Source organism: Pseudorca crassidens, chromosome 19, assembly GCF_039906515.1.
Source record: "Pseudorca crassidens isolate mPseCra1 chromosome 19, mPseCra1.hap1, whole genome shotgun sequence".
Lineage (NCBI taxonomy): Eukaryota > Metazoa > Chordata > Mammalia > Artiodactyla > Delphinidae > Pseudorca > Pseudorca crassidens.
Window position 1 is genome coordinate 26,759,813 of NC_090314.1, and position 265,626 is coordinate 27,025,438.

General features: G+C 46.9%; 5 protein-coding genes, 1 long non-coding RNA gene, 1 other non-coding gene and 3 pseudogenes across 12 annotated transcripts; 4 read left to right on the forward strand and 6 right to left on the reverse strand.

The window, feature by feature from the left end:
- The first annotated feature begins 13,550 nt into the window (after positions 1–13,550).
- Positions 13,551–13,671, forward strand: LOC137213665 (5S ribosomal RNA; annotated as a pseudogene).
- Positions 13,672–18,250: 4,579 nt separating this feature from the next.
- Positions 18,251–198,291, forward strand: LOC137212306 (AP-2 complex subunit beta-like). The gene is given in 13 exon segments (XM_067715543.1): positions 18,251–18,699; positions 22,845–22,950; positions 26,047–26,224; positions 31,553–31,743; positions 33,994–34,215; positions 34,742–34,862; positions 34,995–35,090; positions 42,209–42,287; positions 42,290–42,314; positions 44,321–44,486; positions 46,034–46,132; positions 53,924–54,183; positions 196,878–198,291. Coding segments are annotated over 13 exon segments (1,587 nt in total). The 5' UTR covers positions 18,251–18,662; the 3' UTR covers positions 196,885–198,291.
- On the reverse strand, positions 197,768–206,602 carry LOC137212307 (fibroblast growth factor 11-like). 6 transcript variants are annotated; one of them, XM_067715545.1, is made up of 8 exons: positions 205,337–206,601; positions 204,426–204,669; positions 203,653–203,901; positions 202,655–202,765; positions 202,347–202,450; positions 201,526–201,640; positions 199,582–200,620; positions 197,768–197,906 (listed from the first exon to the last, which is right to left on the reverse strand). In XM_067715545.1, exons 2-7 carry the CDS (start codon positions 204,619–204,621, stop codon positions 200,601–200,603), a joined length of 795 nt encoding a protein of 264 aa, XP_067571646.1. In that variant the 5' UTR covers positions 204,622–204,669; positions 205,337–206,601; the 3' UTR covers positions 197,768–197,906; positions 199,582–200,600. The 6 variants fall into 6 exon arrangements, with proteins under 6 accessions (XP_067571646.1, XP_067571649.1, XP_067571648.1 ...); XM_067715548.1 differs by lacking the exon at positions 202,655–202,765 and having other exon boundaries at positions 205,337–206,599; XM_067715547.1 differs by lacking the exon at positions 202,347–202,450 and having other exon boundaries at positions 205,337–206,599.
- Positions 206,603–206,665: 63 nt separating this feature from the next.
- On the reverse strand, positions 206,666–208,410 carry LOC137212310 (transmembrane protein 102-like). Its single transcript, XM_067715550.1, has 2 exons — positions 208,147–208,410; positions 206,666–208,045 (listed from the first exon to the last, which is right to left on the reverse strand). Exons 1-2 carry the CDS (start codon positions 208,354–208,356, stop codon positions 206,723–206,725), a joined length of 1,533 nt encoding a protein of 510 aa, XP_067571651.1. The 5' UTR covers positions 208,357–208,410; the 3' UTR covers positions 206,666–206,722.
- Positions 208,411–210,848: 2,438 nt separating this feature from the next.
- LOC137212584 (uncharacterized protein SPEM3-like) lies at positions 210,849–214,744 on the reverse strand (the record flags this gene model as incomplete). The annotated part of the gene is given in 10 exon segments (XM_067716077.1): positions 210,849–210,884; positions 210,886–211,084; positions 211,086–211,332; positions 211,335–211,717; positions 211,719–212,238; positions 212,275–212,992; positions 213,024–213,751; positions 213,847–214,236; positions 214,355–214,412; positions 214,562–214,744. Coding segments are annotated over 10 exon segments (3,462 nt in total), but the record flags the coding sequence as incomplete, so codon positions are not given.
- A 4,237-nt stretch (positions 214,745–218,981) lies between these two features.
- LOC137212585 (spermatid maturation protein 1-like) lies at positions 218,982–220,328 on the reverse strand (annotated as a pseudogene).
- A 2,584-nt stretch (positions 220,329–222,912) lies between these two features.
- Positions 222,913–227,431, reverse strand: LOC137212588 (neuroligin-2-like). Its single transcript, XM_067716079.1, is given in 6 exon segments — positions 222,913–224,206; positions 224,209–224,725; positions 225,525–226,121; positions 226,487–226,696; positions 226,780–226,987; positions 227,161–227,431. Coding segments are annotated over 6 exon segments (2,172 nt in total). The 3' UTR covers positions 222,913–223,837.
- An 8,860-nt stretch (positions 227,432–236,291) lies between these two features.
- LOC137211745 (uncharacterized) lies at positions 236,292–238,853 on the forward strand. Its single transcript, XR_010937196.1, has 3 exons — positions 236,292–236,451; positions 236,645–236,772; positions 238,572–238,853. It is a non-coding gene; the product is annotated as an uncharacterized lncRNA (long non-coding RNA).
- On the forward strand, positions 238,355–238,451 carry LOC137213731 (Z30 small nucleolar RNA). The gene has a single exon (XR_010938353.1). It is a non-coding gene; the product is annotated as a Z30 small nucleolar RNA (small nucleolar RNA).
- A 769-nt stretch (positions 238,854–239,622) lies between the features above and the next one.
- On the reverse strand, positions 239,623–243,312 carry LOC137211744 (peroxisome assembly protein 12-like; annotated as a pseudogene).
- Between the last annotated feature and the right edge of the window lie 22,314 nt (positions 243,313–265,626).

Consider the following 265,626-nt stretch of genomic DNA (forward strand, 5'->3'; position numbering starts at 1 on the left):
GGTGTGGGAGGAGATGTGAGGTGAGGTGCGATAGGTGAGTTGTGGGGGAGGTGAGGTGGGGTACGTGATTTAGGTGAGGTGAGGGATGTGAGGGGATGGAGGTGAGATGAGTTGATGGAGGTGAGCAGAGGTGTGGGAGGTGAGGAAGGTGAGGAGAGGGAGATGAGATGAGGTGAGGGAGGTGAGTTGATGTGAGGGAGTTGAGCTGAGGTGTCAGAAGTGAGGGAAATGAGGTGAGGTAGGAGAAGGAGGTGAGTGGAGGGAGGTGAGGGAGGTGAGTTGAGGGAGGTGAGGTGAGGTGATATGAGGGAGGTGAGGTGACTTACGGGAAGTGAGGGAAATGAGGTGAGGGAGGTGAGGGAGTTGAGGTGAGAGAGGTGAGGGATGTCAGGTGAGGGACGTGAGGTGAGGGAAGTGAGTTGAGGTGAGTGTGCTTAGGTGAGGGAGGTGAGGTGAGGTATGTGAGGTAGGTGATGTGAGTTAGGTTAGGGAGGTGAGGTGAGCGAGGTGAGGGAGGTGATGCGAGAGAAGTGAGGTGAGGTGAGGGGGGACAGGTGAGGTGAGGGAAGTGACAGAGTTGAAGAGAGGGATGTGAGGTGAGGTTTGGTAGGTGAGGACAGGTGTGGGAGATAACGGGGGAGAGGTGAATGAGGTGAGGTGAGGGACCTGAGTTGAGGTGAGGGTGGTGAATGGGGTGAGGTGAGGGAGGTGAGATGAGGGAGTTGAGGTGAGGTGAGGGTGGAGAGGGGAGGTGAATGTGATGAGGTGAGGGAAGTAGGGAGGTGAGGGAGGTGAGATGAGGGAAGTGATGTGAGGGAGGTGAAGAATGGGAGCAGAGGGAGGGGAGGTGAAGGAGGCGAGGTGAGGACAGGGAGGTAAGTTGAGTGAGGAAAGGGAGGGTCAATGAGGGAGTTGAGGTGAGTTGAGGGAAGAGAGGTGATGTGACGGAGGTGAGGTGAAAGAGGTGTGGGAGGTGAGGTGAGGAAGGTGATGTGAGGGAGGTGAGGTGAGGGAGGTGAGGTGAGGGAGGTGAGGTGAGCTGACGGAAGTGAGGGAGGTGAGGACATGTGTTGGAGGTGAGGAGAAGTGAGGGAGGTGAGGGAGGTGAGGTGACAGAGGTGACGTGAGGTGAGGGAGGTGAGGGAAGTTAGGTGATGGAAGTCATGTGAGGTGAGGTTGGAGAAGTGAGTTGAGCAAGGTGAGGTGATGGAGGTGAGGGACGTGAGTTGCGGGAGGTTATATATAGCAGGTGAGGAAAGAGGTGAGGCAGGTGAGGGGACGAAGGTAAGGTGAGATGAGGGTGTTGAGGTGAGGGATATGAGGTGAGGTTAGGGAGGTGAGGAGAGGTGTGGCAGGTGACGGAGGTGAAGTCAGTGAGGTGAGGTGAGTTTAGGGAGGTGAGGTGATGCTGGGAAGCTGAGGTGAGATGAGGGAGCTGAAGGAGGTTCGGTGAGGTTGGAGAACTGATGGAGGTGAGGACGGTGAGGAGACAGAAGTGAGGTGAGGTGAGGGAGGTGAGGTGAGGTCTGGAAGGTGAGGTTAGTGATGTGAGTGAGGTGAGGTGAGGGAGGTAATGTGAGGGACGTTAGGGAGGTGAGCTGAGTGAGGTGAGGTGAGGGAGGTGAGGCAACGTGAGGGAGTTGAGCTGAGGTGAGGGAGGTTAGGTGAGTGTGTTGAGTGAGGGAGGGTGTTGAGCTGAGGTAGGGAGGGAGGTGAGAAGAGGGAGGTGAGGTAAGGGAGGTGAGGTGACATGAGGCAGGAGAGGTAGGGAGGTGAAGGTGGTGAATAGAGGGAGATGAGGTGAGGAAGTTGAAGCAAGGTGATGCAAGTGTGTTGAGGTAGGTTAGAGTGATTATGTGAGAGATGTGAGGTGAGATGAGGTAGGTGAGTTGTGAGGGAGGTGAGGTGAGGTACATGATGTAGGTGAATGGAGGGCACTGAGGGAGTTGAGGGGATGGAGGAGACGTGAGTTGATGGACGTGAGGAGAGGTGTGGAAGGTGAGCCAAAGGATGTGAGGGAGGTGAGGTGAGGGAAGTGAGGGAGGTAAGTTGAGGGATGTGAAGTGAGTTTAAGGAGGTGGTGAGAGGTGTGGGAGGTGAGGAGGGTGAGTAGAGGTAGGTGAGGTGAGGTGAGGGAAGTGAGGGAAATGAGGTGAGGGAAGTGAAAGAGGTGAGGTAGGTGAGGTGAGGGAGGTGAGGTGATGTGATGTGAGGGAGGTGAGGTGAGGTGAGGGAGGTGAGGGAGGTGAGTTGATGAGAGGGAGTTCAGCTGAGGTGAGGGAAGTGAGGGAAATGAGGTGAGGGAGGTGAAGTAGGTGAGTGGAGGGAGGTGAGGGAGGTGAGGTGAGGTGATATGAGAGAGGTGAGGTGACGTGCGGAAAGTGAGGGAAATGAGGTCAGGGAGGTGAGGGTGTTGAAGTGAGAGAGGTGAGGGATGTCAGGAGAGGGAGGTGAGGTGAGGGAGGTGAGTTGACGTGAGTGTGGTGAGGTGAGAGAGGTGAGGTGAGTGAGGTGAGAAGAGTGGGAGGTGAGGGAGTTGAGGTGAGTGAGGTAAGGTGAGATGAGTGAGGTGAGGTGCTATGAGGGACGTAAGGTAAGGTGACGGAGGTGAGGTGAGGTGAGGGAGTTGAGGTGAGACAGGGGAGGGATTTGAGATGAGGGAGGTGAGGGAATTGAATGGAAGTAGGTGAGGGAAGGGAGGTGTGGGAGGTTAGGTGAAGTGAGGGAGGTGATATAAGGGAGGTGAGGGATGTGAGATGAGTGACATGAAGTGAGGTAGATTAGGGAGGTGAGGTGAGGGAAGTCAGGTGAGATGAGGTTAGAGAGGTGAGTTGAGCTAGGTGAGGTGACTGAGGTAAGGGACGTTAAGTGAGGGAGGTGATATGTGGCAGATGAGGAAAGTGAGGTGGGGGATGTGATGTGAGGGAAGTGAAGGAGGTGAAGTGAGGGAGATGAGGTGATAAAGGTGAGGTGAGGAGATGCAGGTGCGTTGAGGTAGGTTACGGTGATGACGTGAGGGAGGTGAGGTGAGGGAGCTGAGGTGAGTTGAGGTGCGGGAGGAGATGGAGGGGAGGTGCGATAGGTGAGTTGTGGGGGAGGTGAGGTGGGGTACGTGATTTAGGTGAGGTGATGGATGTGAGGGGATGGAGGTGAGATGAGTTGATGGAGGTGAGCAGAGGTGTGGGATGTGAGGAAGGTGAGGAGAGGGAGATGAGGTGAGGTGAGGGAGGTGAGTTGATGTGAGGGAGTTGAGCTGAGATGAGGGAAGTGAGGGAAATGAGGTGAGGTGGGTGAAGGAGGTGAGTGGAGGGAGGTGAGGGAGGTGAGTTGAGGGAGGTGAGTTGAGGTGATATGAGGGAGGTGAGGTGACTTGCGGGAAGTGACGGAAATGAGGTGAGGGAGGTGAGGGAGTTGAGGTGAGAGAGGTGAGGGAATGTCAGGTGAGGGACGTGAGGTGAGGGAAGTGATTTCAGGTGAGTGTGCTCAGGTGAGGGAGGTGAGGTGAGGAATGTGAGGTAGGTGATGTGAGTTAGGTTAGGGAGGTGAGGTGAGCGAGGTGAGGGAGGTGATGTGAGAGAAGTGAGGTGAGGTGAGGGGGGACAGGTGAGGTGAGGGAAGTGACGGAGTTGAAGAGAGGGATGTGAGGTGAGGTTTGGTAGGTGAGGACAGGTGTGGGAGATAACGGGGGAGAGGTGAATGAGGTGAGGTGAGGTGAGGGAGGTGAGGTGAGGTGAGGGAGGTGAGTTGAGGTGAGGGAGGTGAAGGGGGTGAGGTGAGGGAGGTGAGATGAGGGAGTTGAGGTGAGTGAGGGTGGAGAGGTGAGGTGAATGTGATGAGGTGAGGGAAGTAGGGAGGTGAGGGAGGTGAAGTGAGGGAAGTGATGTGAGGGAGGTGAAGAATGGGAGCAGAGGGAGGGGAGGTGAGGGAGGTGAGGTGAGTTGAGGGAAGAGAGGTGATGTGACGGAGGTGAGGTGAAAGAGGTGTGGGAGGTGAGGTGAGGAAGGTGATGTGAGGGAGGTGAGGGAGGTGAGCTGAGGGAGGTGAGCTGAGGGAGGTGAGGTGAGGGAGGTGAGGTGACGGAAGTGAGGGAGGTGAGGACACGTGTTGGAGGTGAGAAGATGTGAGGGTGCTGAGGGAGGTGAGGTCATGGAGGTGACGTGAGGTGAGGGAGGTGAGGTGAGGGAGGTGAGGGAAATTAGGTGATGGAAGTCATGTGAGGTGAGGTTGGAGAAGTGAGTTGAGCGAGGTGAGGTGACGGAGGTGAGGGACGTGAGGTGTGGGAGGTGATATATGGCCGGTGAGGAAAGTGAGGTGAGGGAGGTGAGGGGACGGAGGTGAGGTGAGGTGAGGGTGTTGAGGTGAGGGATATGAGGTGAGGGAGATGAGGTGAGGTTAGGGAGGTGAGGAGAGGTGTGGCAGGTGACGGAGGTGAAGTGAGTGAGGTGAGGTGTGTTGAGGGAGGTGAGGTGATGTTAGGGAGGTGAGGTGAGATGAGGGAGGTGAAGGAGGTTCGGTGAGGTTGGAGAAGTGAGGGAGGTGAGGACGGTGAGGAGACGGAAGTGAGGTGAGGTGAGGGATGTGAGGTGAGTTCTGGAAGGTGAGGTTAGTGATGTGAGGGTGGTGAGGTGAGGGAGGGACGTTAGGGAGGTGAGCTGAGCGATGTGAGGTGAGGGAGGTGAGGTAACTTGAGGGAGGTGAGGTGAGGTGAGGGAGTTTAGGTGAGTGGGTTGAGGGAGGGAGGGAGTTGAGCTGAGGTAGGGAGGGAGGTGAGAAGAGGGAGGTGAGGTAAGGGAGGTGAGGTGACGTGAGGCAGTTGAGGTGAGGGGGGTGAAGGTGGTGAAGAGAGGGAGATGAGGTGAGGAAGTTGAGGTGAGGTGATGCAGGTGTGTTGAGGTAGGTTAGAGTGATTAGGTGAGGGAGGTGAGGTGAGTTGAGGTAGGGGAGGAGAGGTGAGGTGAGATGAGGTAGATGAGTTGTGAGGGAGGTGAGGTGAGGTACATGATGTAGGTGAATGGAGGGCACTGAGGGAGTTGAGGGGATGGAGGACACGTGAGTTGATGGAGGTGAGGAGAGGTGTGGAAGGTGAGCCGAAGGATGTGAGGGAGGTGAGGTGAGGGAAGTGAGGGAGGTAAGTTGAGGGATGTGAAGTGAGTTTAGGGAAGTGGTGAGAGGTGAGGGAGGTGGTGAGAGGTGTGGGAGGTGAGGAAGGTGAGGAGAAGTAGGTGAGGTGAGGTGAGGGAGGTGAGGTGATGTGAGGGAGTTGTGGTGAGGTGAGGGATGTGAGGGAAATGAGGTGAGGGAAGTGAAAGAGGTGAGGTAGGTGAGGTGAGGGAGGTGAGGTGATGTGATGTGAGGGAGGTGAGGTGAGGTGAGAGTGGAGAGGTGAGGTGAATGTGATGAGGTGAGGGAAGGAGGGAGGTGAGGGAGGTGAGGTGAGGGAAGTGATGTGAGGGAGGTGAAGTATGGGAGCAGAGGGAGGGGAGGTGAGGGAGGAGAGGTGAGGACAGGGAGGTGAGGTGAGTGAGGAGAGGGAGGTGATGTGAAGAAGGTGAGGTGAGTTGAGGGAAGAGAGATGACGTGAGGGAGGTGAGGTGAAAGAGGTTATGGAGGTGAGGTGAGGTGTGGTGGGGGAGGTGAGGAGGTGACGGAGTTGAGGACACGTTTTGGAGTTGAGGAAATGTGAGGGAGGTGAGGGAGGTGAGGTGATGGAAGATAGGTGAGGTTAGGTGAGGGAGGAGAGTTGAGGAAGGTGAGGGATGTAATTTGAGGTAAGTGAGGTGAGGTGATGTAAGTGAGGGCAGGAGTGGTTTGGGAGGTGAGAGAGTTGAGGTGAGGGAGGTGAGGTGATATGAGGGAGGTGAGTTGATGTGCGAGAGTTGAGGTGAGGTGAGGGAGGTAAGTGAGGCAAAGTCATGGAGGTGAGTAATGTGAGGTGAGAGAGGTAAGGGAGGTGCAGTGAGGGAGGTGAGGGAGGTGAGTGGAGGGAGCTGAGGGAGGTGATGTGAGGGACGTGAGTAGATATGTGGGAGGTGAGGAGACAATTGTAAGGGGAGAGAAGTGAAATGAGGGAATTGAGGTGAGGTGAGGGTGGTGAGGTGATATGAGGGAGTTGTTAGTTGAGGGAGATGAGGGAGATGAGTTGAGTGAGATGAGGGAGGTGAAGTGAGGGAGGTGAGGTGAGGGAGGTGAGGGACGTGAGATGTGGAACATGAAGTGAGGGAGGTGAGGGAGGTGAGTTGAGGGAGATGTGGGTGGTGACGGGAGGGAGGTGAGGGATTTGAAGTGAGGGAGGTGAGTTGAGTGAGGTGAGGAAGGTGAGGTGCGGGATGTGAGGGAGATTAGGTTACAGAGTTGAGGTGAGGTGTGGGAGGTGAGGTGTGGGACGTGAGAGAGGTGATGTGTGGGAGGTGAGGGAGTTGAGGTGAGGGAGATGAGGTGAGTGAGGTGAGGTAAGGGAGGTGAGGGAGGTGAGTTAAGGGATGTGAGCGAGGTGAGTTGAGTTAGGTTATGTGAGGTAGGTGAGGTGAAGTTAGGGAGGTAAGGAGAGTTGTGGGAGGTGACGGAGTTGATGTGAGTGATGTGAGGTGTGGTGTGAAAGGTGAGGTGAGGTGAGGGAGGTAGGTGAGGTGAGGGAGGTTAGGTGAGTGTTGTGATGTGAGGGAAGTGAGGTGACGGAAGTGAGGTTAGGTGAGGGAGGTGAGGTGAGCTGTGGGATGTGAGGTGAGGGAGGTGAGGGTGGTGAGGTGAGGGCGGTGAGTTAGTTGAGGTAAGGTAGGTGAGGTGAGTTGAAGGAGGAGAGATGCCGTGAGGGATGTGAGGTGAGAGATGTGAGGGAGGTGAGGTGAGGGAGGTGATGGTAGGGAGGTGAGGGAGGTGAGCATAGGTGAGGGAGGTGAGGTGAAGGAGGTGTGGGAGCTAAGGTGTGGGAGGTGAGGTGATATGAGGTAGTTGATGCGAGTTGACGGAGGTGAGGTAGGTGAGTTGAGGGAGGTGAGGGAGGTGAATTGAGAGATGTGAGGGAGGTGAGTTGAGGGAAGTGTGGGAGGTGACGGTAGGGAGGTGAGGGATGTAAGGTCAGGGAGGTGATGTGAGGGAGGTGATGTGAGGGAGGTGAGGTGAAGTGTGTGAAGTCATGGAGGTGAGGGACGTAAAGAGAGGGACATGATGTGAGGGAGGTGAGGGAGCTGAGGTTAGTGAGGTGAGGGAGGTGAGGTGAGGGAGATGAGTGAGGGAGCTGAGGGAGGTGTCAGAGGTGAGGTAAGTGATGTGATGGAGGTGAGGTGAGGGAGGTGAGGTAAGGGATGTGAAGTCATGGAGGTGAGGAACGTAAGGTAAGGGACATGATGCGAGGGAGGTCAGGGATGTGACATGAGGGAGGTGACGTGAGATGAGGTGAGGGAGGAGATGTAAGGTGAGGGACGTGAGGTCAGGGAAGTGAGGGATGTGAGGTGAGGGAGGTGAGTTGATGGAGCTGAGGTGAGGGAGGTGATGTGAGGAGAGGTAGGTGAGGTAAGGGATGTGAGGGACGTGAGGTGTGGTAGGTAAGGTGAGGTTAGGGAGGTGAGGAGATGTGTGGGAGTTGACGGAGTTTAGGTGAGTGAGGTGAGGTGAGGTGAGGGAAGAGAGGTGAGGTGAGGGAGGTGTGAGAGGTGATGTTAGGGAGGTGAGGGATATGAAGGAAGGTGAGGGAGTTGAGGTGATGTTTGGGAGGTGAGGTGTGGGAGGTGAGGGAGGTGAGGTGAGGGAGGTGACGGAGGTTAGGTGAGGGATGTTTTATGAGGGAGGTGAGGGATGAGAGGGAGGTGAAGTGAGGGAGGTGAGGTGAGGTGAGGGAGGTGAGGAGAGGTGTGGGAGGTGAGGGAGTTGAGGTGAGTGAGGTAAGGTGATATGAGGGATGTGAGGTGAGGTGATGGAGGTGAGGTGAGGTGAGGGAGTTGAGGTGAGTGAGGAGAGGGAGTTGAGATGAGGGTGGTGAGGGAGTTGAATGGAAGTGGTGAGGGAAGGGAGGTGAGGGAGGTTAGGTGAGGTGAGGGAGGTGATATAAGGGAGGTGAGAGATGTGAGGTGAGGGACATGAGGTGAGGGAGATGAGGGAGGTGAGGTGAGCGAGGTGATGTAGGTGAGGTGAGGGAGGTGAGGGAAGTTAGGTGAGGGAAGTCAGGTGAGGTGAGGTTGCAGAGGTGAGTTGAGCAAGCTGAGGTGACGTAGGTGAGGGATGTGAGGTGAGGAAGGTGATATATGGCACGTTAGGAAACTGAGGTGAGGGAGGTGAGGTGACAGAGGTGAGGTGAGGTGAGGGAGGTGACGTGAGGGAGGTGAGGTGAGGTTAGGGAGGTGAGGAGAGGTGTGGCAGGTGACGGAGGTGAAGTGAGTGAGGTGAGGTGAGTTGAGGGAGATGCGGTGATGTTAGGGAACTGAGGTGATATGAGGGTGGTGAAGGAGGTTAGGTGAGGGTGGAGAAGTGAGGGAGGTGAGGATGGTGAGGTGATGGAAGTGAGGTGAGGTGAGGGAGGTCAGGTGAGGTGTTGGAGGAGAGGTGGGTGATGTGAGGGAGGTGAGGTGAGGGAGGTAATGTGAGGGTCGTGAGGGAGGTGAGGTGAGGGTGGTGAGGTAACTTGAGGGAGGTGAGGTGAGGTGAGGGAGGTCATGTGAGTGAGTTGAGGGTGGGAGGGAAGAGAGGTGAGAGAGGGAGGGAGGTGAGAAGAGGGAGATTAGGTAAGGGAGGTGAGGTGAATTGACGGAGGTGAGTTGAGGGAGGTGAAGGAGGTGAAGAGAGGGAGATGAGGTAAGGAAGGTGAGGTGAGGTGATGCAGGTGAGTTGGGGTTGGTTAGGGTGATGAGGTGAGAGAGGTGAGGTGAGGGAGGAGAGGTGAGGTGAGGTAGGTGAGTTGTGAGGGAGGTGAGGGGATGGAGGTGAGGTGATTTGATGTAGGTGTGGAGAGGTGTGGGAGGTGAGCTGAAGGATGTGAGGGAGGAGAGGTGAGGGAAGTGCGGGACGTAAGTTGAGTGAGGTGAAGTGAGTTTAGGGAGGAGGTGAGAGGTGTGGGGTTTGAGGAAGGTGAGGTGAGGGAGGTGAGGTGTTGAGAGGGAGTTGAGTTAAGGTGAGGGAAGTAAGGGAGGTGAGGTGAGGGAAGTGAGGGAAATGAGGTGAGGGAGGTGAGAGAGTTGAGGTGAGAGAAGTATGGGATGTGAGGTGAGGGAGGTGAGGTGATTTAGGTGAGGGAGGTGAGGTGAGCGAGGTGAGGTAGGTGATGCGAGAGAATTGAGGTGAGTTTAAGGGGGACAGGTGAGATGAGGGAGGTGACAGAGGTGAGGTGAGGGATGTGAGGTGAGGTTAGGTAGGTGAGGAGAGGTGTGGGAGATAACAGAGGAGAGGTGAGTGAGGTGAGGTGAGGTGAGGGAGGTGAAGGTGGTGAGGTGAGGGAGATGAGGTGAGGAAGGTGAGGTGAGGTGATGCAGGTGAGTTGAAGTAGGTTAGGGTGATGAGGTGAGGGAGGTGAGGTGAGTTGAGGTATGGGATGAGAGGTGATGTGACGTGATGTAGGTGGGTTGTGAGGGAGGTGAGGTAAGGTACGTGAGGTAGGTGAGGTGAGGGAGGTGAGAGAGGTAAGGGGATGGAGGTGAGGTGAGTTGATGGATATGAGATGAGGTGTGGGAAGTGAGGTGAAGGTGGTGAGGGAGGTGAGGTGAGGGAGGCAAATTGAGGGAGGTGAAGTGAGTTTAGGGAGGAGATGAGAGGTTTGGGAGGTGAGGAAGGTGACGTGAGGGAGGTATGGTGAGGTGAGGGCGGTGGAGTGATGTGAGGGATTTGAGGTGAGGTGAGGGAAGTGAGGGAAATGAGATGAGGGAGGTTAGGGCGGTGAGTGGAGGCAGGTGAAGGAGGTGATGTGAGGGAGGTGAGGTGAGGTGATGTGAGGGAGGTGAGGGAAATGAGGTGATGGAGATGAGAGAGGTGAGGGGTGTGAGGTGAAGGAGGCGAGGGAGGTGAGGTGAGGGACATGTGGTGAGGTGTGGGCAGTGAGGTGAGGGAGGTGAGGTGAGGTATGTGAGGGAGGTGAGGAGAGCGAGGTGAGGGAGGTGATGCGAGAGAAGTGAGGTGAGCTGAGGGGGGACAGAGGAGGTGAGGGAGGTGATGGAGGTGAGGTGAGGGATGTGAGATGAGGTTAGGTAGGAGAGGAGAGGTGTGGGAGATAACGGAGGAGAGGTGAGTGATGTGATGTGAGGTGAGGGAGGTGAGATGAGATGAGGGAGGTGAGGTGAGTTAGATTATGGTGGTGAGTTGAGTGAGGTGACGGAGTTGATGCTAGAGAAGTGAGGTGAGTTGTCGGGGACTGGTGAGGTTAGGGAGGTGACGGAGGTGATGTGAGGGATGTGAGATGAGGTTAGGTAGGTGAGGAGAGGTGTTGGAGAAAACAGAGTAGAGCTGAGTGAGGTGATGTGAAGTGAGGGAGGTGAGGTGAGGTGAGGGAGGTGAGGGGGGTGAGGTGAGGGAGGTGAAGGAGGTGAGATGAGGGAGTTGAGGTGAGGTGAGGGTGGAGAGGTGAGGTAAGTGTGATGAGGTGAGGGAAGGAGGGAGGTGAGTTAGGTGAGGTGACGGAGGTGAGGTGAGGGAGGTGAGGTGAGGTGAGAGAGGTTAGGTGATGGAGGTGAGGGAGGTGAGGTGACGTAGGTGAGGTGAGTTGAGTGAGGTGAGGTGTGGTGTGGGAGGTGAGGGAGGTGAGCGAGGTGAGGTGAGGGAGGTGTGGGAGCTGAGGTGAGCATGGTGAGGGAGGTGAGGTGACGGAGGTGAGGTCAGGTCAGGTAAGAGGTGTCTCTTACCTGGAGTAAAAGTTGTCTTGGGACTTTAAGGCTGTGACTGGAGGGGCCTCCCCAGCTCCCACTACCCGCTCGTTCCACAGTCCCCGTGGAGCCTCCCTGGAAGCCCCAGCCCGTCCACACTGAGGCGGCATCCAGCAGCACTTAGAAGCCTTATCATCTTTTGTGTCTGGTATCCGGGAGTCAAGGTGCTTTGGGTGCCCGAGCAGGAAGCTTGGGCGATGGCGGAAGCAGGAAGAAACTCTTGAGCACAGGTTCTTGGGATCCACGGAGCAGCGCATGCACATGCGATGGCTGCCTACTTAGCTGGCTTGCTTGTCTGTGGGGAAAAGCGAGGTGGAACAGGGCCTGTGTTCCTGAGGGGCTGAGAATCAAGGCAGGGATAGAAGAAAGAGGACAGGCCCACATCCCCTGAGCCCACGCTGGCGCCCACTCACCTTTGGGGAAAATACGATTGAAAAGTGCCCACAAGAATCTCTTCAGATGCCTCCAGAGATGAGGGAAGAAGGGGAGGGGGGAGGCAGGGAGCAGGGTGAGCCCTGAAATCCAACCCTTGTCCGGCCACACCCCCGCAGTCCTCCCACCTCAGCCCCTTCAAGACCCCAGGGCTCCCCCAACCCTGCTGCACAGATCCTGCCCTGACCATAGTCACCACGTTGATACCCACGTTGAGCAAGATGAAGCTGACCAGGATCAGAAGAATTGAGTCTCCTTGCTCCTGGCATTTCCTGGGGATGGGGCCAGGATACGGCTCGGCTCAGTAGTAGGTTTGCTCACCCATGGCCGGGGGTCCCAGGACTGCCTGTGCCCCCTGTCCGCCACTTTTAACTGGGAGCCAGCCTGGGTCATAATGGGGCAGGTGGTGAGGTCACAGTGAGGGAGGGGGAAGAAAAAGAGGGCCCAGGGTGGCATTCCCTGGTAACCAGGGTCAGGTAAGCTGAGCCTGGACAGTCAAACAGGGCCCGGAGGCCGGCACACCTACCCTCGCGCAGTCAGGCATTCGCTCACCGCCCGCTGACTCACTTGTTCAAATGACACATTCCATCTCTTGGCCCCTCCTGAGACTAGGAAGACCTTGGCCTCAGAGTCCTGCAGAAGGCCTGGCTGGAGTACAGAGCCTCAGCCTTCTTCATGCCCTTCACTGGGCCTGGAGCTGGACCTGCCCAGATGTGGAACCTCCCAGTTTGGAAGCAGCTTCTTGTATGAGGCTCTTTAGGGACAGGAGAGCTGAGACACAGAGGAGGTGCCCAGAGACCAGTGGCTTGGAGTCTGCAGCTGCAGATGTACTTAGTGCATGGTATAGGACCAGGAGGGGCCTGCTGGCAGGATTGTGACCACTAAACCAAGGGGACCCTCAGGCCAAGAAGGGGACACTGGCTTCTTATTGCAGGAAGCCAAGGGCAGGAACCCAGGCTGGCAGAAGAAGTGGTGCTTCCAAGTCACAGACCACCAATGTTTCCTGGACTCTGGCGCTCTTTATTAATCTCTCCATGCCCTGCTGCCCCCTGCCCCCATTTGCTGCTGGTAAGTTCATTTACCCAGTCTGGCTCCTGTGCAGAGAGGGCCTCGAGGCCGAGGTGGAAGGTAGCAGCGAGTTGGCCCGCGCTTGGCTCTCCTGCACTTGCCGCTTCAGCTCCAGGCTGTCATATACCTGGTATTTGGCATTGCCGCTGGGGTTCCCGCTGAGTGGCATGAAGGTGGGCGGGGGTGGAGGGCGCTCGGTAGCCTGGAGGTCAGGCAAGGGCTGGGAGGGGTGGAGGAGCAGCGCTGAGCTGGGAGCCAGGGCCCGCTTGTACGAGGCCTCGGCCAGCACCGTGAGGGAGGCGGAGGTGGCCAGAGGGCGCTGCACGGGCAGCATCTCAGCCCATTCGGCCGCCCGGTGCCGCACCTCGTGGGGATCCTGGGAGTAGTTCAAGTGTCCCGTGGAGAGGTGTGGCCTGCGGTTGGGCCCGCTGTGAGCACAGCTGGGGAGGCTCCGTCTGTGGGCCGTTCGGGTGTTGCGCTGCAAGGCTTCGGGCCAGCAGCACCGAGGCACGAGAGCGGATGAGGCTCAGAGCCCTCCAGAACCAGACTCCACCGTGGGCGCGGTTGCTGTCCGTGCGGCCCGTGAGCCCCTCGACCTGCACCTGGCCGCCACCACTGGCGCCCAGCCCCGGCGCCGCCACCTGTGTGCCAGTGTGTCCCTCCACAGCTACCTCCCACAAAAGCCCCCACTCCACTGTGTCGCCGCGGCCGGGGGCGGGAGCGGGATCGAGGGCAGGGGCCGCTTCCCCTAGCCTGCCGGCCACCAGGGGCGGGGTCCTGAGCTCGGCAGGTGGCGGAGGGGCAAGGGTGGCCTAGCTGGCGCTAAGGGGCCGTGGCGACTCAATGGTGGATCCCAGTGGCTTCGGGCCAGCTGCTGTCGGGCAGGAGGGCCGGCCGGGCTGCGGCTGCACTGAGCCTAGCGCCGCGTGGGCGGGCAGGCGGGATGCCCAAGGGACCGCGGGCCCCGGGCCCTGAAGCCTCCGGGGCCACGTCCCCGTGAGCGACGTGCGGGATCTGGGGCGGGGCGCCAAGCGCCGAAGGGTTTGCTGGGTCACGCCCGCCCTGGGCTGGGACGTCGCCAACCCCTCCGCCACCGCCCGATACCTGAGACTTCCGTTCCCCCTGCCTGGGCGGGCTGGCCGCCAGGCTGGCGGTAAGGCGCAAGCGCCAGCGAAACTGGGCCTCAAGAGGCAGCCCGCGGCCCCCGCCCCCGTCTACGGCCATACCACCCTGAACGCGCCCGATCTCGTTTGATTCTCGTGAAGCTAAGCAGGATCGGGCCTGGTTAGTACTTGGATGGGAGACCGCCTGGGAATACCGGGTGCTGTAGGCTTTTTGCCTCCCGCTCCGCATTCTCCTTTACTCGCCCGCGGCGGTGGCCGCCGGCTCCGCCCCCGCCGGGCCCCGCTGCAGGCCCCACCTCCTCAGGCCCCTCCCACCACGGCGCGCGCCGGAGGGGAACACGGAACGAATCAGGTAGGACGCATTTTCCTTTCTTCCTTCTTTTCTCTCCTTCCAGGCGTAAGTTTTCCAGAGTTTATTTCAGTTAAGAATTGGATGTAAAACTTTTGAGCTTTTTTCTTACCGTATAATATTAACAAATTATGTTGTGGTCATTTTTAAATGGAAATTGCAGGTGTGTCTGTTGTAATGAGTTGTCTGCTGTCATTTCTTATGCAATAAATGATACCTGAAGATGCCATTGTCTTTGCATTATTGAAATATCTGATTAGCACCTCTCACCCTTGTAATGGAAGATTGCTTGAAATGACCTTTCTGCTTTATATTTTGGTCAACTGTTCACTTTTTCCCTACTAGCACCAACTGTGTAAAGTCCTACTTTATGCGAAGAGGGGATTTAGTGGCCTCATCAACTGTAATTTAGCAGCCATTTCCCAGAGAGCCATTTGAAATTAAGACCCTGTTAATTTTTTTCTGGCCTTAGTCTCTTTACGGGCACCGGAAGGAGGGAGGAATAGTTGAGAAGGGACTTTTACAACCTATATTTAGTAGAAACTAAGTTATGTTAAATCTAGATGTATAATCCTGTACAGGGAGACCTTTTCTTTTTTTTGCGGTACGCGGGCCTCTCACTGTGTGGCCTCTCCCGTCGCGGAGCAGAGGCTCCTGACGCGCAGGCTCAGCAGCCATGGCTCACGGGCCCAGCCGCTCCGCGGCATGTGGGATCTTCCTAGACCGGGGCACGAACCCGGGTCCCCTGCATCGGCAGGCGGACTCTCAACCACTGCGCCACCAGGGAAGCCCTGGGGAGACCTTTTCTGAAATGCAGTGACATCATACTCTGGGCTAGGAAAGTTAGAGTGATGGTGCTTTTGACTGTGGCAGCATTATTATTATTATTTTTTAACAATGTCCTGGGGTCATACCTCAGGTCCTCAGAACAGCCGGTGACTTCTCTAGTTTGATCTGGTAAAAAGGTAGTGTGAATTCCAGCTCCATGATGGCTTGGCTTTACCCTGGGACTCTCCTGAGGAATAAATTCCCCCCCAGCTCCCAGAAGGAACTTGATTTTTGAGGCTCTTCAGCAAATACTTGACTTATTCTTTGAACTCTATCTTGGCTGCTTTTTCTTTGGCTTCTAAAGCAGACAACAGGTTTTGTTTGTTTGTTTGTTTTTGTTTTGCGGTACACGGACCTCTCACTGTTGTGGCCTCTCCCGTTGCGGAGCACAGGCTCCGGATGCGCAGGCTCCGGATGCGCAGGCTCAGCGGCCATGGCTCACGGGCCCAGCCGCTCCGCGGCATGTGGGATCCTTGCGGACCAGGGCACGAACCCGTGTCCCCTGCATCGGCAGGCAGACTCTCAACCAGTGCGCCACCAGGGAAGCCCCAGAAAACAGTTTTCACCATCCTATGTTTTAGAGAATCTGACCATATTCATCTCTAGTGTGTGATTAAGAGTGTCTCATTAAAAAAAACAAAAACAAAACCATAAAACTGTGTCTCATTTAAAAATATATACAGGGACTTCCGTGGTGGTGCAGTGGTTAAGAATCCGCCTGCCAATGCAGGGGACATGGGGTTTGATCCCTGGTCTGGGAAGATTCCACATGCCACGGAGCAACTAAGCCCGTGCGCCACAACTGCTGACCCCATGCTTTGCAGCTGTTGAAGCCCACGTGCTCTGGGGCCCATGTGCTGCAACTGCTGAGCCTGCATCCTGCAACTAATGAAGCCCACGCACAGCAATGCAGAGTAGCCCCCGCTCACCACAACTGGAGAAAGCCCACGTGCAGCAATGAAGACTCAATGCAGCCAAAAAATGCATATATATGCAATTTTTTGAGGTGAAATTCACATAACATAAAATTAACCATTTTACAGTGAGCAGTTTGGTGGCATTTGGCCCGACTCTTCTCATTTGTTTTTGTTTAGGCTAGTTTATTTTTATTTTGGGGGAGTTTCTTTTGGCTTAAGTCAGGAACTGACATGATAAAATGTTGCTCTGCCAATATGTGTAAAGGATATTCATTACTGTTGTGTAGGACAGTGCAAGATAAGAGAGTGGTGTGTTTCTCCTTTCTCTTGAAAAGCAGGGGTTCTTAATTTACGGTCTAAGATCATGTACTTGATTCTCTCCTCTTCCCTGAAATTTTGTGGGCTGGTACATTATTCTCTAGTTAAGAACTTAGTGCTCACAATGTAATAGGACAGAAATCTATTCCTCGATGATGAAATTTGTTAGGGGAAGTAATGAAATGTGTGGGTCACTAATAAAGGTACGATTTAAGACTAGGTTAATTTAATGTTTAACAGATTGTGCTGAAATTTTCTGTTAAAAATTTAATATATGTGAATGTGTATGAGAGCTTTAGAAAACAGAACGATTTGGGGGCCCTTTTTCAAAGAAACAGTGAGAAATTCCAAGCAGCTTTTGTCTTTAAATGTTAAGCAAGTTTTAACTTTTGATGATCCCAAAGGATTAGAGTGGTGTAACAACATCCTGGATAGACCATAATGGCCTTGAGCTATGGCCCTCCTGTCAGGCTCTAGTACTGTAATCATTTCTGTATACTGGTTTTCCTCTTTGTATATATAAGTTCTTAGATGATAACTTCACATTTATTCCAGGTCTTTTTAAAATTAATTAATTAATTAACTTATGGCTGTGTTGGGTCTTCGTTGTTGTGTGTGGGCTTTCTCTAGTTGCGGTGTGTGTGAGCTTCTCATTGCAGTGGCTTCTCTTGTTGCGGAGCACGGGCTCTAGGCTTGTGGGCTTCAGTGGTTGTAGCATGTGGGCTCAGTAGTTTGGCTCACAGGCTCAGTAGTTGTGGCACACGGGCTTACTTGCTCCGTGACATGTGGAATCTTCCTGGACCAAACCCACATCCCCTGCATTGGCAGGCGGATCCTTAACCACTGCACCACCAGGGAAGTCCCTATTCCAGGTCTTTTATGTGAAGGACTCCTTTCTTCAGTTTGCCTACTTCACATTTAGTTTACACTGTGAATGGATTAAGTGATTAAATGGATTAAAAGATTATAATTCTTTGAATTTTAGCTAGAAAAGACATTATGAAAATACTACATAAGACAAGCCTCTGTTACAGGCTCACTTTAAGTTATAACAAATAGTGTCAAATCAGAAATTTCTGTATTCTGTAATGATTTGTGTGAGTTCTAGCTCACTTCTTTTAACAAGGTAAATTCAGTGAAATTCTTGTACAACCTAAAAGCACTATTGTATAAGGATCAGTACTATAAACATTAAGTAGCTCCTTGGAAAGATAACAAATGAGTCTAATTTCCCTTAAATAGTCCAAGTAGTACATTTTAGAGAACAAATTTGAGGCAACCTTTTTTCATTATTTTATGATTTTCTGGCTTTTTTCCTTAATTGCATTGATTTGTTGAGTGCTTAGGTCTTTTTTCTCAGATCCATAATTACCATTGTTTGTGGAGGTATTATTGCTCAAGTTTGCCAAATATATTATCACTCATGTTGTTTTGACCAGAAAATAATGAGTAGGTGCCAGGGCATCTGTCCAAAATTTGGTGATAAGTATTATTAATGATGGTGGTCAGTAATAAGATAATCATTTTTTTAAAAATTTATTTATTTGGTTGTGTCGGGTCTTAGTTGTGGCAGGCAGGCTCCTTAGTTGAGGCTCGTTGGCTCCTTAGTTGTGTTATGCGAACTCTTAGTTGTGGCACGCATATGGGATCTAGTTCCCGGACCAGGGATCGAGCATGGGCCACCTGCTTTGGGAGCACAGAGTCTTAACCACTGTGCCACCAGGGAAATCCCAGAAGCTACTCATTTTTGAGTGCAGCAGGAATATTATTAAAAGAAAGTTTTAATGTATTTAAAGAAGTCAAGTACATTGGACAAAATCTTAGGGTTTCTCAAATCAGAAAACATTGTCTCATTATTTGGGGAGAAATGTGATCAGTCCATGCTGTTTTCGTTTTACCAATGGAGCCTTATGTCAACTGGATTAATTCTGGAAATTGGAACAGAAAAGTTAAAGTTGAAGCTGGGATCCATGTTCTTTTAAGTTTTAACACCAGTTCTGATTCTCTTTAATACTCAGTGTGACTGAACAAATATCTCAGTTTTTTGCATTGTTTTTAACTGTAAACTGGTATTTTTTATTTTGGGGAATACTCGGGGGAATTGTAGGTTGTTGGAAATATGAAAAGCATAATTTTAAAAAAATCCATGCATAACACCTCTCTAGATGTTTGCCTCTCTAGGTGTTTGTTATGAAAGAGTATTGTCCTACTAATCTAGGCTTTTCTTTTTTTTCTGAAAGAAATTCCTTTTATTGATAGTTGCATGTAATGGTGAATAGGTTGATAAATTTTTTTTCTCTTTCAGTTTTACTCTGTTTCAGAATATATGTCTTAGAGTGACTCCATCTTGAGGCAGGGAAGTAAATCAGATTTGCTTTAATGGAAAGTAATGGGGAGATCTTTTGAAACAAACTTTTCCTTATTTTAAATATTGGAGTGACTAACTGAAGATGTATTTGTAAAAAGATGTAGCTTTAGGTCTTGGAGACTCTGAAGAGATAATTGTGGATAAAATCATAAAACTATGATAGGTTCAGATTATCACTCTATTCCATTAGGCCTTTGGATTTTGTTCCAATTAGCTTTTGAGGCAAGGATTACATTCTTAATTATCCTTGCATCCCTTTGGATCACCAGTAATGGTGGTAAGGATGAAGATACTTTCTGAATGCAGAAATTCTTGTATATAAATGATCTTAAAATTAGTTGAATGCCTTGCTAGACATAAATAACTTGGTTAAAGGAATTCTCTTCTCTTGCTGTAGGTGCACATTAAAGATCCACAACCATGACTGACTCCAGGTACTTCACAACCAATAAAAAAGGTAAGTATGAGAACCTGATCACAGCCTTTTTTGAAGATTCTTCAAAAGTTGTGGTGTAAGATTGTTCCAAGTAGAATGCTCCTGACCTCTTCAGACATGTATGTCTTGGACCATCTCATTGGGGATATCCTACAGAAAAGTGTATTGAGTAAATTATTAAATTATGGGTTTTTAAAGATACAGCTGTGGTGCACATCATTTTGACTTGAAGGTTTTAGTGAAACGAAGAGATCCAAGATTGATCCATTGAAGACTGATAGATCTGAGGAGGGTAAAAGGAAGAAGCACATTTATTTTCTCTTTTTTAAAAAAATTAAATGTAATTGGTTTACAATGTTGTATTTGTTTCTGGTGCACAGCAAAGTGATTCAGTGGTGTGTGTGTATGTATATATGTATGTGTGTATGTGTGTGTGTGTGTGTGTGTGTGTGTGTATGTATACATATATATATTCTTTTTCAGATTCTTTCCCATTATAGGTTATTACAAGATATTGAATATAGTTCCCTGTGCTATACAGTAGGACCTTGTCTTTTATTTAATATATATTAGTTTGTATCTGCTAATCCCAAGGTCCTGATTTATCCCTTCCTCCCTTCCTGTTTGGTAACCATAAGTTTATTTTCTGTGTCTGTGAGTGTTTCTGTTTTGTAAATAAGTCCATTTGTATCATTTTTTAGATTCCACATATAAGTGATACCATATATTTGTCTTTCTTTGTCTGACTTACTTTACTTAGTATGGTAATCTCTGGGTCCATCCATGTTCCTGAAAATGGCAGTATTTCATTCTTTTTATGGCTGAATAATACTCCATAATATATATAAACCATATCTTCTTTATCCATTCATCTGTAGATGGACACTTAAGTTGCTTCCATGTCCTGACTATTGTAAATAGTGCTGCCGTGAACGTTGGGGTGCATGTATCTTTTTGAATTAGGATTTTCTCTGGATATATACCCAAGAGTGGGTTTGTTGGATCATATGGTAACTCTAGTTTTTTAAGGAACCTCCATACTGTTTTCCACAGTGGTTGCACCAAATTCTTTTATTTTTTACTTGGAAATAAACCTTTTATTACAAGGAGTACTACTAAAGCAATACAGCAATAAAAAGTAAAAATGAAAGTTCCCTCCCTCCCTATTCCTGTTCCTGATGGGAACTCGGTATGTATCCTCAGTCTTTTCCATGCATGTATTAATACATATGATTTTTAAAATTTTTAACAAAAAATGATTATGCAAAACAATGCATGGAGATTTGATATTTTCTTATCCTTCCACACATGATGATTTCATACCATCATTTCTGAATTATGGCTGTCAAAAGGCATAATCTCAGTGTAATCATGAGGGAACACCCGTGACAGCTGAGGGTGTTCTATAAAGTGACTGGCCTGTACTTTTTAAAAATGTCATTATCATGAAAGACAAAGGCTGACCAGCTGTTTCAGATTAAAGGAGACTAAAGAGACATGACAGTAAATGTAACGCATGATCCTGCATTGGATCCTGGCCCAAGGAGGATGGGGGTAAAATTACTATAAAAGACTTTATCAAGATCTTTGAATAAGGTTTATAGATTAGATAATGACAGTATATCACCGTTAAACTTCCTGATTTTCATCATTATATTATAGTTATGTAACATAATTCCTTGTTCTTAGAAGTTATACAATGACATATTTAGAGCTAAAGAGACATGATGTCTACAGTTTACTTATTCAATGAATCAGAAAAAAATGTATAAATATATAAAAAGTATGATAAAGCAAATGTGGCATAATGTTAGCAGATGGGGAATTTTGCAACTTTTCTTTAAGATTAAAATGATTTCAAAAGAAAAAGAAAATGGGAGGGCACACATAGTGGCCTGGAGCACCAGAAAATTTTCTAGAAAGCACAAGCATATTTCTGTTGTTTGGGTAAACTTCTATTATAATACAGAAAACACCATAGAGAGTTGCTTAATTACATTAGCTACTAGTCCATGGCTTTCAGCCTTGCCTGCACATTGGAATTGCCCAGTGAAGTAAAAGACAATAGTTGATGTCCAGCCCTATCCCTGCAGATATACTGATTTCTTTGGTGTGGGATATGGCCTAGACGTGGGGTTTTTTTAAAAGCTCCCCAGAATTTTCTGATGTGTAGCCGAGATTGAGAACTGTTGCTAGCTGCTAGCAATGCTTGGTAGATTTGATTCAGGGGAAAAGGAGGGGGGAAGATAAGAATTTAATAAAGCTGCAGTATGTATGAGATACCTTGCCTCCGTGCTCCTCCTTGGCTCCACCCAACTTCTTGCTGTTTTTACTGCTTATAGCGTACAAAAGCATTTAGCCCCTTGTCATTCATTTTCAGCTTTTTTTCTTATTCTCTTATCATTCTGAAATGTATTTATTTATTCTGTTAACATTTTATGTACTTTGATGAACAAGATGTTTCTATAATAACACAAAAAGATGTAATTTAAAAACTCACCTAATTTTCAAACCTTCACTTATAATGGGTCCTGGTAACCTTTTTTTAATTCAGGGATTTATATAAAGGTTTGAGACTTACAGATGAATCATGGCTGGGTAAATACCACATTTTAAAAAATGGATAGACTGTGTTCCTTTTACTTCCTGTAACACCCACCAGAACTGCCACTGGTGCATATTCTTTAAATTTATGCTGTTGGAATTGGAATAATTTCAGTTATATCCTGTTTTGATTCTTCAGCTCCTGCTGCTATTCACAATTCAGATTTTCTGAAACCGTGCTGCTTGTCCTTTACTGTTTTCAGAAGTAAATGATGGGAACCCTAAGAGCTGGGTTTAGCAGCAGATGACTTGGAGAAGAGGAGAGTGACTCTTTAAAGGGCCCAGCTTTTCTGTCTGTGCTATTTTTGCAGCTGTCAAATAAAAGGGTGATTTTTGTAACAGTTTGTTTGCTTTGTTAGCGATGGATTTTGATGTAACAGGCTTTTTTAGTGCTCAACTTCTGTGCTTCTTGCCAGTTCATCCTTCCCATTTAGAGGCTTCAGCAGATCACCTAGTTTGATGCCCCCACTATTTCTATACTGGTGAACGAGGTTAAAATGAACATCAAGAACAGTCATAAAGGTGGAAGAAAATGAGGCAATACTGTGGATTGAAAGTTGAAGTGACAATAGTCAACTTATTTTTCGTGGTCTTATAGTATATTTTCTTCTTTCTTTTAAAACCAGTTGAGGGCTGTTAACCTTTTTTCTTATTTCAGCTCCAGCTTTCTGAAGATAGGTGAGCCTGGGCCTTAAAATAGTGGTGACAGTCCTGGCATTTCACGGTGCAGGGCCTGAGCAGTCAGTCATTTAAGATTATACCTTTAGAAATGACTCTGGTTTGTACCATTCTTGAAGCTTCAGGATTATTATTTCTGTTCTTAGATTGATTGAACAGGATAGGGCCTTAAAGCCCATTATCATCTTAAAGTACTAATTAGAGCAGTGATTCTCAACCCTGATTATACATTAGAATCACTTGAGGAAACTTTAAAAAATGTGAACGTAGGAGTTCTACTCCTTGACATTCTGATTTATTTGGTCCAGAGTGGAGCCTGAGCATTGGCATTTCTAGATACTTCCCGGGTAATAGTGTGTAGCCAACATTGAGAAACACTGGATTAGAGAGTCGGGAGAAACAGTTCTAAGGCCAGCTCTGTCACTCGCTCACTTAGTGACCTTTGAGCCTCAGTTGTTTGTGGAGTTGAGAGTAGGTGAATGAGGAGTCTCTTCTGGTTTGAAAACATTGATTTGTGAACCTGTTTGCTGCCTGCATTTATTTTTTTCCCAGGACTTTGAAATTCTGATGGGAGATCATCCCTCAGGTGCTGTTCTCTCCCCATCGTAGTAAGATATCATGAGATATCTTTCCTTTTTCCCACTTCTGTGCTTCCTGAGATCTGGCTTACACCTTCCTCTCTGGCGATAACCCCAAAATAGCATCCTTATCAATGCGTTGGTTAATATTCTAGGGATTTGAACTGTACCTATCCTATAATTTTTAAATAATCCTATTTCAGTTGCAGCCCTGCCACTGGTCAGCTGTTGTGTTATTTGCTATATGGTACAGTGTTCTGCTCTAGTTCTCTGATCCTGGGACCTCACCCGTTTGTTGTCTTTTAGGAGAAATCTTTGAATTAAAGGCTGAACTCAACAATGAAAAGAAAGAAAAGAGGAAGGAGGCTGTGAAGAAAGTGATTGCTGCTATGACTGTGGGGAAAGATGTTAGGTAAGGGTAATCTCTTCTGCTTTGCTCATTTTAGACTCTTACTCTATGGCTTTTAATGCTTTTTTTTTTTTAAGCAGAGGTCTTCATAGAAGCCCACATGATTTAAATTTATTTATTTATTTATTTATGGCTGTGTTGGGTCTTCGTTTGTGTGCGAGGGCTTTCTCTAGTTGTGGCAAGCGGGGGTCACTCTTCACCGTGTTTGCTCCCTACCGTGGTGTGCGGGCCTCTCACTATCGCGGCCTCTCTTGTTGCGGAGCATGGGCTCCAGACGCGCAGGCTCAGTAGTTGTGACGCATGGGCCCAGTTGCTCCGCGACATGTGGGATCTTCCCAGACCAGGGCTCGAACCCGTGTCCCCTGCCTTGGCAGGCAGATTCTCAACCACTGCGCCACCAGGGAAGCCCTACTGCTTTTTATTTAAAGCTATTACAGTCAGAACGTATAAGAATGAGTTTGTCCCACTGGAAACATCAGGAAGTGTAGTTGCTTTTACATTAACTCTGTGATTAAGTTTTTTTTTTTTTGAGTGAAACGAGTTTGATTTCACTTGCATACAGATCTAGCATAAAACCTCCTGAGAGCTAGCACAGTTACAAATCTGTTGCTGAGGTAGTTTTAGAAGATGATAAAAATATACTGAGAAACAGAAGCCCATGTGTACTTTAATTGGCTCAAGCCAGTGCCCTCAACTTTACAACTCTGCCTTTAATTGCTGAATTCAAGAGGAAAATCAGTGGTAACAAAATCCAAAGTGTCTTTTTTTTTTCTCCCTTTTTTCCTGTAATTTAGGAAGGCCATTTGGAAATAAATAAGGATTGTCTGCAGGCCCCTGAGGATTCCCGAGATCCTTTCCATGAAATCCATGAAGTCAAAGCTATTCTTGTAATAATACTTAGGTGTTATTTACCCTTTTCACTGTGTTGACATTTGCATGGCTGGTGCCTTAGTGTGAATTAAGGCAGTGGTGCCAAACTGTAAAAGTAGTCATTGTATTCTTCACCATCATGTGCTTGCAGGAAAAAAGGGCAGTTTCACTTAGGACTGTCCTGCATGAAGCACTAAAAATTTATTTCAGTAAACCTTGAACCTTGAGTTCAGGTCTTTTTAATATTCTGTGTGATGAAATAGGAATTAGGCATAAAGTACTTCTACTGCATAGCAAAGTGTGACGGTTGACTTGAAAAAAAGCCCTTGCACAATTGTTTGACTTGGGAACACCATTTCTTTGTGAAAGAAAGATTGACAGACAGAACTATAGTTAATCAGACTTCAGTATTTGGGAGATACTTTATAAAAAATGAACAAAGTGAACCTGTCACTTCAAGGGAAAAAATTTGACAGTAGATAAATTTCGACTTTAAAGTAAAAATTAGAGTGTTGGAAAACTTGTATCTCCCATCGTGAGCTTGATAGCTTCCCAATACTTAGAGATTTTTCTGATGAGATTGGTGGTGAAATTAATGACTGTGATTATTTGCTGCTGTATAATGAAATATGCCACCATAGAGAAGATCTGCATAACTCATTGAACCAATATTTTCCAAATGACCAGTGCATACATCACAAAATTATGCATGGGTAAAATATCCATTCAAAATAAGTGATAAATGAATGGATTTTAATGCAACCAAGTACAGAAAGTTTATTGATATGGTTTCAGATTCCATATTGTACCTAACTTTTAAGAAACTACCATTTGTGGACTAAAAAGAAAAACAACGATTTGTCTAGCTTTAATGTATCAAAGGAGAACATCCAGTCATATGAAAAAGCTATTAAAATACTCCTCCATTTTCCAATTTATATACGTGTATGCAAATGGATTTTCTTCTTACACTTCAGCTAAACAACATTCTACAACAGGTTGAATGCAGGAGCATGTGTGAGAATCCAGCTGTTTTTGTTTAAAGTAGACATTAAAGAGATTGGCAAAAATTAAAACAATGTCATCTTAATTTAAAAAAAATAAGTAAAATAGGTAGATTTTTACTTTAAAATATTTATGTTAATATGAAATGCATTGATTTTCCTTTTATTAGTTGGGTCAAATGCTGCTGATAAGAAATGGATGAGTACAAGAATGCCAAGTAAATTGCAGCATCTAGTGGTGGATGTAAAGTGTAGTAACTCAAACATCTGAGAAGGTCCTAAGGCTGATGATGACCTTCCTAATGTCATTAAGAAAAGGGAAGTTTAAATTTAAGTGCATTCTGTGTCAGGCACAGGGACAGATGCTTTTACTTACAATGTTTTTTATAGTCCTCATGTCTTCTGAACTAGAGATTATTCTGAATCAGAAGTTATTCCATGTTAGAGATCAAGCAGCGTATACTTGGTGAGGCTAAAGAATAATCCCAAAGTCATACAGCTAGTGGTAATGTAGCCAGGATTCTAACCTAGGGTCTGAGTCCCAATACCTGTTACTGGTCACTTCCTTCATGGGTGTATATATACAATAGAATCTAAATGTGTACATGGCACACATGTTTAGAACTGTTTCATTTTCTGAAAATGGTTAAAATTTTGAACAAAGGTCCTAATTATCTGAGAACTGTTTTAATAAGGAAACTAATCAAATAAGTTCCCACTGGTCAGGGATGGAAGAATATGTGCATTAAAAAGCATAACAACTGTAGTGCTTTGAACTGCAAATAATTGATATGAAAAATTATGGTTAATTTTTTTGTGTGACATAGTGATTTTTTAAAAAAGTTTGTAAAGATATACACTAAAATATTATATATGAAATGTTTGTGAAGGATTTGTTCAGAAATTGTTTAGAGCAACTAGATGGGGTAGGGACTGGGAGAAGGCGAGTGGGTTGAGGTTGTGTATGAAACAAGATCGGGTATGTATCAATATTTGTTTGCAGCTGGGTGATGGATACATGGGTTCATTAAACTGCTGTCTCTAATCTGAAAATTTTCATAGTAAAATATTTTTTAAAAATCTATTTTTAGACATCTTCTTGGGACCATTATTATAAATTCTTTAGTAATTCATTTCTGTGGTAAGTATTATCACTAGTGGACATTTGTCCTCACATCAAATCACTTTTTAAATTAAGGCTGTTTCTTTGTGTTCTGTCCAACAGCCTGGCACCAACACTGTTCGCTTTCCCTTCCTCTTTTCTCAGCTCTCTCTTTCCAGATGTAGTGAAGTGTATGCAGACTGACAACCTGGGACTAAAGAAGCTCGTGTATCTCTACTTGATGAACTATGCCAAGAGTCAGCCAGACATGGCCATCATGGCTGTCAACAGCTTTGTGAAGGTAACTTTTTCCCAGGGACTCAAGAACAGTCTCTTCTACCTCAGAAAACCTTTTCAGAAATGTCTCTTGATATGGTTAGTGTCTGCATTGCAAATAAGCAACCTCTGTTCCAAAAGAGGGCCTCTAGAGAAGTATTGGCCATTGAGTAGGAATATTCATGATTTAAGCATTCTGTATGCCAGAGTTTGTCTTCCAGTTCAGACTATATGGTGAGCCTTCTGTCAGCTGGGCTTGGTGCATCCTTGCCAGGTGGGAGAAGAAAGCCAGGTGAAACCTCACTGTTTTATCTTCCAAGGCTGACAAATGTTGGGCATATCATTGTAGTGTCAGTAACCTGGGGTTTTACCTATTTTATCTTTGTAGAAATTATGCTTATGGTTCAGATGTAGTGGAAACTACAGGAGCTGCCTTTTAATTTTGTTTTATTGAATAGGTCTTACAGTAGTTGATTAACTTTTTTGTTATTGTGGAAATTTTCAAACATATTCAGGTTGAGGGAATAGTATAATAAATTCCTAAATATCTACCTTGTAGTTTCAGTAGTTACCAACCTATGGCCAGTTTTGTTTAATTTAACTCTCCATACATGCTTTCCTGACCCCCACCTCCTCTCCTACTGGATGATTTTAAAGCAAATCCCAAACATCTTAAGAATGAAAAACTCATTTAATCAGCTGATCATTAAAGAAAGTCCTTAATATTATTGGATATCCAGTCAGAATTCTCCTATCATTAGATTTGATGAACACAGTAATAAGGTTGTTCTTATTAGGGTTTTTGTTTCGTTTTGTTTTGTTTACTTCTTTTTCCTCTGCCTGGAATTTAGTCTACATTAAAAGCAAAAATCAGACAGCATTTCTAAAATTAGCTTCTATTAAATTGTTTTGGAAAATAAACATGCTTTCTTCCTCCTCATGGAATTTTTGTTCTTTTTCTGTGTTTAGCTATAATGTACAGGATCATTATAACATTTCATTCTTTCTGTCTGGTGATTCATAGATGGATGATATCATTGGAAAGAATTTAGTTTACATTTTTTGGAAGTTAGCATGTGCATAGGTTTATAATGTTTAAAGAAAAATTTTAATATAGGGCAATTTAAGGGGTGTTCCTTCTTGGTAAGTGTTCTATTTGTACTGTATTTGGAGGCACTTGCTAGGAAAGGAGAATGTATGTTAATCAGGATTTCAGAGGGCCCTCTCTGCTGCTTCGTGCAAGGAACTTATGTTGGGCACAAAACAGCTTCTAGATTCTCCTTTGCTTTCTTGGCTGTAGGCCCCAGATATCCAGCCCTCTTTTCTCCCTGCTTAATATTTGTGGAGTGGGACATATCTTTCCAATTCCTGATTTTTTGTTGTTGCTGTTGTTGTTTTTGCAGTACGCGGGCCTCTCATCTCTGTGGCCTCTCCCATTGTGGAGCACAGGCTCCGGATGTGCAGGCTCAGCGGCCATGGCTCACGGGCCCAGCCGCTCCACAGCATGTGGGATCTTCCCGGACCGGGGCATGAACCTGTGTCCCCTGCATCGGCAGGCAGACTCTCAGCCACTGTGCCACCAGGGAAGCCCCAGGTCTTGAGTTTGTATTCAAGCATTTTCACTTTCCAGCTTTGTTGGCTAAGCAATTCACTGAATTTCTCTAATCCTATTTATAAATTCATTTTTAAAGCCTATTTCCTTATCTGTAATAGGTGGATTTTGATAGCAACTACCTTAGAGTTGCTGGGAAGGTAAATGGCATAGTAAGTGTTCAGTAAGTTTTAGCTATTATTGTCTTTTATCTCTTTGTCCAATTCTATTAGGTATAGTATAAAGTAAGTCAAAACACAAATTGCTTACATTAAAAAAAAAATTCAGCAGACTCCAAGGGTCCACAATGAACTGTCAAATTGAAGGGAAGTCTGTAGTTAAGGCAGAGAAAAATTTGTCTAGTATTGAGTGTGATTTTACACACACATGCACGTGCATGCATACTTCTGTATGTATGTATATGTTTGTGTTTAATATCTGTTAAGTATACATATTATATTAGGTCTACAGGGGGTATGGGTGGTATGGGGAGGAGGAATGTTTCATTGCAGTCTTCCAAAGAACAGAATTTACCATAATTGGGAGGCAAGATGAATTAAAAAAAAATTTCTTTTGATGCTATGGGATATGTTCCTTTGTAGCCTAGATGCCAGCTCTTTGTAAATCAACCAATGTGCTGAGAAAACTCACTTAAACCCTATTTATAAATCCATTTTTAAAGCAAAACTTCCTTTAGAAACCCCTTTCTTTCTTGGGAACTCCAGTTTTTCTGAGATTATAATTAAAAGGCCATTGTTCTTTTCATGGCAGTGTTGCCTAAAAGAACTGCCAGTTTTCTAGGGGGAAAATGTTATGCATGTTAGTCTTAGTTCACATTCAAAGTGATGGTACAAGAGAAAGACATAACCTTTGTTTTAATGCACTAGTAAACCAGGGCAGTTACTGCAAGAGTCAGATTTTTTCTTTTGATAATGAATTATTGTTTGGGGAAGGCTCTCTGGGAAGAGAAAGTAAATCATGTTTCAATACATTATTTTTAAACTTTATTTTTACAAACAGATAATATATGTACTACATTCTATACAAAATTCCAAAGAAACACAGAGACAGGTGAGTTGTCCTGTATACCCCAGCTACCCAGCTGCTGTCTTGAAGTCAGTCTTTGCCTGCTTGAGATTCGATGCTCATTTTAAATTTCCATTAGAGTGAGAGAAGCATGGCTTACTGACCAGGAGAACTCTAAGCAGCTCTTTATTGGCCCACCTCAGTATATTTCTGAAAACTTAGCAGTATGAATGTGAAGATTAGGAGATGAAAGTGGAAAGGTAGAATAGAAGGAATTTTAGAGGAATAGCAGTAGAGTTTTGTTATTGGGGGTGTATCTCCTCTGGTCAGTCATTGGCTCAGTGACCATTTGGCAGTGATCTTTTTTCCCCATGCAAACTTTTCTAAACATAATCATATAATCTGATCTCTCTGGATCTTTTAATTAGATTTACTTTTCCCTGTTTCTTTTCTTGTTTTAATGTGATAATAAGTGAAAATTGCCTGTTTTACCACCAGAACATATACTTCATTAGCTGCATTATATACGTGGTTTAATTTCCAGTTACCTGTGATGTTAGCAGAGGAGTTCTAATTGTTCATTCTGTTCAACATTTCCTGTTAACAGACCTCATGTTTAGTTTTTTTTAACATTAAAAAAGCTTGACTGGCAGAAATGGTAAGTTGCGACAGGACATTTGTTTTGGACGAACTGGTAACAAAGACTGGGCATGTGTTGGCAGCAAGAGAGGAACACAGGCATTTGTTCTTCCAGTGTGACATTTTGATCCTTTATCCTGTAATCCAGTGTATTAAGTGTATTATACAGGGGAAACACAGTACCTTTTCCCTGCATGTAAAGCACTGAGATGATGGAGATTATTGTTTCAATTTTCATGCTTTTTAATTTTTACTAAAGACCATGCTTGACAAACAAAAATTAAGTCAGGAAAGAACCTCATGCATGCTATCATGTGATAGGTGAACTAGATAATCCTTCTCGATTTGTGTTAATAACAATAAAATATTATATCCATAATCATACTTACCAAGTGAACCTTTGATTTTTTTTCATCTTGGAATTTTTTCTCCTGATCACTAAGTTATAACTGAAGGTGATTCCATTTGTGGCATCATTATCTTAGTTAATGGATACTGTCATCAATGTATTATTTGATTTAAAAAACCATATTCTCTAGAATTTATCTTCTAGGTAAAATCATATACTGGGATAATCTGCAGAGTACCCAAGTGACATGGATATTAAAATCAATAGCTAAACTGTAACCATTATGTTTCTTCTCTTGCTAGCAAAAGGATAATCATACAACTCTTAGTTTCTCAAGCTTTTAACAGGGACTTCAGTCAGAACTAAAAATGAGTTGACATTTTTGAGAATCTTTTCAATATACATAATTAATGAAGCTGCTACCTATTGCATCTCACTTATGCTTACAGAATATTTATATATGGCCTTACTGTGCTAATATTTAGCAACAGCTGAGAGCCTCACTGCAAAATGTGTTTTTAAATTCAGTTGTACAGAGCTATAGTTTTTTGTCTGTTTTGTTTATTTTTGGGTGTTTTTATAATCTTAAAATTACTTTAAACATTCATTGGTTGTAGGTTTCTTAGTTAAATTAGACATAATCTGTAATTTTGATAAAGTGTCCACTTTTTTTTCTGGCAGCTAGTATGGATTTCTGGGTCTGTTAAGTCAGGATACAAGTGTACTTTCTTATATTTGGTAGCGATTTTTCATTTATCATACTGCCTGAGTTAAGGATACATTTGAGGTACCATATTTCATTGATTCTAAGATGCATTATTATTTCCTGTATTATGTAGAAAGAAAAATACCTCCTATTAAACTGACATGCCGTTGATTATTAAATATATCCCAACTTCAGAGATGTTAATATGAAAAACTGTGCAACTTAGTCTTGATGAACTATGGTAATATTGCCACCTTAACTTTGTATAAGGCTTTGTAGAAAGCACTTATACATAAGTCATCTGATTTTATCCTCAAACTAAAGCTAATCTGTGAGGTGCATTAAATTATCCCACTTTCAGATGAGGAAATTGAATTTCATGGAGATTATGTGCTTTCCTAACATCATGTTACAGTGAACTATGGTTTCAAGGTCACATTTTCTTACTCTGAGACTTAAGGTGTGATTGACACCTGAAGTATCACCTCCCCACCCCCCAGTACATGCACGCCCATACACCTATAAAATTGTTTGGCCTAGATTTTTCTTTCCATTGCCTAATATAGATGTTTCATATTTAAACTTCACTGTTTTGTGTTTTTTGTCTTGTTTTGGCTGCGAGGCATGTGGGATCTTAGTTCTCCAACCAGGGATCGAACCCATGCCCCCCTGCAGTGGAAGCACGAGTCTTAACCACTGGACTGTGAGGGAAGTCCATAACCTTCACTTCTTTTACAGCTGTTCATGTGTCTTAATTCTACTGATAGTGTTGACTACTATTAAAATTATTATTGTTTTAATAGTAAATCATGAGGAACTCTCTGCTAATATGTGAATTGTTTTAATTCTGTGTTGCCTGACCATGAGGAAGCTATGTATGCCATCATTAGTGGTTTTTTATACATTTTGAAAGCAGTATATCTCTTTCTAGCTGACTGCATAAAATGTTCAGGAACAGTTATGGGTTGAGATCTATGAAGTGATCCAGAGAAATAGTTGTACTGTTCTTGACAAATCAAGGTCATATCTGCTTCTTTCCCAGGTGGTGGCTAATGCTGTAGCAGCATTATCTGAAATCAGTGAATCTCACCCAAACAGCAACTTACTCGATCTGAATCCACAGAACATTAATAAGCTACTGACAGCCCTGAATGAGTGTACCGAGCGGGGCCAGATTTTCATCCTGGACTGCCTGTCTAATTACAACCCTAAAGATGACCGGGAGGCTCAGAGGTCAGTCTGTTTTTCTGGATAGTATCTAGGAGTCTTGACCGGTTCAGTCTGTATTAGAATAAGGGTCTGTTACGTTGAGAAAATCAGTGGCTTATGGGATATATATTGCTATCCTGTGGTATTTTCTCAATGTATTTAGGAACATTTTACGTGGTAGAGTAAACCATGCAAAAAATAGCTCTTCCTAAGAGGAGATGTGTATTTTTCATTTCTTCTTTGAACAGTATAGTTACAACCCTCTGAAAAACTCTCCCTCATCATGGTCTCACATCTCTCATACAGCAATTCCTAGCCATTTGGCAAAGGTTTTTTGAGCGTCTCTCACTGTAGTAACAAAATTTTCGTTCTTTTAGATGCATAGTAAGTGGCTTCATACTAATTATTGAGCTGCCTTATACCTATAATTAGTACTAGAGAAACTGTGTTGGAGCCAGCAAAATGTATGATGTCTTCCGTTAGATATAGGAATCACATCAGTCTGAATTTGGAGAAGATTTTGGAAGGCACACCTGGATTGTTCTGCTCAGCTCTCTACCACTTTAGTGTTGCAGATTTTCTTTGACTATCAGATACTGACTACTAAATTTCATATACACATACATACATTTTAGTTTACAGAATTGGAGGTATCATCAGTTTTTATTGAGCATTTTGTGTATATAGGCACTGTACTAGGCAAAATAATTCTGAAGAATTGTTGGCTCTTCATTTTATTTTATTTTATTTATTATTATTATTATTTTTTTTTGCGGTACGTGGGCCTCTCATCGCTGTGGCCTCTCCCGTTGCGGAGAGGCCACAGGCTCCGGACGCGCAGGCTCAGCGGCCATGGCTCACGGACCCAGCCGCTCCGCGGCATGTGGGATCTTCCCAGACCGGAGCACGAACCCGTGTCCCCTGCATCGGTAGGCGGACTCTCAACCACTGCGCCACCAGGGAAGTCCTGGCTCTTCTTTTTAATTATGGTAGATAGGAACCTTCCTTGCCCGGCTAAAGCTTGAGCTACTATAATGTAAGTGCTCTTCACTTGTCTGGGAAATTGTTCCCTCTGGATTTAACCAAAGCTCACCCTGATAGTTTCTTTCCATCACTGAAAGTACAAATATCTTCTGGAAAGAACTTTACATACAATTTTATTTTCTCTAGGTCATTGACATCTCACACTTACTCATTCACTCAGCAAATATTTATTGAGCCCATGCTGTATGCCAGACATTGTTCTAGGCTCTGAGGATATAGCAGTGGACAGACAAAAATCATAGCTCTTATGGAACACTTATTCTGAGGGATAGGGCAGAAGTATATATAATATGTATATGTAATACAGCATATAATAGGTCAGATGATGATAAGTGTTAACAAGAAAGATAAAGTAAGGAGGAGATCTAACAAATGCTGGGTGGTCAGGAAAGGTCTCCCTGAGAAGGTAGCATTTGTATAAACACCTAAAGGAGGTCAGGGAGTCAGCCAAGTAGATACAGGAGGAAGGGAGAAATACACAGCTTACTTACCTTGTGTCCTTAACTGAGTCAGCTAGCCACTCACGTTGCCTAAGAGCTATCAAAATTAGGTTAATTTCTGAAGAACCCTCAATGGATAACTAAATATTCTATATTTTATGAGACATTTAAGTGTAGGTGGCAGGGACTAGGAGAAGGGGATGAGGTTGAGAGAGTACTGCAGTGGTGTTGTGTTGTTAAAAACAAACAAACAAACACCCTTCCCGAGATTCCCTTATTATGCTGAATGCAAGAGGTTGGGTGGTTTTCCCTGTCACCCCATCTCATTCTGCATCTTACAGTGAAACTTCAGCCACAGTTGGTTGATATCTCTCACTATGAAATAACTCTCAGAATGCTTAATTTGACTTCTTATAGGCTGAGGAGAGGGCTGTGAGGCAGGGAGCCCTTACATAATATGGGGAGACAGAGTGGACTATAAAATAGGAAGTTAAATGGTGTGAGCTTCAGGTGTTTGGGGTATTGGCTAGTTCCCTTCCAGTTTGAACATCCCTTATTGCTCGTTTCCTAAAGTCTTCTGAGATCCCTGCTCTGTTTGTAGTTTGCTGGGATTGAGGCGTCCACAGTGTTGGATCCCAAATTTACCTATGTATGGAGTTTTGACTTTTCTAACTGATTTTCTAATTTCTTTATACCTGGGCCATGGGAACCTCTGACAACATTACCTTATAGATTGGATTCAGCAAAGAAATTGTCATTTAAGGTACTAATTTTCATTTTCTGTCCTCAGTATCTGTGAGCGGGTAACTCCTCGGCTATCTCACGCCAACTCAGCAGTGGTGCTTTCAGCAGTAAAAGTCCTAATGAAATTTCTAGAGTTGTTACCCAAGGACTCTGACTACTACAATATGCTGCTGAAGAAGTTGGCCCCTCCACTTGTCACATTGCTGTCTGGGGAGCCAGAGGTGCAGTATGTCGCCCTGAGGAACATCAACCTAATCGTCCAGAAAAGGTTGGGAAAAAATGAATTGGTGATTAAAGTGTTTGTAATTTTGAATTAAACTTAATAACATCATTATTAAAGAGGACTGTGTTAAAACTCTGTTTAATGTATGGAAATGAAAATACTGTATGGTAGAGCAACTTGCCCAGGGTCAGGAGGCTAACAGTTGATTTTAGAGTGTTTTTACAATGAATGTCTGGTGTTGCTCTACAATTTAGTTTCTTTTCTGAAGGAACTCTTAGTTGTATGATAGCTAGTGTCTGCTTAATATGGTTCAGGCTGTAATTTAGATCAGGTTGTTGTTCTTCCAGTGGTTCTTCTTGGCAATATATACTTTACTCCTTAAAAAGGATAAAAATAGTCTGCCAGATGGATCTGGTTAGAGGGGTGTAGAGGAAGTTTGTGAGTTGTTTTCTCCTGGAGTGGAGTGTGTGAATGGAGAGCAGAGAAGCACAGGTTAGGTATTAATGCAGACTCAGAAGGATATATCAATATACGCCTCACCTTCCTTATCTTGTGTTTCTGTGTACCACAGGCCTGAAATCTTGAAGCAGGAGATCAAAGTTTTCTTTGTGAAGTACAATGATCCCATCTATGTGAAACTAGAGAAATTGGACATCATGATTCGTTTGGCATCCCAAGCCAACGTTGCTCAGGTCAGACTTAAAGTAGATTCAAGATAAGATCTAATAACTTAGATCTTAAGATCTTGCCTTCAGAAAAACCTAGGCCATGAAATTGCTGTTGGAGAATCCTTAATGATTGTTCACTTCATGGATTTTTAACAGGTTCTGGCAGAACTGAAGGAATATGCCATAGAGGTGGATGTCGACTTTGTGCGCAAAGCTGGGCGGGCCATTGGACGGTGTGCCATCAAGGTGGAGGCAAGTGTCCCATGGTAGTTGTGATCACGTTGTGGGACTCTGGGTATTCTCTTCACCTCTTTCCTTACATTTTTAAGTTTATCAAAATAATAAAGCACATTGTTAAAATATTAAAGAATTTTTAATGAAAAACAGCTGTCCCTGGTCCCTCTCTTTCCCGAGGGAATCATGTTTAACTCTGTTCCTAGTTTTAGTTATTTTGATTACTTCCATATCTCTAATATCCTTATGCTACTAATTATTGATTTACCAATTGTAGACATTGTCTATTAACTTTCCGCTATGAGAGAAGCAACTTGGTTCATATACTTCATCACTCCTACTTCTACCCTTCTGTATAGATCCCCTGTATAGTTATATCATGAGGTTTTTGTTCCTATATTATCTTTGTAAATTGAGATAATGTACCTTTATTTCTTGTTCTATCAACTAGAGTCTTGCAAAGCTTGCTGTGCGTATTATGCCTGTAAATATGTAGAGCCTACACAATCAAATGATTGCGTTTTCTTTCTTATGAAGGCTTTTGTTTTTTCTGTAGTTTATAATGGTCTTTGTCTTTTTTTAAAATTTCATTGTGCCTTCATTGCACTCCTATCTTCTTCCAGCTTTTCAAGCATAATATCAAATTAATAAAACTTTTCTTTTGTTCTAGACCCTTCTCTCTTCCAGTCCTCTGTCCTTCCAGTCCTTACTCCAGTCTGGGTGGTTGCTTTCTTGTCTTCTGCACAGCCATCTTTCCATACAGCCTCCCTTCATTGCTGTTTCTTGTTATGGGTACTTTTTCATAGCATTCCTCTTTTTGTGGTTGCAATAGTTTCTTAAATCTCTTGTGATGTGAATTACAGTTTTTGGTTTTGCTTCTGCAGTTTGAATTTAATTATCTGGAGTATTTTATGGTGATGGTTGCATGTTTATATATGACTTTTTAATTGAAGTGTATACCATACTTACAGTAAATTGCTGCCTATTTATACTAAAAATGAGATGACAGAAAAGTTGTCAGGACTTCTGTGCACATAGGCAGGGCTGTTGACTAGCAGGTTTCTGCTTTAGGGCAGGGAGTTGATATTTACTTCGAAGTCCTCTTGAAGAGCTTCTCTGTGGTCTTAGAGGGCAGATTGGTCCTAGTTTGGTTGCAGCCTTCCAGTAGGTATTAAGGGCTACAACTTACAATGCACTGCTTCATCAGTCACCAAGCCTCTGTTGTTTTTCCTCATTCAGAAGTTTGTTGCAATTAATGGTGGCTTCTGTGCACAACGATATTGTGGATTCAGAGCTCCATATTTGTTCTTACTACTTGACTATGCAATTCTGCTTTTTTTTCTTTTGACATTTTATTTAATTATTTATTTATTTATTGGCTGCGTTGGGTCTTCATTGCTGCGCGTGGGCTTTCTCTAGTCGCGGTGAGTGGGGGCTACTCTTCGTTGAGGTGCATGGGGGCTTCTCATTTCGGTGGCTTCTCTTGTGGCAGAGCACGGGCTCTAGGTGCACGGGCCTCAGTAGTTGCAACAAGCGGCCTCAGTAGTTGTGGCTTGTGGGCTCTAGAGCACAGGCTCAGTAGTTGTGGTGCACAGGCTTATTTGCTTCGCCGTATGTGGGATCTTCATGGACCAGGGCTCCAACCCGTGTCCCCTGCATGGGCAGGCGGATTCTTAACCACTGCACCACCAGGGAAGTCCCTACAGTTCTACTTTGAGTCAGATTGGGCCATATGATTTCACAACGATAGTTACTAAAATAATTTGTACAGTATGACCAGTGCTTCACAGGAACAGAAGGAAACAGATGCTGTGTGAGAGAAGTGTCTCTGAAAGCCAAATTCCTAATTGGCCTTCCTTGTTTTTATTTACTGAATGCTGTTTCATATAGTTACCACTGATAAATCATTTAGTAGACTAGTTGTTATAGCAAGAAGTTAATTAATCCTGGTTTCTACTTCTGGTTCTGCCAGCTCAGTTGCTTCACATACTTCGGTTGCTCCATATATACTTCTGTTGCTCCATTTGAGAAATGGGAAAATCTGTTTATTGGATCTTGATGTGTTACATCTTTTTTTTACTACCACACTTCTTAACTTACCACCACTACTTAACCTTTTTCTTTTCTCATTGTGGAATAGCCACCTGCTTATGGTATTAATGCAGACAATTTTCAGAGCTATTTTGGTAGCAGAAGAGTCATTTTGTGCTTTTCACTGCCAGAATGTCATTGTCTTACTAACCTCTCTGACAGTGCTCTTGCAAAGAGTCTCATTCCAAAGTTAAAGAGATTTTTCTATCCCTGGAATTACTAGAAAGTGTTCTCAAAGCATCTAGATTCCTAGCGGCTGTTAGTACCACCTATTGTGACTAAATGGAAAAGTTATCCATCATCTTCTGGAAGAGATGAACTTCTGGTGGCTCTCACTTCTTCCTTTGATTCAGGGTGCCCTGGTGGGAATATGAGTGTGTGAGGAATGAACCTCCTTTGGAAGCTTAAGATCAGCCTTCAAGAATCCTGCCTTTTAGATAGTGTTCTCTTATCTCCAGTTACCTGGATTTGCCTAAGAACTTTTCTTAGAACTGGTTAAATCATGAAAGTTATTAGTTGGAAAGAGTTGCCTAGTCCAGACACAGTTATTGGGGCAGGAGAGGCAGTGATTGCCTGTTTTTAACTAACCTATCCATGGGACAAGGGCAGGAACCAGCGAGGGAATTGTAATAGCCTTTCTCTGTAGCTTCCAGACTGAGCTGCTTCTTTTCTCTCAGGGCATCTGACCCTTTTTTAATGTGTAGTTGGTTTCAAAGATGTGACAGATGAGAAAAAAAGAATTTTAGTTTAGTGCTTAGCTAAGATAACAGGGCCTATTGTAAAATTTGGGTGTTAAGAGTTGGAGTTGTTTTTTATCACGACTGTAAGTACAAGTGTTTCCTTGTTGCTTTAAGTATCCTGAGGTGAAAAAAATGTATAATTTTATCATATTAAGTTGGTTAGGTTAAAGATTAAGCATAAGCCATTGAGTCAATAAATAACACTGTAAAAGCAATTTCATAGTACTGTTTTTTCAGTAACTTTTGCCTATTCTTTTTTGTTTGGTTGTTTTTTTTAATAGATTTTACTCTCCACCCCACCTCCAGCTTTATTGAGGTATGATTGACAGATTTAAAGCTGTATATATTACAGTGTATACCTGTTTCTTTAAGGAGGAAATAAACCCCTGCCCTCCTTTTCTTACAAATAAAATGATTTGGTTGGGAGATTTATTTATATGTTTGGTTTTGTTTGAGAGAGATTAAGTCACTAAGTTAAGGTATTCCTCACTTCCCACTCTTCTGTTCTTTGGTGTTTACCATTTCTCATTTTTGTAGCTCAAGATAAGGTACTGACTTATGTCTTATGCAAACAAAAAGCATATGTATTTACTACATAAAATCATTAAAAATAGACAAGTTAAAAGTAGAACACTCTGCTTTTTCTACCCTTCCAGAGATGATGTGGACATGATTTTAAGTCTTTGTTTACATAGTCCTCCATAAACAGGTGTGTTTTTTACAAAAACGAGATCATTCTACAAATGCTATTTACTTATGTTTTGTAGTCTGCTTTTTTTGCTTATTATACATGGACATTTTCCCATGTTACTGATAATATTTTACATCATTTTTAGTGGTTTGTAGACATACTGTGTGATTGCTTCATAATTATTTAGCCTTTCCCTTCCTGTATGGACCTTAAAGTTGTTTCTGCTCTTTTTCCAAATAATGGTTATAAGGAGGATCCTTGTAGCTAAATCTTTGATCTCTAGTTGAGGTGACATTTTTTTCATTACGCTTAACCATTTGGAATTGCTTTTTCATGGCATGTGTATCTTTTTTCAATGTGTTATCTTTTCCACATTGATTTTTTAAAGTTTTTTATAATTAATTAAAGGTATTAATTCATTTAATACCCCTTCATTTCATTAATAGTTATTTTCCCAATTATTTTCCTTTTGATTTCATTTGACTTCTTGATGCATAGGAGTTCACATTTCCTTATGTAGTGAGTTCTATCCATTTTCTCTCAATGGTATCTTTTTTAAAAAATAATAAATTTATTTATTTATTTTGGGCTGCATTGGATCTTCGTTGCTGTGTGTGGGCTTTCTTTAGTTGTGGAGAGTGGGGGCTACTCTTTTTCGCGGTGCGCGGGCTTCTCCTTGCGGTGGCTTCTCTTGTTGCAGAGCATAGTCTCTAGGTGCTCGGGCTTCAGTAGTTGTGGCATGCAGGCTCAGTAGTTTTGGCTCATGGGCTCTAGAGCACAGGCTCAGTAGTTGTGTTCACGGGCTTAGTTGCTCTGTGGCGTGTGGTATCTTCCTGGACCAGGGCTCGAACCCGTGTCCCCTGCATTGGCAGCCGGATTCTTAACCACTGAGCCACCAGGGAAGTCCCTCTCCCAATGATATATTTAGTGGACCACCTAGAAAATTGTGCTTCACTTCAAAGTTATATAAAATTCACTTTTATTTTCTACTTTAATGGCAATGGTTTGGTTAAACATAAGAGTGTGGGGATCAAACACCAGAACAATTCATCCTTTCCTTACTGTTATGAAATGTTGCCTTTTCATATACTAAATTTTATATGTCTGTATGCCTTTTTATGTTTCTGGACTTACTTTGTATATACAATGATTGGATATTTACTTTTGTTCCTCTGCCATACTGCTTTAATGGTGTTTTTAAAATTTAATCAAAAGCAATATAGGTGAGATGACAATTTGCTTGAAAATTACTATCCTAGACTTAATTGTTTTTGAATATTGATGCATCATGGGAGATGGCCTTTTGTTTATCTTTATTATAATAATGAAACTAAGGGTTCAGTAAATGTTAGCTTTCTATCAAGCCTTATGCTGAGTACTTTATTTGTACTATCTAATTTGATAATTTAACCCTTACATGCTTTATAATTTATCATAACTTTTATATTTAAAATTTCCCAACTGTTTTGCTGTTGTAATAACAGCACAGGAAATAACTAGCTGAAAATGAATAAAATAGAATTCAAAAATGGGAAAACTACAATAATAAAAGAGAACAGAATCATATATGACCTCATATAAATAACCTCAAGATGCAATTTTGTTTTCGTTATATTGCTTGGAATGGTTTAAATTATAATACCTTTAAAAGATTTTATTACAGAAATTTTTAGGTATACACTAAGGTAAAATTGATTAATGAGCTCTCATATACCCACCATCCATCTCGAACAAATAGCAACACATTGCTGTTCCCATTTGATCTTCTCCCTCTCCCTCCCCCTTCAAGGGAGTGGGTTACTGTTATATTTTAATGCAGATCTCAGATATGATCTTATTAGAGTAGTCCAATGTGTATATCTAATAGATAAGGTCCTCTAAAAAAAAATTGTCATGATATCGTTTACCATACTCAACAAACAGTGACTCTTAATCTCATTAAGTACCTAGTCCATGTTCAGTTTTCCCTAATTGTGTCTAAATGTCTTCTTACAGTTGCCTTGTTCAAATCAAAATCTAAACGAGAGCTAGCTATACATTGCATTTGGTTAATATGTCTCTTAAGTCTTTACTTATTTATTTGGGTGCCATTTGTTGAAAGGACTAGATCATTAGGCTTGTAGAATTTTCCAGAGTCTAGATTTGGCTGATAGTATTTTAGTGATGTTGTTTATCTCATTCCTTCATCCCCTTTAGAAAATTAAATCTAGAGGCTTGGTAATATTCATATTCAGTGTTTTAGGCAAGAATACCTCTTAGATGCTGCTGTGAATTTCCTATTGCATCTTATCAGGAGGCATATAATGGAATGACCCATCATAATACATTGTAATATATGATAAATCAGTCCTTGGTTTTTAGGATCTCTCTTCTGGAACCCTTCTTTTAAAAACTATGACTTATTGTTTCAATACATTAGTTTTGTCACTTGTATTCTTCCATATTCCCTTCATTAATGAAAGACTAATAGATTAAATTCTATTTTATAGATGAGCCATAGGCTGTGGAAAGTTGCAGTTTACCTAAGGCCATAGACTTGCAGTTATATAGCCCAGAAGATGGCAAATTTTTCTTAAGAGTTTTTTGAGTCACAGATAACTTTGAAAATATAATGAAAACTGTAAACCTTCTCCCAGGAAAATATGCTTGTGTGCACAAATGAAATTTGGCAGTTTCATTTCAAGAGGTTTAAAGATGCCTTCTGTCTGTGCTCATTCATGAACTGCAGATAAAGACCTCTTCGCTTGGCTTATTCTTTCATTCTTATTCTTTCCTTCTACCTTGACTTATGCTTTCTTCTCACTTCTGTCATCCTGGCTATCCAAGATGATTTTTTTCACTTGAACTGTTTCTTGTAGTGAGTAAAATTTGGAGTATATCTAGAACTTCTGTATATCTCCATCAGATAACCCAGCCTCTAGTATAGTGTGGTCAAATTAAATGCCTCATCTTTTAGTCTAGTTTAGTTGATACACCTGAATGTTCCAAAAAAAAATTTTTTTATGTTGAGATTGTGTTATTGTTGTAGTTTCTTAGGACAGGGCCAAAAGTAAGCTCATCACACGAGATGAATTGTGCCAAAGCACAGCAGTAGAGGGCTGCTGCTCGCTCAGGCAAAACAGCGCCGTCTGCCCTGCTGTGGTAGCTTTTATTAAAACATTATCTAGGTTTACACTTTAAGACTTGTTTTCTTAACATTTCAGAAGTGCCAAAGCAGCAACCTATGTTTTTATTAATTATACAAGCAATAATTGGCTTTCGTGAGAACCTACCGTGCTTCGTCCTTGAGCGCAAGAACAGCATAAAGTTCCCACCATTATTTTGATTATACTGAAGTAGCACAAGGACATTTCCTTGCGTTCCCACCACTCTGATTATACTGAGGACATCTCATGGATCAGTGCCCAAAGCGCTCAATGCTTCTTTTGCAGGCCCCCGGTTTGCTGGGGTGGGGGCTCAAAGCAATCAGGACTGTTTGCAGTTCTGGCTTATTCGACAGCCCCCAGTTTGCTGGGGGGGGGGCTCATGGGTCACGTCTCCTTTCCATGTCCTCAGTTATCCCACTACAGTTATTGGATGGATCATCTGACTTCTCATTATGTTCCTCTTTGCAGCAATCTGCAGAGCGCTGTGTAAGCACATTGCTTGATCTCATCCAAACCAAAGTAAATTATGTGGTCCAAGAGGCGATTGTTATATCTTCCGCAAATATCCCAACAAGTACGTCCAGAAACTTCTGACCCTCTTCCTCAGATCATTTAGGAAATGTTTAAGTAAGGCACTTTGAGGTTGGCTAGGTAAGAATTAATCTTTGTAAAGTAACTGGTCATAATTGAATACTTTATTAAAAATCAGAAATATATAAGTTGGTTAGCACAAGGATTAAAATCTGATTTTTCACTCTGCTTTATCACTCTTAGAAGAATTGAAGTGCTGTCTGAATATGTATTGTCAACTGGCATATATTAAAGTTAGCCAGATTCTTTGGTGATGAAGTTACTATTAAATAAGGATACCCAGATATTCCACGTTGTCTGGGAATAATCCATTTTATGCCTCTTACCAGGCATAATTAATAATTGTGCCCCTTTTCACTGTCAGAAATGTCTCAGTTTGAATAATAAATTATATGGTCACCTTATTGTAAAAGCCAGGGAGGTGACAGCTTCACTATTCACTTAGTATGTTACCTAGTACTTGTAGAAAATTATAGAACATGCAACAATGAACTGTCAGAGTTTCACGCCTTTTCTGAAGTATTGTAGCTGCTTCCATTAAGATATACAAAATCTACATTTTCACTCCACAAAAATTTTCACATTGAGGCCTCTTAGTTATGAAACAAAAATACTTTTTCAGATTTGCTTTTGAAGGCAAACAATTAAGGAATCTGAAAGAGTTAAATAAGAGCAGATCTTATAAGCATCCTAAATCTCATTTTACCTTATAATCATAGAGATGAACTGTGCTAAGGCTTCTGATTATCGTTAAAGATAATGTGAAACGAAGTGACTTACAGTTAGTTAGCTTAGTGGTGGACTCAGAATTAGAAGAAATATTTTAATAAGGTAGTGGTTTTTTAAGCATTATATATATATATATATATATATATATATAAATTCTAGAAATGGTATTTTTGGAAAAAGGATCATATACTTTTACCACTCTCCCAGGAAAGAGGAGGGTTGGGTTTCTAAACTTCTTGATTAATTGGGGAGGTGTATACCTTAATATGCTTGGTAAAGAAATGTGTCCATTTCTGGTTTGTATTACTGAGGGATTATGATAGTTTAATTTTAAGAAAGCATTATCGAGAACCTGGTTTAATCAGTGGAAATAGGGCAATTAAGTGTATTATTCAGTTGTCCATATCTCATTTATTATACAATTTCATTCTGATGTTTAAAACTACATTAGCCGGGCTTCCCTGGTGGGGCAGTGGTTGAGAGTCCGCCTGCCGCTGCAGGGGACACGGGTTTGTGCCCTGGTCTGGGAAGATCCCACATGCCGCGGAGCGGCTGGGCCCGTGAGCCATGGCCGCTGAGCCTGCGCATCCGGAACCTGTGCTCCGCAACGGGAGAGGCCCGCATACCGCAAAAAAAAAAAAAAAAAAAAAAAAAAAAAAACACATTAGCCAAGGAGATGGATTTAACATGGTAAAGAATGAGAGCTATAGACCTGTAAAAATAAATACTTGAATTGCTTATTTCTTTAGAAAAACAGGTCAGTAGTGTGGGTGCCTTGGGAGGAAAGAACATAAAGATCTCTATAGAAAGCAGAGATAGGTGGATAAGAGACAAAATTACTGTTTCTGGATGCTATTACTGTCTGACTCCATTTTCCTAATAGTAAAGTGGAATTTCTGTTCCTCTACGATGAAGGTAAAATGAAGTAATAGGAAATTTCTCTGATCTAGTTATGAGAAAGACTGTGAGAAATGTAAGGTAGTGGTATTATCTTAAACCATAGGTTAGTTTTTCCTTGTGAAAAGAATATCTGATAAGCTTTTATAAAGATTTATGGTCTAGTTATTAAAACATAACTGAAGGAAAATTGAAGACATTTATAATTTTCTGGCTTTAAAGCCTGTACATTCTCTTGGCTAAAAGTCTTTGTAGTTTGGTGGTGGTTTAGGGTACCTTGTCCATGGTTTTTTGCTTTTTAGGCTTGTTAAATACACTTCTCAGTTTTGCCTTCAGTAACCATAGTCAATTTTGTTATATCAGATATGAAAGTATCATTGCCACTTTGTGTGAGAACTTAGACTCACTGGTTGAGCCAGATGCTCCAGCAGCTATGATTTGGATTGTGGGAGAATATGCTGAAAGAATTGACAATGCAGATGAGTTACTAGAGAGGTTCCTGGAAGGTTTTCATGATGAAAGCACCCAGGTAAGTTCCCATCTATATCTTAATGTATTAGATGTTTTGGGGACGACTTCAGGAAAGGTAAAGGTTAGGCAGTTTCATGTGTGCGAATTTATATACACATATAGTATGTTCATTTTTCTCCCAAAAAGGGGTGACCTTTTTCAGTTGTGCTAACTTCTGTTGGAACAAGCCTGCCTAATTTAGACAGTGGTTCTCAAACTTTAATGAGCCTAGAAGCACCTAAGCACTGGTGTTTAACCTGTGTTAAAGGACAGGTTGCTGGGCCCCACCCCTAGAGTTTCTGAGTCAGTAGGTCTGAGATGGGCCTAAGCATGTTCATTTCTTACAAGGTTGAGGGTGGTGATGCTATTGCTGCTGCTGGTCCAGAACCACACTTTGACAACTACTGACTTAGAGCAGTAGTTATTACTTTTTAATTTTCTGTCACCTAAAGATGATTACCCATTGCTTTTAGTAATGGTTGTGGCTCAGTTGCAGCTGGGGTTTCTGTCTGGGGTGAAGGCTGGCATGTGCAGTTTGAAAAGATTCTTTGTGGATGGTTAGACTCCTTCCCATCTTCTGTCTGTCTTCTACCAAAACTGAGAGACCTTCGAGTCAAAGGCCCAGAGAAGCAGATAAATTATTAAAGCTTTTTCCCCGGCATTTGTACTCACTGCAAATTGAAGTTCATGTGTGTAATCTATCATAGTAATTTTAATAGGCCCTACAAGGAACATATACCAGCCGTAGTTTCATGGTTCGGCAGGCGACTCTTTTTTTTTTTTTAATTATTATTTTTAAAATTTTATTCTTTTTTTTTTTAAATAGATTTGTTTCATTTATTTATTTATTTATTTTTGGCTGCATTGGGTCTTCCATTGCTGTGCGCAGGCTTTCTCTAGTTGCCGCGAGCGGGGGCCACTCTTCATTGCAGTGCGAGGGCTTCTCATTGTGGTGGCTTCTCTTGTTGCGGAGCACAGACTCTAGGTGCGCAGGCTTCTGTTGTTGTGGTGCAGGGCTTAGTTGCTCTGTGGCACGTGGGATCTTCCTGGACCAGGGCTCAAACCCGTGTCCCCTGCATTGGCAGGCGGATTCTTAACCACTGCGCCACCAGGGAAGCCCTAGCATGCCACTCTTAATTGGTTGTGATCTGGCATAATTCTACTGTCTTGGCTCTTGCCTCAGTATGATAAATGATTCCCTAATTCCCTGGAAGTTGTAGCTTTTGGTGGAAGTAAATAATAAAGGATTTGGTCAGGAACCAGTTTTATTGCCATCAGTATGTTAGCATGTATTTTAAGAAATACAGGTGATTATCTGGGCCAGAAACATATCGGCAGTTTTTGATGCCAAAAAATGCAGTTCGGAGATAGGAGGCTAGTGAGTTTTCAGTTGATGAAAACCTTTGACTGCTATTGTGGATATTGGCTGAGTTTTAACCTTTGTTTCTTAATCAAAATCAGAAAGACCTCATAGTAAGTCATATTTGGGAAAATATCACTTTGGAATTCATGGTGTGGAATAATGCAAATGCCTTTCACTTTACCTATTAAATTACATTTGCTTAGGTACAGCTCACTCTGCTTACTGCCATAGTGAAGCTGTTTCTCAAGAAACCATCAGAAACGCAGGAGCTGGTACAGCAGGTCTTGAGTTTGGCAACACAGGTAAGAAGTCTGAAAAAAGCATGGAGTTGATTTGTCTTGTTTTAAATTCTAGGAAATTGTGAAACTTTTTCCAAGAAGGTTCATTTGCAGAGATTTTAAACGGAAGGAGTTCAGTCTTTAGATTCTGTTAAAAAAATAAAAACAGTGCCTCTTTTACATATTCTGCTGAATTAGAACTTGTTGTATGGCTTCTAAATGAATCGACTGGCTCCAGTTTTAACGATAATTCATGAAAATTGAACTTAGACTCTTTAGTGTTAATGAAGGACATGACTTTGTGAAAATGACATTGAGTCTCACAGTATCTCCTTCTGGGGGACTTAATTTCAGCTTTCAAATGAAAGTACCCTGTAGAGATGGTAAATGCTTTGACAAATATCTCGTGTGCTGTTCTACCTTCTAGATAAGTTGCCTTTCTCTTTAAGTAATTTTAAAGTGCTAATGCTGCTTCCTTATTTATTTAGTATTTTTGGTCCTTTTAGGGAGGGTTCTGATTTCAGGAATGTGGCAACCAGCTGGATACACAGAAATCAAAGTAATTACTTTTTCTGACGTAACTAGTATAATGATCAGTCCATCATGATCCAGTAATGTTCTTAATTGAATTTGAGAACAGGCTGGCTTTAGCAGGTTGTCAAGAGTTATGATGTGTGTTTACACATGGAATCTGATTCAGATATTCAATTTACCATTTTCCTCTTTCATCTCTTTATAGTTGTATATTAACAGCATTTGATCTCTTTTATAGTTCTTTAACCTAGTTCTGAGCTGTCATCTTACCTTTTTTTTTTTTTTTTTTTTGCTCTGGGGAGCTTTATTTCATATCAATAATGAACACAATTGGAGGACTAAATATGGTAAATCCTGTAATTAATTAGTACGGTTGGGGTGTGCACTTAGTACACTTCTTGAAACCCAGTTCCAAACTGAGACCACAAATGGGAACCTTGAATAGTTGCCAATATATCATCTGTTAAGTGGTCAAAGCGCATCATTTGGTACATGATAAATGCAAAGTTCTTCTTTCCTCTGACAGTATTTAATTTTAGAAATGTCAGGAATCCATTTTAAGGAAAAGAAGTTCAACGGGCAGATAAGGCATTTGAATACTTAATGGAATACTATAAAGCAGACAACATTATTAAATAAGTTGTTTATAGAATATGCTATACAACTCTGAAAAAAGTACAGCCAAGAAAACTGCTAGAGTCAAAGGCTACTTTCTGACACTTGATTCAAGTACAGATGTTTTATAATCAATGAATTCAAATGTGAAAAAGACCTGAACTAGAAATTAAGATAATTGTCGTTTCTGATTACTGATGCACGTAAACATTACTGAGAATTATCGCTTGATTATCTTTTAAGGAGCAGTTGACCAACAGTAGTTGAGTTAAAGGATGTCAGAAAATTCACTTCACAGAAAATAGAGGTGTCCCACTCCACCCCTTGTACCTCTCAGTTTTCTCCATTTCTCCAACAAATTATGAATGAACCTTTTAGTGTGCTATTTCCCCAAGTCTCTAAACCTTCACTTGACCCCATTATGGTTAGTGTGAAGAAGCATCCATATGAGTATGTGGAGTCAAGGGCAGGCCATGGCTCACCATCTGTCCATGAAAAGTGGACTGGGAGGTTGTCCATCACTGATGAGGCATGTCTTGGCACTAAGAGCAGAAATTGGTCATCTTATGAATCAAAGTAGTTTAGGTTAGATGTTAATTTTCACGTTAATGTTTAATAGGTCATCTACAGGGGGCCATTTTGAATAGAAATTGCCCCTTCTTAATCATGTAGTGCTTATTACAGACTCTGTAGGGTGATTGCCATTAAATTAGCCATGTATTTGACTTCATCTTAGGGCCTTGAAGTTCATTTCTGTCTTTTGCTACAGGCCCTGGAGCCTCTCTCCTTTGTACGAAAGAAAGAGCTCTGTATAAATTAACCAGATTCAAAGAAGTCTTGTGTTTATTCTAGATGGTAATATAGTAAACTTGACTTTAATGAGGCCTATGTACTAACACTTCAGAAAACTCCCTAAACACAGATAAATACATATTTATACAGTCTCTTAGCTTTCTCAGAAGTCTCATTTTCTTCAAGAACCATGGGATTTCTGTTTATTAAAGTATTTCAAGTTTTAACTCTCCCCTGATGGCCACATTTCAAAGCATCAGCAATATCTGGCTCTCCATGAAAGTTACCACAAGAAGTAGAAAATAAGGAAAGAGAAAATGTAGAGATGGGAGTGCTGGGTGGTGACCTAGAATCACTCGGCAGGTAAGAGACTGTCTCGGCTTACATTGTGTGACAGATTCATGCCTCAGCCAAATTGAAGATTCTGTGTTTATGTATGTGTGGAATAGTCAAAATCATCTTAACTGCTGAGAGGCCACTTGACATTCATCCACCTTGGAAAATAGATATACCTTTCCTATTATTAATTTTACATCTTTTAAAATTTATTTGTTAGAGCTCTTTGAAGTGTTTTTTCTAAAACTTCCTTTTGCCTGAAGCAAGGCAATTTCCATAACCATGAAGGCAATGGTTATTTAATATTATCTATATTGAGCATTCTAGATTTCCTAGTCTAGACCCTTTATTACCCATTTGTATCTCTGTTAAGATGGAGTTAGAACAATTTTCTAAAAAGAATTTTGGCTTTGCTCCTTGTCTACTCACTTTTTTAATTTAATTATTTATTTACTTTTGGCTGCACACGGGCTTTTTCTACTTGCAGCGAGTAGGGGCTACTCTTCGTTGTGGTGCGCAGGCTTCTCATTGCAGTGGCTTCTCTTGTTGTGGAGCACAGGCTCCAGTAGTTGTGGCACATGGGCTTCAGTAGTTGTGGCACACGGGCTCTGTGCTCCGTGGCATGTGGGGTTTTCCCAGACCAGGGCTCGAACCTGTGTCCCCTGCATTGGCAGGCAGATTCTTAACCACTGTGCCACCAGGGAAATCCTGTCTACTCACTTCTGAATAGATAAGGCTAGCCTCATAATCAAGTGAGTGTCTTTGGTCGATTCTATTGTATTCACAAGTTCTGAACCCTGCCTTCACCTCCATTGTCTCTTAAGGCTTCTGTACCTGTATTTAACAGGCAGCATAGGAGAGCTGTGTTTTAGGTTCTTGTCAGAGTTCAAACTCACTCTTATTACAGTATTTGCCTGAGATAAAGTGTTTAGGGAGGATTCCCTATGTTCTTATAGATGTTGAAATTTACCACTGAATCAAGCCAGATTAGTAGAGAGCTGGGGATCTAGACTGCATTGTATTTGACCCTTATTAGAATAGTTTTTACTGAATTACACTAATATCATCATCCTGTAGTAAGGGTTGTCATGAGAAACTATCCTCTTTAGATGTGTTATCAAAGTATTTATTCCATTATATATTTTTTTCTTGTATGAAACCCCATAAAAAAATTCCTAACCAGTTTTGGATTCTCTTATGCATTAGTATGTAATTAACTGCCCCTCTGAATGGCTTATCTGACTAGACTTGTTTTCCATGTCAGATGTTTGAAACCTTAGAATCAAATTTAAGGATCTCCCGTAGAAAATGTGTGGGTCATCGTGGCTTGCATTTTTCTGCCTTTGCTTCTAATTTATGTTCTTTAGCCTTAGATGTATTTTTATAAGCTTTGCTAAATCCTTTTCTAGAACATGGCAGGGTATAAATAAACCATCAGACGTTCCTAATTCTAGATTTTCTGTACAAGGACTAGTAGAGAATCTTAGTAACAACAGTCATCTGTATAGTGCTTACTATGTGCCAGGCTTTCAGTGAGGGTTAATACTGTTACTCTTCCCATTTTATAGGTGAGGAAACTGAGACATAGAGAGGCCGGCCCAGTTAGTATGGGGTGGAACTAGGACTCAAACCCAAGTAGCCTGGCTCCAGAGTCTTTGCCCTTTTCTACTCTGTTCATGCTGCTTCTCAAGTCTGAAAGTTAAGAATGACTTTTGAGAATACGCATTTCCTGTCTCCCTGCCTGAAGCATTGTTGTGCATAAGTCAGTATAAATAAGTGAACTTAGAGGTTTTAAGATTATTGTGGATGATTATTTCATATTTGGCTATAAATAATTAATAAACAGTTTCTCTAGACTTGCCTTTTCTGTCCAGTTAATGAAATCTGAGGCATTAGCATAATAGAATAAGCACATTTATATAAGTCTTTTCCACTGGAATTTTCCTCTGGAATTTTTTTCTCAAGTTCATGAAATAAGAACCTAATTTAATATTTATGTTACCAGCCATAAATTTTTAAGTTGAGGGTAGCATGATCTGCTGAGTTACGTTAATTTGAATTGGGTGGTGGGGTTCTGTTTCTGCTACATCCACTGGTTCAGGACGTGACTGGACAAATTTCTCTGTCATACTATTGTTCTGTCTTTATAGTAGACTTAATCCTATTGTTTATCTATGCTGAGAATTCAGTGAAGTATATGTGAAATCTTTGTGCTTCTAATTTTAAATAAAATAGTGGTATGATTAGAAATATTATGGGACTTCCCTGGTGGTGCAGTGGTTGAGAGTCCGCCTGCCAATGCAGGGCACATGGGTTCGAGCCCTGGTCCGGGAGGATCCCACATGCCGCGGAGCAACTAAGCCCGTGCACCACAACTGCTGAGCCTGTGCTATGGAGCCCGCGGGCCACAACTACTGAGCCCACGTGCCACAACTACTGAAGCCCATGCGCCTAGAGCCCAAGCTCTGCAACGGGAGAAGCCACCGCAATGAGAAGCCCACGCACCGCAACGAAGAGTAGCCCCTGCTCGCGGCAACTAGAGAAAGCCCACGCACAGCAGTGAAGACCAAACAACGAAGACTCAATGCACCAAAAAATAAATAAATATATAAAAACAACAACAATAAAGAAAAAAGAATAAAAGGGGAGCAGAGAACAGATACGACAAATAAAAAAGAAATGACAACAGGTCTTTTCGCTTTGATAGTTTTAGAGGAATTAGGAAAGAATACTCATAGAAGTGTCCAAACTTTAGTAATTACTTTTTTTAGTACATGGAAAAGAAGTCTTCACCTTAGTTTTTCCATCTGTGAACTAGAGACCATCATCATCAAAATCACCTGTGCTGCTTGTTAAAAATAAAAGTTCCTGGGCCCCACTTCTGACCTAATGAATCAGAAAGTCTGGAATCTGCACTTTCAGTGGCTTTCCTGGTGTGTTAAAATGTTGATGCACATTATAGTTTAAGAATTACTGTTTCAGAGCTTGCATGGTAAGAATTGTTTTGGAAGCTCTCAAATTTTGGGAAATACACTATTTTCTTGAGATCCTTACGGGGGCCTATAAGACTAGCAGTACAGTAGATCCGAAACCAAATTTTCTGAGTCACCAAACACATAATGGCACCTTAAAATCATAAAAAGTTTCTATTTTCTTGTCATTAGCTTTGACTGGGCCTGATTTATCGTGGTCTCCATGTGAAATATTGAGGCAGTGAAGGCCAGCTGATAGTAGTCCTAACAGATCACCCCTCAGGATAACTGAGTTTGGACAGTGGAGATCCTTGCCCACTCTTCACTTCTAGTCCTGGAAAATATGCACTCATTTTCTCATTTCTCATAGGACTAAATTTTTCTGTTAAGATTTACAGTATGTATACCCTTTGATCCAGTGATTCTGTCTCCAGAAGTTTGTCCTGTTGCAGTGTTTTGAATTTGTGGGGGGACTCAAGCTATTTTCACAGAAGTATATATTTTGTGAATCCCCACAGGAATTGTTTTTTTTTTTTTGGCCATTTGGTTAAATATGTACCAGGTATATGAGAGAAATAGTTTGAAGTAAAAAAAAAATTATTTTGATAAGTATATTATTAAGCTGTATTATGTAGTTTATTTTAATATGTTTAACAACTTTACTACTATATAAAGGCAAATTAAGTTTTCCCAGTTAAGTGATGTGTAGTGTTCATTGTGTAATAAAAAGCATAGTCTACAAATTTTAGATGACATGCTTTGGGGACTGAATATACAGATTAAAATTTAACTTTTAATTTAAATATCAATAAAAGCTGGGCAGGGGATTGCTTTCCTGATGCAATACTTGGAGAAAGTTGTATTCTGCTCTGTTAAAAAATCAACTTGTTTATGTTTCATAATAGTCACGCTTTGTTTCCAAATGAAAATCTAAGTGAGGAGGTTTCAGGCTGCTATTTATAAACACTTCCTCAGGAGCAAATTAGCCCCCCTCCCAACAAGCAACAAAACAAACTCATTTAAATTGGATAGTATCACTGTTTCCTTTTTTTAACCCTGGCATTTCAAATACTACAAACATTTTGATATGAATAATACATGTATATATGTGCATTTCTATTAGAATAATGCAACCTATGTATGTGATAAAGATTACCTTGAGGTAAAATTTACCCTTTTTATACTGTATTAACTTGTATCTCAGTGTTCTTTATGCTTTTTTGTTTTTAACCAGCACTCCATTTTGAGTGCAATTTAAATAATACATGATTAAGAAAATGTATATAAAACCATCAGGGTCACTTCCGGTGTTGAGCTGAATGATACGTGCCTTAAATGGCTAAATTATAAACCAGTTCATCTGCTTATGTAGAAACTCATGGGAAAAACCCTGGCCTAGTTTAAAGAAAATATTTTTGTATGTGTTTTAAATACAGAAATTGAAATGGGACTGATTGTTGCCTTTAATAACATGATACCACTGAAACAATTCATGCGTAAATGAATGCCACTATATAGACATTCTGAGAGGTGGATACCAGGATATTTATTGCAACTTTATAATGATTGCAAAAATAAATAGTAGGAAGGAGGGAGAAAGAGGCAACAGCCTAAATGTTCATCAATAGGACACTAGTAAATAATGATGCAGTGCTGCATATACAGTGGAAAATGACAGCTGTATGTGCCAATATGGAAAGCAGCTTGAGAAGCAGTATACATACTATGAAACTGGTTTTGTATAAAATAAATATATATGTGTGGGAGCTCTCTGGTAAGATATATAGTGCACTGTTAATATGGCTATTTTGGGGATGGGGAGTTAAGGTGGGATAGGGTTGGATGATAGGGGGAGACTTATTTTTATATTATACATTTCTAAATCGTGATGTGTCATTGATAATAAATTTTTCTTAGCCATGACCATGTATAAAATTATTTTTAAACAGCCACAAAAAAAAAGAGACCACTAAATTCAAGTGTCACCCCTTTTAGAAGCACTTAGTTATGTTCTCTCTTGAACAGTTTTTTTTATTATTTAGGTAATAGTACCTCTCATACTATATTGTAATAATTAATATTCTTTGAGCTCACTGAGGTCAGGCACTGTGTTGTTGTCTCTTTATTTCCAGGGCCTAGCCAGTGTCTCCATAGGAGATAGTTAATAAATATTTGAATGAAGAAAGAAGGTATGGGTGAAATATATGTAAGCTGTGTTTCATGAATAATCCTGCTAATATTAAAGCAGTTAAAAACATTATTTTTATGTCCTGAGGCCATCGTAAGCAGTTGATTTTTACTGGCTTAAAATTTATTTTCCTTTTCCCAACTTCATTTTGAATTTGAGTCTTAGAACTAACCTACTTCAATTTATATTTAAATTCTTGGAAACATTAGAGATTACAGAATTATGGCTCTATTAACAATATATTGAGTCTAAATATCTTCTTAACGGCCAACTCTGCGTAAATCACTTCAGCATTGCCTTGATAATAAATCCAGCAGTTTGGCTTTCTGTATGGAGAAAGGTTACATTTAAACCTTCTTGCCATTGCCTTTTCATTAGGATTCTGATAATCCTGACCTTCAAGACCGGGGCTCTATTTATTGGCGCCTTCTCTCAACTGATCCTGTCACAGCCAAAGAAGTAGTCTTGTCTGAGAAGCCACTGATCTCTGAGGAGACAGATCTTATTGAGCCAACTCTGTTGGATGAGCTCATCTGCCACATTGGTTATTTGGCCTCAGTGTATCATCAGCCGCCCAATGCTTTTGTGGAAGGAAGTCATGGAATCCATCGCAAACACTTGCCAGTACATCATGGGAGGTAAGCAGGTAAACTAGGTTTGAGTGAGAAGTGATTCTCTGTTTAGACGAAGTTGGTCTTCCTCAAGCTTTTATAGCCTAGAAAAATTTGCTATGCATTTGGCAAACCTACTCTACTGCCCTGGAGGCTTCATCTGAATACTAGTGACCACACACAAACAATGGGTTAAAAGGCCCCTCTGTGTTCTAACCTCAGGGTAGGTAAGGTTGTGCCTTTAGAAAATTGTGGTGAAGATTTTCTAAATGGATAAAGTTTGAAAGTTGCTTAAGTTTCCAGAAAGATGAGGCTAGAAATTTTCCCAGAGTTGAAAACTTGGTAAAAAGCCTGTACAGGTGTACCACAGAGATAGTGCACTTCAGTTCCAGACCACTGTGATGAAGTGTCATGAATTTTTTTGTTGTTGTGTTTTCAGTGCATATAAAAGTTATGTCTATACTATACTGTAGTCTATTAAATGTGCAATAGTATTATGTCTAAAAAAATAGTCTACATACCTTAATTTAAAAATACTGTATTGCTGGGGCTTCCCTGGTGGTGCAGTGGTTGAGAGTCCGCCTGCCGATGCAGGAGACACGGGTTCGTGCCCCGGTCTGGGACGATCCCATATGCCGTGGAGCTGCTAGGCCCGTGAGCCATGGCTGCTGAGCCTGCGTGTCCGGAGCCTGTACTCTGCAATGGGAGAGGCCACAGCAGTGAGAGGCCCGCGTACTGCAAAAATAAATAAATAAAAAAAAATAAAAATACTGTATTCCTAAAAAATGCTTATCATCATCTGACAATTCAGGGTTGCCACAATCTTTGAATTTGTAAAGACTGCAATATCTGCAAAGTGCAATAAAATGAGGTCCGCCCATGTATACATTTAGCTATTTTTATCCTTTACTGTAACTTTTGTTCAAGCTTATGGATGAAGTTAGCAGATACTGCTTCTCTTATGCTGTAAAGCTAGCTGTTAGTGAAATAATGTTTGCAGGATTGTTTTATAAGAGCAGCCTAGATTCTGTGTAGACATAGTTGTTCAGTTGCCTGTACCTTTTTTTACCAAAATAAATTGCTCCATATCAGTAAGGAAATGCTATTATGAACAGACTGTCAGGTAACATGGAACTCTTGCTTTATAGATAACCTTAAAACTTTAATTTGGGAGCGGCAGTACTCTAATAAACTCTTATAATGGGTATCTTGGAATCTTTTCAGAATCTCCCTTCATTAATTATAATAAACCTCAAATCTAAGTAGAATTTGATCTCTGAGTGGTTAGAGTATCTGCACTTGCACCGTTTCTGAGTGTCTCGTATTGTCTAATATATATTGCTGTTTCAGTGGTTCATGAATAGCCAGAGTATAGGATTTATTGCTTTACAAATTAGTGTAGTCAACGTTTACAATACTGTAGCTCTGTTTTGACAGACTATGGGCACAGATAAACAAAAAGAAAAGGGCAGTACCCAAGAAAATGATTATTAATCTTTCATTAGCCCTTGAGTTGAATCTTTGGTTTTAGGGCAGTGCTGTGATTTTCACCCAAAGGCAACTTGTGGTTTCATGAGGATCAGGCCTCGTTACAGGGTGTTTGACCTCGTAGGCAAGCATATTTAACATTCGCTAGATATGACCATTTAACTTCTAAGTACATCTCCCAGCCTGTGCTTCAAGTTTTGATAAATAGATACGGACTTTCTGTTGTTTGCCATTTAAATTACCTTTCTCCTGATAACTTTGACCCTCAAATGGGATGGGGAAAGTGAAACAAATCAACAAACAAAAACAACTCTTCCTAGAACACAAAGAACCAATATGTAAAAAGAAGCACAGTCTCTTACATAAGGTCTTTATCAGATTACTAGCCTTCAATTTGTTACCGTCACAATTCCTTATGTGGTTCCTTTTTGGATGACCTTTTTGTCCATTTGTGCTTGTTTTGGGTTTTTGGGGTTTTTTTTGCGCTACGCGGGCCTCTCACTGCTGTGGCCTCTCCCGTTGCGGAGCACAGGCTCCGGACGCGCAGGCTCAGCGGCCATGGCTCACGGGCCTAGCAGCTCCGTGGCATGTGGGATCCTCCCAGACCGGGACACGAACCTGTGTCCCCTGCATCGGCAGGCAGACTCTCAACCACTGCACCACCAGGGAAGCCCTGGTTAGAGCTTTTTGTAGAAACTTTTGTCTTGTCCAAGGTCATAGAAATCCTCTTGGTTTTCCCCTTCACATTTATGTCTGATTTATCTCTAATTTTTGTTTATGTTGTGAGGTGTAGGAGTCAAGGCTCATTTTTGTCTCACGCAGCTATTCAGTTGACCCGGCACCATCTATTAAGATCATTTCCCCCTGCCTAGTCCATTTAACATCTCTTGGAACTCACCACTTCGTTTTTATTTTTACAGTGTTGTGGCAGTAACGGTTTAGGTCACTCTTAGCTCATCTTCATGTCCATTCTCCCAACTTCAGTCCATTATACACACAGCTGCTTGGGTAATGTTCCTCTAAATGTTCATTTTAGTTCTTTGTTCAACAAATAAAAGTGATTGTGCATTGCCTATCATATAAAAATTAACTCTCCAGACCTTTTTTCAGAGTTGTATTTCCCTCATCTTCACTTCCCCCAAATCTTACCAATTACAGTGTCTGCTCCTGCCATTATAATTTTTTCACCACCCCTCAAGTCAAATTGTTCATTTCTGTGCCTTTGCACAAGCTATCCTTTCTTTTTCTGAAGGTCTCTCCCTGGTAGTTCCTCATAACTATGCTGTTTTTGAAAATGTAGCCATAAAACCATTCTCAGAATCTTTTGGGATCAGCCCCACCTGGTTCTGTTTTGCTTCTCATCTATATCCTGTCAGTGTGCAGACACACAATACTCATTTCTGCTTTTACACAGTGAGTGTGCTTTTCACTTGTTCTGTGAATGCTGGTTTTTTATTTGTTTGTTTGAGTATAAGTTATTTGAGGACAGGAAATATATTTCCTTTTTTATTTTTTTAAAAAAAGATGTATTTCCCCAGAGTTCTCATTACAGTGCTCCCTTATAGAGTAGGTGCTCAATTAAAATTGATTGACTGATGAAGTTATATAGTATAAGAGTTTTTTCCCCCTCCTGTTTTTGTATATCTGACCTTCACCCATTGCCTTGTTACTATGTCCCAGGTGAAACTGACTTTTCTCTTTTCCCCTCTTTCTGTGTGTGACTTGCAACACTGTTGCGGGTGACAGCCCTGTTGGCACCACCACTGCCACCAACCTGGAACAGCCTCAGGTTATCCCCTCTCAAGGTGACCTTCTGGGGGATCTTTTAAACCTTGACCTTGGTCCCCCAGTCAATGTGCCACAGGTATCCTCCATGCAGATGGGAGCAGTGGATCTCTTGGGAGGAGGACTAGATAGTCTGGTAAGCATCTTTCTTCTTTCTTTTGGTTATTTAAATTCTTTTTATTTTTAAATTTCTGGGGTTATTTTTAATTCTTGATATGCTGAAGAACTTTAAATTATTCCGCTTTTTAGAACTAGACCTTTTCTTGATGAGCAGAGCAATGTCCTTTGATAAAGGACAGGATTATTTTTTCTAGAGATTTAATTGATACTGTTCATCATTGGTATGGGATATGTCTGCAAGTGTACATGATTATTTTGTTGTCCTGCCTCTGAATGGAACTTTTGATGTTTAACCAACCTAGTCACCTTTCCAGAGCTTATTGTTGCTCCTGCTGCTTAACTCTGGATAGCCCCTGTAATTCCCCTTCTGACCTGAACATCATTCAGATGACCTCATAGTGATCATCCTATTTTGAGGCTTTCAAACTTTTGCCTTTTTTGTATTTTGTTGGCTTATGCCTTGTCTAATTCCAAAAGGTTCATTGGAGCCATTTGTGTTATTTTTAAAAATGTATCTTACTTATAGTTGAGAAGTACTTCATTTTTTTTTTTTTTCATTGCAGTATGCAGGCCTCTCACTGTTGTGGCCTCTCCCGTTGCGGAGCACAGGCTCCGGATGCGCAGGCTCAGTGGCCATGGCTCACGGGCCCAGCCGCTCCGCGGCATGTGGGACCTTCCCGGACCGGGGCACGAACCCGTGTCCCCTGCATCGGCAGGCGGACTCTCAACCACTGCGCCACCAGGGAAGCCCGAGTAGTACTTCTTGATTGGTTCTTTTTTCCCCTTTTCCATCCACACCCCCCCACTCCACCCTGTCATACTTCCAATTTAATTAGCTTCCAGGATTCTAATACTAAAAGGCTCCAATGTCCAGAGTATCTGTGAATATGTGCCACCAGTGGAAGCCAATTAGTTACTGTTGCTGTAAAAGATAAATGAGAAATATTAAGGATGACCTTCCATCTGTGTAGAGAAGGCCAGAAAAATAGCAGGTCTCATCACATGGCTCCCTGTAAATTAGATACTTAACTGTGGTGGAATTAGAGGGGCTTTTTTAGCTGAACACTTGAAAATAAGTTGTTCATCAACCTGATGACTATAAATATGCCCAACAAACTGATTTATTTCCCAGCATCAGAAATTGGAAGGCAATGCCATAGATACAAAAATATATGTTCTCAGAGATTACATAAACAAAACGACCTTACTTTCTGCTTCATACACTGGCATTTTCTCTTCTACTTTACGAGCAGTATTATGTCTGGGATTTATGCCAGCTGGTACAGGTACATTTACTTTTGGCTGACAGAGAGCCTAAGGAGATAGGGTTACCGTCATATCTTTGTGGGTGATGCGTTTTACTAATGGAAGTCACTGCTTCCAGAGTCTATACACTGAGCAAGCTCTGGACTCTAGCTAATGGTGACACAAATGAGCACTGCTTTTGTCTTCCTTGGGAATAAAAGCATTTGCTTTTCATTTTCATATCTCTAATGAATAGAGTTGACTGAATAGCTTCCTCGTGTGATATCCTGCGTTGCTATATAACCTCCTTAATAGACTCAGGAGACTGACAAATGAATATTGAAATATTCATGGAGACTCTCAGAAATCCCTTATAAACACTGAAATAGCTCATCCTATTCTGTTGACACATGAGCTACAAGTTAAATGTTACATCCTCCCCACGGTTATGCCTTACCAACCCTGCTTATTTCCCTAGTGGTTTACGACATAGTGGACTTGCTGAACCTAAGAAGACAAAGAAATTAAGTTTGAAGGATGGAGGGGAGAAAGAGGCTCTATATTTTGATGTTGACTGGCCCAGGATTCTGTCTTCTTGTTTCTTAACCCACTTTAGCATGGAAGGGAAAGAAACATGTTATTTCCATTTGGCTTTGAATCATCTCTTGCTGGCCCTTAACACTAGTGAGTTTTCTCCTTATATTTTACACAGCTTAATCCAGTCATGTGTCAGAATTCTGGCAAGTTTACATCACATAGAAAAACAATTAGAACTTTCTCAGATTGTAGTAGCCCAAGTCACACATGGGCCTTTTTTTATTTTCTTTTTTTGCAAAGGATATTCTCTTTGGGGTGGAGAATAAATTGTTTTTATAATTGGATGTCTAAATATTATACAGCCTTTGCTAGGTAGGCCCAGTAATGTTTCTGTGTAACTCTAAATTTTAGCTTATTCTGACTTTGGGATTTAAAATGGTATAATTGGTGTTATAGCCCCAGAAAGTGTTTACATGCAGGTTTCTTCAGCTTATTCTGTGATATAAATATGTCCCAGAAATCAAAATGAGGAGTAAAAGCCCTTCTTTTTGCTTTGGATCTGTATGTAGTTAAATATATATCACTCAAAGAACCAAGATTCCTTTTAAGAGAACATCACAAGGAAGAGGCCTAAATCTGGCTGTGTGAAAGACGAGTTTCTGTGGCAGCAGTAGTCTATGCCAGTTTTAAAATGCTTTTATTGTTCTTACGTAAATTATCTAATTTAAAGAGGAAAATCGTTCTCAAAGTTTTTACTTAGTCTATACAGATAGTGCTGTTTCTTGAATGAATTGTTGCCTTACAGCAGTGCTTCTCAAGCTAATGTGTACATAAATCAACTGGAGATCTTGAACAAGACAGATTCTTATTGCTCTGGGGTGAGACCTAGGAGTCTGCATTTCTAACAAACACCCAGGTCTGTGGACCACATTTTGCATAGTAAAGACATAGAGTATCTGTGATCACTGTGAACCACTTCACTTTAGTGTTTGAATAGCTGTTGGTAAACCCAGATGCCTTGTTCTCTTGGCTTCAGTAGTAAACACACTCCTGGAAAGGGGGCTCCTACTCTGCCTCAGATTGAGAGAGGGCAAGAAACTCTTGAAATTATTTTGTTAAAGGTCTGTCTTTCACTCTCTAGGAAGAAGAATGTTGCTGGGTGTGGTAGAATTTGACCCAGGTCCCCATTTAAAATATGGCCTGGATTAGAGTTATGTGATTTTCTGGCAAGCAGCACTCAGGTTACGTGGGTATTCACCTCAGAACAGCTCTCAGCAGCATTTTTGCTGCTTTTATCACTGGTTTCTAACAGAACCTTACCCATAGAGGTCAGTGGTGTGCTGCTAATGAAGCGTGGCAGCTACTAACATTTTATTTCAAACTTTGTGGTTCTCACTCTAGCTGCATAATTGGTATTTAAAAATATATATTGTCAGCGTTTGGACCCAACCCTAGAGCAATTAAACGGAATTTCTGGGAGACAGGACCTTAGACATTGGTATTTTTTAAAAAAAATCGAAGTTATTTTAATTTTGCAGGCAAGACTGAGAATATTGAGCCAAATGAAGCTCCAGATGAAGTTAGGTAGAGATGTTACAAAATTGATCTTTAAACCAAGGCAGTGATTTCCACAGAAGAATTATATTTTGGTGAGCCTCTGGCACCTCCTACAAAACAGACCTCTCTGACTTTACCTTTGTTCTGCCTCCTACCCCTCCACACCCTCACCCCCTGACCCCAGGACATTTTCCTGTTGTGATTTGCTGTTAGGTGATCCAGCCTACCAGAAATTGACCAAGAGTTGAATTTGACCGATTTAGATTTAGTTGCTCATTCCCAGGGTTCTTCTCACCCTTGTTCATGTTCCATAATTGGAGACTGAAAATTGTCTTGTATTTTGGATTATCTACCCATTTTCTGTTCCTCTGTTTTAAAACTTGATATTCACTAGAGGATAATATTACTCTTCCATTTTCACATCCTGGTGACCCTCCCATTAGATCTTGTTTGCCCTCTTTCATCATTGCACTTGTGAAGTTTTGAGATTTAGTGAGTTGTGACTTTTCTAGAACTGTCATTCAGGAAATACTTATCAATTTATTTATTCATTATTATTATTTGTCACAAGCTACCTGAAGGCTCCAGCCTTCTTCCATCAATAATCGTGACTCATATATAACAGCTGTGATTCTTAAACCAAAGAGTGAAGTAGGTATATTGCTATGATGTAAAAAACACACACACACACGTGCACACCATTCCCAGGTGACTCTTAGATGGTGTTTTTCATTGTTGTTTGGTTTTTTGTTTGTTTTTGGAGACAGGTACCTTTGAAAATCATTGATGTAGGCAGAGCTTCAGATTTGTAAAAATGATGCTTCTTCATCACAACTCTCAAATCAAAATGGATTTTCTACATACTCTTCACTTTCCTCCTTAGTTTTTGCTTGCCCTTTAGTGTATTCTCTTTTGCCTAAATGTAGATAGTTTCCTCCTTCTGTTAGTGTAAACTTAACTGTCACCTTGATGTGGAATGCATTCAGGTAATGAAACTCTGATCTGTGTATAGAGCAAGATAGTATACTATTTAAACGTTATTGGGGTTTTTGTTTCTTTGTTTTAGAAGCAGTATAGGTGTCTTTTTATGCCCCTGCTACCAAATCTAAGAAACTCCTCATCTTGGGTAGTGTGACATTTCTGACGGTGGTGCAGATCCTTCTGGTTTGGTGTAGTGTGAGAGGTGACCCGGCACCCAAGTATGTAAATCTTGCATACATGTTATAAAGATACAGCATCTGCTAATGAGTCTGACATCTCTGAGGATCGCTAGAGTAATAATTGAATCTCAGTTATTTGTTGCCATTACTTTCAGACTGTCAGCATACTGTCAGGCCTTGGCTAAATTACGGCCTTCTGTTTATCCAAGGTGCTGTGCATTATTCTATTTAGAAAAATGGTGCTATTGTGCATCAAGAATAGAAAGGAAGCATTATCCAGAGTGCCCTTTCTGTGTGCTGACGAAGGGTTTCCTGCCAGAGATATGTACTTCAGTGTGCCCAGCTAGGATGGAGTAGAAGAGAGGAGAAACTGCCTTTTCCTGACTCCAGTGTATGTTTTTCAGAACCTCCTACCCTGTTTCTTACAGGTTTTTACCTTCCAGATATTTCAGCTCATGAACTATTGTAGTAATGATTTTGAGGGTTTTTTTAGCCCATGGGAAATCCGTTGTACATACTAGTTTTGCATCTTCATATCTCTTCCTCTGGAAAAGAGTTGCTGTGATTTAAGAGCTTAAGTTTTAGAGTTGGTAGTCTTGTGAAGACAGTTTTGTAAATTGTAGCCTAATTTTGCCTGATAAATTCTTCAGTGGCTCTTGTAACCACTGTCTTTTTTATCAATGCATAGATTTAGTGAAGGCTGGCCTCAGGCAGTGTTGGGCATAATTACCAAATACTGAGTGCCTATTTCTGTGCCAGTCTCTGTGCTAGAACTTTTATAATTCCTAATCCTAAAAATAAGTCTGCAAGGTAATTGGTATTGGGTCCTATTTTACAAAAAAACTGAAGATTGCATAGCAAGTAAGACTCAGAGTCAGGATTTTGAACCCAGACTTCTTCAAAACTTTAAAGTTTATATGCACTTTTCCACTGTCCTGTGATTCCTCCAGTTTTTTTGTTATTGTCATTTTCCAGAATAGAATTCAGTCTCACTTAACTTTGGTCCTTCTCAGACTAGGGTACACAGTCTCTGGAGTACACAGCAGAGTACAGGGTGCATTTGAAGCTGCAGGATAAACCTGGTTCATCATCTTGCAGTGTCAGTCTTACTTGATGGTAAGGAATGTAAAGACACTGTATTACAGCTTAGAATGTAAAATTGCATGAATGTTTAAGATAAAACACAAGGCTTGTTTGCCCTAGGCCTCTCCATGCTATACCTCCCAGATGCCCTGTGTGTGAGTTTGGGCTAGCTTATCATTAGGAGGCACTTGAAAGTTTGAGAAAGACTTTAGAAGTTTATTCATTAATGAGGCGAGGGATTGGATAAGTTTATACATCTCTTTCGCAGCAAAAGGAATAAGATTGCTTTCAGGTAGAGCCACAAAATCCTGTGTTCCCATCTATTTGGTGGTGAATTGTGATATAAAGCAAGTACTTTCAAGGCAAATAAATGATGCACAGGGCATTCTTGTGCTGAAAACTGGCAATCAAAACCACTCAGACAATACATTTCCTTTCTAGAAAGATCTTTGGCCTTGGGGTGGGAACGGAGGGGGTGGGGTCACTTTTTCCTCTAATTGGTTGTATTCATATGTGTTGGCAGTGTTGATGCAGATATGGTGCTCTTAAGTCAGTTGGGGAAACAGTTTTGTCAGCCTTCTGTCCATTTTGTGATAATTTTCACCAATAAAATGATTCATTTCCAAATTGTCTCCCCAAGAAATAATACTGCCATAGTGGTGCTTATATGGAAATGCATTCACTCAGTAAATATTTGAGTGCTTATTCCTTGTCAGGCTCTATTCTATGTACTGGGAATATAGTTGTGGCGAGTCCTTACAAACATACATTCTAGTGAGGGGAGACGAATGACAAACAAGTACATAGGTAGTAATTACTGCAAAGGAAAATGAGACAGAATGCAGAGCTTCTCCTGTGAATTTTTACTGCCTTGAACATTGAGTTATATCTGACCTAAGAGACCAACAGTGGCCATTCTAAGGACTTTCTGTCACATTCTATTCCCTGTCCCATCTCAGGAAGTAATCTATTATATCTCCCTATTTTTCCATTGATGTAAGACGTTTTTTCCTTCAAGTTAAGGGGTCTTCTGATGATTTTGTATGATCTCAACTCATTTATGCTATTCCACATCAAGTCTATTCTCACCATGAGTTTGTCTAATAGCTTTTGCATGGTTACAGATTCTTTTCACCAATTTGATTAGTTATATTTTATGGTGCTTTTCTAAATAGCTTTTTGAAGATTAAATTAAAATTTGTAGCCCAAGAGCTGGAAAACCATACTTTTACCTAGAAGACAAGATAGTGTGTGCCTTCTAAAATCTAAAAGCTAATAGGAAAAACACAGACTGATGTTTCTGACACCAGTAGGATTTTGGTATAAGTTTTGTTTGTGATCAGAATCATTGTGTACTATTTTTACATCATTCTGTTTTGACTCCTAACCAGCAGAGCTATATGACCTGAAGCATTCCTTAGACTCCTTTCAATTAAATCAGTTCTGGAAAGTGTCAAATAAAGGAGGTGATAATTCTAGACAGGAGCAAAGAAATGTGTGAGCTTAAGATCTACACCTCTAATTAAGAGAATGTCTTCAGATACTCAGCTCCAGTTTCAGAAGCAGACAGGTATATTTTAGACTGATCAGATGGACCTCAAAGGGGCTAACCCAGAGCAGTGATTGTGAACATTTGTGGGGGGTTTGGGGTTTTGCATTTAATTTTATTTTTACTTGTTTATTTATTTTTGGCTGCATTGGGTCTTTGTTGCTGCGCAGGGACTTTCTCTAGTTGTGGTGAGTGGGAGCTACTCTTCGTTGTGCTACGCGGGCTTCTCACTGCGGTGGCTTCTCTTGTTGTGGAGCACGGGCTCCAGGCGTGCGGGCTTCAGTAGTTGTGGCACTTGGGCTCAGTAGTTGTAGCTCACGGGCTGTAGAGCGCAGGCTCAGTAGTTGTGGCACACGCACTTAGTTGCTCCGTGGCATGTGGGATCTTCCCGGACCAGGGATTGAACCCATGTCCCCTGCATTGGCAGGCGGATTCTTAACCACTGGGCCACCAGGGAAATCCCATGTGGGGTTTTTTGTTGTTGTTGTTCTTGTTTTGTTTTCGGTCTGCTTGGTGGCCATGTCAAGACTTTTCCTTTTCTTGGAGTCAGGCAGACTTGGTCCCTTACAGAACCTCAGTCTTGGGTTCTTTCTCTGTACTTCTGCTTTTGTAGCATGTTGCCATTAGATGAAGGTATTTCCTTTTGGTATGCAGACTCAGCTCTCAAACTTTTGACTCAGCCTTGTTCTGCAGCAGAGCTCATGCAACTGTGCTGAAATCCCTTTAGCCCATAAAATAAGTCACCATGAAATCACTATTTTCCATCCAATTACTGAATGAACAGTGCAGCGACACATCTCCCTGGTTCAACGTGAACTGAACCTATTTCAGCACTACTTCAGGCATGATAAAGCACCTACTCTGTGGCAGTAGCGAAATGTTAATGTTATTCTTAGTGCCATTTAATGTGATTTAGATTGGGGGCTGGGGAAGCTTTACCACTAGCAGAAATTTTAGACTTGGGTATCAGCTATGGACCTGTAGGAAAATTCTGCTCAGTTTTCAGCATTTGAAGTGTTCTTTTCCTGAAATTGGCACCTCTCCTTCATCTTCCTATATCCTGATTTAGTTGGTCTATAGTTGACATTATTTCCTTCATGGAGAAAATAGCGGCCTCATTAAGGCAGTCCTGGGATTAACGGGAAATGGACAGCTCCAAAAGACACTTAAAACGTACACAGTATTTTGACACCTAAGATTGAGATTAAAGCCATGCCTTATGCCTCTGGCACTTTTCACTCACCTCTCCCAGCTTACTGGATAATAGATATCACTGAAATTTTACTAGTCCAGTTTGACTGATTTTGTACCCTACCTGATTAGTAAGTATTACCAAACAGATGAATCTTGTCTGACTCCAGATGATATCAGCAACTGAACTGAAATGGTTAGTGGCTAGTTCAGGCCAACATGACAACGACATTGCTGTGCTTTGTTCAGCTTTCTCTCCTCCCCCACCCTCGATTAATATCTGCATCACCCTGCTTGTTGCTGTAGATAGGAGAGGCCCTCACTGGGGAATTGGCTCCCATCCTTGCTGACATCTCCCTGTTAGTTACTCTTGCCCAACACTGTGCTGTCACCTGTGTCATATTTTCAGACAGGAAGATGATAACCTCCCTTAGAAACTTTTCAGTCAAAAGGAAAGATGCTGAATAAAGTCTGAGTAAGCTATAGTTTTGCTAGTTAGAAAACATATTGAAATTGTCCTTTCCTTTTGCTCTCTGGACATAGCACAGTTATGTGAACCTTTATATTTCTGGCTACATGTCTCTAACACCCTTTGGATTCTGTCTCTGTAAGATCAAGAGTTCTTGATTGTGGGTTGCAGCTGAGTTGTATTTGATAAGCTGAATGTAAACAAAGGAGTATCAGAATTACTTTTCAGTTTCTCTTACATGTTTTTGAATAAAATTGACAAGCAGCATGGTGGGGAGGAGGGGGGGAGTACATTTAGATCCTGTCCAGCTAAGATAATATTCATATAATACTCAAGTATAATAAGAATGAAATCTAAGAAAATAAGGGCTACAAATGGACTTTATTTCCTTTGGAAATAACACCACTAGTGAGTACCTTTTCTCAATGCCTTTTATTTAATGTAGCATATTTGATAATACTGCCATTTCTCTTCCAGTGTGTTTTTTCTTTCTTGCCATCGAGTGCCAACAAGGTCCATAAAGAATTCCATCTCTTTCAAGCTTCAGTTGTGAGATAGGCCAGAAGGGAGGAGAGTTGCTGGAGGGAGGATGTGTAAGCCCATCAGAAAGTCATAAAGCTAAATCAAAACCAGCATCAGGACAAGTGAGACATTCTGCATCATTCCCTTCCTTAGAAAGGGTTTTTCTTGGACTTCCCTGGTGGCACAGTGGTTAAGAATCCTCCTGCCAATGCAGGGGACACAGGTTCAAGTCCTGGCCTGGGAAGATCCCACATACCGCAGAGCAACTAAACCCGTGCGCCACAACTACTGAGCCTGTGCTCTAGAGCCAGTGAGCCACAACTACTGAAGCCCGTGTGCCTAGAGCCCGTGTGCCTAGAGCCCGTGCTCCACAAGAGAAGCCACCACAATGAGAAGCCCGCGCACCACAACGAAGACCCAACGCAGCCAAAAATTAATTAATTAATTAATGTATAAAAAATAAATAAATGGGGTTTTCTTTCTTCTTAAGTTCTAGCTTCCTTTTCAGTTCAGGAGTTAGTGTCAAAGTAATTCCTGAACATATATTCTTGTCTGATTCCAGATCATAGTTAATTCTCTAAGGCAATGGTTTTCAACTTTGTCTGTACATTAGAATCACTAGGGCAGCTTTTTAAAATTCTGATGTCCAGGCTACAACTCAGAACAATTAAATCACTATGGCTGGGATTGAGACTCAGGCATCAGTACTTCTAAAAATCCCCCTCCTCCCCACAGTTATACACACGCAGGTGGTTTATTCCATTGTGTATCTAAGGTTGAAAACCATAGTTAATAGAACACAACTGAAGTAGTTATTAGTAATCTTAGAAAGATTGAATCTTACTCTAAGAAACCTCCAGGTTTTTGTGATGGAGGAATTGAAAACTAAAGACTTAACCATAATCAGTTTGCCTTTGCAAACTTATTTTCTTTGACTTTTTTTAAAACACATATCTACCCTGTGCTCCAGTCTAATTAGACTACTCCTTCTTCTTCCTTTTATTTTTTTTTTAAAAAGTATTTATTTATTTATTTATTTGGCTACACAGGATCTTCATTGCCGCATGCGGGATCTTCATTGTGGCATGTGGGATCTTCGTTGCGGCATGAGGGAAGCTTTTAGTTGTGGTGTGTGAGATCTTTAGTTGCGGCATGCAAACTCTTAGTTGCGGCATGCGGGATCTAGTCCCTGACCAGGGATCAAACCTGGATCCCCTGCATTGGCAGCATGGAGTCTTAGCCACTGGACCACCAGGGAAGTCCCTACTCATCCTTCTTGATCATGCTTTTATTCCTACTTCTTAACCTTTGTTCAGGCTATTTGAGAAATAACCTCCCCCATTTTTGCATTCTATAATTTCACACTACCATGTCTTTGAAGCTTCTTTTCATTATCCTTCAGCCTAAAGGAGGCTCTTCTATTCAGAACTTTCTTTTTTTGCTTTAGTATATTCTGTATGGTTTTTGCATTCGTGTTTTGTTTTTTTGCCAGTTTGCAAAGCCTGGATCTTGTTCATCTATTGTTTTCCCCTCATTGCCCGGCATCTTTATAGTCCCCATAGTACCTTATGTCCAGCAAATATGAGTGTGTGTTTGAATAAAAGGAATCTCATGCTTTTCAGATGTCATGCTATGGATGTGTGTTATTCTAGAAACAGGGAGAAGGTAGGTGTGTAATATCTTTTCTATTTGCTGTCATTCTTTTCCAGTTACTTGAATTCTTGGTTGTGATGACCTTTTTATCTGTATGCCTGTGATTTCTCGCCCCATCCAACCAGTAAATAGTCTTCAGGACCCAGACTTTGCAAATGTTGGTTCTTTGAGGTTTGGAGTGTTCTGTAGCTTAGTGCAGAACATGCTTATTCATGCCAGTTATGAAACGCCTGGAGGTTTTGTTCTGTCGTGGTGGAAATAAACCCCATTATTTTTCAGTATATATATTATTTTTGAGATTTTGGCAACCCGGTTTTATATATCTTTCCATTGAGAAGGTAATAAATCCCCTCTCCCAAATCCTGAAGACAAATACAGTTGTTTTTTTTTTTTTTTAACACAACCACAGCCTAGAGCTCTCCAAGTTTCTACCACTAAATGACAGATAATAAAGGAAACAGTGTTTTGTAAAGCAGACAAGGCATTTGGTGATTCAGAGGGGAATGTTAGATGCACAGTGAGAACTAGGGAAGTAGCAGTACAGAATCGTAGCACAAAAACGTATTGTTTGCTTTCTGAACAGCACCATTAGTTGTGGGTATGTGTGTTTTATGTTTTTTCATGCTAGCTATTTTCAGCTTCAGTTCTTCTTTAATGCTTTTGTCCTGGAATTCAGGGTGAATTATATCAGAGCCCTGACGGGAAAAAGAGGCAGAAGTAAGACCATGTGGAATTATTTTCCTGTCGCCTAGCTAATTGCATTAGTCTAATTCTCCAATAGTTAGCATCCTTTTAAATGATCTACTCCAGATAAATCACAGCATTTCTCCGTAGCTGTATTGACTGTGGGAGAGATTTGAAGAATTGCATGCCTTCACATTTCCTGCCCAGATAGGATATCTTCCTAACCCAGCCGTTTGCTTTCTTAGGAGAGTTCTAAACTCTAAAAATCGCTCTTGTTCAAGCTATAATTTTTGAAGCTTGAAATTGCAGCTCATTACTGGTTTGGTTCCCACTTTCTCAGTGTGGCGGCAAGTTTTGTAGTTGAAAACATATTTTAGTTTCTCTTTTTCTCCCCCCCCCTTAAATTTCCTTTTAAAGAAAAAATAAAACATATTCAGAACATTACGACTTAGAGATATAGCTTCTTGGAATATGTAAACTCTTTAAATCCTGTTTGGGTTTGTGCCTATGTACCCCAGTAGAAAGATTGGATCTGAAACATCCCTGAGATGTCCCATCTCCATCTTTTTTCCACGTTTTCTCAAAACTCCCACACACCATCACTTCCCCTACTCAGTTCCCCTAGGTTATATTTCTTTGCAATCTAGAATTTCTTTAGGCTTTGGGAGTCAAGTTGAATAGCATGTATTCCCCGCAACTTGGTAGAGCAATTTACAGATTCTGTATGGGCATCTAGTACTTAGCTAAATGAACTCTACCTTTCTCTCCTCTCTCTCCTTTCTCTCTTTCAACTTGGCAGTGACCTTGGTGGGGGCATTGGAGGAAGTCTGGCAGTCAGTGCCATCGGTTTTTTTCACCATGGGATGCACTGCCCCCTGTTTGATGCCTTTCCTATGCACACGTTCTCAGACCAGCCACTGCTGCTATCTAGCCCTGTACACCAGAACCTCTGTAGGAGTGTATGAAGAGTAGAAAGTAGCGTAGGGTTACTTGGATTCTTTGGGACCATACACCACATGTGGTGTAGGGTTCTCTTTAGGGATTGGCGCTCTGGTGTCTACAGAGTTCTTTGTCTTCCTGACATTAAAGGGCTAAAGGAAATGGAACCTCCCATCTTGACGAGAGAATACTCTTTTCTGTCGTCTAGAAAGAGCTTGAGCGTCAGCTGGACTCAGAGTGAGACTCTCCTCGTACGTGAGTTAGGGGTGTGTGAGTATCCATCTCCCCCAGGAGAGTTTCCTCCTAGATATTTATGCCTAAATGGGGAAATAAGACTTGCCTGGGCCCAAGCGGAAATGGAACTGCTGTCTAAGTTGGATGCTTTTCCTTCTTTCTATAGAAACAGATTCCCCCTTCATTAGGGTACCTGTAGGCCTCTTGCACAGAATCATGGAAGCTAAAATCGGAAACAAACAGAAAAAACTTTGGATCACTGTGTTCCTGATCCTACTGATGACTCTCTTGATAGAACTTCTAAAGAGTGTGTGTATCTTTTCAATGATGAAAAAATAACCATGATGATTTGAAGGACAAAGAATATACGAATTAAACGCCTAAGAATATTGTAATTATGTTGTGTTCTTATTGATTTATCAATACTATTAAAATATATAGCAACATTTTAAGGACTATTAATGAGTTCTTCCTGATCTCCCTGCTCCCCTTCCCTTTTATTCCCTGCAGGTGGGACAGTCCTTCATCTCATCATCAGTGCCTGCAACCTTTGCTCCTTCATCTACTCCTGCTGTGGTCAGCAGTGGTCTGAATGACCTATTTGAACTCTCCACGGGGATAGGCATGGCACCTGGTGGATATGTGGCTCCTAAGGCTGTAAGTAAAACAACACTTTCTTAGTGGACAGGACCTGAATTATTTAGCATCTGACATTTGTGTTACTCTCACTGATAATAAATCCAAGGTTGGGGCTCTTTTTCTAGAGAATTTACGAGGAGGATGAAAGGCGGCCTTACACCTAGCAATAAGAAGCACCATAGCATCCTTATTAACCATTTGTATAATTAGACTTAAAATTGGAAATACTAAGCATTTAGTATTTGTTCTCTAGTTTAGAAATATTGCCTAGCTTGTCAACACTGAAGTCAGTCTAGTGTAGATGTGATATACAGAGCAACAGCAGGAGGAGAAAGACATAATAGAGAAGTAACATTTTACTTTGCATTCTTTCCACTCTCCTTTTTCCATTGGTACTGCATATGGATTCTAGAGTGCCATTGCTCAGATTTGGTTTCCATGCATTTTACTACACCTTTTTAGAGTTTTGATTTAGGTTAGTGTCATTGGTGTCCCTCTAGTCTCAGCCTCACTTGATGTCATGCTCAGACTGAAATTCAAAAGGGGAAGGAGAAACTCCCTGTAAATGAAGCATATTTCGGCCCTTGGGAATAGTGCCTTCCAGGCTAAGCTAGGTTTCTTTTAATTTTGCCTTTCTGAGGGGCAGCACGCCTGGTTGCTTTCTGAATTCTCTGCCTGCTCAACCAGCTCAGTGTGGGGGATCCCTGCTGCAGATAGTAAACCAGTTGTCCTTCACAGGAGTCCTGTCTTTGTGTACACACCCATTACATAGACTAACCAGAAATATGATTCAAAACTGAGCTATAGTGTTTTGGCACAACTTAGTAGCTTTGTTGTAAGGTTACTGCATTGGATATTATCCCCACAGACTTTTAATTGATTAAGAGATTATGTAACGTACTTGTTTACTAACATTACAGTAATACCTAGAAATGACAAATTTAAATAATGTAGAAAGATCAGGTGGAAAATTAAGTTTCCCTCTGTCCCCACTTCCCCATAAGTAGCCACTATTAACTTTTTCTGTGTCCTCTCAGAAGAAAAAAAGATCATGCATATACCTGTATGTTTGTATCCTTTAAATACTGTCAGTGGGATATACTGTTTTGCACCTTGTTTTTTCTCTACCACAGTCTTTTGAATGGCTGTATCCACTTTATTGATGTGTGCCACAACGTATTTAATCTTTCTCTTGGGATGGACATTTAGGTTATTCATCTAGTCCTATCCCCGCCCCCTTTTTTGTCATTATGATGTTACAATGAACATTCTTGTTTACGTGTATCATGGTATATTTTTGTAAGCATATCTATAGGATAAACTTGGAATGTGCTTGATCATTTAAGCATTTAAAAATAGACATTACAGGGGCTTCCCTGGTGGAGCAGTGGTTGAGAGTCCGCCTGCCGATGCAGGGGACACGGGTTCGTGCCCCAGTCCGGGGGGATGCCACATGCCGTGGAGCCGCTAGGCCCGTAAGCCATGGTGTCTGAGCCTGCGCGTCCGGAGCCTGTGCTCTGCAGCGGGAGAGGCCACAGCAGTGAGAGGCCCACATACTGCAAAAAAAAAAAAAAAAAAAAAAGACATTACAGGGACTTCCCCGGTGGTCCAGTGGTAAAGAATTCACCTTCCAATGCAGGGGTTGTAGGTTCGATCCTTGGTTGGGGAACTAAGATCCCATATGCCACCGGGCAACTAATCCCACGCACCACAGCTACTGAGCCTGCATGCAACAACTACTGAGCCCGCGCATCTCAACTAGAGAGCCCATGTGCCACAAACTACAGGGCCCATGCGCTCTGGAGCCTGTGCTCCACAACGAGAGAGAGATCAACACACCACAACTAGACAGAAGCCCACGTGCCACAGCGAAGAGCCCGCGCAGCAACAAAAAGATCCTGCTTGCCGCAACAAAGATCCTGTGTGCTGCAACTAAGACCCAACGCAGACAAAAATAAAACAATAAATTATTTTTTTAAAAAAAGACATTACCGGGGGACCTTGAAGATGGCGGAAGAGTAAGACGCGGAGATCACCTTCCTCCCCACAGATACACCAGAAATACATCTACACGTGGAACAACTCCTACAGAACACCTACTGAACGCTGGCAGAAGACCTCAGACCTCCCAAAAGGCAAGAAACTCCCCACGTACCTGGGTAGTGCAAAAGAAAAAAAAGAAAAAACAGAGACAAAAGAATAGGGACGGCACCTGCACCAGTGGGAGGGAGCTGTGAAGGAGGAAAAGTTTCCACACACTAGGAAGCCCCTTCGCGGGCGGAGACTGCGGGGGGCGGAGGGGGGAGCTTCGGAGCTGCGGAGGAGTGCACAGCAACGGGTGCGGAGGGAAAAGCGGGGAGATTCCCGCACAGAGGATCGGTGCCGACCGGCACTCACCAGCCCGAGAGGCTTGTCTGCTCACCCGCCGGGGCGGGCGGGGCTGCGAGCTGAGGCTCTGAGGCTCGGGTTTCGGTTTCCGACGGAGCGCAGGGAGAGGACTGGGGTTGGCGGCTTGAACATAGCCTGAAGGGGTTAGTGCAACACGGCTAGCCGGGAGGGAGTCCGGGGCAAAGTCTGCACCTGCTGAAGAGGCAAGAGACTTTTTCTTCCCTCTTTGTTTCCTGGTGCATGAGGAGAGGGATTTAAGAACGCTGCTTGAGGGAACTCCGGAGACGGGCGCGAGCCGCGGCTAAAAGCGTGAATCCCAGAGACGGGCACGAGCCGCGGCTAAAAGCGCGGACCCCAGAGACGGGCGGGAGACGCTAAGGCTGCTGCTGCCGCCACCGAGGGGCCTGTGTGCGAGCACAGGTCACTCTCCACACCCCTCTTCCGCGGAGCCTGTGCAGCCCGCCACTGCCAGGTTCCCGCGATCCATGGACAACTTCCCCGGGAGAACGCACAGCGCGCCTCAGGCTGGTGCAAAGTCACGTGGGCCTTTGCCGCCGCAGGCCCGCCCCGCACTCCGTGCCCCTCCCTCCCCGCCGGCCTGAGTGCGCCAGAGCCCCCGAATCAGCGGTTCTTTTAACCCTGTCCTGTCTGAGCAAAAAACAGACGCCCTCCAGCGACCTACACGCAGTGGCAGGGCCAAATCCAAAGCTGAGCCCCTGGGAGCTGTGAGAACAAAGAAGAGAAAGGGAAATCTCTCCCAGCAGCCTCAGAAGCAGCGGATTAAAGCTCCACAATCAACTTGATATACCCTGCATCTGTGGAATACCTGAATAGACAACCAATCATCCCAAATTAAGGAAGTGGACTTTAGGAGCAAGATCTATGATTTTTTTTCCCTTTTCCTCTTTTTGTGAATGTGTATGTGTATGCTTCTGTGTGAGATCTTGTCTGTATAGTCTTGCTTCCACCATTTGTCTTAGGGTTCGATCCGTCCATGGTTTTTTTTTTAATTTTTTTCTTAATAATCAATTTTAATTTTAATAACGTTATTATACTTTACCTTCGTTCTTTCCTTCCTTCCTTCCCTCCTTTAGACAACGAATCATCCCAAATTTAGGAGGTGGTCTCTGACAGCAAGATTTATGATTTTTCCCCATTTACCTCTTTTAGTGAGGGTGTATGTGTATGCCTCTGTGTAAGATTTTGTCTGTATAGCTTTGCTTCCAACATTTGTCCTAAGGTGCTATCTGTCCCTTTTTTTTTCTAAATAAGAATTTTTTAATTCAATAACTTTATTATACTTTACTTTATTTTTACTGTATCTTCTTTCTTTCTGTCTTTTTTCCTTCTTTCCCTCCTTCCTTCCTTCCTCCCTCCCTCCCTCCCTCCTTTCTTTCCTTCTTGCCTTCTTTCCTTCTTTGCTTCTTTCTTTCTTTCTTCCTTCCTTCCTTCCCTCCTTTCCTTCTTTCTTTCCTCATACTTCTACTAATTCCCTCTACTTTTTCTCCCTTTTATTCTGAGCCGTGTGGATGAAAAGCTCTTGGTGCTCCAGCCAGGAGTCAGGGCTCTGCCTCTGAGATAGGAGAGCCAACTTCAGGACACTGGTCAACAAGAGACCTCCCAGCTCCACATAATATCAAACGGTGAAAATCTCCCAGAGACCTCCATCTTAACACCAGCACCCAGCTTCACTCAATGACCAGCAAGCCACAGTGCTAGACAACCTATGCCAAACAACTAGCAAAACAGGAACACAACCCCACCCATTAGCAGAGAGGCTGCCTAAAATCATAATAAGGCCACAGACACCCCAAAACACACCACCAGATGTGAACCTGCCCACTAGAGAGACAAGATCCAGCCTCATCCACCAGAACACAGGCACTAGTCCCCTCCACCAGGAAGCCTACACAACCCACTGAACCAACCTTAGCCACTGGAGACAGACATCAAAAACAGCAGGAACTATGAACCTGCAGCCTGCAAAAAGGAGACCCCAAACACAGTAAGATAAGCAAAATGAGAAGACAGAAAAACACACAGCAGATAAAGGAGCAAGATAAAAACGCACCAGACCTAACAAATGAAGAGGAAATAGGCAGTCTACCTGAAAAAGAATTCAGAATAATGATAGTAAGGATGATCCGAAATCTTGGAGATAGAATGGACAAAATGCAAGAATCAGTTAACAAGGACCTAGAAGAACTAAAGAGGAAACAAGCAACGATGAACAACACAATAAATGAAATTAAAAGTACTCTAGATGGGATCAATAGCAGAATAACTGAGGCAGAAGAACGGATAAGTGACCTGGAAGATAAAATAGTGGAAATAACTACTGCAGAGCAGAATAAAGAAAAAAGAATGAAAAGAACTGAGGACAGTCTCAGAGACCTCTGGGACAACATTAAACACACCAACATTCGAATTATAGGGGTTCCAGAAGAAGAAGAGAAAAAGAAAGGGACTGAGAAAATATTTGAAGAGATTATAGTTGAAAACTTCCCTAATATGGGAAAGGAAATAGTTAGTCAAGTCCAGGAAGCACAGAGAGTCCCATACAGGATAAATCCAAGGAGAAATACGCCAAGACACATATTAATCAAACTGTCAAAAATTAAATACAAAGAAAGCATATTAAAAGCAGCAAGGGAAAAACAACAAATAACACATAAGGGAATCCCCATAAGATTAACAGCTGATCTCTCAGCAGAAACCCTACAAGCCAGAAGGCAGTGGCAGGACATACTGAAAGTGATGAAGGAGAAAAACCTGCAGCCAAGACTACTCTACCCAGCAAGGATCTCATTCAGATTTGATGGAGAAATTAAAACCTTTACAGACAAGCAAAAGCTGAGAGATTTCAGCACCACCAAACCAGCTTTACAACAAATGCTAAAGGACCTTCTCTAGGCAAGAAACACAAGAGAAGGAAAAGACCTATAATAACGAACCCAAAACAATTTAGAAAATGGGAATAGGAACATACATATCGATAATTACCTTAAATGTAAATGGACTAAATGCTCCCACCAAAAGACACAGATTAGCTGAATGGATACAAAAACAAGACCCTTACATATGCTGTCTACAAGAGACCCACTTCAGACCTAGAGACACATACAGACTGAAAGTAAGGGGATGGAAAAAGATATTCCATGCAAATGGAAACCAAAAGAAAGCTGGAGTAGCAATTCTCATATCAGACAAAATAGACTTTAAAATAAGGACTATTAAAAGAGACAAAGAAGGACACTACATAATGATCAAGGGATCGATCCAAGAAGAAGATATAACAATTGTAAATCTTTATGCACGCAACATAGGAGCACCTCAATACATAAGGCAAATACTAACAGCCATAAAAGGGGAAATCGACAGTAACACATTCATAGTAGGGGACTTAAACACTCCACTTTCACCCATGGACAGATCATCCAAAATGAAAATAAATAAGGAAACACAAGCTTTAAATGATACGTTAAACAAGATGGACTTAATTGATATTTATAGGACACTCCATCCAAAAACAACAGAATACACATTTTTCTCAAGTGCTCATGGAACATTCTCCAGGATAGATCATATCTTGGGTCACAAATCAAGCCTTGGTAAATTTAAGAAAATTGAAATTGTATCAAGTATCTTTTCTGACCACAACGCCATGAGACTAGATATCAATTACAGGAAAAGATCTGTAAAAAATACAAACACATGGAGGCTAAACAATACACTACTTAATAATGAAGTGATCACTGAAGAAATCAAAGAGGAAATCAAAAAATACCTAGAAACAAATGACAATGGAGACACAACGACCCAAAACTTGTGGGATGCAGCAAAAGCAGTTCTAAGGGGGAAGTTTATAGCAATACAAGCCCACCTTAAGAAGCAGGAAACATCTCGAATAAACAACCTAACCTTGCACCTCAAGCAATTAGAGAAAGAAGAACAAAAAACCCCCAAAGCTAGCAGAAGGAAAGAAATCATAAAAATCAGATCAGAAATAAATGAAAAAGAAATGAAGGAAACAATAGCAAAGATCAATAAACTAAAAGCTGGTTCTTTGAGAAGATAAACAAAATAGATAAACCACTAGCCAGACTCATCAAGAAAAAAAGGGAGAAGACTCAATTCAATAGAATTAGAAATGAAAAAGGAGAAGTAACAACTGACACTGCAGAAATAAAAGAGATCATGAGAGATTACTACAAGCAACTCTATGCCAATAAAATGGACAATCTGGAAGAAATGGACAAATTCTTGGAAATGCACAACCTGCCAAGACTGAATCAGGAAGAAATAGAAAATATGAACAGATCAATCACAAGCACTGAAATTGAAACTGTGATTAAAAATCTTCCAACAAAGAAAAGCCCAGGACCAGATGGCTTCACAGGCAAATTCTATCAAACATTTAGAGAAGAGCTAACACCTATCCTTCTCAAACTCTTCCAAAATATAGCAGAGGGAGGAACACTCCAAAACTCCTTCTACGAGGCCACCATCACCTTGATATCAAAACCAGACAAGGATGTCACAAAGAAAGAAAACTACAGGCCAATATCACTGATGAACATAGATGCAAAAATCCTCAACAAAATACTAGCAAACAGAATCCAACAGCACATTAAAAGGATCATACACCATGATCAAGTGGAGTTTATTCCAGGAATGCAAGGATTCTTCAATATACGCAAATCTATCAATGTGATAAACCATATTAACAAATTGAAGGAGAAAAACCATATGATCATCTCAATAGATGCAGAGAAAGCTTTTGACAAAATTCAACACCCATTTATGATAAAAACCCTGCAGAAAGTAGGCATAGAGGGAACTTTCCTCAACATAATAAAGGCCATATATGACAAGCCCACAGCAAACATCATCCTCAATGGTGAAAAACTGAAAGCATTTCCACTAAGATCAGGAACAAGACAAGGTTGCCCACTCTCACCACTCTTATTCAACATAGTTTTGGAAGTTTTAGCCACAGCAATCAGAGAAGAAAAGGAAATAAAAGGAATCCAAATCGGAAAAGAAGAAGTAAAGCTGTCACTGTTTGCAGATGACATGATCCTATACATAGAGAATCCTAAAGATGCTACCAGAAAACTACTAGAGCTAATCAATGAATTTGGTAAAGTGGCAGGATACAAAATTAATGCACAGAAATCTCTGGCATTCCTATATACTAATGATGAAAAATCTGAAAGTGAAATCAAGAAACCACTCCCATTTACCATTGCAACAAAAAGAATAAAATATCTAGGAATAAACCTACCTAAGGAGACAAAAGACCTGTATGCAGAAAATTATAAGACACTGATGAAAGAAATTAAAGATGATACAAATAGATGGAGAGATATACCATGTTCTTGGATTGGAAGAATCAACATTGTGAAAATGATTCTACTACCCAAAGCAATCTATAGATTCAGTGCAATCCCTTTCAAACTACCACTGGCATTTTTCACAGAACTAGAACAAAAAATTTTGCAATTTGTATGGAAACACAAAAGACCCCGAATAGCCAAAGCAATCTTGAGAACGAAAAAAGGAACTGGAGGAATCAGGCTCCCTGACTTCAGACTCTACTACAAAGCTACATTTATCAAGACGGTATGGTACTGGCACAAAAACAAAAAGATAGATCAATGGAACAGGATAGAAAGCCCAGAGATAAACCCATGCACATATGGACACCTTATCTTTGATAAAGGTGGCAGGAATGTACAGTGGAGAAAGGACAGCCTCTTCAATAAGTGGTGCTGGGAAAACTGGACAGGTACATGTAAAAGTATGAGATTAGATCACTCCCTAACACCACACACAAAAATAAGCTCAAAATGGATTAAAGACCTAAATGTAAGGCCAGAAACTATCAAACTCTTAGAGGAAAACATAGGCAGAACACTCTATGACATAAATCACAGCAAGATCCTTTCTGACCCACCTCCTAGAGTAATGGAAATAAAAACAAAAATAAACAAATGGGACCTAATGAAACTTCAAAGCTTTTGCACAGCAAAGGAAACCCTAAACAAGACCAAAAGACAACCCTCAGAATGGGAGAAAATATTTGCAAATGAAGCAACTGACAAACGATTAATCTCCAAAATATACAAGTAGCTCATGCCTCTCAATATCAATAAAACAAACAACCCAATCCAAAAATGGGCAGAAGGCCTAAATAGACATTTCTCCAAGAAGATACACAGATTGCCAACAAACTCATGAAAGAATGCTCAACATCACTAATCATTCGAGAAATGCAAATCAAAACTACAATGAGGTATCACCTCACACTGGTCAGAAGGGCCATCATCAAAAAATCTAGAAACAATAAATGCTGGAGAGGGTGTGGAGAAAAGGGAACACTCTTGCACTGCTGGTGGGAATGTGAATTGGTTCAGCCACTGTGGAGAACCGTATGGAGGTTCCTTAAAAAACTACAAATAGAACTACCATATGACCCAGCAATCCCACTACTGGGCATATACCCTGAGAAAATCGAAATTCAAAAAGAGTCATGTACCAAAATGTTCATTGCAGCTCTATTTACAATAGCCCAGAGATGGAAACAACCTAAGTGCCCATCATCGGATGAATGGATAAAGAAGATGTGGCACATATATAGAATGGAATATTACTCAGCCATAAAAAGAAACGAAATTGAGCTATTTGTAATGAGGTGGATAGACCTAGAGTCTGTCATACAGAGTGAAGTAAGTCAGAAAGAAAAAGACAAATACCGTATGCTAACACATATATATGGAATTTAAGAAAAAAAAAATGTCATGAAGAACCTAGGGGTAAGGCAGGAATAAAGACGCAGACCTCCTAGAGAACGGACTTGAGGTTATGGGGAGGGGGAAGGGTGAGCTGTGACAGGGCGAGAGAGAGTCATGGACATATACACACTAACAAACGTAGTAAGGTAGATAGCTAGTGGGAAGCAGCACCATGGCACAGGGATATTGGCTTGGTGCTTTGTGACAGCCTGGAGGGGTGGGATAGGGAGGGTGGGAGGGAGGGAGACGCAAGAGGGAAGACATATGGGAACATATGTTTATGTATGACTGATTCACTTTGTTATAAAGCAGAAACTAACACACCATTGTAAAGCAATTATACCTCAATAAAGATGTTTAAAAAAAAAAAAAAAAAGACATTACCAACTTACCCTCCAAAAAGGCGACATCAAATTATGTTCTCCAAAGCAGAATGTAATAGTGCCAGATTCCTTATATTCTCCTTCACTGAGTATTACTGACTTTTTGAATTTTTGACCCTCTGATAGATGAAAAATAGTATCTTGTACTATTAAATAGTGTCATTTTCTTCTTTTCTTTTTCGCTTTTTTCCTGTAATGTGGTTGAGTATATTCTCATGTTTACTAGCCACCGACTGACTAATGGGTACTCTGTCTTTAGTCAGGACAGTTCATGAATTCCTGTTGGTTTTATATATATGTGTGTGTGTGTGTGTGTGTGTGTGTAAACTGGTACACTCCAGGAGTATCACAGATTCTGGGGCCAGAGGTAGGTCACGAATGAATTATATAGAGAAAATAAGCATTCAGATTACTTAAATGACATCTGAATACTTACTATTTCCCAGAGACTATAATGAGAGTTAAAACTGTACATAAGACATGGTCCTTGCCCTTAACACATTACTGATAAGGAATTTGGTAATGATTTTTAAAAGTCTTCAAATATTGTAAACATGCGATTTTCATCATGATAACTGACGGCCTTTGGGAAGTTTCGGGGTGGCCTTCAGCAACCAGCATTGTTGTCAGCACTGCCTAAGAGAAATGCATGTGTGTAAACATGTAGGCATCCCGTTTCAAGATGAGGGAAGGGAGGCCCAGAGAAGCAGACCAAGTGGCCCAAGTTTCTGTGGTGAGCTGCATCAGAGCAGCCTGGGCTGCGGCCTCCTGGCTCCTTGCAGAGTGCTCCGCTGATTCCATGCATTTCTCGAAGCAACCACTTGAGAAAGGGCAGAGGTGGGCACGGTGGCCAGGGCTGAGGGAGGGAAGGGCCCAGATTCACGTCTCTGGCCATCGCAGCTTCCCTCCCCCAGCCCACTCCTAAGTCCCCTGCCCACTGCCAGCCCCATGCAGTCCACCAGTAGCCTCCCTAGAGGGCTTGCTGGAGGAATCTCTGGCTGCCACAAATGACTCTGGGAGAGCTGTGGTCAGCTGCTGCTTCTCCGAACGGGGCCCTCGGTTGAGATGCTGGACTGCTCAGGGTAAAGGCGGTGATGATCCTGTCCTCTCTGTGGGCAACTGGAGTCCCGACCATGGCACCGCACTGTGAGGCTGACTGACACACTGGAGGTGGAAGGGAAGAGTCTGACCCTGAGACATCAGGGTCAAGTTGGAGGAACTGGACTTGGGGAAGGAAAGGCTGGGGAGTTTCCACACCTTCTTCACATGTTAGAAACAACCTGGACTTGCAAAGGGGGTCCTGGGGGTAGAAACAGGACCTCAAGGTGGAGGGTCCCAGGAGTAAAACCCTCATTTGCGCAGAAGCAGGGGGAGCGGCTGTGAGTCTGGTCTCAGTTCTGTGTGACCTTGTTCAAGGCACCTGTTGTCTCAGAACCTCAGTGCCCCAGTTAGAAAATTATGGGGTGCGCTAGATCATATTCAAGCCTCCTTCCAGTGCAGAGTCAAGGTGAGTCTCACCCGTGGTCTGTTGGCCAACTCCACAGCCAGCAAGCTGAGGTCAGAGGTCATGCCTTATTCTGCTTGGTGCTTCCGCTCGCCCTCTATCTTGCTTCATAAAGATGTGGTAGTTGTTGGGGGATAAAGAGGAGGGAGATTCATTCATTCAAAACACAGCTGAAAAGTCCCCTCCTCCGTGAAGCCCTTCAGATTTCTCTCGAGGTGCAGAGTCTTGTTTGGCTACACAAGGAACTCAAGCTTGGATCTGACCTCTGTATCCCTCAGACTCATTACCTGTGGATGGGGGCAATCAAGGCCTTGTTAACCATCGCAACAGGTGAGCCCAGCCTCTCTCCTCTTGTCACTCCAGGGTGTCCACTAGACGGAGCTTCACTCTTCCTCAAACGTCCCTGATCCCCTTGCCTCTAATTCTCTTTCTCTCTTTCGTGTCCTACCTTGTATCTACTCATACAAGACTTGGTTTAAATGTCTGTGCAAAGCGTTCTAACCCCTCCCTGTGCTTGCCCTCCCCCAAGCCCCTCCAGAGGACTTAGTTGCTTCCTTCCTGATGTCCCAAGGGAGGGATTATGTCTGTATTTTACAGAGCACTTGCTGTACTGCAGGGTAGGGAGTCTGTCTACTCGCCCGATATGCACATGGGATGCTCAAGGCTCCTTTCAGCCTCCACGCCTCAGCTTTAACAAACCTTCGCAGTGAGCCTTCCCCGCTGGTCCCTCATGAAGCGTCTCCATTGTTATTCGCTTCCTGGGAAATCAGGATCTGAATTGAAATAAAAATGTATTGTTGACATCTTTGTTTTCTGTCTTCACTTCTAGAACACAATCGCAGTGACTTTGTCTTGGTCAAAGTTGTATCTCCAGCATCTAGAATAGAGTCTGGAACACAACATGCACTCAGTGAAGATTTATCGAGTGAAGGAGTGAGTGGATGAATGACTCTAAGGCCCTGGAGAATATCGATTGCTTTGCTAGGCCAACCTCCACCCTCTCTTCTTCCTCCAGTTGGCCACACTGTGAATATCCTTTGGGGAACTTTCTCCTCTCTCTGGCTGTGTTGCTAAGTAGGTCCGGCCTCTTCCCCAGTCACAGAGCGAGACCCACAGTCTAGGCCTGGCCCATCTGAACATTCCTTCTCCCTGACCAGGAATGGGCGCTGGGCCAATCTGTTCCAGGGAGACCCAATCCCGGGACTTTTGCTGCCAACGTGGTAGGATGTAAACTTGTTGCTGCTGGTGGGAAAGTTTGTCTGGGAATGATGTCCACGCAGAAGGAAGCGGATCCAAGAGATGGAGAGAGACAGGTTCCTGGCAACATCATTGGAGCACTTGGATGTGCCTGAAGCCACCCCTAGACTTTCTAGTTACATGAGCCAATAAGTTCTCTTTTCTGCTGAAGCTGACTTGAATTGTAAAGTATTATTACAACTGGAATCGTCCTCATTAATATCGATTGGAAAAGTATCTTAAATCATCTTTTTATTCTCATCTAGCATCAAATAGAGGCTGGCATGCAGTAGGCACTCAATAAGTGTTTGGAGTGAATAAATGATGGTGAACACTTTAAGGGGATGAATAGCATCAAATTGAACATTTTTTCCTTTTTCCATCTAGACAAATGTTGAGTATCCATTACGTATGTGGTGAATGTTGGTTGATCCCAGTTGGATGGGGCTCATCTCCTTTCCTCTTCCCCTCCCCTATTAACTTCCTGTTAGTAGAGACCCCTGCCTCTAACCCCCACTCTCCTTATGGCTCCTGAGTCCTCATTCTCTCATTCTTCTTTTGGTTAATAATTGCAGTGGTTTGCAATTTGTCATCCACAATAGGTCCATGTCCTAAGTACCAAAATAACCTGGGAAAAAAAGTGAATGCTAATAACTAAAATCATAGGTATAGTGTACGCCTGGGCTGACCGAGTTGTTCACTCACCATGTTGCTTTTGCAAGCTGTGCAGTCTCACGTGACTCTCCAGAGAGGGGAAGGAAGCAGAGGGTGTAGAAAAGCTCCCCTGGTGCTGCCTCACTCCTCATTACCTTGGGAAGCAAGACACGATATTTGGAAGAAGCTACAAAAATGAGGGTGCCTTTGTCTTCCTTGGGTCCTCCTAGCATTGGAAGTTGAACAGTCATTTAAAAGAGAATTTGATATCATTAAAAATTTCAGCCATATACAAGAGACAATAATAATACAATAGCCCATCATATACTCATCAATCAGCTTCAATAAACCAATAAACTCATGGCCAAGCTTATTTCATCTCTACACCGACCCACTCCCTCTGCCCCATCCCCGATTACTTTGAAGTGTATCATTTGCTTAATAAATTTATTTATTTATTTATATTTTATTTTTGCCTGCGTTGGGTCTTCATTGCTGTGTGCGGGCTTTCTCTAGTTGCGGTGAGTGGGGGCTACTCTTTGTTGCAGTGTGTGGGCTTCTCGTTGTGGTGGCTTCTCTTGCTGCGGAGCATGGGCTCTAGGCATGCAGGCTTCAGTAGTTGTGGTGCGTGGGCTCAGTAGTTGTGGCTCACAGGCTCCAGCACAGGTTCAGTAGTTGTGGCGCATGGGCTTAGTTGCTCCGCGGCATGTGGGATCTTCCCGGACCAGGGCTCGAACCCGTGTCCCCTGCATTGGCAGGCGGATTCTTAACCACTTTGCCACCAGGGAAGTCCTGAAGCATATCATTTTATATGGAGATATTGTAATATGCCATATTAAAGATATATTTATACACATAAATATATTTAATATTTATTTCTAGATGATAAATGCTCTTTTAAAACCATACCTATATGACTACTCTCACACTGGTTACAGCATGAGCGCCAATGAACCACAGCTCTCAGTGTTTATGCCTTTGTGAATTCTCCCCCTACACTGACTCTGGGCTTGACAATGGGACTTTCTTTGGCCAATGGGACAATGACAAACATGGTGCAAGGCAGAAGCCCAGAAAGCACTTGCTCATGGGGGCCTTCCCTTTCTTGCTGTTGCTGCCAATGCTTCTGCCACCATATGAAAAGGCCCACAGCCCAGCCCCCTGAAAATGAGAGGCCACCTGGAGTGAGAGAAAGGGAGAGGCAGAGCTGGTTCCGTTGAGTCCATACATAGGAGTGATCCGACCACATTGGGTGGGACAGATCTGAGCCGTCCCAGCCGATACCTGCCCAAACTGGTGACTCACAAAATCATGAACACACAAAACAGTTGTTGACTTAAGCCACTAAATTTCGGGGTGGTTTGTTACTCAGCAATAGCTAATTGGTGCATACCCCCAAAGCAAATGTTAATTCCTTAATTTCATTAAAAACCTAATCAGTATTGAAATTTCCTTGATTTCTCATAAACTTTTTTTTTTTTTTTTTGCACTTTGCTTATTTTTGTCAGGTTCCAGTAAAGTCTGTGTATTTTGGTCAATGGATAAGTCTCTTAAGTATCCTTTAATCTATAGTTTCTGCATCCAATCTTTTTTTTCCCCCTCTTGAAATTTATGTTTCAAAGAAACTGTGTCCTTTGTCCTGTAGATTTTTCCACAATCTGATTTTGCTGAATACTATGGTGCCATTTGGTGTGTTCCTCTGTCCTTAAATTACCTGTCAACTGGCAGTTAGGTAGGTCTGGAGGCTTGATCAGGTTAAGGCTTGATTTATTTTGGTCTTTGTGTTCTTCTAACAAGAGGTGTCAATATCTAGTTGCCTTTTGGTCACATGGCTTCCCATGACCCTTGCCTACATCGACTAATCCATCAGTTTTTACAAAATGATACAGCAGTTATTCACTCTTCATTTGCCAGCCACAACAATTCTATTAAGATACATTTCTCCTCATTAAGTATTTTGTTACAAGTGGCACCATTTGTATAGAAAAGGCAGGATAAATGTTTGCTTCTTTCCCTTTATTTGCCAGTTTTCAAAAGAATGAGTTTGTTCCTTAGCATCCTCCGGAGCTGACAGTTTATTTTATTTCTTGAGTATCATTATAAACTTACGAATTTAAACATTTTTATGTGTTTTAATATAGTGAACTGTCCTTATTGATGCTTAAATTACACCAGCTTTGACCAGTAGGAGCCTATTCAAGTTGGCTCCTGAGTCATTTTGACACAAATCCCATAATCTTTGATAATGTTTGATAGCTTCCTTGTTTCTGGTATAAAGATGTCTGGCTTATCTTGTACTTTTTCCTGTCCTGCTCTGAGAATTAGCCTTTCCTCCAAGGATACTGGATTTCTTTTGACATAGTTATACATGATGTTTCACAGAGACCAAGGCTTTGATGAGTTTTCTTTTCTTTCTTTCTTTTTTTTTTTTTTTTTTTGGTGAGAACAGAAAGTCCAGCAATGTTCTAGGAGGTCAAATTGCTTGGCACAGATAGATGGCTTTCCCTGAGATACATTTGGAAAATTCTACCAGGTAAGAACAAGTCAGTCATACATTTGCAAAAAGCAACAGTCAAGACAGATGAAACTTCTTGGTGATCTACGGTTTTCTATGACAAAGAAAAAAAATCTTACCTTTGTAAACAATGGAGCAGAAGAAAGAGTGATTTCAGAGCTGGTTGATTCCATGGATTGGAGATCCAAAGATGGAGAAGCTCTCAGCATGACCTGCGGTTTGAGTCCTGAAGGGGGCTCTTGGACCTACATCAAAGAATGTACACAGCCAACCTGGGGAGGCTGAGCTGCGCCCCGGGGAGCAGGGGTGTCTGAGAGACCAACAACCCCACCCTGCCGTCAGACACCACTTCTATCACTAATCCTGGATAATTGGCTTTTCTAGGGCTCGCTTTTCTCATCTGAGGACTGGAGATAAACTATCTACTTCTGGACACATTTTGAGGACGAAATGAGATCATCAGATAGAGACAGGACCAACCTGTGCTGCTAGGCCTGAGCTCTTCTCATTTGCTTTCCCATCCTCAAGAGCTCTATGCCTCCAGCCTTTCTCCATTTAGTTCTTTCCCCAAACAAATGTAGTGTCAAAAAGCCCTGTCACTTCTCTCAGGGGACAGATTGAGAGAGAGACACAGGGACAATGGGGAACCTTTGCCCGAAGGCTCTGGGTCCCGCAGGTTCACACAGCTCCACATGGGGTCCAGCAGGGTCTTGTGTTCGTTCTGTCCAGGGACAAGGGCTGTGTTGGGGTCTCCCTGACTCTATACTCTTGACAGTGATGGTGAACTTGATGATACTAGCAATAATAATTATAGGTAACACTGACTGAGCACTTTCCTTGTGCCGGGCTTGGCTCGAGTACCATATATGTGTTTCTATTTGTTCAAACTACCATCATCTCTCCTCTAGGTTACTCAATAACTTCCCAACTGACCTTCATGCCTGCTGCTCTACCGTCTATTTTTTTTTACAAGCTGTCCAGAGAGATCCTTTTAAAACACGAGTCAGATCATGTCACTCCTCAAAGGCTGTCAATGTCTTTTCATCTCACTCTGAATAAAAGATAAAGCGTGCACAGTGGTCATCAAGCCCCTCATCACCTGGTCCCTCACTGCTTCTCAGATCTCATTACCCTTTTCCCTTTGCTCTAGCCACCCTGGCTTTTGACAAGCACACTGCTGCCTCAGAGCCTCTGCCCATGCTCTTCCCTCTGCATGGGATGTTCCCCTCCCCATGCCACTCTCTCACTTCCTCCAGGTCTCTGCTCAAATGCCACCTCCTCAGCAGGTCTTCCCTTCCCTGATCATTCTGCATAGGAGAGACCGCTCTTCCTGTCAATTTCTAGCCTCTTTTCTTCATAGCATTTCCACCACCTACCATATTACATAGTTACCCTTTGTGACTATCTGTCTCTGCTCCCTACAATGCCAAGCCCATGAAAATAAGAATTTTTAATCTCTATCCTAAGCACATAAGACAGTGACATGTACATAATAGATGAGGAATAAATATCCATTGAGTGAATGAGTGAATATTAACTCAATAGTCTCAATAAGCTTCTAGGGTAGGTACGATTATTTTTCCATCTTTACAGATGAAGAAGCTAAGGGAAAACATAACCCACTTTAACTGGCAACCAGCTATTTGCTTAAGGTCCTACAAGTGAGTGGAAAGATGGAACTGGCTGATCAGGTTGGTGCATGGACACCAACACCGTGCATCTCCCTCACCTCTTTCTTTTCCTCTTTCTCCTCCACCACAGGAGCTTATAGGGGATTCCTTTTTCCTCTCCTTCCACCTGGGCTTCTGCCGTGGCCCATTGTCTGCCTGTCTGCCCTGGATTTCAGGCCGGGCAAAGTAGAAGGAAACCCAGAGGTCCCCTTGCCCTCCAGGCCTGCTCAGCCAGCTCTACTTCTGCTGCCTCTGTGGCTGCCCCAAGCATGCTTGGGCTGCCACAACAGAAGGATTCTCCATCCCCAAAGATGCACCTGCTTCTGCCTGACTGCCAAGGACTGCTTACAGGGGACATGAAAGAAGTTGAAGGGGAGAGTAGGAAACTTTGATCATTTCTTTGCTCCCCTGAAAAATTTCCCATCTCTATCCCAGATGCACAGGGATGGAGGGAAGAGGGGGGCTGAAGCTTAATGGTTTGACGGGGCCAATTAAAAAAAAATTTTTTTAATTGAAGTATAGTTGATTTACCATATTGTGTTAATTTCTGCTGTACAGCAAAGTGATTCAGTCATACATAAATACACATTCTTTTTTAAAAATATTCTTTTCCATTATGGTTTATCAAAGGATATTGAATATAGTTCTCTGGGCTTTAGAGTAGGATCTTGTCGTTTATCTATTTTATATATAAAAGCTTACATCTGCTAATCCCCACCTTCCACTCCATCCCTCTCCCACCTCCCTACCCCTTGGCAACCACCAGTCTGTTCTCTATGTCATGATTCTGTTTCTGTTTCACAGATAGGTTCATTTGTGTCATATTTTAGATTCCACATATAAATGATATAATATGGTATTTGTCTTTCTCTTTCTGGCTTACTTCACTTACTATGATAACCTCTAGTTGCATCCATGTTGCTGCAAAGGGCATTATTTTGTTCTTTTTTATGGCTGAGTAGTAAGTATTCCATTGTATATATGTACCACATCTTTATCTATTCATCTGTCTGACGGGGCCAATTTGATGTCACCATTTTAACAGAGCTATGTCAAAGTGGTCATGTTAGCAATTTCCTTTAGCTTTTTGTTTTCATTTTAAAAAGTTATTTTTAAGTTTACACACAGAAGAGTTTTCTCTTTGTAGCATACAGTTCTATGGGTTTTGGCAAGTTCAGAGTGTCATGTATTCATTACCACGATCTTGACACAGAATAGTTCTGTCACAGCCCAAATTCTCTTGTTTGCTCTCCTCTCCTCCCCACCACCCTTGGCAATCATTGGTGTGTTATCCATCCTTGTAGTTTCCCTTTTCTAGAAAGTCATATAAATGGAAGCATACAGTATATAGCCTTTTGAGTCAGGTTTCTTTCACTTAGCAAAATGCAAGTGCATCTATGATATTGTCACGTGTCAATTGTTTATTCTTTTTTATTGTTGAGTTCCATTATATGGATATACCACATTTTGTTTATCCATTCACCCACTGAAGGATATTCAAATTGTTCCCAGTTTTGGCAATTACTAAGAAAGGTGCTCTAAAACATTAAGTGCAGGTTTTTGTGTGAACGTAAGTTTTCATTTTTTCTTGGGTAAATACCTAGGACTAGGATTACCGGGTCATGTGGTAAGCCTGTTTAACTTTATAAGCAACTGCCGAATTGCTTTCCACAGTGGTTATACGTTTTGTTTTCCTATCAGCAGTGTATGAAAGTTCCAATCCTCGCCAGCATTTCATACCGTCAGTTTAAAAAGATTGTGTAGCCACGCTAGCAGGTATATTGTGGTGTAGGACCCAAATGTGTCTCTTTGGCATGGGGATTATTTCAGGCTGATTGTTTTTAAGAAACAGAAAACTCAGGAAGTCTTTCCTTTTACCTCCCCCTTAATTGCCTAAATGGCCTGGTCTAGGAAGTGAGCTACCGCCAGAGATATCTACAAAGAATATGAGCTATAGGTGTGGTAGCCTGGGGGAAACTTAGCAAGGCATGTTTGATCAAAGTCCTCTCCGTGTCCCATCGTCTCTATAGTGCGGCAAACATTTGTTTACCAACGTTTACTTTTTTTCATCTTCCTATGAATTGCCTTCCTTCCTTTTGAAGTCCCAGACTCCTACACCCTTTTCCTTAGTCTAGGGTGACATATATACCTCATCTGACCTGACTGTCTTTGGAATCTCTCATGTGTGGATTCCCTGTATGTACATAATTAAATTTGACTTTCTCCTATTAATCTGTCTTATGGCATTTTAATTCTTAGACCAACCAGAAGAACCAAGAAGGGTGGAGGGGAATTTTTTTTTCCTCCTGGACATTGCCATCTCTATATTTTCTTTACTGAAGAGCTCAAATCTCTTATCAAAATTGTTGCCTCTCTTCTTTGTATTAAATTGCCATGCATCCCCAGAACTTTGCTCCCTCGTCTCAGGGACTGAGAGGAGAGGGTTGCTTTCAGGTTACTCCATCCAAGAACCTCTGCCAAGTATTGAGAAGCTTGGTGGCGGGGGGTCATTTTCTAGAACTAAGAACCACAATGGCTCTGTTCTATTTTAAGTAGCTGAGAAAATTCTCCAAATCTATCTAGTCTAATCCTATTTCTCTACTTTTTAGAAATAAGAAAACCGAGGCCCAGAGAGGAAAAGCTTTTGCCCAGACCCCACAACTAGAAGGTTCCTGAACTGGATCAAGATCTTAGCTTGACTAATTTCATTTCTAAATGTCCCAAGCTCTTTCCACTGTGGACCTTAGGTGCTGTGCGAGATGCTGAAGATATAGATGTGGTTCCAGTCCCTGGGAACTTTTTGGGAGAAACAGAAGCAATGCAGAACAATGCTAAGAAGAGAAGACATATATGCACAGGCATTTCTGGGTTGCTGAATCTGATGGAAAAGGAGAGGAAAGATAGATGTAGTTGGGCAAAGCTTCCTGGAGGAAAAAAACTCTGGGGTCCAGTTTGGGGTGAAAGCATAAAGCCCATGTGTCTGTCACTGTGCCTGTGTGTATGAGTTCAGACTCGTGTGGGATTGTGTGTACTGGGTGTGCTTACAGTATATACGGGACGATGTCCATTTTCCTCTTTTGGTCATATACACGAGTAACTGTCAAGCTCAAAGTGAGCATCTGTTTGGTATATTTGGGGGTGAGTTTTCAGGTCTTGCTTAACTGAATATTCTTCATTGCCCTCATCTCCGAGGCCTCAGGTGCGGAGCCCCTCGTGACCTCTCCCACAGTCCAAACTCCAGCTGCCAGCAGTTAAATCCAGTGAGCAGTGAGTTCTTGGATTTGCTTCTAGTTGAAATCAGTATTTTCTGAGAAGAATGCATCTCAATTTCAGCGGCCAGTTCTCCGGGCAAGAATTGCTCTAAAACAAACCTCCAAACCCTCAGACTTAATGCGTCCTAGTTCCGTTGTTTAGTAAATCTCTCTGTACAGAGAAAAATCCATTAGCTGATGAGGTAGGGATGGGGGGTGGAGGTATGGGGAGAGAGGGTGGAGGCCCCCAGATGAAGCCTCAGCAGCTGAGATGGGACCAAGAGCCCGGGGCACCCAATGAGACCTCAGCCACGTCCCTGGACATGGCCCAGGACATCCCCAGCCTCCTGCAAGCGTGGAGGCTCAGCCGGGGTGTCACTGATAGAATGAATGGGAGATGGAAAGAGACCCCTTTCCCCAGAGCCTGCCTGGGGAAGTGTTTTCTAATTGCCAGCTATCCCGTCCTAAATCTACAAAGAGGCGATTGATTTTCTTTTCAGCAGGATTGGGGGAAAGCAATCATTTACCCCAGAACATGGTCTTTAATGAGTCTGTGAAACATGTGCGGTCACCCTGATTACATCTTCCCCTGATGGCCTGGGATGGCTTGGCAGCACTCAGAAGACTTCCTGAATGAGGGGGTTTTCCCAACCAAGTTCCCTCCCTGCTCCTTTTGCTCTGCTGGGTCAGGGTGTGTCTTAGAGCTTTTCTCCCTGGAAGGCAGGAGGCCTGGGTTTAGGCTCAGCCTTAGACATGGTGTGGAGAGGCAGGGAGAGTCAGTGGAGCCCACTCTGGAGCCGTGGGCTCCAGAGCAACAGTGACCCGAGTCAGCGTCCAGCTTTGCCACTTTCTACTTGTGTGTCTTTAGGCGGCAGCTTTAACCTCTCTGAGCTACAATTTCCTCAAGAATCCTCTAGGGAAGAATCATTGTCAGGGTACAAATCTATGGATTTCAAGTGTCAGGCAGGTAGTTGGTGGGCAAAGCAAGGAAGCAATAATTACCACTTTAGCACCTCAGTTTTTCCTCTCTGTATAATGGGTTGAATGGTGCCCCACAATGAGTCAAGGACAGAGAAGAGGAAGGATGAACCTACCATGGCTTGGAAAACAACAAGAAATGGTTGTATGGGGGTCCTTCTGTGGTCAAACGCTGGAGATCAGAAATTCACTCAAGAACCAGAATTTCAGGAAACGGTGTGGTAGGCATGTCCCTTTGCCTCAGAAGGGGTCCAGTCTTGGACTACTTGTTCCAAATTAGGACATTACATGTTCAGTTTATCTCCTAATTTTCTAGATAGGGCAACCAAAACTCAGAGAGGGATGGCAACCTGCCTGGGGTCACCAGCCAGCCAGCTGGGAGCAGTGGAGTCTCAAATCCAGGGCTGCAGACTCCAGGGCCCAGGCTTTTTGCCATTGGTAGGTTCCTGCCTTCATCTGCCTCTTGTAGGCGACCCAGGCCACCTAAGAGGTGGGAGGCAGTGGCCTGAGTGAAAGGGAAGATGGAAGCTGAGGTGGTATTGATGAAGAAGGAGGGACCAGGAAGGAAGAGGTGTTTTTACCTTGAATTATTTTTCTTAAATGCCACAATGGCTTTGCAGCACTTGGGATCTAAGTAGACAGATCAATGAAAATAATTATAGCAAACATCCTGCCTTCCCACTTCCCTCCTTCTTCCATCTCCGCAGCTCCCTTGGACTAACAGAGGGGCTGGATCACTCAGCTTTGTGCTCCAGCCCCAGAAGAGCAAGGGCAGTAGCCTCCTCTGACCTCTGCCTTCTTTTCACTTTGTTTGCAGGCGGCTTGGCCTGACTCGCGGCTCAGATCTCAGAGAGAGGAGCAGATCCAGCAAGAGCAGCAGCTTCAGTAATGGCAGCAGCAGCAGGAAAAATGAGCCAGAGGCAAGAGAGAGAGACAAGCAACTCCTACAGAGACTTAGAACCTGGTAAGAGGGCTTCGTTCTTAGAACCCATTTATGGCTGAGAAATAAACCTTCTGGCAAGCCTTTTATTTCTAATCAGATGACAAGATTAGTCAAAGCCATATGAATGAAGCTGTAGGAGTCATCTATCTGTTCACCCATCCATCCACCCAATCCAGTCATCCATCCATCCATCCACTCACCCACCCACCCACCTACCCACTCAACCACCCATCAGTCTGTTCGTCCATCCATTCATCCATCCATCCATCCATCCATCCATCCATCCATCCATCCATCCATCCATCCATGTATTCATCCATCTATTCATCCCTTTTCAATCATTTAATGACCATTTATTACTGAGGATCTACAGGAAATGGCATTGTAGTGGAAAGGGTCTGATAGCCCTGATTCAAATTCTTGTTCTGCCATTTCAGAGTTAGCTGTGTGTGCTGGATATCTTCCATTTGCCCTCCAGATTCACTGCATAGACCTACATGGACTACTTCAGGAGCTCCCTTGCCTCCTGGCTTCTGTGTGTGCTCATCTCATGGAGAGCTCCAGCAGGAGAAGAGAGGGAGGGAGGAGAGCAAGGTTGGAGTATTTAACTTTCCATTTTCCTCCCTATGTGGTCCCTTAACTAAAGGTCATGGGTCTTGCTAGGTGGCTCTCTCCACACAACCCTTTCCATCCTTTGGTTGTGGGAATCTCCCTTTCAGGTAAAGGCACTAGTAGTTACCTTCCCCAAGGTACTTCTATATCCCTTATGGTTTCCCTATGCCCTGCCCATGTCTTTTCAAATAACCCTTTCATTAAACTTTCCTCAAGTTATTTCAGTTTCAGTTTGCCATCATGTTCCTGCTGAGACCCGGACTAAATATACTGTGTGATCCTGAGTAAGTTACTTTACCTCTTTGAGTCTCAATTCCTCCCTGGGTAAAATGAGAGTATAAATTCTGCTCTGCAGGGTTGTTGTGAGGCTCAGAGAGGATAAGGGATTTACCCAAGTTTGCACAGCTGGTTAAGGGGCGGAGGTGGGAGGTGAAACCAGAAATATTTAATCCAAACCCCAACCTCCTAGGATCTGGGGCCCGAGGGTGGTGGCTGTGAGCATTTTGGGATAAGTGACAATGGAGGCTCACGTTAATGGACTCGATGCCCCTCTCCAGCCTCACAGGACCCTACTGGCCAGTCTGGCATTGGTAGGTGCTGGCTTGAGATCCTGCAGAAGGGAAGCAGTTAACATCCTTCTTCCAGCCACTGCAGGGAAAGTCTCAGAGAGGCTAAACCATCAATTCCATTCAAGAGCAGCATTCAAAAAAAAAAAAAGGATACCCTGGTGTTGGCTGATGAGATAAAAAAAAAAGTACTGTCAAATTTCCTTCTTGACTGAACAGATAGTACTAAAGGGAAGGGGAGCTGGTATTTGTCAAGAGATCTCCATGTGCCACGCACTTAAATGAAGTCTTTCATCTAATCTCCCAGAAATGTATGAGGTGGGAATTCTTATCACTGTATTCCAGGTAAGGAAACTGAGGCATAGAAAGGTTAAACAGCTCACACAGCGTCCAGCCAGTAAGGGGTGGGGTAGGTGAGGGACAGCTCAAACCCCGATTTCATCTCCAAGCCCTCACACCTCTCCCCTGTCCATCGTCCCTTTCCCTGTTATTCTGAGAGAAGATTTGGCAAAGTGCTTTCTTGAAGGAGGGAGAGGGACATCTCTCCCCTGCCCGTTTGCTCCCCCTGCAAGGGTGTTTTTGCCATCCCCTGCTCTGTTGTCATTGGGTCCCCACGTAACTGCCCGAGCCCCAGTGGTGCTGGCAGTCACGAGCCAGTTCAGGCTGGGGGAACAGAATGTATGAAGTCACATAATTGGATGAGGAGGAAAGCCGATGGCTGGCGGGTGCCTTGGTGATGCCCAGGGAAAGAGAGCCCAATAGGGCGCCTCTAATAGCTTATCTCCTAATACTTGTTGTTAGGAAGCTGTTGTCTTCCCCTCCGAGCCTGTCTGCCCAGTGAAGCGCGACATGGCTGGTGTCAGCCGCCTCCTCCTGCAGAGAGAACACACAGCTCCCTTCTGCGTTGGCGGGCTCAGCACCCATCCTGTTACTGGGCATTCTTCTCTAGCCTGAGGGGGCCTTGCCCGCTAGGGTGGGGGGTTAGCTCAGCACAGCAGGAGGAAGGGGAGAGAAGGGCATCCAGCACTCTCTCTGCAGAGCCTTTCATGTGCCCCATTTGTCTTTGTCCCACTCTACTGGGCATGTTGCTTGGCACACAGCAAGCACTTAATAAGTGTTTGTGGTTCTGAACTGAATTATCTACTGATGGCACTGGGCTGGACCAGATCACTTGAGGTCCTTTCCAGCCCTAAGGTCTATGGGTCTGATAAATGCTGCCACGCACCTACAGTGTGTGTCTCAGGCACCGGTGCTGTCTCGGGAGCTTACCTCACAGGGCTGCCATGCGAAGGAAGTGAAATCACAAGCGCGAGTACCAGGGGCCTTACTGCATGCATCAACACCTTCCCTGTGTCTTCCCGACGCCGAGGATGCTTACCCTCTAAGGCCCCTTGGAGAATCATCTTGCCTGATTCCACTGTCTACCAATTAAGTCCCCGAGGCCCCAGGGGTGACTTGCCCAGGGCCTCACATCCATCTGAAACAGAGTTAGGAGGCAAACTCAGCGTGGATGACTCCCAGCATGGCACTCTCTCCAGAATAGCAGGTTGCCAGAGAGTTGAGACCTGGACCCAAGAAAAGTGCACGTGGGACAAAGGTGGGCCAGGCATAGACTGGTACTTGAATCCAACAGGAAGTACTCTAAGGATTCAGATAAAGAAGGCACACTCCCAGCATTGGTAGTCTTCAGTCTTTCATGGTTTGTCTGTTCTTTCATTTGTTCCTTTGTTCATTCATTCATTCGATGAATATTTAATGAGCACCTTCTCTATGCCGAGCACAGGAAGTTGACTAGACTGAGTCCTTGGAGGAAAGGAGCTTATAGTCTAGCTCTATTCCAGGTTGGCCACTCCTGGTTCCCCACCTTGGCTCTGCCTTGCCCTATGAGGATCCCATTAGCCCTCTGGATAATGTTGCTTCCTTTCCCAGCAGCAGGGAGACCCACTCCTGAGCCCTGTGGGCAGTACTTATTCTCTGTCCTGTCCCTGACTCATAGACAGAGCCCAGGCCCTTTCCCCAGCTGCAAAGAAAGTGTGTGCACGACCCATCCTCACCACCCAGTGCTGCCAGGAGTGTGCCCCCGGCTGGGTGGCCTGGCTGTCCCCCGATTGTCTGGAGTTGCTATACTTTCTGTGGCCTCAGCCATATCCAAAGCAGGATGAACCGTGTCCCCAGGGAGGAGGGAATGGGAGGGAACTCAGCTGAGCTGCTGGTCAGGCTTTGAACTTTGACCCTGGTTCTTGCCGACTTTGTGATCAAGGGCCTGCCTGGTATCTCCATTTGAGAAGCCACTTCCTCTGGGATAAAGGTTCTTCTAGGAAGGGAGTCCTGTTCCCATAGCTGTCTCCCTACTTCTTGATGCCATATTGCCCTGTTCTCATCGGCGCAGAACTCCTCGTCTGGCCTGCGCCCGCTGGTCTGCTTGGGCCTCCTCCCATTGAGGCTGTGATGCTGCTTGCTTTCTGATTGCAGCCGCCTATGGGCTGGCCAGCAAGTCTCTGACCCAGAGCCAGGGGGGCAAAGCCAAATCCCCAGGACTCTTCATGCACGTCTGCACTTCCAAGTCCCAGGGTGAACCGGCAGCAAGAAGTGGACTGATGCTTAGGAGCTCAAGAAATCCTTTCCTTCCTATGTGCTGATGCCGAGTGGGTGTTCACCCTGGTGAGTGGTCACATGCTGGCTGATAGCTTGATCCCTCCCTGGGAGCGGGAGGGGGAAACTGGCAGAGTGTCTCAGGGTCTGGAGTCCGGCTAGAGTCTCTGAGCTGCTTGTTTTGGGGCCACGGGCAAAGGTGTTTGGCGGGGGAGGGTAGCCAGCATTCCTGGTCCTATTAGCATCACCTCTTCCCTGCCTCCCTCCCCATCTGCCCCTTGCTCACTCTGCTGGTGGGTGAAGTGGAAAATAACCCGGCTCTTAGGGGAGTGTGTGTCTCTGCTCCTTTCCCTGGCTGCTAATGGAACTGGCAGTTGTCCCCAGCCATGTGTGGCTGTCCTGACTCTCTGAGACTGAGGGTGGAGACCAGCCAGGGGAAAGGACTTTTTGCTCGGTTATGTTTCCCACGGAGCACAGAGCTGACATCATGCAGGCAGAGCAGAGAAACAGAGCAATTGATTTGGAGGCGGAGACTTGAGCATAATAATCACAGCTTCCATTTACTGAGCGCCTCCTGTGAGTCAGGCAAAATGCAAGTTGTTCTAGTTGCATTGTCTCATTTAATCCTCGACCCCAGGAGATAGGGTAGGGATTGTTATGCTCTTCTTCTGCAGCAGCGACTGAGGCTCAGAGAGGTGAAGTAACTTGCTTATAGTCACACAGCTAGAGAGTGGCAGAGCTGGGATCTGAACGAGGACTGTCTGACTCTGAAGTTCTTTCCTGGTGCTGTGGGAGGGTTCCCAGAGGGTAGCAACGTGCTGTAACCCCTGTAGCATGGTGCCGCATACCTGATTCCACCTTGGATGGGTAAGGCAAACAGGCAGGAAGCCTTCCCACCTAGAGAGGGGTTTCCCAAGGGAGCCTGAAACTACAGAGCCTGAGAGACCATTGGAATCCAGGTTGAGGGGCTACCTGAGCCATACCCAGGAAATCAGGAGTGTGTGTCATACCTTTCGAACTTTCAAAGTCACTTTTTCCTTTTCCTATGGTCACACTATACAAACTGTGTGACTGTATCTAACCTTGGATGGGTTGACCACCTGTGTTGGGCTCAAGAAATTCAACTCTGGGAAGACCAAGTGATAAGCCCTTTGTTGAATAGGTGAGGTGAGATGAGGCTGGACATGGCCTTGGAGGTGGCCAATGGAAGTTCTGAAGCCAGCTGGAGCTCTTGAGAGGAATGGGGCAGTGCAGTCCTGTGGGAAGCTGGAGACCAGCTCAGTGCAGCTGGGCGCTTGACATGGGCCAGAGGGGCTGCTTGAAAGCTCTTTGCATATAATAGGTGCTCAATAAATACTTGGATCAAGAATAAATGGGCTCCATCCAGAGGATTTATCATTCCCCTTGCATAAAAGGAAACAAATGAACGTTTATTGACCATCTACTATATGTCAGGTACACTGCTAGCCATTCTCACGTATGTTATCTCAGGTAGTCTGGGCCTTTGTCAAAGCAGGACATTTAAGCCTCCACATGGGGGAAGCAACACACGATGCCCCCAGAAAAGCCCCCTCTGCCTGCAGAAGCACGAGTCCCATCATTTTCCCAGTTCTGCGGGGGAGCCCTCTGGGGTCCATTCTCTATCTCCATCTTTAGCACCCCTCGTTCCAATCTTCCACTTCTGTGCTTGTGCTGCGGTGTTGCTTTTGACGTCACATCCATCCCCTGAGGGGTTAGAGTGACTGGCAATGAGAAGCAGGAGGGGACCTTGGAGACGCAATGTGGTGAGGATTCCAGGGCTCTGGGTCCACCCACCTCAAGTCCTGGCTGCTGTCTTGTCCTGCTGACTTGCTGTGTGATCTTAGGCAAGCCACACCCCACTCCCCACCCCCCCACCCCCCAGCTGGTTTCAGATTCTGGAATGTGATGGGGATTCGGGGAAGGACTCAGTGCCTTCTTAGGTCTTTCCTTGCATCTTGGTCCTGTTCTGTGTTTTTTTCCCTCTCCTCACTGCCAGGCATAGTTAATCACGTGGGATTTGTGAGTCTTGGCTCCACCACTTTCTGGCTCTTTGATGTCAGGCAAGTTACTAACCTCTGTAAGCCTCAATTTCCTCATCCGTAGAATAATACCCTCCTTATGGGTTGTCGCGAGGATTAAATGCATATAATCACGGAAAGTGCCCGATCCAGGGCCTGGGGCTCAGCTGGTGTTTCTTCATCCTCCTTCCCTCTTCCTCTCCTTCCTTCTCACCCTCATCTTCATGGGGGAGCAGGATGGAGCCAGCCCTGGCAGAGGGTGGAAGCATCAGTCACCAGTCCCTGTTCTGTTCTCCTGGAAGAAACAGTCAGGACTCTGGTTCTGCTCTGTCTCACTGTCTTTCCAACCATCAGTGTATTTCAACCACTTTAAATTCCACCGTCATTTGGTTTGATCTCTGCCAACCCCATCTCCTGGGGCAGGGGCAGAAGGACTGTCTGTCTCTGAGTCCCTAGGAAGAGGAAGGAGGATGGCCAAGGAGAAACCAGTATAGATGAGCCTAGAATACCAGTCAAGTCCAGACTGGGAAAAGGTCCTGGGGCAGGAGTTGGTAAAGGAGAAGAGGCAGTGGGCAGGGCTGGCCCGCCTTGCTGCACCTCTGAGGCCCGGGACCTGGGCGGCTGGGAGGATTGCCTCTGCTTCCCTGTTCTGAGAGATGGACAGGCAGGACCGGAAGACCTCTAAGGTCCCAGCAGTAGCACTCTTGGGTCCTACAGCCTGATGACCTGTGGCCTGACTCCTTCAATGTCATTTCTTCCTATTTCACCCCAGGTCTTACCACCCCCAAAGTCCCCAAGCCTTGTAATTCAATATTTCCTGCAAACTCTGTTACTGACTGACATTCATCAAGCATAGCCCAAAAAAGTGGTCAAATGTTTGGGTGGGGACAGTAGGGCACAGGGCCTGGAGATCACGAGTAGCCATACTGCATGGTGGAAAAAGCTCCCAACAGAGACTAGGTTCTGGTCCCAGCTCTGACATGAATTACCTGGATGACTCAGGAGGAGTCACTCTCTGGGCTTCAGTTTCCTCATCTAAGAAATGGGTGAGTAGGGCTTGATGACTCCCGATGGACTCTCAGCTCTATTCATCTGCCTCTGAGCTCCTCAGGGGCCTCAGGCTATGTCCATGGTAGGGATGCCCGGGTTCCCCACTGCCCGCGGACCCCTTCCTCCTCCTGGACCCCAAGACCCTTCTCTGCAGAGTTGAAGCTTTACCCTTTGCCCTCCCTCCCTGCTTCCTCCCTTCCCATCCTCTGGTGTCTGTGAGCACCTGCTGTGGAATGCACTGAGTTAGGCCCTGGGAGTGTGGGTTGTGTATGGAGATGGACACAGTTCTCTCTGCAGAGGCACTTATTCTGGAAAAGGCTTTGTGTGCATGCAGACACAGCATACGTGGGAGGTGGGAGGTAAACTGCAGATGGGAGGCCACGGAGAAAGTGAGAGGTATTGAGGGAGGCCTGGGGAGGCCACTGGGAATCTTCACGGAAGGGGCAACATAACTGGATCTTGAAGGATTGCACAAGAAAACTCCCTACTGACAGGAGAGCATAAGGGCCTCCTGGGCACGATGATTAGCATCAGCAAAGCAGGGAGGCTTAAGGATGGGAGGCATGTTTAGAGAAAGGGGTTCTAGGTGGTGGGAGGGTAGGTTGTGTCCAGCAGGGGGGAGCGTGGAAAGCTGAGCAATCAATGAGCCAGAAAGAAGGATCTGGGCCAGATTAGGGAGGACTTTGGACTGTATCCATTTTTTATAAACGATCTATCTATTAAAAAAGATGATAATAATAGCTAACACACAGCATTCATTCTAACTCAGAGACTGTTCTAAGCATTCAGTACTTGTTCTGTTTTATCCTCCCTCAATCCCTATGACATATATACTATCAGCATCCCCATTTTCCAGATGAGAAAACTGAGGCAAGGGGAAGTTACTTGCCTGAGGTTCCACAGCCGAAAGTGACAAGGATTCAAATCCAGTTAGTTGAGCTTCACAGCCTGTCCTCCGAGGCACCAAGGGGGCGTGAAATACAGCCCCCAAACGGTGCTGGCTGCCCCAGGCCCGAGGTTTTCCTCACGAGGCTGGGCCTCCTCCCTGGCTGGACCACCCATCACCCCTCACCTACCCTCTCACGCAGATAGGTGAGGGATGGCAGCCAGGAGCCTGGGTTCGGGGAGCATCTGTGCTCAGTTCTGAACATCTGCCTCCGTTTTTATCTGATAACTCCCATCTTCTCCCTGCTGGCAGGAAATAGCACCTGCTTTCCACGGTCTTAATTAAGCCGCATCGTTGTTTTTATTTACTTAGCACCAGTGCACGAAGTATCTCCAGTGCAAAATGAGGAGTGGCAGGTGAAGAGGTGGGGCCCGTGCTTGCAAAGTCTTGCTGTTTGAGCCAGGGAGAGCCTTGACTACTGACAGGTACACCCCACAGCCCTGAAACCTTCAAGGACGCCCCACTACCTACCTGCACCAGCCAAGAAGGTCCACATTCCCCAATGTGTCAATCAAACCTCTCCTTGATTTCGGCCACCTCCACTATTTAGTAGTTCTGAGACCTTGGCTAAGACGCTTAACTTTATAGAGCCTCAGTTTCCTCATCTGTAAAATGTGGTTAATGATACCCGCCTTTGAGAATTAATGTGATATAAATAATATTCCCTAATATTCTCTAACCTGGGGGTGGCACACAGTAGGTGCTTAAGTACTTTCTCCGTGTTTTATATCATCCTCCCCAAGCCCCTGTGAGGTGTGTACTATTATTATTCCCATTTTCCAGAAGAGGAACCTGAGGCATGGAGTGGTGAAGTTACTTGTCTAAGGACAGGTAGCAAAGGTCAAGCGGCCAAGGCTTCACATGCACCAGTCTCTCCTTCTACCTGGGCCATCCTTCCATGCACAACCTGTCCTTCATCCAAATGACATTGTTTGCTGCTGCCATTTCCCAGCAGCCCTGCCTTTGCTCATGCGGTCCCCTGCTCCTGGCTCCACACTTTCAGGTCTGTTTCTACTGCTGCTCCCTTCAGAAAGCCTTTCCTGATTTGCTAACAGAACGGAATTTCTCTCCCTGCTCTGAACTTGTGACTTTCTTGGTTTTAAATGCAAGGATTTGGACTCAAATCCTAGTTCTGCTACTTAACTGCAGGGAGTGACCATAGGTAAGTCACCTGGTCCAAATCCTGCCCTCACCTTTGACTTGGCTGTGTGGCCTTGGGTGGTTTAAGTCAGTCTCTGTTTCTCTCTGTTATTATGAGTGGAAATACCACGTGCTCAGCACCATGACAAACAGCACCCGGATTCCGGAGCCAAAGTGCTTGGGCTCAAATCCCAGCTCAGCCACTCAGTATCCATGTGAATTTGGCAAAGTTAGTTAACTTTTCGGTGCCTCAGTTTTTCCATCTGTGACATGGAGAGGCTGTAATGATACCAACCCCACAGTGCTGTTGTGAGGATTAAATGAGATAATACACAGGGGACACTTAGTGCCTGGCACTTAGTAAGAGCACAGTAAGCATTGGTTGCTACAATATCTGAGGATTGCTTGGGGATTAATGGAGACTGTGCAAGTATTTTAGTAAATTTCCAAGTTCTGGATCAACACGAGGTATTGATTGTTCTCCTTCTGCCTTGGACCTGGGCCATTTGTGCCTGGCCTCATCCCCCTCTAGGGGAGGGATCAAGTCCCTCCAGAGGCTCTGCCTTAAGCCCTGAGCTCCATACACAAGATTCAGGTGACCTGCTTGGGCAGGCAGCCCTGCCTCAGCTTCCCCAAGGACCCCAACTGCGGTCACACTGGGAGCTGAGGCGATCAGCTGGCCTCTTGGTCTGGCCCCAGCCTGCTGCTCGGGGCTCCTGGTCAGCACTTCCCGCAGAGCCCCAGTCAGCATCTCTGGGGATGCCCGCAGTGTGCCATCCTCACCCAGGGACCACAGCAGGGGGGAGGCCTGCCTGGAGGGAGGCAGGAGGAAGACCTCCCAAGACCCTTGCTGCTCTGACTTTCCAGGAATCCAGCCCTTGGGGGTCCCAGAGATACCCTGTGTCCCTCCCCGTTCAGCCTGGGGGCTCTGCTGGGGACACTTGGGGGTGGGGCACAGGCCCTTTGCTGAAGTAGTGGGAGGAGTGGCAGGTGAGGGACAGAGGGTTTTCCCCTCTTCTGCAGTTTGAATTTACCTTTCCAACAGGTCAGTGAACTGCGGAGTTAATTCAGAGAATCGCCAAGGTGGCAGCAGCAGCTGTGCCCTGGGCACAGCCGATCAGTCAGCCATGAGGGCGCTAACCAGGACTGGCAGCGCCATCCACTCATCGCCAGGCAAAGCAGAGGGTGGCACCGCTGAGTGAAGCTGCCACCACTGCCCTCGCCCTGTGCCTGGCTCAGCCGCCAGCTCCCGGGGGTGGTAAGCGGCTGTGGCCCAGCCTATCGGGCACTACAGGGAGCAGTGCAGAAGGCCATCTTGCTCACACAGCATCTGGTGCTGCTGGGGACACCGGCTCACCTGGCTTCAAATCCCAGCTGCCATTTGCTAGCTGGGAGACCCTGGGCAAGTTCCTTAACCTCTCTGAGCCTCAACTTCTTTGTCAGTATCACAGGCACAGTAAGAGTGCCTGCTTTACAAGGCTCTTGGAAGGATTTTAAAAGATCAGCCTGGAAAGTGTGAGGGTCACAGAGAGTACTCCCCGTGCTTATAATTATGATTAAGAGTTTATTTAGTTTTAATTTTTTCATAGATGAGGTTTCCCCTGCCCAAAGTTGTCCAGCTTGGGTGTTTCGGATTCTGTGGGACTTAATTTTTCCATCTGGGTGGATAATACAGAGATGCAATACAGGATTATTCTCACTTTGTTTTCATAAATGTTTTTGAGCACCTACTGTGGTGCTGTAACCGGGTTGAGACAACGTGAACAGCACACAGCCCCTCCCTCAAGGAGCTCATCCGCCACGTCCGGTTGGTGGGCGGTGTGGAACCATGAGGATTAACCAAGAAGCCAAGGGAGTGGGGCGTGGACGGGCAAAGGGAAGAGTCTGGCTCCGATGGCCCAGGGCAGTTTCTGAGGGGTGATGTGCAGTCACGGGATGGGGTGAGGAGACACCCAAAGCCGGTGGGGAGTGATACTGGAGTTTAGAGGGCGTGAAGTCTGCAGTTTCCTGGTACCAGATCATGGAGGGCCTTGACTGCCGAACCTAGGACCCAGGCTGTTATTCCCCCAGCAGCAGGTAAAGGGCATCTGATGCACCAGCCTCATGGTAGTTAGATGCTGGCTCAATGCCTAGTGCATTAGGAGGAGAAAATGTGCCTGGTTTTGCAAAACTTGATAGCCTAGAGCTGACACAGACCTGATGGAAGAGGTGGCTTTCTCTTACTCAGACAGGATTCTCCCTGCCACAAAAGGTTGTGCTACAATTTCCTTTAAATAACAAGTCTCCTTGGTGTCTTTTTCTCTTCTTTGTTTGTTTCTTTCTTTCTTTGTTTCTTTATTTCCTTTCTTCTTTCTTTCTTCTTTCTTTCTTTCTTTCTTTCTTTCTTTCTTTCTTTCTTTCTTTCTTTCTTTCTTTCTTTCTTTCTTCTTTCTACCTTCCTTCCTTCCTTTCTTTTATCCCTTCCTTCCTTCTTTCTTTCTTTCTTCCTTTCATTCTTTCATCTTTCTTTCTTCTTGTAAAGGAAATATTCTTGGTATGTGAGATGTGGCAGACCTCTGCATTGAGCTACGGCCATAGTTTCCTTCTTTCTTTAAAAAATACTTTTTAAAAATTGTGGTCAAATACACATAACATAAAATTTACTGTCTTTGCCATTTTTAAGTGTATATTTAGTGTTAAGTACATTCACATTGTTGTGCAATTAATCGCCAGGACTTTTTCATCTTGTAAAACTGAAACTCTGCATCCATTAAAAAATAACTCTCCATTCCCTCCTCCTCCCAGCCCCTGGCAGCCAGCATGCGACTTTCTGTCTCCATGAGTTTGACTCCTCCGGGTCCTCACATAAGTGGAATTATGCAATGTTTGTCTTTTTGTGACTGGCTTATTTCACTTAGCAAAACGTTTTCAAGGTTTGTACATGTTGTAGCATTTGTCAGAATTATGTGATTATACCACATTTTGTTTGTCCATTCATCCATCGATGGACACTTGGATTCCTTCTCTCTTGACTCTTGTGAATAATGCTGCTACGAACATGGGTGTGCAAATACCTGTTTGAGTTTCTGCTTTGCCAGTCTTTCAGATATATACCTGGAAGTGTCTGGATCAGATGGTAATTCCATATTTAAGTTTTTAAGGAACTTGCATACGATTTCTGGTCATGGGAGGAACTTCAGAAACCACACAGACCTGCTTATGGACAGGGGAAATGGGGGCCCAGCCATGGACCCTTCCTTCTGCATCTCGTGAGTTGGTGACCCAGTCAAGACTAGAACCCGGGGTTCGGGGTTCTCAGTGTGTGCTTCTTGTACCTTTAAAGATGGCTGTGGGAACACCCTGCTGAGGCATGCCGATCTGTAGGTGGGGAGACCAGAGCCCAGAGAGGCAGGGGCCCCTGCAGTCACACAGCCGGCTGGGCAGACGGGCAGACAGCCTCCCTACCGAGTGCCTTCCACTCTACAGGGCTCTGGGGGCTCTTCCCATTCTGAGCTTTAGTTCAGAAGGCAGAGCCTCCCCTTTTGGTCTCCAGAGCCCACGCAGCCTGACAAGGATGCTGTTGGATGCTGAGGAAAGAGCACAACACGGAGACCCCAGACCTAGCTGTGTGGGCCCACGAGTCATTCTCTCCTTGAGGGCCTCAGTTTACCCTCCTGTACAGTTGGGAAGGGGGCAGATAGATGGTTTTTTGGGCCCTGGCAGCTTTGCTGTCCCCCATCCAAGGAAGCCTGGCTCTGCGGCATGCTGACAAGTGCTCCCTGGTGCAGACAACCAACATTCCTTCGTTTGTACTATGGCTCCCCAAGTGCCACGCTTCTCTTTGTTTTAAAGGTGGGAAAAGGAGGGCCCTTAGGAACAGGCGCACTGCAGGGAGGGTGGATGAGAACCTAGGCATCCAGGCTCCTTCCTCACCATGACTGCAAAGGGATAGGGGGCCCAACCCCTGCTGATCCTGTGCTATTTGCTTCCAGCAGCCTCCCCCAGAGTCAACATTGCTGGGGACCAAAGGGAACAGCCACCCCAACGGGCTTCACCCGCCAGCTCTGGGGAAGCCCTGTGCCCTTAGCTCATTGAGGATGCATGATGTTTAATCTCTGAGTGAGACCAAGAGGCGGCTGGGTCTACAATAAAGGTTCCCTCCTGCCCCGGCTGGCCAGCACCATGGAAACATTAGGTGGTGGCCAATATCACTTATTTATTACTGAGCACTTAGGCAGCTATTCTGGGTTTCTGCCCAGAGCACCCTCCTCCCTCTTCCCGTCTACCAGTCCTGTCTCCGTACTCAGGCCACCTCCTCTCTGCTTCTGTTCTGTCCTGAACGGCCCAGGCTGCCTGGGGGTCAAACACAGAAGGCGGGTCCATCACAGCCACAGAGCGCCACGTGGGGCTGGGATTGCCATTATTACCCCAACATCCCAGGTAAGGAAACGGCCTCTTAGAGAGTATAAGAGACTCACTTAACGGCAGACAGTTGGTAAGTGGCAAAGCCAGGACTGGACCCCAGTCAAGTTCATCGGATGACCTGCTGAGTTCTTATGCAGCCTCCCAGCTGGCTTGGAGCTGCCCTGGGAGCGAGCGGGAGGAATCTGGTTCGGCCAAGGTCAGTGACTAAGCAGGCTTTAGAAGCCACCCTCGCTCATGGATGATGGAGGATGCAAGGCCGCTCTGGGATTCCAGATGCAGATGATGGCTCTATGGCCTCGGACCAAGCACCCACTTCTCGGAGCTGCCCCATCCTCACACTGGGAATCGTAACTGAGAATCCTCACACAGGGGGCCATCCTGCCTTGCAAGGCTGTGAGCCTTGTGTCATGCTGGCGTGGGTCTGGGGAGCCCTTTAGCCAGTGGCTACTGTTTTACCCTGATGGTTAGTTAGAGCATGGAACTCTCTGGGGAAGAGAGAAACTCGAGAGCTGGAACTTTCTGAAGGAAGATCTGCCTCCCACTTTACAGATTCTAGAAAACCTCAGCCCCTAACACCTCCATCCCCAGGAAGCCCAGCCAGAGAGGACAGCCAGCCAGCCCCTCTCTTCCACTCTGTCTCATTATCATTGAGGTCAGAGCCAGAGGAGCTGGAGGGACCTTCTTGTCTAGCCCCTGAGGTTCAGAGAAGGAAAGGCGCTGGCCCACGGTCACACAGCAGTCAGTGGAGGAGTGTGGTCTCTGCTGTCCAGTTCCATGCCCCTGGCCCCATGCTGCTGGCAGTTGGGGTGTGGGGCCTGGCTCAGTGGGGGACCTGCAGACACCTCAACTTCTCCCTGAGCGAACACTTGCATCAGGGGTCACAGGCAGAGTTTCCTCTCCCAGGATACCCCGTGAAATGGTGTGGGAAGACAGGGAGGGGTGGAAGAGGCTTCTGCAGGCCCAGAGAGCTGGCCTTGCTGCCCCCAGGGATGGAAGAGGCCCTGCCATTCGATCATGTGCCCAGGATTGGGCTCAGAGCCAGGCCATGACGTGGGGGGTGGTATTCAGATTGTGGGGCATGGTTTCCACTTTCCGGATGAAAAAGCTGAGGCTTGGTGCTGTTAAATGGTTTTCCCTGGCCGCACTGCTTTGATTCTGCTTTGGGCCCAGTGCTCCTGGCCTTCAGAATCCACACCCTTCTCCATGGACCTTGTTACTTTCCATATGCAAGTTCAGGCCGGCCCAGAATGCGGGTTCTGGCTCGCTCTGGCCCCTGCACTCTCCTGGGTGGAGGCTGTGCTGTGCCCCATCCCAGGTGCCCCTTGACCTCACGGCTCTGGCCAGGTCTGGCCACACTCAGGCTGCCCCTGGTGAGTGCTGACGTCAGATCGAGTCCACTGTCACGCTATCGCCACCCCCAAGGCTGTATCAGCAGCTGCCTGGCTGAATAATTCAGCAGAACCTGTTTACTCTTCCTGGCTGTTAGTGGCTCTCAAAACCCTCACCACAGCCCGCTCCCAGGTCCAGCTGCCTTGGCCAGGGCAGGGCTGTGTGCATTGGCCATGAATTATTCAGGCCTCGTTTGACTGGAGCCAGGGCGGATATTGGGGCTGGAGGAGACTCTGGGCCATGAGGTTCTGTCCCATTTAGGGGCACATGGATGGAGAATGGAGGGGACCGAGGTGTCTCCATCCCTACCTCCATTTGAGCAGAAACCCAAATCCTGTTGGATCCAGAGTCATCTGCCAGCTGTGGTTCCCGGGGGTCACAGTGAGAGCTCCCCAAGCTTGAAGCTCAGAGACCCGTACCCAGCTCACCATCAGTGCTTCGGGCTGCAGGTTGATCACCAGGCTACGGGCATCAGCAAGGGGATGACACATCCTATGAGAGGGGCCAAGAATGTGGCTTGGGAATCAGACAGGCCTGGGTATAAATCCCAGTCCTTCTTCTTTGCAGCTGAGTAACCTTGGGCAAGTTACTTCAATCTCTCTGAGCTCAGTTTCTTTTATCTGTAAAATGGGGATATCAATGGTTCCAACCTCACAGGATTGCTGTGCAGAGTGAAAGAGGTCATACCCCTAACACACCGGAATGTATTCTGTGTTCTACCTACACACCAGTCTGTATTGTCACTGCTTGGTTATTTGTTTGCCTATCATCCTGAGAGCCTTTTGTAAGAAGGTACTGGGTTGTGTTTTTCTCAGCAAGAGAAAATAGTCCTTTTCTCCAAGAACTAGTCCTGAGGTGGCTCCTTGTAGATGTGTGGTAAATGCTTGTTGAATGAATGAATAAATGAATGAGTGAGAAATTGCTCTCCAGAGATGCAATGGGCTGATTTATGAAGCAGTGAGTAAGCTCCTTATTGCTGGGAGTGTCTCACTGGATCACAATTCACCAGGCATTCCATGGCGAGGATTGATGCTCTGGCTAGAAAGATGCTCTTTAAAGTTCCTCCCCTCTCATTAAGTGTCTGTGTTTCCAGGAGTCAATGAATACATATGGGCTGTAGGATTTGGTGGTGGTAGTGGATGATGATGATTATGATGGTGATGAAGGGGATAAATCCTCTGATGGGAGGTGAGGTGAGGTAGACAGAAGAAACAGCAGATCCACTGGTCTAGCCTATCACCCTATGTGCTCCAAATAGGCAAGGAATTATGACTTCTCTGTATTCCTGGTACCTGCCATTCAGTAAGCATACAATAGAAGTTCACTGAATGAATGAGCGTCCTTAGTTCATAGACAATCAATCAGGCGGACTCAGGAATCACCCCTTCTCAATCCAGGGTACCAACTCCTCAATCTGCCCTGATCCAGCTTCTGTGGCCCTTCTACCTTGGCCCTTGCCTCAGTTTCCCCAGCCATAAAAATGGGTCACGTGACTCACTTCCCTTCCTCCTGGTAACCTCATCCAAACCGGCTAGTCCTGGCTGCACTAGACCTGCCAGGCTGGACTCCTGCCGTCAGGGTTCTGGCAACCAGAGACATGAAGGAGGGACCACATGCACACCGTGAAGCACTAATAAACTATTTTGATATTTTTGTTGCTTTCAGAAAGACAGCTTCCAAGATTCAAGGCCAGGTGGTGCTGGTCTTTTTTTGGAAGTGCTAATTAATAATTTAACTTCATATAATGATAATTTTATCTTGTTGCAGTTTGTGGATTTATGATTATCTCATCCATCCAGTGTCTGGTGCTCAGCACAGAGCATCTCTCCTGCTGTCTATGGGAATGTGCTGCTGGGAGAATTTCCCCAAGGAGAGAGGGGCCCGGGAGAGGCACTTAAGTGGAAGGTCTCCCAAACCCGTTTCCGGGGCTAAGACACTGTAGTCTGTGGGGTGCAGTGGCTTTCTGGAATCTCTCAAGGAGTGTTTTGCCTTGGAATAGAGGATAGAGCCCGTGGACCTTCATTTTGGTTTCCGTGGAAATGGGTATCAGAGGAGGCCCAGCCTCAGCCTGTCACGCCAGGAAGGGTCCTGAGAAAATATCAGAACTTCCCCCTCAGGGAAACTGAGGCTAGAGACAGGGAGGGACTAGCTTCATATTATGTATCAGCCACAGCTCATTCTAGAACCTTGGGTCTTCCCGTCCCTGGCTAAGCCCTCCGATATATCCGTCCTCTGGACCAGCTGACCCAGCTGTCATGCCCCATCCCCTGGCACTTGGTGGGGAGTGGTCCAGGTGCATTTTAAATGGAGATGAAGGATGAACACTCAGGCCCCCTATTCCCATGAGGGTTGGGGACCAGAGCACCCTAACCGCATTTCCTGCTGGTGGGGGAGAGTTGGGAAAAAGCTAAAAAAGAAAGGGGATTGGCAGGTGTGGCTGGGAATCCCTCCTGAATGAATGCAAAACCCTCTCTTGGTGTCATGTCCTCCATGTCTGGCAGGTGATACTGGCATCCTGTTGTCCAGAAGTGGTTGTGACTTAGATTCAACTGACCTGGAAGAGAGAGCAGAGCTAGGACAGTGGGCTAGGAATATTCTGGACTTAAAACTCTGGGACACTGGAGAGGGAGCCATGAGGCTGGGGCAGGAGGCAGGGGCCAGGCTCTGGAAGACCACTACTGACATCATCTTCAGTCGAAGCCAGGAGTGATTTAACTGCTTAGGTGAGACCTTTTGCCTCTGGAGCTTCAGCTAATTTTCCTGCCATACTAGGAAAAGCACTCAGGGAGGATCTTAGAGGCATCATCTGTGTGTCTGTGTCCAGCTGAGATGGGGCTCCACTGGGTCTCCTCTGACTGTGAGACAAGGCTATGGGTCAGGGTGGGGTTGCTGGCCTCCCCTCTCTGTCCATCAGGGTTCTCAGGTGGGTCTCCACCCAAAGCTGGGCTGGTGGCCAGGCCCCAGGTTGGTCTCAGCCCATGCTGATGAGATGTTAATACTGAAGACCAGCTTGGCTGCGGCATCAAAGTGTTTAGGGACCCTCCTGACAGCTCGAGAAGCCCCCCCAGTCACTCTGGGCAGCTCGAGCTCTAAGCCAGGATGTTCTCCCAGCAATTGTACCTGTCACTTCTCATTACAGCTGATGCCCATTGTACATGCCAGGGTGCCGTGTGGCATAACTGGCCATGTTCCCTCCCCGAGCCCCCGGGAGGCTGCTGCCGGGTCTGAAGGGGTCCCTGGGGACTCCGGAGGCTTTGGTGGTGCCAGGATCAGGTCCTGTCCATTCCGAATCCCCATGGCTACAGCTGGAGTGGAAGATCTCATAAGGACTCCTCACACTGAGAATGATGTGGTGACCTTTCTTTGTTTTGACTGCCCCGTCCAGGGCCTCCAACAGTTTGTGTTCAGAAAAATCTCAACTGTGACATAAACTCTCTCCCTTGGATGCTTAGAATTTAAGAAACTTAGAAGGTCAGAACTGAACAGCAAATGCAGGGTTTCTTTATCTTTTTTAACGTTAGTTTTTGATTTGCCTTAAAAATTGTCCAAATAAGATATATGCAAATTGAAAAAAATAAAAATACCAAAAGGCTTATGATACAAAAGCACACTCTTTCCCCACCCTTCCTACCTCCACTCTTGCTCTTTGGGGACAACACTTTTTTTTTTTTTAATTTTTAAATTTTATTTAATTTATTTTTTTACACAGCAGGTTCTTATTAGTCATCCATTTTATACCCATCAGAGTATACATGTCAATCCCAATCTCCCAGTTCATCCCACTCCCCCCACCCCACCCGTCTTCCCCCCTTGGTGTCCATACATTTGTTCTCTACACCTGTGTCTCAATTTCTGCCCTACAAACCGGTTCATCTGTACCATTTTTCTAGGTTCCACATATATGTGTTAATATACGATATTTATTTTTCTCTTTCTGACTTACTTTGCTCTGTATGACAGTCTCTATATCCATCCACGTCTCAACAAATGACCCAATTTCGTTCCTTTTTATGGCTGAGTAATATTCCATTGTATACATGTACCACTTCTTCTTTATCCATTCATCTGTCGATGGGCATTTAGATTGCTTCCATGACCTGGCTATTGTAAATAGTGCTGCAATGGACATTGGGGTGCATGTGTCTTTTTCAATTGTGGTTTTCTCTGGGTATACGCCCAGTAGTGGGATTGCTGGATCATATGGTAATTCTATTTTTAGTTTTCTAAGGGACCTCCATACTGTTCTCCATAGTGGCTGTATCAGTTTACATTCCCACCAACAGTGCAAGAGGGTTCCCTTTTCTCCACACCCTCTCCAGCATTTGTTGTTTGTAGATTTTCTGATGAAGCCCATTCTAACTGGTGTGAGGTGATACCTCATTGTAGTTTTGATTTGCATTTCTCTAATAACTAGTGATGTTGAGCAGCTTTTCATGTGCTTCTTGGCCATCTGTATGTTTTCTTTGGAGAAATGTCTATTTAGGTCTTCTGCCTATTTTTGGATTGGGTTGTTTGTTTTTTTAATATTGAGCTGCATGAGCTGTTTATATATTTTGGAGATTAATCTTTTGTCGGTTGATTCGTTGGCAAATATTTTCTCCCATTCTGAGGGTTGACTTTTCGTCTTGTTTATGGTTTCCTTTGCTGTGCAAAAGCTTTTAGGTTTCATTAGGTCCCATTTGTTTATTTTTGTTTTTATTTCCACTACTCTAGGAGGTGGATCAAAAAAGATCTTGCTGTGATTTATGTCATAGAGTGTTCTGCCTATGTTTTCCTCTAAGACTTTTATAGTGTACAATCTTACATTTAGGTTTCTAATCCATTTTGAGTTTATTTTTGTGTATGGTGTTAGGGAGTGTTCTAATTTCATTCTTTTACATGTAGCTGTCCAGTTTTCCCAGCACCGCTTATTGAAGAGGCTGTCTTTTCTCCATTGTATATCCTTGCTTCCTTTGTCATAGATTAGTTGACCATAGGTGCGTGGGTTTACTTCTGGGCTTTCTATCTTGTTCCATTGATCTATGTTTCTGTTTTTGTGCCAGTACCATATTGTCTTGATTACTGTAGCTTTGTAGTATAGTCTGAAGTCAGGGAGCCTGATTCCTCCAGATCCGTTTTTTTTTTCGCTCAAGGCTGCTTTGGCTATTCGGGGTCTTTTGTGTCTCCATACAAATTTTAAGATTTTTTGTTCTAGTTCTGTAAAAAATGCCATTGGTCACAGACCTACTAGAGAATGGACTTGAGGATATGGGTAGGGGGAAGGGTAAGCTGTGACAAAGCGAGAGAGAGGTATGGACATATATACACTACCAAACGTAAGGTAGATAGCTAGTGGGAAGCAGCCGCATAGCACAGGGAGATCAGCTCGGTGCTTTGTGACCGCCTGGAGGGGTGGGATAGGGAGGGTGGGAGGGAGGGAGACGCAAGAAGGAAGAGATATGGGAACATATGTATATATATAACTGATTCATTTTGTTGTAAAGCAGAAACTAACACACCATTGTAAAGCAATTATACTCCAATAAAGATGTAAAAAAAATGCCATTGGTAATTTGATAAGGATTGCATTGAATCTGTAGACTGCTTTGGGTAGTATAGTCATTTTCACAATATTGATTCTTCCAATCCAAGAACATGGTATATCTCTCCACCTGTTGGTATCATCTTTAATTTCTTTCATCAGCGTCTTATAGTTTTCTGCATACAGGTCTTTTGTTTCCCTAGGTAGGTTTATTCCTGCCTATTTATTTTATTTATTTATTTTATTCTTTTTGTTGCAATGGTAAATGGGAGTGTTTCCTTAATTTCTCTTTCAGATATTTCATCACTAGTGTATAGGAATACAAGAGATTTCTGTGCATTAATTTTGTATCCTGCAACTTTACCAAATTCATTGATTAGCTCTAGTAGTTTTCTGGCGGCATATTTAGGATTCTCTATGTATAGTATCATGTCACCTGCAAACAGTGACAGTTTTACTTCTTCTTTTCCAATTTAGATTCCTTTTATTTCTTTTTCTTCTCTGATTGTTGTGGCTAGAACTTCCAAAACTATGTTGAGTAATAGTGGTGAGAGTGGACATCCTTGTCTTCTTCCTGATCTTAGAGGAAATGCTTTCAGTTTTTCACCATTGAGAATGATGTTTGCTGTGGGTTTGTCATATATGGCCTTTATTATGTTGAGGTAGGTTCCCTCTATGCCCACTTTCTGGAGAGTTTATCATAAATGGGTGTTGAATTTTGTCAAAAGCTTTTTCTGCATCTATTGAGATGATCATGTGGTTTTTATTCTTCAATTTGTTAATATAGTGTATCACATTGATTGATTTGCATATATTGAAGAATCCTTGCATCCCTGGGATAAATCCCACTTGATCATGGTGTTTGATCCTTTTAATGTGTTGTTGGATTCTGTTTGCTAGTATTTTGTTGAGGATTTTTGCATCTATATTCATCAGTGATATTGGTCTGTAATTTTCTTTTTTTGTAGTATCTTTGGTTTTGGTATCAGGGTGACGGTGGCCTCATAGAATGAGTTTGGGAGTGTTCCTTCCTCTGCAATTTTTTGGAAGAGTTTGAGAAGGATGGGTGTTAGCTCTTCTCTAAATGTTTGATAGAATTCACCTGTGAAGCCATCTGGTCCTGGACTTGTGTTTGTTGGAAGATTTTTAATCACAGTTTCAATTTCATTACTTGTGATTGGTCTGTTCATATTTTCTATTTCTTCCTGGCTCAGTCTTGGAAGGTTATACCTTTCTAAGATTTGGGGACAGCACATTTTTAACTCTTTCAGCTGCTGTGTTTGCTGTTTGGCTTCGTATTTCTAAATAATACGTGTATGATGCCATTTCTTGCTTTATGTCCAGTTTTAGACATCGTCTATTGACTTCCTATTATGATAGACAAGGGTTTTGCTCTGCTATTTACCTTAGTTCTGTGCCCTCCACCTTATATAGTTATATTGTACTTTTTAGTCAAATCTAGAACATTATTATGGTGATAGAAATGTGGCTTATTTCAGAGTCAAGATATGGATAATGATTTTATTTTCTTTCTCATACATTTTTTTTTTTTTCTGGTGTGGTCAAGACAGTGCTCTTCAGCTACCCATCTGTTCCTCTGTATTTCTCAATGTCCCTTCCAGTTAGGGAGGAGTCATGTGACTGGTGTTATCCCTTTGGGCTAAGGCAGATAAGAGCTTGTGTGTCTCTTCCATCTCTCTCTTCCCTAGCGAGGAAACTGCAGGTCATGTGTTCCATGTCCGCAAATACAAAGGGAAGGACTGCCTGGCCAGTGAGGGAATATGATGTGACTGAGAAATAAACTCTTATTGTCTATCATGCCATCTATATGGAAAAATATACTCAAAGGTAATAAAAATCACGTAACATTTTAAATTGCATCATTTTCTGTTCTTTTTTTAAAATTGAAGTATAGTTGATTTACAATGTTGTATTAGTTTCTGGTGTACAGCAAAGTGATTCTCTCTCTCTCTCCCCCCCTTTTTTTTTTCGGCTGTGCCACATGAGTCTTAGTTGCAGGATCTTAGTTCCTCAACCAGGGATTGAAACCGGGCCCACAGCAGTGAAAGCTCCGAGTCCTAACCACTGGACTGCCAGGGAATACCCCAGATTCTTTTCCATTATATTAATAGTTTATTACAAGATATTGAACATAGTTCCCTGTCCTATACAGTAGGATCTTGTTGCTTATCTATTTTATATACAGTAGTTTGTACCTGCTAATCCCAAACTCCTAATTTATCCCTCCCACCCCCTTTTCCCCTTTGGTAACCATAAGTTCATTTTCTATGTCTGTGTGCCTGTTTCTGTTTTGTAAATACATTCATTTGTATCATTTTTTAGATTCCACATGTAAGTGATATCATATGACATTTGTTTTTCTCTTTGTGAATTACTACACTTAGTTTGGTAATCTCTAGGTCCATCCATGTTGCTACAAATGGCATTATTTCATTCTTTTTTATGGCTGAGTAATATTCCATTGTATATATATATTATATATATATACCACATCTTCTTTATCCATTCATCTGTTTATGAGCACTTGTGTGGTTTCCATGTCTTGGCTATTGTAACTAGTGCTGTTATGAACACTGGGGAATTGCATCGTTTTCTTAAACTTTTCCAAATGGTGTGTCACATCTACTGTAACATTATTATTAGTATTTTGTTCACAAGTGTTATCTTACATCAGCTCATCTAGCAATCCCTTGTGTTTCCCTGGATTCTTACTCTCTAGGGCTGGTGCAAAGATTTATTCTGGGAATAAACCAGTCTCCTGTGTTGAAACTCCTATTTCCTAGATTCTATTTTCTTGGTTTACTTCCTGCTTTTGCTGGAGCATATCCTCTGATAGCTTACTAAGTAAAAGGGAATTTGAAGTGCATTTCCTGAATCCTTACACATAAAAAAATGTATAGTCCCAGCTTATATCTTAATTGGGTATCCAGGGATAGAATTCTATTTTGAAAACAATTTCTCCCGGGAATGTAAAAGGCACTGCTTCACTAGTTACCTGGTATCCAGTGCTGCTCCTGAGAAGTCTTATAGCCATCCTTATTCCTGTTCCTTTGTAGGAAACCAGTTTTTTCTTGCTGGAAGCTTTTAGGTTTATCTCTTCACGTGTTCTGAAAATTTACAATAATATATCTTGGCAGTGAATCTATCTATTGTTCTGGGCACTTGGTAGCCCCTTTGATCTGGAGGTTCATGTCTTTTAGTGCTGGGAAATTTACATGGACTATTGCTTTGATAATTCTCTTCCATCTATTTTCTCTTTTAATTGGGTACCAGCTACTGGGTTGATACTTGCATCGACCATGGCTACAATAATGCTATGTAACAAACCAAACCTTGGTGCCTTAAAACATAATTATTCTCATGGATCTGTACCTGAGAGTCACTGATTTAGGCTGAACTAGGTGGAGTGGCTTATGTTGACTGGACTTACCCATAGAGCTGGGAGTAGGCTAAGGGATGGTTGATCTGGGACAGGATTGGGTGGAGGAGTTTAGCTTGGCTCCAGATAACTCTCACCCTCATTGTGGGATCAGTGGGCTAGCACAAGTGTGTTCTTCTCATGCAGATGGCAGAGAAGCAAGAGCCCAATCACATAAGAGGTTTTAAGCCTTTGGTCACATTCTCCCAACTAACATCCAGGGGCCCAAAGCAAACACATGGCAGAACCCAAACTCAAGAGACCTCTTTAGGGGGAGAGGTGCAAAATCACATGGCAGAAGGTTTGATATTGAAATGGGTAAAGAATTAGGGCAACCAATGCAATCTACTTTAAATGTTTTTTTTTTCTTATTTTTCCACATTTGCTATATCAGTCTATATCTTAGAAGGTTTTGTTAACGCTGTTTTACAATATGTGTTGTGGATTTTCTTTCACATTTAAAATTTTCTAGATCTCTTTCTTGTTCTCTAATTGTTTCTTTTCATAATATCCAGTTCCTACTTTATGAATGCAATATATTTTCTATCTCTATTAGAATATTTATTAGAGTTTTTCTGTAAGGTTTTTAAAAAAATTCTTTACGTTAGTTCTTTTCCCCCAGGGTTGTCCATCCACCTTTGCTGTGCTTGGTCTCCGCCATCTTGGTGATCTAGCACATAGCATGGGTCTGGGTGTAGACTTGGAGGCAGACTGCCTAGGGCTACAGCTCAGTTCTATGATTTACTAATCAGATGACTGCACTTGGGCTTTCTTCTTTAGAGTTGTTCTCTGTAAAATGGGAACAGAGCTAGTTACCTACCACATAGAATTGCTGGGAGTTCTAAAAAAGTCATCAGCATCCCTAGCACAGGTGTGAAGTCTTAGTTATCAGTTTCTCACATTGACATCTCTTCTCAACTAAATTTGTGGCACAGAAGAGCTGAGTAAAAGCTTTGTGTTTAGTGAGGAAGCTTGTGGACTGTGGACTTCATCATAGAGTGGGGAGTGGAGAGTCTGATCGTACAGTTGGAGAGCATACTGGCATTGTAGGCTGTATTTTTTTCCCCTACTCTGCACATTTTTTCCCCAATAAAGGTGGCAGGGAGGAGTTTTATGACTTTGTGGGGCAAGGAGCCTGGGGCTCCCAGTGATTTCTGTTTAGACTTCCACTTCCTCCCTGAGTGGAAGCCCAGCCCAGACATCACTCACCTCCATGTGGCTGGTGCCTGAGCTCCTTGTGGGTTGCTATCATGTTAAGGGGTTCTAGGAGAGAAGGTGATAATGCCATCTTTCACTAGTAGTCAAAGCTTCACCTGCAAGTTGCTTGAGCTATAAAATCTCTCGTTCAAATGAAACTTTCCATGGCAGCCAATGTGTAAAGCAGAGGAAAGCAGAACTGCCCTGGTTGGAGTGGGGTGGAGCCTAGAGTCCCCCACTTCCCACACCAGCTTCCCTCTGAGATGCTGGCTCTCCAGCGCTCAGTTTGAGAACCTTGAGATGCAACCACCCCACCATCATTTCACAGATGACCAAGCCCAGGCTAAGAGGGAAAGTGTCTGGAACTTGGCCTCTGATCCCCGGTTCAACCCTCTCCCTTCCACACTTTCTTGCTTCTGAATAGAAGGCATAGTTGTTGACATCCATTTCACTCTTTTTTTAAATAAAAAAATTTATTTATTGGCTGCGTTGGGTCTTCATTGCTGTGAGTGTGGGCTTTCTCTAGTTGCGGTGAGCCGGGGCTACTCTTCGTTGCGGTGCAAGGCTTCTCATTGTGGTGGCTTCTTTTGTTGCAGAGCATGGGCTCCAGGTGCACGGGCTCCAGTAGTTGTGGGCTCTAGAGAGCAGGCTCAGTAGTTGTGGTGCACGGGCTTAGTTGCTCCGCTGCATGTGGGATCTTCCTGAACCAGGGCTCGAACCTGTGTCCCCTGCATTTGCAGGCAGATTCTTAACCACTGCTCCACTAGGGAAGTGCCATGTCACTCTTTTTAAAAAGTTAAGGATAAATTCTCAACTTCCTCCACCCAGACTCTTCTGGGTCTAGCTTCTCTGACTCTGTCTTGACATTCTATTTTCATCCCTGCCACCTCTGGGGATAATGATAAGGGGCACATAATTTCTACATGCGGGGGAAAGTAGCTCTACCTTGGATGTGTCCTAAAATATCCTCTTCCCATAATTTGGCCCCCACCAGCCTCTGTGATCTGCATTCCCACTCCTCCTTTTCAGAAGCCCCTGTCCCAGTCAACAGAGGCTCTGCTCCCCTAACCTGCACCCCCCTACATTTTAACAAGCCGCTCAGGTCAGGAATTCTAACAACCAGCCATGATGGAGAACACTGGCAGCCTTCCATTTCCATCTCTCCACGGCAAAATTCTATTTTCTTTCAAGGTTTGGCACAAATGCCACCTTTTCAGAGAAGTCTTGCTTTGAGTAACTTACTTCATCTCTTGAGCTTCATTTACTTAGCTGTAGAATGGGTGGCATGAAACCTGCCTTCCTGGGTTTTGGGGAAGATTAAATATGCCGACATGAGACTTGGCATAATGCTGGCCTCACACAAAAGATGTGGCTCAGTAAATGTTAGCAATTATTGTGTGTGCATCTGTTGTGAAAATGTCCCATTCTGTCTTTTGACATATGTCTAATTTCTCCACTAGATGGGTGGGTCTCTGCTCCGAAGGCACATTAGAATCAGCTGGGGGACTTTTTAAAAAGAGGGTTGCCAGGCTTCCCTGGTGGCACAGTGGTTGGGAGTCCACCTGCCGATGCAGGGGACACGGGTTCGTGCCCCGGTCCGGGAGGATCCCGCGTGCCGCGGAGCGGCTGGGCCCGTGAGCCATGGCCGCTGAGCCTGCGTGTCCGGAGCCTGTGCTCCACAATGGGAGAGGCCACAACAGTGAGAGGCCCATGTGCCTGGAAAAAAAAAAAATAAACACGGTTGCCTGGGCCCCATTTCAGATCAATTGATTATGAATCTTTAGGGATGAGGCCCAGAAGGCAGTGTTTTAAAAGGCTCCCAGGCCATGGATTCTATCAGGTAACCAGTGTTGAGAATACTGAGTTGGCCATGAGCTGCCTGAGAGCAAAGACCGGGTACTGCCCACTTTTTTTATCTGTGATATTGTGATTTATAATAAGAAATATATCAATGTATATTTGGTGTTTGTCCCGTTTCTGGCACAGAGCTCCTAAAACCCTTGGAATTTCCAAGTATTGAGGGCACAAAGTCGTCTTTTGTTATGCTAGTGAGGTGACTTTTGGAAAGCTCCTAGGTCACCTGAGGATGGGAACTGGTCACTGGAGGAGGCAATCACTTGATTAGAGGGTTGTAACTTTCAGTCCCATTCCAGACCTCTGGGGAGGGAAAAGGGGCTGGAGATTGAGTTCAGTCGCCAGTGGTCGATGATTTAATCAATCGTGTTTATGTAGTGAAGCTTCAGCTGAAAAGGATGGGGTTCAGAGAGCTTCTGGGTTGTGAGAACTTGGATATTCATGAAGAATGGCTTGATCAGGGAGCATGGAAACTCTTCGCCCTTTCCCCATACCCTGCCCTATGCATCTCTTCCATCTGGCTATTCCTAAGTTATATATCCATTTGTAATAAACCAGTAATCTAGTAAGTAAAATGTTTCTCTGAGTTCTGTGAGTCACTCTAGCAAATTAATCGAACCCCAGGAGGGGGTTCTTTGGAAGCTCTAATCTATAGCTGGTCTGTCAGAGGCACAGGTGACAACTAGCAGGGAGCTGGGGTGGGGAGAGGGTCTTGTAGGACTGAGCCCTTAACCTGAGGGATCTGATTCTATCTCCAGGTAGATAGTGTTAGAAGTGAGCTGGACTGTAGGCCTCACCAGCTGGTGTGGGAGAGTTGCTTGGCATTGGATGCAGAATCATGACATCATATACGGCACCTTGCATCCAGGATTCCATAGCTGGATGGATGAATGATAGAGTGTAAGAAGCAAAGTCAAAGTTGGAATGAGAGGGTCTTTGTGGACATGGATCTTGCACTGAGGTTAATCGGGATCAGACCTGGTTGGCTGAAGGGGGCCCAGCCGAGGGCTCTGGAAGCTTGTGTGTGCCTGAGGGTGTGGCTCTGCACCCAGGTCTGGGCTCACATTCAGGGTGGTCTATGACTCACAAAGTGCTTTCTTTAGACCTTGTTGCTTATCCCATGAATAGGCGCTTTCTTCCTCTTCCTTTTCCTCGTGATTCCATTGGACAGATGAGGAAACTGTGGCCCAGAGATGGCATGACTTACCCAGGGTCTCCCAGTCAGACAGCTGCAGAGCCAGGACATGGTCCTCTGTCTCCTGACACTTGGTCTTGTGCATGGTCAGGGTTTTCGGAGTGAGGCTCTGAGGCACCAGCACTGGCTTCTGGGAGTGAGTCGTGTCGGTGGGAGGGAGCAGGTAGACAAGTGGGGACCTCCCTGACAAGTGGGCCCCAGTCCTCTTGGGGACTTGTGGGAGGGGCCATAGGGAAACATCAGCAGTGGTGGAATTTGGGCACGTGTGTGTACCATTGTATGCCACTATATGTGTGACTGTGCTGTGTGCTTCCTGCCCCCTGTGTGTCTGCTGTGTGCACTGCACCATGTGTGCTGTGACATCAGAGGCCTCTCGAAATCCCCGAAGCCTGCTCCCCCAGCCATCGAGAGACCTACCGCCCCGCAAAGTTCAGGGACTCAACTGACTGCCCCTTCCCAGGAAAGGGCACAGAGGGGAATGTCTTTTCCCTGGGGAGGGGTGGTGGCCTGGACTCCAGTGCCCACGTGGTGATCCTTCTCTGTCCAGCACTGGAAACTTCCTGCTCCCTGGCCCCACTCTCCCCAACTCCTCACTAGTGGCATCTTTCCAGAAAAGCATCCATGTGCAGACGAGGCTGCCTGTAGCTGTCCCGGCCCCGCCCCCCTCTCCCCTTCCCTGCCCTGTGCCCGCTGAGCCTTCCCTTCTGCCAGGGCTCAGCTTCGGCAGGAAATTTCCCTGAGGACCCTTACTCCCGACTGTGTGTTAATTGCTTAGTCTCCAGCCCCCCCATCCACCTCAGAACAGGGGACAGCATCACCTTGCCACATAATGTCCCCCTGTCCAGTGGGAGTGGGGAGGAGCAGCCAGGAGCAGGGAGCAGAGGCTGCAGGGGCCCCAGGCCAGGAATGTGGCCACCACATTTCTAGGTATTAAGGGTTAAATACCCAAATCTGGCCCTCACCGCCCCCTTCCTTCTTCCTTTCCTGTATAAATGCACAGAGGACTCATCTCAGGGGTTGAAGGTCCTTGAAAAGAGATGACTCCCAGTTTGTCCAAGACCTGCAGGGAATGTGCCAAGGCTGTTTCAGATCGGGGTGAGGTCTTTTCCAGAAGACAGCACGCAGTGGAGGGTGATGGCCCAGAGAGGCGTAGACTCACCTGCCTGGAGGCAGGGCAATGGCTTTGGTGGGCCAAGATCTTCCTCGCATTGCCTCTCAATAATGATGTCAAAGCTGTCCATCACCTCCCTCGAATGAGAGGATCCTCTTTCCTCAAACTCTCCCCCACCCACTCACTCTCCCTCACCCTTGTATCGTCAGGCCTTTTATCCAAGGATAAAAAGGGCTTTTTCCAGCATCCTTGGCCATTCTCTTATTGTTCCGGGGTGTGAAATGAGGCCCAAGGCAAGAATTATTTCTTTCAAGGGCATAGGGTCTTAACGTTCATGCTGACCCTGGGACCATGATGCTGTGTGACCCTGGGCACGTAGCTGCTCTTCTCTGAGTTTTGGTTTCTTTACCAATAAAAGAATCCAATACTTCGTAGGCACTCCATGCTCTATCATCATGCATGACAGTGGGGTTCTGGGGTTTTCCCGTGCAGGGACTCAGGCCCCACAGACTATCCAACCACACAGTGAAGGAAGGTTCCAAGGGAGGCTCAGGGGTAATCAGAGGCCTTGGTGGTGACAGGGGCCATGGTGGGAGGAGGAGACAGCTTCTCGAACTTGACCTCCATCTCCAACGACAAACCAGATGGCGCCGGTGAGAACATTGGAGTGACTGAGACAGAACTTCTAAGGAGTGGAGAGACTGCCCAGGCCAGGGCAGGGCCAACCAGACTGTGAGCCCCTGAGGGCATGTCTGGTTCATCTTTGTCCGTCCATATCTGTCTCCTCAGAGCGGATGCTTGGTGAATGTTTGTTAAACAAATGAATAACTGAACAAAGAAGAGAAGGTAAAGTTGGTTAGCCAACCAAGGGAAGAGGAGATCTTGGGTTGCTGGGCCAAGTGAAAGGAAAGAGAGGAATTAGGGGAAAATGATAAGTTAGGATAAGACTAAGTTATGCTATGATCACAAACAAGCCCCAGATCTCAGTGGCTTGAAAATCAAAGGTTTATTTCTTATTCACATCACATGTCTATATGGACTGGCAGCTCTCATATAGACTTTTCTTATTATAGTCACTCAAGCACCTAGGATGATGGAGCAACCGCTGTCTTGGATATCACCAGTCACTTAGAAAGAGGAGAACGGTGGAGGTCTCACACCAGCAATTAAATAGCCTGAAAGTGACACTTTCACTCATACCTCATTGGCCTGAACTAGTCACATGGTTACTTTTGCTCATACCCCATTGGCCAGAACTGGTCACATGATACTTCCAATAGTAGAGGACCAGGAAATACAATCCTACCATGTGCCTGGAAGACAGAGAGATGGAAATACTTGGTGGATAGTCCTAATGAGAGCCATTAAAGAAATGGCTATGGAGAGCCAGAAGGGGAGGAGTGCAGCTGACATTCCAGATCTTTACTGACCCACATCCCAGAGCTCCAAGCCTGTGGATAGTTCTCCTTTGAGATCATAAAGTCATAAACTGGCCCCAGAAGAGAAAGGGAGAAGGCAGTTTGCATGTAAATTGAATTGGGTACCAGCTCTGTGCCAGGCTGCGCTGAACTCTGGGAATGTAAGATGAACACAGCTCCTGCCCTGATGGAGCCAACAATTATATAAGAAACAGTGAAGCATGAAATAGCATGAGGATTTGATATCCTAGATCCAAGGTGGAAACTGACCAGAGCAGGAAAGAGACAGCAGTATGGTCTAGAGCTGCACTTAGTGGTTGCTTCATTTACTCCTGTTGCTTCAAGGTTGGGGCTGCCCATATAAAGTCATAGTCCTGTGCAGTTACGTGGTTTCTGGTTCCTGCCTCTACCTTCATCCATGCCCTCCAAGATTAGGAGCCTTTGTAATTGGAGCCATTCCTGGAAGAGAACCAAAGCCTCACCCTAAAGTCTTAAAAGTGCATTAATGTTGTCTCAGTAGGTTATGTGCACTTGTTAATGGAAATGTTTCATTTTGATTACATTTTTATAGACATTTTCCTGGGGACATTGTGCTATCCTTGTTCTGAGCTCCCCAATCCAATCAATAAAGAGACTAAAATGAGAGAGAGAGAGAGAGAGAGAGAGAGAGGGAGAGAAAGGCTGGGAAGATTGGATACCTTCATTTTTGTCAAGATGGGTTTACTTTTCAATTATCTGGAGGAAAATCCCTCTCTCAACAAATTTTGGCTTTGTACAATTTGGCTTGAATTAGGAAAATCAGAGGGCTTAGAGTAAAACTTGAGTGAGTATCAAAGGTAATTGAGTGTCAGGAAGGAAGAGAAGGGGAGAACTCACAGACATATGTTCACTTGTGAGCAGCAACTTCACTAAAGGATCATAGCTGCCAGGAGTCGAATCCTTTTATGCCCCCTTGTTGCCTTCAGAATCAAGTCCGAAGTCCTTAGCTTGGATCAAAAGACACCTCATGGTATGTTTTCACCCTGTCTTTCCCTCTAGCTTCCCTTTCCCTTTGACACCCCTTGCACCCCAAACTCTAGTTCTAGGCTGCATTTCTTACACTTACCCCAACCTGGCTTATGTCTCAGTGCCTTTGCTTCTGCTGTTCCCTTGGCCTGGGACACCCTTCCATCACCTACTGGAAAATCGCTCCTCCTCCTCGTAACCCTGGCTCAAGTGACTCTACTCTGTCAGCATCTCCCTAGGTCCCTTCACCACCTATTCCCTGTGTGGTTTCATTTATGGCAGTGCTGTCTCTTGTACAAATTTCCATTACAGTCTTTATCACACCGACTGACAGTCGTTTCCAGGCATGTCTCTCCAACTAGGCTGTAGAATCCTTGAGGGAAGTGATATTGTCTCATTACTTTTTCTATCCGTTGTATCAAGCATAAGACTTAGCACGTAGCAGGGGCTTGGTAGACATCTATACAATACATTGAATAAATGAATGAGTAAATGGATGAACGAATTGGAGAGCATCTGAAGGGGCATTTGATGTAAGCTCCCACTCAAAACCAGAATTCCTTCTATAGCAGGGATCAACACACTACAGCCCGTGAACTGAATCTGGCCAGTTGCCTGTTTGTGTGAATAAGGTTCTAATGGAACACAGCCATGTCCATTTGTTTACTTATTGCTCATGGTTACTTTTGCAACACAGCAACAGAGTTGAGCAGTTGGGACCATATGGTTCTCAAAGCCTGCAGCATTTCCTGTCAGACTCTTTACAGAAAAGTTTGCCCACCTCTATTCTTTAGCATTGACTCTTAATCATTTTTGGACTAGAGACATGTTTGAGAATTTGATAAAAAGCTTTGAACTTGAAAACATGCTTATACACAGGACATTTTGCATTCAATTTCGTGAGAATCAATGACCCCTTGAATCCCATTCATCAATCTCCTAGAGATACAGCAACACCAGATTAAAAATTCAGTTGCCAAAGTCTAGTGAGACTGCAACTGAAAAAGTGATGGGGAATGTGGTCTTAGAAATCAAAACTTAAAAAAAAAGAGAGACTGCATTGCCCTGAAACATCTCAGACATATAGTTGGCCATCTTGCATACTGTATCTTCAGCCCCAGGAAACTTACTACTGGGCAGCATATGATGCTATCGCAGAAAGGTACGGTTTGTAAGGAAGTCCATCTTTACACTCAACTGGGCTCTTGGAATGGGAGCCCACTGGTCCTCTGGGATGTGGAGGCCGTGGTCCAGGGTGCATAAGCTCATTTCCTCAGCTGATGAGGAGAGACAAGGAGAAACCAGAAGGTGGGGGAGAGGCTGCCCATTCTGATCTTCTGAAGGAGAGGCACAGTGGGGGAAGGGCGAGGGAAGGGGGACCTAGAAGAGGAGTCAGGACAATTACAATCCATCAAATCTACCAACCTTGCTTTCTTAAAAACAAAGGGCGGGTGAGGTGGGGGGATGGGAAATGAGTGTGTCTGGCACCTAATGAAGTCCTGAGCAATAGGAAGCGTTAGGCCTCTGCGAAGCAAATTGTGGGCCAAACGAGCTCATTTTTTAGCAGAATTATTAAATTAGCAGATGAAGGAAACACATAAGACACTATGGATCTTGCTCTTAGCGGAGCCCTCAATAGAGGGTTGTGAAGATGCTTGCTACACTCCTTCCATCCGGGGTTGGGGGGAAGCTGGCGTCCCTTGGATCCCCACTGGGAGGGCCGGGTGGGGGTGATGTGTAATGAACATCTGGGCCGGGTGCTGTCTTGGGGGCTTTAAGTCCACAAACCCATTCAATCTCCACGACAATAGAGGAAAGGTGACTGTTGTCATTTCAGAAGGGAAGATGGGCTCAGAGGGGTGAAATGAAGTGCCTCGCCTCAGCTCACAGAGTCAGTGGCAGAGCTCATGGCTGAATCTCCGTCTGCCTGAGTCCAAACCCAGTGCCCTTGCCCCAGGGGTAAGGAAAATCTCCCTGCCAGGAGCTCTCGGGTGTGACTTTGAAATGGAGCAAAGGGACATGAAAAACCAGTCGGGTAAGAGACAAGAGCTGGAGTCAGGCAGGGAGGGCTGAGTCCGGGATAGGAGGGGAAGCCAGGGGAAGCCGGCTTCCAGCAGCAGGGCTGATTCTAACCACTGCTTTTAGGAAGATGTGATGAATGGACATGTGTTCAAAGAAACGAAAGAGCATAGAATCCGGGCCATGTGGGGAATAGTTAAGTCAACAACCAGGTCTCTGTCGCTTGCTCAAAATATTCACAGTCCTGTCCTGGAGGATGCGGGTGACTCCTGTGGTCTCAGCGGGTTGGTTGGGTCAGTGTTATCCCACACAAAGGCAAGGAGAGCTTTCTAAGGATGGAGGTGTCCAGCCCTGTAGGGAGTGAGCTTCCCATCACTGGAGACATTCCAGGAGCCGACATAACTTAGGAGGAGAGTCTGACTCTGGGTAAGACAAAAGATTGGCTAAAGCCCCTCCCAGCACAACAATTCTCTATCTTCAAACTCAAGCTCGAGGAAGAATATCCCAACAGCAAAGCTCTCCAGAGATTCCTGCAGAAATCTGACAGTGGAGAGGGAGAATCTGTATTTGTTTCTGAGATCTGCTAGTGACTCACTGTGGGCGTGAAGACAGAGGAGAGGCACTTAGTGACCCCTGGAGACACTCTCTAGTCTGAGGATTGCTTCTAGGCAGCAGGGTGACGGACAGGCCTTTCCAAATCCTCCCAGCACGGGGAGCGGGCCTTCACTTGCAGAGAACCTTTTCTAACAGTGAGAACCAACCCATCAAAAATAAGAGAGAAGCGCCAAGGCAAGGGAGGAGGTGACTGAGCAGGGACGATGGCCCAAGCCACCTGCTTACAAACCTTCCCTAAAGTCCTAGTGTGTGCCAGAGTCCCAGACAGACAGAAATGAGCCGTGGGAAGCCAGAGTGCTGTGGGCAAGCTGAGGCATGGTCACCAACCTCTCTCATAAAAGCTGGATGGATGGAGCCAGGGGAAAAGGGGACCAGGCAAGGGGGTGGGTTTGCTCAGAACCACAAGAGACCACATCTATCTGGGGCATCTCTGGTTATGAATCAGTGGTCTTTGTAACTCTGGAAAGGATTTGGCTGGAGGGAGATAGAGGAAAGATGGTGCAGGAACGGGGAGAGATGGGGGATGGGGGGATGGGGAGATGGGGGAAAAGCCAGGAAGCCAGAAGTGGTCAGATTTGGTAGGGTTTTGAATGCCAGTCTGAGCTCTTTTTTAAAATAATTAAATAATTAATTAATTTTTGGCTGCGTTGGGTCCTCGCTGCTGCACGTGGGCTTTCTCTAGTTGCGGCGAGGGGAGACTACTCTTTGTTGCGGTGCGCGGGCTTCTCATTGCAGTGGCTTCTCTTGTTGTGGAGCACGGGCTCTAGGCTTGCAGGCTTCAGTGTTGTAGCTCGCCGGCTCTAGAGTGCAGGCTCAGTAGTTGTGGCGCACGAGCTTAGTTGCTCCCCGGCATGTGGGATCTTCCCAGACCAGGGCTCGAACCCAGGTTCCCTGCACTAGCAGGTGGATTCTTAACTGCTGTGCCACCAGGGAAGCCCCAGTCTGAGTTCTTGATGCTGGAGGCAGCGAGGTACCGTTGAAACTTTCCACATGGGAGAGGATCAAGACGAGGATTGTGTGGCTGCCATGTGGAGGCTGGATGGAGGGAATGAGACTGGAGGCCCGGAGGCCAGGGAGGGGGTCATTCCAGAATCCAGGGATATCGGCAGCCCAGGTGCGTTGCTAAGAAGAGCTGGTTAAGTGCAAAAAGTTCTGTGCATGTGTGAGCACACCTCCAAGTGAATGTATATTTCTTTGCGCACATTTGGGTGGGAACATGTTTATGTGTGTCTGTTTGCCAGTGTGCCTCAGGGTGTGTATTTGTCTTGCTGTGGAGGGGTATGCATGCCTGCCCCAGGAATCCTGAGGCTTTGATTCTGCACGCACGTGTGTGTGTGTGTGTGTGTGTGTGTGTGTGTGTGTGTGTGTGTGTATTCGCTCATGCGCACATCATGCCCAGGAAGAGAGGCGGCACCAGTAAATCCTGCTTTCAGGCTTTGGGAACAAGTCAAGCAGACAAATATTGCCATGGCCCTGAGACCAGGCTCCATCCACCTGAATTCCCTCTCTGGAACTCCTGCCACTACCCCTTATAACTACATGGACACTCCACAGAAGACACCATGGGATGGGCTGCATCCATCTCATGAGGGCCTCCCCGCCAGCACTCGGCCGGTTACCACCTCCCACTCCTGCCCGTGGGCACCTAGATGACTTAGTAACTGCCTTGACCTGGATGGGTGATGCCAATCCTTCCTGTTTCTTTGGCAGAGGGGTAGGGGGGTACTACGGGTGAAGTTCCTGGTTGAAGGACAGACGCGGTCCCCTCCCCACCCCGCAAGGCTCACCCTACATTGCACCCAGGATTTCCTGAATGTTCTCACCTGAGTCAAAGCCACATTGATCCTGCCATTCCTGGGACCTGAGCCAAGAGGCACTTACTCTGCAGGCAGCCTTTAAAGGGGGTAAGAGGCCTCACCCAGGCTGCAAGGCCCCAATCCTGGCCCAGCTCTTGACCCACTAGGTGACCTGGGGCTGGAATCTCTTTTAGCCTCGGTTTTTCCCTGTGTAGAATGGGGCCAGGCTGTCTTGCCTGAATTCCATTCGTGGTGTTGGGATTGTTATCCATGGTGCTGACATACAGAGGCCTGTGGCAAACCCTTTATCCAGACACATGATGCTAAGTCTCGCTACTGGTTCCCTGCAAGGAAAAAAACCCCCGCTTTGCAGTGTGGGCCAGTTTCTCTGGCGTAAATACTGCCACCATGACTGATTTCAATCCACTAATATGGAGCCACTGGACATGGAGACAAGAAGCAATGTGCACAATTGGCTCTTGTGAGCTGGTAGGAATTGGCTCCAACACACCCCTGCTTTTACCCTAAACAACCAATGAAAGCCCAGTCAGAGGGAGAAGCAAAATCAAGTTCAGGCAGGTTAATCAAGTTTGGCAAAATGTCCAGCTATCGCCTGCCAATGCAGGGGAAACGGGTTCGTGCCCTGGTCCAGGAAGATCCCACATGCCGCGGAGCGGCTGGGCCTGTGAGCCGTGGCCGCTGAGTCTGCGCGTCCAGAGCCTGTGCTCTGCAACGGGAGAGGCCACAACGGTGAGAGGCCCGCGTACCACCAAAAAAAAAAAAAAAAAAAAAAAAAGGTCCAGCTAGAGTGCCGAGCACTGGGTTTGAGTAACAGGTGAGGTCGTAAAGTGAAAAAAACAAAAAAAGGAGTCAGGAAGTTAGGCACCAGGAGGATGAGAAACAGGCTGGAAAGCGTGATGGGCAAGGAGGTGCCAGGGCAAGTGGTTCGAGATGGAAACGGCATTGTGCTAAGGGATGCATGGCCGTCCCAAAGCGGCCAGAATAGAACATTGCCTCCTGCCGTTCTCAAGCCTGGGAGAGCGAGGAGGGTGCACGTGATGATGCGGGAGCTGAGAAAATAGGCAGGTGTTTCCTGAATTCCAGGGATGACGTCTGAGCAGGCTGAGCTGGGAAAGGGCAAATCCAATTCTGTAATTGTTGGCGCATCAATTCTGGTGACGGTTCCAGAAGGGTGATGCCAAGAGCCCGTGGAGGAGGGATGCCCAGCTGACATCATCCACTATTTCCGGACCAATTCACAGCTTCCTCCAGTGAGAACTTCCTTCGTCACGTAAATCACCCTGGTCTTCTCATGACCGCCTCATTTTCCCAAGAAAACAGAGGGAACCCACGCACGTGGACGTCCTCTGGAGAGGGTGCTGGGTGTGGAGAGAAGAGTGTGATCCTGAAGTCGCGCAGACACGGGTTCAAATCTCGCCTCTGCCCCTTGTTGGCTGACGGGCTTTGGGTGAGTCATTTCTCTTCTCTGACACTCCATTCCCTCGAATGGGCTAATAATATCTGGGAGCACTAGAAGCGTGATTAAGTGAGACGGGAGTTGTGAGGCGCTGGCACACGACCTGCTCGTTGCAACACCAAATCTCGCTCACTCCCTTTTTGTTTGTTTTTTTCCTCTCTTAGAGAATATGTTTCCAGTGATCAATTGGTGGAAGCTTCCAGAAGGAGATGTAGCCTCCCTTTCTAGCCCCTTCCTGGGCTGTGCGGTGCGTGGTTCACAGGGCGGAGGTGGAGGGCTGCCTCTGGGAGGGTAGAGAAGGTGGAGCAGCGGGGGCTGAATTTGTTCTCCCGGGCTTGGGGATCTGGGCGTGAGGGAAACAAGCTCTCTCCCCACAGAGCTCAGACTTCTCCTTAGGAACTTTGGGCCAGGCAGGGCCCAGAGGCAGGGAGAGCAGCCTGGGACCTCAGTGGTGCAATGCCTGTTTCCCAAGCAGACGTACTTGCCCTTCTGTTACCTGTCCCCATGTCTGCTCTATGCCTGGCTCTCCGTCTTTCTGTCCATCGGGCTCTGGAGACAGACTGTTAGACTAGTCCCTGCCTGTGGCACGCATTTCTGCAGAAGCCCACCTGACTTCCTGTCCATCTGTCAGTCCGCTTGCGATCCGCCTTCCCATCGCTCTGATTGCAGCTGACTCTCTTGCACCTGGGCTTCATTTTATGATGTCTGAGTGACAGAGAGGTGATAAATGAGAGTGAGAGTGACAGACGGGGGCGCACATGGGGGGATGGAACACATGCGTACACAGATTGACAGTTGGTGGTCCTCTTTGAGACACGGTCACTTCAGGTCTCCCCAACCCCAGAGGGGCGTCCGGAGCACCATCCATCTCACCTCCAAGAACTGTCTGTCTGCCTTCCTGACTGCAGACGGAGGAGGAGGGACAGTCCCCATGGCAACCGATGGAGAGGCGCTTTTCAGCTTGAGAAGAACCTTTGTAACAATGGAGCAGTCCGGTAAAGAAAATGGGCTGTTAGTAAGGTAGTGACCTCCCTGTCACTGAAGTTGTTCCATTACAGGCTGGCCACTCATCTGTCAGGGCTGCTATGGTGGGTATTCTTGAGTAAGAAGTGGGGTGAGTCAGGCTGGGGTGATCGAGATGGACCGACCTTTAATATAACTACTTCCATCACTAATTCAAGTCAAGCACGTTACATAGCGCCTGGAAGATAGTAGGTGCTCAAAACCAGAACTGTTATTTGGAGGGAGATTGGACTAAGTGACCTCAAGGCCCAATCCCACAGCCTTTGAGATGGAGAAAGATGAAAGGCCAATTAGTGGCAACAGGTTATAAATATACAGGAGCTGTGAACTTGGGATAATAAAGGACTTCCCAGAATAGAAATGTCTCCATCTCCCTCACCCTGATCTGCATGGCTCCTGCAGGCCTCCCTCCCCTTTTCTGACTCAATTTCAATTTCAATTTCAATAACTTCCCTGGCACGACAAGCAGCGCTTGTTTGCCAGAATGAATTGGAACATTGAGATTCTGGGTCTCCAACCAGCTTGTCCAGCCAGTGTCGTCTCCTCCCAGGCCTTCCAGGCCCTTCCTTTGCACATGTCTCATCCTCTGTGCCCTTTCAGGAGACTTATTTTAACCTTCCCCAGATGTTATTTGAAAAAAGATACAGTCTCTCGTTTGATCAAGATGTTCCAAGAGCAATGGCACACGGGGCATCAGCTCTCCACGCAAAGTGCCAGGATGAGAGAGGAAAGAAGGCTTAGCCCCTCTCCTTTGAGATGCCAGCTGCATGGGGAGGCAGAGGAGAGCCGACAATTCCAGTGAGGTGGAGTGGGGAGGGGGCTCTGGGAGCACAGAGGAGGGGCCTCTGAGACAAGGTGAGGGTAGAGAGAGGTGGAGGGGTGGGGGCAGCTTCCTGGAAGAGGCAGAGGGGGAGGGACTTCTGAAGGGTACTTGGAGGGCAGACCACTGAGTTCCTTCCCTCACGGGTCAGCCGTGGCTGGAATGTCACCATGATAACAACCCCTTTTACATGAGCCATAAAAACTATTGGCCCTGCACAGCGCTGGCAGTGGTGACATCCTCTGGAAAGGGAGGGTGTGACATGGAGGAGTGGGAAGTGGGTAAAAGGGACCCAGGTGGATAATGCCTGAGGGATAAAGTCCTGGAGGGTGGGCATGGGGGTGCGTGGGCAGCCCATCAGTGAGCACTGATTTGGACTTGATGTCCTCTATCATAGGGAGAGAGGGCTGGGAGGGAGTGGAACAAGGGTGCTGGGAGGCCACTGGGTGCAGACACACCACCTGAGATGCTTGGGCTCAGAGACAGAAATAGAGGGATCCTGGCTGAGGAGGGAGCAGCCCTGGAGTGTGGAGATGAATAGGTGATGGGGTGGGCGACGCTGGCTTTGCCAACTTGACATCCCTGCCCAGTGCTAAACCAGGGTCACCTGTTGCTGCCACCATGGGGAGCCACGGGTCAGGGAGTCAGACAGACAGGGCTGGACCAACTATGCCAGGAAGCCTCCACGAGCAGGACCTTAACCCTCATCCTCCTCTCCTCTCCCCCACCAGAATGCCGTGAATACTAATGGAAACAGATGGCTCCCTTCCACGCCACCACCAACAGGAGGGACGGCTAGGGTAAAATTCCCCTGCAACAGAGAGGAGCCACCGCGCTGACTCTAGCTATCTTTCCATAGCCTTTGGCCAGTCAGAGAAGAGCCCTGGGGATGGACAGCCCTGGGCAAGATTGACAAAGGCTCAGAGGCTCCAGGGGGTCTGCTTGGGACTCGGGTGGGTTTTCCATGGGGTTATGCTGAACCAGTAGAAGCAAATTCTTCTCCAGCTGTGCCCCAAACCTGTAGGTTCCTGGGGACCACTCAGCTGTTGGGGGAGGAGGGAAGCCGTGGTGGGATGAGGCCCCTGAAAGTGTGGTTCCAATTCTGTTACTGGGGAACTTTGGGCAAATTCCTTCTATTTTCATAGCCTCATTCAACTCTTCAGTAAGATGAGAGGAATGGACCAGATTGAGGGTTTACAAAGAGGGTTCCTTAGAAGTCTATTCCCGTAAGATGTTGAGGGGAAAAGAAGTTTGGAAGAATGTGCTTTCCATCCTCCTATATACATTATAAACTCTGTAAAGCTCTGTAAGCACAGAAACCTGTTCAACTTTGACCAGGCGTTTCCCAGGCGTTTCCCAAACAGGCCCTGCTTTCTCAAACGGCCCATTTTCATCCCAAGGAAGGAATGAGCCCTGTGACATAGTTTGGAAAACAGTGGACTAAATGCACTTCTGCAAAATTCCCTCCAGTCCTGAAGGTCTTGTTTGTTTCTCTAAGGAAAGTGGGAGGGGTGGGGAGGAGAGAGAAAATGACATTGAAAGCTCTTCCCATGTGTCATCTCATGTGACCACCCTCCACCCCACCAGCTACATCATGGTGTGGGTGTGAGTTCCTGCACTGGCAGATGAGGGCAGCGAGGCCTGCACTGATTTCAGGGAGAAGGGGAAGCTTCCTCCCAGCCTGCTGCGTGCAGGAAGGTGAGAAAATCCTGCTTGGAGGTGTGGCTTGGAGGGCAAGGCTCCCCTTCCAGCAGTCTCAGACTCTCTCTAGCCTCCACCCGCCCCATTCAGGGTTGCCCCCTGCCCTACCCTTTTCTTGGGGGAGGTCTTTGGATAGCATTATGGGCTGAGTACAAGGAAAGCCAAGGGCCGGGGTAAGCCGCCTACATATAACTGACAAAGCTAACTCCCAAGATTTCAGTCCACATAGGGCGGGCCCTGAGCAGAAGCATAAAGCCGCCAGTGTGGGTCTGTGTGATGTAGTGAAAAGAAACTGAACTTTGTAGCTAAACAGTACAGGGTTCAAATCCTGCCACGAGGACCCTTAACTAACCCTACTTAACTGATGTCTAGATGAACTACCGCTATTCCCTCTGGAAAACCTGCTGACGACAGCCGGTGGCACTTGGGATGCCTGGCTGTCAGACAACTCCTTTCTTGTTTGCCTGTGTTGTGTGTGTTTCCAAACCTGTTTATGTCAGTTGCGCTTGTCACTGTAAACAGATAATTGAATCAAGTGTAAACCAAGCCAATGAAATACAAGTGGAGAAAGGAGTTATGCTTTTATGGTAATTAATTTAATGCTTTGGGAAGGATGCTAAAAAGTTGCTGTTGAGTTATGTGTGGCCGAGACTCTACAAGATTTGAAGAATCAACCCCATACAAGGAGGTCTGTGTACTTTGATTAGTCTTGCAGGGAATCAAAACCAGAAATCTCTTAGGTGATATTTATGTGGTCTACATTATGTGTGATCCCAGGAAGCCAATTCACCTTTCTGAACTTTGCTTTTCTTGGCTTTAAAAGAAATAAAAGGAATCCAAATCAGAAAAGAAGAAGTAAAACCATCACTGTTTGCAGATGACATGATACTATACACAGAGAATCCTAAAGATGCTACCAGAAAACTACTAGAGCTAATCAATGAATTTGGTAAAGTAGCAGGATACAAAATTAATGCACAGAAATCTCTGGCATTCCTATACACTAATGATGAAAAATCTGGAAGAGAAATTAAGGAAACACTCCCATTTACCATTGCAACAAAAAGAAAACTATAAAACACTGATGAAAGAAATTAAAGATGGTACAAACAGATGGAGAGATATACTACGTTCTTGGATTGGAAGAATCAACATTGTGAAATTGACTCTACTACCCAAAGCAATCTACAGATTCAGTGCAATCCCTTTCAAACTACCAATGGCATTTTTCACAGAACTAGAACAAAAAAATTTCACAATTTGTATGGAAACACAAAAGACCCTGAAGAGCCAAAGCAATCTTGAGAAAGAAAAATGGAGCTGGAGGAATCAGGCTCCCTGACTTCAGACTATACTACAAAGCTACAGTAATCAAGACAATATGGTACTGGCACAAAAACAGAAATATAGATCAATGGAACAGGATAGAAAGCCCAGAGATAAACCCACGCACATATGGTCACCTTATCTTTGACAAAGGAGGCAAGAATATACAATGGAGAAAAGACAGCCTCTTCAATAAGTGGTGCCTGGAAAACTGGACAGCTATATGTAAAAGAATGAAATTAGAACATTTCCTAACACCATACACAAAAATAAACTCAAAATAGATTAAAGACCTAAATGTAAGGCCAGACACTATAAAACTCTTAGAGGAAAACATAGGCAGAACACACTTTGACATAAATCTCAGCAAGATCTTTTTTGACCCACCTCCTAGAGAAATGGAAACAAAAATAAAACAAAACCCAAATGGGACCTAATGAAACTTAAAAGCTTTTGCACAGCAAAGGAAACCATAAACAAGATGAAAAGACAACTCTCAGAATGGGAGAAAATATTTGCAAATGAAGCAACTGACAAACGATTAATCTCCAAAATATACAAGTAGCTCATGCCTCTCAATATCAATAAAACAAACAACCCAATCCAAAAATGGGCAGAAGGCCTAAATAGACATTTCTCCAAGAAGATACACAGATTGCCAACAAACTCATGAAAGAATGCTCAACATCACTAATCATTCGAGAAATGCAAATCAAAACTACAATGAGGTATCACCTCACACTGGTCAGAAGGGCCATCATCAAAAAATCTACAAACAATAAATGCTGGAGAGGGTGTGGAGAAAAGGAACCCTTTTGCACTGTTGGTGGGAATGTAAATTGATACAGCCATTATGGAGAACAGTATGGAGGTTCCTTAAAAAACTAAAAATAGAAATACCATATGACCCAGCAATCTCACTAATGGGCATATACCCTGAGAAAACCATAATTCAAAAAGAGTCATATACCCCAATGTTCATTGCAGCACTATTTACAGTAGCCAGGACATGGAAATAACCTAAGTGTCCATTGATAGATGAATGGATAAAGAAAATGTGGCACATATATACAGTGGAATATTACTCAGCCATAAAAAGAAACGAAATTGAGTTATTTGTAGTGAGGTGGGTGGACCTAGAGTCTGTCATACAGAGTGAAGTAAGTCAGAAACAGAAAAACAAATACCGTATGCTAACACATGTATATGGAATCTAAAAAAAAAAAATGTTTCTGATGAACCTAGGGGCAGGACAGGAATAAAGACACAGGTGTAGAGAATGGACCTGAGAACATGGGGAAGGGGAAGGATAAGCTGGGACAAAGTGAGAGAGTGGCATGGACATATATACACTACCAAATGTAAAATAGATAGCTAGTGGGAAGCAGCTGTATAGCACAGGGAGATCAGCTTGGTGCTTTGTGACCAAATAGAGGGGTGGGATAGGGAGGGTGGGAGGGAGATGCAAAAGGGAGGGGATATGGAGATATTTGTATACGTATAGCTGATTCACTTTGTTATACAGCAGAAACTAACACACCATTGTAAAGCAATTATACTCCAGTAAAGATGTTAAAAAAAGTAAAATAAGTTAAATAGGGAATTCTCTTGTGGTCCAGTGGTTAGGAATCGGTGCTCCCACTGCAAGGGGCTGGGTTCAATCCCTTGTCAGGGAACTGAGATCCCACAAGCCACACGGTGCAGCCCCCTCCCCAACAAAATATATAAATTCAGTTAAATAATTCCCACCTCGACCAGTTCTTACACGGAACAAATTAAGCCATGCGCAGTCCCTTTCCTGTTTTTTGTTTACTTCTGGATGATTCCCCCCTCCTCTTTCTGCCATGACTGTCTTCCCCCATCAGGTGTTTCCACGGCTTCTTCCACAAGTTTGCAGTTCAGCTAATCTGATAATGATTAGGGTTCAAGGCGTGGACCCTCCCTAAGAGCCACATCGTGAATGGAGAAAAGCCTTCCCAAGGAACGCATGGACTAGCGTGTGATTCTGGGCAGTGTGACAGAGCAGCAGGGTGGCAGTCTGCGTGGGAGCATCTCTGAGGTGTTCCTCTAGTCACAACTCCTGTGGTCCAGGTGAGGATGCTCTTATTCTTTCTGATGTGTGACCTGGCCATCTTTATTCACTCTCCGTGACACACCAGCTTCCCTAACCCATCTACCTGGGAGTCAGCGTGGCCTCAGACTCTAGAGCAGTCTTCTCACAAGCTGAGGGCACCCAAAGGAGATTGAGGCTGGATAGAGGAGTTGGAGTCCTGCTCAGCTCAGACCTCATGCACCTCCTGCCCAGCACCTCGGAGTTAGGGAGAGGTGTGGTTTTCCCATACCTACACCCCAGATGGGCACCTGTGGGTCTTCCCAGGGATGGAAATTCTGCCCATGGCAGGTCCGGCTGCTTGTTGCCTGCTCAGAACTCTCCTAACACCTGTCACTTGACACCTCCTTCTCCCAAATCCTGGTCCACGGAACCTAATAGAGCCTCCAAAGAGCTCAGAGTGTGCTTTCAGCCTTGTTGTGAGGACCTGACCCTGACCTGCCTCCACTGTTGCCCCTGCTGCTTTCCTAGCACTCTGTCTGCTGGCCTCGAGCATCCACCAATTGGTTCATCTCCTAACTCAGCTAGATTGGCCCCAGCTGGAGCCTCCAGGCCGAAGGGGCTGCTATACCAGCTCTTCTGCCGCCAGGGAGTCAGCCCCATATGTGCCCCTAGATGCCTGGAGTCCAGCAAAGGGACCCGCTGAAGCTGTCTGTGGGCAGCCACAGGGTTGGCGTTGGTGCGTGGAGGGAGCAAAGGAGGAGACAAGTAGACAGTAAACTGTCTTCTCTTTTGCATTGGCTTCTGCATCATGGGCAGAGTCAGGCAGACCTGGGGTCATCACTGACCAGTGTGAAATCTTGAGGTGCCCTCCTAGCCCTCCTGAGCCTTTGTTTCTCCTCTGTAAAGTGGGGATGCTGATGGTTGCCTCATCTGTTTCTTGAGAATAATGACAGTAAGATAATGTCTGTAAAGACCTTTTGCCCGCCATATGTGACCTGTTCTCATCATAGAAGCAAGGGAAACACTGGGAAAAGCAAGAGCTCTGCTGTGGGCTGCTGGTCTAAGAATGGGGTCGGTAAAGACCCTGGACCACAGGGGTGAACATCACATTGTCCCTCCTGATTGCGCAGGGGACTCCCTGCCTGTCCTGGATAAGCAAGTGTAGGATCAGCCTCCTTGGCTTCTGGCTTGTTGATCTTGACAGATATTTCAGAGTTGGAGCAGGGAATCCATTTTCCATTTGGCAAAACTGTTGCCTGGAGGACAAACCACTTGAAGGCCACAGAGCAGATGAGGGTCAGCGTGGGACAGGCTCCCAGAGTCCTGACTCCCAGGCAGAGGGCTAGGGGCCATGCATGCTGCTGCCTGTCTGCCGGCCCTTCTGCATCCTTACGTTGGGCACAGGACGTGTGGTAGTGAGGCTGCCTGGGCTCCATGGGGGCAGCCTGGCTGTGGTGCTGATAGGTTGTCCTGCCCTTTTCTCCTGCCCGACTCCAGGAGCAGCTCCTTGGGGTTTTTCTCAGGGAAATAACCCCAACACATTACAGAAAGGAAGAGAGGGAGTCAAAGCAAACCGAGGCAAGACACAGAGCCACCTAGAGATAGAGTGATGCATTCACTCATTCATTCATCCAGGTCTGACATTCAGCCTGGAGGCACCAGTAACCCTTTAAAATCCTGCAATTCTTCCACCTTGGCTGCTAAGTAGTTACTTCCCAGAGCTTTGTGAGCGTCACAGCTGCCAAGAACCCCCCTTCGGGGTCTCCAGTATCCTCTCAGCATCCAGAAAGTAAAAGGTTCATGCCTGACCCACAGGGACCTTAGGACCCCTGCCCCAGTGCTGATTCTTAAATATTTTGACTATCCCCCCAACCCCCCGGTCATAGATGACAGAAAACACTTTGATTGAAACTGTTGGGTGAAACAGGAAGTATTCATCTGTGAAATGCCATTATTCATTCATTTATTCATTCATTCAGCAAATGTTTATTGAGCACCTAGCACCTGCCCAGGGAAAGGGCTAGGAATCGGGATGCTGAGCTCTGTGATGTAAGGTCCCTGATCACAGCCTTGCTGTGGACCAGGAAGAGAGGGGAGGGGAACATACAGCTCTAAACAGTGACCGAGAGAGAGGAGACACGACGGGGAGAGAATGAGATGGGTTGACACCTTGGCTTGGAGCAAGAGTGAAGGAGGCTGCCGAGCCCATGGGGAGGGGCCTTGGAGTCCAGCTTGGAGCTGTCAAGGTTCTTCAGTTCCATCCAATTATCCACTAACGACACACAATGAATAGATTAGGAAGTGGACTGAGGACAAGGACGCTTAATTATAAAGCCGAGGAGTGAGGAAACACTGAGCATCCCGTGACGGTTCTCGGGTAGGTGGGCGGGCAAGGGTGGGGGAGGGGAGGAGGTCCAGCCCCTGCTGGCAGCTCCACGACCCCGCTGGGGCTTTCCAGGAGCTGGCCCAGTCACTGAGCCTGGGTCAGAAGTGGAGTTCAGCATCTGGGAAGGGCAGAAAGGTGCAAGGCAGAGGGGATTAAGGTGGAAGGTGGAGAGGTATTTGGGGATGGGCAGTGATATGGAGCTGACTCATTCCAGGTTGGAGGGCTCTCTCCATACATCACTTCCTCTCGCCTGTGTCATGACTGGTGCCCCCAGAGTGGAGAGTCATGTCTGTGGATTCTGTCTGCTGGACATGGGGCTCTAGTCCTTCCTGAGGTTGCCCTTGCTCCAGCCTGGGAAGGACACTGGCCCTGTGGCCCCCTCTAACTCCACCTGCCCCCCAATGTCTGGGTCCCTTCCTTACTCTGGTCTCCTGGGGGAGGGGGGATTCCACACAGCCTCTGTCAGAGCAACCATGGCCAGCATCTCCACTCAGACACGAAGGTTCATGTTCTGCAAGTGTGTTCTCAGTGTTCTCTCAGCTGATCCTCCCAGCAGTCCTGGGAGCAGGTGGAGAGGCGTTCCCTTCCCATGAGGCCCAAGGAGGAAAATGGGGTTCAGACAGGTGACTCGATTTGCCCAGAGCCTCAGAGGTGATGTGTCAGGGCTGGGGCTTGGACCCAGGTCTGCCTGCTTCTCCCCAGACTTCTCTTCATGCTTTATACCAGTTTGTCCTTCAGACCCGAGGCTGCAGATGAGAGGAGCTAACCAGTGGCTCCAGGCCAATGGTAGCAGCTGGGCCTGATGTCATATCTCCCCACCCCCGGGTCCTCCCCCTCTAGCCTCTTTACCCTCAACCTGGGAGGAACCTTTTGGCCCCCACCAACTGCCTTTCCCACTGGTGTTCTTAGGTGCCTGTGATGCACAGGGGGTGATGTTCTCCAGCCCCCAGGGGACTCTCTCTCCTCTGATACCCAAACATTCCCTGCCTCTGTCACACACCGGGCATCCTATGAAGGCTCAGGGACCTGGGATACTCCATATGCTTGAGTTGTTGCCCACATAGGTTTTCAGTTCCTTGAATTCATTGTCTGTCCCGCATCCCCACCTTCTGCACTGCTCACGGTAACCTCGTGCTAATTGATTGGACCACCAGGGGACATGGGCGGACATGGGACAGAACATTCCTTAGTGAGGCATGAGAGGGGTGGGATGGGAGAGTAAGAGTTTCTCACATTCTGGGTTGAGTTAGATTCCTGCCAGGGCTGTGCTTTCTGAAAGAGATGAGGATTTATAAATTTCTAACTCTTGCCTTGAGGAACGGACGGAAGGCTGCAGCATGTCTACTTTGGCCAGGTGCTTTGTAGATGTTACCTCATTTATTCTCACAACCATCCCATAAGTGGGTATTTCAAGTTTGCAAACAAGAAAACTGAGGCTCAGGAAGGTAAGGTGACTGCTCTAAGTTCACCTAGTTCGTACGAGAGCTGGGATTTGAACAGAGGCATCTTGGACTCTGAAGTCAATGTTTTTCCCACCATTTAATAGAGTATATGGAAAACAACCTGGAAATTCAGGGGTTGGGGCTAGGTGGCCTTTAAACAAACACACCATCAAGCCCATCTGTGGGGCTGCCCGGGAGGGGCGGGACCTCCCAGACCCAAGAGCGTCCTGGCAAATGATGTGATCGTTTTATAGGTCTGTCCAAAGTTTCACATGTTCTTAATTAATGCTCACAACCAGCTCTGAAGGGGCCAGAAATCTTAGCTCCCTTTCGCAGACGTTGAAACTGAGGCTCAGAGAATCTGAGAACTTACTCGACACAGTGAGAGAAGTAAATGGCAGCACTGGGAGTCAAGAAGTCATTTAATTTCAAATTCAATGTTCTTGCAGCTGCCCTCATGGCATGGACCGCCTCTGGTGGCAGGCAAGAGACCACAGACCCACAGGTGGAGCCCCAGACTCACAGACCCAGGCCAGGGGTCAAGACCAGGACAATTAGTGTGGAAAGACAAGAGATGTCTTTTTACCATCGGACGAGGCACACAGGGTCAAGGGGCTAGAGTTTTCACAGACCCCCAGAGATGGATGCGTCAGTGTCAGCATCATTTAGCTCAACCTCCTAGCCACGCGGGTGACAGCAAATTATAAGCAGGGGCTTGACTCAAACCCAACCTCCCCCAGCGACCAAGAGCGACCCTAGGAAGTGGGACACTCCAGAGGTGGACCTGTCCCAAGGGGGCAGCTTCTTCTCCTCTTTCAGTTAATCTGCTCTAGGTACCCAAGGTAGAGAGTGGCCAGAGCAGCAGCTTAGGCCTTCCAGACCTCAAGTCTCCCTTGGTTGTCCAGGTTCTGGGTGTCTTGCTAGCCTGGGTAGAGCCATCACCACCATGCCCTAAACTCTGCTCCTCCTTCATCTATGCCAGCTGCAAATTGGAGGTGTCTTCCCTCAGTGGATGGCAGTGCCTTTGAGCTCAGGATGTTGGGTGAGGGTCTTCTCTTTGTTTTTTGTGCTTCACTGAGTCTGCGATGCCCAGAGCAGGAGCATGTGGTGGAAGAGACAGGTACTTCCTTTTCTTTCTAAGACCTTGACAGGGGGTCTGATGCCCTGAGGGCTTGGTTGGGATGGGAATGGTGTCTGAGGCTCTTGCATTCCGTTTGTTCGCCCCTTCAAGATCCTGGGCTGGTGCGAGCATTATGGGGTGTGGAGATGGTGGTGGTGGGGATGTGAGATGCCTTGAAAAATGGGACATTCCCTTCTCTGTCTGCAGTGGTTCAGCCTGGGGTGTGACTGAGGACCATACTCTTTGCAGTAGCTACAGGGAGGTTCTAAATCCTCAATCTGACCATACCACTTCGTTGTTCAAAATCCTTCAAAGCCTCCTTGTCTCCCACTGAATGGAGCCCAGATGTATGGCTTCAAGTCCTCCGTGATCTGGCTCCGGCCCTGTCCTGCCACCTCCTCTCTCCCTGCTCCCTCTATAGCCTTTCAGTCGGGCGTGATAAAGTCTTTCAGCCCATCCAATTCAGGCTCTTCTCTCTGCCACATCTTCTTCCCTCCCACCTCTTCCCTTCTCTCCTTGGCCTGACTACTTCCCAAAAATCTTTCAGTACTCCACATGTCATCTCTTCTGGGAAGCCCTCCAAGACTTCTGAAGGTCAGGGAGGTGCCCGTCCCCCTCTATGAGTGTGACCCTCCCATCCTCTGAGTGTCTGTTGCCCCATGTCCTCCCACTAGACTCTGAACCCCAAGAGGGCAGGGATGTACTCTGCTCAGAGTGGTAGCCCTAGCTCCTAGCCTCTTGCTACTCAAAGTGTGGTCCACAGACTGGCAGCATCAGCATCACCCTAGACCTTGTTAGAAATACATAATCTCAGGCCCCATCCCAGACCTACTGGATCAATATCTGCATTTAAACAAGATCCAGGTAATTTGTGGGCAGATTAAACTTAGAAAAGCTCTGATCTAGCCAGGGTTTGGCTCAGAATAGATGTCCATTCAGTACTTTCTGAGTAAATGAAGAAACGCATGGGGTCTGCAGTGAGTGACATGACAGCCTCAGGCTTCAACCTGCAACTACCCAGTGGACCCTGGAATGGGTGGGAGTGAGGAGGGGGTGGGAAGAGGGGGTCAGCTCCAGGACATAGGCACCACATGCCTAGCTCGCATGCTTTTAAAGATATTGTTCTGTTGAAACGTTATGATGGTTGGATAATTATCCCTCATGCATAGATGTGCAAACTCAGGTGTAAAGTGACTTGTTGCTATGGACCAAATGCTTGTGTCCCTACAAATTATATGCTGAAACCCTAACCCCCAAGTCGATGGTAATGGGAGGCGGGGCCTTTAGGAAGAAATTAGGTTGTGAGGGTGGAGTCCACATGAATGGATTCAGTGCCCCTATAAAAAGAGATACCAGAACAAGTTTCCTTGCTCTCTGCCACATGAAGATACCAGGAGAAGACAGCCATCTGCAAAGCAGGAAAAGAGCCCTCACCAGACACTGCATCTGCTGGCACCTTGATCTTGGACTTCCCAGCCTCCAGAACTGTGAGAAATAAATGTCTGCTATTTAAGCCACCCTCTCTGTGGTCTTTTGTTGTGGCAGCCCAGGCTGACTAGGACACTTGTCCAAGGTCACAGAGCAGTAAGTGGCAAAGCTGGGGTGCGAACTTCAGCCTGACTACTTCTGGCTGGAGGCTCAAGCAGAGAGAGGGAGGGGGTAGGGAAGGGGTGTGCTATGCAAGGCTTTGCTGGGCCAGGCCCGGGAATGACCTCACTTCATGATGGTATTGAAACCGGTCCCATTAGAAGAGGAGGTGGGGGAGGGACTTTGGCGGGAAGGCCTGAGGCAGGTTTGATTTGTGGCTGAAATCCCAGCTTCCACTCTGGGGATCTCTGACTCCCCAAGCCCAGCTGGGTTTTGCTCTGTGTACCTCCTGTGGTACCCTCTCTGCTTCCGTGTGGGAAATCTATCTCTCCCCAGGGCTTTCCTGCAGCTGCATCCTGCGGGCCACATTTCCCGGGCTCAGCAGCGTCTGGATGCCTTCCCGTCCCTGCAGACATCAGCCTGGGACAGGGCCCGAGTCTGCCAATCCCTCCTTCCTCCCTGCTTCCCTTGCCTTGCCTAAGAAGGCCTAGAATCCGCTCAGCTACAGAATGTGGAACCTGGAGGACAGGATCTCATCCAACCCCTGCATGTTTCAGAGGAGGCACTGAGGTGCAGAGATGGATCTCGTTTCCCAGGACCACAGGTTACAAGGCGGGTCATGGAAAAGGCTGGGCACAGGAGTCCAGCCTGCTATTTCTGCTTTCCATCACGCTGGGCAGCCTGCTCAGAACCTCTGTAGGGAAGTGCACCCACAGGTCACGTTTGCCAGTTTTATTATTAGCTCTTATTTATTCAATATCCACCATCTGCCTGACATCAAGCACTTAACACGCGTAATCACATTTAATCCTCATAATACCCTTACGATTTATTTATTAGTCCTACCATTATCATTATTATTCTCAGTTTTCAGATGGGAAAACTGAGGTTCAGAGAAGTGAAGTAACTTGCCCCAGGTGCACAGCTAGGAAATAGAGCAACAGGGATTTGAACTCAGTATTGCCCGGCTCTGAGCTCTGCTCCGCTACACGTCCTCTTGAGTGGATTCAGCTCAGACACTCGGACCCACATCTGTGCTGCAGCAAGAGAGGACCTCTGTGTCTCTCTGAGTGGCTGGAGACCTAAGGACCATGGCCACACTGTCTTACAGACACACTGTCAGTACGTACACTTTGGTTTACAAAGTACTCTTACATTCTTCACATTATCTCAGTAGCTGCAATAAACCCATAAATCTGGCAGAGTAGATATTTTGCCCATTTAACAGGTTAGGAAACTGAGTTTAATACCCCGTGGTACACAATTTTTGGAACCCGGTGGTAGTTCTGATGTCATGGTAACACACACTCCCCACCTGGGCTCATGATAAATGCAGGGACCCTCAGGGGCATTCAGCATACACTCACCAGGGTGTTCAGACCCATCAGTGCTTGACCCTGACCGTCCACAGCGCTTTCACATCTGGATGAAGGTAGGCTCAGGGAGACACATTCCAACATGCCTCCAGGATTCCTCTATAGAAAAGGGAGTGGTTGTGGGGTTTCCTTCCCGCATCCTGTCTGGGTTTGCTAATTCACGCTGTTTGCTAGTCCCACGGCCAGCAGATGTTGGTGGAGGGAGACATCAGAGACCATGGGGGCTGGTCCAGCCTTTGTTACTGTTTAAATATGTGGCTTTAGGCTAGTCCCATAATTCTTCTAAACCTTAGCTTTCTCACCTATAAAGAGGGGAATAATGCCACCCTACAGATCCCTCAGAGATTTTGTAAGGGTAAAATAATACAATAGAGATGAAAGTGCTTCAAGAAGAACAAAGCATTGTATGTTTATGGAATGGTGATTGCAGGCATAAAAACAGCAGCTTGGGGATTGCGGTGTGGGAAGGCAACATTTACTGAGCAGCTACTATGAACACTTTATAGATATTATCTCATACAACCCTCAACACAGCTCTTCAGAGAGGTATTATAGGATTTTCAGCCTCTGATCCTGGCTGAATAGCTCTTAACAGATCAACCCTCCCAGAGATAACAGCTATCAACTCTGAGCAACATATTTAAAATACAGTTATCAGAAGGAGAGTGACACACAGCAGGCAGATTCCAGGGCTGGGGGAATGGGAGATGTTATTGACACTTGGAAGAAGGGAAGGGCACTGGGTGAATTTCTTAGCTTTTACAAGTTTAGCCTGAGGGCAAGCCCCAGTCCTCCCATGTTGGATGGCTAAAACCTGGATAGAAACCTGCACTTATACTGTTTTGAAGAATAAGAGAATGGATTTCAAGGTACCTTCAAGGAAAATGAAGGAGGAAACTCAGGAAAGAGTGAACTAGGGAGGGGAACCCCAGATTCTGAGTATAAACTCTGCCCAAGTATCTGGTTGACCCCTGAACCAATGCCTGTGTAGGATAGATGCCAAGTTGGCCAGCAAAGCCTAAAGGAACTGAAAGGAAATGTCAGCTGCAATCCACTAAAAGAGTGACAGCTTTGCAATGAGAGTTCAGTCAAGTGACCTACTAAATTAAATAAACAAACAAACAAAACCCCCCAATACTCTTCATAGCAACAAAGAGAATCCAAAGTCCCTACAACTTTATCATACAGAATAATCGAGATACAATCCCAAAGTACTGACACAGGAAGAAACAGGAAAATGTGATACATAGGAGACGATCAATGGAGACTGGCCCTAAAGGGACTCAGAGTTTGCAATTAGCAGACAGTGATTTTAAAGTAGCTCTTACAATTGTGCTGAAGGATGTAAATAAAGTATGCTCACAATGAATGTAAAGATAGAGCTAATTTCAAGCAAACAAAACAAAACAAAACAAAACACTACGAAAGAGAGCCAAACACAAATTTTATTTTTTATTTTATTATTATTATTATTATTTTTGCGGTACACGGGACTCTCACTGCTGTGGCCTCTCCTGTAGCGGAGCACAGGCTCCGGACGCGCAGGCTCAGCGGCCATGGCTCACGGGCCCAGCTGCTCCGCGGCGTGTGGGATCTTCCCGGACCGGGGCACAAACCCGTGTCCCCTGCATCGGCAGGCAGACTCTTATTTTTTATTAATTTGTATTGGACTACAGCTGCTTTACAATGTTGTGTTAGTTTCTACTGTACCACAAAGTGAATCAGCTATACGTATACATATATCCCCTCTTTTTTGGATTTCCTTCCCATTTAGGTCACCACAGAGCATTGAGTGGAGTTCCCTGTGCTATACAGTAGGCTCTCATTAGTTATCTATTTTATATATAGTATCAATAGTGTATAGATGTCAATCCCAATCTCCCGTTCATCCCAACCCGCTTTCCCCCTTGGTATCCATACACCAAATGCAAATTTTAGACCTGAAATATATATGTAAAACAAAAAAGTATTATAATTGACATTTATAAATTTAAAAAATTCAAGTTCAGAGAGATTAAGTAATCTTCCTGATGTCATACTAACAAGTGATAGAATTAGAGTTTGAATCCCAAGTCTATTTGGCTTTAAGGACTTTATTTTCTCAACTCACTAGGAAGGACTTAGAGATCAGTAGGAGTCTGCGGGAAAATGGAAGTGGATTGTGAACTTTTCTGAAACTCTGGTGAGACTAGGGAACCTTGCTGTAAGGTTTTGCTGTGGTCCCTGGGAGCAACCAATGGGATTATCTATCCATGGTGCTGCAATGTGCCCACCCAAAACTCCATGTCTACCTACCAAGCCATTTCTGATTATTTGCACCAAGGAATGGAAAGAGAAATGAAGATAAACCATAGCAGCTCATGCTTTAGAATCTATCCATTTTGTCTTTCAAGTCTAATGCAATACACTGCCCCATCCATTGCTCTCCTTGGGTTTTGCCCATGTTCTGCATGAGTTTTTTTCCATGTTTTGCAAAAATCGTTTCCTCAGAGGTTGTGGGTAGAGAGCAGGGGCGGGGGTCTTCATGTATTTGCACCACCTTCCTATAGCTAAGTTCTACTTAAATCCAACTCTTATTTGGTGAGTTTAGTGATGTATCTAATGCTGTACATGGTGTTGTGGAAGGCAGAGAAAGATGAGATCCACACCTGCTCTTCAGGAGCACCCACTTGAAAATGCACACAAAGAAGGCGAAGGTCAGCTGCGTGGGCTCAGTTTCTACTGTGTGTCCTCAAAACACCTACCTTGGGGCTTCAGAGGAGGGTGGATGTCACTGTGAGTTGGCAGCAATCACAAAAGACTTTCTATAACAGGTAGGATGTCACCTAGTCTATAAAGGCTAGGCTCAGGAGAGCAAGGAAAATGATAATTCTAGGACACAGTAGGTGCTTGATAGATATTTTTTAAATGAGGGAATGTGTTCACAATCCTTTTCTTCCTGGCTATTTTTAAGCATCTGCTTTCAAAAATGATTGTTTAAAATATTAAAAACAGTCTATTTTAACACTATCTGTAATAGCTCTAAACTGGAAACTACCCAAATGTCCATCAACAGTGGAATGAATAAATAAATTAAGATGTGTTTGTACAATGGAATACCACATAACAATGAGAAGGGGCACTCGAGAATGACATGACACATGGATGAACCAGATGAATCTCAGAAGCACAATGTTGTCCAAAAGAAGGCATGCACCAAAGAGGACCTATTATAGGATTCCGTTCATATAAAGGACAAAAAGAGGCAAAGCTCATCTATGGCGCTGAAGTCAGCGTGGGGAATTGGTGGCAGTGAGCGCCAACTGGTGGAAGGAGAAGAAGGGTAGATTCTCGGGGACTGGGGAGGTTCTGGTTTTTGATCTGGATATTGATTACATGGACAGTTCAGCTTTTGAACATTTTGTTGGGCTGCCTGCTTATGATAAGTGCATTTTTCTGTAAGTATGTTGTATTTCAACAAAAAGTTAACAAAAACAGGGTATGTTCCCCAACTTGACTTCCCAGATCCTGTGCTCTTTTGCCCTTTCTCATTGATATCAGGTGGCATGACCCCCTGATGGTGATTTTCAAAGAATGGCACGTGTTGCTCTAGGAATCACCTTTCCTAAGACCAGGAGAGAAAAGGCAGAGCTCCCATTTCAATGATTGGGAAACTGAGGCCTGTAGGTGGGAAGTAACTTGCCCTTTTGTCAAACAGCGAGTCAAAGAAAGAAAGAACTTCTGTCTTTAGGGAACCTCTTTTCTGTGGCCCGGATAATAGATACCTGCCTAGCCTTATCCACCTGAAAAGAAAAAGGATGTCACAGGAAGTCAGAATGATGGTTGGGAATGCCTGGAGGAGTTCAGAGGGCTTTGGAGCCCCTGGCCACACTGCCAGGTCCATATAAAACGGCATCTGGAGGGTCCTGGGCCTGCCACCTGCTTTTGTGAGATTTGAGTGAGTCAGTTCCTCTCCTTGGACCTGTGACCTCAACTGTAAGATCAGAGATCGCACTTGATGACAGTTCTAGTGTTTCAAGGTCTAGCGCTGAGCTAGGGTCATCCAAGTTTGATTAGGCATAGTCTCTACTGTTCTCCACCCTCAGGGTCTGTGCTGGGTCAGGATTAAAAAAGGAAGTCCTTAGGACATTTAAAAAGCATTCATTCTTTCATTCCTTCAGTGTCCATTCCTTTATTGAGCATCTGCTCTATGCTAGGTACTGTGCTGGGGACACAAAGATGAATGACAATGTCACTGTCCTAGAGGAACTGACTTTCTGGGGGAAGAGATATAGTAAATCGTTGTAAAAAGTGTGACGAGTATTGCACATACAGGTAAGTATTGAATGCTACGGACACACAGAAGAAGACTCAATTCCTGCTTTGGGGGTGAGGTTAGGCCAGGAAAGGCTTTTAAGGAGAGGTGATATTTGAGCTGGACCTGGAAAAAGGAGCAGGTCAGACTGGGGAAACTGAGGTGGAGATCATATCCTTGACAGAGACAACAACATATCCAGAGGCAAAGGAGTGGGGACGAAAAGACATTTCTGTGTGGCTAGAATTGGGGACGGGGAGAGAGGGGAGAGGTAAGGCTATAGGTTTAGATGCCAAGACAACCAGCTTGGGGGTGGGGAGTGAGCATACATGTCCAGAATGAGTATGAGACTGTGTGAGGTGGCAGGGACCTGTGAGGGGCCCCCTCCTCACATTTTCTTCCTTGTCTTTGTCCCACATTTGGATGAGATTCAGATTTCTGCTGCACAAACCCAGCCCCCCGAGGTTCTCCAGTCAATAAGCTCTTTAAGAAGCCAAAGAGAGGCAAGATCAATGCAGTTGTCATTGATCTCACCTCTGCAGCCTATTAGTACCAGGGACTTGGTCGGCCCGGGAGCCCCTCACTAATGCACTGCGGAACTCAGATTAAACTGGGAGCCCCCAGCAGCCCTGGGAAGCGCTTCTGCCCTCACCAAATGCTGGGGGTGGGGTGGGGGGAGTAGAGGAGGAGGGACTCTTTGCCACCCAGATGAACACCGTAGATTCCCCAGGGAGACAGCTAGGATCGTGTCATTCCCTTGCTTAAAATCTTCCGATATCCCCCATCACCTGTTGGCTCTGTGCAGACTCCCTCATAGGACAAGTGTGCCCCCTGTGATCTGGACCCTGGCTGCCCTGTCCAGCCTTATCTCGTGCACTTTCTCCTCACCCTCTGAACTCAGTCCAGAAAGACTGCCTCCCGTTCTTCCAACTCGCCATCAGTTGAATAGGGTCACTTAGGAGGCTCTTATGTAACATATCATGTGACATTTAATTCTCAATATGGTTCTATGAGGCAGGAGGATGAGTAATAAATGTCTCATTTTGCCCAGGGGGACCCTGAAACCCCCAAACCGTAAGTAAGTGGCCAGGAATGGGTGCCAAAGCCAGAAACAGACAAACCAAGATCCCAGCCTATTGTCAATCTGAAATTGTTTTCCACAGAGCCTCCTCTGCAGCCATTAGCCCTGCAGCCATTGGCCCTGGTTCCTCTCCCTGTCTGCTTCTCTTCCCTTGGACAGCCTTCCCATAGCGGAGGGTGGTGGCCTCCCGAGAGCCTTCCCACTGCAGAGGCGGTCCCAGTTCTCCCAACCTCATGGGGCAAGGCAGGGAGGCTGGCGTGGTGGCCCCAGGGAGCTCCAGACTGGAAATCAGAACTGGGGTCTAGGCCTGTCTCTGCCACCCACAAGTTTCATGGACCTGGACCTGTCTTCCTAGAGCCGTATGGGCAACGTGGGGACTTTTCTGTCCCTGGACAGAAAATGGGGACAACGGCTTTCAAGGCAAGGTCAAGGAGATCACATATAACAAAGGGCTGTGCACAAGTATCATCAGACGTGGGGAAGAGGCTTGGCCCAGATGTTCACCCCACCTCTTCCTGAGCTTTGTCCTCTGAACTTGCCTTCCCATCTCCTCTGTCTCTACAGTATCATTAGCTCTTCTCACATTGCCCATAGGAGGCTGGCCAGAGCATAGGAATCTCACTGGCATGCCCCGTGGTAGTTTATTTAGACACACGAGCTTATTTAGCGAGAGATGGAGATGGATCTGTGTCTGTTTCCCTGAGGGCTTTGAAGCAAGGGACCAGGGCCTCTGTCCGACTGAGATGATGGAAACCCTGCCCTCCTGCTGCTGTGGGAAGTAGAGGAACTCGCCAAGAGCACCCATCCCACAGCTGGACATCGTGAGGCAGGAGAGCATAGTGAGCCACCACCAAAATCTGATAGGTGTCCTTCCAAGGTCACCTTGGAGGCAGGTGAGGCAGCCCAGGATCCTCAGGGACCCTTCCTACAGAAACGTCCTGGATGGGGGCGGAGGGGCCGGGAGGGGAAATGAGTGGGAGGCGGAGAAAGAAGTGAGAGAGGGGTCAATTCTCCTTGCCCTCGTCCCGCGGGGGGATGGCAGTGGTAACGGAGCCCAGGCCACCTGAGACCAAAGTCAGGACCAAGATTCTCAGGGCAGAATCACTAAAAGGGGAGAGAGCCCAGGTGAGCAGGCCCTCGGGCTCCACAGCCCCTCATCCCTTCAACCATATTTAGTACCCTAGAGTCATGAGCCCTTGGGTCCCGGGAGAGCAGATACCATTTGGCCTACGGTATTGTAGGATACTTCTTTTTTGATTCAAAATTACATTTTTTTCCCTTATGATGTCCAGGACTCCAAAGAAGTCAGGCTGCAACCTACTTGAAGAAGAGGAAATTTTCTGGACAATCTGGACCTCAAAAGTCTGCTTGGGCGGCCAGGAGGGCTCAAGGATCCAGGTGCCCAGGAAGCCAGGTGGTGCATCTGATCTTAGAATTTGTTTTCCTTTGATATTTTCCCCAACTTTTTGAAGCTCAGATACAAAGAATTTGAATAACTATTGAATATAATCTTTGTTACACTCTCCTCTCGTCCATGTTTGGCCCTATTATTCGTTCATTCATTCATTCACATTAAAAATAAAATAAGTACCTTTAAAGCCACCACCCAGCATAAAAACTAAGACTTTAACAATGCTGGCTACCTAACTGTGTGGCTTCCTCCTGTCCACCCCATCTCCCTGCTTTCCTCACCCAAGGTAAGCATCACTGTGAGTCCTATATCTGTCACTGGTCTGCTTTCTTTTTTAATATACTTATTTTATTGTATCTAAATGTTTTCCAGAATCTTTACTGATCCCTCCTCCTCCCTCTCTTTAGGGAACTTGTAGCTGTAGAATACAGGAAATGAGATGTGAGTTGCTCCCTTATTTTTAGCTGCAATAAAACTCTTCCTGAAACCATCTTGGCATCCAGTGTTCTCTGAAGCAGAGGGGACAGAGGAGCAGGGAAATGCTCCTTCCGGAGAGGCCACTCTTTAAGGAAGTGGCATGAAAGATGTGCTTTGCTGGGCAGAGTTCAGAAGGGTGGGCTTTCTGAATAATCCCCCTCCTTCTAAGCCTTCACTTAATCCATCTTTGTCCACAGCCTGGAGCCTTGTATAACTGACATCCCACCCACCCCCCGCTACTTCTGCCCAGCCCTGGCAGAGCTGCTCCCTAGAAGCCCTGGGTCTAGGTGGGCCAAGTTTATTCTCAGGGATTCCGGCCAACAAGTGCCCTCTGGAGGACGCAGAGCAGGCGCTGACCCAGGATGCTCCGGAGATGTGATTATTGGAAGGGGAGGGGGGCCCTGGTGTCGACACCCTGGACTGGCCGCAGCACCGCCCCCATCCCAGGCTGCCGCAGTGCCAGCGTGAGCCCTGGGCCCTCCATGAGGCTTTTCGTGGACTCCTCCCTTGCTGCTTCTCAGGCCAGGAACCAATTTTACCCATGAGTGAGTCTGCATAATCCTCTTCCGGTCCCTGTCCACTGCTTCGGGGGGCTTTGGTGAGGGCGGAGAGGGAAGCTGCCTGGGCTGGGAGGGCCTGAGCCACGTCTGGGCCACAGAGGGAAGCAGTAGAGGGACAGGCCTGGCCTCAGCTGCCAGGACAGCTACCTCTGCTACTGGAGATGTCCAAGCCCTCCCCCTGGCTGGTCCAACCACGACTCTCATTTCCTCCGAGAGGAAAGGGAGGCTCGAATGAGCCCAAAGGAGGCCACTTGGAGCCCACTATCAAGACCCCAGTCCCCATTAGATTTTTGGCCTAGGTGGATTTGGGGTGGAGTGCTGGTGGGGAGCACCTTCCCTGAACCCCTTTCTCCTCTTTAAGGCTGAGGGGTGGGGGAGGAGAAGAACACTGCCCAAGCTGAGCTAGAGATGCATCAGGGGGCCTGGGATAGCTGAAGACTCCCCAGACCAGGAGGATCTCTAGAGAGAGCCCCTACCCTAGACTTATGGATGGGGAAACTAAGGCCCACAGAGGGAACTCGCTCAGTTAGGATTTCCCAAAACCAGTCTGGCAGGATAACTCCGGCCCATCACTCCTGTCACCCACTCTGAAGCCCTTGTACATGTTCCCTCTTCGGGAGACGTGCCCCTCCCAGGAGTCTGTTATCCTGAGCACCTCATATCCCAGTGGTTAATCACAAGGCTGGCATCAATGGTTTGGAGTTCAGGGCGTGCCTCTGTGACCTCAAGCACATGACACAGCCTCTCCAAGCCTGTTTCTTTACCTGGAAAAAACCAGGGTGCTAATAATCAAGTTTATCCTCAAGGCTTGTTGTCAAGTTTGAAGGAGATGCTGCTAGCGCCCAGCACAGTGCCTAGAGCATAGTAAACAGTCAAGAAACCCTAGTAGTTGTGATTGTCATTGAGCCAGCGGGCTCCTATTCATCCTTCACAGCCCTGCCCAGGCAGCCCCTTCCCTGTGAAGACCTCCTTGCTAGCCCCACACACAGACCTGATAACTGACCCCTCACAACTGTAGCTTCATCCTGGGCAAACGTCATGTTCTCTTATGGCTGGTTTACACATGGACCAACTGTGCAGGCATGTGAGTTCCCAAGGGGATGAGGTGTGTCTCACTCTCCCGTGGTGTCTTACGGGCTGCGATGGGGCCAGGGCTGAGCAAATAGCGTCTCAGTGATGGGCACGGGTTGGAGCTGTCTTGACTTGCTGGTACCCAACCTCGCAAGCCGGCTCTTCTTCTGTCCTTATTTATGTCCCATCTTTGAAGCCATTCAGGTCTGCATTTGGTGGCCTTCGCTGCCCTCTCCTGACTGCAGAGGGCAGGACAGTGCCTCAGGTGAGGGTGAGCGTTGGACTGGGGCAGAGAGGCAGGAGCTGAGTGAGAGTTTTACTTCTCACTACACAGCCTTACATATCCCTCTGCATCTTGGGCTTCGACCCCTCTGAGCCCACAGGGAAACCAGCAGAAGACTGTGTGCCTGGTGGGCAGACCTCTAGAAGGGCTATCATCCCATGGGAAGCCAGCCCTGCACGGTGGACAGAGGCCCCACCCCAAAGCTGGTACCAGCCCGGTTCACCCTGGAGCTCACTTCTCCAGCAGAAGCCTCTGAGGGCGAGCCCTGGGCCACCCGGCTTTACACACACAGGTAGCAGGCTCACTCATTTGCTCACAGCTATCTCCTGCCTTCCGGGAGTGTGACAGATTGAAAGAAGACGGTTCCAGCTGAGAGAGTCCTATAATTATCAACTGCAGATTATTTTAATTAAAATGCTTTGCATCCGCAGCTCTTAATTTCTAAAATGATTATAAATGTTATTAATAAAGAAAAATCCTTGAAGTGTGATCCATAAATCTCAGCCTGGGCAGAGATGACAGGGCGAGCCGGTACAGCAGAGGAGGCCCTGCCCAGGGTTGAAACCGCAGAGGGTAGAGAAGAAGGAAGGGAGAAGGGAGGTGAGGCGGGCTGGAAGAAAGGGAATGGAGGAAGGACAAACCCCCTATGCATTCTTCCCGCTTTACCTCTGGATCCTTAAGCATTTGGGACTAAGAAAGCAGACCAGCTCTGGGTTTGGAACTTGAGTCTGCTGTTTGCTGTATGACTTTGGGCAAGTCAGGTGACCTCTCTAAGCTTCAAGTTTCTCCTCTAATGATGTTTTCATCTTTCAAGTTTTTCATATAAAGAATGGAAATGACTGCCGTCTGGTAGGGTTATTCTGAGGCATGTTGACAAAGTGTGTAAAGCGCTTGTCACATTGTAGCAATTTTTGGTTAGCTCCGGCCCCATCCTCAGGAGGGTTCCTAGGAGTCTTCTGTTGCTTCATAGCTCCATTCTCTGGCAGTCCTAGGCTCATGATTGGTGGACCCCTCACCCTCCAGGAGGGGACCTCAGGGGTGTGATTACTGCCAGCCCGAGTCTGGCACCAAGGGAAGGCCCTTCAGCTTTCACTGGTCTCGCATCACGGAAGGGCAGGGCAGAAGGAGGAGAAGAGACCAGCCCTTTCACCTGACATGCAAGGAAATGGATTGGAGGCCCAGAGAGGGAAATGTCTAGCCCAAGGTCGCTCAGCAAATTTCTAGAAGGTCGTTTTACCCATTTTAGCAGATGGCTAAAGCCTGACTTTTTAATTTATTTTAAGCCTGTCTTTCTAATGGCTGAGAACAGATCCCCTGAACCAGGAGATGATGCTGATGATAACATTGACGAGGTAGACGGGGGAAGGGGTTGGCAGTGGGAGATGGAGAGGGCGAGGACCGGCCTGGGGTCACGACAGCTAGCTGCCACGTGCGCCCAGTGCCCTTGGGCCCATCGCTTCTCTCCCTGGACCTTAGTTCTCTCCTTGGTAAAACTGGGATGATAATCACTGCCCCACTGACCTCCCAGGCTGGTGGTGAGGATCAGATGAGATGATGAACCTGAAAGTGCTTTGTAAGCTGGAAAGCGTGAAGCAAATGTAGGAGATTATTAACATTAATATTAATGAACTTACTCACAGTTGGCTACTGGCCACAGACAAGATGGAACGCTGCGAGTCTGGCGGAAGACGAATTTTTCCAAGCCTCTGTTGGGTTTGCAGAGGGGACAGGGATGGAGATTGTTCTCCGTGGCCATTTCCCAGATTCTTATAGATGGAATTACTTAAGGGAAAACCCCTCAAGATTTTCAGCCAAGGGAGCTGGTAGTGAGCCCACGGCACTGGGGGACGGTGCGGGAGGGACTCCCTTTCCCTGGTTTGCACAGCTATAGAGGTTGCTGGCTTTGTCGTTCAAGGCTGATCTCTTCTTAGGGCTCGGGAGGCCCAGCGCTGAGGACCGGGCCCCTTCTGTGGACCCCACCGAAGGCAAAAGGGCTCCCTTCCCTATTTGGTTCCCCTCTTCCATCCTCAGAAGACTAACCCATCCCTCCTTGGGAAAACCACCAGGTCAAAGAGATGAGGATGGAGTCAGGCTCCTGCATCCTCTTTCTAGCACATTCATCCTCCTCCCTCTCCCCCCACACTCACACGGGAGTCTTACTTCTAAGCATGAAGCTGTGCACAGTGTTGATCTGTGTCCTGGGAGAATCCTCCTTTCATTCATTCATTCACTCATGTGTTCTGTAAAGGTTTGTTCAAAGTCTGAGATGTGCCAGGCACTGGGATGCACAGGTGAATGAGGCCCTGTCCCTGTCATTAGGGCTCAAAGGCTGCTGTAGGTGACAGATGACAGAAGTGCAAACAGGCCCTTGTGCCACCCTCTGTGGTTTGGAGCTATGGAAACATACCAGAGCCCAGGGTAAGGGGAGATTTTCAGAAAACATTTCCTGGAGGAAGCGGTTCTGAGCAGAGCCTTGAGAGAGGATACATGATGTTCAGAACCCCCATTACTTAATGCAAATGGAACATTCCAGTGTCTCAACTCACAGAATAAGGAGGCACAGATCCACAGGCTTCAGGAACTCTGCTTCCAGCTAAACACACAACTGGCCACAGTTTCTGAGGATGTAGAGCCTTCCACAGCTTCTGCCCTCAGGGGCTGGGGAGTCAGAGTGCTAAGATGGGGTCTGAACCCCAGCTCTGCCTCTAACAGACTGTGCCCTCTGGTCTCTGCACTTGAAAGATGGGACCAGGTTGTGAGGACTCTGAGATCGTGGTGTGAATAACGCTCTGTCAAGGAAGAGCCACGCTGTGACTCCCTATTATTTTATTATTCAGCTGGAAGTGTTCTGATATGTCCAGTGGGATGGAGGCTTGGAGAGCACAGCTGAACTTGCACTTCAGTATTTGCTGATTACTTTGTACCAACTGTAGGGTTTAAGAATGTGAAGATTTGCAAGATGTCTACGTGCTGTGTGTGTCGTGTGTGCGTGTGCGTGTGTTTGTGTGACAGAGACAGACACAGAGGGAAGTGGGGAGGGTATTTGCGTGCTGGCTTGGCACAGAGAGCCCTGTGCATTGAGGGTCACACATACACACTTGTGGGCTGCGGTCCACAAACGCCCACCCACTTCTGCCCCTGAGCACAACCACACTCTTGACAACTCACACCTTGCATCCCACGAGCGCCCTGGAGCAGCCCCGGCGCACACTCACTCGCTGTGTCCCTGGGCATCTCTCTCATCGACATCTCAGTTAGTTAGAACTCACATCCTGGCCCCCATACCAGCTTAACTGTGGATTTAGATTATCCACAGGTGCAAATACCCCTATAATAAAGAGATGTTGCTGAGCCCTGGGACGAGGAGTCCAAATTCTGCAGAGTGAGGGAGAGAATATTCTGGCTGGTAGGATTCTGGAAGAAGAAAGCATTTTAGGACGATGGACCTTCCAGGTGGAAGGGACAGCATGAGTGAAAACAAAGAGACCGGCTAGGGTAGGCTGAGTCTTGGGGATGGCAGCGGTGTGGAGAGAGGGGAGGACGGAGCAAGGCATGAGAGTCGTAGTCGGGCCCACCGGGTGCCATGCTGGTCATTCCATTAGTCAGGGGCGTCTGGAATGTGGCTGGCTTTGACTGCCAAGTGGAGCAGTTGGTGATGGGCAGTGAGGCTGGGTGTTGCGCAGAGGACGCGAACAGCCACACCTGGGCTTCTGGGAAATGAATGTGCAGCTGTGTGCTCGGTGGGCCCGGGGAGGCTGGAGGCAGGGAGGCGTGTAAAGAGGCGGCTGGGGCAGCTCAGGAGAAGGACAGTGGGGAGGTTATCCATAGGGGTCAAAATGGAGAGAGAGAGAGAATAATGACGCAAGAGCCCAGATGTGAGGCTTGTCTGCTTCTAGGGAGCCAGAGAGGAAGGGCAGCTTGGTGGGGGCAGGGGGATAGCAGCCTTGGTGATTGGACACCTGAGCCCACCCCATCCCTCCCCTTTGTCTGCAGAGATGAGAAGCACCACTCAAGGAGCATCTACTGTGTGCTATGCACGGGGCCTGCCAGGCAGCTGTATCATCCCATTTCACAGATGAAATAATGGAGGCTAAGGATGTGAGTGACTTGCTGGAATCACAGGATGAGGACTCAGGTCTGACAGCACAACCAATGCTGGTCTCACCCCCTCCCTCCCTCCCTCCCTCTAGCCTGAGCTGGCACTGACAGTCCTCCCCTCCCAACCAGTTACATGCCCGTCAGGCTCCTGTCTGGCACAGGCTGGGCCAGCCTGAGGCATTCCTGTGAGCCCAGGAGGATGATAAGAGCTCCCTTCTGGCTCCTCACCTTCAAAGAGCCCAGCGCTCTATTTGCAGCTGCTTACTCGGCAGGCCGTTTGATTTGCAAGAGAGGCTGGCGGCAGGGTTGTCCCTGGCCACCAGCAGAATTAGAGATCTGGCTTCAGGTGAAAAAAGTTCCTTCCTCCTCTCTCCCTCTCCCTTTTTTCCTTTCCTGACTCCTCTTCTGACTTTTCTTTTTTTAAAGCTTATTTTTAACAAGGGATTTGAAACTGCAGATGCCTCAAAGCTCCGGGACAATGGGAGATAGAGGGTTGATGCTGATTGGCTGGAGAGGGGAGTGGCTTGGAAGCAGGTCTGGATCACAGTAATGTCCCTTAGCACTGACTGAGCACCTAAGTGCAGACATCAAGCTGGGTGCTTGACGGCCATCCTCTCCTCCCCACGCCTCTGTGAGGCAGACTTAATTCATTTTCCATGTGGAGAAACAAAGTTTTGTTCCAGGTCACATTGCTGGTAACGGGTGAAGTCTGGCTGTACCCACTCCCTGGGCTGGGATGCTGAAGGGACTGGGACCCCTCCCAGACCCTGTCCCACCATGAGATAGAAAGCATAGGGGTTCAGATCTTTCCTTGCCTTCCCTGCCCCCAGACAGATTCCTGGACATTCAGAGATGTGCTCCACAAGCCTGAGTTCATCTTTCTGGTCGACCAGGAGGACTTACTGAAGGATGATCCTTCCTTCCTTGGCTGTCCCCATCCTAGGTAATTTGGGACTTTAAAATCTCAAGGACACTAGCTCAGCTCTGTGCAGCCCCGGTTTGGGACTAGGAGAAGAAAACCCCAGCCTGGGAACCCCCAGAGTCCTCACTCTGCCCACTCTGTGACAATGGGCAGACTTTCCAAGGAGGTGGCCGCCATCTTCCTGTCCCTCCTGTGGGAGGAGAAGCACGAGGCGGGAGGGGACAGCATAGGAAGGCAGTGGGAACCTGGCTTGGAGTCCAACAGATCCGGGTGACATGTTGCAGCAGCCTCTCGTCACACTTAGGAGAAAATCCGGAACATTCTACAGAGCTGGTGAGCTCCTGCCTGGTCTGGGCCTGCCTCTCTCTCTGCTGCAGCCAGCTATATCCTCTCTTCGCACAGGTCCCAGCCACTCCAGCCCCAGACACCCATCCCTTCCCTCCTCAGGGCCTTTGCATATACTGTCCCCTCTTCCTGGGACACTCTTCCCTCACTTCTAGATGGTTCCTCTTCATACCTGGGGCTTCAGGGAAGCCTGCCTTTCCCAGACCATCTAATCTGCCACTGTCCCCCTGTCATCTACTCAGCAACACTTGTGGCTGATTCTGACCCTGCCGTGAGGACAAAGGATCAGCTCCAGTTTGTACATCTTTGCATCCCAAGGGCCCACCTGGAGCCTGGTCCAGCCTAGGTCCACCAGAAGTACCTACTTACAAATCATTGAATTTAACCTCTCTTGCAACCTCCACTTCTTTATTTGCAAAATGGGTGTAGTGACATCTACCTCATAAGGTTGCTGCAAGGGCAAAACGAAGTAAAGCGCTCAGCATGAAGTACCAGGAAATACCAGTCTCTATTCATATTCATTCCTGAGTCGAACTGGTTAGGCATGGCTGGCACACTTGAGCATCTTGGAAACTTGCAGTGAGGAAACCCAGATTCGGAGAGGCCGCTCAAGACTGTCTCCTAGGCAGGCTGGCCACCTGGCTGCCTGGGGCTCCCTCCTGCTCCGTCCTGGCCTCCTGCTGACCATGGATAATCCTATGGCCTCCTCTTGCCTCAGCGTTTCTAATGTGGCTGATGGGATGCATGATGCAAGACCTCGGGGCGGTGGGGGAGGGGGGGAATGAGTGGTCTGGCGGAGTGCTTCCTACGAGGAACCAAGAGCCGTGCCTCCAACCCCTTCCCTGCCTCCATAACTGGCTATTCAAGGCCCTTGGTCTGCCTTCCAGCTCACCCATCCCATGGCCTTCAGCTGACTTCCCTCCCTAAGGAAGGACTTTTGCATGAGCTAAGCATCTCCAGCGACTGCCTTCTTGCCACCTGCTCCTGTGGCTCTCTCCCCACCTGAAGCCATAAATACATATGCAAAGGCCAGTATATTAATTTGTGTTTGAGCACGGAGCCGGGGACGCTGCCGAGAAAGGGGATTAGGCAGTGGCAGTGGGTGGGAGGCAACAGATGGCCTGATGGCTTTTACCTGTTGCTAATTTGTTAGGCACCAATTCCTGGTTTGTGCTTAATTGTGCCCAGACCCCGAGACGGCAGCGTGCCAGGCACTGGATGGCCCACGAGTGCTCCCGTGGGGTGATGGGTCAGGTGCCTGCCTCGGAATTAAATGTTGAAGTCTGGAAATGAACGGCTCTGCCTTGTTCTCTCTTGAGTGGACTCTGGTCCCTCTTGCTGGCTGGGCACGAGGACCCTCAGAGCATATGCAGCAATGAGGAGGATGCTGAGTCGGGGCAGCCAGCCTTACCCTTCTGTTAAGTGGCTGTGTGACCTTGGGTGGGTCACTTAGCATCTCTGGGCCCCATCTGCCTGTCAGGGAAATGAGCATAATCACACCTGCCCTATCTACTTTGCAGGGTTGCTGTGAGTGTGAGCTGAGATAATGGATCTGGGAGCACTTTGACACGTGGAAGCCTCTCTAATAGTGAGGCATTATTTGCTAGCAGAGTGGATAAGAGCTTGGATTTTGGAGTCAGTGAGGCCGGAACTGAATTCTGACTGTCACTTATAACTGTGAGGCCTTGAGTAAGAAACCTAAGGTTTTGGAGCCTCAGTTTCCTCACCTATGCAGCGGGTGATACCAGTCCCTACCTCAGGGGTGCTGGGAGGAGTAAAGGAATTAATGCCCGGGCTGGTCCCAGCTTTCCCAGAATGCGGTCCCGATGAGTCATTATTAGTTTGCTATGGCTTTCCCTTCAAGCCTCGGCTAAGCATCACCTGTTCTGTGAAGCCCACTCTGATCTGTATCCCCTACCACTGTGGATTGTCTTCTCCTGGTGGAATTTGTTCGGGGTTTACTTCTTCCCCATTAACTACAATCTGGTGGGATGGTAATCTGAAGCCTGTGAGCCTGTCACCAAAAGGACAACACGTGAATAAGCACAGCCATTCAAAAGCATCTTCTGGAGTACAAAAGAGGCGCCAAACCTCAGAAAACAGGGAGCTCATGCACCCACGGGGCAGGGCCCACAGCAGAGGGACACTGCTCTCCCCCTTCCACACCTGGCCCTCCAAGTGGTCCTGGGACCCATCCACGTCTGAGCCCAACTCCCCAGCCTTCCTGCTGATTCTCTGAGCCTCAGATATATTTCCAAGAAAGTTCCATTCGCTTCACTGAGCTTATCTTTCAAGAACCTGGCTGCTACACCTCTAGGCCTTACACATATTTCAATGACAGCATGGAGGAACTTTCTTTTGAATGTTTTCTATATTTGTCTCCATTACTTCTTTGTTTTGTGACCTTGGGCAAATCCTTTCACCTCTCTGAGACTCAGTTTCTTCTTCTGTATAATGAGGGGTGGGATGGAGAGTAGGGCTCCCAGGATTATTGTGAGGATTAAGTGTCCTGCTAGTGTCAAGCATATCACTGGCACTCAGAGATGACCGATCGATTAACCTCTATCAGTTGAGGATAAGTGACATTGCTTTCATTTGAAATCATGGAGGAAACCAAGGCCTGCAAGGTTGTCAGGAAAGCATCCTTTTGAGAAACTTGCTTAAGGGCTTATTGACCGAGAAATCATCTTCTCTCTCCTTTGCCTTTGAGTCTCTCTCAGGGAAATGCGCAATTATTAGAAGAGGGAATGGAAGGTGGCAGAAGTTCTCTTGGGCCAAGTGGGGGACAGGGGGTGGTGGGGGAGGTTGGGGGAGGGGGGAGGAGCCAGGGCCATGGCCGGTGAGGCAGGAGCTGTGGCAGTGTGGGCTGGGTTCCCTGCTGCTCCTGTTTGGAGTGGGAAGAGAGGGAGAAGAGGGGAGGGAGAGGAGGAGGTGGGGGGAAGGCGGGAGGCAGGAGGTGGTGATAAAGACTCTGACTTCCCTTTCCATCCCTCCTCATTTCCACCGCACCTCCCCCTCTCCTCTTATATTATTTAATTCTACATGTAAATAACGCCCTCCCTCAGTCATGCCCCTGCTGGCCCTACCTCTGTGGGTAACTCAAGGAGCACACATCAAATGGTCCAAGAGTTTCTCTTCTTGAACTGACGCCTTGGAGAGGGCTCTCCTGCTTATATCTCTCCTGTAGTTTTTCCTCTCTTAGGCGGGAGCAACACGGGGTGCCCAGAACAAGGGCACACGTAGTTTGAATGAGGATTTTCTCAGGTACAACCTGGAGACTTGGGGCAGCTTACAAATCCCTCTCGCTAGGCAGTGTGCCTGATGCTCAGAGCTGCTACCATCTGCCTCACAGAAATTCCTGTATGCAAGGTACCTAGCACAGCACCCAGCCCAGGTGCAGGGCCTGCTGCCTGCCCTCCAGCCTGACAGACGTTCAGGCAGTTGGTGCAGGGACCCCACTGTATCACGGGAACATCTCAGTGTCCGAGGCAGGTGCGTGAAACCAATTCAGTGCTACAGAGCCTGGTCACGTAAGCCAGCCGGACCCAGGGACGAGTTATTTGTGATATTATTGAATCTGTCCCATGTTCACCTAGATTCTGCCCTTGACCTTTAACACACCTCTCTTCTCCAAGTCAGTTCTGCCTAGACACCCTCCCCTAGAGCTAAGAAAACAAGGATGGAAAGAGAGGAGCCCCCCCGTTTTGGGCCAGCATAGTACTAGTGCCTCTGTATACCTTACTCCTCTAATCCTCACCAGAGCCCTTGGAGGCTGGTCATCTTGTGTGTTTTGTGGGTGTAAACACTGAGGTTTAGTAAAGTTACTGACCTGCCCAGTTACGTGGCTGGTGGAACTAGGGTTGGAACCCACAGGCACCTGACCGCCTTGGTGTCACGCTGGTTCCTCCCTCTATCTCTCAGCTCCTGAGCTTTTACTGCCCCAGCAACAGCTATAGACTCTCTCATCCCTTCTGACTCAGGAACCACATAATTCTATGACATCTAAACTTTTGTAGACTCTAAAGCAACTTCCTTCCTCATACCATTTACTCCCACTATGTTCCATCCCCCGGGAAGGTATACCAACCACACATATTAATAGTAACACATATAATGATGGGAAATATTTAGAATAGACCAATAGGAAATGTGGCGGGGTTGGAGGGTTAAAGGTCTGGCTCTATGTGTGCTTGACCAGGAGCTGCTGCAGAGCCCAGCAGGGAGGAGCCTTACCCTTAATCCCAGATTTAACTGATGTTTACTGAAAAGTGGCCACTCTTGGAAATCCAGCTACCAGTTCCTTGGAAAGTGGTGCTGGATTTCATCAGAAACCTGTGGGGAAAATTGGTGATGGGAAAATAAAATTGAGAAGCTTGGGAAGGCTGGGAATGATGATGAACTCAGCTGCTTAAAAAAGACAAAGGGGGGCTTCCCTGGTGGCACAGTGGTTGAGAGTCTGCCTGCCGAGGCAGGGGACGTGGGTTCGTGCCCCGGTCTGGGAGGATCCCACATGCCGAGGAGCGGCTGGGCCTGTGAGCCATGGCCTCTGGGCCTGCGTGTCTGGAGCCTGTGCTCCCCAATGGGAGAGGCCACAACAGTGAGAGGCCCGTGTACCAAAAAAAAAAAAAAAAAAAAAAGACAAAGGGAAGCAGTTCTCAAAGGAAGGAGGTCCCCAGGGCAAGGCAGGAACCCTCTCCCTCACCCCTCATACATCGTCGCCGGGCCCCTCCAGTTTGTGTGCAGATGTGTAAAAGGCAACATCTGGGTGAGGTTTGAAAGCTTACGAGACTCTGCATATTTTATGAGAATTAATATGTGTTTAATTTAGGTGTTCCAGTGCTCCACGCCAAAGTTTTCATGCACTTGTGGGGAAGTGAGAAAAACATAAGTGAGTTTTCCACAAAGCTAAATTTATTCATTTTCAATAGGATTGTCTTTTTTTTTTTTTCTGGGATTCTCTCTTTCCTCCTTTCTTGGTGTTAAAACATTTATGAAACTGTGATAATAGTAGACTAAACTTGATTTCTTGAGCATCTATGCTTGGCAGGCTGTAAAGCTGGCAACCTTATGTTGAATCCTCCAATTTTCTCTTTAAAAATTTTGCTGAACTACAAAATCTAGAAGTCTGAGGACCACTGGGTTGTACTATGTCAGTCATCATTTGTATCAATTCTCTTCCTATCTTGGAGCAATTTTTTTCTGCTTAGTACAAATAGTCTTTGAAATTCAGATACCTCAACCCTATACTTAAATTTAATAACTTGTTTTTTGACCTACAGTGTTACAGGTATTATACTCCACATATACCGTAATTTGGGGATAGGAGATATTTATTTTATAAGATCGTGTCTTTTGCTTTTCTGTATCTGTTACTCTGCTGACTGACAAGCCTTGTGATCTGGGGTGGGCCTCAGCTCTTTCCGGCTTTGGTTTTTCCATCTGTCCTGGGAACAGGTGGACCAGATCATCTTTAATGACCTGTCCAGTTTCTACCTCCTTTGTTCTTGCACTTTCTACTTCTGAGCCCCTCGTGGCCACTCAGCCCTGATTCTGGAGTTTTGGCTTCCGAGCAGCCAGTGGGTGGGACCACTCCCCCTTTCCAGGACTTGGGTCTTGAATAAAACGGGGACAATTCTATCCACTTGGAGAAGGCAGCCCTTTGGGACATGTATTATCAGGTGCTCTGCTGGGCACCCCAAGAGTCACAGGCTTGGAATCTACTGTTGTGAATTCCTAAGACCCTCCTCCTCTGGGACCTGCGTCTGATGGACCAGTGCCAGGCTCCTGTCTGCCCAGCCATGTTTCTGGAGAGCAGGTAAACAGGCTTTGCAACAGGAAAATCAGAAAGGACACAGCCTGAAAAGTCATCAGAGAGACAGACAGAGTTCTCACTGTCTTGTTATTTACAGAGGGTTTAATTCGAGTGGGCAGAGGTGACAGCAGACAGGGCCGAGGCAGGACCGAGTGGGAGAGGGCTTTCTAACAAGACAACCCCCTGTATGCACAGTGACTCACAGCCCACGAGGAGGGGGGAGTTGGTGGATCGTCTCCATCCATACAACTGAGGTCCAGAGGGGAACTCGTTCAGCAAATGTATGGTTAAGCATTTGGGTGGAGAACCCAGGCACTCTGACTCTTGTTTGGTGTTGTTTCCGGAACATCTATTCTGATGACTTGTCTTTGATAGAGTAGGATACTGGGGTCTAGAGAGGCAAAGAGACCCACAGGTTATCTAGCTGCTGAGTGACACATTAGGGACCAGATCTGACTGTCTTGCCAGGGTCTCCTGCCTGTAACCGGGAAAGGGTTAGTGATGTCGCCCATCTGTCTCTTATTTCAGAAATTGCTTGTCTCTGTGCATCCCTCTCCCTACATACATCATCCACTGACATCACACAAAAGTCTCCTCCATTATAAAAATACAAAGAGAATTTAGACAATAAAGCAAAGTAGGAAGCAAAATGGTCCTACCACTCAAGCATTAACTTTTGGGTACATTTACATCCTTTGTTTTTCCTGTATGTGATATGTGATTCTTTTTTTTTTTTTTTCCTTTTCACATAATTGAGTTCATATTGACTAGACCATTTCATGCCCTGATTTCACTCACTATTATAAGTATTTTCCATGTTATTACATACACTTCATAAATGTCATTTTGAAGGCAGGAAGCTTGCTAGACCAACCCCTGATTGTTGCACATTTAGACTGTTTCCAGTTTTTCACTGTTACACACAATGCTTCAAAGAGCAGCTCCGTGTAGGATGGCTTTGAATATTTAGGATGATTTTCTTGGACTGGAATTTTAGGGAGAATACTGCACACAGGTGCTCCCATGGCTGGCTCTCCCATGGGCGGCCCAGTCTTGGGGGTCCAAGACAGAAGGCTAACAGGTCCCCTCTCCTCTTTCTACAGCCTTTTCTGAAGGCTATGTTGATTTCTTTTTCTCATTATTCACTCAGGACCTATAAGTTCTTTCCCAAGACTCCTCTGTTAAAACCTGTCACATTCACCAGGATACTCTCTCACTTGCTCTCTCTCTCTCTCTCTCTCTCTCTCTCTGTTGAAAGTGAAGAAAACTATTGATTGAAAATAGAATATATTGTTTCAATAAACTGAAAAGTTTCTGACTTCAGGTATAGCTGGATCCAGGCACTGAAGCAATATGATCAGAACCTGGTTTTTCACTGACTCTAAGCCCAGTTCTGTTGGTGACTCCATCTTGAAGTCCACTGTCAAGAAGACTGTAGAAGATTAGTTTCAGCCTGCCTGTTTCCAGGCCTGTAGGAGAGAGACAGAGAAAGAATTTCTCCCTGGTAGCTCCTATATAAACCCCAGAATTCACTCTGATCGGACTAACTTAGCTGCTCACTAACTCCTGAACTAATCACTGTCATATGGCCTGACCTTAAGCTTAGGCAACTTGGATAACATGTGTGCCTGGGGCTGGGGTTGGCTCTGCTTGTTCCAGAGCCCGTAGATTGGGAGAGGTGTTCCCTGTGAAGTGTGCTTGGGGCATTTATTATCCCAAGAAAGGGGAGTGGAACCAGGAGGGAGAACACAAAACAATAGTTGCTGCTCTATTTGGGGAAAGACTCAGAAACATAACATTTTGGACCTGAAAGCTCCTGTGAACACATGCCTCTGCTCTCCCAGAGAAAGAGGATCCCCTGTAACAAACTTTCTGAGAGACAGCCCTTCTGATTCTGCTTGTATGCCTCTAATGACAGGGAGCTCAGCACTGTCCAGACCAACTCACTCCACCCCTGGTACAGCTGTAACCGTAAGAAGATGAATCCTCCTCTACACTGAGTGTTCAATCAAGCCTGTCTATCTATCTAACTGCACCCCCATGGCCCTAGCCCCATTGGACCCATCTGGGGGACCATCAGATATGTGACCTTTGGAATCAGAGCCATCCTGGGGTTTTTTCTTCTTGACTAAACAGCCCCTGGACTTTGTTGTGTGCTACTTGGTTTCCTGTCCCTGCTATTGGTTGGCTTTCTCCATATGCTCTTGTTAGTCAGTATAAAGTCAAGAACTGAACATGAGGCTGGGGTCCGATGCAAGCACATGGATTCTGGCTCTTTGAGAAGTCTTTAGCAAGTGACTCAGTCTTCCTCTTTAAAAAGCTGCCCAGCTGTGGAGAGAGTTTGTTCCAGTCCAGGTATCCGAGTCACCAGTCCAGGTATCTGAGTCATTCCTCCCCTTGTGGCTCATGTGAATTGCTCTTTTAACCAGTTTCAGGGTCCTGAAAGCAAAAGTAACAAGCCCAACAATGTGTTACTTAAAAGGAGACTTATTACATTTAACGGAAGGGATGTTTTTCTAGGAAGAGACTGCTAGGTGTGAGACACAGGCAGATGTACCCGCCATGTGGCTGGCTGCCTGGGCCTCCCCACAGGTCCCCTTTCCTGCCACTGCTGCCCTGATGTCAGAGCTGTCTCCTGCCCATAGGTGGCATCCAGCGCCTCATGGGTCCAGCAGATCATAGCCCATGTAGCACAGGGATGGATCATGGTGCCTTGGTGGCCCTGCAGCATTTTGTAGACTCTGTTTTCCTTCCTGAGGCCCTAGGGGGCTGCCACTCAAGGCAGCCACCAATGCCCCCTTGTTGGCCAGCCTTAAGTGTATGCTGCCACCATCCCTCCAATGGCCAAAAGTAAGCAAGGGGTTCAGGAGATCATCCATCGGCTGAATTCAGTCAGAGTCAGAGCTGGGTGGCTAGGTTGCCATCTAAGCGGGTTAGGGTAATGCTTGCTGCTGTAACAAATAAACCCCCAACTGTACAGTGGCTCAGATGTGACAGAGACTATTCCCTCCCTCTGCCACGGGCCTGGTGTGCAATCAGGTCAGCAGGAGGCCATCCTTCGTGCTGTCTCTGGACCCCAGGCAACAAGAAGCTCGGCCACCTTCACCTAAGGGCTTTGGTAAACAATCCAAGGGTCGGCTCCATTTCAACCAGCTAGAGAAGGAGAGGAGCACCAGCAAAGCGGAGCCTCAGTGACAGTTGTATGGAGGGTGGCCCTGGAAGGGACATAGATTTCTGCTCATCTCCCATCAGCCGGGTCAGACCTTTGCCACGTGACTGCAAGAGATACTGAGAAAAACCGTCTAGCTATGGGCCAAGAAGTGGATGCAGATTTTGGTGATCAGAGAGCAGTCTTTGCCACACAATCCCACCCCAAATGACAAGCTTGGACCATTCCATAGGGAAGCGGGGGGACTTGGTATGTGTCAGGGGAGGAAGGTCGTGGGCTGCAGGGCAGCCAGGCTGTCAGCCAGTCCCTGTCATTGGTCGTCTCTCTCACAAGACTCTCCTCCAGCCATCCCTCAAGCCCAGGTCCCAGTGCCCTTGGCTGGTTACCATGACCCATTCCCAGGGCAGAGGCAGGGAGGCCTTGTGTGTGCATAAACCCTCGAGGGGATTCTCTGATCTCTCCACTCCACTCCCCTCTTTTGCTTCTCAAACATACACTAGGCGTGATTTAAAGACATCCTGATCGAATCATCTGGACACATTTTGCAACTTCGACTAAACCACCGGGGATGTCTTGAAGGCTTGTCAGGCAAGAGGAACCATGATTGGTGATGTGGAGACACACGGGAACTCGGGGAAGGATTTCTGATAATGCAGTGTGATCGATATACAGCATTTCCTGACTTGTGTGAACAACCTTCAGCTGCCACTTTTCCATCTTGTCAGCTCACTTCATACTAATGTTCCCTTGCAAAGGATCAGCTCACACTCAAGTATCTTTTACAGACTCTCAGCCGGCTCAGTGGCTGTAATTATTGTCTTGATGCTCAAGTTCAGGTTCTACTTGCTGTTGCATGACAACTTTTTGTTTTTTTTTTTTTTTGCGGTACGTGGGCCTCTCACCGTTGTGGCCTCTCCCGTTGAGGAGCACAGGCTCCGGACGCGCAGGCTTAACGGCCATGGCTCACGGGCCCAGCCGCTCCGCGGCATGTGGGATCCTCCCGGACCGGGGCACAAACTCGTGTCCCCTGCATCGGCAGGCGGACTCTCAACCACTGTGCCACCAGGGAAGCCCTGCATGACAACTTTTACAAGAGAGATCCTCTTACCTGCTCACCCCCAGGGCAGTCCGACACAACCCCCCAGAATATTATTGCTCTCCAATCTCTGGGTGTTCCTGACCCAGCTTTCTTCGCTGAATTTATCTCTGGAATGGCCCCTCCTTTGGGGAACCCCAACCTTATAAGAATAACAGTCAGGAGTGGTCGCCTTCTGCACTTGTGACTGTGTTGATATCACTTGCATACTCCCTGATTACAGGCCAGACATCTCCATCGGCCGTTGGGTCATCTCGGCAGAGAAGGGATTTTTTTTCAAAGTCACGCGTTGATGCTGAGGTGTTGGTGATCATACCATGTCATTAAGCCCCTTCTTTTATTATTCTCAGATAAGAAACTCTTGATTTACCTCCTGGCTTCCTTTGCAAAGCTCTCAGCTTTCCTTCTCACACACATACTAGTTTCTAAATGCCAAGCTGTATATCGTGAAACAAAACTGTATGTGGAATTGTCATAACGTCCACAGCTTTCAAAACATCAACGCTCAAATGCCGACTTGTGGCTGCTTGCTCTCCTGATAGCTCTTTATGACATTTTACACACCCCACATCTTTTAATATTTATCTGACCTGGGGAGCTTGCATTCTTGATTGACTTTCCTCACTTTACTCAATTTATTAACAGCAGTTTCCATATCCAGCACATTCAGGAAACTGGAAACAGGATAATTTCACCTGAGGTTCCATGTGTCCTTTTAATATGCTTGGATCCTATCCAAGCATCCTTTTAAGAAAGAACACTCCACCGTGAATAAGATGTGGACTCTAAAAAATAAGAATCCTTTCCTGTTTAAACTGGCCTTTAGAATAATCCTATTCACACAGCATATGACACAACCAGATCATCTTTACCCAGGGCAAATGGCCCTGGATGATTTCAGGGAGGGGTGTGTGTGGTGGGGGTGAATGGGGGAAGGGGCTCGTTTGGGAGGGGAAGGTAGTGATGAGAAATGGCAGGGTTGGCTTGGCCGTGGGAAGACAGTCCTGGGCCCCAGGAGAGAAGCATCCCAGATTCATCAGATCTATTGGGATAGAGCGCACACACACACACACATACACACACACACACACACACACACACACACACACACACACACACACACACTGGATTTCTATGGCCACTGCCTGCGCAATTCTGTTCCTTCCCTGGAACACTGCCTTCCTCCACTTCTGCCCAACCTGTGAATTATCCTAATTCTGCATATGATGATCTGTGATGCCGTCCACATGGCTTGCCTTCTGTGCATGAAACCGTATCTATACCTCTTGTACCATTTGCCACACTTGATTTTAGTATGTATGTGTGTGCGTGTACGTGTGTGTGTGTGTGTGTGTGTGTGTGTGTGTCTTCACTTTTGACCACAAGCTCCTGGGGGTAGGAAGCATTTCTTCCTCATCTTAATATCCTTAGTGTCTGGCATGGGGTCAATACTCATTGAATTGTGAATGAACCACTAAAATTAGCATCCAACTTACCATAAAATCTTTGTGAACGTTAAACTTGAAGGGAACGATATCCCATCCAAAGTCTGTTCTTTGTCAAAATCCAGGAAGACATTTGATGTGCTCGCTAATGACCACCATGCATATTTCATAGAAATGTTTCCAGAACTTACCAAGCCCCCACTTCCGTCATTCACAATGGCAGCGTGTTATTCCACTGTGTTAACCCATTTCTCTTTGCTTGGTTAGCCCCCTCTTCTTTGGCCTTTAGGTGGTTGACAGTGTTTAGTTATCACAAGCAGCGCCGCTATAGACGTGTTTTTCTTTCTTTGGGACTAATACCATGGGGTCTGTTACCAGAGAGAGGATCGCTGGGTCAGAGGATAAAGAGTCCTCACATCTGCTGCCTGATTGCTTATGTAAATTGGTCCAGCCTTTCTCGATAGCAATGCTGAAGGATGTGTTTTCACTGGCTGCCCATCTTGGGTTTTATCATATTTATTTTTTGTGACTTTAATAGGCATGTAATGGGACCTGAAATGTGCTTGGTTCTAAATTTTATTTCCTAGTTGGCAGGATGGTGCCTGTTTCCACATGGTGATTTACTGTCTCCATTTCCTGGCGTAATTCTGTTCATCTCCTTTGACCACTTATCAGGGGGAGTCATGTAGCGGCCCATCCGTTATCTGTTTGGGGCAGTCAGCAAGCTTGGGAAGGGGAATATGTCAGATGGAATGGATGCTGCTAGTTTCCTTTTGATGTTGATTTTTATTATATGGCAGTGTAAAAATTTTCACTCTTAGATATTTGAACCCACCCATCAGAGCCCTGATGGTATCTGTTTCTTCAGTAGCTGGGAATTTATCTCCTCATTGGCGTCAGGGAGGGTAATGCTTGTCCCTTGTTCCCGGGTTTGTCACAGATTAATGGTGCCATACGGTTGAACTTGACAGGTGTGCTGTATGAATTTAAATGAATCCTCCCTGGCCCGTTAGCCAACTGTCCCAGTGATGTTTACTAAAGAACAATTTCTTTCCTCGGTGTTCTCCTTTGTTGGCCTGACGTTAGTTTTACCAGGGTTCAAATTCATCTCAGGAATCTCTCTTCTGGTGACCTTTGCTGCTTTTAACTCAGCATAGGCTGGTTCCACTGATTGACAGTGCATATTGTAATTGCTCCAGATGGATGGTCTATCACTGCCATTGAAAGTCAAATCCTTTGATTCTTCACCTGGAAGAATAAACATTCCACACTCAGAGCTGTCAAATTCTATTAGAGGACTTAGGGAGATTTACACTGGTATTGCATTAATTCTATATTTCAACTTTGGGACATAGCATATGTACTTAGGGATTACAATTAGATCCGAGCTGGGAAGCTCCCCAAAGACCTCAGGGCTTTAGACAAAAGGAAGATTCACCTTTCCTTCCAATGGGCCTGGCCTGGGGACAGTCCCATAGGATCAGGCAGTCCCGAGGCTGATGGTTTTAAGTAACGTCACTTTTCTGTAAACTCCCTCCTCTCCCACGCCAGGAGGATGCTCTGGATATTAGAAAGAGAAGACCAAGAGGGAATCTTGACTAGATCACATGAGTCCCACGATAAGGGTGTAGTGGGTGAATGGTGGGTTGGGACGGGAATGACAATAGAGGACTCGCAGCTCCTCCAATCAGGCTGGAGTCCACAGAATGTGTCTCCTAACACTTTATCTATCTATCTATCTATCTATCTATCTATCTATCTATCTATCTATCTAGGCCGTACCGCTCAGCATGCAGAATCTTAGTTCCCTGACCAGGGATCGAACCCACGCCTCCTGCAGTGGAAGGGCAGAATCTTAACCACTGGACCACCAGGGAAGTCCCTCCTACCACTTTAGTGTCAGTATTTTCCTCTGTCCCTTTGTCTTTTGGTTACACTCTCCTGGTAAATCTGCCACATTGACTCAGTCGACCTGTCCACCTCTGTCACACCTGGGCTGCTGGGCACTCCCAAGGAAGACCCTGTGGAAAATTCACGTCTCCAAGCCCAGGGATGCCGGTGGTCCTCCTCTGCCTCTGTGGTCTTCACTCTCTTTTCCATCCTGTCTTTCCTTTCTTCTTCCTGTTTCTCTGGGAGCAGCATCCTTGCTCACATTTGGATTTGTTCCTCCTGGAGCCCTCCCCTTTTTGCCTTATCGGAGAGTTCACTCCCCTGATTACATTCTCTGTCCTGTATCCGCAAACTTGTCTTCTCTATTAGCTCCTTCCCATTCATACTTATATAGACCTGACTGTCTTCATTATTGAAAAACTCTTTCTTTCTTTAAGATGTTTTGGGACTTGAATGTTCTTCGTGTATTCAACTTAAAATAGTGACGATGAATAAACCCTCGAGGAAGGTACTCTTCAGCTAAGCCCAAGACTCCCTCTATCCATTGCCTCCCTCCATCCCCCCTTCAACAGCATATTCAAGAGCTGGTCTACACTTGCTGTCACATCCCTTCCATTACAACAACCTTCTCAACACAGTAGCTTAAGGATTTGGCTCCCATCACTCCACAGAGACTGTTTTCCCCAATGCAACTATCGGCTTCCTTATTTATTTATTTTTTGCGGTACGCGGGCCTCTCACTGCTGTGGCCTCTCCCGTTGCGGAGCACAGGCTCCGGACGCGCAGGCTCAGCGGCCATGGCTCACGGGCCCAGCCGCTCCGCGGCATGTGGGATCCTCCCGGACCGGGGCACGAACCCGCGTCCCCTGCGTCGGCAGGCGGACTCTCAACCACTGCGCCACCAGGGAAGCCCTCGGCTTCCTTATTTTTAACTCCTACGGTCACTTCTGCGTTCTCGTCTTCTCGACTTCCAAGCAGCATATGGCTATTCTCTCCTTCTTGGACCACATTTTTCTCTGACTCGGGAATAGCTTTCCTTCTCGACTTCCCTCATACCTCTCTGGCCGTCCCCTCAGTCTCATCTTTTGGTTCCTCTTCGTCTGCCCAGTCCCCCTCTTCCTTCCGGGGCTATTTATGCCCTTGATTCTCCCCATTGGCCACGCTGTGCCTTGGCAACCACATCCATTCTTTTGGCTTCATGGCCCTCTGTTCACGTGTAGATGACTTTGCAGTTACATCTCCAGGCTCAGGACAACTCTCTCCTGAGCTTTACGTCCTTCATATGAGCTCTGGAACCTGAATGTCTTTGTATGAAACCACCCCTGCCTCTTAGGGCCTGTGTGACCTTGGGCAAGTTACTTGACATCTCTGTGCCTCGTTTTTCTTCCTCCTGAGATTGTCACGAGGGCCAAATTGAGTTGTTGTCATTAGTATTATGAACAGCCAACTGCTTGTTGAACATCATCTTCTTCTGGTGACCCAAAGACATAGCGAATGTGACCTGCCCAAATCTAACCTCACCATCTTCTCCACCTGTCCTTTAAAACCTTCATCTCCTCAGGTGTTCTTTTCTTTTTGGTGGATGATACCACTGAAGTCCCCCAACATCCTGGACTGCCCTGCTTTCTTCACCCCTGTGGCCAGTCAGTCCCCGAGTCCATGCATCTACCTTCTAAACATCCCTCTTACCCCTCCTACCCACGAGCCGTGACCCCACCCTCGCTCTGGCTGCCACCATCTCTCACTTAGGTTTGCCTAAGTGAGCATGAGCTCTTCAGTGGGTCCCCCTTGCTCTTCAAGTCCAACCCCCTTAGTATGGCTCACAGGTTCCTATCTGGTCCGGCGCTTCTCATTTCTCTTTCCCCTCCCTCCCCTCCCCCTAACATCCAGCCACTATCAACACGACTCCTTTTACTGCGCTCACTATGTCCTCTTGCATTTTCACCTGCTGTCCCCTCTGGCTGGAAGTTTTTTTTCCTGTTCCCTTTCTGTTCATTGCTAACTCCTCATCTCTAAAGCCTCATATTAAAAGCCATCTTCTCCAGGCAGCTTCTTGGACCTCCCCATGTGGCAAGAGATGCCTAGTCCTGTATGCTCCCACAGCACCCTGTGCTTCACCCATCCTCGGACTCACCACCACTCCCCACCCCACACGCACACCAGCCTGTTTAGAAGTTTATATTCCCCACCAGAGGAATCATGACGCTCTTGTTCACTCTTTTATGTCTGGTGCTTGGCACAGAATAGGTGCTCCATAAATATTTGCTGAATAAACATCTCATTCCGCATCCTTGTGACGATATGCATATGCTCTAGCCATCCTCTTCCATACGTTGCTCCATTCAACACTGGGTACTGGATATCAGGTATCTTTCTCTCTTGCTTACTCTCCTTGAAATGTTTCCCAGCCCTTGCCATTAAGAAGCTCAGAGTGCAGTAGTGGAGATGTACAAGGCAGAAGGTAATGACCAGGAGGATGACCCAAGGTGATCTGTGTGTACAGGAATCAGTGGTGTGGGATAGAGACAGCGGGGCAGAATAATTCCTGGAGGAATTGACTCTGAGCTGAGTTTTAAAAAATAAGGAAGAGTTGGACTGGGGAATGAAGGAGGGGAGCAATGCTCATATTCTTCTATGGGCTAAATAGCAGCTAAGCAGACACAACGCTTATGTCTACTTCCATCAACAGTTTTTACAGCTCATATCAGCTTTGTTTCATTGAAAGACTGTGATGTACTCCTGGGGTACCGAGAACAGCACCCCCTTCTCGAAACCCCTGCTATGTCTTCACTCATCTAACGAAATCTGGCTGACCCTGCAGGGCAAACTCTGCATAACTGATGCTACCAATGTCCAGGGCATGCCTATCTTCACTCATGATTTCCCCAGATGAAGGAAAGGGCTCGGAGGAGATGAATCATTTGTCCAAGGTTGCATAGAGCTAATTAGAAGCACAGCCGGGTGTCAACTCCAAGGACCTGCTCTTTTCACCTGCTGCCTGCTACATTTGTAAACACATGTGTACCAAAGAGTGACATTAAGGATGGTTTTTCAATGGGGGTGGGGTATAGAGTAGCAATACTCAAATCTTGAACTTGACCAGTTAATCTTCCTGGATAGATTCTTCATGGAATGTATCACTTACTGGAAAGCAAAGACACTTATTCAATATGAAAAGACAGAAACATTTTGCCTTCTGTATCCTAAGACGGCAGTTCAGTGAAATTCAAAATAAATCTCACAATCAGAAGGGGTTATCCATTCACACAGAAGTTGGCACTCCTAAATAATACCACGGAAAGAGGAGTAATTCAGAACAGAGTATTTAAAGAACAAAGATATAAACACAGCATATCATATAAATTTATGGGATGCTGCCATGCTGGTACTTAGAGGAGAAAGTATTGTGTAAGATGGTCTCTAATAGCGAGAAAGAAGAAAAACTGGGAATTAAGTCTCTACCTAAATAACCCAGAAAGGGTAAAAATTATCAAATGAAAGGAAAGTGGAAAGAGTAATAAACCCAAAAATAGAAATGAATAAAACAGAGACATAAAACTGAATTTGAAGCGCAAGCTAAGCCAGTGCCTCCAATGCATCAGAATTACCTGGGATGCTTGTCTGAACCATAGATGCCCTGACTTGAGCCTGGACTTACTGAGTCAGACTTACTAGGGACAGGGCCTTGGAATCTGTATTTTTTAACATCTTTATTGGGGTATAATTGCTTTACAATGGTGTGTTAGTTTCTGCTTTATAACAAAGTGAATCAGTTATACATATACATACGTTCCCATATCTCTTTCCTCTTGCGTCTCCCTCCCTCCCACCCTCCCTATCCCACCCCTCCAGGCGGTCACAAAGCACCGAGCCGATATCCCTGTGCCATGCGGCTGCTTCCCACTAGCTATCTACCTTACGTTTCTTAGTGTGTATATGTCCATGACTCTCTCTCGCCCTGTCACAGCTCACCCTTCCCCCTCCCCATATCCTCAAGTCCGTTCTCCAGTAGATCTGTGTCTTTATTCCTGTCTTACACCTAGGTTCTTCATGACATTTTTTTTTCTTAAATTCCATATATATGTGTTAGCATACGGTATTTGTCTTTTTCTTTCTGACTTACTTCACTCTGTATGACAGACTCTAGGTCTATCCACCTCATTACAAATAGCTCAATTTTTTTATGGCTGAGTAATATTCCATTGTATATATGTGCCACATCTTCTTTATCCATTCATCCTATTATGGGCACTTAGGTTGTTTCCATCTCCAGGCTATTGTAAATAGAGCTGCAATGAACATTATGGTACATGACTCTTTTTGAATTTTGGTTTTCTCAGGGTATATGCCCAGTAGTGGGATTGCTGGGTCATATGGTAGTTCTATTTGTAGTTTTTTAAGGAACCTCCATACTGTTCTCCATAGTGGCTGAACCAATTCACATTCCCACCAGCAGTGCAAGAGTGTCCCCTTTTCTCCACACCCTCTCCAGCATTTATTTTTTCTAGATTTTTTGATGATGGCCATTCTGAGTGGTGTGAGATGATATCTCATTGTAGTTTTGATTTGCATTTCTCTAATGATTAATGATGTTGAGCATTCTTTCATGTGTTTATAGGCAGTCTGTATATCTTCTTTGGAGAAATGTCTATTTAGGTCTTCTGCCCATTTTTGGATTGGGTTGTTTGTTTTTCTGTTATTGAGCTGCATGAGCTGCTTGTGAATTTTGGAGATTGATCCTTTGTCAGTTACTTCATTTGCAAATATTTTCTCCCATTCTGAGGGTTGTCTTTTGGTCTTGTTTAGGGTTTCCTTTGCTGTGCAAAAACTTTGAAGTTTCATTAGGTCTCATTTGTTTATTTTTGTTTTTATTTCCATTACTCTAGGAGGTGGGTCAGAAAGGATCGTGCTGTGATTTATGTCATAGAGTGTTCTGCCTATGTTTTCCTCTAAGAGTTTGATAGTTTCTGGCCTTACATTTAGATCTTTAATCCATTTTGAGCTCATTTTGGTGTATGGTGTTAGGGAGTGATCTAATCTCATACTTTTACATGTATCTGTCCAGTTTTCCCAGCACCACTTATTGAAGAGGCTGTCCTTTCTCCACTGTACATTCCTGCCACCTTTATCAAAGATAAGGTGTCCACATGTGCGTGGGTTTATCTCTGGGCTTTCTATCCTGTTCCATTGATCTATCTTTCTGTTTTTGTGCCATTACCATACTGTCTTGATTACTGTAGCTTTGTAGTATAGTCTGAAGTCAGGGAGCCTGATTCCTCCAGCTCCTTTTTTCGTCCTCAAGATTGCTTTGGCTATTCGGGGTCTTTTGTGTTTCCATACAAATTGCGAAATTTTTTGTTCTAGTTCTGTGAAAAATGCCAGTTGTAGTTTGATAGAGATTGCATTGAATCTATAGATTGCTTTGGGTAATAGAGTCATTTTCACAATGTTGATTCTTTCAATCCAAGAACATCGTATATCTCTCCATCTATTTGTATCATTTTTAATTTCATTCATCAGTGTCTTATAATTTTCTGCATACAGGTCTTTTGTCTCCTTAGGTAGGTTTATTCCTAGATATTTTATTCTTTTTGTTGCAATGGTAAATGGGAGTGGTTTCTTGATTTCACTTTCAGATTTTTCATCATTAGTATATAGGCATGCCAGAGATTTCTGTGCATTAATTTTGTATCCTTCTACTTTACCAAATTCATTGATTAGCTCTAGTAGTTTTCTGGTAGCATCTTTAGGATTCTCTATGTATAGTATCATGTCATCTGCAAACAGTGACAGCTTTACTTCTTCTTTTCCGATTTGGATTCCTTTTATTTCCTTTTCTTCTCTGATTGCTATGGCTAAAACTTCCAAAACTATGTTGAATAAGAGTGGTGAGAGTGGGCAACCTTGTCTTGTTCCTGATCTTAGTGGAAGTGCTTTCAGTTTTTCACCATTGAAGATGATGTTGGCTGTGGGCTTGTCATATATGGCCTTTATTATGTTGAGGAAAGTTCCCTCTATGCCTACTTTCTGGAGGGTTTTTATCATAAATGGGTGTTGAATTTTGTCAAAAGCTTTTTCTGCATCTATTGAGATGATCATATGAGGAATCTGTATTTTTGACAAATGCCCTTCATGACTGCTATGCACCCAGAACTGCTATGTCTAATCAACATTAGAGAATGTTGATTCTTTCAAATGAGACTTAAGGAGTCCTGGGCCAACATGGCTTTTAGTAACCTCAATCTTCTCCTTCCTCCACATGGTGGGAGCACCTAGGTCACAGTGGAATACCAGCCTCTGGACACAGTTGATTAGTCTAAGAATGGGTCCTCGACCCTGGCTGGGCCAAGATGTCCTTTCCCTGGGACTTTTAGATTTGGAACCAAGAGAGTTGTGCAGCCTTCCTCATGGTCGGGATTGTTATGTATGAAGCGATAGTCTCGCTGATACCCTGTTTCCCACCTTGTGAAATGGAAAGAGGAGGAGGCTGGTCTGTAGAGAGAGAAGGTTCAAGGTGACACATAGGAAAAAGTAGAGAGGCCAGAGAGAAGGTGAAATCCCAGCAGTATTCAAGTCCTTCTTCCTTTTGTCCCTAAGACAATTTCGAAGAGACTTCGAAGAGTTTCGAAGAGATGCTCCTGTGCACTTATTTTTCCTTCGTGTGTCAGCTGGATGTATGATGTGTCCCATACATCAACAGAGGCATAGCTAATTCACAAGTTTATGTACTTCCTTCCTCTCCAGACACAGGCCCCTAGTATCACCTCCCACACCTATCCTTCTAGGAGAGTAGTAAGAACACAGTTATGGGAGTCATGCCATCTAAGTCTTGGTGACAATGAGGCTTTACAAGTCCGGGTATCATAGAGGTCTATCATAAGTCAGAATCTACTTTCTTCTCTATGACATACTTTCCTGACTCTCAAGGTCAAATCTCACTGTGCAGCCAAATAGCCATGCAGGTGGGCTTAAGATGCAGCAGCATGACTGAGGTGGCCCATCCTTTGGAAAATTATGGAATAAGTCCTAGACCATAGAATCTATACTCATCATATTTTTAAAGTTTGATAAGACACACAGTAGTAGGTGCTGTTGAAATAATCATCACCAAATAGTCAAGAAATATATGCTGAATATCTCATTTAAACTGAAGATGGTGTTAGGTCTGGGTATTCTGAACAGCACATAGCCACTGTCCCATGGGGTCTGAGCGATGGAGGACATGTACACATGAAGACACAGAAGGAGCAAGATGACAATGAACAAGGCATTAAGGAGGACAGGTGGGGATTCAACTCTAACTGGAGATGTCAGAAGAGGCTGACCTGGAAGAGGAGCCATTTGTCCCGTGTCTTCATAAATGAGTTCACAGGCGGATCAGTGGGTGGGAAGAGCCTGAGTTCAAGGCAGAAGCATGGACAGCCATCTGGGTCTTTGGAGGCTGGAGGTGCTGTGGAGGAGCATTGGAGGCAAGGTTGATGGATCAGGTGGGAGCCACACTTGGAGGGCCTCATGTGTTCTGCTCTGGGGCTCATACTGGATCTTGGTGGGGAGAGAAAGCGGGGAAGGTTTTTAAGATGGGGTGTGGTCTTGGTAGATGTGCCGTCATTCGTGTGGTTTATCAGTTATTTCTGGTTCTCCTCTGTGGGCCCTTGGTGGCACTGCATTTCCCAGCCTCCTTGTGATTGGATGGGACCCCACGAATGGCTCTGGCCATCAAGACGTGAGTGGACATGACATATGTTATTTCTGGGTGAAGCATCTATTTGCTGGTGTAAGACCCCATCAAGTTCTCTTTCCCTCTACCATGTTAACTGTCAGTGTTCCAGATGGCTGTGGCTCCACCTGCCTGGAGGTAGAGCAGAACACTTGGAAGCCCCCTGCTGGACATGTACCATGAACAAGCAATAGACCACTGTTCATTATAAGCCAGTGAGCTTTGGGGTTGCTGGGTACCACACGTATCTCAGCCTGTCCTGATTAATAGACCCGACTTTTCATCCATCCCCCATGTTGCGGGGAGGGTAAGGTAGGATGCTGGCAGAGAAGGTCTGTGGGCTGGGCCTGCTGTCCATGCCAGTGAAGGACATTGAGGCCTGGGGACCCTCAGATGGGCAGCCCAGGGACAAGCCATTGTCCATGTAAGCAGTACTCTTGACTGCCCCTCTCACTCCAACCCCCCAGTTAATCCCTGGAGAAATGGGGAATTCTGAATACGATAATCAAAAGTGAAAGGTGAAAGCCCAGAGAAATGACGGTCATGAAAACACCTTGACTTGAAAACTAACACGTGAACTTTGAAAATACAAATCTCCTCCCAGCTAAATAAATGGCACACACAAATTTTGAAAAGTGTGATTGAAGAAAAATGATGAGAGAAAACAAAATATAGTGGCAAGATGGCAGAATATAGCAGAAAGGATATGGACTTCAGAGCTGCAGACCTGGGATCAGACTCTGCTTTGGATGTTTACAATATAACCTCCCGACATTCATCCATTCATTAGCCATTCAATAAATATGAAATGCCTACTGGGTGCCAATGACCATGCTACGTCCTGGGGCCCCGTCCCTTTAAGCCCTTCCAACACCGACTCTACCTACGTGGAACTTATGGTCCAGTGGGTCACCCAGTCAAGAACCTGATTTCCTTACCTGTTTAGCCAAAACCGCCCACCTGCCAGGTGTTGCGAGCAGCTCCGTTATTGAATAAGCCCCCTTGCTGTGTGCACAGCAGACCAGAGATGCTAAACGGATGATGACTAAGATTATGAAAATGCCAGAGACCAGTAATAGACCACAGGATATTGTAGGAAAAAAAAAAAAAAACTCTGTTCAGTAATCATTGGCGAGTCATGCATTATTTAGAGTCTGCAAAGAGGCAATTTGTAACGTGCAAAGTTTCAATAGAAACCAAAAGGGAATTATTGCTCCGTATTCTTAAGTCCAAACACTTTCTCCTGAGCCTGTGCATGGGAGTCTAAACGTTCTATTATAGATTAGGTGGCCCTTTAACATGAGCAGACAGACAAGGGCTAGGAACCAGGGGGTTGAGGTCATCAGGCAGCTCACTGGGAACTGGTTCTCTGGTCTCTTGGCCTGGCACACCTAGGCTACCCTGCTATGCCCAGAGCATGCTGCCACCTCCCTCCCCCACCCTTGGGTTTGGTAAGACACATTTTGGGGATGCCTGGAGTCGATGTACACAGAATTCAGAAGAAATATTTCAGGGAGCTAGATCTGTCATGTGTATATTTATGTGTTTTTTAAAATAAATTTATTTATTTATTTATTTTTGGCTGCATCGGATCTTCATTGCTGCACGCGGGCTTTCTCTAGTTGCGGCGAGCGGGGGTTACTCCTTGTTGCAATACGTGGGCTTCTCATCACGGCGGCTTCTCTTGTTGCGGAGCACGGGCTCTAGGCACGTGGGCTTCAGTAGTTGTGGCACACGGGCTCTAGAGCTTGGGTTCTGTAGTTGTGACGCATGGGCTTAGCTGCTCCACAGCATGTGGGAGCTTCCCGGACCAGGGATTGAACCTGTGTCCCCTGCATTGGCAGATGGATTCTTAACCACTGTGCCACCAGGGAAATCCCTATGTGTTCTTTTTAGGATAGGAAAGAGTGTGGAAAAAACATGGGTTTCCCAGTCATGAGCATTTGGAATCAAATCTGGCTTTGTGACCTTGGCAAGTTAATTAATCTCTCTGAGCCTCAGTTTCCCTAATTTTTAAATGGGCTGTTAATGAGGGCTACTGTGAGGATACACACACACACACACACACACACACATATATACACACTCTCTGTCTCTCTCCACTATATACATATTCACACATACAGTATATATAAAAATGTATATACATGAGTACGTCTAGGGATATGAATATGCATATATACATATGCATACTCATGTATATAAAATATATATTCACATATGTTTACATATATTTATACCCTCTATACACACACAGATGTATGTATACATATATACATAAATAAACATATGCATATGAATATGTATATACACACACATACATTTATACAAAATACATATATTTATGTATATACACACACACACACACACACACACGGCTTAGCCCAGTGCCTGATACCTGGTCAAAACTTGGAATGTATTAGTACCTTTTATGCAAATGTGATATCATTTAAGGTTCCGTGTGATCTGAAGAATAATAACTGTGTGTGGGATCTCTGGAACCCCTCTTCCCCCTCAAAATCCTTTCACAGATGCTAAGTTCAGGTGCCAAATTGTCTTCCCAAATACCTTTTAACCTGGTACCAAGCTAGAAGAGTGACATCAGACAGCTGACAAAATACGCTCTTCTAAGCCAGAGAAAAGTTTCCCTGTTTGTCAGTCACCCTTATAGACCATGCGGGTAGACTTCCTATTTAAGAAGCAAAAGTAACAAACCAAACTGGTTGTTATCTAAACAAGAAGAGAGGTGACTGGGGGCGGGGGAAGGGATAAATTAGGAGACTGGGATTAACATATACACACCACTATATATAAAATATATAATCAATAAAGACCTACTGTACAGCACAGGGAACTCTACTCAATATTTTTTATAATCTATATGGGAAAAGAATTTGAAAAAGAATGGATGCATGTACGTATAACCGAATCACTTTGCTGTACACCTGAAACTAACACAACATTGTAAATCAACTATACTCCAGCATAAAATAAAAATTAAAAAACAAGAGAGGTGATTTATTACCTTTTACCCAAAGGACAGACTGTTAAAGGGAATATATAGGTGAGAATAACGGAAATAACAAGCAGTCTTTATTGAGTACTAGGTAAGTGTCAGGAGCTGTTTAAACTCATTGTGCTCTTACCACAACATGATGACTTAGGGGCACTTCTCATCCCTGTTCTTCAAAAGACGGAGTAGAAGTCAGAGAGGTTAAGTGACTGGGTCAAGTTCACACAACCAGGAAGTGACTTGAACCTGAACGTACAAGACCTCAGGTCTAGCTTAAAATCCCAGTGATATAATTTGTAAATTGGATGTCCTTCAGTAAGCCACTTGGCCACTCTGAGCCTCAGCTTCTCACGGTTAAGTGGTAGCCACAAGTCTTATTTCAAAGGATAGAGGTTAGCATTAAGCAAGATGATTTTTGTAGCAGCTTATCCAGTACCTGCCACAAGATATGTGCTCAGTAACGGTACCAGCCCCTTTTCCTCCCCTTCCCACAATGCTGGGATCTCAGTCCCCTGCCCAGCCTTGGCCTCTGGTCCCAGAAAGACAACTCTATTTCCTATTGAAATATCTGTGTTTCTCAATTGTTTTGTTATTTTGGCTTCTGGGAATGTAGGCAACGCCTTTGGGCAATGCTTGTAGTGAGAGGCCAGACCCCTCTGTTCCAATTTCAATGAGTTCAATGTATAGGGGGAGGTGAGCCTTAGGGTTGGGAGCCCCAGGCATGAGAAAACAACCCCCCCCCCCACCAGCTCTCTGATGAGGTCTTAATGCTTTGCTGGCAGGAAGAGGCAGCTTTAGGAGGACTCAATCCTTACAATGTAATTTCACAGCCCTGGAGGTTCAGACAGGGCAGGAGAGGAAGTAACTGCCAATAGTTGGTGGCTCCATCTTCTTGCCTCCGCCTCTCCTAAGCACAGGACTCCAGCAAAGCTCTGATTTTACTCCTGAGGATACCTAGATCAGAGGGTTGAGTCTCCATAGGTTTTCCCAAAGCTATGACTGGGAAGAAGTAAGACCAGAATTCCTAATATTTCCCCCTCTCTTTTATATTTCCACTGCTGTGCTGGGCTGCCTTCTGCCCAGGCCAAAGACACTATGACCTTCTACCCTACCCTCCAGTTCAAACTAGCACCCCACCTCCAGAAGTTTCTCCTGGTTCTTAGTTTTTCCTTTCTAATTCCTTTGGGCTCCTTTGGAGATGATCTTGGGTAGGGGGTGAGCAGCTGGGTTTGTTCCGAATCTTGATTGGAACTGGAACCTCTATTGTTTCATCCCTTTCAGCTTTGACATCTCATATAACCATTCCACGAGACCTTAACATTCCAAATGTGTGTGTGCGCACACACACACACATGCACACACCCCAGGCCACTCCCCAGGCAGGGTCAGGGAGAGGTGTGTTAGGAGGAGCTGGTAGACCCAGTTTTTGCCCTTACTCTGTCGTGCACTCCTCCTTCTGGGATCACCAGACCTGCCTATGATTTTTGATCTTCCCGGGCTTTGATGTCCAGGTTTCTCTTTGATGCTATGAGATGCCCCAGTATCTTTCTGATACATTTCCTATTTTCTTAAGATACTCATTCATGCATTTAACACATATTTATAGAGCTTCGACTATTCACCAAGCACTGTGCTAAGTGAAAAGTTGAACTGGCTTCTGTTTCTGTCGCTTACAACCAAAAGTGTCTTAGCTAAGACACCCAGGTATTATTAAGTTTATTTTACAGGTATAAATGTGGGGAACAAGAGGGCATGAATGAGCCTAAACTAAGAGCCTTAGCCAAGAAGGGTAGATATAGAAAATATACCCTTGTCTGGGCTCTTTCCACTGCACTTCACTGCCTCGGGGAGATACTCTCTGCATTCTGCTAAGATCGGAAGGTGAATGTGCATGGTGTGTTATCCCAAGAGGGAGGCACTAACAACCTCCTGGGTAAGACTGAAGAATTTGATGACATTCTTAACTTTTAAGGCAGTACAACATGATAATTATAAAAATGAATTTGCCGACCAATAAATCTGGGTTCAAATTCTCACCTTGCTGGGCAGATGACCTTGATTAACTTACTGGGTCTCAGTATCCTTCTCTGTAAAATGCGGATAATTATAACTACCACCGTGTTTGTCATGAAGATTCGCTGAGATAATAATGCATGTAAACACTGAATGCTGCAGGCCTGGCATAGGTTAGGCACTTGGTGAGTACCATTTGTTAAGATGATGATGATGATGATGTTGATGATGGTGATGACCTACCAAATTATTCATCTTGGCAGAAGCACTGTGGCCCTCAGGTGGTTAATATTAAGCAATTCTATTCAACAGGTTAGCCTGGTTAGTTTCCTAGCAGCTATATTTTAAGGCTGGTATTGGTGTGTGCTGTGGGGTCAGTGAGTCATTGGCCCTGGGTGTCTTTACGTTATCCAGGTAAGGTTGCCTTTGCTATTTTGTTCATGCTGAAGACCTTTGGGGAGCTCCAGCCAGGTATGTCATCGGGCCCTGGAGAGCATCTAGAGTGGCTTTGCATTGGAATTTGTACAAGGTGTTCTGCCACCCAGCTGAGTCAGAATTAGTGGTGTTCTAGATAAGGCAGAGACTCCACTCAGACTCTTAGAGTCTCATCAAAGCCTCTTTGCAAAAAGGTCACTGGTCTACTTTCATCCAACAGCAGAAGCTCCCAGCCCACTGGGTTCATTTTGGAAGCTGTGGTGGGCTTGTCTGCCATGCAGTTGCTATTAAAATCTCAGTAATGGGGGAAAGTCATCTTCTCATGTTCCTTGGTGCTCGCTTGGCACTGAGGATGGTAGTACGAGGAGAGAGTCCCCACCCGAGGAATGAAGCAAAGCCCAAGCCCTGGAGGTAAATCCCTAGCAGGTCCCAGGGCAGGCAAATCATTAAATGTCTGTAAGGGGACTGTGAATTAGAACTGTCCCTCAGGCTGGACCACAATGCCACAAACTCTTCAAGGACAGCTACAAAGGGAATTTTTAAAGTCTCAAGGTTATTGTATAATTTTAGAAGTTTAAGGTCATGTATAATAAAAATCATATATTATTTAAATGCCACTCTTTTTTTTCCCTATAAAGTATCTGGAGGAGGCAGAGAGAGAGAGAAGAGAGAGAGAAAGGGGCAAAGATAGAGACCAAAGCAGAGAGAGAGAGCTTTCAAATATCATTTAATGCCTAAATGTCATAGGCTTAAAAAATTCAACAAAATTCTCATGCATTCTTTCCCACAGGCGGCTACCCTTTAAACAAGGACCTTTAAAAAAAACCCAAGCAAACAAACAGCCCTGATACTGATGACGTGTGTTCTTTTTCAGCATGGACATTCTGCTGTTGACAGGATGAATTTCATCAGCCCAAATGGTCAGTATTTCGGGTGGTAGATCTTAGGATCTAACAGATTTTTATGGACCACATCTGTCTGGGGTGATTGAGTTCCTGGTTCTTTCAAGATGGGATGATTTAAATAATTGTTCTTTACTGCGGTTGTAAAAATTCCATTCTGCCTTTCTAGCTGCGGTGATTTATTTGAAGACCCCAGGGGCAGGCAAGGTTGGAGCGCAGAGTAAGCTATAGGTAAATATACCAATTATATTGCAGGTATTACTTCCCCAAAGATTTCAAAAAATGCCTCAAAAAGCAGTGTTTCACAGTGGAAAGGGCATGGTTCTTGAAGTCTGAAGGCCTGGGCTCATGCCTTAGCAATATTAATAAGCTCCCAGAGGGAGCTATAGTGCGGCTACACAGAGAAGTCTTTCCAGGTAATTGCAGATGTTTTGCAAGGCTACTGGAGACAGCAACTCTCTTGAGAAAATAATTAATAAGAACTCTGTTTAAAGTCAGCACTTTGAACAATTGCACACTGAGAGACTGATAAATCTCTATAATTAATATTAAACATGTTGATACGTGGAAGTGACCTTCCCAGCTCGGACCGGTGTGGAATGAGACCAGTTCGGTCAAGTTAAGCAGGTCCTGGGTGATACAGAATAGGGATCCAGGTAGGCTCTACACATAGAAATTCTTTTCCTAGCTAAGGGGTCCACTAACTGTTAGCGGGGAGGATTGGAAGTTGTGTCTGAATTTCGCTCTGTGTAGTATGATTACGAATCTTCTATTCTCAGTCCTTTGCCAGTCCTCAAATACAGCAGCCCTTTCAGGTATTAAGAGAAAAGTAGGCTCTGTAAATAGTTGTCTATACTCACTGTCTTCAATTCTTTTCTTCCATCCTCTCTTGAATCCGTTGTAATAAGGCTTGTCAAGGTCCCCAGGGACCAATGATGAAGCTAGTTGTCAGTTATTCTCCTTGAACTCTCAAAAGCATTTGACTCGGTTGATCACCCCTTCCTTCCTGAAATACTTCCTTTTTTTGGCTTCCAGGAGACCATAGTCTCCTGGTTTCCTATTGTTCCTCCTTCACCACCACCCCTCCCTTCCTTCTTAGTGTTCTTTCCTGGCTTCTGTTAACCTTCCTGACATTCTAACCATAGAGAATGCCGGGGATCAGTCAATGAACCTTGCCTCCTCTTTGCCTACATCCTTGGTGATTGGATCCAATACGATGGTTTTAACAACCATCTCTAGGCTGATGCATAAGAAATCACCGTTTTATGGGTCCAAGGGGTTGAATATCAGTACCTTCATATAGTTAAACCTAATGACTCCCAAACATCATTGCCCATGAGCTCCAGGTACCTCCATCTACTTGTATATGGGGCTTGATATTTTCTCTGGGATGTCTAAGATGCAGTGCAAGCATAATATTCTTGCTTATTTCAGTTAATGACAAGTTCATTTTTCCAGTTGTTCAGCTAAAAATCCTTGAATCCTCTATTCCTCTGACAACCAACATCCAATCCATCTGCAAATCCTTTTGACTCTAACTTCAAAATATATCCAACCCTGACAACAGTTACCGTCCCCTCTACATGTTGGCTCATGGTATTATAATCTCTCATCTGGCTTATGGAATGCTTTCTAACTGGATCCTTGCTCTGTCCTTGCCCCATAAAGCAGCAAGGGAACTCCTGTTAAAACACAATTTAGATCATGCCAGTTCTTTGCTTAAAACCTCTGACTTACTCCGAGTTAAAGTCAAAGGTCTTGCAATGGCTTCCCAGTCTCTGTAGAGATCTGGTTGCTGTTTCTTCCCTAGGCTTAACACTGAACTTCTCCTCGCCCACTCCAGGCACACTGACTCCTTGTTGTTCTTCTAGACATGTTTCTGCCTCAGGACCTTTGCACTGACTAGTTTTTCCACCTGGAATTCTTCTCCCCTGGATAGCCTTATGGTTCAGGTTCAGTTTCTTATTGTTCTGCTTTGGAACACACTATTTCCACTACCTGCCACTATGTGCCAGTCCGTGTGCCAAGTGCTATGGATACAGCGATGGCAAAACTATAGCAGTTCTTACCCTTGTGGAGCTTCTATTTAGTGTCTATGGGGGGACATATACTAACTGAATAATTGCGCAAAACTGCAGAAGCGGAGCTCAGATGAGTGCTGTAAGAGAGAGATACTCGTGCAATGAGAGCTTAATGGAAGGATCTGGGGAGGCTTCTCAGAGGAGGTGATACTTGAGCTGGGAATGATGGAGGGCCATGGTTCTCTCGGTGCGCTGATTAGTGCACACGTGGACCTGTGACTCTTGCTAGGTCAATGACTGTCACCAGGCCTCCATGCCCTGGGAGTTTTCTATCAGGATGTGGGAGAAAGTGATCCCTTTTTTCCAGGTAGCTGAGCTATTGGCTGTGAGCCCAGAGCTGCTGGTGGTTACATCTCCATAGTTGGAAGGATCTTACCTGATGGAAGAAAGAATCAAGACCGCATTAGAAAAAACTTAGATGAGCTGGATGGAGAGTTCTGACAGTAGGGGAGGCTCCTGATCCGGTGTCCCCAAATCCAATTCTTTCCCTGGGTTATATGAGCCATTAAACTAGTTGGGCAGTTTTAGCAAGTTCAGTTTAGCGATTTGTCCCTTGGGATATGTGCATCCTGACCAATCTTCTTCCCTCCATAAGAGGAGCAGAAGGGTGCATCTCTGGGAGAAAGAGCTCAGCTTGACAAGACCCAGAGCCTCCTTCTCAGGTTCTCCCCTCCTCCCCAGCATCTGCAGTCTCTTCCTCACAGGAGCCGCATCAAAAGGGAGGAGGGTCATGGATCCTGGTGGATTTGAGGGCAGCCGTGACAATGATCATGGACAGAGCTGAACCAGATGGGGCCTCAGCTGCTTTATCAAGTGTTCTCACCTTTTCTAAAAGTTAAGGTCTAGAGAAGAAAACTCTCTGAGCCCAAGATTAAATACTTATCATGAAATGCTTCCTTTCTCTTTCTTATCTCTTACAGTAGACGCTTCACGGTGTAAAATGTAAGAAGCCCTTAGGGTAAAAAGTAAGCCTCTCTTTGTCTTCTCCAGTCATGAGTTCCTCTCCTTAGAGACAGCTTCTGGAGTATCCTTCCAGAGGAATTTTACACACAGACAAGGGAGTATGTAACTCTGAGTGCATATGGTTTCACACAAATGGTTTCCTGCTATGCATGCTGTTCTGTCTCTGGCTCTTAGTACTTACTGTATTTTTGGTTATTGTTTCATATAAGCGCACATAAAGTGGTCTCAGCCTTCTTATAAGTTCCAGAACATTCTATTGTGTAGAGGTATACGTGCTTAACCAGTTCCCACTTAAAGGATTGTTTCCAGTCTTTTGCCATTATCAAAGCTTTCCCGAGTGCTCAAAAGATGATACACACATCTTTGGGTCTATGGACAGGGTTCTCGGTAGAGTAAATTGGGTGATGTTTTCCCTTTAATTTTCATTTTGTCCTCCTCTGGATCTGAAGTGCACTCTCTCTCTTAGTCCAGAGAGGGGGTATAATTAGAAGAAGATCGTAGAATAAGTGATGAGCTAAGTCAGAATTAGAACTCGGATGCCGGGCCTCCTAATCCATCCAGCATTGCCTCTGTCCACCTCCACGTGGCCCCCTGGCTCACCAGAGAAGCAGGCAACAGCAGCTGAGCTGGGGAAGGTGCGGGAGTGGGGCTGGGGGAGGGAGGGTGATTATAGCCCAAGCTGTTGATAAGGCAAAGCAACAAGGGAGGGCTCCATCCAGGGTGTTTAGGACCTGGGGAAGGAGAGGCTGAAGGTGCATGGCCCAGAAAATGAACTTAGGAGTGAAAACAAAAGGCAACTATCCATTTTCCCCTTTTTCCATTGTCACAGAACTTTTAGCTGGGCTTATGGCCACCCAGAATAAAAATTATTTTCCAGCCTCCCACTGGAGGCTGTAAAGTGATGTGTCATGTGACAGCCTCCAGGAACCCTTGTTAAAAGACAAGGTCTGCCCCCTCTTCCTCATCCTGCCCTGCTGCCTGGAGTGCAGGTGCCCTCACTCGAGGCTGTAGGACCAAGGCCATAACTTAGGGATGGAAAGAGGGTGCTGGAGTGAGCCTGGGTCCCTGGCAACCTTGTGGATCAGAGCTCTCTTATAGCCTGGACCTCAGGCCTCCAGACTTTCGCCTGAGAGATTAAAAACTAGGGTGCAAAAGCTCGGAATGTTTTGGGTTTCTTTGTGCAGCTGAATTGAATCTTACCTGAAACTGAAGGCCATGGTTGAGTATGTTGAGTTCTTACGGTTCTGACAATGGATTTGTCCTGGGCTACCTGAGCTCCGTTTGCTAGATCACCTGTCAGCCTTGGTCAGGGGTGTAAATGGAACCATGATAGTGCTGGGGATGGGCCTGAGGAGTCAGGATACCTAGGTCCTCAGCTGGCTCTGCTGATGCCAGTACGTTTCATGACTTCATGCAAAGAATTCCCTTTCCCCGGGTCTCAGTTTCCTAATCTGGAAAATGAGACGTTTGAATCAGAAAACCTCTAAGGTCCTTTCCAACTGTGATGCTCATAGCTCTGGCTCAGATGGTTGACCTGGATCTCTCTCCCTTCCCAGCTCTGTCCTCTGAACTCCTCATGGCATTTCACTGGTCTTGCCCTTGGACCATGGTCAGGTTTTGCCTTGCATCTCTCTTCTCCTTGAAGTTCTCTGAGGTCAGGCCCTTGGGCTTCTTCCTGTCATACCCTTGTCTAGCTTCTAGAATAGTGCCTTGGGTATAAAGTGTATTCAGTACACCTTTGTCAAATAGACGATCTCACACAGACACAACTGGAATATGATCCCGGATCTTTCGTGCCCTACTCCCCCGGCCCGCCCCCCAGCCCCAGCCCATGCTGGTTCCACTTTGACCCCGTGGAAGTTGGGAGGGAACAGCAGTCCACACCCACCTTCCCATGCTGGAGCTTTGCCTCCCTCAGAGCTGCACTCACACAGGGTTTCCCTGCCCCAACTTGTTGCTAATTTTGGTCTCTGTGGCTTGGTCCTCCTCTGCCACACCTTCCTGTGACGTCCTCAGGCCCCCATCTCCCAGCCAGGGAGCGAAGGAAGGGAGATACCACTGAATGCCCTGGCGGGGGTGGGGAGGGGTTCTTTGCTAAGGTCTTCTACTTCTTTCCTTTCCAGTAGTTTATTCCTCCTCATTCTCATCCCTCCCAGTCAGGAGCTTTGTGAACATCATTCTCCTATCGCAGACACCAAAAAGAGAAGGAACAGAGTGGGTGAGCAACTTCCCCTGGGTTACACAGCGGGAAGGTCTCTGTGGACAATAAGTTTCTTGGTGGCCACCTTCAGCAGAAGATGACAGAAAAGGGTAAGGACCCCAGTCCTGTAATGTTCCCATCCATCTTTGCTCTGTGAATATCATAATCTCTCTCTGTGGCTGGGAAATGCCCACCTTGGTTTGGCAGTAGGGTTTGGATCTTTTTGGGCATCTGAACCTTCCTCCGTGCCCCTTCCCCTCTCTTTCTTACTGCCCACAGCTCATCAGTCTCCACCACAGGGCAATTCCAGTCCCTGCCTCCTGGTCTCTGTTCTCCTCTGAACCGTGCTAGGGGCTGTCACCTACCCGGCGTGACACCATTACCCTGCACAGTTGGTAGCCTCACTATTCTCATTCTAGAGGTGAGGACACTGAAGTTCAGAGACGTCCAGTGACTTGTCCAAGGTGACACCCCGGGTAACGTGTAGGACTGGGCTCTGAAATCATGTCCTTAGCCCCCAAGCCCAGGGCTCTCTCCTTTGCAGCCTACATGGGGTGGGGGTAGCTGTGCTTTCTTCCACTCTCCCAGGGAGTGGCTTTATTGAGAAGAGCACAAGCTCCACAGTCGACATAAATGGAGCACTGACTCTGTACCAGGCTTGGCTTGAACTCCTTCAATCCTCACCACACCCTACGCAGTGGGTACCACTACTCTCTTTGGTTTATAGCCAGGGAAACTGAGGCCCAGAGAGATGAGTGACTGATCCGAGTTAACATATCTAGTGGTTGACAGAAGTGTCAACTTGAACCCAGGACCGACAGCTTCAGTGCTTAAGAATGGTGCTGTCTTTCTGAAAGGAAAAGCACAGGTTTGAGAGAGCCATATAGGTCTGGGTTTGAAGCCCCGCTTTGCCACGTCTAGCTGGTGCCGTCTCTCTCATCTGGGCCCCTAGATATGCAACGGGGGTGCTGCCCTGCAGTGTTGGGTTGTGTGGACACAAGAGAGGCATCTAGAGATAAAGCTCATTATAAAGTTCTGGCCCTGGGCGCAGGGTAGAGGCTCAGTCAACCCGAGTTCCTTTCTTCTCTTTCTAGGCTTCAGCTAAGGTTCTCCGATCTCAGTCCACGAAGGAAGGATTTTAGATTACAGGAAAGAGGGTGTTCTACTGAAGTTGGAGCCGGCTTCTTCCTGGTCCCAGGCAGCTTGCCCTTTTCATCTTCCTGGACCTCGCTCCGAGGGGCTGTGGGAGAGACTGTGCCCTGTGTCTCCCTCTCTGTTTTACAGCCTGAAGTTTAATCTTCTCCCCTCCCTGCCCACCCTGGTGTCCCCTTTCCACCTCCCTAGTACACTGCCCGTGGGTTTCTACCATGGAAAGGCCCTACTGCCTGAACTCTTATCTGCTTCCTGTGGTTAATATTGGGGCAGGTTCTTTGAATGGGAACATCTGTCTGAGTCACTGTGCCCTCCGCAGCTCCCACTGACTCAGCATTGGGCTTCCCTTCCTGTCCCCATCCGCCCCCCCCCCCCCACAGGTGAGCTTCTCCCTGCTCCACTCTGACCACCGGCTCCTCCTTTACCAGCCGCTCAGAGCCTCTGAGAGAGGGCAGGGCTCAATTTCAAGGCTCCACTCCTTTTGAGCACCTGCTCTGAACCTGTGCTAAGCATTTTCTGTGCATTACCTTATTTGACTCTCAAAACATCACTGTGCGGTCACGGTTAGTTACTAACTGTTTCCTCTTGGAGGCTCAGGGAGGTTAAGGAGGTTAATTTACCCCAAATCGCAGAGCTAGGCAGAGCCATGACTCAAACCCATGTCTGGTGGACTCCAGATCCCAGGTTCTTAAACACACTGTCCTGTGCGATATTTGGTCCTGAAGCAGAGGGAAAGACAGACAAGAGTCCTTCTTGCTGGGAGAATTTGAATACCCCATCACACACTCAACTTTGGGGGAAAATTTGGCTCCTGGGCACCCACTTAGAAGTCAAAAGTTGCCCTGGGATTTCCCAGAGACCAAAGAAGGCCACCATGTGTGGGAGGGAGGAAGTGTGAATTTCCAGGGGCCGGAGGGGTTCTCAGTGCTTGGAGTCCAGTGGTGTTGGGCAGTCCAGTGGTGTTTTCCTGTAATCTAAGATCCTTCCTTCGTGGAGGAGTGGTTCTCATCTCCTCGGAGGTCTGGGTTACTTGGACTGGGCTGTTCATTCCCTAGCAGACCTTCACAGAGGGCCCTGTGTGTACTCACACTCTACCACCAAGGCTCTCTGGGTAGTAAAAGAGGCAGAAGTGGCAACAAGTATTGGCATGGCTGGTGACAAGGGCTATGGTGGAAGTAGGCAAAGAAGGAAGGCTTTGAGGAAGGCTCTGAAGAAGGGCAAGGACCCACTCTTCCCAAGGTCTCGTGTAGAGTGATGGAAGGTCAGAGAGTGCTGGGTTCAAATCCAGGCTCTGACGCTTCTGACCTAGGGGATCTCCAGCAGATTTTCTCTGAGCTTCAGTTTTGCCATCATGAAATGGGGATAATCCTGTCTACTTCACTGGAGTGTAGTGCCTGGTAAATAAGGGGAGGTTGTTTTTTTTTTTTTGATTGATTGATTTTGGGCTGCGTTGGGTCTTCATTGCTGCATGCGAGCGGGGGCTACACTTCGTTGTGTTGCATGGGCTTATTGTGGTGGCTTCTCTCGTTGCAGAGCATGGGCTCCAGGCGCATGGGCTTCAGTAGTTGCAGCACGTGGGCTCAGCAGTTTTGGCTCGCAGGCTTTAGAGCGTAGGCTCAGTAGTTGTGGTGCACGGGCTTAGTTACTCCACAGCATGTGGGATCTTCCCGGACCAGGGCTCGAACCCGTGTCCCCTACATTGGCAGATGGATTCTTAACCACTGTGCCACCAGGGGACTCCAATAAGGTGGGTTTTAAAGCCCTGAGAGGTATCAGATACTACTCTCTGTTTCCATTCCCACATTGTCCTGTCATCAAAAAATACTTGCAGGAACAATCTTCCCAGCAGCCATGGTTGCTGTCAAAGTCAATGGCTTGATCCTCAAGTTAGACAGTAACTCTGAGCTCTACTCTTTTGGCCTGATCACAATCTCTTTTAGATAAGAGATTGAGGTGAATTGGGGGTCACTCCCATACTTCTTCTTAAAAACAAAGCAAAAGAAAACAAAACAAGCAAACAAAAAAAAACCCAAAACTAAAAATGGTGTTACAATGTCAATTGATGGGGAATTGGAAACTTTAACTCACAAAGATGCTACTTACCCCTCAAAACTGGGAGGCTTTACAGGCTGGGTTAAGAACACAGATTCGAGACCCAGACTATCTAGGTTTGCTTCTTGGCTCCATGATGTTCAAACTGAATGAACTTGGACACTTTTCTTATAATGCCCAGTATCCTTGCATCGGGCCTTACCTTCCTCAGCTGAGAATGGGGATCCTAAGAGTACTACTAGGGTCTTCCTCCTGGAGAACATGTGAGGCCAATATAAGATAGCATGTGTCAGGAGCTAAGCACAGATCCTGGATTATAGGAAGCTCTCAGAAAACATTAGCCGGTCTGTTACTGCTTGGAAACTGCGGTTTAGCCTTAGAGAGTCGCAGTGCTGGCTGGGACTCTGGGGTTATCTAGAGGCATGGTTTTCACCTGGGGGGCTCCAGGGTGTGTGGACGTGCCCCAGGAGCCCCTCGTCAGATTCCAGAGAGGAGTAGGCAGGCCCACCTATCCTCTGCCTCTGCCCCTGCCCCCATCTGTTTCATAGCTTGGGGTTCCCCGTAAAAGTTGTTTGGATAAAAGTGTGTGTGTGTGTTGACAGGGTTGGGGGTGGGTGGTTCTATTGGTTTTTTTTAGAAGTTTGAAATCTACAGATTTGTGTCAGTGATTTCCAGCTCCCTCTACCCCATGAGGACCTTTGACTATCTCTTCATCATAAACCCCATGGTTTGAAGAGAAACTACATGTATTGAGCAATGACGTGTAAGATTTTTAGCTCTGGTTAAGGTATTTTGGGAAGACCTTTGGCAACACTTACAATTAGGAATCGTCATTGTCTATTTCAGAGTCTGAGAAGAGACTGGGGCCCTAGGCCTGGGACTTGGGTCCCCTCCACTCCTTTTCCTACAGGGGACCACGTCTTCTGAGCACCTTCTATAAGCATCATCTTATTTAACTTTCACAAGCATCCTTTGCTCCGATCTTCATTTTAGACTGAGAGAACAGAGCATGGAGGCATGGGCGGGGGTTTTTGTTGGTGGTATGTATCACTGCCCAGTATCACTCATTTGATAAATGGTTTTCAAAGTCCCAGCCCACTGAAGCTTTATTTATTTTCTGCATGAAAACTAGAGGCTTGTAGGATCTGTCCACTTTTTTCCAAATCGTCCCAACTCTTCTAAACATTTCACTGTTATTTGGAATTCATTAATTGGTTCCCTATGTTAGCAGAGCTATGCGGGAAGGTACAGATGAGAGAACTGTGTTAAGCCACAAGTGGTCTGTGTTTGATTTCATTACTTGCATCTCCTCCACGATTCCACGCTACAGTTTATTCACACATACACATGAGCATACTCCAAGGAATACATTCTCAGAAACAAGGTCCGCAGCAGAACCCCAGACATATACACTCCACAACACGTCTGTTCTTTGAGGCATAAACATGGAAGCGGATGCACACACAGAGACGGTCAGATACTCGGACTCTTATATGTATCCAGATACAAAGAACCATAGCTACACAGCATGCACACACATACACGTACACCCTAATTGAAATGAGTTCTCTCTGAAGCCCGTTTGACCAGATGTCTTTGGAAGGAAGAAGGGATGTAGGATTTACAAAAAGGAAAATTGCAACGATAACAGGGTAAACTTACATGCTCACTAAACTGGCAAAAAAAAAAAAAAGTTGGAGGGGAGTTGAATAATGACATCCAATGCTGAGGACTACTTTTTATAAAACAAGCGTCTTTATACATTGCCACTAACAAAGAAATGGTCGCTTTTTTGGGAAACATCTTTCTTATCGCTCCAGTAGTCAGATGTGTTTATACTCTCTTTTGCTGTAATTCCACTTCTAGGAAGTTAATCTAAAGAAAAACATCAACAAGAAGAAAATTTGACTTATAGAAAAGTAGCCACAACACAGTTACTTAGGAAATAGTGGTAGCCAGATAAATATCTACAATTAAATCCCGTTATCTCAGTTTGAGGCAATCTTTTCCAGCCACATCACAATGACAATTATGAAGAATAGGGAACATCACAGAAAATATTTATGATAAAGTCAGTGAAAAAGAAGAGCACAAAACTGGGAGTTCACTGTGGATGGGATGAGATGAAGATTTGTCTACAAAGAGCTAAACAATGGAAAGTGAGAAACGAACAGCTCTTTGAGAGAGATATGACTATTATTGATTTGGTTTTTTGTTTGTTTACTTTAATGTTGTTATAATAAAGATTTCTGTTCCCAAAGCTATCTGTAATATAAAAAACCCAATGTAAGCCAGACTGACAACTGCAGTAAAGATTTAACCCACTCGCGGATAATGGACCCTTAGCAACTCCTATGTTCGAGGGGCTGTATACACAGACATGTGCATCTCTAAGAATGCCATGTGTACATTGGACTTGGTCAGCCTCCCAGCCTCAACCTACAAGAGTCTTAAATGACAAGCTAAGAATTGTCCATGGTGCTTCACAGGCCTAAGGCTCACCTCTGTTATTCTTCCAAGCCCTAAACTTGAATATTTTCAGGTGATCTATTTAATACAAATATCTGACCTTGCAGCTCTTGATCCTTGGAGATAAGACTCCAGTTGGTGAAAAAAGTTATTCAGTAGGGCCAGAGACCAAGTAAGGTCTAGGCTTTCCATGAACTAGCTCTGTGACCTTTGACCAAACTTGTTAGCATTCACTGAAAATTGACCGCTTTGGGTGCTGTGGTGGATGCCCTACACCAGAGGTCCTCAACCTTCAGGAGCGCCAGAATCACCTGGAGGGGGTTTCTTGTTGATACAGAGGTTACTGGGCCTCACACCCTGTGATAAGACTCAGTAGGACTGGAGTGGGGCCCAGGAATTTGCATTTCATCAAGCTGCCAAGTGACGTTGAAGCTGCTGACCCAGTATGGAGGGCCACTTGCTCTACATAGATTTTGCTCAAAATAACCTTGCAAATGAAGGGTCTTAAATAGCACTCCCATGAACTAAGAGGATAGAGAACTTGAGTGACTTAATCTTCTTAGTAATAAGATTACCTGCTCTTTCAAGAACTGAAATATGGAATTGATGAGACAATCCAGATACTAGTCATTTGCTCTGATGTGAATACCAACACACACGCACGCACACACACATACACACACACACATCTTCCCCTCTATTATGGAGACCCACTGCCAGCCTGCCTTCTTTTTCAATATGAACTATCTCCAGGGGTCAGTTTCCTGTTTGTTTTTTGTTTTGTTTTTCAGTCAATGAGAATGAACTGACTTAGTTGGTCAACTTAGAAACTTAGATGGTCAACTTAGAAACATGCATGGTTTCTGCTGTCACCAGGGATCCTCAGCAAAGTGACAGCATGCACTGCTAGTGACTCTGCAGATGACCCAGGCTTTGTGGTCTCAGGTTTATCAGTGTATCCACTGTGCTGCCTGGGTGAGCTGGGTGCTGGGGGCATGCAGAAGAGCTACTGCTTTGCAGCTGTGTGCCAGCAGTCCATCTCTGTGCATCTCAGCTGTAGTATGAGGAAAATAACACTGACCTTCATCAGGTAGTGGTGAGGGTTCAATGAGCTGGCCGTGTAAAGAGCACAGACTAGTACCCAACAGAGATTTTCCTGGGACTTGATTGAAATGGCTCCAAACTTGACATAAAAGAGTAAAAGGGTGAAAATAGCCAGAACACTTCTGGTTGAAACACAAAAAAACAACAAAAAAAAGAGAGGGGAGCCTTTCTTAACCAGATACCATGGCTCATTACGGTCAATGCAGTGATAAAGTAGGTGACCAATAAAAAGAAAGTCCATAAACAGAACCACGTATGTATGATGTTATGGTATGTGATATGGCTTGTATGTCACATCAATTCAAAAATTAGGCCTGGAAAAATGGCAGTCCATATGGAAGAAAAGATTAAATTGGATCCTTACGTTACACCATATGCAAAAATCAACTGCAGATGGTTAAATGTTAAAAATACGCCCCTGGGGCTTCCCTGGTGGCACAGTGGTTGAGAGTCAGCCTGCTAATGCAGGGGACACGGGTTCGATCCCTGGTCTGGGAGGATCCCACGTGCCGCGGAGCAACTAGGCCCGTGAGCCACAACTACTGAGCCTGCGCGTCTGGAGCCTGTGCTCCGCAACAAGAGAGGCTGCGACAGTGAGAGGCCCGCGCACTGCGGTGAAGATGGCCCCTGCTTGCCTCAACTAGAGAAAGCCCTCACACAGAAACGAAGACCCAACACAGCCAAAATAAATAAATTAATTAATAAACTCCTACCCCCAACATCTTCTTAAAAAAAAAATACGCCCCTGAAAATTTTAATAGAAAACTTTAATAGAAATATCTTTTGAACTTTGGGGAAGGGAAAGATTTCTTAAACAAGATACAAAAATGTTGACTCTAAAAGAAAAGAATGATACATTTTCTGTATTACAATTAAGAGTTTTCTTTCTTAAAAAGACAACTTGAAAATAAGCTACAGGTACTTCCCTGGTGGTTCAGTGGTTAAGACTCCACGCTCCCAGTGCAGCAGGCCTGGGTTCGATCCCTGGTCAGGGAACTAGATCCTGCATGCTGCAACTAAGACCGGTGCAGCCAAATAAAGAAAGAAAGAAAGAAAAAAGAAAGAAAATCAGCTACAAATCGTAGACTATATGGCAATCCACATCTTAACAAAGGATTATATAAGAATGTATCAAGAGCTCCTTGATATCTGTGAGAGACTCTATTCTTGTTTAAAATGATTCAGAATGTATTGCCCTACATCACTGGCTTTGTGCTTGGCCATGTAACTTCCTTGAGCCAACAGAATGTGAGCAGATAGGACATGTGTCATAGCTTAGCAGAAGCTTTAAAAGCATTGCAAGTTTATTTTTCCTGGATCCTCTGCCAGGAGAATGACATATCCTAAACAAGAGCTGTTCCTTTAGCCTGAGCCCAGGAGTGGGAAGACATGGGGCAAGGACCTGACCCACAGGTTGGAACAGAGATGCAACTGACCTGCAGACTTGAGAGCAAAAAGGAATGTTTCTTGTTATAAGCCACCGATTTGGGGAATGAGTTGGGGGGGTTGTTATGGTAGTGAAAGCTGACCAATATGGAAACTAGTACCTAGCAGTGGGGTGCTGTGCTACCCAAAGAATAAAATGTGTGGTTTTGGCTTTGGGGCTGAGTGGCAGGCAGGGAAGTAACTACTATAGGGGGCTGGAAAACCAGCAAGCTATGTAATGTAATAGTTAAACATTTGGAAAAACTGTCACATGTGATCATTCGGAAGGGCTCCCTTCCCCTACACTGCTCCGCTGGGAACCCACAGAAGGAGAGCTTCCCAAACCTCCAAAGGCCAAAGCCTTCCTGGCTTGATCTGTCATAGCATGTGTCCTCTTAAAACACTTACAGCCCCTTAGCTGTGTGTCACTAAATGTCCATGTCAAGGTCAATACTGTCCCATGTGGTCCACCTCTTCCCTGGGGGTCCATACTCACCCTCCAGGAGCTTGGGCACAAAGTGGGCGGCTGCCTTGGTCTTCTTGACTCGATTTCCCTTCATGACTCGGACCTCCTTGTCCAGGCCCATGTACCAGGCCCGGCCAGAACGACGCTGGCGATAGAGAGCAGAGGCGTACAGGACATAGTAATTCTCAAAGACGCACTCCTTAAAGCGTCACTCAGCTGTGAAATGTGGCTGAGGAGACAAAGACCCAGAAAGGCACACACAGACAGAAACACAAAAAGACACATCACTGAACAGAAGGGAGCCCTGGGAAGAACAAGGCAGGATATAATCCATATGTTTGAGACTGGCAGAGCCAACTTCTGAGTCCACACAGGAACTGGGAGAAAGGGAGGATGAGGAAGAGTCTGGTGGCCCCCCGAGGGCCGGGAACTAGACTTCTGGGGGCCTGGGATAAGAAGATAACTTCTCTCTGCTCTACTCCCAACCTCTCACCATCCAGGGCACCTGGAGGGAATTTCTGCTTGGAGGAGTTCCTGAATCCTTCCCCAGCATCCTGAATGACTCTGGGGAAGTGAGTAATAATGAGGTCTAGAGGAGGTTGGAGAAGACACAGGGGTCCTAAAAGGTTGAAAGAGTTGGACATTCAAAGAGCCTGGGGGTATTTAGGAGGCTATTGGAGGAGAAGGGATTGGAGGGAGGCTACAGGAGGTGCTTGGGAGCGGGCAGTGAGGACAGGGTGTCGGCAAGAGCTGGAGGGAGAGGAATCCCTGAGTTGCAAAATATCTGTAGGTGGGAAGGCTGTAGCTAGGGGAGTCCCCTGACTCCAGGCCACTCTGCCCCCTTGTCTCACCGAGCTGTAGAGCAGCCCCTCAGCGTTCATGGCCACGTAGTGACCCAGCTTGGCACTCTGGATGGTGACTACACAGAGCCCCACAGGGATCAGGTTGAAGTGGGCTGGGGGTGGAGAGAAGGGGTATCGGTACCCCAAGCCTCCAATCCCCATCTGAGCCCCCCCTCAATTATGGTCCTAGTTCTACTTCTTCCTTTGCGGGGTCAAAGAGCCAGACTGAAAACAACAGAACCTGAAGCCACAATAGGACGGTCATCTCCTATGCCTGCGCTCCCCCTTCCCACCCAGTAGCTGGATTCCCCTCTCACTGAAAGAGCTGGTGTCCTCTGGGGTGCCCTGGATGCTCCCATCGGGATTCGCCTGGAGGTAAAAACCCTGGCGGCAGAACAGTTTGGTGACGATGCCTTTGAGCTGAGGCTCTGAAGAGAGAGACATTCATCTTGGAACATGACATCTCTGTTCCCAGAAACATTGCTACACTTGGCGGGATCAGAGGAGAGAAAGAAAGGAGGATGGAGGGAAGGAAGAGGGTCCCAGGGCCCCAGCTCCCTGACCCTCTAAGCAAGCTCTCTCCCACCTCTCTTTGACTCCAGAGGAAGCTGGGGTGTGGGTCCCTTCTGCTTCCTCTAACCAGCTTTCAGTTTAATTGATTGAAATTTATTTAAAGGCTTAATTCCTACTCTACAGCTCAACCAGAATGGGGGGAGGGGAGAAGAAGGAAGAGGAAAGGGAGAGATATATGGAAACGCAGAGGACAGAGGGAGACAGGCAGAGCTGCTGAAAGGGCAGTGTGTTTGCGAATGTGGGGGGCATTAAGGTGACCCCAGGGTAGGGTCGCACCCTCAGGAGTGGGGGTGGGACTGGACCTGACGCTGACTCAGCACCTGCTGCTGCAGCTGCCACTCGCTTCGCGCGGGCCTCGCCTTGGCCCACCGCCAGCCTGTCTGACACTGACCCATCTGTCTGTCTGTCTGTCTGTCTGCTGGCTCGCGGGGGCCCAGCCCTCCCTGAGGCTCAGCCTCTCCCCTTCAGCCAGGTAACCCGCCTGGGATGGGGGATATTCGTAACTAAACCAAGGAAATGGGGGAGGGGGCCAGGGAGCTGGTAAGGCAGGCTGACTCACGTGGGGCTGGGTCCCACACAAAGGGTGGGCTGCTGACCTACCACTGCGGAGGGCCGGCGGCGGGGGGAGGAGGACGCCAGCGGCGGGGTGGGAGGGTCTCCACCTAGGGGAGCTGAGAGCGGACGGGAGCGAGGCCAGAGGGACTTCCCGCCTGTCGCACCGGGACGGGGACCACAGGCTAACCTTCACAACTCTCTTTGCCTGGCGCTTGCGGCCGAGTTCCCGGTACCCCCTCGTAGGTGGTACGACCGCCAGTCTCCGTGCGGGTATCCAGCCGTGTAGTGTGTCTGAGTTCCTCGCGGCAGAGGGTCTCCTGAGCCCGTGGGGCCCGATTTCTGAGCCGCGTAGGCGGTCGTGGGGGAGTGCCCAGCTCCCTTCTTGAAGTGCACGTCATGGGAGGAGGGGGCACAGAGGGGCGGACTCGCGAGGTAGCTGCAAGGACACCCGGGGGAGAGCTGGGGAGATTGGTACCGAGCCAGGCAAGCTCGGGGAGGAGGAACGGAGCCAAGGCTCAGAGGAGCGGGAGAACCGGGGCGGGGGCGGGGCTTCCGGAGCCGCAGAAACCCTCGGGGTAACCCAGGCTTCCGGAACCCCCAGGCCCCTCCGCTCGGCATTGAAAGAATCTCTCATTGAGAGAGGGGGCACGTAGTCAGAGGATGGTGGGGGTGGGGACTCCTGTGTTGGGAGGGGGGGGGGCGAGCGGGAGCTTCCAGGCTTCGGGGCACCAGGCTTAGCCCCTCAAGCCTTCCCCTTGCCCTCAAAAGCGAGGAGACTCGGGGTTATGGACGCGAGACAACGGAAACTGAGGCATCGTCTGGCCGAGGGTTTGTGGTCCAGGCCCACCCCCTTTCACTTTCGGGCAGTCCCCGTCAGTCGGGCCCCACTCTACCAAGTCCCTGGCCTCAACCTCCCAGGCAGAGAGACCCCGGCCCGGAGACCCCACCCCAGCCACTCACCCGGGCAGCGGTCCGGTCGCGCGCGCCGACCCCCCCCGCACAGTCGCACCTTGGACAGCAGGATGAGGAGCTGCTTCTGGCAAAGGGACTTGGTGCCGCGGGGACACACGCGCCGCTGCGCCGACACGGGCCGGCTGCCCCCGGGCTCGTGGACCTCCCGCTTCTGCCGGATCAGGCTGCTGGCCAGTGCCGCCATGGCGCCCCGGGAGGAGACACCCCAAAACCGGCAGGCTCCCGGAGCGCGCTGGGCCACCCCGGAGAAGCCCGCTAGCTCACCAGGACATGCTCTTGACTCTGCGGTCCGACTCGCCGCCTCACCCACGGGACCTGAGGATAAGCCCTAGACGACCCCCACCCCAGGCACCAGCTCCCACCCTTGGGCCTCTTGCTAGCTTCGCCAGACCCAGCAGCCTATGTACCTCTCAGTTGACCCCACCCTCGACCTTTGCCCCCCACAGAAAACTCCCCCTTCTCTGATCTCCAGTGTCCCTGTCCCCCACTAACACTATCCCAAAGCCAAGACCCTCAAATTTTCCAGGATGTGGTTCCACTATCCCCAGGCACCTTTCCACCCTATTTCCGGGCCGTGCACTCCTGCCAAAGCCACTCTTGTAATTTTAAGGGTGTGGGTCCTTAGCTTTGGGGATATTAGCTCACCCCACCCCTGCTGGGGTGCTGCCAGTGTCTAGGAAGAACCCAACCTTGGTGTCTTTTCTTTTGCCACCCTCTAATTGAAGAATCCCCCACTTTTTTCACTGAAATCCCCAAAAAAGTATGCCTTGAAATATCCAGACTGTCGCCAATCAGCAAGAAGAGGTTCCCAGACCCTGTCTCTGGACGATACCGCTTTTTACCAAGTCACCCCCATTTCTAGTGGCACAGCATTCCAGCTGCTGAGCCCCTTTCCTCACCTTGTTACCATCCACTCCTTTTGAAGTCACCTCCAAATCCGCCCTTCCTAGTGGTTACACCAGGTGGTTGTCTGGAGGGCCCTGTGTCACCTCGGAATAAGGAGCATAGGTTTTTGGCTTTTTTCTTTTTTTCTGGCAGCCCCTAATTTCCTCGGGGACAGCTGGTGCTGTTTAGATCCCACGCCCTCCAATCCAACCAGCCCCCCGAGAGAGGAGTGCACCCACGTTGTCACGGGTCCCCAAATGTGAACAGACCCGCTATAAGTCAGAGCGCATCAGAGCTTTCTGCGACAGGGCTTCCTTGTCCTCCCTGGGACTGCCTATAGCGCCCCCTCTTCCTTCCCCGACGCCCCTCAACCTGTCCTCTTGTCGATCCGGGGACGGCTGGCGCTGGCTCCGGTTCCAGGCTCCTCCCTCCCTGTACCCCACAAGCGGAGCTTCCCCCCACGCCCGGCTAGACGTCCCGGACCCCAGGAAGGAGTGAGAGTGTCTCCGCAGAGAGCCCTGGTCTGGCGAAGTGAGCACTGGGCCTGGCGGCTGGACCAAGCGGAGCGGCGGCAGCGGTAGCGGCTGTGGGAAGCTGAGGCGGCGGCAGCGACAGCGGCTTCCCCTCCCCCGAGAGCCGGTCCGGGGGCGGGGCAGGAGGCGGAGACGCCGGGAAAGAGGGGGAGGTGAAGCTGGGCGGGCGGAACCCCGGGGTTCCTTGGAGGCAGGGAGTGGCGACGGTCTTAGAGACAGGCGGAGCCGAGGCAAGGCCGCATGTCTCGCATGTCTCCGGGTTCAGAGGAGGAGGGACAAGGAGGCGACTTCACTGAATGGAACTCTGGATGGGGGGAGAGGTTGGGCTTAGATAGATGGAATGGCGGATGCCCCGAGAATGGAGAAAGGGACTCTACTGCCCGGGATGGAGGACAGAACTGGATGAGGAAGGTGGGGGGAATAACTGAAGAGATAGCGGTGGTGGTGAGGTCTAGCCTGGGGTGAAATCCGGCCTCCTTAATGTCTCTGCTTTTGTGTGAGACAAATTGGTCAGTCCCTGGTCTCCATACCTTTCTCCTTTACACGTTCTTTCAGCAAATATATTACCCCCATCCCTATTGACTCCTAAGAGAAAAGACCATAAGAACAGGCGGGAGATGGATGCCAGAGGCTGCACCGGAGTGGGAGGGGTGCTGGCCACAGATTTGGAAAGTGGAGAGGCCAGAATGGAACGACCTGTGCCAGGGATGGGGCGGGAGGAGGGTGGGAGGAAGCGGAAGAACCGGCGAGGAGGCCTTCTAGAACGGGCTCTTCAGGCCCAAAGGGCTCAGCCTGTCTCCCAGAGCAGTCCCCTCCACAACCCGCTGGCCAACAGACGCACATTCCAGGTTAGTAGGAACAGCGCCTTTAATGGGCCCCGCCTCCCACGCCGGCTAAGCCGCCCCCCTTGCGTGCAGCCTTGGCCTCTTCCACAGCGGCGCGCAGGGCGCGGGCAGGGTCCCTGCGAAGCAGGGCCAACGCCCCGAGCAGCGAAGCGGCGCCGTACCCCGCACGGAGCTTCTGGCCACTCAGAAAATAGTGGGGCAGCGTCCCGGCCTCGAGCACCCGGCCCAGCTCATCCAGCAGCCCGAGGCAGCAGGCGCCCGCGTTCTCGGCTCGCGCCAGAGAGGGCGCGGGCAGCCGCTCACACGCCCAGTAGAGCAACGTCCGCAGGAGGTAGGGCGCCGCGACCCTAGTCCTGGCCACCAGAGGGCGCAGCAGCGCCTGAGCCGCCGCGTGCGCTTGCAGCAGGGGAACGGATATGCGCGTCTTGAGCGCCAGCTCTTGGCGGGCGAAGCAGAGCTGCCAGCCGGAGGCGTCCGGCCGCTCTGTGCCGCCGCCGCCGCCGGGCACCAGGTAGAAGGAAGACGACTCCGAGGCCAGCGGGCCGGCCCACGAGTGGCTCCGAGGCCCCTGGGGCCAGCCGGCCACAGACACCACGGGGATCAAGTCGAAAAGCAGGAGGCGGCGCGGGGGCCCGGTCGTAGCCAGGAGGATGGTGGTGAGCCCCGCGTGGCGGGCTGCGTGGACCAAGCGCGGGGCACCCGGAACCGGAAACGGGGACTCAGTGACCGCAGCCAGCGAAACAGAGAACCAGGCAGCCACCTGGGCGGGGCACAATGTGGGCCATGCCTCCGGAGCCGCCAACGGCTGTGGCACTGGGCTAACGTCGGTTGCTTTGGTGACGTCACCATTCGTTTTTTTCAGTGGTGGGGGAAAGCCAACGTCGGTTACGTCTTGTTGAGGCAACTCTGGCACTGAAACATTACTAGGTGAGTTTTCCAAAGACTCGTGTGCCTCAGGCTCAGTGACGTGTAGCTGGTCCACGGAGATTTGCGGATCCTTGGGAGTTTCTTTGCTTTGGGCTGGGTGGATCGAATCACGTCCTCCTGGGAGTGGGGGTCCTAGGCAATCCTGCCATGCCTCCCGGACCGAGGTTCCGCGTACCTGCTCTGGGAGGAAGAGCCATGTGTAACACGATCCCACGTCCGGTTGCAGCTCCTGCCCAGTGCCATCTAGCGAAAGCACGGGCACCAGGAGTGTGAAGCCGGCGTCGTAGTGAGGTCCCTGAGCGTAGGGACCTAGAGGCGCAGGCCCCAGATCCAGGGAGCCCTCGCGAATCCCGCAACGAAGCAGCAGGAGCTCTGCCTGAGGAGGAAAGCGAGGGTCCCGGCGGTGAACGAGACCTAAGGAAAGAGAAGGGATCGTAAAGTCGTGATCCAGAGCCGGGGCGGGGTGAGGCGGAGCTGAGAGCTGCAAGTTCCCGAAGGCTGGGAGGGTTACTTAGCAAGCAAAGAGAAAACAAAGTCCTTGGCCTGGAGGAGATCTGGTCCTGGCTTGGGACCTTCACTCCAGCTTGCCTGCACACCCAGCTCCTGGATCAGCTGGGTTAGTTCTTGCAGCTGCGCCCCAGAGCAGAAGTCGATGTCCGTGAGCGGCCGGGCTGGGGCTGGGGGCGGTGGGCCCCACCAGGGAGCACTCCCCCAGACCGCGGAAGCCATATGGCTCTGTCGTTTGGGGGCTAGGGAATACACAAACGGGAGGAAGCCCAGACGGGCCTTACCTTTTGCTGCGGAAAACTGGCCCCCGTTCTTGGCTCTTCCAGAGGCCAAGAGGGTTCCCAAGACACGGTCCGCCAATGGGTCTGCAGACGAAGGGCCCTAAATTTAGTCTTGAAAGAGAACAAATAAATACCTCTTCCGTCCTTGCCCTTTTCTCATATGCTGGTCCCCGCCCCCATGGAACGGTTCACCTGACTCAGCAGGTAGAAAGTAGCTGTTTGGCCCCTCCTAAGGAATGCAATAGCCTCCTTCGCTGCCCCTTGTCTACGTCCCCTTACCTCTTTTTCAGAAGAGGCTAGTGGTTTGCAGCTTCCCTCTTAGGGTTAGCTACAAAGGCTGGGAAGAGAATGGATAGGAACATTCAACAGGTAACTTCTTCCTGCTGCCTGTAAGGCCACGCCCTTAAATTATAACCACGCCCCTTTCTGGAGACTGTCGGGGTGGTTCCGGACCAGCCCGGCCTCCAGTCAGAGTTCAGTCACTCCTTTCGCTGGGCAGAGATCTCGTGGCTATCCTGGGAGTTGTAGTTTGTCTTCAAAGCTACCAGGGCGTTGGGGCCACGCCCCTACATCCTTTCCTGTTCCGTTGAAGTAGTGCCTGATGGAAGTTGTAGTTTCTATGGAGGTAAGCTATTCTGTGTCTTTATGATAAACTATTCTGTGTCTTTATGATAAACTATTCTGTGTCTTTACAAGGCCAGGTGAAGCGCACAAACACTCCTTGGGGTTAGAACAGAGGCCTAATAGGATGGATCTGAATAGCAAACAATAATGAGGGACATACACTAGGGAATGCAGAGAAATAGGGGACTCTACATCTCACTTGGGAGTAGAGGAGCCCTGGTCATTTAAATCTAGAAGGGTTCTTGCATGCAATTATAACTTCAGTTTAGAGATGAGACTGCAAGCCTAGAAAGGTTGCACATGACTTGTCCAAGTTCAGAGCTCAGCCAGAGAGCTGTTGGAAATGGGCTCTCCAGCTGGGACGTATCTCCTTGGAATCGGTGGTGGTAACGTTAGACAAGAACACACCGATAGTGTGCATGTAGTGACACAGGGATGGACATCTGACTCAGGGAAGGGACATATTAGTGTTGCCCACCTCAGACACACAAGTGGTGTCAGGGAAAACACTTTGGAATCTCGCAGTTTATGTGTGTATACAGAAGAGTTATCAGGACTGAAAATCAAGTCCAGAGGAAACTCCAGCTGGGCTAGGGCAGGGCAATGAAAAATTATCAGGGGAAGGAAATGGCTTTCAGCAACCAGTGCTATCATGGACACAGCTTAAGTCCAGGATGAACCTAGGACTAAGAATAATAGGACAGAAAGATAGGACACCAGAGACACGCTCACAGATTAGACCAATGCATACTGGACCAGGATTTCTAACATTCCTTTTTCCTAGGGGTCTGTCTCCCCAGTGAACTAGGCCTAAGTCCATGGGCAAGAAAATATTTCGAGACACCTCGAAATATCTAGAGGCCTGTGAAGGAGGGGACCCTCAGAATCCAGGGCTCAATTTGGAGAGCCTAAAACACAAGGTTTCCTAGTCACTGACAAAGAGAGGTCTTCTTCCTCAGTAACCAAGAGCCCCAAACACAGCCCAGAACGGGGGAGGCAAGTTTCCGTACATCTGGTCATGAGCCAAGAGACCAGATGAGGAAAACTGAAGCCTGGGCTCTTCTCACAGTCTGGGGAAATCAGGCACTAGGTGTCCAGCCCCACATCTTACCTCCTCCCTAGAGGGTGGCTTCTGAACCACCCTAAAAAGAGCAAAGTTCGCTGGTCTCTGGGGGAGCTTTAAGATGCTGGGGGTGGGTGACAGGGAAAGGAAAATTGCTCTAAACTCTAAAGCACTGCTCTGCAATAGCATTTTCCATGGTGATGCAAATGTTCTAAATCTGTGCCGTCCAGTGCAGTAGCCACTAGCTCCATGTGCCTACTGAGCCCTTAGAAGATCATGGCACTGAGGAACAGAAATTTTTTTTTTTTTTGGCCAAGCCATGAAGCTTGCGGGGTCTGAGTTCCCCGACCAGGGATTGAACCCCAGCCACAGCAGGGAAAGCGCCAAGTCCCAACAACTGGACCACCAGGGAACAGAATTGGATGCCAGGGAAATTCTGTTCCCTGAGGAAGAAAATTTTTAACATTTTAACTTAATTTTTAACAGAATTAATTTTCCTTAATTTTAACTAATTTACATTCCAATAGGCATTTGGCTAGTGGCTACTGTAATTGACAGTGCAGCTCTCGGGCCTTGGGGATAACGGATTTAGCTAGACAGCGTTGGAGGGAAAGCAGGGATACTTTAGGTCCTCATCAGGTCCTGTGGAATTGGGCTGGGGTAGATGTCCTCAACCACCCACAGAACACTTCTCTTGTCTCTTTATTCCTCATGCATATCTGTCCCCTCTTTTTCTAAGTTGCTCATCACACACTGATATCCCCACTCCTTGATGGTCTCCGGTGAGTTGTTGGATGTCTCTCAGTGAAGGCGCCTGGGAGACAGAGCTTCGCACTTGTCCCTGCCTGCTCTGAACTGTCTCTGGCGGGCGTCAAAGACCACATGTCCTAGCCGGGTGCCTGACCCAGGACAGTAGGGCTTCCAGCTGGTTTTGGGAGGCGTAGACATCTGGCGATAGTTCTGGCAGGCTGGAGGAACTGTGGTACACCCAGTCTTGGCTGCCTGCTCGCCGGGAGGATGATTGCAGCTCAATCAGTACAGGTACTTCTGAGAAGATTTGCAGGTCATTGTAGACCACCTGAGCCCTGGGAGAGCAGGAGTTCTGACTGGGTGGGACAGAAGTCCATGGTATGTGCTGCCCAGCATCCTCCTTTCGAGGAACTGCCTCAGATATAAATGACTTTCGGGTCTGATGTGGGCCCAAAACTTGGACAGAGTCAGTTCCAGATGGTTCTTGTGGAGGCCAGGGTTTGGGATAAGGCATGAGTTGTTATGGAGGCCTGATCTCTTGGATAAGCCAGAGTCTTGAGTAAGAGCTGGACCCTTATGGGGGCCTGCATCACGATTAATTCCCGAGTACTTGTGGAAGTTAGGGTCATGGGTATGTTCTGAGCTCCTGTAATTTCCAGCATCTTGGGTAAGGCCACATCTCCTTTTGACTTCAGTGGCTTGGGTAAGGCCTGGATACTTATGGAGGTCAGAATCTTGAGTAAGGCCTTGGCTCCTGCAGACTCAAGAATCTTGGGTAAGACCTGGATTCTTGTAGTCTCCTGAGTCTCGAGTAAGGCTTGAGCCCTTATGGAGGTGAGGGGTTTCCACAAGGCCTGGGCTCTTCAGATTCCTGGCAAAGGCCTGAGCTCTTGTTGGCTCCAGAGTCTTGGGCAAGGTATGGACGCTTCTCTGGCCCAGAATCTTGGGTAAAGTCTGGACTCCTAGAGACTCCTGAATCTTGGGCATTACCTGTACTCTTGTCACATCCAGAATCTTGAGAAGGGTGTGGGCTATTATGGAAGCCAGTTTTCTGGGAGAGCTCTTGACTTTTATACAGTACAGTCTCTTGCTTTCGTTCCAGATTCCTATAGACTTCAGAATAATGCATAAAGCCTGAGCTCCTCTGAATGTCAGAAGTTTGGAGAAATGGTATGTTCTTGTGGAGACCAGAGGGTTGGGTGAGATATAGGTGTATAAAGAAACGTCTATCTCGAGTAGAACCTAAGCTCTTCTGGGAGCCAGAATCTTGGGTAATGACTGGATTCTTCTGAAGATCAGAGTCGTGGGAAAGGCTTGGATTCTTGCAGAGGTAAGGGTCTTGGGTAAGGCCTGGAAGCTTGTGGAGGCCTGGATCTTGAGCAAGGCCTGGGTTCTTGGGGAGACCTGGGTCTCGGGTAAGGCCTGGGTTCTTATGGAGGCCTGGGTCTTGGATAAGGCCTGGGTCCTTGTGGAGGCTTGGATTTGGGGTAAGGCCTGGGTTTCTGAAAACTCTACAGTCTTTTGAAGGGCCTGGGGTCCTTTGGAGGACAGAGCCTTGGTTGAGGCCTAGACTTTCATGAAGTTCAGGGGGTTGGGGCTGGTTTGGGGTTTGGGAAGTAGTGGATAACTGGGGAGGGATGGGGCCCTGGGAAGAGAGGACAGACTGAGGAGACTTGGAGGTTGGGGGAAAGGTGGGGGGTTGTATTAAGGTGGAGGGCTTCTGGTGGTTGCTGTGTTGAAGGACAAAGGATCTGGGAGAAACAAGAGGCAGAGAAAGAGTGCATGGTGGAGGCATGGTGCATGGTGAGCTCTGGGCACTGGTTGGAGAATGAAAGCAAGGTTGAGAAGGTGCAGCATCCTTGGAGTACACCAGGAATGTGGGGTAGACTGGAGTCTGGGGGTCTGTGTTTCTCTTCTCAGAACTGCAAGGATGGAAGCTGCAGTAAGGGAAGGTCTTGGACTGTACAAATTTGTCTTTGGCATCATTTGAGATCTTCCCTTCCATATTCCCCAACTCCAGGTAACCCAGTATGGATCCTGTGGAGGACTTGGCACTGTCCCTACTACATTGCTTCAGTGTTTGCTCTGCTGTACCAGAGCTCACCAGACCATGCCCCTCTTGGGGCCTGGAGGGGGTACCAACCCATCCACACTGAGGCGGCATCCAGCAGCAAGTTCTTTCTGGAATACCCAGAGTTCTGAGGCAGACACACATGGAATAAGTTCTGCTTTACCCTGCGGTCATGGTAGACCACATGGCCGGAGGAGAGGCCTTGGCTAAAGGCAGACAAGGTAGAGGGAATAGAACCTAGGATGGGCGTAGGGGTGGTGGACGGGACTTGAGTGTTTGTCAGGGCCATGCCCAGCCCTGGGACAGAGGTTGTGGCAGAGATCGGGACAGGGGCTGGTGTAGGGGCTAGGGCAGGAGTAGTAGCAGGGGCAGAAGTTGGGAGAGGGACCAGAGTGTTGGCATGGATATAGGTCAGATGAGCATGGGTCAGGGTGCAGACAGAAGTTTGGCCCAGGGACTGGGCTGAGGCATGTGAGGTGTCCTGGTCTTGGGCCTGGGCTGGGGTATGGGCTGAGGTATGCTCAGGGCCATGGACCTGGGCAGGGCTGTGCTCAGGGGTGAGGGCTGGGGAAGGGGTCTGGGCCTGGGGGGTGGTGTGCTCAGGGGAGTGGAATGTGAAGCAAGTCTGGGCCTGAGGTGGGGCGTGCTCAGAGGGGTGGGTGGAGGAGAAGGTCTGGGCTTTGGCAGGAGTGTTCCCAGTAGGGTGCACTAGGGAGAAGGCCTGGGTCTGGGCGGAAGTGTGCTCATGGGCGTGGCCTCGGGAGCAGGTCTCGGCCTGGGTGGGGGGCGGGTGTGCCCAGGGGGGTGGGCTGAGGAGGTGGCCTGGGCCTTGGCAGGAGCATGCGCAGGGGGCTGGACTGGGGGGCGGGTCTGGGCCCGGGCTGGGACCTGGGCTGGGTCAGAGTCTGGTGTCTTAGTCTTGCTGTCTTGGGGCAGGCGGAGTGGAACCACGTCCACCTTGCTCATCCTTTGGAGCTTGGAAGATGTCTCCTGCCTGGAGTACAAGGTGGCTTGGGACTTTAAGGCTGTGACCGGAGGGGCCTCCCCAGCTCCCACTACCCGCTCCATCCACAGTCCCCGTGGAGCCTCCGTGGAAGCCCCAGCCCATCCACACTGAGGCGGCATCCAGCAGCACTTAGAAGCATTCTCGTCATTTGTGTCTGGTATCCAGGAGTTTGGGTGGTGGTTTGGGTGCCCGAGCAGGAAGCTTGGGCGATGGCGAAAGTGGGAAGAAACTCTTGAGCACAGGTTCTTGGGATCCACGGAGCAGCGCATGCACATGCGATGGCTGCCTACACAGCTGGCTTGCTTGTCTGCGGGGAAAGGTGAGATGGGTCAGGGCCTGGCTTCCTGAGGGGCTGAGAATCAAGGCAGGGATAGAAGAAAGGGGACAGGCCCACATCCCCTGAGCCCACGCTGGCGCCCACTCACCTTTGGGGAAAATACGATTGAAAAGTACCCGCAAGTAACTCTTCAGATGCCTCCAGAGCTGAGGGAAGCAGGGGAGGGGGGAGACCAGGAGCAGGGTTAGCCCTGAAATCCAACACTTGTCCGGCCACACCCCAGCAGCCCTCCCAACCTCAGCCCCTTCGAGGCCCCAGGGCTCCCCCAACTCCGCTGCCCAGATCCTGCCCTGACCATAGTCACCACATTCATCCCCAAGTTGAGGAAGATTAATCTGATCAGGAGCAAAAGAATTGAGTCTCCTAGCTCCTGGCATTTCCTGGGGATGGTGCCAGAGCATGGCTCGGCTCGGTAGAGGGCTCGCTCACCCACGGCCGGGGGTCCAAGGACTGCCTGGGTCCCCTGGCCTCCACATAGTCACTGGGAGCCAGACTGGGTCATAATGGGGCAGGTGGTGAGGTCACAGTGAGGGAGGGGGATGAAAAGGAGGACCCAGGGTAGCATTCCCTGGTAACCAGGGTCAGGTAAGCTGAGCCTGGACAGTCAAACAGGGCCCGGTGGCCGGCACACCTCCCCTCGAGTGGTCATTCATTTGCTCACCACCCGCTGACTCACTTGTTCAAATGACACATTTCGTCTCTTGGCCCCTCTTGAGACTAGGAAGACCTCGGCCTCAGAGGCCTGCTGAAGGCCTGGCTGGAGTCCAGAGCCTCAGCCTTCTTCATGCCCTTCACTGGGCCTGGAGCTGGACCTGCCCAGATGTGGAACCTCCCAGATGGAAGCAGCTTCTTGTATGAGGCTCTTTGGGGACAGGGAGAGCTGAGACACAGAGGAGGTGCCCAGAGACCAGTGGCTTGGAGTCTGCAGCTGCAGATGTACTTAGTGCATGGTATAGGACCAGGAGGGGCCTGCTGGCAGAACTGTGGCCACTAAACCAAGGGGACCCTCAGGCCAAGAAGGGGACACTGGCTTCTTATTGCAGGAAGCCAAGGGCAGGGGCCCAGGCTGGCAGAAGGAGTGGCACTTCCAAGCCACAGACCACCAATGTTTCCTGGACTCTGGCGCTCTTTATTAAACTCTCCATGCCCTGCCCCCCCCGCCCCCGCCCCCATTTGCCGCCGGTCAGTTCATTTTCCCAGTCTGGCTCCTGTGCAGAGAGGGCCTCGAGGCCGAGGTGGAAGGTAGCAGCGAGTTGGCCCGTGCTTGGCTCTCCTGCCGTTGCCGCTTCTGCTCCAGGCTGTCATACACCTGGTAGTTGGCATTGCCCCCCCGGGTTCCGGCTGAGTGGCATGAAGGTGGGCGGAGGTGGAGGGTTCTCGGTAGCCTGGACGTCGGGCAGGGGCTGGGAGGGGCGGAGGAGCAGCGCTGAGCTGGGAGCCGGGGCCCGCTTGTACGAGGCCTTGGCCAGCACCGTGAGGGAGGCGGACGTGGCCAGAGGGCGCCGCACGGGCAGCATCTCGGCCCATTCGGCTGCCCAGCGCCGCACCGCGTGGGGATCCCGGGAGTAGTTCAAGTGTCCCGTGAAGGGGTGCGGGCTGCGGTTGGGCTGGCTGTGAGCACAGCTGGGGAGGCTCCGTCCATGGGCCGGGTGGGGAGTTGCGCTGCCAGGCTTCGGGCAGGCAGCCCAGGAATTATTACATTCCTTTGTCCCAGGGGTCTGTCTCCGCAGTGAACTAGGCCTAAGTCCATGGGCAAGAAAATTAAGTGGAGACACCTCGAAATATCTAGAGGCCTATGAAGGAGGGGACCCTCAGAATCCAGCGCTCAATTTGGGGAGCCTAAAACACAAGGTTTCCTAGTCACTGACAAAGAGAGTTCTTCTCCCTCAGTAACCAAGAGCCCCAAACACAGCCCAGAATGGAGAAGGCAAGTTTCCATACATCTGGTCGTGACCCAAGAGACCAGATGAGGAAAGCTGAAGCCTGGGCTCTTTCTCACAGTCTGGGGAAATCAGGTATTAGGTGTCCAGCCCCACATCTTACCTCCTCCCCAGAGGGTGGCTTCTGAACCACCCTAAAAAGAGCAAAGTTCTCTAGGCTCTGGGGGAGCTTTAAGATGCTGGGGGTGGTTGACAGGGAAAGAAAAATTGCTCTAAACTCTAAAGCACTGCTCTGCAATAGCATTTTCCATGATGATGCAAATGTTCTAAATCTGTGCCGTCCAATGCAGTAGCCACTAGCTCCATGTGCCTACTGAGCCCTTAGAAGGTCATGGCACTGAGGAACAGAATTTTTTTTTTTTTTTTTTTTTTTTTTTTTGACCAAGCCATGAAGCTTGCGGGGTCTGAGTTCCCCGACCAGGGATTGAACCCCAGCCACAGCAGGGAAAGCGCCAAGTCCCAACAACTGGACCACCAGGGAACAGAATTGGATGCCAGGGAAATTCTGTTCCCTGAGGAAGAGAATTTTTAACATTTTAACTTAATTTTTAACAGAATTAATTTTCCTTAATTTTAACTAATTTACATTCTAATAGGCATTTGGCTAGTGGCTACTGTAATTGACAGTGCAGCTCTCGGGCCTTGGGGATAACGGATTTAGCTAGACAGCGATGGAGGGACAGCAGGGATAATTTATGTCCTCATCAGGCCCTGTGGGATGGGGCTGGGGTGGATGTCCTCAAGCAACCACAGAACTCTTCTCTTGTCTCTTTATTCCTCATGCATATCTGTCCCTCTTTTTCTAAGTTGCTCATCACACACTGATATCCCCACTCCTTGATGGTCTCCGGTGAGTTGTTGGATGTCTCTCAGTGAAGGCGCCTGGGAGACAGAGCTTCGCACTTGTCCCTGCCTGCTCTGAACTGTCTCTGGCGGGCGTCAAAGACCACATGTCCTAGCCGGGTGCCTGACCCAGGACAGTAGAGCTTCCAGCTGGTTTTGGGAGGCGTAGACATCTGGCGATAGTTCTGGCAGGCTGGAGGAACTGTGGTACACCCAGTCTTGGCTGCCTGCTCGCCGGGAGGATGATTGCAGCTCAATCAGTACAGGTACCTCTGAGAAGGTTTGCAGGTCATTGTAGACCACCTGAGCCCTGGGAGAGCAGGAGTTCTGACTGGGTGGGACAGAAGTCCATGGTATGTGCTGCCCAGCATCCTCCTTTCGAGGAACTGCCTCAGATATAAATGACTTTCGGGTCTGATGTGGGCCCAAAACTTGGACAGAGTCAGTTCCAGATGGTTCTTGTGGAGGCCAGGGTTTGGGATAAGGCATGAGTTGTTATGGAGGCCTGATCTCTTGGATAAGCCAGAGTCTTGAGTAAGAGCTGGACCCTTATGGGGGCCAGCATCGCGATTAATTCCCGAGTACTTGTGGAAGTTAGGGTCATGGGTATGTTCTGAGCTCCTGTAATTTCCAGTATCTTGGGTAAGGCCACATCTCCTTTTGACTTCAGTGGCTTGGGTAAGGCCTGGATACTTATGGAGGTCAGAATCTTGAGTAAGGCCTTGGCTCCTGCAGACTCAAGAATCTTGAGTAAGACCTGGATTCTTGTAGTCTCCTGAGTCTCGGGTAAGACTTGAGCCCTTATGGAGATGAGGGGTTTCCACAAGGCCTGGGCTCTTCAGATTCCTGGCAAAGGCCTGAGCTCTTGTTGACTCCAGAGTCTTAGGCAAGGTGTGGACGCTTCTCTGGCCCAGAATCTTGGGTAAAGTCTGGACTCCTAGAGACTCCTGAATCTTGGGCATTACCTGTACTCTTGTCACATCCAGAATCTTGAGAAGGGTGTGGGCTATTATGGAAGCCAGTTTTTTGGGAGAGCTCTTGACTTTTATAGAATACAGTCTTTTGCTTTCTTTCTAGATTCCTATAGACTCCAGAATCGTGCATAAAGCCTGAGCTCCTTTGAATGTCAGAAGTTTGGAGAAATGGTGTGTTCTTGTGGAGACCAGAGGGCTGGGTGAGATATGGGCGTTTAAAGAAACATCTATCTCGAGTAGAACCTAAGCTCTTCTGGGTGCTAGAATCTTGGGTAATGACTGGATTCTTCTGAAAGTCAGAGTCGTGGGAAAGGCTTGGATTCTTGCAGAGGTAAGGGTCTTGGGTAAGGCCTGGAAGCTTGTGGAGGCCTGGATCTTGAGCAAGGCCCGGGTTCTTGGGGAGGCCTGGGTCTCGGGCAAGGCCTGAGTTCTTGTGGAGGCAGTCCTGGGATCATTGCTGGGGTTCATTGCTGGGGTCTGTGAAAGTGGTACCTGTTGAACCTCAAGTCATTTTGTTTGCACAATGAACATCTCAACAGATATAGAGGAATATAGACCTCACCTTCCATACCAGATGGGTTCCTGGAATGTGAGCAGATAGGCCTTTTATGAATCACCCTGCTTCTCTGTTCATTTTCATTTGACTAACGTTATCGATCATTTTAAGCTGATTCCATTAAGTGGGTCTATATTGAGCACCTGCTGTGTGTTTGGAGTCTTGATGGAAAATGCCCACTGGCTATTTCTCTTTCTTTCTCTCTTTTTTTTTCTTTTTGGCCATGCAGTGTGGTTTGCAGGATCTTAGTTCCCCGACCAGGGATTGAACTGGGGCCGTCAGCAATGAAAGCGTGTAGTTCTAATCACTGGACATCCCTGGAATTCCCTGTGGCTGTGTGGGCCCTGGCACCCCCCAAACCACCACAAATCACCTCCTCTCTTCTTTTTATTCTTCTCCCAGTCACCTCTCTGTCAGGGAACAGTATACCTAGGCCTTTCCCGTCCCCTCAGCCGTGCTGGATCCAGAGACCGGGGGGTAACAGTGGGACAGGGCCTCCACCTCCCTGGTCAGCTCCCACAGCTGCCGCCTCACGTCTCTGGCATTATAGGCTATGCGCCCTGAGGAGTGGCGCCGGGGGATGTCTGCGATGTGGGCTGGGCCCAGGATGGGTGGCTGGGCTGGCGAGCACTGCTCCTGTTCTGCTTGGGGCACCCCCCAACCGTTCTTGTGGCTCAGGGCCTGAGGGCTGTGGGGCAGGGGTTCACAGGGTACGCCTAGGCCTGTAGGCCCAGCTCTGACTGCCTCTCTTTTGAGCGGCCTTCCCTCTACAGTTTGCTGGAAGCGGATGGTCTGGGTAGGTGGCTCCACAGCATCCTGGGCCCAGGGAGTCCAGAACCCCTGGGTGGACTGAAAGCCTTCCCAGTCCTTGGGGCAATTCCAGTTGTGGGGGCAGATTGTTGTGTGCTGACGTGGGGGCTTCTCGTCATCGCTGTCAGTTGTCAGGGGCCCAGGCTACGGGGCGGTGGGCGCGGCGTGCTGAAGAGTCGCGACGGCGATGGCGGCGAGTGGGTGGGGGGGACACGATCATTTTCACAGGGTCCATGGTGCACCGAAGGCAGACTACAGGGGCGCTCTGCTTCGGGGGCTGGGTCTGCTTCCCAGGTGAGCATAACTTAGAAGCTTCTGTGGATCGGGGACAGGTGAGAGGCTGGTGGGGAGCCTGGCTCCTCCAGGGATGGAGAGGCAGGTTGCAGGAAGAGAAGCTGCATAGTTATGGTGTCTGAGCAGGGAGAGCGCGAGGGGAAGGGGTCCACTTAAGGTCAGGGCTAGAACACCCCAACCTCCCCATCCTCCACTTACCTTTCTCACAAATAACACGAAACACTTGGTGTAAGAAGCCATGGAGTCTGCGCCAGAGCTAGGTGGGGGAGGACACAGTGACTGAGTGGCCGTGGCCATGGGGGTCCCTAGGGCCCCAACCTACTGTGCCCACAGTACTACCAGCCGCCTTCCTGTCCCAGAGGCTCCTGGGGGTAAGCGGGTCACAACGATGTGGGGCTCTCCCTCACAGTGTGCCAAGAGGGAGAGTCCTGGGCCTGTGTTTGACCCTCCAGCCTGGGCCAGGGCTTAGCAGAGGCCAAACCCTTCACCTTGCATGTCTCTCCTGTAGCCAGCCACCTGCACCAGCCCATAGGCCCTCTGGCCTGTTTGGTGTCTGTCCCCATCAGCCCCTGCCTGGTCCTCTACACCAGGCTCTGACCTCTGCACAAACACTGGTCCTGATCTTAACTCCCCGAACAACCCCATTACCAATGACCACCTCACCCCAGCACTCACTCCCCCTTTCTCTCTGACCTCAGAGCTGTTCACTGGAAAGGGCTGTGGGCTCGGACCCCCTCCTCCTCCCTCACTGGCAGAGTCACTTCTCCAGGGTTTGTCTCTTCAGAGCCCCACCCCTACCTCCCAACATAACAGCAGGCAAAACCAACAGTTAAACTTTTATATTTACAATATTCCATCCTGGAGTCCCTGCGCCGTGACAAAGTCATGATGCAATCAAAGGCAGGACTGCAAAGCAGCACTGTGCCAGGACGGTGGACTACATCTCTATTGATTTGTTTGGTTGTGTTAAGCTTATCTATGGAAACAGCACAAGGGGGATTTGCGCCCAGGGTTAGGAAGATGAGAAAAACTACTACCCCCCCTACTATTGTTATTACAAAATGGAAAATACGTATTTTGGCCCCAGGAAACTGGGAATGCAATACACAAATGGAAATATAGGGATGTTCCTATGGAAAACACCCCCAATTGAACAACAGTGGCCCTACGAAGGGGTTGTTGTTGATTTTGCTTTCATATGGGTCCACTATAAAGAAAGGTTAATACTCTGGCAACAATTGCCAGGTGATAAACAGGAGCGTAGGAGGTATTGTAAGTGCTACTAGTGGAGTCAGGTGCACAGGAACTGTAGGATATATTGTAAATATTTTTAAGGCACTATTCAAAAAACTTGCCCATGCATTTAAGAACAAAAAGTGTCATGAAGAACCTAGGGTTAAGAGAGGAATAAAGACACAGACCTACTGGAGAACGGACTTGAGGATATGGGGAGAGGGAAGAGTGAGCTGTGACAAAGCGAGAGAGAGGCACGGACATATATACACTACCAAACGTAAGGTAGATGGCTAGTGGGAAGCAGCCGCATAGCACAGGGAGATCAGCTCGGTGCTTTGTGACCGCCTGGAGGGGTGGGAGGGAGGGAGACGCAAGAGGGAAGAGATATGGGAACATATGTATATGTATAACTGATTCACTTTGTTATAAAGCAGAAACTAACACACCATTGTAAAGCAATTATACCCCAATAAAGATGTTTAAAAAAAAAAAAACTTGCCCATGCAGAAAGAACACGAAGATTGCACTTCTGTATTAAAGACCTTACATAATAGCTTGACTTAACTATTAGAAAATAACCTGCAACTAATGAGAACTTGGGGAATTATCTTGTTAGTACATCTAGAAACTGGGGACATTTTCAGAAAACTGACAAAAATATTTTGAGGTTAGAACATGTTGAGATGTTTTGATTTTGTACATGATGATGAAACCTGCCTATATATAAATACCTGCTCTGAAAAATAAATTTGTGCTTGACGTGCTGACATCTACAAAGGGTGTCAGGTCTTGTTTCTTTCGCCGACGCCGTCCATCCCTCAGGTTTACCTGGACTCGTTGGAGCTGGACTCCGACAATTTACAATATTCTCTTCATCTTTTGCCAGGTTTAAAAATGTGTACAGAGCCGTGAAGGGTTGGGGTGGGGACAAGGGATTGTCAAGGAATTGTTCTGGGGACAGGGGCTGGGCATTGGAGTCCGTGGCTGAATCATGGGGTCCCCCAGCCCCCCTCCCATGCCCCAGTTTGGGGGGCATCTGTCTACAGGGTTCAGGGCCCAGGTCCCTAGCATTTAGAAGGCAGGGCTGTTTGGAAAGGAGCTAGACCAGGCAGGGGAAGGGGTAGGAAAAGAACTAAGTTTCCATGGGTGGAGGTGGGGGCAGAAGGGACAGTCAGGAGGCAAAGTTCTGGGGAGCCAAGACCAGGGATTTGGGGGTCAGTGGAAGACAGCACTCCACCCCCTATTCAAATTTGGCACTAATGAACCCACAAAATGCCAGCAGACGAGGATTGGCTCCTTCTCGGCTGGTGTCCCTTGAAACCCTTCCCAACATTGTTCCTTTCCCCAGAGGCCCAAACCGTTTCTCTTTGGGCAGTCACCTTACACACATCCTTTCAAATCAAATTCTTCCTGCTGGTGTCTGCCCAAGCGCTGTCCCCCACTGCCCCCTCCATCTGTTCCTCAGTACAGCTGACCCCGTTCTCTCCCCCAACCTGTCCGGGGAAGTCTTTCTCCCCTGCTCTCCTCCCCTCCCCCCTCCACTGCTCCTTTCCTTCAGCCCTGGGGGCCCAGGGGAGAGGGGGCAGGTCAAAGGAGGGGGTGGGCAGCTGAGGGGAGAAGCTGGCTTGGGACCAGGAAGGGATGTCTTCAGAGGGGGACGGCGAAGGGGGGAGGGAAAACAGGGGCAGAGAGGGAGGGATGAGACATGGCGAGAAGAGGGACGCAGGCGGGACCCCTTTAGCTGCCACCTCCCCCTCTCCTGTATCCTACCTGCCCTGGCCCAGGGCTGAGGAATCCTTGGCACGTTTTGGGGGGTCTTCGCCCCTCAAACCCACCTCAGCAGTTTGGCACGGATGAGCGACGGTCTGAGGACTGAGGGAAGAAGGGCTGCCCTCAGACCGCGGTGAGAGTTTTGGTCAAACATGCACGGCCTCTGTGGGTGGCAGGTGCCACACAGCCCCCCACCCCACCCCACCCCCCGAACTCTAGGGGAAGGAAGGGCAGAGCTTAGGGTCTGTTCATCTCCTCAGGGTTTGTCCCTCCCCCTCAGCTTCTGTCAGTTTGAAGTCCTTTCACACCTGCTGTGTGAGAAGTTAAGTGCTGGGCCTGAGGCCCTAAGATGCAGGGAAGTGCTGGAGAGAAAGGGGCTGTCTGCATGGGAAAACGTACATCCACATGCAAGAACATGTTTCCACTCAGAAATGCATCCTGGACCCAGGGGAAGACAAGTTCCCAGGCAGCACAGGGATGCAAGGTCTCCTCTCTTCCCCGTGGCAGGGAATGTGTGTCTGTCATCTGTGGAAGGCGAGGCCTGCCCTGGGGAGACCGTGCTTCACCTCACTTGTGCCACAGGGGATACACATGCTTCGCTGGGGCGGGAGGGCTGGGGGCAGGGCAGGGGGGCTGTGATTTCCTCGCTACTTCCCAGGCACCACCCTGCGTCGTCCGGTGGCCAAGGGTCGCTGTTTGTGAACACACCACTTCCAGGGTCTCCAGGGGGTGGGAGGAGGGAGGAGGTGGGGGCACAAATCCCCACAGAAATTCTTTGAGGGAGCCAACATGTGTCCAGGGCGGCAAAAAAAACCCTCACCCTGCACATGGTTTCTCACCCCCTCGTGAGAAAGCACAACTCCACGTGGGAAAATACTTCCACGTCTCCACACACCGAAGACGGGTGTCCAGACGAGGGAGGGGAAAAAACACCCCCCCCCCCAGTTGTTCAAAGGCCCGGGTCCAGAGAAGAGAACGGGCCACTCCGCGCGGGAGAAGCGCACACATCCCGGCGAGGAAACCCATGTCCACCTAAAGCTCCTCGATGTGTCACAGCTCCACACGACAAAAGCCTGTCGCCAAGTCCTCCTCCCTGCCTTCTGAGCTGGCCGGGAGGGCCGGGGAGGGGGGCCTCCCCGAGCCGCCCCCTATACCCGAGTGGTGGAGTGGGGATGGGGGAGCGTGTTGTTGTGGCTGGTAGCGGTGGGGGGAGGCGGGGGGAAGGGCCCAAAGGGATGCAGGGAGGGGGGCGGCGGGGGAGGGGGTGGCCCCAGGCCGCTGGGCAGCAGGGTCAGGGCCCCGGGGGCCAAGAGTGGCAAATCGTCCGGCGCCCGGCGCAGGGCCAGGGTGTAGTCGGGCGGGCAGGCGGGGCGCAGGGCCACCGCAGGTTCCGCGCCGACGCCCCCGCCCCGCTTCAGCTGCAGCGACACCAGCTCCTCCTCGGGTGGCAGCTCACGGCCGGCAGCAGGGAGCAGGGTGCCCCCGCCGGGCACGCCGGTGCCCGAGCCGCCGGGGCGGGGTGGGTGGGGAGGCTGAGCCGCCTGCACCGCAGCTCCTGCCGCCGGTGCCGCTTGCAGTAGAGGGCGGCGAAGGCAAGGATGTTGAGGAAGAGGAGGGAGGCGCCCACGGCCACGGTGACGCTGAGCTCCGTGGAGTAGTCTCGGGAGTCCCCGGGGAAGCGGTCGTAGGCCCGGGGGCCCGGCTCGGGCTTGGGCTCGGGCTGCAGGGTGGCCGGAGGCGGGGGGCGGCGAGTGCCGGGGGCACCAGGGGGCGGGCGCGGCGGCCAGCGCGTGGCGTAGGGACGGAGGCGCGTGGTGGTGGTGAAGAGCTCCGTGTGCAGGTTGTGCAGGTGCGGCACGAGCTTCAGCCAGAAGGCCACCTTGTTGGCGCGGTAGTTGGCGCGCACGCGCGGCTTCAAGCCGATGTGCAGGTACTGCTTCTCCTTGCTGTTGAACTTGCTCCACACCACCTCCTCGAAGCGGTTGCGCTTGGTGTGGATGAACTTGGTGTCCTGTGGCACCGGCTGGTTGGGGTCGCTGTGGACACAACGGGGCAGGGAAAGGAGGAGTAAGGGTGAGGCTCCCATGAAAGGCAGGGGTGGGGGCCTGCTATGGGAGGAATGGGGAGAGAGATGGACAGAGATGCAGAGAGCTGGGGAAACGGGAAGTGAGACAGAGACGGATACGAAGAGACAGAGAAACTGCCAGAGACGGACGGACAGACAGACAAAGAGGGATGAAGCCAGACTGCCAGAGACAGTCTGAGATGAGGACAGAGGGGCAGAGAGGGAAGAGACAGACCACCAGTGACAGAGGCAGAGTCTGAGAATGAATGAGATAGAGACATATGGAAACAGAGACACAAAAGGACATGAGAGACAGCCAGGGGGAAACCAGCGAGTACAGAGTAACCAGATCAAAGCAAGCAGAGATATCAATAGATTTCAAGAGAGAGAGGCAGAGACAGCAATAGACAGACAGACACAAACCCTCACACACACTCAGATACACAGATGGGAGCACTCAGACAGCGGGCCGAGCTCTGGGAGGAGAAGGAGAGAGCTGGGTGGGCAAGGGAGGGAAGGAGAGACAGACTCAGAGCCAAAGGCACCAAGTGAGCCCGCCCCCCAGAAAAGACAGGGACCTCTCTTCCAACTCTTCTGAGTCTTCAACACACACAGAAGAGCTGTCCGGCAGGTGTCTGAGTCGAGAAGGCAAGAGTGCCTTGATGGAGGAATGATGGCCATGTGAAGGAGAGGGAGAGAAGGGGCTGAGGATGGAGGCGGTGTGTGCCCTGACCTGCAGGGATGCCTGACCCAGCCCCTCTGGCCCTCACCCGGTCTTGGCGAAGTTGGTCCAGTAGGTCATGACCACGGCGCTGAGCATGACATCATTCTTGGAGAAGTTGCAGGGGAAGAGGTCGGTGGCACCCACCATGGGCACACCAAAGACGTAGGGTAGCTCATCCCCGTGTGCTGCATCTGCCCACTCGGGCCGGCCCTCAGCCTGGCAGTGGTGGTAGAAGGTGTAAAAGTAGACAGGGGACTGGTAGTCAGCGTGCAACTTGGCGGTGGCCACAGCCGGTGCCACCCACTGGTGGCCAGTAAAGAGCGCCAGCAGGGTCTTGCGCCACATCTCGCCATTGTCCCTGTCGGCCCAGTCCGTGTACATAAACTTGATGGTCTGCCGCAGCACATCCTTGCCCTCCGGGTAGCCATACAGGTTGTCCACAAAGTTGGAGACGGTGAAGTCGAAGGCGCTGGCGGACACGCCGTCCTCGCCCTCCGCCGAGTCCTCCACGAACTTGAGGCCCTCTCCCTGGTTGACACCGATGAGCATGTCATAGTTGAGGAATTCTCCCTGCTGCATGAGGATCTCAGGGTCATCGGGGACTATGTCACCGTCCACCACGGGCCCAAAGGCGATATCGTAGCTGGGGAGAAGGGGTCAAGGTCGCATCACCTGTTCACCGGCCTCCTCTCAGCTCACAGCCTGCTGAGTCCTCTGCTCAGAAGACCCCTCTCCCCTAGTTAAAACCTTCTGAGCCCTTCAGGGTACTTGACCTCTCAGGAAGTCCTCCCTCAAGCACTTCATGGAGCCTCGTGCACACTGGCTCTGTTTAGGCACCTCCGCCTAGGGAAGGCTTCTGGGAGAAGGCAGGGCCCCGGGAGGGCCTTGAAGTCCACATCTCCTGGCTAAATTGAATGCTTGTGGCCTGCGGGCACCTCTCACCCTCAACCTCCTTGGAACCAGCAAGGAGAATGGAGGCCTGGACCTGGCCCTCTCCCACCCCCATACCGGGCGGGCTGTATGTCCTGGTCCACCAGCTCCCGAGAAGGCTTACGGCGCAGACACTCCACGGCCTCTGCCCTGTCCTCCCGGTCACAGCCCACCTTGGCCGCCAGCAGCCGCGTGTACTTGAGCAGCTGGTAGTTGACAGACCAGCTAGAGATAGCAGTGCCACTCTGGGCGATGGCCTTCTGGAACAGCCCTGGTGGGACAGGCAGGCTTTAGGCTGGGCTGTATCAGCCTGAGGGAGGAGAAGGGGGACCTGCTGGGGTTGAGGGTGTGAGAAAGGGGACAAGAGGGACAGGCTGAGGAGGTGGCTGGTACCTTCCGAATGGTGGGAGAGGATCAGAAGGTTGACACAGGAGGCCCCTGCCCCAGATCCGAAGATGGTGATGCGCTCGGGGTCGCCCCCAAAGTGGGCAATGTTCTCACTGAGCCAGCGCAGGGCCTGGATCTGGTCCACGAGCCCGTAGTTGCCTTTTGCAGCCTGGTCCCCAGTGCTGAGAAAACATGGGGGTAGAGGAAAAAAGGGGGCTTCCTGGGGGTGTCACAGCACACTTTCCCTCTTTCTGGGCAGCTCAGTCCAACCCAGAAGCCATTCTGCTTCTGCTGGGTTTAGAGGAACCCTGCCAGCAGGCCCTCCTCCCAGACTCCAGCCCCTAGAGTTGGCTGCCCACCCTCACCAGGCACCCCAAGCCGGTAGTTGAGTGTGGCTACAATGACGTTGCCGTAGGTGTCCAGGACAGAGCCATCCAACATGTTCCCGGTGCCCTCCATGTAGGAGCCACCATGCAGGAACAGCATCACCGGCTTCTTCCCGGAGTCCCGGATATCTGCGTGGGGAGGGGGCGGGTCGGTGGGCCGGGGGGTGGGGGACAAGGACACAGTCAAACCAGAAGCAGCACCGCCCAGCTCCCAGGCCTGCTGAGTTCCAGCCCAGAGCTCAGGGGACATGTCACTCCCATACCTGGGGGGCAAGACCGGATTCTCCTCCCTCCCTCCCCAGCTAACCCTGGCAGACGATCCCTCCCCACCTCCTGCCGGTGTGCCCTACAGCACTTCTCCCCATGCCTGGCAGACCTTCCAAGAAGCCTAGCAGAGGCAGGACTGGGGGCTGGCCCTCCTCAGGGCATCTGCTGGACCCAGAGGAACCCCTCCCCACAAACACACAGCAAATCTCCTTCCTGCTCCTAGGAAGAGCGAGCTCCCAAGGCTGTCACTGGAGCTAGAGATCCTGGGAGGGTCCTGGCGTTTCCTTCGACTCAGGCCGTGGGCCTCAGTTCCACATGGTAGCCTGGTCTGTGGGTGAGGGTGTGCCAGGCCCTAGGGTCCCTAGGGGCTTGGTCTCCTCCCCAGTTACCATGGCAACCCCAAGCTTAATTACTGTGGCCGGAGGCGGCAGGGTGGGAAAGAGCCTGCCTAATGAAGCCAGGGTCCAGCTCTAGTCTCGGACCCCCCAAACTGGCCTAAGTCCTGAGCTCTGGACCCTTCTCTTGCCATGTCCCCAAAGGATCCCATGATCACTCCCATATGTAGAAGGCCCCTTGAGGGGTAACTAATTCCGGAAGAGGGTGGGAGTCTGCGAGGGCTTGCCAGGGTCCCTGCCCCTGCAGCTCCTCCACGATGCAGCCACAGTGCCTGTGCTGGCGTCACCCCTGGCCTCCAGGCCCTCCTCTTTCTTGACACCTGCAATCTCTGACCAGCCTGGGCACTCGGGCAAATAAGATCCAGGCCTGGGCCTCCACAGCTGGTCCCCAGTGCCTCTGCCCGCCTCCCTCATGCCGCTAGGAACTTCCCTCCTGGCAGAAGGTCAACCAACAGGTCACTGAGACACTCCCCTCCAACCCCCCACAGACAGCTTCCTGCCTCCTGTCTCTTAGGACCTTCTATGACACCTCCTTCCACCTGACTTTGGCCAGGAGCTCCTAGGTGGGCAGTGCCCTCTCTGTGTCCTCCCCCAATCCTATTCTTCCCTTTGTTCCTGAACCTCCAGTGGCCTTCCAACAGTTCAGGCTGGTCTCCTTCCCTCCGAGGTCCTGTCCTAAATGTCCTCACCCCTCCCCGCTCCTCCCCACCCAGCACCTCCACTCCCAGCGAGGGGGGAGGGGGAGTCAGAAAGGGGAGGAGCAGGAAGGGGGGCTGGGGCGACAAGAATTCAAAACCAACAACAAAAAAGAGGATCAAGAAAGAAGAAAGAAAAAAACAACAACCAAAAAACAAGAAGCTCTCGGGGCAGATTCAACAAGAAAATTAAAAAAAACCCAAAAAACAAGAAACCAAAAAGATCCGTTTTTGGAAAAAAAGAAAAAAGTTCTTTGCACTTTTTCAAAATTTTGTGGTGAAACTTCAAGATATTGGGCCCTGTTTTCAAAAATGTCCAAATTCTTTAATTTGCTTCAAATGTGCATTTTCTGCATCGGACAGGCTTTTTTTTGGAAACTGTAGCAGCTTTCTGCTGTTTCGATTGTGGCATCAGTTTGCCAACTTAAACTTGTTTTTTTTAAATGTTATTTTGCTCCAAATAAAAATTGTTTTTTCAAATGTTATATTTCCCAACTTTAAAAACAGTCCAAATGTCTTGGGCTTCCCTGGTGGCGCAGTGGTTGAGAGTCTGCCTGCCGATGCAGGGGACACGGGTTCATGCCCCGGTCCGGGAAGATCCCACATGCTGCGGAGAGGCTGGGCCTGTGAGCCATGGCCGCTGAGCCTGCGCGTCTGGAGCCTGTGCTCCGCAACGGGAGAGGCCACAACAGTGAGAGGCCCGCGTACCGCAAAGAAGAAAAAAATAAATAAATTTGTTTTAAATACAATTTATTGAACTGTAACTTTATAAAACTTAATTTTTAGTAATGACTGTTTAACAACTGGCTCAAAACATTCCTGAAAAGTTAACAAATGGCTCTCGAGCCAGTAAGAGCCAGTTCCAATACACCACTGTAAGGCAATCATCCCCAGACAATTTTCTTTTCATCTGATGTGGGAAATTGCCTTTTATAAGATACTTCATTTGGGCTTCTCATCACCCAACAACATTTTCTCATGTATGGAAAGTAGGATACTTGAAGATTCAAAAAACACAGAATTTAGTGTGTGTGAGAAGTTCAAAGTCATAGGAAACAGAAGGAAACCTGTTTAATATACAGGTTCCAAAGAGGTAGAAAGGACAGGAAGGGAGTTTTCTCCATCTTACCTGGATCTGTGTCTATCACCATGCCTACCCATTCCTGAGTTGTCAGTTTGCAAATATCCTTGTCCTTCACCATCCAGGAACAGGGAGCTTCTGAGAAAAGTGCACCACAGAATGGCTTCACTCCGATCACACAAGCATAGCCATATAGCTCTCCCCCAGCTAACACATCCAAGATTTTGACTGTGAAATCTATCTGGCATTGAGACTGGCAAAAATGGACACAAGGTAATTTGTATATTGTGTTTTCTATTTTCTTTTTCAAAGAATCACGGTCAACCTTTTCTTTAGCACATCCCAGAACTTTCTTACTCCTATCATCCACTCCAATAAAAAGATAGCCTCGGGCTTCCCTGGTGGCGCAGTGGTTGAGAGTCCGACTGCCGATGCAGGGGATGCCCCAGTCCGGGAAGATCCCACATGCCGCAGAGCTGCTAGGCCCGTGAGCCATGGCCGCTGGGCCTGCATATCCGGAGCCTGTGCTCCGCAACGGGAGGGGCCACAGCAGTGAGAGGCCCGCGTACCGCAAAAAAAAAAAAAAAAAAAAAAGAAACGAAATAGCTTCCTTATTTTCAGCTATAATTTGTCTCCCTATAACTTCCACCTGCTGGGACTCACAAACAAATCTAATTGCTTTTGAACTAGCAGAACTATACTCTCATGACTCCCAAGGCTCATTGATGTTACTTGGTTGCTGATGACAACCATGATAGATACAAAGTTTTCTGAGAGTCTAGCTCCATATGAACATCTGCTCCACATTTCCCCAAATTTCTCACTCATTCTCCTTTACAAGTTGCTCCTGAGCTATGATTTTACTAAGCTCTTCATGCTCTCAGACATAAACTGAGAGGAATGAGATTTAAAAAAATTTTTTTTTTTTTTTTACCTGATGCTCTTGCTTTTTCTCTTATTGCTTCAGTTCCACATCTGGCTTTTGTCTGAATGTTTGCCTTCTGTCACAGCCCCTGTTGCCCTTTGATATCAGCCTGGAAGGAGCAGGAACTCTGCCAGACTCCCCTAGTCTTCATAACATTGACCCCTGAGGAAGGCTGATAAGGACTCAAGAAAAGCCTATGACAGGGCAGATTGTCAGGCCAGGATCTGACCTCTGGGAGAGAATGAAGTATTAGTGGGGAAATTCAGGGGTTTTCAAGTGAGGGGCCAAAGCTAAAACATCCCTCCTCTAAAGGGCTGAGTGTTATTTCTATACATCATACAAGCATCTCCTGTCATGGTTAATTTCACTTCAAAGCTCTACATTTATTTTAGATTAAGCTGTCCTGTACATATCTATTATGAACAATATTAACCTATTCTATCACCTTCCAAATCGTTTGTCCTATTCTATTCACTTTTATTCTCTTTTTCCTACTTTTCCTCTTTGTTGGACACAAGACCCAGCCTAGAAAAATACTCTTTGGTGAAGGTTTGGCTACCCCTGGATGAGAGGATTACAGATGATTTTTCATTGAATTTCTTTTCCTTTCCTTTTTTTCTTTAACTTTTCTCTATTTTCTAAATGGTCTACAATGAACATCAATTGTTTGCATAATTAAAAAAAACAATTAAGTGAAAAAAATAAACAGGTAAGAGACAGTTATCTCTTTTGGGGATGCTGGTTAAACTGGAACAAGTGAATATTGGCCAGCAATTATTGATGATGATGATGATGATGAACCTATGAACGTTAACTTACAAGGACAAAGGGTCTTTGCAGATGTGATTAAGAAAGGATGTTGAGATGAGGAAATTATTCTGGATTATCCATGTGGGCCCTAAATCCAATCACGAGTGTTCTCATAAGAATTCAGTAGAGGGACTTCCCTGGTGGTCCAGTGGTTAAGACTTCGCCTTCCAATGGAGGGGGTGTGGGTTCGGTCCCTGGTCAGGGAGCTAAGACCCCACATGCCTCGTGGCCAAAAACATAAAACAGAAGCAATATTGTAACAAATTCAATAAAGACTTGAAAAAGTGGTCCACATCAAAAAAAAATCTTAAAAAAAAAAAAAAGAATGAGGTAGAGAGAGATTTGATACCTACAAAAGAGGAGGGGGCAATGTGACCACAGAGGCAGAGATTGGAGTGATGTGGCCGCAAGTGAGGGAATGCCAGCAGGCACAGGAAGCAGGAAGAGGCACAAAATGGATTCTGCCCTGGAGCGTCTGAGGGGAGCACAGCCCATGCTGACACCTTGATTTCTGCCCTCGTATGTCAAACTTCTGGCTGTGAGAGAATAAAGTGTTATTGTTTTAAACAACCAAGGTTGTGGCAATTTGTTACTGCAGCCACAGGAAACTAACATACTTCTCTCCGCATAAGTCAAACCATCAAACAACTCTTTGTTTCTACTCCAATTTGCTTATGCTGAAATGGCATTCTGAAATAGGTTTCTGAATACCTCCTCGGGTTTTTTTTTTTTTTTTAACTGAGGTCACTCTTCCTATGGAGTTCTGCTTTGTTGGCATGACACTTTGTACCTGTCTGGCTCAAAAGTTATTTCCAGGATAGGAGGCAGAATACATACTATGATGAATAAATCAGCACAGCAACATAGTAAACTGCAGAGGTCTGCTCTCAGCTTCAACTTTAACCCTTTTTCACTCACATCATTTCCAAATTCAGTCTCACTTTTATTTCATTTTAAAATTTATTATTATTATTTCTTGGCCGTTCCACGTGGCATTTGGGATCCTAGTTCCCCAACCAGGGATTGAACCCGCGCCCCCTGCAGTGGAAGCACAGAGTCTCAACTACTGGACCGCCAGGGAAATCCCCAGTCTCATTTTTAGTTCTACTACCTACCTTAATTCTCAGTTTCACTCTCACACTGAAATCCTTCTGATATCACTTACTTTTAGAAAGATAAAAAGGACCGTCATTTACTGGACATATGCATTTGGGCACAAGGGACCAAGCTGGGAGTGTGGCACATGATACGGAACCTGAGATTACATGGCCAGTTAAGTGGAAGAGCTGGCATGCACAGCCAGGTCTGTTTAATACAAATGCCCCTACTCCTTCCACTGCCTTTCAAGTTTGGGATTCTGGATTGCTTTGGAGTCTTCAAAATCTGAAATCTATCTAAGTACCTCCTTTTTCCTTCCCAATCAACAGGAAGGACATTTTTGGGGCAGAAGAACTAGGAACTGTATTGTTTTCTCCTTCTTATTCTTTAATGCACTATTAGGGACCAAATCAGGAGAAGGAAGGATAATGTGAAAGATGAGCAAAGAGGGTTTCTCTTCCTTCTTCAGAGTTCCTTAGTTAAGTCCTCTGGTTATGAATAGTACGTTATCAGGCCAGCGAGGAGCTCACATTCTGGCTCTGATACCTCAAAGCAAATGTTCATGATACAAAGCAACTTGAAATCAGTAGCTTGTACAGTGGTTTTTTTCTAGGTCTTGGGAAAATGATCTGGTCACACTGCTGACAGTTGGCGAAGAACTAGAGCTCCCAATTTATTTGTGTTTATTCACCAAGCATTTCAATTTATCAGCCGAGATAGGTATAGCACAGTTTTCCTGGTCAGTAGACACAAACTGCCAAATACCAGCATCCATCTCACTCTCAATTCATTTGTCAAGATGATTCGGCTAGAATAGCAGACTAGATAGCATGGTGACCAAGAGTAACAGTGCTGGTTCTACCACGCCACCACCTGACTCTGGGTAAGTCTCCTTTCATTCATTCTCTCATTCAGTCAGCTGTTTTTTAAAACACCAAGGGCCTTGAAATCCTAGCTCTAGCACTTTTTGGCTTAGAAAGCTTCGTTAAGATAACCCAAACCTCACATTCCTTCTTTGTAAAGTGGCGATAATAATAGTGCCTTCTCCATACGGTTCTTGTGAGAATGAAGTGCGATGATGTATATAAAAAGGTTAGCATGGTGCCTGGCATATAACGTCAGTTTTTCATTCGATAATCAGTTACTAAGCATTTACTGTGTTCTGAACATGGTACTATGTCCTGGGGCCACCCATCATTTGCACCATTTAGTGACTGCCTTCTTTGGGCCAGATCTGCAACTTTGATGATCTCAAATTGTCCTCGTAACAACTTATAAGACATGCATTATTTTCACTATCTTATAAATGAAGAAACTGAGTTCAGGGAAGTAAAGTTGAAGATTACACACCAAGTAAGTAGCAGAGCTGGGATTTGGACTCCTATCTATCTGATTCCAAAACCCATTTACTATCATTCTGCCATGCAGCCTTTACTGTTAGCAAGAAGAATAAGACACATGTCCTGTTCACAATCTAGAGGGGGAAAACATATATTAAAGAACTCATTGCAATACAACATATGTGATAACACCAGGTGTTATCGCATTGTTCTCATTCAGTTCTCGTAACAGCTCTGTGAGGTAGGTACTGTCATTATTCCCTTTTCACAGATGGGGAAACTGAGGAACAGAGTTTATGGTGCTTGCAAATACTATAGTCCATATACATGACCACTACACTCTAGTGCCATTCTGGAGAGCTAGAAACATATGAACAGTGTGCTTGGGGTGTTCTAAGGAGTGACAGTGACTATGCTTGTGAGAACAAGATAAGATTTCATAAGTGAGATGGTATGTGAGCTGAAACCTGCAAGTAATGCACCAAGTTCAGGGTTTCCGTGGTGGCGCAGTGGTTAAGAATATGCCTGCCAATGCAGGGGACATGGGTTCGAGCCCTGGTCCGGGAAGACCCCACATGCTGCGGAGCAACTAAGCCCGTGTGCCACGACTACTGAGCCTGCGCTCTAGAGCCCGCAAGCCACAACTATTGAGCCCGCACGCTACAACTACTGAAGCCTGCGCGCCTAGAGCCTGTCCTCCACAACAAGAGAAGCCACCGCAATGAGACGCCCGCGCACCGCAACGAAGAGTAGCCTCCACTCGTCACAACTAAAGGCCGCGCACGGCAACGCAGCCAAAAATAAAATAAATAAAAAACATAAAAAAGGACAACCTCATTTCCATAAAGACAAGCAAAAAAACTTACCTTAATAAAAAAAAAAGAGGGCTTCCCTGGTGGCTCAGTGGTTGAGAGTCCACCTGCCAATGCAGGGGACATGGGTTCGTGCCCCGGTCCGGGAAGATCCCACATGCCGCGGAGCGGCTGGGCCCGTGAGCCATGGCCGCTGAGCCTGCGCGTCCGGAGCCTGTGATCCGCAACGGGAGAGGCCACAGCAGTGAGAGGCCCGCGTGCTGGGAAAAAAAAAAAAAAATAATAATAAAAATAAAAGGAGGCACCAGATTGAGAAAGGACGATGGAGAAGGAAGGGGAAAACCAGGCAGAGGAAGCAGCACTTGCAAAGGCCCATTCTCTTCACTGTCTAAAGTCTATCCTTAAAGTACAATGGAGGTCCTTCATAGGTCTGGTACAGAGGACATTCCATTTTTCTCCATTTATTTCCTCATAACTTTCTCCCCATCCCTATCTGACACTCATCACATTCCTCCTGCTGTCCTTCATATGCCACCTCTCCATTTCTTACTAGCTCTCACCTGGACCATTGCAATCACTTGGCAATAGCTTCCCCTTCTTTCACTCTGCCTTCCTTCAATCTATTTTTGAAACACAGTTGCATATTGAGTTTTCAGCTGTGATCACCCATCTCCTCAGACTCTGAAATCTTTAAATCTCCCACTTTCTCCAGAGTAGTCTAAACTACACAGCCAGCAAGCCACTATCTTTAACAGTCTTGCCCTGTCTTTCAGATCTCTTATCACCCCCTTTCTTTACGTTAACACTGGTCCTGAAACTTTGGTGTGAATCAGAATCTCCCCTGGGGTACTTATTAAAAATATACACGCCTGGGTTCCAACTCCAGATTCAAGCTTAATGATTCTGTAAGTGTGGATTGTGGGAGTTTGTCGTTTGGTTTTGATGCTGGGGGACATCTATGTTGTTAAGTTTCCTCCTGGTATTTCCAACTCACTGAATTTTGGAAAACACTACACCAGTTTCAACTTTACCTAAATTTGGTAAGCTCCCCTATGCTTTCTCATTTAATTTGGGAGTTAAATTATTTTCTCCCAGAATCTCCAAATCGAACGCATCTTTCAAAACCTAGATCAAATGCCACCTCTCCCAGGAAGCCTCTCTTGCTCTCTTTCGCAGTTCTTTGATATTTAGTGGCACCTCTTGCTTATTCAGGAAGCGTCCAAGCCCCTGACAAGCCAATGAGTTTCTCCTGGTCGGGGGGAGAGGGACACATTAATCAAAGTCCACCCCAACCCCTAGCCCTCAGGCGGGAATTCGGCGCAAGCACGATACTGTCGGAACACTGAATCGATAGTTCTTCCTGGAAAGCCAGGGCACACACACCCTCTACAGCCTGCCTCAAATGCCCTTCCCCAGTTGTGAAACGAGGCACCAGCATAAACCACTCCAAATGTCAGTCTCCCCAAGGTCGGAGATCAGGGAATTGGAGGGCGGGCGGGGACTACTCAGGGTCTTGCTTTCAACTTTGAGCATGTAGCCCGCCACGCCAAGAAGAGACTGCAAAGACGCCTACGCCTTCCCGCCCGCTCTCCCCACCCCAACCCCGGCGTTCGCCTAGCCCTCCGATTGGCTGCTCCTAGCACCAGCCGAGCCTCAGGGCTGCGGCCCACGTGGTCCACTGGTCGTCGCGGGATTGGTTGTCGGGATCGGGCTGCCGCGGCAGCTGGCGGGGTAGCGAGGTGGAGCAGTGTGGAAAGCCCCAAGCCCGTACCTCTGGGACTGAACGGCGGCGGGTGGGCTGCGGTCAGCCTCTGCAGGCCTGGGCAGGCCTCCTGAGAGTCTAGGGCGTAAGAGTTTTGGGGGTTCCCAGAGCGGGCTGCGGACCCCCTGCCTGAGGCTTTGGTTTGAGCCCTGGATCCGGCCTTGTGTTTCCCCGGAAGGATGGCGTCTCAGTCTTTCCTGAAGTTGGTGGGGTTTGGATGTTATTATTATTATTATCAGCAGTAGTATTGTTATTGTTGTTATTATTATCGTTTTGAGGATACACCGTGTATAAGAATTGGTGGTCCTGCGCAGGGTGCCATGCAGAATGCCATGAGTTAGAAGTTGGAGGACGGAGGGCTTAGAGATGCTTGAGGGACGTCCTTAACCTATGTGAAATGTTGGAGGTAAGTCGGCTTTATAAACTGTGCTGATGCTTGTATAATCCAGGCGCTTAGGGTTTAGTAGAGAGGGTCGTTCACTGACTGAATTAAACTGTCGCTTATTGAGCCGCCTTCTGTGTCCCAGGCATCATTCTGAGTGTAATGGATGCAAAGGCCAGTAAGAGGAAGTCCTGGTTCTTTAGGAGCTCTGCGTAATGGGGCTGGTGGGAGAGACGGGAGGTGGGGGACGTGAATGGGTGAATAATTGGTGTGTGATGTGTACTGTGGTGGGGAAAAGTGCTGTGGGAGTCAGAGGAGGGGATGACTGAGGGAGTTAGGGACCACTTAACAGAGAAGGTGACGTTTGAACAAAGTTTTAGAACTACAGACTTTCTCCAGATTGAAAGTGGTAGGGAAGGCCCTCCAGACAGAGGGAAGCATACTGTGGAAGAGAACAAGGAAAGTGTGCCCTCTGTGGCTGGAGCACACTTGGAGCTCTGCTCACAAGTTTCATGCTTTTAGACAAGGTTATTTAAGTTCTCTTAGCCTGTTTGCTTTTTGTAACGTGTACTTACTTCTGCACAGGTTGATGAGATACAGGTTCAAGTCTCTAAACAGGCACTTTACTAGTTTCCCTCTCTTTGTGGAATTCAGTTGCTGAATGGAGAACACAGACCATAGCTGTACGTTTTTAACTATGGAGTATCAAGCTATTGACATTTATAAATGGCTGAAGGAGGCATGTTGTGTCTCCAGAATTGTTATTTAGATACAATGCTGAAAAGCTAGAGAGGTTGACATTGTTTGTGATCCTAGTACTTTAGCATAGCATGTTAGCGATAGTAAACTACGAGAAGGTGTCATTTAGAATAAATAAAATGCAGGCAGCTTTCTCATTCAGAAATTGATCATCCATGTTGTGAATTACCCAGGCTTTGCATTGTTTCCTTTATCTTGCCCATGGCCTGGAGAAAAATGAAATTAAACCTTGTATTTAGCTGGTAGTGGAAAAATATAAATCTGGTAATCAGACCTCAGTTTCTCTTTCCAGCATTGCTGTTATTTTTCTATGGACCTTTGTCAAATCCTAGCCTCCCTGGGTCTTGGACTCTTTAGCAGACTCTTGTATAAAATTTTTTATGACTATACTTTTCATCTTTGTTGGCAGCAGAATTGTAAATCAAATTGTATATTAAATGAACTGGAGTTTACTTTATAAAGGATTTTAGGAGAAAATCTTTTCTAAAGATTTTGCTTTAGAACTAGATTATAAATCCCTTCACAGACATCCCTGAGATTTTATCATGCATGGTGTTTGGACTCACTAAAACAAGAAATGTTTTTCTGTACTGTAAATGCTTCTCCACTCTACTCTGTATTACAAAAATTTTTAAAAAGCACCTCCAAAACAAAACTTGTTCAAGTTTGCATTTTTGTACAGCAGAGTTGCTTGAGGTGAATAGTAGAAGATCAAATATTGAAAGCCCACGGTTGCAACTTATCTAAAAAGAAGTCTTTTCTTCTCATGGGTAAACCTAAGTTTTCTTGGATGTGAAAATAGGGTGTTGGGCTGCTCTTAGATAATACAAGGAAGTGAAAAGCAATGATGCAATGATGAGTGAAGTATAGTCTGACCTGGCATTGCCATTGCTTCAGTGTTGGCATTGACCAGGGTATGACCCCTTAATCTTCTCTCTGAGCTGATTCTGGTTGTGGTTTTTCCACATTGGTATGTTCTAGCCTATTTGGATACTGGTTTTATTATGTGTAAGAGTGTTTAATATTCTTTTGAATTACTGATACTTTCCTGTTTTTCTTTGTAGGTTGAGGTGAAAAATATGGCTTTGATATCTTCATGGAAAACTGCATTATTTCAGTCCTGAATCTGGTTCGGTTCCCTTATTGACTCATTACTATATTAAAAATGTTTATTTAGCAGTGATTGTAAAATGAAAGTAATTAACATGTACATGTTTTTTGTGGGGAGACTAAGGGGAAACACGTGTTCAGCCTAGAAAAACATTTCTCATTGGATTTCCTGTGAAGTCAGTGTGTCTTGGGTTTAACTTTGAAACAAATTAAAAAATTTTTAAATTAAAAAAAAAGTTTACTTAACTATGGTATTTGTTCTGGTAAAACCTTGTGGTTTAATAAGAATTTTTGCAAATATCCATTATACTCTTCTCATGGTACATAAAAGTGTTAATATTTTAAAATCTATAGGATATTCTATTTCAAAATTTAGTTCTATTTTCTTAGTGCTGTCAGAAAATGTGCTTTGAATTGCTGAAATGAGTTGTATTGGACAACACCTGTCTCAGCAGAGGCACTTAAAAATCATTTTCATCCTTCCTCTTGTAGTAATGATTTTTTTTTAACCCGTATGTTTTTAACCTGTATGTTTAACCCTGCCAATCCGGTGTCAGCTTAAGTGTTTGTGCAGTATTTCACTTGAGAAATAAGGTATTTCACTCAAGATTGAATTCTTGCTGTTGGAGGAGAGGATTTCTCTCCAATATTGGATTAGCAAAAAAAGCAAAATGTTAATACAGAATGCCTCAAAAAATCAAAGGTAGGGGCTTCCCTGGTGGCGCAGTGGTTGAGAGTCTGCCTGCCGATGCAGGGGACACGGATTCGTGCCCCGGTCCAGGAAGATCCCACATGCCGCGGAGCAGCTGGGCCCGTGAGCCATGGCCGCTGAGCCTGCGCGTCCCGAGCCTGTGCTCCGCAACAGGAGAGGCCACAACAGTGAGAGGCCCGCGTACCGCAAAAAAAAAAAACCAAAAAAACGCGCAAAGGTGGCCTGAATGAAAAATTTACTCTAAATACCTCAACTAATCTTTCGGTTTCCACATAATCATGACATGGAACAGCTCTTTGCCAAAAAACATTTATTCTTAAAATTTACTTAAGCGTTTCATAGAAACTTTAGTAATAGCCAGAATAATTCATGTCAGCTTAGCAAACTCTTAACAGCAAGCACAAAGACCTTATGAAAAGATCCTGTCTTTACACAGTCATAGTTAGGGCAGTATTTTACTTCATCTCTTCATTAATAGCTTTGCTTTCACACTGAAGTCTTCAGACTATTCTGTATATACATTCAACCCCTATTTTCCTGTAACCAGTTTCCCAAGGAAGATATGTGTGGTTCACAAAGGGATCTTTAAAAGGTGATAAACTATAGCAAATGTTACTTAACAAATGAGTCTCAGCATATGGAAGGAGAAAGTGTTTCTAAGTATTTCTATAAAAAGCATGTCCGTGAGGGGTGGGGTGGGGATGAACTGGGAGACTGGGATTGACATGTATACACTGATATGTATAAAAGTGATAATTAATAAGAACCTGCTGTATTACAAAAAATAAATAAAATAAAAAAGCAGGTCCATATTTCATACTGTTTGCAAACCGATAAAACCTATTCCTCATAGGCAGATAAATGCTTTCCTTTCTCAAAAGGCCTGCTTCCCCTTCACTACCCACTCTACGAGGTCTAACTTGGGTTTTTCCTGAGAGCTTCTATACCTCTTGTCCTTTAAGGAAGGGGACAGGAAAAGCTTCTGTGCCGAGTACCCTCTTTGATCCCCTTCTCTATGCTGACCCTCACATCCCCTGCCAGTCCTGATTCTCTCACTCTGACCAGCTCGGTCAACTCTAAGTAGAGGTGTCTAGGGAGCAAGCTAAAAGGTTAAGATCAACGAGTACATCCTTTTAAAGAAATCCATGTGGCTGTTTAAAGTTCATACAATTATTAATTGAGGATGATCAAACAATGCTATTTACCGTGCGGAAAACAAGCCCTCTGGCCTTATAGTGCAGTCATTTTGTTGTGAGACAAGGTGCTAATCCCTTTCAGTTCTCAGGGGAGTACAGTTTAATCAGATGCTGTACTTGTGTTGGATAACCTGTGATGGGACAAGCTCGGTGACTCTTCACGTAATTAAACACACAGCGATAACAAAACACATAGCCAGAGGTGGCAAGAACGGTGTCATTCACCCGGTTTTTACGACACAGTGGGCACACAGTCTTCATTTGGGGCAACAGGGGAGAATCAGAATTGTAGTCTAGATGTACCGGTGGTGGTGGAGTAGGCAGGGCAGTCAATGACTTGATGGTTTCTTGGTTTCCGGATGAATACCACCACTCAAGGAACTGCAGGAAGAATACACTAACCGAAAGGCCAGTAGAGAGGCATGAGGCGGCACCTCCCACGGCTTGCTTCAGAGCTGACTTTATCTTCTCGCCAATGCCGTTTGGAGAACAGAACAAGGAGGCAAAAGCAGAAACTGTTTATTTAGGTACAATCACAGAACAACGAATACGCATGCAATTCTTACACTTTTCATTAGAATCGTTGATTCAGCTTGGGGATTGAATAGATGCTGGACTGGCGTTTTCTCTTGTGTCTATTCGAAACAATTCCCTCTTTCTAACCTACCGTATTTTAGGAGTTCTAGGAGCTAAGCTTTGTTTTTAATGACTAGGGCTTTTTTTTGCTTTGTGTTTTGAGAAAGAAGTTAATGAGCCATTGATTATATAGACCTTTTATGGGGGTGGAAGATAGTATATCCAGAAAAAGAAATAACTCACTTAAAAAACAACTCAGCAGTACTGAGGAATATATTTGAACTTGTCAGAGAACACAGACACTAGGAGCGGGATAGCACCATGGTTAAGAGCAGTCTTTAGAATTGTACTGATCTGGCTTGAATCTCAGCTCTGCCGCCTATTAGCTGTGTGGCCTTGGCAAAGTACTCAAATGTTAGAACTTAGTTTCCTCAACTGTTAAATGGTGCTAATGCATTTATTTCATTGAGCTGTGATGAGGATTGAGATAATATACGTAAACACCTAGCAAAGTGTCTGGTACATAGCAAGTGTGTGCAAAAATGTAGCCATTATGATGAGGAAGGTTACCAGGATGGCAATCCTTGTTTTATGGACACAAGAATTTTTCGATGATTTTATGAAATACCCCAAAGTGGACTGAAGGGGGTAAATTTCATAAAATTGGGATAAGATTTTAGGATTTATTAATCAAATATGTTGGGGAAATGTTAAGCCTTACCTCCCAGCTGGTTGCTGCATCATGCTGGCTTCGGCTGGTTTGTGCTCCAGAGCTTGTATATCCTGAACTGTAAGTCGACCTAGCCGAACCCCAGCCAGACTCAGCAGTGGTGAGTGATGCTGAGCCTTTCCTAGGATGTATCGAAGCTGCTGTACAAGAAACCAGCCTTCCCAGGCCATGTTAACAAATGGGTAGGCTGCCAAAAAGGCTCTGTAAAATCGTTTCCAGCGGGAAGTAGGGGGATGGATGGAATATTCATCCTCTTTTCTCAGGCTAGAAATCAGCTTCTCCAGCTTCACTTTCAGATAGGGAAGAAGAACCAGGAAAATAACTGACTTCCAAAGCTGCTTCTTTGGGAGACCAGCACTGGCCAGTCTCTGAAGCTTGTGTGTGTCTCCTATTATGATCCTCTTTAAGCCATAAATGTTTTCAGAAAACGAGGCGCTGGTTTTAGACAGATAATGTTGCTGGAGTAGAAGATCTAGCAGGGTGAAGATTTCATCAAACCACTTCCACAAGAAGCCGTAGCGGGCAGGATTTGATTCTGCAAGAACCTAAAGCAAAATAAATAAATGAAATTCATTCCATTACACAGCTACTATGCCTTGTATTTATATTTCCTTTTTTTCCCTCTGAATGTCCACACTTTTCTTTCTGGGTCTACCTTAACCTCCCTGAAGTGCTGGGTATTCAGTACACATAACAAGAGACTCCATAACCATTAAATCATGTGAGGTGCATTATATGCTAATTGGTTATTTCAAAACTTAGGCCAAGAAATAAATTCAGATTATTGACTTGGTTTTTACCCGGACGTTCCTAAAACTTTGCAGAGAATTAAATCCTTACCTTGACCACATGCTGAAGAGCAGGTCTCACTGCTGTCATTAAACTGTCCTGTGCTACCACCTCAAAGATGGGTGGCTGGCTGGTCATCCACCGCAGAAGCAGTTGTGATGTGAGCCCAGTGCTCAGCCATAGTTTCGTGTGTGCACTGGGTTTTTCTTTGCCCACAGACTCTCTAGTAAGCATGAACTTTCTGGGGGTGCCAGATGGGTGCTATTTTACAGGAACTGGGCAAAAAAGACCTCTTCCAGAGGCAGAGGGGAGGGGTCTCAAGGGAAGGTGAAGAATGAAGTCAACGCAGACACCCACGTTAGGGAAGTAGTGTGTGGGAGGGGTGAGTTGATTAATGCTGCACCTCACAGGGAAAAGCGTGACTATGGGGGGACAGGTATGGCGAAGAAGCGCTGGCCTCTCGAGCGGCAGTCCTGGAGGCGGCCAATCACATACTCCCAATCCGGAGGGCTCAAAAGCCAGGCGGCTCTGAGGGATCGAAGGTACCAGTGCAGGCCGGCCCCAACGGCCTGGCTCAGCTGTGGGCTGTGCAATCCCCCCGCCCGCGCCAGTCCTTGCGAGTTGACCCCAGACGAGGGGCGAGGAACCCGCGACGCCGCGTTTGAAAGGTCTCGGCTTTATGTCAGAAGCCGCAACCGGAAATAGAAGCCGCTTGGAACCCGGTGGCCGTGGAGAGGCGCTCTAGCCCCGAACGCGGCCCCGCGACCGGAACTAGAGAACTCTGATCTCACAGGGACTTCCGCTTCCGCCCCCAGTTGAAAGTAAAGAAGGCTCCAGCGGGCTCGGTTGGAGAGGGTTTTACCTCTGATTGGTTTTACTCTTCTTAGCTGGTTTTGCATCACTGTCTTGTTGGAAAGCCACAGCTCTGATATCTCTCTACAGAGTCTTTTTGGCAAGGTGTTGGGTCGCCGCACTGACGTCTGGCGCCCGGAGCCAGAGCTCGGCCTGTTGCTGAGGCCTTTGTTCCCTGGGGCGATAGAGATAGAGGCGAGGGACCCATGGGAATGTGGAGATGGAAGGCTCACTTTGCTTGCGGCCGGGGTACTCTTTTTGACGCCTTCGGGAAGGATTTGAAGCGACAAAGCCGAGATAGAAGCCTTAGCCTTATGGCTGCCAATTATTAAAAAAAATAAAAAATTTCCTGCTGTTGTTCAGAATTTGGGACGATTATTTTTCATTCAAGCTGGTACCTTAATTGTCTTCTAGGTTAGGTTACGTTCAAGCAGAACTCTAGGCACTTGCTACACTAAATGAAAATGGTTCCTACCTTCGAACACGGTAGGATGCGTCACATTAGCGATATGAATACAGTGCTAAAACGGAGTGATGCTGTTGAATTCTAACTAGCATGAATTGGGGAGGCTTGGCAGAGAAGGTACTTTTCATTGTATACCAAAGTTAATGTAATTAACCTGACCTTTTGCAAACTGCTTTTACATCGTATGCAATTGCCTTGAGTAGCTGCAGGTTTACTGAATTTGGATAATAGTTAAAGTTCATCTCCTCTCTCTCCAACCTCTCCCCTCAACCCCTGGGCTGAATAGCTAGAAATAGAAGTTTGCTTACCTTATACCATAGAGGACGTTATGGTATAAAGATAGTTAATTGTTTCACATAATGAGAACGCTGGAACAAGGTTTGGGTTTAGTTGTTTCAACAGGAGAAATAAAATCTTGCAAATTAACCTTAATTGTGGTTCCAAAAAGTGTTTCAGGGAATACCCTGGCGGTCCAGTGGTTAGGACTCTGTGCTTCCACTGCAGGATGAATGGGTTGGATCCCTGGCCAGGGGAGCTAAGATCCTGCATGCAGCGTGGCCAAAAAAGAAAAAAGAAAAAAAAGTGTTTTATAGTCTGGTTGGATACCCGCTGGAGAAAGTCACATTGATGGAAGATTTTACCTTACAGAGTTTTAAGGAGTAGAGATAATGTATCTATATAAAACACCTAGCTGTAGCTTCTTGGTCAGTGGTAGCTCTTACAGAGAGGCTTTTCTTAAGTGAACAGCAAAAAGACAAAGTTGAGAAATAGCATCACCTAAGACGAGTGGGAAGTTAGTTAAACATTGGTATCAGTTAGGGTTCTTTGGTTACAAGCAACAGAAAACAGGCTAATTTAAACTAAAAAATTTATTAGAAGAATATGGAGTAGCTAACAAAATAAGGAAAACCAGCTCTGAGGGAACAGGAATTACACAGTCCTACTGGATGTTTCTAGCAAGAATTAGCAAAGTGTCATACAAGCATCATTGTTGCAATGAACGAGCTTCAACAAATTTCTGTCACTGTACTTAAGATTCAGATCCCTATTGACTGACCTTGGTTCAGATTTCATCTCCTATCCCTGTTTCACTCTTAGCCAGAAGAGTGCAAGACACCTTAATAGTCCTTTGAGAATATTCCAAAAGTAAACTGATGTTGTTATGTGAGAAAAAAGGCAGTCAAAAATAACAATGTCAATTATTACAGCCAATAAACACCTCATCACAAATCCCACTCCCAGGTTTATGGTGTAATAAGCAAGACACAAAAATTGATTGCACTTATGTTAAAAGGTGTGAAGAGCCATCAGATAGGTTAATATGGTGAGTTTAGAGGAAGAGACAATAAGAGCTGGGAGAAATGAGGCCGTTCAAACTATCTTAAACAGAAGCTATATTGGCCTTTGTAACCAAAGGGAAGCCGGTGGAAGGAAGGAGGTTCCCAGGAGCCCCTACCCAGAGGACACACCACCTGGCCTCTCAGTGAACTCCTGGTTCAGCCCCTCTCCCCAGCACCCCAGGCCGGATTCCCTTGGTGGCACACTACAAGCCTCCAAGGCCAAAGCTGCAGGTACCACTTCCCACACGAGAAAGCTAACTGGGAGTCCCAGGCTGGGGGCTGCGCATCCCTAGCAGATGAAGTGTTCCAGAGCAGCTGGGAACACCTGGATGAGAGAGTCCGTCAGGAGTGCAAAGTGCCCCACCAAAATGGCCCATCAGCGGAGCTGAAGCCAGCGGGGCCTGGAGACATCAAACCTGCCAGCTAAAACGCCCCATGAATATTTAACAGCCTTCAATATTTAATTAGTGCAGACAGATTAACTCGGAAATCGCACACACTTGGGCTGGGGGAAGGGGGAGCGTTAGAAGGAGAGGGGTGGGCTCGAGGAGGAGGCCGTGCTTATTGCATAGGGCGAGGGAGGCAGCTCACCTTCCCTCCTTACCACCCCTAGCCACCTCTCCCTGCAGAAAGCAAGTGACACTGAGAAAAGTCATAGGGAAATGGTAACTGGGAGAAGCCAAGGGAGGGGTCTGCATCTCAGGCAAGATTTGGGTAGGGTGGCGTGAGGGTAGTGCTGGGGTGCGCACTCTGTCAGCAGCCCTCCGCTGGGCCTGCTGGACCCCAGCCCGACTTTCGGCAGCAGGTGTCCATGTGTGATTACATCTGCGCCTTTGGCATTCCTGGATTATGCTGTTTGTTTATTGTATCGCAACACTACCATGAGTCTTTTATCCCCTTTGAGTTTCTTCGAGTTTTATCACATCTTGTGCCATTTTTTATTTAACAGAGTTTCCCTGAACTTCATTATCTGGTAATAAATTGTCATCATTGATGTCTCTTTTTTGTCTAAACATTTGGTCAAGAACTTGTAAAATGTCAGAGCCAGACCTGGGCTCAGGCTGCCTGTCTATGCTGGGGGTAACATTCCAGTACAAAGAGGGCTTGGGTTCCATGAATGGACCAGCTTGCTTCACACCCTCATGTCTTTGGGCACACTGTACTTTCTGCCTTGAGCATCCTTCCCCTCTTCTCCTTCCCCCAAGAATTCACTCAGAGATTTTTACCTCCCGGGAAGTTTTCATTGACATCATATTTTGTAACCATCTTTTTGCTTCCCCCAGGCTGAGCTCCTCAAAGACAGTAACTCAAACTTCTAAATACATCATGGGAATGGACATGTTGTGGGTGCTTAATGATTTGTTTTTATTTTTAATAAATTGAAGAAAAGAGAGATTTTAAATAGGAACTAGAGCCCTCCAAGCACATGGTGTCAATGGCTTGTGTACCAGTTAGCTATGCTGCGTAACAAACAACCACAAAAAATCTCAGTGGTATATTATTATGAACATCTATTCTCAGGGATATTCAGGTCAGTGGAAACTTGGCTGGTCTAAGTCCAGACAGAAAATTCTGCTTCAAACAATGGTGGCTGGGACAGCTTTGATTCTCCCTGAAAGGCTGAAGTTGGCTGGGGAGGCTCTACTCCAGCTGTGTCTCATCCACCCTGGATGAGTAGGCTGGCCGAGGCATGTTCATCTCATGGCAGTGTCAAAGGTGCACAAGGAGTTGCCCAGCCACACAGCACATTTCAAGTCCTTGCTTTCTCCATGTTGCTAACATCTCATTTACCAAAGCAAGTCACATGGTCAAGCCCAAGGTCAAGAGGCAGGAAAGTAAACTCCATATGTGAGGAAGCCGTGGCAAGGGTTAGATGAGGTGGGTAAAGACTTTGGGCCAGTGTTTGAATCAATTACAGGTGGGTTCCCACCACACCATGCTCAGGACCCCTCAATGACAGGACCCCAGTGGGACAAGAGCCAGATGAGCCCTATATGCCTCTCCCTCTCATCCTCATCCCCACCATCCCATCCCCACCCCCTGGGGCATCAGGGTTAACAAAACAGCAACAGACATGAGATGGGAGGTTAAAGAAGCCACTGATGTGAGCCACAAAAAGGAGAGAGAAGGGGACGGAGCCAAAGCTGAAAATCAAAGTCAAGGTCGGTCTCATATGACAAAGGACAGAAGTCAGCGATGAGGGCAAATAATGGACTTAGGCTGAGAAGTGTGGAAAGCAGAGCTTTCACCCTCAAGTCAGCTCCAGCTCCTGGTGCTGCCTTGGGTGAGTCACTCCCCACTCTCAGGCCTCAGTTTCCCGGTGTGATAAGGCCTTTGGACTCTGGGAGCCCGCATACCCCTGAGGACACTGATGTCCTGTGCCCTCGGGCCCATCATTCCTCAAACTCTGCCCCATTTCTTTCTCTTCAACATGCAAAGTCTGAAATCCTCCCTAAATATCTCAAACTTACAATCAGACAGTCCTCTATGTCATCAGAATCCCAAGGCTTCAGGACAAAGGACAGTCACTAAAAGTAGGTCATTGGCAGGTGGGTGTCTTTCTCTCTGATGTGTAGAATCAAATCTTGAGAGTTAGAATAAGCAGCTGGTAGAACGGAAAGGAATCCTCTTGGGAATCAGAAAAACGTGGGTCCAAAGTCTACCACTACCATGTGTAGCTGAGTAATCTTGGAGGGACGCATAGACTCTCTGAGCCTCAGTTTCCTGGCCTGTGAAATGGGCTGGTCATGGAAGCACACAGGGCTGCTGAGGGGAATAAATGATAGGACATTTGCAATGTACCTAGCACGGTGCCAGGCCCCATGAAGGAAGTCAACATATGGTAATACAGTACTTCCTTTCCCTCTTCTATCTCAAGCTCTTGAATCTTCACTGATTCTGTCTCTTCCCTTAAAAGAAAAAAATGTATACATATATATATATGTTTAAACATATATATAATTTTATATGTATACATATATAATTATATATATATTTATATACATATATATACATATATATACATATATATACATATATATGTATATATATGTATATATATATAAAATTAAAACAACTGCCAATGGTTTAATCCTTGCATCCGGATGTGGTGATTCTTTTTTTTTTTTTTGACATCTTTATTGGAGTATAATTGCTTTACAATGGTGTGTTAGTTTCTGCTGTATAACAAAGTGAATCAGTTATACGTATACATACACCCCCATATGCCCTCCCTCTTGCATCTCCCTCCCACCCTCCCTATACCACCCCTCCAGGCGGTCACAAAGCACCGAGCTGATCTCCCTGTGCTATGTGGCTGCTTCCCACTAGCTACCTATTTCACATTTGGTAGTGTATATACGGACATGGTGATTTGAACTGGGTCAGCATTATCCAATTTTTCTAAGTATTCTCTTTCCTACCTTTCATCAACTCTATTGACAGGGCTTCTGTCCCTTTCTAATTGCCCATCCCTCGGATTTCTTTTTCTCTTCCTTGTTAAAGACCAATTTTACAAAGCACTTCAGCCACTCAGCCATTTTTATCATCATCATTAATTTGATTTCTCTTCTCATTTATTAATGGGTCAGGCAGCTCTCAAGGATTCTTTTTTCCCTGATATATTTGTAAAATGCCCTTCTTATTCCCTTTGGTGGCCCCAAGACTCTCTATGCCTTTTATTTCCTCCCTTGGCTGCCCTTCTGTTTCTCCGAAGCCTTTGCTGACTTCAGATCTTCCTCTCTGTATCCGGCCCCTCACCTGTCCCCTGCGGCCATCCCCTGCCCCGCCCTCCCTCCTCAGACATCCTGGCCTCTGAGGCTTCTCCATCTTGAGGTCCCATTGGCAGCAAGGGTTTGTCAGACTCCTACCCATCCTTGTTCTGCTCCCACCCTGTGGGCAGAGAGGCCCTTTCATCCATGCTGGCAACCTGATGGAAAGGACCAGAAAAACCTAGGTCCTGCCCTGGTCCCCACCGTCAGCCTCCATTTCCCCAGGATTCCTGATTAAGGGAGTTATGCACAGGAGCATCCATTCATTCATTTTTCAAAACCAGGATTGAGGTATAATTTACATACCATACAATTCAACCATTTTAAGTGTTTATTCATTAAATTCAATGATTTTTCGGTAACTCTACCTAGTTGTACAACCATCACCAACAATCCAATTTGGAACATTCTCATGACCCCAATAAGCTCCTTCAAACCCATTTACAGTTAATTCCACTTCCCATCCCCATTCCCAGGCAACAACAGGAAGAAGGAAGTAGTCTGTTTACTCTGCATCATCAATAGCGGTTGTGACAATGAAAAAACCACCAATGTGATGCCACCTCTTGTTTTGTCTAGCATAGCAGTGTTACTAATGCACAGGTCCTAACCCCTGTTCCAGGGACATGTGCAGCCTCTGCACCCAGGCTCCTTACCTTGCACCATCCACCAGGAATGCACGGAGCTCCAGCCCTCAATGTTGCCCATCATGGTTGGGAGTTCCTGGCACTTCTCATTCTCTACTACATTCCCTAATAGATTCTTTTAGTTTCTAACATTACTGAGCTCTCTAACATGTTCTCCCCACCTTGCCATTTGAACTTGGCTCTTGGCATTGACCTTCCCAGGCCAAGGAACTTGGCAGTCTCTTGCCTATGATTGGAACTTTGCTCCATCTAAATTGTCTCAGGATACCTTGGGGTCTCATCATCTGTCTCCTCCACCTTCAATCCCTCACCTTCACTCCACCCACCTCATTTCAGCCTATGGGGTCATATATGGAGCCTTTTTATAGGACTGAACACTCTTCAAAGCAAGCCATAATAACAGATAGAGAAAGGCAAAAGACATGATCTTATAAAATAAATATCTCCTATCCCCAAATTATGCTATATGTGGAGTATAATACCTGTTACCTTGCAGGCCAAAAAACAAGTTATTAAATTTAAGTATAGTGTTGAGGTATCTGAATTTCAAAGACTATCTGTGCTAAGTAGAAAAAAATTGCTCCAAGATTAGGAAGAGAGTTGACACAAATGATAACTGACATAGTACAACCCAGTGTTCCTCAGACTTCTAGATTTTGTAGTTCAGCAAAATTTTTAAAGAGAAAATTGGAGGATTCAACATAAGGTTGCCAGCTTTTCAGCCTGCCAAGCATAGATGCTCAAGAAATCAAGTTTAGTCTACTATCACCACAGTTTCATAAATGTTTTAACACCAAGAAAGGAGGAAAGAGAGAATCCCAGGGAAAAAAAAGACAATCCAATTGAAAATGAATAAATTTAGCTTTGTGGAAAACTCACTTATGTTTTTCTCACTTCCCCACAAGTGCATGAAAACTTTGGCGTGGGGCACGGGAACACCTAAATTAAACACATATTAATTCTCATAAAATATGCAGAGTCTCGTAAGCTTTCAAACCTCACCCAGATGTTGCCTTTTACACATCTGCACACAAACTGGAGGGGCCCAGCGATGATGTATGAGGGGTGAGGGAGAGGGTTCCTGCCGTGCCCTGGGGACCTCCTTCCTTGGAGAACTGCTTCCCTTTGTCTTTTTTAAGCAGCTGAGTTCATCATCATTCCCAGCCTTCCCAAGCTTCTCAATTTTATTTTCCCATCACCAATTTTCCCCACAGGTTTCTGATGAAATCCAGCACCACTTTCCAAGGAACTGGTAGCTGGATTTCCAAGAGTGGCCACTTTTCAGTAAACATCAGTTAAATCTGGGATTAAGGGTAAGGCTCCTCCCTGCTGGGCTCTGCAGCAGCTCCTGGTCAAGCACACATAGAGCCAGACCTTTAACCCTCCAACCCCGCCACATTTCCTATTGGTCTATTCTAAATATTTCCCATCATTATATGTGTTACTATTAATATGTGTGGTTGGTATACCTTCCCGGGGGATGGAACATAGTGGGAGTAAATGGTATGAGGAAGGAAGTTGCTTTAGAGTCTACAAAAGTTTAGATGTCATAGAATTATGTGGTTCCTGAGTCAGAAGGGATGAGAGAGTCTATAGCTGTTGCTGGGGCAGTAAAAGCTCAGGAGCTGAGAGATAGAGGGAGGAACCAGCGTGACACCAAGGCGGTCAGGTGCCTGTGGGTTCCAACCCTAGTTCCACCAGCCACGTAACTGGGCAGGTCAGTAACTTTACTAAACCTCAGTGTTTACACCCACAAAACACACAAGATGACCAGCCTCCAAGGGCTCTGGTGAGGATTAGAGGAGTAAGGTATACAGAGGCACTAGTACTATGCTGGCCCAAAACGGGGGGGCTCCTCTCTTTCCATCCTTGTTTTCTTAGCTCTAGGGGAGGGTGTCTAGGCAGAACTGACTTGGAGAAGAGAGGTGTGTTAAAGGTCAAGGGCAGAATCTAGGTGAACATGGGACAGATTCAATAATATCACAAATAACTCGTCCCTGGGTCCGGCTGGCTTACGTGACCAGGCTCTGTAGCACTGAATTGGTTTCACGCACCTGCCTCGGACACTGAGATGTTCCCGTGATACAGTGGGGTCCCTGCACCAACTGCCTGAACGTCTGTCAGGCTGGAGGGCAGGCAGCAGGCCCTGCACCTGGGCTGGGTGCTGTGCTAGGTACCTTGCATACAGGAATTTCTGTGAGGCAGATGGTAGCAGCTCTGAGCATCAGGCACACTGCCTAGCGAGAGGGATTTGTAAGCTGCCCCAAGTCTCCAGGTTGTACCTGAGAAAATCCTCATTCAAACTACGTGTGCCCTTGTTCTGGGCACCCCGTGTTGCTCCCGCCTAAGAGAGGAAAAACTACAGGAGAGATATAAGCAGGAGAGCCCTCTCCAAGGCGTCAGTTCAAGAAGAGAAACTCTTGGACCATTTGATGTGTGCTCCTTGAGTTACCCACAGAGGTAGGGCCAGCAGGGGCATGACTGAGGGAGGGCGTTATTTACATGTAGAATTAAATAATATAAGAGGAGAGGGGGAGGTGCGGTGGAAATGAGGAGGGATGGAAAGGGAAGTCAGAGTCTTTATCACCACCTCCTGCCTCCCGCCTTCCCCCCACCTCCTCCTCTCCCTCCCCTCTTCTCCCTCTCTTCCCACTCCAAACAGGAGCAGCAGGGAACCCAGCCCACACTGCCACAGCTCCTGCCTCACCGGCCATGGCCCTGGCTCCTCCCCCCTCCCCCAACCTCCCCCACCACCCCCTGTCCCCCACTTGGCCCAAGAGAACTTCTGCCACCTTCCATTCCCTCTTCTAATAATTGCGCATTTCCCTGAGAGAGACTCAAAGGCAAAGGAGAGAGAAGATGATTTCTCGGTCAATAAGCCCTTAAGCAAGTTTCTCAAAAGGATGCTTTCCTGACAACCTTGCAGGCCTTGGTTTCCTCCATGATTTCAAATGAAAGCAATGTCACTTATCCTCAACTGATAGAGGTTAATCGATCGGTCATCTCTGAGTGCCAGTGATATGCTTGACACTAGCAGGACACTTAATCCTCACAATAATCCTGGGAGCCCTACTCTCCATCCCACCCCTCATTATACAGAAGAAGAAACTGAGTCTCAGAGAGGTGAAAGGATTTGCCCAAGGTCACAAAACAAAGAAGTAATGGAGACAAATATAGAAAACATTCAAAAGAAAGTTCCTCCATGCTGTCATTGAAATATGTGTAAGGCCTAGAGGTGTAGCAGCCAGGTTCTTGAAAGATAAGCTCAGTGAAGCGAATGGAACTTTCTTGGAAATATATCTGAGGCTCAGAGAATCAGCAGGAAGGCTGGGGAGTTGGGCTCAGACGTGGATGGGTCCCAGGACCACTTGGAGGGCCAGGTGTGGAAGGGGGAGAGCAGTGTCCCTCTGCTGTGGGCCCTGCCCCGTGGGTGCATGAGCTCCCTGTTTTCTGAGGTTTGGCGCCTCTTTTGTACTCCAGAAGATGCTTTTGAATGGCTGTGCTTATTCACGTGTTGTCCTTTTGGTGACAGGCTCACAGGCTTCAGATTACCATCCCACCAGATTGTAGTTAATGGGGAAGAAGTAAACCCCGAACAAATTCCACCAGGAGAAGACAATCCACAGTGGTAGGGGATACAGATCAGAGTGGGCTTCACAGAACAGGTGATGCTTAGCCGAGGCTTGAAGGGAAAGCCATAGCAAACTAATAATGACTCATCGGGACCGCATTCTGGGAAAGCTGGGACCAGCCCGGGCATTAATTCCTTTACTCCTCCCAGCACCCCTGAGGTAGGGACTGGTATCACCCGCTGCATAGGTGAGGAAACTGAGGCTCCAAAACCTTAGGTTTCTTACTCAAGGCCTCACAGTTATAAGTGACAGTCAGAATTCAGTTCCGGCCTCACTGACTCCAAAATCCAAGCTCTTATCCACTCTGCTAGCAAATAATGCCTCACTATTAGAGAGGCTTCCACGTGTCAAAGTGCTCCCAGATCCATTATCTCAGCTCACACTCACAGCAACCCTGCAAAGTAGATAGGGCAGGTGTGATTATGCTCATTTCCCTGACAGGCAGATGGGGCCCAGAGATGCTAAGTGACCCACCCAAGGTCACACAGCCACTTAACAGAAGGGTAAGGCTGGCTGCCCCGACTCAGCATCCTCCTCATTGCTGCATATGCTCTGAGGGTCCTCGTGCCCAGCCAGCAAGAGGGACCAGAGTCCACTCAAGAGAGAACAAGGCAGAGCCGTTCATTTCCAGACTTCAACATTTAATTCCGAGGCAGGCACCTGACCCATCACCCCACGGGAGCACTCGTGGGCCATCCAGTGCCTGGCACGCTGCCGTCTCGGGGTCTGGGCACAATTAAGCACAAACCAGGAATTGGTGCCTAACAAATTAGCAACAGGTAAAAGCCATCAGGCCATCTGTTGCCTCCCACCCACTGCCACTGCCTAATCCCCTTTCTCGGCAGCGTCCCCGGCTCCGTGCTCAAACACAAATTAATATACTGGCCTTTGCATATGTATTTATGGCTTCAGGTGGGGAGAGAGCCACAGGAGCAGGTGGCAAGAAGGCAGTCGCTGGAGATGCTTAGCTCATGCAAAAGTCCTTCCTTAGGGAGGGAAGTCAGCTGAAGGCCATGGGATGGGTGAGCTGGAAGGCAGACCAAGGGCCTTGAATAGCCAGTTATGGAGGCAGGGAAGGGGTTGGAGGCACGGCTCTTGGTTCCTCGTAGGAAGCACTCCGCCAGACCACTCATTCCCCCCCTCCCCCACCGCCCCGAGGTCTTGCATCATGCATCCCATCAGCCACATTAGAAACGCTGAGGCAAGAGGAGGCCATAGGATTATCCATGGTCAGCAGGAGGCCAGGACGGAGCAGGAGGGAGCCCCAGGCAGCCAGGTGGCCAGCCTGCCTAGGAGACAGTCTTGAGCGGCCTCTCCGAATCTGGGTTTCCTCACTGCAAGTTTCCAAGATGCTCAAGTGTGCCAGCCATGCCTAACCAGTTCGACTCAGGAATGAATATGAATAGAGACTGGTATTTCCTGGTACTTCATGCTGAGCGCTTTACTTCGTTTTGCCCTTGCAGCAACCTTATGAGGTAGATGTCACTACACCCATTTTGCAAATAAAGAAGTGGAGGTTGCAAGAGAGGTTAAATTCAATGATTTGTAAGTAGGTACTTCTGGTGGACCTAGGCTGGACCAGGCTCCAGGTGGGCCCTTGGGATGCAAAGATGTACAAACTGGAGCTGATCCTTTGTCCTCACGGCAGGGTCAGAATCAGCCACAAGTGTTGCTGAGTAGATGACAGGGGGACAGTGGCAGATTAGATGGTCTGGGAAAGGCAGGCTTCCCTGAAGCCCCAGGTATGAAGAGGAACCATCTAGAAGTGAGGGAAGAGTGTCCCAGGAAGAGGGGACAGTATATGCAAAGGCCCTGAGGAGGGAAGGGATGGGTGTCTGGGGCTGGAGTGGCTGGGACCTGTGCGAAGAGAGGATATAGCTGGCTGCAGCAGAGAGAGAGGCAGGCCCAGACCAGGCAGGAGCTCACCAGCTCTGTAGAATGTTCCGGATTTTCTCCTAAGTGTGACGAGAGGCTGCTGCAACATGTCACCCGGATCTGTTGGACTCCAAGCCAGGTTCCCACTGCCTTCCTATGCTGTCCCCTCCCGCCTCGTGCTTCTCCTCCCACAGGAGGGACAGGAAGATGGCGGCCACCTCCTTGGAAAGTCTGCCCATTGTCACAGAGTGGGCAGAGTGAGGACTCTGGGGGTTCCCAGGCTGGGGTTTTCTTCTCCTAGTCCCAAACCGGGGCTGCACAGAGCTGAGCTAGTGTCCTTGAGATTTTAAAGTCCCAAATTACCTAGGATGGGGACAGCCAAGGAAGGAAGGATCATCCTTCAGTAAGTCCTCCTGGTCGACCAGAAAGATGAACTCAGGCTTGTGGAGCACATCTCTGAATGTCCAGGAATCTGTCTGGGGGCAGGGAAGGCAAGGAAAGATCTGAACCCCTATGCTTTCTATCTCATGGTGGGACAGGGTCTGGGAGGGGTCCCAGTCCCTTCAGCATCCCAGCCCAGGGAGTGGGTACAGCCAGACTTCACCCGTTACCAGCAATGTGACCTGGAACAAAACTTTGTTTCTCCACATGGAAAATGAATTAAGTCTGCCTCACAGAGGCGTGGGGAGGAGAGGATGGCCGTCAAGCACCCAGCTTGATGTCTGCACTTAGGTGCTCAGTCAGTGCTAAGGGACATTACTGTGATCCAGACCTGCTTCCAAGCCACTCCCCTCTCCAGCCAATCAGCATCAACCCTCTATCTCCCATTGTCCCGGAGCTTTGAGGCATCTGCAGTTTCAAATCCCTTGTTAAAAATAAGCTTTAAAAAAAGAAAAGTCAGAAGAGGAGTCAGGAAAGGAAAAAAGGGAGAGGGAGAGAGGAGGAAGGAACTTTTTTCACCTGAAGCCAGATCTCTAATTCTGCTGGTGGCCAGGGACAACCCTGCCGCCAGCCTCTCTTGCAAATCAAACGGCCTGCCGAGTAAGCAGCTGCAAATAGAGCGCTGGGCTCTTTGAAGGTGAGGAGCCAGAAGGGAGCTCTTATCATCCTCCTGGGCTCACAGGAATGCCTCAGGCTGGCCCAGGCTGTGCCAGACAGGAGCCTGGCGGGCATGTAACTGGTTGGGAGGGGAGGACTGTCAGTGCCAGCTCAGGCTAGAGGGAGGGAGGGAGGGAGGGGGTGAGACCAGCATTGGTTGTGCTGTCAGACCTGAGTCCTCATCCTGTGATTCCAGCAAGTCACTCACATCCTTAGCCTCCATTATTTCATCTGTGAAATGGGATGATACAGCTGCCTGGCAGGCCCCGTGCATAGCACACAGTAGATGCTCCTTGAGTGGTGCTTCTCATCTCTGCAGACAAAGGGGAGGGATGGGGTGGGCTCAGGTGTCCAATCACCAAGGCTGCTATCCCCCTGCCCCCACCAAGCTGCCCTTCCTCTCTGGCTCCCTAGAAGCAGACAAGCCTCACATCTGGGCTCTTGCGTCATTATTCTCTCTCTCTCTCCATTTTGACCCCTATGGATAACCTCCCCACTGTCCTTCTCCTGAGCTGCCCCAGCCGCCTCTTTACACGCCTCCCTGCCTCCAGCCTCCCCGGGCCCACCGAGCACACAGCTGCACATTCATTTCCCAGAAGCCCAGGTGTGGCTGTTCGCGTCCTCTGCGCAACACCCAGCCTCACTGCCCATCACCAACTGCTCCACTTGGCAGTCAAAGCCAGCCACATTCCAGACGCCCCTGACTAATGGAATGACCAGCATGGCACCCGGTGGGCCCGACTACGGCTCTCATGCCTTGCTCCGTCCTCCCCTCTCTCCACACCGCTGCCATCCCCAAGACTCAGCCTACCCTAGCCGGTCTCTTTGTTTTCACTCATGCTGTCCCTTCCACCTGGAAGGTCCATCGTCCTAAAATGCTTTCTTCTTCCAGAATCCTACCAGCCAGAATATTCTCTCCCTCACTCTGCAGAATTTGGACTCCTCGTCCCAGGGCTCAGCAACATCTCTTTATTATAGGGGTATTTGCACCTGTGGATAATCTAAATCCACAGTTAAGCTGGTATGGGGGCCAGGATGTGAGTTCTAACTAACTGAGATGTCGATGAGAGAGATGCCCAGGGACACAGCGAGTGAGTGTGCGCCGGGGCTGCTCCAGGGCGCTCGTGGGATGCAAGGTGTGAGTTGTCAAGAGTGTGGTTGTGCTCAGGGGCAGAAGTGGGTGGGCGTTTGTGGACCGCAGCCCACAAGTGTGTATGTGTGACCCTCAATGCACAGGGCTCTCTGTGCCAAGCCAGCACGCAAATACCCTCCCCACTTCCCTCTGTGTCTGTCTCTGTCACACAAACACACGCACACGCACACACGACACACACAGCACGTAGACATCTTGCAAATCTTCACATTCTTAAACCCTACAGTTGGTACAAAGTAATCAGCAAATACTGAAGTGCAAGTTCAGCTGTGCTCTCCAAGCCTCCATCCCACTGGACATATCAGAACACTTCCAGCTGAATAATAAAATAATAGGGAGTCACAGCGTGGCTCTTCCTTGACAGAGCGTTATTCACACCACGATCTCAGAGTCCTCACAACCTGGTCCCATCTTTCAAGTGCAGAGACCAGAGGGCACAGTCTGTTAGAGGCAGAGCTGGGGTTCAGACCCCATCTTAGCACTCTGACTCCCCAGCCCCTGAGGGCAGAAGCTGTGGAAGGCTCTACATCCTCAGAAACTGTGGCCAGTTGTGTGTTTAGCTGGAAGCAGAGTTCCTGAAGCCTGTGGATCTGTGCCTCCTTATTCTGTGAGTTGAGACACTGGAATGTTCCATTTGCATTAAGTAATGGGGGTTCTGAACATCATGTATCCTCTCTCAAGGCTCTGCTCAGAACCGCTTCCTCCAGGAAATGTTTTCTGAAAATCTCCCCTTACCCTGGGCTCTGGTATGTTTCCATAGCTCCAAACCACAGAGGGTGGCACAAGGGCCTGTTTGCACTTCTGTCATCTGTCACCTACAGCAGCCTTTGAGCCCTAATGACAGGGACAGGGCCTCATTCACCTGTGCATCCCAGTGCCTGGCACATCTCAGACTTTGAACAAACCTTTACAGAACACATGAGTGAATGAATGAATGAAAGGAGGATTCTCCCAGGACACAGATCAACACTGTGCACAGCTTCATGCTTAGAAGTAAGACTCCCGTGTGAGTGTGGGGGGAGAGGGAGGAGGATGAATGTGCTAGAAAGAGGATGCAGGAGCCTGACTCCATCCTCATCTCTTTGACCTGGTGGTTTTCCCAAGGAGGGATGGGTTAGTCTTCTGAGGATGGAAGAGGGGAACCAAATAGGGAAGGGAGCCCTTTTGCCTTCGGTGGGGTCCACAGAAGGGGCCCGGTCCTCAGCGCTGGGCCTCCCGAGCCCTAAGAAGAGATCAGCCTTGAACGACAAAGCCAGCAACCTCTATAGCTGTGCAAACCAGGGAAAGGGAGTCCCTCCCGCACCGTCCCCCAGTGCCGTGGGCTCACTACCAGCTCCCTTGGCTGAAAATCTTGAGGGGTTTTCCCTTAAGTAATTCCATCTATAAGAATCTGGGAAATGGCCACGGAGAACAATCTCCATCCCTGTCCCCTCTGCAAACCCAACAGAGGCTTGGAAAAATTCGTCTTCCGCCAGACTCGCAGCGTTCCATCTTGTCTGTGGCCAGTAGCCAACTGTGAGTAAGTTCATTAATATTAATGTTAATAATCTCCTACATTTGCTTCACGCTTTCCAGCTTACAAAGCACTTTCAGGTTCATCATCTCATCTGATCCTCACCACCAGCCTGGGAGGTCAGTGGGGCAGTGATTATCATCCCAGTTTTACCAAGGAGAGAACTAAGGTCCAGGGAGAGAAGCGATGGGCCCAAGGGCACTGGGCGCACGTGGCAGCTAGCTGTCGTGACCCCAGGCCGGTCCTCGCCCTCTCCATCTCCCACTGCCAACCCCTTCCCCCGTCTACCTCGTCAATGTTATCATCAGCATCATCTCCTGGTTCAGGGGATCTGTTCTCAGCCATTAGAAAGACAGGCTTAAAATAAATTAAAAAGTCAGGCTTTAGCCATCTGCTAAAATGGGTAAAACGACCTTCTAGAAATTTGCTGAGCGACCTTGGGCTAGACATTTCCCTCTCTGGGCCTCCAATCCATTTCCTTGCATGTCAGGTGAAAGGGCTGGTCTCTTCTCCTCCTTCTGCCCTGCCCTTCCGTGATGCGAGACCAGTGAAAGCTGAAGGGCCTTCCCTTGGTGCCAGACTCGGGCTGGCAGTAATCACACCCCTGAGGTCCCCTCCTGGAGGGTGAGGGGTCCACCAATCATGAGCCTAGGACTGCCAGAGAATGGAGCTATGAAGCAACAGAAGACTCCTAGGAACCCTCCTGAGGATGGGGCCGGAGCTAACCAAAAATTGCTACAATGTGACAAGCGCTTTACACACTTTGTCAACATGCCTCAGAATAACCCTACCAGACGGCAGTCATTTCCATTCTTTATATGAAAAACTTGAAAGATGAAAACATCATTAGAGGAGAAACTTGAAGCTTAGAGAGGTCACCTGACTTGCCCAAAGTCATACAGCAAACAGCAGACTCAAGTTCCAAACCCAGAGCTGGTCTGCTTTCTTAGTCCCAAATGCTTAAGGATCCAGAGGTAAAGCGGGAAGAATGCATAGGGGGTTTGTCCTTCCTCCATTCCCTTTCTTCCAGCCCGCCTCACCTCCCTTCTCCCTTCCTTCTTCTCTACCCTCTGCGGTTTCAACCCTGGGCAGGGCCTCCTCTGCTGTACCGGCTCGCCCTGTCATCTCTGCCCAGGCTGAGATTTATGGATCACACTTCAAGGATTTTTCTTTATTAATAACATTTATAATCATTTTAGAAATTAAGAGCTGCGGATGCAAAGCATTTTAATTAAAATAATCTGCAGTTGATAATTATAGGACTCTCTCAGCTGGAACCGTCTTCTTTCAATCTGTCACACTCCCGGAAGGCAGGAGATAGCTGTGAGCAAATGAGTGAGCCTGCTACCTGTGTGTGTAAAGCCGGGTGGCCCAGGGCTCGCCCTCAGAGGCTTCTGCTGGAGAAGTGAGCTCCAGGGTGAACCGGGCTGGTACCAGCTTTGGGGTGGGGCCTCTGTCCACCGTGCAGGGCTGGCTTCCCATGGGATGATAGCCCTTCTAGAGGTCTGCCCACCAGGCACACAGTCTTCTGCTGGTTTCCCTGTGGGCTCAGAGGGGTCGAAGCCCAAGATGCAGAGGGATATGTAAGGCTGTGTAGTGAGAAGTAAAACTCTCACTCAGCTCCTGCCTCTCTGCCCCAGTCCAACGCTCACCCTCACCTGAGGCACTGTCCTGCCCTCTGCAGTCAGGAGAGGGCAGCGAAGGCCACCAAATGCAGACCTGAATGCCTTCAAAGATGGGACATAAATAAGGACAGAAGAAGAGCCGGCTTGCGAGGTTGGGTACCAGCAAGTCAAGACAGCTCCAACCCGTGCCCATCACTGAGACGCTATTTGCTCAGCCCTGGCCCCATCGCAGCCCGTAAGACACCACGGGAGAGTGAGACACACCTCATCCCCTTGGGAACTCACATGCCTGCACAGTTGGTCCATGTGTAAACCAGCCATAAGAGAACATGACGTTTGCCCAGGATGAAGCTACAGTTGTGAGGGGTCAGTTATCAGGTCTGTGTGTGGGGCTAGCAAGGAGGTCTTCACAGGGAAGGGGCTGCCTGGGCAGGGCTGTGAAGGATGAATAGGAGCCCGCTGGCTCAATGAAAATCACAACTACTAGGGTTTCTTGACTGTTTACTATGCTCTAGGCACTGTGCTGGGCGCTAGCAGCATCTCCTTCAAACTTGACAACAAGCCTTGAGGATAAACTTGATTATTAGCACCCTGGTTTTTTCCAGGTAAAGAAACAGGCTTGGAGAGGCTGTGTCATGTGCTTGAGGTCACAGAGGCACGCCCTGAACTCCAAACCATTGATGCCAGCCTTGTGATTAACCACTGGGATATGAGGTGCTCAGGATAACAGACTCCTGGGAGGGGCACGTCTCCCGAAGAGGGAACATGTACAAGGGCTTCAGAGTGGGTGACAGGAGTGATGGGCCGGAGTTATCCTGCCAGACTGGTTTTGGGAAATCCTAACTGAGCGAGTTCCCTCTGTGGGCCTTAGTTTCCCCATCCATAAGTCTAGGGTAGGGGCTCTCTCTAGAGATCCTCCTGGTCTGGGGAGTCTTCAGCTATCCCAGGCCCCCTGATGCATCTCTAGCTCAGCTTGGGCAGTGTTCTTCTCCTCCCCCACCCCTCAGCCTTAAAGAGGAGAAAGGGGTTCAGGGAAGGTGCTCCCCACCAGCACTCCACCCCAAATCCACCTAGGCCAAAAATCTAATGGGGACTGGGGTCTTGATAGTGGGCTCCAAGTGGCCTCCTTTGGGCTCATTCGAGCCTCCCTTTCCTCTTGGAGGAAATGAGAGTCGTGGTTGGACCAGCCAGGGGGAGGGCTTGGACATCTCCAGTAGCAGAGGTAGCTGTCCTGGCAGCTGAGGCCAGGCCTGTCCCTCTACTGCTTCCCTCTGTGGCCCAGACGTGGCTCAGGCCCTCCCAGCCCAGGCAGCTTCCCTCTCCGCCCTCACCAAAGCCCCCCGAAGCAGTGGACAGGGACCGGAAGAGGATTATGCAGACTCACTCATGGGTAAAATTGGTTCCTGGCCTGAGAAGCAGCAAGGGAGGAGTCCACGAAAAGCCTCATGGAGGGCCCAGGGCTCACGCTGGCACTGCGGCAGCCTGGGATGGGGGCGGTGCTGCGGCCAGTCCAGGGTGTCGACACCAGGGCCCCCCTCCCCTTCCAATAATCACATCTCCGGAGCATCCTGGGTCAGCGCCTGCTCTGCGTCCTCCAGAGGGCACTTGTTGGCCGGAATCCCTGAGAATAAACTTGGCCCACCTAGACCCAGGGCTTCTAGGGAGCAGCTCTGCCAGGGCTGGGCAGAAGTAGCGGGGGGTGGGTGGGATGTCAGTTATACAAGGCTCCAGGCTGTGGACAAAGATGGATTAAGTGAAGGCTTAGAAGGAGGGGGATTATTCAGAAAGCCCACCCTTCTGAACTCTGCCCAGCAAAGCACATCTTTCATGCCACTTCCTTAAAGAGTGGCCTCTCCGGAAGGAGCATTTCCCTGCTCCTCTGTCCCCTCTGCTTCAGAGAACACTGGATGCCAAGATGGTTTCAGGAAGAGTTTTATTGCAGCTAAAAATAAGGGAGCAACTCACATCTCATTTCCTGTATTCTACAGCTACAAGTTCCCTAAAGAGAGGGAGGAGGAGGGATCAGTAAAGATTCTGGAAAACATTTAGATACAATAAAATAAGTATATTAAAAAAGAAAGCAGACCAGTGACAGATATAGGACTCACAGTGATGCTTACCTTGGGTGAGGAAAGCAGGGAGATGGGGTGGACAGGAGGAAGCCACACAGTTAGGTAGCCAGCATTGTTAAAGTCTTAGTTTTTATGCTGGGTGGTGGCTTTAAAGGTACTTATTTTATTTTTAATGTGAATGAATGAATGAACGAATAATAGGGCCAAACATGGACGAGAGGAGAGTGTAACAAAGATTATATTCAATAGTTATTCAAATTCTTTGTATCTGAGCTTCAAAAAGTTGGGGAAAATATCAAAGGAAAACAAATTCTAAGATCAGATGCACCACCTGGCTTCCTGGGCACCTGGATCCTTGAGCCCTCCTGGCCGCCCAAGCAGACTTTTGAGGTCCAGATTGTCCAGAAAATTTCCTCTTCTTCAAGTAGGTTGCAGCCTGACTTCTTTGGAGTCCTGGACATCATAAGGGAAAAAAATGTAATTTTGAATCAAAAAAGAAGTATCCTACAATACCGTAGGCCAAATGGTATCTGCTCTCCCGGGACCCAAGGGCTCATGACTCTAGGGTACTAAATATGGTTGAAGGGATGAGGGGCTGTGGAGCCCGAGGGCCTGCTCACCTGGGCTCTCTCCCCTTTTAGTGATTCTGCCCTGAGAATCTTGGTCCTGACTTTGGTCTCAGGTGGCCTGGGCTCCGTTACCACTGCCATCCCCCCGCGGGACGAGGGCAAGGAGAATTGACCCCTCTCTCACTTCTTTCTCCGCCTCCCACTCATTTCCCCTCCCGGCCCCTCCGCCCCCATCCAGGACGTTTCTGTAGGAAGGGTCCCTGAGGATCCTGGGCTGCCTCACCTGCCTCCAAGGTGACCTTGGAAGGACACCTATCAGATTTTGGTGGTGGCTCACTATGCTCTCCTGCCTCACGATGTCCAGCTGTGGGATGGGTGCTCTTGGCGAGTTCCTCTACTTCCCACAGCAGCAGGAGGGCAGGGTTTCCATCATCTCAGTCAGACAGAGGCCCTGGTCCCTTGCTTCAAAGCCCTCAGGGAAACAGACACAGATCCATCTCCATCTCTCGCTAAATAAGCTCGTGTGTCTAAATAAACTACCACGGGGCATGCCAGTGAGATTCCTATGCTCTGGCCAGCCTCCTATGGGCAATGTGAGAAGAGCTAATGATACTGTAGAGACAGAGGAGATGGGAAGGCAAGTTCAGAGGACAAAGCTCAGGAAGAGGTGGGGTGAACATCTGGGCCAAGCCTCTTCCCCACGTCTGATGATACTTGTGCACAGCCCTTTGTTATATGTGATCTCCTTGACCTTGCCTTGAAAGCCGTTGTCCCCATTTTCTGTCCAGGGACAGAAAAGTCCCCACGTTGCCCATACGGCTCTAGGAAGACAGGTCCAGGTCCATGAAACTTGTGGGTGGCAGAGACAGGCCTAGACCCCAGTTCTGATTTCCAGTCTGGAGCTCCCTGGGGCCACCACGCCAGCCTCCCTGCCTTGCCCCATGAGGTTGGGAGAACTGGGACCGCCTCTGCAGTGGGAAGGCTCTCGGGAGGCCACCACCCTCCGCTATGGGAAGGCTGTCCAAGGGAAGAGAAGCAGACAGGGAGAGGAACCAGGGCCAATGGCTGCAGGGCTAATGGCTGCAGAGGAGGCTCTGTGGAAAACAATTTCAGATTGACGATAGGCTGGGATCTTGGTTTGTCTGTTTCTGGCTTTGGCACCCATTCCTGGCCACTTACTTACGGTTTGGGGGTTTCAGGGTCCCCCTGGGCAAAATGAGACATTTATTACTCATCCTCCTGCCTCATAGAACCATATTGAGAATTAAATGTCACATGATATGTTACATAAGAGCCTCCTAAGTGACCCTATTCAACTGATGGCGAGTTGGAAGAACGGGAGGCAGTCTTTCTGGACTGAGTTCAGAGGGTGAGGAGAAAGTGCACGAGATAAGGCTGGACAGGGCAGCCAGGGTCCAGATCACAGGGGGCACACTTGTCCTATGAGGGAGTCTGCACAGAGCCAACAGGTGATGGGGGATATCGGAAGATTTTAAGCAAGGGAATGACACGATCCTAGCTGTCTCCCTGGGGAATCTACGGTGTTCATCTGGGTGGCAAAGAGTCCCTCCTCCTCTACTCCCCCCACCCCACCCCCAGCATTTGGTGAGGGCAGAAGCGCTTCCCAGGGCTGCTGGGGGCTCCCAGTTTAATCTGAGTTCCGCAGTGCATTAGTGAGGGGCTCCCGGGCCGACCAAGTCCCTGGTACTAATAGGCTGCAGAGGTGAGATCAATGACAACTGCATTGATCTTGCCTCTCTTTGGCTTCTTAAAGAGCTTATTGACTGGAGAACCTCGGGGGGCTGGGTTTGTGCAGCAGAAATCTGAATCTCATCCAAATGTGGGACAAAGACAAGGAAGAAAATGTGAGGAGGGGGCCCCTCACAGGTCCCTGCCACCTCACACAGTCTCATACTCATTCTGGACATGTATGCTCACTCCCCACCCCCAAGCTGGTTGTCTTGGCATCTAAACCTATAGCCTTACCTCTCCCCTCTCTCCCCGTCCCCAATTCTAGCCACACAGAAATGTCTTTTCGTCCCCACTCCTTTGCCTCTGGATATGTTGTTGTCTCTGTCAAGGATATGATCTCCACCTCAGTTTCCCCAGTCTGACCTGCTCCTTTTTCCAGGTCCAGCTCAAATATCACCTCTCCTTAAAAGCCTTTCCTGGCCTAACCTCACCCCCAAAGCAGGAATTGAGTCTTCTTCTGTGTGTCCGTAGCATTCAATACTTACCTGTATGTGCAATACTCGTCACACTTTTTACAACGATTTACTATATCTCTTCCCCCAGAAAGTCAGTTCCTCTAGGACAGTGACATTGTCATTCATCTTTGTGTCCCCAGCACAGTACCTAGCATAGAGCAGATGCTCAATAAAGGAATGGACACTG

Excerpts from the sequence above, each read along its gene's own strand:
- LOC137212307 (XM_067715544.1), bottom strand. The coding sequence starts at position 204,621 with ATGGCGGCACTGGCCAGCAGCCTGATCCGGCAGAAGCGGGAGGTCCAC. Across the intron at positions 202,766-203,652 it reads AGGCAAAGAGAGTTGTGAAG|AGCCTCAGCTCAAAGGCATC; the intron begins GTTAGCCTGTGG and ends CTCTCTCTTCAG. Across the intron at positions 202,451-202,654 it reads AGAGGACACCAGCTCTTTCA|CCCACTTCAACCTGATCCCT; the intron begins GTGAGAGGGGAA and ends CTCCACCCCCAG.
- LOC137212310 (XM_067715550.1), bottom strand. The coding sequence starts at position 208,356 with ATGGCTTCCGCGGTCTGGGGGAGTGCTCCCTGGTGGGGCCCACCGCCC. Across the intron at positions 208,046-208,146 it reads AGGACTTTGTTTTCTCTTTG|TTAGGTCTCGTTCACCGCCG; the intron begins CTTGCTAAGTAA and ends CCTTCTCTTTCC.